A 250,761-nucleotide genomic window follows, 5' to 3' on the forward strand; every position below is an offset into this window, starting at 1 on the left:
GGCGAGCTTAAGGCGCCAGGCTCCGAACCAGGATCCCCTTTCTCCTTGCCTCGTGGCCTCCAGCTGTCCCTGCCACTCTTTTCGGGATGCTGGCCGGGGAGTGAGCCCCGGGAGAATGGAAGTGGGGCGTTTTTATTTCACCCTGTGTCCCTTCTCCGAGTTCAAGCCCCCACCTGGGCTCTGCTCCCCGGGTCTCCCCTCTTTCCATCCCTGCCTCAGCCTCCCAGAGCCAGGCTGGCCCGGGGCAGAGAACAGGAGGAGTAAGTGCTGGGGGGTTGTGTGCTCCCAGCTTGGCTTTGCCACCTCCTCTTAGATGTCCTGGGGCAATTCTCTGGGTCCCAGAGTCCTCATCTGTATGGTGGCCCAAGCGGGCCCCTCTGCCCAGACTGCATGAGCCTTCAGCTATGAAAGTGCTTCGCAAGTGCTGCACAGATGTCATCTGGGGTCCCTAAACTGTGTCTCCAGGTCCCCCTTAACAGGCAGCTGTATTGGCTCCCTGTCTCCTAGGGCCCCAGTGGGCTCCCCAGTCCTCTCCCCCACACTGAGACCTGTCTCCTGGGCCGGTGACCCCTCTGCCTGCTGCAGGCCTGAAGAATAGGGCTCCCTGGGCCCAGATGGTGGCTGCACCCCTGTGCTCAGTGGGCACAACTCCACTTTGGATCCCCTGGGACAGCTTCTGTGGCACTGCCAACCTGCCCGGCTCTCTCCACTGCCCTGGCAGCTGGCAGGGTGCGGTGCCCCGGCCTGGCCAGGATGGCAGCTTCCCTCTCACCCCGCCCTCACCTGAGTCACTGCTGGGTTTGCCCAGCCCCAGGGTCTCCTGGCAGCTGCCCGGGAAGCGTGAGCAGGCCCCAGCCTGCCAAGCATGGGGCACCCTCTGGGCACGTGCCAGCCCATGTGCGGCCCTAGATGGCAGGGCTGGGCTGAGGGGCTCCTGGCAGAGCACAGCCTCACAGAGCTCTGGGGTCATTTTCTGTCCGTCTGGACCGGCGCTCCTGGGAAGTGTCGGGACGGTGACATGGGGGTGGGCAGGACATGAGGAGCCCGATCCTCAGGCCCGAAGGCAGCGACTCCTCCACTGGCCAAAGAGCCCGAGGCCATGGAGCTGCACAGTCTGTGGAGTTCCAGGAGAGCCTGCGCAGCTCGGGGTCCTCCAGCGTTCCCCCCTGACTCAGCCCCGGACCCCGGGGATCCGCCGTCCTCCCTACCTTCCTCTCCCTGGGCCCTGCTCGTCCAGCCTGGGACTCCTGTGCTGCCTCCTGTCTTAGGCTTCCTGGGAGCTGCAGGATCCAGGCCTCCTCAGTGCCGGGAGGCCTCAGCCCACGGCTGGCAGCCAGATCAGGACTGTCCACCGGGGGCCCAGGAGTCCCTGCACCCCAACATGGACAGCCCAGTGCCCCTGCCCTCTCCCCGGCGTGGTCTGCAGGCCTCTCCACCTCTCGTGTGCATGGTCTCCCCAAAAGCCACCTCCCCTCCAGAGCACCCATTTCTGTGACCAGCTCCGGAACCCCAGCCACCAAGGTTGGCACTCAGGGTACATCCTGACTGTCCTCAGCCATGCTGGTGCCAGCGCAGGCCCGGGCCTGCTGCTTGGTCTTTCCTGAGTCGCTTCCCCGCCTTCCTCCCCTCCTGAGGTGGTCACTGCACAGCTGGTCCACTGGCCTCAGGTCCTTCCAGGACATTGTCTCTCCAGGCAACCTCAATAGCTCTGCATTTAGCCTAAATTCACAGAGTCCTTGCCGAACCAGGCCTAGTTCCTCAGTTCATTCCCACGACCATCAGGGGGTCAAAGTTAGCCTGTTCCTTGTGTGATGTTCTGTGCCCCCTCTTTCATCCCCACACCCCAAATCCTGTCCAGTCCCCACCGATCAACCCGCATACCTTCCCAGCACAGCTCTCTTGGGTCCCTGCAGCCACCAAGACTTCTTCCTGGGAAGCCCAATACCTCCTCAGTGGCCTTGGACCCCCAAACCCACGTGCTTCGCAGGGGTTCCTGCCAGAAAACCACTCTCAGGTTGCCTGGTAAGGAGGAAGGAGCCCCTGGGTTGAGCCAGGATGGGGCCACATTTTTGGTGTTGGAGACCTCTGTTGGCAGCCTAACCTGGATTTCCCCCACTCAGTCCTGTTGCTTCAGATAGGGTGACGGCGCTTAGCTGGTGACGGAGCTTGTGACCTCCACCTTAGACACTGGGGACTTTGGGGACCAAGTATGCTCCTTTCCAAGGTCTTGAGCCTGAAGCCCTGAAAGTCTCTCCCACCACAGGGAGAAGTCCAGTTAGGAAACGGACTTGAGAAGAAGCAAGACAGACAGGTCCTGGAGATGTTGCTAGGCCCAGCCTTCTCCCAGCCTTCTCCCACTTGGTTTTTTCTGAGGGGGAGAGGATACCGGGGATCGAACTCATAACCTCGAGCTTGCCAGGCAGGTGCTTGTGCCATTGAGACACTTTTTTTTTTTTTTTTTGAGACACTTTTTTTGTGTTTGTCACTATGCAATTCAGGCTGACCCTGAACTCACTACATAACCCAGGTTGGCCTCAAACTCAAGGCAGTTCTCTTGCCTCAGTCTCCTGAGTGATGGGATTTCAGGTGTGCACCACCACGCCTGGCTGGACTTCCCACTTCTGGTGCGTAATAAATTCACTAAGCCACCCTGTGTTGGGTCCCCCACACCCAGGTGCAGCACAGAGGCGCTGACTAGTGTAGGCAGCGAGGAGGGGGGACTCCCAGGTGGCCGGCTCCCGCCCGCCCCCCCATCATCCTCCGGAAGGCCATGGGTGGCCGCCCTTGGCTCCAGCAGTATGAATAGAAGCCAGGGGCCCTGTGTCCTGTCCTTCACATCCTGTGTGCGGTGCTGGCATCCCAGGGGCTGCAGGACTAGAATGAGAACCATCTGGGCTGCTGCTGGGGGCCCCAAAGATGGATGCTGAACCCCAAGCCAAGGGCTTGTCAGGGGGCTCCAGGGCCTGTTGGCTGATCCAGAAAGTCCCTGAAAAACCCATGAATCACTAGAATATGGGAGGAGGGTGCAGAGGTTCCTGGGCTTTCCAAAGGGAGCCGTCCAGGCCCAGGGCCCAGGGAGGAGACCTGGACCCACCTCTCCCGGGAGCCCTTGGAGAATGTTGCTGGCAGCAGCTGGAACGGGGATTGCCGGGAAAGGAGCACCAGGGCTGGGAAGTGCCCGGATGCTGTGGGAAGAGGGCAGTGCTCAGAGTCCCAGGAGGCATGGAGGGTGAGGGCTGGAATGCTCCTGGCCAGTCCTCTGTGCTGCAGACCTTGGGAAAGGCCACTGGTCCCAGCACTGGGATGGTTCTGGGGCTGGGAGAGGTGGATAGCTCTGCAGAAGCATCCTGGGAAATGGGGGTGACTGTGGGAACCCCTAACTTCGGGTCCTGGAGGGACTCACTCTGCATGTGGGGCTGAGGAGGGCCATGGAGCCCGGGCGGGCCTTGGACTGTGGGTCCGGCCCAGGCAGGACCACAGAGGGGAGCCAACATCGGTCAGCTGGAGGGCAGGGCCGCTGGCAGGAGTGGGCAACAGGAGGCTGAAGAGGGAGCCTTGCTGGCCTCGGATCTGCTGCAGCCAGATGCCTGGGGCCTGGCCTGGTCCCCTGGCCTTGTGCCTACCAGCTGCCACTGAGTGGCGGAGGGATCTGCTTTGCATTACCCGAAGAGCGGCCCCCCAGGCATATGGTCTGCAGACCCCAGCCCAGAGCACCATGGGAGACAGCACCCCCTGACCTCCAGCTCTGGCCCAGCCCCTTCTTCCCCGGGAGCACGGGTGCAGAGCTGCCCACACTGTCCCATGTCGGCGTAGCTCCCTGGCCTTGACAGAGGTGGCGGATGGAAGGCTCTGGGTGGGTCAGAGCCCGGGTGGGGCTGACACCTAGAGGACGCAGGGGCAGGATGCCGAGGACACCGATGACACAGGAGGAAGCAGGACAGTCCCCGGGGGCTCAGAACCAGTGAATCCTTACAGCCCTGCCGTCTCCACTGCTGAGCCCTTGAAACGTGACGAGTGCAATGTAAGAAGAAAACACATAGCGTTTAGGTTTTTTTGCTCGTGCAGTGTGATTACTAAATCACTTTAAGTCGCACATGCATCTCTTGTGTCATCTCCCATTGGGCAGCGCTGACTCTGTCAGGCGAGGGGCGGAGGATCAGAGGGTGAGCAAACCCAGAGTGTATCTCTGGATTCCTGGAGTTTGCGGTAACCAAATAATCGTTCAGGGGGCGCCTAATTCCAAAGAGAGAGAGGAAGTGGTCGGAATGAAATATGGTGGTTTGTGAAGCTACTGTCTGGAAGCCTGATTTCGGAACTCTGGGTTTTTCCCAAGGGAGCCCTGGTCTGAGGCAGCTTGGCTGGAAAGAGGGTGCCAGACAGAGGGGCAGCAGGTGAAAATGTCCTGTGGTAGAAGGAGTGGAACATCTGGGAGATTTGTGAGCAGGCTGGTTGGGGGTCACACCGAGTGGGTCACACCCAATTCCCTGATACCAGAGAAAGGATGGGAAACTCTCTGGGGTGAATCAGAGGGAGGATGGAGGTGAGGATCAGGAGGCAGAATGGGTATTCTGCAGTGCAGGGAGCAGGGTGCAGAGGGACCTTTAAGGATTTGTGTCCCATCCCCCGGAGAGGGCTGGGTCAGCAGTGGTCACTTCCAGCCTCCTGAAATGCTTCCTGAACCATAACCTGGACGCTGGGAGCACAGCTGAACACAGGTTCAGCACCAGAAACAAACAACAAAACCCCAGGCTCGCAGCTCCAACTCCTCCTCCAGGGTTTCCAGAGCAGGAGGACGCTGTCCAGACCCCTCCGCCAGACTCCTCACAAGGCCTGACCCGTGTCTCCTGCGGCTCCTTCCCGCCCCACTGGCTTCCAGATCCAGAGGCTCGGCAAGCTGGCTCTGCCCCTCCCCCTCCAGGCCCCCAACACTCTTCCTGCAGTCAGTTAACTTGCTGCCCTTAGGGTTCAGCTTCTGTGGCCTTTCCCTGACCCCTGGGGCTCTCACTCAGCGTATATTATCTAGGGTCTCTGCGCTGTCTGCTCAGTCCGGACTCCTTGACTGTAGGGTTCGGGGTGTGGCTTCATGACAGATTGCTTCCCTGGTTTGTGCAAGGCCCTGGGTTTGTTCCTCAGCACCACAAAAACAAACAAATGTGTACATTTGCAAGCCAGGCATGGTGGCGCACCCCTGTAATCTCAGCACTCAGGAGGCTGAGGCAGGAGGATTACTGAAGGTTCAAGGGCAGCCTGGGATACACAGTGAAACCCTCTCTCAGACCGTGCAGCACACATGCACCCCCAGTTCGGCATGGCGGGTGCACACCTGTAGCCCCAGCTCTTCCGAAGCCTGAGACGCAATCACTGAGTCCGGGAGTTTGAGGTCAGTGTTGTTTGACACAGTGAGATCCTGAATCCACAGGTAGAGGAAGTGGGTGCCATCGGACTCCGCGCCAGGCAGGAGGCTCCCGAGGGCAGAGACTGCGTTTCTCCCTTCAGGGCCAGGGTGTGCATACCCTGAGACAGGGGCTCTGCCTCTCGTCAGATGAGGAACACCCTCGAGCTGGGACTGTTACCACCATCACACAGGGACACCTGCGAGTCAGAGGCAGCCTGTGCCATCTCCTGGGCCCTTTTCCTAATATGGTGATCATCCTGCTGGCCTCCTTCAAGGCCCTCCTCCCCGCACAGCGTCTTCAGTGCCACCGCCCTGTGTGCCTGTGGGTTGGGGGGACGAAAGCTTCCCGCCTCCTGGTGTGTGACTCCTGGTGGCCTGGCTGGCCCATCTCCCTGGATGTGGCGTCCAGAAGCCTTCTCTCTGACTCCTTCTGGAAGCCCAGCCTCCCCGTGCCTTCCCTGGTGACAGAAGATCTGGGCCAGCCACCAACAGGGGCTGAGCAGCTCTATCACCTACCTACCCAGCTGGCCTCGGGGAGGGGCAGCAGCCCCTGGAGCTCCCAGGTCAGGCCAGGCCCCCAGCCAGGCAGGGAGAAGCCAGGCCTGGGACCTGCTCACCAGAGCTGGGCCATGGGGTCTGCTTGACACCAGGCCGGCCAGCCAGGCAGCCAGCCAGCCTCCTGCGGGCCATCTGGAGCCAGCATCTGTGTGTGTGCATGTGCGTGTGCGTGTGTGTGTGGCCACATGGGTGGCTGGGAGCTGTGGGGTCGTGACCTGGCTCTCCTAGCAAACCTCAGGGTCCCCTGTGGTCAGTTTCACTTCTGACATCTGGACTAGTTCACAGCTGGCCAGCTTCCCGCATGACCGTTTTTACTTTCTCTCTCCCAGATCTTGGGGCCAAGGGCCCCCGCTCCCTTCCGCTCCCACTAAAAGGAACCTCGTGGCTACACATGGGAACTGGCTGGGTTTCTCTGACCACCTCGCAGTCTGACAGAGGGAAAAACAGGACAAGCACTCACCACGCTGGCAGTCACACCTGGCGTTCCCCACGTACACGCAACCCCGGACAGCTCAGACAGACGGAGGCTCCCAGGAAACCTCTCGGCACTGTTTCTTTCTTTGCTATTTAATGTTCATCACTTATATTCGATGCGTAGGCTTCAGGAGGGCCCGAAACATGATTACACAGGATGCAAGGAGGGGTGACAGGGACGGTGACGGGAGGTCTGGAGTTCCCAGCTCCCAGCTGCAGGATTCCTTCGTAGCCCCTAGGGTCTTGGAGGGGGGCAGGGCCCCAGAACCAAACGCATGCTAAGACAGACTCGGCAGCCCCCAACCTCCTTCCCAGCGGTGGGGCAGGAAAATAAATACCCTCAGCCTGTCCCACGCCCCGGGTGCCTGGGCACGGGCCCAGCAGGTGTCACAGACTGAGGTCCCCACGTATCACCTAGTGCAAGGCTCCTGGTCCCTAAAGCAGGCTCGGGAGAGCCCTGGGCAGGGGTGGGGTGGCAGTCCTGCACGCCCTCCCCGGGCTCCTTCATGCTTGGAGGGGGGACACATTCATTCCAACAGCAAGCAACACAGAACAGGCCGGGGAAGAGGTGAAAAGCCACTGAGAGCCACGGCCCCTTTCTGGCCACACCAAGGAAAACGATCCTCTGCAGGGTCCCCTAAGCTTGGAAGCCCCTGGAGACGACAAGTCCAACTGGATTCCTTCTTGCTGCATTCCCACACCAAGGGCCTGCTTTTCTTCGCTGAACCTCTGGGCCTGGCCAAGACCGGGTTGTGGGAAAGGGGGGTGGGGAGCGTTCCTCCACGCAGGCCCCTGGAAGACAGACGGAAGACAGACGGACGCCAGCTCCGGCCTCAGCAGTCCTCAGCCGGCCAAGGCTGGGATGAGGGAGACCGCCCAGCCGATGCTGCAGGCCAGCAGCTCCAGCAAGGGCCAGTCCTCAGCTCCAGAGCAGGGACCCGCGAAAAGAGCCGGCGTCTCACCCTGTGTGTGTGTGTATGTGTGGAGAAGTCAGGGTCCTCCGTCTCTGACCCCTAGGGCTGATTCTAGGGGCCGGTGCTGGCCCCAGGTCTGTACCAGGACAAGGGACACCAACAGACTTGGGGACTAGCCCAAGGGGGACAGGCAGAGGGCAGTTGCAGCTCATCCCACAAACCCCAAACCTGACTCCTGCAAACACACCTGAGGGCCAGCAGCCCACCCCCAAGGGGCCACACAGGGGCCTGCATGGCAGTGAACTCAGCTGCAAGACATTTCCCTGAAGGCCACTCAGACTCTCCAGAGACCAAGGGCGCTCATTCAGAGAGGAGGGTGCCAGGCTGCACGGCACATCCCCATTGCTGGGTGGCTTTGGGGGAGTCACTGCCTCTCTCTGGGCCTCACTGTCCTCCAAGTGAAAGGAAGGGGGACGGGGTTCCACGCCCCCTTACAGCTCAGCCTGGGCCTCTGAGCTCGGATCTCAGGCCAGCAGGGAGGGGGCGGGGTGGAGGGAGGGTTCAGGCTACTAAGCGCCCCCTCGCTCCCCAAGTTCACAGTGTAGAGTCCATGGCTCTGGTTCCTCAGGACCTCCTTCTGAGGCCCTGGGGCCTCCTCACTGTCCCAGGCCCTCCCTGGGGGCAGCCACTCCCAGCTGAGGTGGGGAGGGCGGCCCTCCTAGCAGTGGGTAGAGGAGAAGGCAGCAGGTGACAGTGGGAGGGGGGCAGGGAGGGCCACTTCTCTTGCTGGAGTGGGTCGGTGATCAGAATCGAGGGGCCACACGGAGCTGTGGCAGGGCTGTGGTGTGGGGACCTGGGCTCGGAAGTCCTGCCCAGTGGAGCTCAGCTCTGCCGGGCTGACCCACCCCAGGTGACTCGGGCTCCATGGGGGCTGGCTGGAGCTTCAGTCGTCAGAATGTGGGGACAGGGCGGGGGTTCCGGTCAGCCGGCTCACACGGGGGAGGTGGCCGTGGACTCGCTGCACAGGCTCTCCACAATGTCGGCTCGCTGGATGCGGCGCAGGGCGGCCAGGAGGGCGTCGAGAGTGGCGCTGTCCTGGGCGGCCCAGGTGGACAGCATGGCGCGGGTGGGGCAGGCCTCACGGGTGAAGGAGTCTATGTGCTCGGGCTGGTAGCCCAGCTCGCCTGCCAGGTGCCGCCAGGTGTCCCCCGCTGAGCCGTTCAGCAGCTTCTCCACCTCCTCCCGCTTGGCTGGGGGGAGGCTGCTGTACAGGCCGCTGTCACCCTTGAGAGCTGCGGGAACCCAGGGGATCAGTCTCAGCCCTGTGCCCCTCTTCCCCGCAGCGGGTTGGGGCTGGCGTGAGACCCTCCCCTCACACCGCAGAGCCGGGGTCAGAGGAGGTCCCGTCTGGGTTAGGTCCCCTTACTCACTGCTCTGCCCTGGCATCAGCCCTGCCACCCAGCCCCTCCCACTCCTTGGCCATTAATCAGGCAGAGGCGGAGACGGATTGCTAGCTCCAGACAAGGCAGCCAGCTACTGAGTATCCTGGAGCCGGGCTGCAGGCCACTAATTAGGATCCATACTTGGCCACTTGCTCCCCAGAAGTCCAGGGCAGGAGGCTAATTGCAGTTACTTTGCGCAGTAATTAGCCCCCAGGGGGGACAATTAGCTTGATGAGTCTGGATGCTCTGACTTGTAAGAGCTTCATTTCCAGTCACCCCGCTGGAAGGGACCCCACCGTCCCCTTCTCTCCCCTGGCCTCCCTCGGCTGCTCACATCCTGCTAAAAACTCAGTCCTTCCCTAGCCCCATCCCTCCTGTCACCTGATCTTAATCAGGGTGGCCTTGTCCCGCCTGCCACTCACCCTGGCCCTGGGCCGTCTGCGTGTGGGACTGCTGGTCGTGCAGGCTCTGGCTGTCCACGGAGATGCCGCTGTCGCTGTGGAGCTTCTCGCCCTCAGGCGGGGGTGTCTGGTTCGCGGGTCTGCTGTTGGCGCCCTGCTTGTTCTGCTTGCAGCTGTTCCACCTGCAGCCGGGGGACAGGCCGGGTCTCGGGGTGAGGGGCTGTGTCCCGGCCTGGGCTGCAGGCTCTAAGATCTGATGCATGGGCCAGAGGCACAGTAGGGGCCCTGTGCCATTTAAGGGCTTGTGACGCCCTCAGGACAGCTTCGTGAGCGTAGGGGGCACTCTGAAAGCACTGAGTAACTGTTCACAGAATGAGCAGCAATGATAACTTCTCAGAAATCCTGCTTCTCCCAACCTTCCGTTCCTAAATCCTCCTAACGTGCGGACAGCTATGCACACGAGGATTTGCTCTGCTATTATAAGCAATAACAAACAACAGAAAACAAACCAAAAGCTCATCACAAGAGGACCAATATTAACAAACAAAGTGAGGGCCAGCACAGAAGAAGATGCAGTGTGACTGCATGGAGACTAAGAAAGGCCTGCATGCCTGTGTTGGATCACGAAAAGCTTGAGATACGTGCATTTTATTAAAAATGCATAGAAAATAATTGGGAAGGACCTTCTCTGAACAGATTCCAATCTTTCTAAACAATCAAGTATTACGCTGAGAACTTCAAATAATAAAGAATGGAAAATACGCTGAAAACTTCAAAATGGGTTCCTGGAGTTCTGAATTCTGGGTGCCTGGACATGGACATCTCAGGAGACAGATGGTGGAGATGCACGTGCACCCGTGACTGTCAGGTGAACAGGGGTGGGGGATGAGGACATGAGCTGTTGGGGGTCAGGGCAGAACCCAACATGGGGTGGAGTGAAGAGTGTGTGTATGTGGACGTGGCGGTGCGGGCCTGTAATCCCAGTACTCTGGGAAGCTGGGGCAAGAAGGTCACAAGTATGAGCCCAAACTGGGCAATTTAGAAAGACCCTGCCCCCAAACAAAAAGTTACACACACACACACACACACACACACACACACACACATGGGCTGTGTAGGTAGCTCAGCTGGAAGACCCTGGGTTTAATTTTCAGGTCAGGTGCTTAAGGACACATGTCCCCGCACGTCCCCCCCATCCCCACTCACCTCTTGAACACGATGTAGGCCACAAGGCCCACCACCACTGCAGCCAGGATGGAGCAGTAGATGGGGATGAGGTCGTCGGCGGTGCCCCGGGTCACTACGGGCTGGGAGCTGCCCATCACAGTGGTTACCACATCTGCCACCGTGCTGGCCACGATGTCTTGTTCGGGAGGTGCCTCAGGCTCCTGGGTGCCGGGCACTGTACCGTCTGCGCCCTCTGGGGGCGTGGACCGTGTGATCCAGCGGCCAGGGATCTCTGCGGGGAGAAGGGCTGTGAGAGTGAGGGGCGGCCTGCTGCTGTTTCCAGGCCACATCCCTTTCTGGGTGCTCAGGGGCCCAGCCGTTCTGTGTGTGTGTGTGTGTGTGTGTGTGTGTGTGTGTGTGTGTGTGTGTGAAAGAGAGAGAGAGAGAGAGAGAGAGAGAGAGAGAGAGAGAGAGAGATCCTGCTGGTGGAAATAGACCAGAGGCTGCTGCAAAACACAAAAGCGCTCGGCTCCTTCCTGTCTCTGAGGCCCAGGCTCCGGGCAGGGGCTTTGGGTGCAGGGCACAGCTGGCATACATCCCTGCCGCCAGTCCTTGGGCATCGGCCAGACTCTGTTTCTCCACACAGTAACTAGCCACTGACAGAAGACCATGCCAGGTAGCCTGAGTCTGCCAATGGAGAAGGCTTACGAGGCAGGTAATGCCCACTGCTTCAGGGGAGGCAGACTGTATCCGGCCACCCACCTGGGCCCTCTCATGCCAGCTGGGCACTGCTGGCCTCCCTGGCATCAGCCTGGGTGCTCTCTGGCACCAGTCAGTGGGATTTTCCATTCTGCCACCCAGCCAGGGGCAGTGCTAGGGGTTGTGGGCTCTGGATGGCCTGGAGGTACTTGCCCAGGCAGAGCTGCCTACCAAATCCGTGCCCACTTTCCATACCTGAGGCAGAGAGGGAAAGCAAACAGGGCATGCAAACAGGGTGAAGGGGAGGGTAGCTTGCACTCTAGCAAGCCCACCTAAAATAGAGGTGAAGCTGCTCACCAGCCTCCTGGGCCTCCCAGGCTCAATATAGAGATGGCCCAAGGTGCCCCCGTCTGCACCTTCTGAGAGGTGGCCCCCAGGTGTGGGCCTGGAATCCACGTAGTTGGCAGTGGGAGAGTGACCATCCACCACCCCATCCTACCCTCCTCATATCAGCCCAGGAGGGGTACAGGCTGCAGATACAGCTCTATGCAGACTAAACCCTGGGCCCAGAGGTGGAAAGGTCGGAGGGCTGGAGGTAAACTCAGGCCATGCAGCAATGAGAGAACACAGTGGACAGTGCTGACCATCCAGGGCACTTTCACCTCTCCAAGCCCCCACCACGGGGACGGGATGAGATCCAGATGTGACCATGGCACTAGCATTCCAACCCACTAAGCCCTTGGCAGGTCCTGACAGCCACTTCCGGAATGGGAGCTATCCAGCGTGGGGGTGGAAGGAGGGACCAGGCTACCTCTCCTGAACTTCACTGGGCCCAGGGGGCCCTCCTGCCCCAGCCGAGTCACCAAGCTGACACCTGAAATGTAACCCAGGAGAAGAGGGGGCAGCCGAACCAGAATCAAATTCCACTTCCTGAAACGGACCTTCTGCTGGAGCTGGCCCTTAACCCTCAGAGGCTGGGGTTGACGAGGGTCAACACACCCCTCGGGGTGCCCTCCTCCTGAGAGGCACTGGGAATGCGGTGTCCCTGCCCAAGTGCCCCACTGGCTGGTCGGGACTTGCTCCCGGAACACGGCTGTCCTCCTGCCTGATGAGCTCTGGCCCGGCTCAGCCTGGCGCCTGATGACACTTGCCTGTCTCCTGGCTCAAGGCAACCTCCACAGAACCCCACTGAGGTTAACGCCCCATTCCTCCTCCACCCTCTCCCCAGGCAGGAAGCGTCCAGCAAATACCTGGCCTCAGCCCAGCCCCGGAGGCCTCTTCACCCTGGGCACTCACAAGACATGGAGGGCAGGCCTGGCAGACAGGAGCCGGGGGGAAGGGTGCAGATGGGAGGCTCCCCAAGGGCCAGGGATCAGCCTCCCCTTCCCGCTGGAGTCAGACTGAAGGCAGAGGCCACGCTGCCTGAAGGTGGAGGCTGTGTCCCCTGCCAGCCAGTGTGGAATTGGGCACTGGAACCCAGCCTCCCCTATCAGACAGAAGCCAAGCCTATCTCTCCAGTCATAGCTAGAGCTCCCTGAAGGAGGCACTGTGAGCCTGCTCAGAGTGAGGGGCAACCCCCGGTTGGCTCTCCAAAGGAAACCCCACCTGAGATCTGAACGGCTCTGCCCTGGGTGCCAGGTCCTTTCTCCTCCCACCCTAGCACACCCATCTCCCCGCATCCCACTGCCTCAGGGGGTTCACTGTGTCCAACCGAATCCTTCACTAAACTGTCAAGGGGACCTGGGTATGCACCCAGGCAAAGTGGGGTAATGACCCCAAACCAGATGGTGAGAGAGAAAACAACATTAGGAACAGGGGAGAGACACTGCTCAGACAGGTCAGGGTGAGACCCATCCCAGGTCCTAGGCCAAAAGCCACTGAGTGAACGGCTCCCACGCCTGCCAGCCTTGGGCCCTTCCCCGGGCAGAGAGCCTGCCTGGGGGGAAGACGCCCTGCTCTGATCTCTGATGGTCACGTCCTCCTTCGGGGGCCGAGTGCGGTAGTCCCAGAGCTACTGGGGGGCACAGGCCTCGATGCCAACTAAATGTAGCAGCTGCACCCTGTAAGAGCCCTACTCCGGCTCCCAACACTTAGCACGATGAAGGAAATGAAGTCAAAGGACCCCCACGGGGCACAGGATCAGAAACCACCGCGAAGACCCACGAAGGACACCGCTTGGTACAAAGGTCACAGAGCTGCCTGCAGGCCGGCTGGACCCCCAGCGACCCCCAGGGGGCACCCTCACCCGACTCCAGCCCCGGGCATGCACCCAGCGCTCACCCTCGCACTCGGCGTCGGCCCAGCGCGTGCACTCCCGCAGCTGGCGCTCGGTGTCCTCGCACACAGTGCAGGGCAGGCACGGGTCCACGTGGTTGGCCTCGTCAGAGTAGGTGCCGTCGGGGCACTCCTCGCACACGGTGTTCTGCTTGTCCTGGCATGAGTACACCAGGCCCGAGCCCGCCTCGCACACGCTGCACGCCTCGCAGCGGCCCGTCACCTCGTCCTGGTAGTAGCCGTAGGCGCAGCGGCACACGGCGTCGTCCGCCTCCACGCACGGCGCCGACATGCTCTGCAGGCCCACGCACTCGGTGCACGGCTTGCACGGCTCAGTGGCGCTCACCACGTCGGAGAACGTCACACCTGCAGGGCAGAATGGCCGGCATGAAAGCTGGAGAGACTGGGCCACCTGCTCCCCGGGCACCTGGGGTGCACGGGCTGGAGTCCCGCCCTGCACCTTGCTCGCCAGGGTGCTGACTTCTTTTTAAGAGTCCCATCCACATCCCTAGAGTCCCTGATCCCAGCTGTGCAAGCTGGTGGCAGCCACATGCCTGGGAAGGGGGCCAGGAACCCCATCCCTGGGGCCCCAGAAGTTCCTGGCCTGAGGCTTCATGGGGAACCCAGCTGGTGCTGGTGAATTCCTTAGCAGATTGCCTTGGAGAGCGCCCAGCCCTGCACCCTGGCTCCCAGCAGGATTAAAAAACAAACCGAGTGGGTTCCCACCCAGCCCTCCCTGAGGGCCAGAGCTGAGCTGTGAACCCTGCCCAAACCGGTGGGCCTGGCTTAGGGAGCCTCCTGCCTCAGCCGCACTGTTGTCTCTCCGTGAGTGGGGGCTGAGGTGCCACGCCCGAGTTAGATGGCAGGGCTCCGTCCGGAGGGTGGGGACCCACTCTCTCCAGGCCAGAGAGTTGGGGCATTGCCAGAGGGGTCCCAGCAAGAAGGCAGGAAGCACTGACAGGGACGGCCCTGTGGTGCACTCCTGACTCCCTTAGTGGAAATGAATGCGGAAGAGGTGGGGGCCCACCTGGGGTGCTCTGGGGTCCTTCCCTGGTCCTGGAGTACAGGACGGGGCAGAGCCAGATCTTCCAGGTCCCTTCCAGCCTGGGTGGGATCCCGGGAACTCAGAAGGACCTACCCTTGCTCTAAGGGCAAGAAGGTGCGATTCGGGCACCCTGGGGTTCTTGGGAGTGGGAGTGGGGAGGCAAAGAAGGAAAAGCAGGGGGAACCCTAAGGGTTTGAGATTCGGGCAGGGAAAAAAGGCCCCACGAAGGACCCACGGAGGAAGGAGAGCCTGGGGACACTCAGTTTGGAGTCCCTTCTGGCAGAGGAGCCCCACTCTGCACCTGCACTCTGTCATCTCTGAGCTGTGAGACTTCGTTTTACTTAACTTTTCTGAGCTTCTTTTCTTTCTCATTAAAATCAGACATATTCTCTCCACTCACAGGGCTGTGTCGAGGAAAACATGAAGCCCAGGCATAAAGCATTCAACACGCAGCAGGGGTCCTATATAGGTTGGGTCCCATGGGGGGGCAGTGATAAGTGCAGTGAACTTGGGGGCACAATAAGGACATCAGGGCAACCCATCTCTACAGACAGCGGCATCCTATCGGGTAGGCAGCTGACAGGGGCTGGGGCTGGTCACACTGGAGGGGACTCAGGGAACCCGCTCCTGGGAAAATGCAAAAATTAGCAGCAAACTCTTGGGAGGGGGTTTTAGGTGGTGTGAAAAATATGGGCTTTCTTGGCAGAGCATGAAGGCAGGAGCTTAATGGATTTCCTTATGGAAACGTTTTGAGGATAGAGGGAAAGTCCGCTGGGGTCTCCAGCCCATAAAAATGGGCTTGTAAAGGCGGCCTGTTAACACAGCTGGGGGAGAAGGGGAGGGGAGAGGGGGGGAGGAAAGGAAGGGGAGAGGACGGGAAGGCTGCAGCCCAGGCTGTGCTGCCTCTGCCTCTCTTCTTCACTGACTCCTCTCCTATGCCCCACAATGCTCTGACAGAAGGGAGTGGGTGCCCATCCTAGGGGATTCAGGCTGTGGGAAGAGAGCCTGGGGCTGGAGGGTCCATGACCAGACAGACAGACTTTGTCCAGGACCAGCCATGCCCTATTGGGCCAGGGCCGGATGCTGCCCCACAGCCGGTGGCAAAGCCTTCCCACCAGTCCAGATGTCTTGCTGCAGGGAGGGAGTTACAGCACCATAGGCTGAACAGGAAAACTGTTTGATGGACACCAGGAGTTGGGAGTGGCTGGAGGACAGCTGACTGGTGGGAGGTGGCACCTGGCAGGAGGGGATCAGGCTGCCAGGCAGGCAGTTTCCAGCCCTGTCCTTCCTCCGCACAGGCCTCAAGAGTAAGCAAGGCGTGGTTTCCTCCAGGCACCTAGGTGGGCACTGAATGCCGAGGGGATGGCAGGCTCTGCAGGGGAGCATTCGGGGTGAAGACCCCAAAGAGCACAGAACTCAGAGGAGACTGGGGCTGAGGGCCAGCACCTGCCATCCCTCAGCCTCCCTCGCCCCTGGACGACGAGGTTCCCTCACTCCTTCCCTCACCTCGTGTCACCCCATGGCAAGGACGTCCCCATCACTGTGACCTCAGGAAAGCTGTGCTTCCTGGCCGGGGGAGGGGGCCCAAGCCCTCCCAGGAACCCCCAAGGTCAGTCTTCCAGGAGGCGGGGATGTGATCCCCCACACAGGGGTGAGTTGCAGCCATTGATCTGGCAGAGTAGGAGATATTTTTAGCTGGGCTTAGCATCAGCTCCTTTGCTACGCTCTTCTTCCTACCGGCCTTTCTGCCGGGGTTGGGGGCTGGGAAGGGGCACAGCTGGGGATCCCCCCCTGCACCTTCATTCACTCTCAGCTTCTTCGCTCTGCCTCCTGTACTGGGACAGAACTGCTTCTGGTGACTGCACAGTGGTGGCCCCTCAGACAGGGTCCTCCCCTGCCCTGTCCTCCCCGTCCCTCTTCCGGTACTCACTGTCCAGGCAGGGCTCACACACGGTCTGGTTGGCCCCGCAGGGCTGGGCCACTCCCTCCCCCAGGTTGCAGGCCTTGCAGCACTCCCCGCCGTGGGTGTATAGGCCGGAGGAACAGGCCTCTTTGGCACCTCCGAGGGACACCTAGGTGGGGAAGACCAGAGGGTCAGGCTGGCAGGAGAAGCGGGGTGTCTTGCAAGCAGGATCCAGCGCCCCCCTTCTAGGGCCTTCTATTGGAACCACCTGTGCTGGGTTGAGCTCACTGAGGACGCATTAGGCACATCAAAGCTAGTGGCAGGAAGTGGGGGGGGGGCAGTAGCCTTGACAGGCTGCTGGGGGGCCAGGGCAGAGCCTGGGACGCTAACCTTCTGCAGAGTTCACCTTGGGGTGATGCTACTCCTGGCTACTCTTGGGATCCTGAGGATACACCAGATGGGGAAGGTCACCCGAGACCCAGCCAGGGCCTTCCTTCCGGTGGGGTGTCATGAATGGCTCGACAGGTTGCAGCCTGCCCAGGGCCCCTGGCCAAGAGGGGGAGCAGAGCTGAAATCTGGTCCAAGCTCCACTTGCTAAGCTTCACACCTGCAGGGCGGCCCTTACCCGGAGGAGGGGGGAGGAGAAAGGCAGAGGGGGAGGGGAGGGGAGGAAGGAAGGGGGGGGGCTTTTCCTAACAGGCTGTCGGGGTGCTTTTTCACTCCTTAATTCCACATCTTAAATATCAGTTCAGGAGAGGTCTGTGCCCAAGAGCAGAGGCCCAACCGAGGGCTTCCTTCCGGCAGGGCATCACGAATAGCTAGACAGGTTGCAGCTGGGGCTTGAGTTCAAATCCTGACTCTGCATGGAGGCTCTGGCTTGCCCCCATTTCCTGCTCGGAGCTTGTCATAGGAGAGATGGCGACAGCTTGGTGCCCCGCAAATGACCAACGGATGCGTGAGAGTCTGGTGCCTGTTATCAATGAAACAGCAACTGCTCCCCCCCAGCAGGCAGCCCTGCCCCACCGAGGTTTGATTTCCAGACACCAGCCCTCCCCCAGGCTGTCCTCCTGTGGCCGCTGGGAACAGAGCTGGAACCAGGGAAAAGGGGAGTCAAATTCCTGCCACTGAAGCGCCTTTGCTGGTGGATGGAACGATTTAGCACCCGATTCCCTAGAGGGAGTGGCTGCTGGAGGCTTGCTTTATATTTCTGTTCCTTTAAAAAAAAAAAAAACTTAATGTCTAATAAAACTCCAAAGCCTACTCTGGGCTCCAGCGCCTGCAGCCTGCACCGGATGCTGAGAAGTCGGGGTTCCTGAGTCGCCAGAGCAGAGGTCATTTTGGACGTTCCTCTGCTGCCATGCTGGCACAGGCATGGCCATGGCATCCCTTTCCCTCCAGTCCTCACCGGGGTTTGCCAGATTGGATGGGGAGGGAAGCAGAGGAGGTGGAGGACACACAGGCTGACCACCCAGGTCCCCTAAGCCTGGCGGGGAGGGTGCAGGCGGTAGAATCTTTCTGAGTACCAGTGCAGATTACTGGGCACATCTGCGGGCCAGGATGCAAGCTTTCCCTTGCAGCCAGATTCTGGAAGGGCCTGTTGTGATTTCTTTTCATCACTCAGGGCTCTGCTTAAAGGCCACTTCCGCAAGCAAGCAGTCCTGTCAGCCCCAGTTCCTTCCCACATCAGGTGGGGCTGCCTCCTTCACCACTGCTGCCCTGATCTTTCCCAGACTCCTATCCTAGGCCGCCAGCTCCCTGAGGGCAGTGGCCAGGCCTGTCTGGGGCTGGCACTGTAGCTGGCACACAGTGGGGACCAGTGTATATGGTTACGGGCTATAAGGACATGAGACCCCTGTACACCCTCCTTGCACTGGAACCCTGGATAGATGGGTCTCTCCAGGCCAAGGGTGCGCTGGGAATCACCCAACATTCTCCCTAAAGAGCTGCACCCTTCTCTGTCTCTGGAACATAACTTCCTGGCTTCTCCAGGACTCCAGGTCACTATTTACATCAGAATTTCTTTCTTTCTTTCTTTCTTTCTTTCTTTTTTTTTTTTTTTTTTTTTTTTTTTTAAATTCTGGGCCTGGTGATCAAACCTAAGGTCTCACACATGCTGGGAAAACATTCTACCAGAGCCACCCCTCCAGCCCTTTTTAAAAAAATTTGACTCAAAGGCTGGGGATTTAGCTCAGTGGTGTAAGTGCCTGCCTGGCAAGTGCAACGTTGTGAGTTCGATCCCTGAACCAAACAAAAAAAGAGAGAGACAGAGAGAGAGAGAGAGAGAGAGAGAGAGAGAAAGAAAAAAACTTTGACTCAAGCTCTCACTAAATTGCTCAGTCTGCCCTGGGACTTGCAATCCTCCTGCTTCAGCCTCCAGGGTAGCTGGGATTACAGACACACACCACCATGCCTGGCTTCCTGTAAGCTTTTTTTTTTTTTTTTTTTAATAGTTTTCTGTCCTTCCTTCCTGTCAAGGTATCAACTGTCACTTCTGGCTGCTGGCACAGCTTGACCTGAAGCAGCCCCTTCCCCAGCACCTAACTTATTAGGCCCGACTGATCATAATACAGGGCTTTGGGACCCTCCTTCCTCTTTTCCAGTGTCTTCCTGCTGCCTTGGTGTCCTTTGGCTGTGTTCCAGTTAATCTAGGTGTGTAGGCACTAAGGCTGTGTCTGGATAGTTGAGGGGGTCTGTGGTAGTCATGAGTAGGGTGTATCTGTGGGTGACCCCCTCTGCCAAAAACCCTTGCTCTTCCTCCCCTTCCAAACTTGCATTCGGAAGGGGCACCTCATATTTAGTAACCATGTGTTTCCTGTTTGATGTCCCCTCCACCATAAAATCCCACATCTGCTCCTTCACAGTATGTGACTTTGAAGGCATCCTTAATCTCCCTAAACCTGTTTTCCCATCCAGCACATCGGGCTGGGAAGGCAGCTACATGGTTTCCATCCAATGGAGTAAAGCGATGCAGATACGTCTGGTGGACAGTTGGGGTTCAATAAATGCTACTTATCAAGATGCGGCTCGTTTTAGGGAGTCTGAACTGCTGGCCCCAGATAGGCCCTCGTAGAGAGGCAGGTTTTAGCCCAGCAGAGTGAGGTGACTTAAGTTTTTTTCTATTTCAGAGTTTTCAAGGAACTAAGGTGCTAAGGACCTGGAATGAGTGGACTTTTAAGAATCTTTGTTTTGAAAGCTCCACCTGGAGGGGCAGGTCAGTTCGAGACCAACCTGGACTGCGTAGCAAGACTGTCTCAACAGAAAAATAGAAAAAGAAAAGAAAATAATAAAGCTTCTTTGTTTTAAAAATTGGACAGAATAGAAAGCAAGTTGGAAATATCTGCAAATATAGGGAAAGCTCCCGCAGACTCACGCTCCTTTGGCAAGAGCTCTTTGGGGAACAGAGCTGCCGGCAGGAGTTTTCAGAGGTCCACAGTATTTAGAGGTGGACGTGGACCAGGCGAGGCCCTGGCAATGCTCCCTGCCCCCCACTTTGAATCACGGTTACCCTGATTACCCAGGATAACGCTGCATGAAGAGGGGGAGGGGTCCGCGTGGGGAGAAGCGCCTGGGTGCCATACGCGTGTCGCCAAGGGCGAACTCCCGGACTGGCGGAAGTTCAGCGCTATACCACCTTTAGTGATTAGCAGTCGGTTAGGCAGGAAAAAGGAAGAAACCAGCCAAAGTTCTGGGATCCCAGCGTGCGGCGCTGCTCCCAACTGGGGGGGGGGGGGCTGCTCCTGTGTCCGAGTCTGGGAGGTTCGGTTTCCTCCAAAGTCCCTGTGGCAGCACACGGCGGCGCGTAGTAGGCACGCAGCACATGCTGTCCTCTGCGAGGCGCTGGAGCGCAAGGGGCAGGCACGGGAGCAGGGATGGGGGCGGGTGGAGGTGGGTCCCTTCCCCGCCCTCCGCGGCCGCCCCCTCGCCAGCTCCCCGCCTCCCCAGCTCTGTGCGCACCCACGTCCGCCCCCGCCCGGCCGCTCGCGCCGCCCCTGCGCTGCCCTCTGGCTGCGTCCCTCTCGGGCGCATTAGGCAGCGCAGCGTCTCTGGTTACAGACGTCTGAATGACAAAGTGCCTCCCTCCATTACCGGCGCGGCGCGCGCGCCAGCAGACCTACGGGACGCGCTCCGGTTTCAGCGCGCGGCGCGGCGGAGAAGGAAGAAACTATGAGGCCGCGCTGCGCAGCGGCAGCCCGGGCGGAGTGACGGCCCGGGCGGAGCGGCACCCCCGGAGTAGCGGCGAGAGCACCGCGGCGGCGGCCCGCAGATCTTCGCGGGGTCCCCCACCCCCAAGACCTGGCACCCCCCACGCCCAGCTTCCCTTCTTCCTGGCCTCTTCTCTATTCCTGGACACCCTGTCCGGCCCAGCCCTGAGTCCACGCCCTTGCCCCGCCGCGATCATCCCCACTACCGGCCACTCCAGCCCCTACTCCCCGCCTCTCTGGTCCACCTCCCAAGCCAAGAACCATCTCCAACCAGCAAATGCTTCTGCAGTTACTCCCAGGTCCCCAGACAAAGCCACAGGTACTGACAGTACCCGGAGGGGTCACTGCCCACCGCCCCCGATATTTCACTGCCACCTGGCTCCAGGGTGTGGATCCCCACCCCGTGTGAAATCCAGCTCCCTTCTCAAGCTGGGACTCCCGAGAGATGGGGGAGCACCTAGCTGCGAGTCAAGTGGAAGGGGGGGACTGTTTCCAGTCGCGACTCTGGCCCGACGGACTTGTGAGATCTTGGCCAAGCCCTTTAAAAGCTCCCCGAGCCTCAGTCATCTTATTGGTAAAATTGGGACGTGAAGGTTCAACGCTCAGATGAAGGTGGCAGTGAGGGTGAGGACGGTGTTTTCACTGCCAGCCTCTCCAAGCCGTGTACCCGGTCTCAGCCTCCGGGTGTCTGGAACCACTTGAGCGTCCGTGCTCAGGAGAGAACGCGTCGCCTGGCCAAGTCGATGCCTGTGGGCGTCGTGGAACAAGACCCGCGCCTCACGGAACGCTTGGGGGAGCGCGAGCCGGATCCGGATCCGGACCTGGGCCAAGCTGGGAAGCCCGAGGCGCGCGGGGGCGCTGGGCTAGGGTCCCGCTTCGGAGGGCCGTCCGGCGCCCGGCAGTGCCCCCTACGGGTTGCTCGGGTCTGCACAGCCGCGAGCTGCGCGTGGCCGGGACCGTCTCCGCCTTGTGCGTCCCTGCGCTCCACAATCCGCGCTGTGACCGCGGCCAGGCGGGGTTAGCCTGGCTCCCTCCCTCCCTGCGCGGCCACCGAGTGCAGTGTGACTGCGGTGCCCAGAAGCCCACCGGGCTTGGAGGACCCGGGAGTGGGCTGGGGGCGCGGCTCCGCCCCCCTCGAAGCGCACACTCCCTGCCCTTCTCGGGATGCCCGGCCGCGATTCCAGACTGGGCGAGGCCGCGAGGAAGGGCGCACGGACGCGCGCGGGGAGCGTCGGTCCCGCGCGCTGTCTCTGTCCCGCTGTCTCCTCGTGGTCAGGCGGAGCTGCCACTTTGGGTCCGCGCTCGCTTCTCACTTTGCTATCCATTTTGCTCTCACCTCGCCAGCTCGCGTGTCCCTCACCTTCTTCTCTTCTTCTGAACCTACTTCTGCCCTCTCCAACCCCTGTCCGCTCCGCTTTCCACGCCCCTCCCCCCTATTGTCTGGCCGGTTCCCATTGTCCGTGCCCGGTCCCCTCCGCCTCCAGTCCCTCCAGCCTCCTCCCCTATTGTTCCATCGCTCCTCTCCGTCCCCGCCCCGGTGCCTCTCGGCTACACATCTCTTGTCCCCATCTAGTTCCTCCTCCTTCCCTGGCCCCGGTTCCGTCCTGTGACTCCCCAGAGAGCGTGATGCTGAGAGGAAAGTCCCGGCATTCAGGTGTCTTCTTCCCAAGAGCCCGGGTGTCCAGGAGCCCCCTGCCCCCTTCCACTAGCCTCTCCCCGCTCGGTTCCCGCGGTGCCAGAGCCGGCATCTGCGCGCGGATCCTGCCCGCATCCCATCCCGGGACTTGGGTTGGCCTGTGCGCTCTGAGGATCCAGGACGCTCCCCTGTGGGTCCCGACATTCGAGGTCCTCGCCCGCCCTCCGCTGCCCTCCGCTCACTGCCCGCATGTGGGACCCTGGCGCCCCGCTGTCTGCTGCATGATGGCCCGTGGCTCCCCTCGGGGTTCCGACCCCGGCTGGACTCACCCCGAGGAGCAGCAGCTGCAGGAGCAGCAGGCGCGGCCCGTCCATGGCGCGGCCCGTAGCACCTGCCCGGCTCGCCCCCCTCTCGCGGCAGCGCTCGCGTCCGGCTCGGGCCGCTCTGCGGGCGGATGGGGCTGCGCTCCGCTCGCCGTCCCCGGGAGCTAGCCTGGCCGAGGCTCCGCTCGCTCTGGCTGCGGGCGGCGGAGCCTGGGTGCAGCCAGTGCGGCGGCCCCGCCTTCTCACCGCCCGGCCCGCCCACCCCCGGAACCGCGCCCGCCCGCCAGCCCCGCTGCCTCTAGTGAGAGCCGGGAGGAAGAGAGGGAGGGAGGTGCGGGTGCCGCACCCGCCGCCGCTTCTGGGCGCGCCGGTCCATCGGCCCCGGAACCGGGTGCCCAAACCTGCACAGGTCCCTGACGCTGAGGGCACAGAGGCCAGCGCGCCCCAGCCGTGGCTCTCCTCCTCTCCCTCGGGCTGCAACCAGCCCCTGGGTTCGTGCTTCTACCCATCTTCCTCTGCCTCTGGCTTCAGCTGCTTCCTGGCGCTTGGCTCCCTACCCAGCCTCCCTCTCTGCCCCTCCAGTCCCCTGTCCCCTTAGTGCTGGAATCTCTAGGCAAAGGCCTAGGGTGCAGGTGGTGTGCAAGGGAGACGTTCGAGGTGGAGTCCACCCTAACCTCATTTGAATTCTCAAATGATGGATTTGAAAGAGTCCCAGGTGTGCCCATGAAGCTTAGGTGCGCACAGCCTGGGTATGGGCTGTGGCTGTCACTTATGCCCGCAGCGACACTGCGCACTCATGTGAACCAGAGATTTCTATGAAGGCCCCTCCACATGCAGGGACACCTGGGGCACCATTCACACATCCTGGCACATGCCACACAAATCATATCTGCAGTAGCCCATCAGCATCTGGTCACGCGAAGTGCACAAGCTTTGAACCCACACACACCCCCTAGACACAACCCGACAGCAGAAGCTGAACTGTGGCAGTGAACCAAGGAGCTTCCTGCAGCCCGGGCCCTGGCTTCTGATCCGAATGCCGGGGAGGTTGGTGTTGGATACCAGCCTGTATCAGGCAGGTGGCTAAAAGCGTGGACCATGCATGGTATGCGGCTGTTTCCAGAACCACTACTGTCATTCTCTGGGAACTATGGCAGGTCCAGTCACAGGTACTGCTGACTCAGGAGTGCGCCACCAACCTTGGGTGCAAAGTACTGATCCCCTTCCATTGTCACCTCACACTTTCTTTCCTGGTTCCTAGACATTGAGCCCTGGAGCACCCAACCTTAGAGGGGCAGATCTGCAAAGTCCCTTCTTAGATGACAGGGATGGATCAGCCGACACAGAGGTCTCATGCAGAGGGCTAGGTCACCACTGGTGGCTCATTCTCCAGGCAGTTGAAGTTCACTGATTCATTCAGTCATTCATGGGGCGTGGGATCAGCTTGTGAATTTTTCTTGTGTAACCCAGAAAGTCCAGGGCACCACTCCAGAAAGCACAGTTAGGCAGCACTGTGGCTTCAAGCCTGTGGGCCTCCAAGGCTGGATATATGAGGCCAGGGGCACCAGGAGTCCCAGCAGACTTTCTCCTCCCTCTGGGACAGGGATTGCCTCAAAGATGTCCCCAGCCACTGCTGCTTTTAGAGCCCTGCCTTCCTCCGCTAAATTCACGGCAGGCAAGAAGGGGCAGCATTAGTACTAACAGCAGCGATCTGCACACTATCAAGGGCATCCACAAGTGTGGCATTAATTTAAATACTCCTGTTATTAATTTATGATCCCGGTTACTATTATCGCCAAGGTTATCCATCTCAACACACTTTAATACGGCCCACACCGCTATGGCTGGGCCTGGGTTATTAATAATTTCCATGGTCCTTGATCATTTAAGCCTTACTTGAACAATTACAAACAGCAATAGTTACTATTATTAGCAGGATTTCTATGATTAAACCAGAGCCCGAGACTGAAATGCAGTGCTGAGTGCTGATAGAGAGAAGACCATCACGTGTCCAGGGAGACAGCAGGCCCAAGTCAGGATGCAGACTTCCCTGCACCCACTCATCACTTCCTTGTGGACTTAGGCAAGTCGTGTCAAATCTCTTGGCCTTAGTTTTGTCATCCATAAAATGGGAATGGTTGTAGGGACATGAGGGCCGGATGAGGAAACTGTTCCTTGCAGAAAGGACTCTGTCTTTTTTTTTTATGCAGCCAGTATGGGTTTATTGAGCATCTGCTATAGGCCACGGGGGACTCTGCAGTGAGCAAAGGCAGCTGCCAACAGAGCTGATGTCCTAAGAGCTAATAATTTGTCCTGAGGGGTATTTTATAATTCGACACCTTGCTTGGTCACACTGGAGGTTGCATAGCTGTGACCAGGATGTGTCTTTGCCAGGTCACCTGCATTACCATGACCACAGCCACTTAAGTGAGAATCACTGCCAAACAGCCCCAGAGATACCAGGTGACTGCAGTGACCACGGTGAAGGCATCCTCCCTGTGACTGTGTATCATCAGCGCTGCCGCCACCTGCCTCCCGCATACTCCCCACACCGTCCTCATAGCTGCAGGGATTCCTGTTCCCAGTGAGAGATGGATGCTGGCTTCCTGTCCCTCCTCACTGTCACCCTGCCCTGGAGGAAGCCAGGCTCCCCCACATGAGAGGAATCCCTGTCCTTTCTTTCCATTTGGGCCACTGTTCCTGGCCTCCAGCCTGGGAACCAGCCTGCAGCGGCCACCATGACCTGAGCAGAAACGAGAGGGCAGAGGATGAGAACTCAGTCCTCCCCTGGACCCGGAAACCACACCAGGGGTCTCCCTCAGTCCCACCAGGGAACCCTGGGATGGCCATTTTCCAGACAAAGACACTGAGGCTCAGAGTTTAGGCCACTGGTCCGAGGGCCCCAGGAGGAAGTCGTGGTGACACAGGGCCCTGCCAGTCACACTCCTGGCCATCAGCCTGCTCTTCCCAGGTCACTCCCCACCCCTCCACCCCGGGAAGTCCCCAGCAGCCTTGCGTGGGAGCGGGGAGATGTGGGCTCCGCTCCACACACACTCCCTGGAGCCCCTGACCTGCAGAATCTGGGTCTGGAGGTTAGGGCAGGGTGGGCAGAGGTGGACAGGGGCCTGATGACCGCCAGCTCCCTCTGCCGTCTCAAAGGGTGGATACATCCAATCTCCAGTGCCCCAGTCCCAGCTCAGAGGGGCGAGAGGTGGGCACGGAGACAAGGACGGAGGCTGAGGGGAGGAGGAAGTGCAGGCCGTGCCAGCTGCATGCCATCTGCCCTGGGCAGCCAGCCAGGCAAGGTAAGTGAAACCTGCTGTCCCCGTTAAGAGCAGCCTCGGAGGCTTTGAAGCGGTTTGCAGGGATTGCCTGGGAACTGACTCCTCTGGGCCACCAGGGGGGGCCCGTCCACCCAGGGCATAGGGTGGGGCCCGGAGGTTTGATGCTTAGCAGTTTCCGAGTCCAGTCAGATTAACTGGAGCGTCCAAGTGGGCCAGTTGCACAGTGTCCTCCCTCCCCACCGCCCCTGGCAGCTTCCCAGACCTCCCCATGCCCCTCGGGGAGCCCAAAGGACCCAAATTCCCACCTCGGGGCCACTGGAGAGCTGTCCCCGTCTTCCTGAGACCTCACAGAGAAGCTGGTCAAAGCTGTCTGTCTACCCATCTGCAACCCTCAGAGGCCAGCTCCTGCCCAGTGCCATCCCGGAACCCCAGCATCTGATCAATTCTCTCCAACAGTGTCTCCCCAGGCTTTGTGTCTTGGGGGACAGTGCCCACTGGGTGGCGCTACCACCCGGAGAGGTCCAGGCCCTGTGATAGGAACACAGGGGAGACCCTGCATAGGCATGGGGCACCCAGACCCTCGCTGATGCTGGCAGCCACCCCGGCCTCTCCGTCCTTCCTCCGCTACCTTTCCCTCTGCCAGACTCTTCCAAACACAGAACTCCAATCCAGTCGGGGATTTAGCTCAGTGGCATAAGCGCCCAAAAGTGGGAAGATAAGTGGGTGAGCCAGGGGCACCCCTGTGAAGTTTATTTGCTGTGTGACCTCAGGCCAGCACCTTCCTTGCTCTGAGGGACCCCTCCTCTGTATAGGCCTCCACGAAGAGTCCAGAAGTCTTGGGTGTGGGGGGAAGCCAGGAAAGGGACACATCTCAATTACGCTCCTATTTGATGCTATTATAAATGGCACCTCTGGCCCACAGGCTGGAGGCCAGATGAGGGGTGAGATGACATTCAGCCCCGGAGGAGACTGGGCCCCAGGGTCCAGGGGCCTTCCGGTTGCAGATAAGAGCCAGGGCTATGCTAGGCCTTGAGGCCCATTGAAATTCCCACGGGAATCCCTGGAGGACAGCTGCCCAGGCCCCTGCTTATCTGCACTGCGGAGTCTGGGAAGTGGGGGCGTCTGGGAAGTGGGGTCAGGAGCAATTGTCTGGGTTGGTTTCCAGCAGGAGGGCAAAGGCCATGGACGAAGAGTCTGGACTAAGTCATGCTGGCTGCCCCTGTCAGGGGAGCCGCCTGGAGGCCCGGAGGGAAACTGGGACGAAGCTCATTCCAGGCCCACCCGTGGTCTCCAGGAAGATCCCTGGGGTAGGGGGCTGGGGATTTAGCTCAGCGGCATAAGTACCTGCCTTGCAAGCAGGCAGTCGTGAGTTGATCCCCGGTACCGATAAAAATGAAAAAAAGACAAAAAAAAAAAAAAAAAAAAAAAAAAGATCCCTGGGGCCAGGCTGGAAAAGTCAGGGCAGAAGGTGGCCCGGGCACCACCTTCCGTGTCATCATATCCTAGGGGAGGGAGAAGATGCAGCCCTGAGCTGGGGACCCTCTAGTCTGAGGGAGACAGAGTCCTTGCCAGGGATGCCCCCTACTCTGAGGAGGGAGTAGAGTCTTCTGGAATCTGGAGAGAACTTCCACGCACCCTCTCCTCCCTCTCCCTCCCTCCTCTCCCCTCCCTTCTCCTCCCCTCTTCTCCTAGGGCAGAGCCACAGCCCACCCATGGCATTGGAAACCTCGGGGTGCAAGAGGTCTCCCTAGATAGGAGTGTTTTGCACCTGAGGTTCCTATTACACGCTGTAGGCTGGCATCAGCAGAAGCAAAAAGCAGCTCAGACATTAACTCTGGCTGGGGAAACTGAGGCCCACCAGCACACTGCATGTCCCAGGCAGTATGATAGAGGGTGGGGAAAGCAGCCCCAGGGAACAGGGCCCAGGGCAGGGCGGCAGGTGGCGGGGTTCTCCCTGGGGTGGGCACCTCAGGGGCAGCTAGCCGGAGCAGAAGGAAGCGCTGAGTCGGCACTCATAGCCCCGCCTTCCCCAGCCGTGCTCCGCTCCATTCTTCTTCCGCAGGGCCCGCCCTCCCCGTCCCCCCAGGCCCGGCTCAGAGATGCCTCCCCTCCTCCCCAGTGCTCCCCCCTCAGCTGGAAACTCTTAAGCAAAAAGGTCGTCAAGATGATTAAATGCGAACAGATTTTCAGCTTTTTCCACTTTAATTAAAAATGTGCTCTCTGTTCCGTGGAAGCCGAGACAGAGCAGCGGTTCCTGGAGGCTGCAGGGCCAAAAATCCAGGGCAAAGCCCCCGAGGTGTCTGAGGGTTGGAGTTGGTGGCCGGGGATCAGAAGCCTGGCCAGGCGCCATCAGGGGTCCCGCTCGCTCGCTGTCCCCAGGGAGGGCCGGAGTGTCATACAGAGAATTCAGGATGGATGGGCCAAGGTCCAGGGCACAGGTGCCTGGGAAGGAAGCCCTGCAGGGCGGGTGGCCGAGGGTGGGGACCAAGGACTAGGAGTGGACACAGGCACACTGGGGGCATGGTGGGGAGGTGGGAAGCAGGGCTCTGCCTCGCTGCTGCCGCCTTGTGTGTCAGGAATGGAGACACTGAGAGGGGAAGGGAGGGGAGGGACGGGGCCTGGGAAGGGATTCATGGAGACACCTGAGATAGCTGTAGGCCCCAGGGAAGGAGGAGGCCGGGCTGGCAGGGCTGCCAGAATGACTGGACAGGGGCGGGCCTGGGACACCAACCCCACTTCCGGTCTGGCTCCAACCCCCACCCCCTGAACCCCCCACCCCCGCAGCCGGCCTGGAGCTTCCTTCTGACAGCGCGAGTCAGGACAGGACGGTGGGGACTGAAGTTCCAGGCCGCCTCTGCGCTGGACCCGGGGGACAGGAGGCTGCCCAGGCCAGGCCACCCACGGCTTCCTGTACCTGTGCCGGGTGGTCCACCTGCTCCTGCAGGGTGGGGACGTGATCCTTGTCCCTGCCCTTTGAAACCCCACGTGGGAACACAGGGCCCCACTGCTTCCCGGAAAGAGGCAGAGCTGCACAGAGGAGCGGCCTCCGGGGCCCTCAGAATCCAGCCCCAAGGCTGTGCAGCCCCCTTGTGAGGTGCGGGGGTCTTGCCTGATGCAGGCAATGCTCTGCTCTACTGATCAGCTGGGCCTGAGGCCCCGAGGCCCAGATTTTCCAACAGCAAGGTTAGGGAGACCAGGAGAGAAAGGCGACCAAGCCAGGGTCCCAGGAGGCAGCATGGAGTGGAGGCCTCGAGCAGGGGGACCCTGAGGAGGGCAGTGAGGACATCCCCAGCTGAGGGGACAGTGGGGCAGTCAACACGGACTGGGCAGGGGGCCTGCTGGTGCCAGGTCTCAGACTGCTGACTGGTCAGGCAGGCTCAGCCGGGGGCTGAGGGGACAGAGACCAAGCCGGCCAGGCACACTGGGACCAACTCCAAAGGCCCTTGTCCCTGCCCCCTGCAGGCATCGGCCCTGAGTGCAAAACCCCTGCTGCCTGGAGGACCCTGGCTGGCCCATTTGTCTCCTTCCACCCTGAGGCTGGCTGACCAGCTCCAGCTCCAGCTCCAGCTCCCAGCGCCTGCCATCGTGCTTAGCCCGGCCTCTTCCTACCTGGCTGCCTGGACAGCATCCTGGCCCAGACCAGCCTGGCACCTGCTTCCCCTGGACCCTTGGCCGGGAGAGGAGAGGGGCGCCCACCTGGTCCTATGGGTGGCTGACCCCAGGCCTGGCTCCCGACAGCCCAGGCCCCTGAGCCCCGCGCCTTTGGCCTCTCCTTCACCGCTCCACTTTCCGCAGACCCAGGGACTCCGAGGCCGGAGCAGCCTATTTCGACAGAGCCCAAATGGAGTAGCGCCGGGCGGGGTAGCCGGCGGGGCGGGAAGCGCGTCTCTGTTGGCGGGCACCGAGTTGCCCGGACCCACTAATCCTCCCCAGTGTTAATTATCAGAATTAACCGAACACTATAAATAACCCAACTCGGAGACTTGAAGAGCCTCTCTTCTAATTAATTCGTTTCCAATCAAGACACTCCGTCGCCCCCCTACCCTGGAATCTGAGGGATGACCGTCCCCCACCCCCACGCTGCACCCCAGCGCTGGAAACTCAGAAAACAGAAAGGAGGGAAAAATCAGTCTGCTTTCTTGGAAGGGGGTGGCCTATAAATAACCATATATTGGTGCTTTTGATGGACGCTGTTGGAGCCTAGTTGGCTTGGGCTGGGATGAAGAGCCGGGCGGGGAGAGGCAGGGTGGCGGAGACTTGCATCCGCTGCCCCTTCACTGGGCAATAAATTTCAGAGCAAGACTGTGAGTACCGTCCAAGGCCTCGGTGTTGGCTGGAGCTGGGGAGACGGATCGATTGGGGGTGGTGGTGAAGGGGGAGACAGTGAGGGATAGAAAAATGCAAGCTCTCAGAAAGCAGAGAGCCAGAGAAATGGGGGAGGGGCGAGAAAGTACAAAACAGGAAGAGGAGGAGGACGGCAGGGAGACAGGAGTGACACCCAGCAGGAGGGAGGGCCATTGCAGCCCCACCACGCTCTGAGACTCTCCTCGGGACTCTCCCAGTTCTCACCAGGGGGCCCAGCAGTGCCCAAGGGCTGTCCTGCCTGTGTGCAGCCACCTCCTGCCAGAGCCGCCTCCCCAGGCCATTGGGGTCCTTTAGGGATATGTGGCCTAGGGGCCCCATCCCAGAGTCCCAGCACCCCCGCCTGGCCCTGGGGAAGGGACCCTGGCATGCACATGCCGGCTGCCCTGGGGCTGCTGTCCACTCCCTGGGTGGGTGAGTTGCTGGACCTGGAGCTGGGGAGGGAGGAGGAGATGGAGACTGAGCCTGAGGGGAACACGAGAAAGGAGAAGGAAGTGGAGAGAGAGCAGAAAGGGAATGGACCATGACCAGGAGGGACAGAAGGACAGATGGACAGATGGAGGGCAGATAGCAAGATGGCGGAGGCGGGAGAGGCCAGAGATGGTCTGGCTCATTGGCCCTTGGTCCCTTGGTGTCCCAATGACAGGGCCAATGGGCACCTAGGGCTGGGAGGTCAGGGCCTGGGGGGCTCCTCAAAGGCTGTGACCTTGGCCCAGTGACTTCCCTCACCCCTGCCCTGGGTCGCCCTCCTGCAGAGCAGAGGCTGTGTCGCCCTGAGCTGGGCTTCACTGATGAGGTTAAACAGGGGCACATCTGTAACCAGGGCTCTGACAGGAAATGAGCACTCCATTCCAGACTGTCACTGGGTGGGCGTGGTGGCACACACCTGTCACTCAGCCCTCAGGAGGCTGAGGCAGGAGGATTGCAGTGAGCTCGAGGCCGGCCTGGGCTACACAGTGAGATCATGCAGTACTCACAGCGCCGGCTGTGTGGCCCTGTTTCGCCCCTGGTTGTGACTACTTCCTGGTGAGCAGCGGCCACATCTACCCTGCAGAGGGGGACCTGTGCACCCCACAATGCTCACCAGACTGGGGGCTTCCTGCAGGTGACGCCCCATGCTTCACCCTCCTGGGGTTTCAGCCCAGATTTTCTCTTTCCTGTGAGAGCACCCGACCCTCTGCAACCTGCTGACAGATACAGAGAGGGCACCTGTGGACCCCAGTTCTGGGGGGTTGGGGACAGGACCTCTATGCTCTCCCCACCTCCCGTTGGCCACGGGCCACTGGTCCTCCTCCTCCCCGTCCCCGCTGGGATCACAGGATGGAGCAGGTGGGGAAGTAGCCCTTCCCTCCTGCAGCCCGAAGCTGGCCAGCCGCACAGTGTGCAGGGAGCCGGCCCTGGGCAGCCGGTCGTCGTTACCCCGCTTTCTCTGCTGCTTCTCATTAGGCAGCCGCTTGGGAAACTCCTAATTTCCCGGTGGCTTTCCTCTCCTTCCTCTGCCTCTGCCCCTGTCTTCCTCCCAGCCCCGTCCTCCCTCCCCAGAGGCCCCTCCTGCAGGGAGAGCACTGGTGCCTGGAGTCACCCAAGTGGACACAGTAGCAGGGGACCCGGAGGAACTTGGCCAAGGAAGTGCGCCCCTGCCTGGGTTGATTTCCCCTTCCACCGCCCAAGTCCCATCCATCCGGTGCAGCGCTGCCCTGGTGTCACCTCCTCCAGGAAGCCCTCCATCCACTTGGCCTGGGTGGCCCATGTGGACCTCAGCTCCCTGGGATTTTGCCTGTCCCCAGCTCACTGACGTAGTCCCTGTTTCCTTCCCTTTCCCTCTGAGCGCTGAGCCCCTGGGGAGGGACGGTTGTGTCTATTCCTGGGGTGTCCTCTTGCCGAGTGGAGTGCCCCATAAGTGCAAGTAGCTAATTGATAGGGGGATAAAGGAGGAAAAGGAGGAGAAAAGGAGGAGGAGGAGGAGGGACCAGACTGCTCCAGGACCCACAAAACTCACAAGGCCAGTAGGTACCGCGCTCCGGGACAGAAGGGAGCGATTGTATCTTGTTTTTCCTTTTTAAAGACTCGTCATTGAGGTCAGATCATTGTGTGTGCCATCCACAGGTGATTTGTGAGGACTTCCTGCCGTCAGCCAGTGCAGGTCGGAGTCCCGGGGTGGAGAGGCCTGGCCTTGCAGCTTCACCCTCTGCCACTGGTCAGCATCCCGGCCGGGCCCAGAGCTCCTGGGAGCACAAGGCAGCTGCAGAGCCTGGACAGCCATGATTAAATGTCCAGATGGAGTGTGGCAACGTTGTCCCTGCCCTCTGGGGCTTCTGGGATGATTCAGACACACAGATGGGGACAGACCCGGATGGACAGCCAGGGTTGGGAGAGAAACACTGTGAAGTCAGACCCTTGTGAGTGAACACAAGCATATAAGGTGGCCCTCTCTCTTCGGTCTACCTGGCGAACTCCTATTTACTCTTCAAAGCCCAATTCACGTACCTAATCATTCATCTATTAATTTGTCATGGGTATCTCTTGCCCAGCACCCCTCTCCCATTTTCTGCTTACAGGAACTCTCTCCTTGATTGTTTTATGGAAAGAGGCTTACTTTGACTCTACCTTCACCCTCTGCCTGCTCTGGGAGCGGTCCTGGGAGAGTAGCCCTGGCTCTCTGATGGTTCCAGGATGGCCATAGCATTAAATCTACCCCAGAAGGGGTGCCCTGGGGTTCTTTGTGCTGAGCGTGCAGAAAGCAGAGTGGAGGAGCTCGAAGGCAGCGTTTATCACCACATTGGCTGAGCCCAGACCTTGACCTAAACTCTACTCCAGGAAATTTAAATCGTGTTCAGCCGTGAACGTGCTCTCCCTAGAAGTCAGTCTGAGATGACTTCGTCAGTGACAACCCCAGAGATCACACAGTCACTCATCATCTACCTCGCTCTGGCTCTGAGCCAGACCCAGGGTGGCAGAGAACAAGCCAGGCTCAGCCCCCACTTGGGGGCGGCTCCGTCTCCCCGTCCTGTTGCAGAGCAGACAAAGCTCCTCCAGGACCCCTCAGCCGCACCCACACTGTTCACTCAGCAAGCTCCCTGCGGGCTCTGACTATCCGGCCAGAGCCTGGGGTCTCTGAAGGTGGGTGAATCCCCAGTACCGGGGCCGCGCTCGGGGTTACATCCCTGTGCTTGTGGGCCCGGGTGAGCAGACATCCCAGGATGGGGGATGCACAACAGAGGATGTCCCAGAAGGAAGGCTCCGGATCCAGCTAGCGCTCTGCTGGAAAAACCACCCTCGGCTCCCTGTGGAAGCAGCATCCCTGCAGCTGCACTGCAGGCCTTGAGGCCTGCCCTTCCCGCAGCCCACGCACGGTGCCACCTGCCCCTGCCACCTGTGCGGCCCCCTCAGAGCACCCCTCTTGGGCCAGGCTGGCCTCATCTGTCTTCCTCTGTACCCTGACAGCCCGCTTCTCTTCCGGGCACTCCTGTCCTCCTCCTCCGAGGTCCTCCCGCCCTCGCCCTTGTCCCGGGCCTGGCCCACCCTGTCCTCCTGCACACCCACTTCCTTCCTTCTCTTCCCCCAGGCCTCCTCCTCCGCCACGTCTCTCCCCATCCCTCTCTCTCAGGCCGTCTTCCTGCTGCGTCTCCAGCTCTGCCTTCCTCCTGCTGGCTGGGCCCTCCCAGCCCTCGTCTGCAGCAGGCAAATTTCTACAAACAATTAAGTTTGTAATACATTCAATCCTATTACAGCCTCATTAGGCGCCGATAGCATTTGGGAGGAGGATGAGGCGGCTGGGAGGCTGATGGCCTCTGCCGCCCAGTGCCTGGAAGTGGACTGTCCCCATTTTCCAATGAACCTGAGCTCCGAGTATTTCATTATCTCCCCACATTTCCCCGGTCAAATGGGCCCGGGCATCTCTATGTCCTTTCTCTTTGCCTAAGTCTCAAGTCTCTCCTGCTCTTCCTTCCTCCAGTCCTGGGAGAATGGCTGTGGCAGCCGAAGGATGGAGATAGCAGGGCAAGAAGGACTTCCAAGCTGGGCATGGTGGCACAGGCCTGTTACCTCAGCACTCAGAAGGCTGAGGCAGGAGGATCGCCACGAGTTCGAGGCCAGCCTGAATTACACGGTGAGACCCTGTCTCAAAACACAAAAACAGAAAACCAAGAAATAAAATACAGACACCCCAACTGATAGTGAATTCAGAGCAGTCACCACTGCTGGGTAACTGTGGTCCTAAGGCGGGGAGCACAGAAGGCGGCTGCCTTGGCCCCAAGCCTGGGAGTGTGGGACCTACAGGGCAGCTAACTAACGGGGTCTCCAGGCCTGAAACTCCGCATGGGGAATGGGGGAAACAGCTGCACACATCTGGAAGAGACTTGCCTGGCTCCATTAGCCCAGGCACCAGCCGGCTGCTTTTGATGTTTAATCTCACGCCTGGCGCAGGGAGGAAACCAGTGGGATGTCAGGGGCCACTCACAGAGACACCCCTGCCACCAGCCAGCCTCCCTCCCCAGACCCCCAGGCAGCCAACTTCCAAGGCATAAATGAAATACCAGAAAACCAAACGCAGGCTGCGCTCCCACCCTCGGCTGCAGGCCGAAGGCGTCCCCCTGGGGAGGGCAGGGTGCCAGAGCCTCCCGCTCCCTGCCTGCCTGAACCCCGCCCCGCTCCCCAGCCCATCTCAGGCCCTAGAGAGCCCAGGGCCAGACCCCAGTCAGGCCCCCATCAGGGTCTTTTGGCAGAGGGCAGGCAATTGATGGAGGTTATTTTCTTCGGGGAGGGAGCTTTAGTAATCCCTGGGCTTCATCAAGTGGGTGGGGCAGGTAGGGAGGCAGAGCTGGACACAGCCCTTAGCTGTTTATAAAGTGCTTTTCAAAGAATGAGGAAACTGAGGCTCAGATAACTCTAGGAATGGATCACACATCAGACCCATGCTGCCCTCCTGGATGGGGTGGGGAGCCCGAGAGAGAGCTGGGCTGGGCTTCAGAGGAGGTTTGGAGGCAGGAAATCCCAGAAAGTTAGCGAAGGAGCCCAGTGAGTGGGAAAGCCTGTAATTCCAGCACTCTTGGAGGCTGAGGCAGAAAGATGTCAAATTCAAGCGCAGGCTGAACAACAGAACAATTTAGCAAGATCCCATTTCCAAAAAAATTAAAGTTAGTGAGAGTGTTGGTTGAGAAAAGAGGGGCTTACCCCGCAGGAGGAATCAAATTCGGCCACCGTGGGAGGTGCTGGGGGTGACAACTGGGGTTGTCAGCAAATGGGGACCCTTCTGGAGCAAGCACGTCCTTCAAGAGCTTGAAGTCTGATGTCACCTGGGCCCACAGTCACCTCAAGATTTGCTTCCGGGGCTGCACTCAGGCAGCTGCCTCATTGATGTGGCTGTGGCTGGAGGCCTCAGTCCCCAGGGACAGTGCCCCTCCACGGGGTGACTTGAGTGTCCTCCCAAAATGGCAGCCTGTTTCCCTAGAGCAGGTGACCTGGGACGGGACAAGAAGGAAGCTTCACGATCTCACCCCGGAAGTCACACGCTGCCATTTCTGGAATATTCGATCCGCTACACATAATTAGTTCTGCAGTGTGGGAGGACACACCAGACATGGGTACCGTGGTTTATTGGGGGCCAACTTCGTGGGTGGAGAGCTGGTCACCCCCACTTTACAGATGGGAACACTGAGCCTCTCTCAGGCACCCTCAGCAGATTGGTAACCCAGGCTCCTGGGGGTGGAGCCCAAATCTGAAGTTTCCAGCTGGAAGGAGGGGAACAGGGACCACAGTCAGGCCTCCCAGGCCTGTAAAATAAATATAATCACATGTTTGCTTTTGCAGAGAGCAAAGGCCTGGAGGGGAGCGGAGGGCGGGACAGGCTCCATCTAAACAGGGTTCTGCCCCAAGCCTTGTGTTTCCCATTTAAAACCGCACTTGGGTGGCTGGGAAAATAGGTCCGGTCCTGGTGCAGTTTGGGGAACTCAACCTGATAGTGTCTTGTCCTTCTTCGCTGTCTCGGAGAGTGGCTCGCAAGCTTGGTGGCTCCCTTGCAGGGTGGTCCCAGACCCTGGTCTCACCCTCCCTGAGCCACCAGGAGCTGGGCGACGGCCAATTTCCTGGTGACAGTAAATGCAGTCTTCACATCTTGGTGTCAGGGGACTCTGGGAGGAAGATCAGAGGTGGCGGAGCTGCTGGATTTTGGAGTGACACTGCAGGCTCCCCCCTGTCCCCCTTCCACCCCTCCCTACCCCCCTCCCAGTGCATGTGGCAGCCCCTCCTCCATGTCCCCGGCTCCATGGATATCACAGAATCAAAATCTCAGAGCTGGACGGGACCTTCAGAGAAACTGAGGCTCAGAGAAAGAACAAACTTTGCTTCTAGTTGTCCACTGATTTTGGAGACAGAGGTCAGCCGCCTCCCCATCAGGGTGTCCTTCAGGGAACCCAAGCTTCCTGAGAGGAGAAGGAAAGAGAAGGGAAAGGCAGAGGGAGCGGCGGCCACTAGAGGAAGTGGAGTCCTCTCCAGGCAGGGGCAGCAGGAGGAAGGTGGTCCCAGGCATTGTCAGGCAGGTGGCATCTCTGCCCTCCACGCCTCTGTTTTTCATGCCAGAAAGTGGGGATTTGTCCGTCCAGCCTGGTCCCACCGCCAGCTGCGGATCAGAGCCTCTTCCTGCTGGCCCTGGCCTCCAAGCATGGAGCACATGAACTTGGGTCTCTCTCCTGCCCTCTGACCCCAGCTTCCTCTGTGGTGGGGCAGGAGCAGGAGAAATAAACCCCAGGAGAAGATGGGGGTCATCGGGGTCACATGAGAGCTCAAATTGTAGGCGAGTGGATGGATTTGGTGAGGTCCAGGACTTCCTGGCCTCCCCACCCCATCGTGGGTCTTGTCTCTCCAGAGACAGCTGCTCCCCACGCCAGAGGGGGGCAGGGCCAGGGTGTGGCGGTGTGGTGCATACCACGCTTCCGGTCACTGCTGGGATGTCCCACCCACTGGCTTCACAAGCCCACAAGCCACCTGCTCATCATAAAGCTGGGGGCCACCAAACAGGCAAGGACAGGTTCTGGTGACACCTACTCCTGGAGCTCTGGCTATTGGGGGATGGTGGTGAGGTGGGGGCAGGAGAAGGTGGCTGTGGAGAGGGTGGGCTTGCGTGGACAGTGCCCACTGCCAACTCCAAGGGGATGGCATGGGGAAGACCAGCTCCCCCACAATGACGGTGACATTTGTATGAGGAAGAGCCGGAGGCAAGGCCTGCACTTGGGGTCCCCCTCCATTTACCCTAGGGATGCTAGGAGACGTCCCCCCCAAACCGCAGCCTGTGCAGGGAAGGCTCAAAGACAGATCTGTAAGCCAGTACTGAGGGTGTGTTGGGTGGTTTGAAGGACCCAAAGATGATGACTCAGGCTGGAAGAAAGAGAGCTGGGGGCTGAGTAGGCCAGGGGGCTTCTCCGAGGAGGCCACGATGTGCCCACACCTGAAAGCCGAGAAGGCAGCAGCCAGGTGCAGAACTCAGGCAGGAAGAAATGTTCTGGGCAGCGGCACCTGCAAGGGTAAAAGCTGACCTCGCTGGACAGAGCTGGCCTGTTGAATTTAAAGCCAGAGGAGACTGGGGTGAACCCAGCTAGGGAGGGCTTTGTGGGGGTGGCGCAGATCACATGAGGTTGCCTAAGGTAAAGCAGGGAAGTTGAATTTCCTGCTGAAAATGTAACATAAGCCTTCAAGCGCCCAGGTGTGGTATAATCCCAGGATCTGGGAGGCTGAGGCAGGAATAGCACGGTCAAATTCAAGGCCTGCCTAGGCAACTTAGTGAGCTCAAGGTCAGCCCGAACTATACAGCAAGACCCGGTCTCAAATAAACAAAGCTGGGAGAGGTCTTTGAGCAGGGAGGTGACAAGGTCAGGTTCACAGCTGCCACTGCGAGAATGGGTTACAGGTGCCCGCCTGGGACCTGCTGCAGTCCAGCCGATAGGGACGACAGGGACACGAGAGCCCGGGCCTGCTAGGGAATTAGAGCTGCGGCCCGCCAGCCACTGCGTGTGGCTGAAGGTCAGAGGGAGGCGGGGACATGACGCTGGGCTGGGGCTGGACCCCGGGGAGGCGGGCGTGGCCAGCGGCGGACTGCACGCCCCATTCATCCGCTGCAGCCCCGGGCCTTCCCTGCCCGGGCAGCGGACTGCTGCTCATTCACGGATCCGGCCGCAGCCACCTCCCTGGTTTCTGCCCTTTGCAACCCGCAGCCCCACCCACCCTGCTCCGCCCTGGGAGCGGGCTTCTCCCTCCAGCCTGCGGGGCGTGGCCTCTCTAAGGATGGAGGACAGAGGTGGGCTGCTGTGGGGCACCCTGAGGAGAGATGGGAGGGTGCTGTCCTGGGAGTGGCGACCCCCTCCCTGTATGGGGGGGGGCAGGCAACGGTGCCACCTTTCCCCACCGCAGAGTGATTCGATGCAGGGAGCCGAGACACTCGGGAGCAGGCACCGTTCCCCCAGAGTGCCTGCCTTAGGGTGACTCCCGCTGCTCGCGTCACACTCGGGGTTCGCACTGCATAGGTGGCTCACAGAAGGTCCCGCAGCCATTCTTCAAAACTTAGGTCTCTTATTGCCAGCGATTTAAGACCAAGCTCCAGACCACCCTGTGACACCCGGAGTCACCCTCGTCTGCCACAAACACCCCCTTCTGTTTCTAAGTCTCTGTCTGAGCCTTTCCCCTGGTCCCAGTTCTTCCTTCACCCCATCTAACCCTAATCTTGCACCCCATCTCCCCCAGCCCTATGCACCCCCAACACTGGCATCAGCCTGCTTGTCCCCTGCTTCCCCTGCTGTCCTTTGGTGGCTGGGGTGCCAATGTGGGTGGGGGGCATCTCTGTCGCCGCCCTGCCCCCACGTGGAGCCCCAGTCTGTCAGCAGTGATGGATGCTGGGCGACGTCCCTTGGAACGGATCCTGGATCTAAAAGCCTCACAAAGCCATCCTGGGCAGGAGGCGGGGGAGGGACACGGGGGTCCCCCAGAGCCCGGCTCCCTGCCATGAATCAGTCCGCCAGCAGAGCCAATTAGTGCAGACAAGGGCCCCAGCGATGAATCATGGGCCCATTAGCCCGCTGACTGGGCCCTCCTCCCCCATCACCACCAAAGCAGGGGTCCTGGCCCTGGGGTGGGGAGGGGCACCTCCTCCACAGAGCATCCCCACCCAGTCAGGACTGCTGAGGTTGGAGAACTGTGGTGGGCATGGCCACATCTGGGTAATTTGCATGTCATTTGCATGACACACAGGCATTGGACATTCCCAGAGGCGCCTCCTCGTTGCCACTGCCCCGCCCACCCAGCTAGACTTGGTCAGCAGAGAAAACACCTGGCCCCTGACCCCACTGACCTGAGACGGCTTCTGGCTCTTTCCAGGTCTTCAGACCACAGAAAGGGGAGCACAGGACCGGTTACCCACCTGATGCCTGTCACCTGGGGGCTTGTCAGACAGCCCCCTCGGCCAGGAAGGGCGGCCACAACTGTCAGCCCAGTGCCACCTCCTGCGGCCTTGAGGCTCTGGGCACTGATGTCCCAGCTGGACCCCAGAGATGACAGATGGTAGCACCAAGCCTGTGCTGGGCAAGAGGACAGAGTGGCCATTCTGGACTTTCTCGAAGTAGCAGAGCTGGGGACCTGGAGGTTGCTCTGGGGTGTCAGAGAAAGAAACAACCCTACTCTGGAGCCATGTGACAGGTCCAAGCTGGAGATGGTCTCATTTCTTCCTCACGGTTACTGGCCCCATTTTATTTATTTATTGGTCTTTTTTGGTTTTTTTGTTTAGTCGGAGTCTTAAGATACAGCCCAGGCTGGTCTCTAATTCATGGCAATCCTTCTGCCTCAGCCTCCCAAATGCTGGGGTTACAAGTATGTGCCACCACTCCTTGCTGCTGTCCCTACTTTATAGATGGGATGGCTGGTGCAGCAGACCTTGAGGACTTGTCCAAGATCCCAGGGCAGGGATGTAAGAGCTGGATTGGAACCTGGGTCTGTCAGACTTCGTGAACTACACAATCCTGAAGCCGTCCTGACTTTGCCCAGCTTTATTTGCCCAGCTGCTGGCCTGCCATCCCAGCCAGCCCCGCCCAGGGACCTCTAACCCAACATGTTGGAGGCTGAACTCATCCGGCCTGGTCCCCTAGCCAACTCACATCCGCCCACTTCCTATCCTCCGAAACCCCGCAGGCAAGTGCAGACGACCTGGTCAGTTTCCTCATGAAATGGGGCCCCCCTGGCCCTGACCCCCAGGTGGGTGGCAGCTCAGGCCCTGGACCTCTCCTGCCTGGACCATTCCAGCCTGTCCCAGGGCGCTTCCTGCGTGACCCTCTCCTTCAGGTGAATCCAATTCTGTCCCTCACTTCCTGCCTTAAAGAGGCATTACTTTCAAGACAAAACATTAAAGGCCCTTCACAGGTGGACCCAGAATCCCTTCCTAAACCCAGTTCAGGTCCCTTCCCCCTCAGCTCCCACAAAACTACTGGCCTCCTGGAACTGTCCAGAATGGACCAAGATTTTCACATCTCTCGTCCCCTGTGCTAGGAATGCCTTTGTCCCCATTGCCGCCTGGCCAACGGCAGTTGGATATCCCCCCCACCCCATCAGTTGGGCATCATCTCTGCTCCGAGGCCCGTGCTGTCCTGCCCAGCTGGGGTGGACCGGGCTGCTGCATGCCCTGAGCTCGCACCGCCAGCCTTGGCCATCCACAGCGGAGCGCAGTGGGCAGGGGGTGGGGGGTGGGGGCATCTGCCCGGCTCCTTATCTGAGAGGCCGAGGCAGGGACTGTGCCTCTGCTTCCGTGATCGGATCTGGCACAGCAAAGATGTTCAATAAGGCTTTGATGGATGGGGGACCGCCCCCCCTTCTCCTTTTCTAGTCTCCAACTTCCTGTTTGTCTGGCTCGGTCCTGAGATGAAGCCATCAGCTAACGGTCTAGCTAGAAAGCCCCCCTGGGGCCAGCTGTGCTCTGTGTGACTCCTGGACCCATAAGAACCTGATCCGGACAGCACAGACACAAGTCACTTGGGAAACACAGTGGATGCGGGGAATCTGGATTCCGAACCCGAGTGGGAGCCTCAGTTTCCCCATGTGTTTAGCGAGGTGCAGGGCAAACATTTCCAAGTCCCTCCTGGCTTATGAATATTTGGACCCATGAGTCCCTGGCCCATGCAAGCGAGGGAGGGCACCAGTCTGTGGGGTGTGGGATGAGAAGGAAGAGCGCTTGGGGGGGGCTCCCCAGGAAGGAGGGCCGGCTAGGGCGGGCTCAGGGCAGACACAGCCGGAGCAGGGGCTCCTGCCCTCCTGAGCCTGTTAATTGTGACAATCGATGTTGTGTCCAGAAGCAGGAGACAGGAAGGACCTGGGGGACAGATAGATGGAATCCAGGCAGAGGCATAGCCCCTGCCTCGGCCTTCCAGGGAGTGGATGGGGGCTCGGCATCCTTCCTCAGGACTGACCAGTGTCGCTGTGGGCAGAGCAAGGACCAAGAGGACTGGGGCCCTAGAGTCCTGTAGAAGGAAAGTCAGGGAGCAAAGAAAATGTGTGTGCTGTGCAGGTTAAAGAGAACCCCACTGAGGAGTCGGAAGAGGCAGACCCCAGAGGTGGGGGCCCAGGGCCCCTCTCAGGGGTGGCGGAGGGGGGTGATAGGAAGGAGTGGGAAACTGGACTCCCCTGAAACTGCAGCTTCCCAGGATGCAGAGCAGAAAGGAGGTGCCAGGGTGACCCTGAACTGAGGGAGCCCCCCCACTGCTGCCTCCCACCCCTTTCATCCCCCACCCCCACCCCATTGGCTCCTAGAAGGCTGTTAACACTTTTTATGGGCTGGGGAGAGAGCCAAGACCGAATGGGGCCCCTAGGCGGCTGCCTTTGTGTTTCTCACCATGCCCAGCGCCTGCCAAGGGGGACCCCTTTCCTCCCAGTGGAAAACGAGCAGCCCCAAACCCTGGCTGCTTCTGTGATCTGACAGGAGGGAGAAACTGAGGTCAGGAGCAGGTCACCACGTCACTCCTAGCAGGCTGGAGAGACAGACAGACAGACAGCTGGTGCAGCAGGACAGAGCTGGGTTGGGGGCAAGGGGAGCTTCCCTGAGGTGGAAATGAGGAGGAGACAGGACCCAGCCAAGGACAGTGAGAAGGAAAGGTCTGTGTGAGGCTGGGAGAGAGGGCAGGCATCCCGGGGAGTGTGACATTGTGGAGATGATGGCACTCGCCTCAGTGGAGCCACCTGTAAAATGGGCAGGACACCTGCTTCCCCTGCCTGCTGCAAGGGTTAGGTGTGCAGGGAGCCCCGGCTGAGGGTCACTTCCCTTCTCACTCATTTCCTGTCCTGCCTTCCTCCCCCACGCCTGCGAGCCAGGAGGTTCCAGCCCCTTCCCCGTTTTTTAGCATCTGGCCTCATCTAGAAACATCTGCTGGCCCCTCAAGAGGTCCCAGAGAGGAGAAGGCTCTCGATGAAGAACCTGCAGCAGACGTTGGGCCGGGCTGGGGGCGGTGGCTGGATGTGAGGATCAGAGGGGCCCTGTGTCCCCCGGGCCTCACGCAGTCACACGGCCATCAATCTCCTCGCGCCCCGCGCACACCTGCTTTCCCTCTCAGCCCTCCGCGTCCCGCCAGCGCATCCAGGACAGAACCCCACTTCCTCCTGGCCTCCTTCCTCTCCTCCTTCGCAGCCCCCCCCCCCCAGATGGATTCTCCAGCAGTGCTTCCGAGCTCCAGCCAGCTCTGTGCTCTTCCCCAGAACTGCTGGGATGCTTCCGTGTGAAACCACCTCTCCCTCCTGTCACCAAACTTGGCCCTGAGGAGTCCTTGAGTGAGAAGAAGCAGGACTAGCTTTCAAAGGTGAAGGCACCCCATGAGGACTCGGGGTTCCCTGTACCCTGGACTTGAGCCCACTTGGGCCCTGTGAATGCCCAGAAACTGCAGCGGGACACTGGTTAAATGTGGGCAGACGTCACCCAGGGCGGAGGAGATGGTGGCCCTCTTGACCTCTGACCTCAGTTCCTCTTGTTTTGGGGACAGATCCCAGCTCTTAGAATGTCTCCTCAGGAAGACTCTGGGGTCCTATCCTTCTGGTGACAGATGAGGAAACTGAGGCCAGACAGGAAACTGAGGCTGCTCCCTTCCTTCTTCCAAACCCACTCATCCTCAGCTTCCAGGTGTGGCCAGCAGAACGATCGCCCCTAAAGATGTCCACATGTAAACCCCAGAGCCTGTAACTGCGTGGCCTGAGGCTGAGGCTTTGCAGGGTGAAGATCTTGGGATGGGGAGGCCGTCGTGGGTTAGCTGGGTGGCCATCAGGTGACCACAGGGTCCTGATAAAGGACGATGGAGAGCCCTAGAGAGGTAAGGCAGAGGCAGAGGGGACCACGTTGCGGGGAAGGGGGCCGGGAAGTGAGGAATGTGGCACCCTCCAGCCCGACAGGGCAGGAAGCAATTAAGCAGCACCCAGCTCTGCCCTGAGCAGACCTCAGAGCACTGTTGTCACGCTCACTGCTAAACTCGTGGCATAAAATTAGCGGCAGCACCAATAACAAATTGTTAACGAAGGACTTTGATGGGCTTCGGGGTGAGCGGCTGTATGGGCTCAGGTGGGTGGGGACCCCCCAGTCTCTCCTCCTCAGCATCAGTAGCTCACCTCGCCCGCGGCAGGCGCACCCCGGGCCCATCCTCACAGCCTCTGCCTCCCAGGAGCTCCCGGGCCCAGGGGCCTGTACACCTGCAAACCCTTAGGGGCCCTGAAGGAAAAGAGCCATTAACAGCAGTGGAGACCACCTACAGCTGAGCCTGGACCTGGAGACTAAATAGGAATTCTAGGAGAAAGCGCTTCACAGCAGAGAACAGGCATGCAAGGCACAGGGCGCGACGGCCACCTTTGAGGGGGACCTCAACAAGCTGGAGCCTGGAGCCTGATGTGGCGGAGAAGCAAAAGAGGACCTGGGGAGCAGGCAGGAGCTGGACTGCCGAGGACTTGTTATGCCTTTGGAAGGATGGTTTTACTCCGAGGCCACTAAAGGTTGTGGAAAGGCAGAGTGAGCCAATCTGACCTCATGAAGGCCAACAAACCTGCCCTCTGGAGCTGGTTCCAAAGATGGCGGGGGGAGGGTGCCCTTTTCATTCTAATTCATCCCGCTGAGCCCACAGAAGACCTCCAGGGAGGAGAGTGGCTTCCAGATCACAGCAAGCCAGAGTGCAAGATCCCATGACCAAAACAGGAAACTGAGGCCCAGAAAAGGTTTCCCAGCTCCTGGTCCAGTGCTTATTCCGAGGAACCCTGGCAACTGGAGCCGAAAGTCTGTGTATACTGCTCCTGGCGGGATGAGGAAGGGCCTGAGCTTTGCCCGGGGGATGGTGGGGGTGCTGCATTAGCCGGTTTCCCTGGGACCATGGGATGGGGTCAGATGCCGGCACCACCGTGGGTGTTGCCATGCCCACCTCCCATCCCGGCCCAGCTGAGCTGTCCCAGTGCCCAGGGCCTGGACCCTTGACCACAGAATGAATTAAAAATAACCCAGACACTGGATAAATCTTGGAGCTAAGCATCCCACTTGACTCAAGGCCCCCAAAAGGTGACAGACTGGCTGACCCCAGGGTCCTTTGGGGGATGAGTGCTGGGACTGTCCACCCCATCAATGAGGGTGAGAGAAACAACCACAGGCCACCTGACCTGGACCGAGAACCATTTATTGATTCTTGAAAAGAGAGAGAAGAGGAAGCCAGCCAACGCCGTGACACCAGTGAGGTAAGTGGCCAGCATCTTCCTGGGTCCAGGATGCGGTCACATATGTGGCACTCAATGCCTTCCGCCCTGGAGGGGAGCTCAGGTGTCTGCACCTGCGCCTGGGCTGCAAGCTTGGGAGGACAGCACTGATTTGGCTGGTGCCCAGCCAGCAGGAGGACGCGGCTCCCTTCATGCAGCCGCCCGTTCAGCCTCCTGCACACACCCCACCTCTGTCTTATTCTTTCAGCCCTGCCCCGATCGGTGCCAGAGATGTCAAATCAATTGGAGAAAGATTTTTTTTTTCCGTCCTGGGGATTGAACCCAAGTGCTCTACCAGACAGAGAATGACATCTCTTTAAAAACTTTTATTTTGAGACAGGGTCTTGCCAAGTTGGCCAGGCTGGCCTTGAAAGTGAGCCCCGCTTGCCTCCAGAGTAGCTGGGATTACAGTAGGAAATGTTCCTTCCTGGAGCATCCTCCAGGCTCTCGAGGATTCACGCTCCATGGACACAAAACCAAGGCTCTGAGAAGCTGGTACAGCTCCGGTCTAGATGTCCCCCACAGCCTCACACAGCCACAGGGAGGCTTTTTCCAAGGTAGCTGGATCTGGGGCAGTGCTGGGATCAAGGCCACTGGGGTCCAGGCTGCCCTAAGTAGCCTGGGTAAGACATAAGGGACAGCAGGGCAGTGTCTGCCCCTTGTCGCTCTGTTGCTCTCCTTCTGCCCACTGTGAGCTGTTTCTCCTCTGCCGTGCCGCCCTGCCTTGGAGCCACAAATTACGGACCGAAACCTCCTCAAACTGTGAGTTAAATCAGCCTTTCCTCCTTTAGCTTTGGGTGGTCAGGTATTTTATCTCAGCAAGCAGAAATGTAACTGAGACAGAAGTCCTTCTCGGTGGGCATGGAGCCAGGGTAGCATGTTTGACAGGGCTTTCCAAACTCATTCCCTCGCACGCCATCTTTTCTTCTTTGCAAGAAATATCTATAAACAGCCCACAGAGCATACTTTGGAAAGCGGCCTACGGGATGGCAGAGGGCAAAGGCAGCTGTGGCATGACAAATCCCTGCCCAGGTCAGTGTTCCCGTCCTCCCCGCCTCCCTAGACTCAGGAGCTGCGTGGGCACGTGCTTGCCCTGGGTGAGTGTGGGTCGCTGGTCCTGGCACATCCTGAATGGGTCTTGGCCACCCATGGGACCCAGCAGCTCCCTGAGGTGCCATGAAACTAGAGACACCCAACATCCAGAAAGAAAATAGAAAACTGTTCCAGCTTGATGGGTGGGCATTCACAGAGACCAGCGGCCCAGCCTGTCACCTAGAACAGGAGTCTTCAGCAGCTGCAAGGACACAGGCTTTGGAGACAGAGCCCGAGGCTCCTGCCCTGACCCTCCCCTGCCCTCTGCCGCAGGGCCCTGGAACATTTTGCCTTCTCCCTGAGCCTCTTTCTCTTCTGAAATGTGAGGAAAGGCAGCAGCCTTCGGGGCTGGTGGTGGAATCGGGACTCAAGCCAAGATCTTCCTGCCTGCAAAGTCTGTGGTTCGAGGCTCATCGCCTCCAAAGTTCTAGGAGTCCCCAAGGGACTTCACCGTTCATTCATTCATTCATGGATCCTGATCAGCCTCTTACAGTGGGCCAGGCTCTGTGCTGGGCTTGGGCCCTTTGTGCGGCTTCTAGAAAGTGCTTTTCTCCTGTCCCGAGCTGCTATTTTGGCTATAGTCTGATGAGACAAGGGGGACTGAATTTGGGGGGCAGAACCAGAAGATCAAGGGGAGAGCAGAACAGGACCCAGAGCTCTCCTCTCTCCACCCAGCTGGCACAGATCACAGGGGGCGGCTGGTGTCCCACCTGCCACTAGCTGCTGTCTGCTGATTGGTCCCTGTTCCTCTCTAGGGCTCTGGTGCTGTCCCCCAAGCCGTCAGCCTTGGCCCCTCCCCAGGATGGGGTTATTGATGCCTCCACCTGCAGCCCAGGAAGTCCTTCCTGCCCTTGAGCTTGCACCCCATGCAGGCCGAGCTGCTTCCTTCCGGGGCCTTGGGTGGACGCTGGCCCCGGTACATCCTAAAGGGTCACTAAGCCCAGGGAGGAGCGGGTTGGAGCAGGGGCGTAGACTTTCCAAGGTGGAGAATTTGCACCCTGGCCCCTGTCTTGAGCCCCTGTCTCCTCCAGGAAGCCTCCTCAGCTACCCCCGCCCCTGGCCCTGTCCAGGCATCTGGCCACTTCGTCCCTGGGCGGCTCTCCGTGTCCCAGGTGTGCTCTCTGCTCCTGGTGCAGGGGCTGCAGAGGTGGCGAGGAGTGTGATCGCTCTGAGACAGACTTGAAGCCCCGCCCCGCCCTGCCAGCTCCTCCTGCCTCTGCCTCCTGAGCCAGCACCAGCTCTGGGCAGCTGCCCTGCTGGGGTCCCCTCCCTCCCTCAAGAGGGCCCGGCTCCTCTCGCCTCCCCTGCCCCCTGCTAGCAGCAAGGTTTCTTCCAGTGCTGCTGGCAGCACAGCCGGGTCCAAACCGTGCCGGAAGCAGCTCTTGCAGTGCTCCCGGGACCTGGCAGCACTGGGGCGGGCAAGCCGCGCTGTTCCTGTGGCTCCCTCCCAGCCCTTCCGGGCCCATTCACCCATCCAGGGCCAGAGGGAGCAGTGGCTGTGTCCCAGTACAGGTGAGAAGCCGGCAGCAGGAATCCAGGCGCCACCCTGGATGCCACGTTCCACCAGTGAGCCGATCCCCTGCCCCTCCTGCTTGGGGCCACTGTCACCTCCCACCTGTGCCACTCTGTGGGGCCTCCCAGCAGGTTCCCACCTCTGCTGTCCTTATCTGACCTGTAGCTTCCGCTCCAAGAGCAGCTTTTCTTGTATGTCTATTTGTTATTTGATTTGTTTTGTTTTGAGACAGGGTCACACTGTACAATTTAGGCTGGCCTTGAATTCCTGCCTCAGCTTCCTACAGTGCTGTGATTACAGGCATGAGCCACCATGCCCCGCATAGAGCAGCTTTCCACATGACCAAGAAGGCTCCTCATGAGTGGTCCCTACCCACTCACTCCCAATAGGCATCCCCTTTTCATCTGCACTCCAGCCTCATCTGGCTTTGCTGTGGTGGTTTCCCACCACAGGGCCTTTGCACACACATTTCCTCTGTTTGGACTGTCCTTCCATCCTTCAGATTTCACCCAACTGTCACCTCTGGGAAGGCCCCAGCCTCCCTGCTGGTCTCAGGGCACCAACTTCTCCCTTCCCTTTCTTTGCACTGACCATGGTTAGGATCCTATGACTGTTCGGCCATCCGATGGCTGCCTGCTGCCTCCCTCCCTGAACAGCAGGCTCCACAAGGGTAGAAACCAAGTCAGCTTTGTGCTGTGTGTCCCCATGAGAGCAGATTCCTTGTTTGAGTCAGGCCGGGACGAGCAAGGCACCTGGCAGAGAGCTGCCCAGTGAGGCCCTGACTGAGCCAGGACCGAAGCTCAGCCTCAGCTGCAGTGGGAGAACGGCCCATCCTGAGGGTTCCCAGGTCTGAGTCACTGTCCTCCTGCCAGGGATACCACCTCTGCGCTTCTGCTGCTGTAATCCCAGCACACAGGCGGCTGAGGCAGGAGGAGCACTGTGAGTTCAAGGCTCTCTTGGGCTACATAGTGAGACCTACACTTGCAGCTCTTCCTAGGCCCACTTAGCACTCAGCATCCCCGCTTCCACCCCCAACCCTCGAGCCTCGGACTCACCCCAGCAGCTGTGCACCGGCTCCTAGGAAAAAGCAAGCCCAGCTCAACTGTGAGTCTAGTGGACATAGCGTCAGCACCTGGGACAGTACCTGGCCAGTCGTGCAGGAGGTGCTGGAAGAGAGGGGCAGAGGGTTAGTAGCTGAAAGGGGCTGGGAGCGGACAGGAAGTCCTTCTCTGGATCCTCGGTCAGTGGGCAGCGCGGCAGACAGCCTACCGGCGTGCCAGGAGAAGTGTCTCCCCAGTGTCACCTCAGCCTCGCTGCCATCGTCCCCACCGGCGGCTCCTGGCATCTGGCACCCATCAGACACTTCCAGAAGTCCCCGTGAAACAAAGGGGACCAAAGCGATCCCAGATCGGGGCAGGTGGGGACGTGGGGACAGCTGCCTGTCGCCACTCCCCCCTGCCCAGCCCTGCTAGAGCCTCCAGCCTGCCGGCTTCAGCGCCCCACACACCCCTCAGGCTGGCGGCGGGAGGGGGGAGGTGTCGGGGGAGGCTGCTGCCACCAAGCACACACCATCCTTGACTCCAGATGTGCGGGCTGAGGCAGCACTGGCAGGCGGGGTCCGGGCAGGCAAATGGGAGATGACAGGGGCCGGGCACCTCCGGCTAAGAATGTAAATAAAAATCAGTAAATATTTAGGGGAAATGGAGCAGGAATGGGGAGGAGGAGGAGATGCGGTGGCTTTCCAACATCTGGAGCAAAGCCCCCTCCCTACCCATCCCTCCTGCCCAGCTCACCCCACACGCTGGCTGCAGTGGGGGAGGGAGGGAAGGTGTCTGTGTCATGGTACATCTGCGTGTGCAAGTGTGTGTGTGTGTTGGGGGCCAGTGTGATGGTTCAGAGAGCTTGCACACCCATGCCAGCCTCAGCCCACCCCCATCTGTTCCCTCTCTCTCCTGCAAGGCCCTGCTTGGGGTGTAACAAGAGGGTCCCCAACTTCAAGGAGCTTCTAGGAGGAAAGGGTGAGGACCACACCCACATGTAAGGAGGTTCTTACCCAAAGCTGCAGGTGTGAGGAGCCTAAGCTGGGGATAGGGGCATAAGGGGAGGTCAGGGAGGGCTTCCGGGGGAGGAGGAGGGACCAGGCAGGAGGACCAGGCAGGGAGACATGGTTATTTTCAGGCAGAGATAGCAGTGGGGGACATCTTCAGGCAAGGGTGTGGCGGAGGAGGGGCAAAGAGCGTGGAGGCTGTTCCTACCCCAGAAAAATTCTAGAAGGGTCTGAAGGCGGTAGGGCTGGGCTAAGGGGCTTCCGGAAGAGTCTGCCCCTTCCCCTCACCCACAGGCGCATCAGAGTCCTGCTACTTAGCGATCAGACTTCCAGGAGGATTTGGTTCAAAACTGTTGTAAAAAGAAAGTTGGAATCCACTGTTGTCCCAGGGAATAAAAGACACACTAAAAGAAAAGGCAATTCCGAGGCAGTGCTGGGGAATGCAGGCAGAAAGCAGGGTTTCTGGGTCCAGCCTGGGAGCAGCGAGTATCATGTGCCAGGACTGAGGTCGGCCCGAGACCTCTGAGCAGGTCCCGCAAGCTCTCCTCCCACGTGGGAAGTGTGACATCCCATGCTGGGGCAGCCTCGGCCAGGACACAGGCTCCCTGAAGCCGGCCTGAGGACTAGAGTGTCATCCTCTGTGTCCTGCCTGCAGGCTGAACAACAATGGGCCTTCTGTCCCTCAGAAGATGCCCAAAGGGTGAGGTCAGCCCAATATGACTCTCTTTGTCCCCAAGCCAGGGAGACACCAAAGCTGAGTCCAGGCTGACTTCCCACTCCTCTGTCTCCCCAACCCACACTCACACACACACACTCACACACACACACACACACACACACACACACACACACACGGGGCTTCCCCAGGGTCACAGGAAGGAGGCTGGTGTGCAGGTGAGGACGGCAGAGAGAGGTGCAGGGGACTGGGGGGACACTGGGAAAATGTCCCCAAGTAGGCCAGCAGCCCTCGCAGGTGCTCCAGGCCCAGACGTGGCCCGGGCTGCAAAAAATGAGAAAAAACCAGAGGGCCTAAGAAAAACCAGGGAACGCAGTCTTCTCAAGTTGTTGCGTCAACTTGAAACCAAGAGGCCTCTGGGACACTCGGGGGACCCCACAGTGAGCGTAAGACTATTTTGGTGACAAATACGAGCCTAACAGCAAGGCATATCGATGTGGTCTATGCTTTAGAACATTTCTATTGGCATATGATAAGTTATTATGAATTTTATTATATTAAACAGTGAATGCTTAACAGGAAAAATCCCCAAAATAAGATACTGACTTTAATATTTATTGTTTATAAACAAGCATCAGTATGATTTTCAGTTGGTTTTTCAATTGGTATACAAAGTCTAAAAAAGAACATCAGGAATAAACTCCTATATGAATTACAATGACAATACCAATAGCACCCTATCAAAAACATCTTTACTAAGGCGGCCTGCACACACCCGCACCGCTTACGCCACAGCTCAGGGCTTTTGCTTTCCTGGCCTTTTTGTAGGACGTGCTTGACATCCCGGTGGTCCTGCTGTTTTGTCAGGAGGTTCTTATTACGTTATCCAGCGGGTAGTTAACAGGAACATTAATGTATCAGTAAAATAAATCATTAAATTCTTAACAGGTAGTGTGTGTTCTGAATAGATACCAACATTTTCACATCAGCTGTACATTTCCTTACAAACCTAAAAGGTAACATCGGACATAATCTCCTATATGAACGATAGTGAAAAGGTCAACAGAATGCTACCATAAAAGCAATCATTGCTTCCTCTGTCACAGCCGGGCGGTCTTCACCAGGACAGCCCCCTGTCCGTGCACAGGTGTCCTGGCGCTGACAGCACTGGGTCTGCTTTCCTGCGCTGTCTGCTCGCACACAGCTGACATCCTCTTTGTCCCCTGTTGTCACTGTAGGTCTCCGTGACACCGCACCTACCTGCCCACCTGCCAGCTCGCCAGTGGGCTCAGTGTTTTCTCTTTTTGCTGAGGACCCTAGGCAGAAACACTTTGTTTTTCCTGGGCTGTAAATGACCTCTTCTGAGCTTCAGCCCCGACCCTCTCCGAAAATTCCCCCCTGCCAGTTTGTAACTGTTAGTTGTTTTATAAACTATCAAGCTCTTCAGGCCACACATGTTTAGCATGGAGTGAAACACAGCCATTGATTGGTCAGTGCTTTGTGTTTCAGATGACATCATAGTCACTGCAAAATTCATCAAGATATCTACTTCGCCTTCAGTTTTGTTGTTGAAAATTTCCATCTCAGGCTTCTGTTTGCCCCTATCAGTAGGCGATGAGCCTCGAACCACAGACTTTGCAGGCAGGAAGATCTTGGTATTCCCTATCAGTATTTCCATCATAGTGAAATGTTGGCCTCAGCAGTCCCGATCCGTGTTCCCTTGCCATATATGAGGACGATGTTATATGTTTCTGAAATCCAAAGACATACTTATCTACTTTGAAATTGCAACATTTGGAATTTCTGCTTTGTCCCTGTGTATAGTTCCTGCAGTTGTCAACCTGTGCTCTGTTAGCAAAAGTAACATCAATTGGAAACTGGTAAACCAGTGTACACAGTGTCACATTCTGATTATTTTAGGAGAGAGATGCAATGAGTCTGTTCACAGCCAGGCGTGGTGGTGCATGCCTGTAATCCCAGGATTTCAGAGGCTGAGGCAAGAGGATCACTGTCAGCTGGGCTACATAAGCAAGTTCAAGGCCAGCCTGCGCCACATGGGGAGACCCTCTCTCCACCCCCAAAAAAGTCTGTTCACCATATCATTGGGTTTATTACTACATGAACAAGGATTTGATGATGAGTTCCTGGATCAATGTCTAAATTGAAAGCATAATAGGTCTTCACATCTACAGGGGTATACATTTTATGCCATAGGTTTTTTTTTTTAATTTTTAAAATTTTTATTGGTACCAGGGATCAAACTCACGACCGCCTGCTTGCAAGGCAGGTGCTTATGCCGCTGAGCTAAATCCCCAGCCCCTATGCCATAGTTTTGACCCAGTGTTTTTCCATGGGTCTTTTACATTCCTGCGATCACCATGAGAAATCTGCATTAAGTACGGCAGATCTATGCGTGCTTTTGGTTCAGTGAGCAAGGCGTCATAATAAGTACGTTTTGGCATGCAGGACGTTTCACTTGCATTTCAGCCTGTGAGCATTTCACAGCATCGTGTAGCAGCACGTCATCTGTAAACATTTCTCACAGTGAGTGGCAGTGCTGGCTTTCTAACACTGGATCTTTCCATTTGGTTGAATGGCTGTTTTGCAACATTTCAAGAATTCACATATGTGCTCACATTGCTGTTTTCTTCCTCATCTGAATCGGCTTTCCCTGTGTCCGGATCAGTCAATTCTGGCTCGATTTCATTGTTACAGGAACTTTGGCTCACAGGGCCAGTGTCAAAATCAGCATCATCTTCCTCCTCCTTTTCCTCATTTACCCACACCACTCTCATGTTATAAAAGCGTGTATTTTACCACCACGGGTCACCATCATCCCTGCATGAGTAACCCGATGACTCACTTTTTTTTTTTTTGTCTTTTTCATTTTTATCTGTACCAAGGATCAAACTCACGACCGCCTGCTTGTAAGGCAGGCGCTTATGCTGCTGAGCTAAATCCCCAGCCCCGATGACTCACTTTTGACCTCCCAAACTTGCTAATTTGATTTTACATGTACTGAATTGGACTACTGAATTGGACTACTTCTGCCAGAAAAATTAAAAGAAAACTCTTTTTAAAAAATAAATCCTTGGGCTGGGCATTTAGCTCAGTGACATAAGCACCTGCTTGGCAACCATGAGGCTGTGAGTTCCAGTCCCAATACCAAAAAAAAAATCCTCCAGGTGGTGTGGGTCTAACAGACCCTCTGTGATGCTCACATAAATAGATGCAAAACCAGTTAGACTGAGCATACAGGTGGGTGCAAATCCCATTGTGCCACTTTGGCACATACATGCACATATGTCTTGTCATTGGTCCCATCAAGTGGGTGAACACACAGATTGCTTCCTGTATCCCTCAGGGGAAGGCAATGAGCCACACAGCAAGGTACTATAATGCCAACGTACAAATTTAAAGTGGAAAAGAAGGGATGGTCAGCTGAACCCAGTCTTATGACCCTAAGGACACCATGCCTGGCTACAGGGCCTGGGCCACAGAAGGTCTGGCCCAGCCGAGTGGCTGAGCCAGGGCCTGAGTGGCACACCACGGTGCTGCTGTGACGGCTGGGCCTGCAGGAGGCTCCTCAAGATGGGCGAGGAGGCCAGGTCAGAGCCAACGTCATCTAAATGCAAGATAAAAGGAGGGGTCACTGAGGTGCCAGGCAGACCCAACCTGGACATCCAGGGCACCCGGATGTCGCCGTCCTCAGACTTGCCTGTGCCAACTTCGCATCTGGGCAATGGGCTTCCATAGCCACCACCAAGCTCTAGCAGTTTGCACCAATGTTCTAGAACAGCAGGTGTCACAGAGTGGAACAGGATGAGAGAGGCATGGGGTCACCTGGTGGGACAGGAAGGAGCCCCTGGAGCTGTAGCTATTTTAGGGCTGTCTTTGCAGTTGAACCAGCCAGGGAGCACAGCGGTGCCACCAGAGGCGTGCAGCCATCCAGAGGTCACGAACCAGTGACAGGACTTGTCTGACCATGGCAGCAGCTAACTGTGGACTCTAGACTCTGGGTGCTTCTGTCTATTTCCTGGCCTTGAGCCCCACTCCATTCATTCTGGAACAGGCTCCACCCCATCTTGGGGCCATGTTGTGTGAACCCAGAATAGCCCTGGTAGGGTCAAAGAAGGGAGGGTCACCGGGGACTAATTGTCCTAAATAAATGGGCAGTTAAGGCAGTTAGAGGAAATATCTGGACCTCCCCTCCACCCCACCCTAAAAGATCACCATGGCAACCACTGTGCGCTCCACCCTAGGAAAGGCTGAGCCACTTGGTTGGCCCATGTGACTGTCATTCAAACAGTAGGCGGGCAGAGAGGGTGTGACTTCCGTCCAGAGACCCAGAAAGGCTGGAGGAAAAGACAGCCCTGAAGAGGAGACATCAGAGGGTCACAAGGATGACTTTCTGGCTGCGGGTTTTGGGTGCCCCTTCGAGGCAGACAGTGGGGAAGAAGAGAAGGGCATGGCGCACATGCCACGGTTACCTCGTCTGATCCCAGCTTCCCGCAGGACGGCAGCCAGGCAGTAGGGCTTTGCGGGCGGGGACACTGCCAGGAGGAGACCTTGCCAGGTCCCCATCTCCTCTGCACCCCCCCCCCCCACTACACTTCCTGTAATGGCGTCTCCAATGGGGAAGCCATTAGTCCTGCTCAGGGCAGCGCTAAGTACTGTGGCTGATAAATATAACATGAGCGCATCGATTAGATTTCTCCGGCTGCAGCAGCCCGGCTCCCTAATGGCCCCCCTCCCCTCTGCACTCCACAGCCCAGCCACCCTATCAGGGCTGCTTCCTGGCTTGCTGGGCCTGTGAGCCCTGATGGAGGTCGCAGAAGGGGCGGGGGAGGTGATGGGAGCAGCACCCAGGCCTCAGACAGAGGGCTCCTGTGGATGGGCTGCACCCATCCGGGCACACATAGGGCCCACGGTGGCCTGGAAGGTCCCTTGACCTTTGCGGGCAGCAGAGGAGCTGCCATCTGAGTTCCCAGGGCTCCGGGCCATGCACGGGATGCAGAGTATGGAAGCAGAGGGTCCCAGCCTTTGTGAGGTGGGTGACCACCTTCTGCCTTTGAGGGCTCTTCCGGTGTCTGCAGTGACACCACCTCTGACCTTGTCTCCACACCTGCCTTCTCGAACCCTGGGCATATTCTAGCCCCTGCTGCATCTGTCCTGTTCCCATTCCTGGCTGAGGACACCTTATTTCTCATGTTGGGAGTCCCTGAACTCCAAATTTGGGCAGAGGAAAGACCAAATCTGCACCCCAAAGATAACCCACCCAATCAGGGCTTAGGCCTTGTTAACCACCCGGGCAGCCAAGCTGAGAGCTCACCCACCTCCCCCAACCTGAGACCCTTGGGTGCGAAGGCTCCCAGGAGTCTTCCTGCAGGGACCTCGACAGGAGGGGGCAGGAGCAGTGACTCCCGCCTGGGCGCCCAGGGGGCTTGGTGGGGCCCAAGCCAGGGAGGGGCTGTGGTTTTGCAGAGCTATGTCTCTGGGCGGAGGCTGCCCACAGAATCCTCTAACAGGAAGGCTGAGCCGGGCTGGCTGCAGCCAGGAAGTTAATCCCTAATGTGCCTCTGGCCTCTCCTGTGTGTGCACACTCACCGCTTAAACAGGCCGGGTGGGGACCAGCCACAGCGCCCGCATTCCTGGGGCGGGGGGGGGGGGGGGGGCGGCTGGTGCCACGGCAGGCTGTGTACCAGGGATGCTGTGTGCTGACGGCGCTCTGCATGAGTGTGCATGTATGTGTGTGTGCGTGTGCAAGAGATCAGAAGCAGCTCTGCCACTCTGCCGTGTGCCCCCCCCCCCCCGGGGCTCTGATCCACTAGAGCAAAGAGATGCGTTTTTAGAGGCTGGAGCTGAGCCATGCTCCTGCTGTCCGAGAGCCTGGTTCCAGCTGTACAGACAGCATCTAGGTGACAAGAACTTCCCAGAGTACACCAGGCACAAGGGCTCGGAAGGGAAGGTGTAGCCAGGAGCCTCAGCAGGAGGTGCTCTATTGCAAAGAACTAGCCAGCTGCAGACCTGGGAAAGCCAGTGGTGTGGCTCCTGGCACCCTCCAACGGATTGGGAGCCAGGACACGGTCCCGTGAGTTCCCGTCCAAAGAATGGGAGTGGGGAGTCACCTCAGATGCTGGTGCGACTCTTGCCCCCAAATAATGTCAGCCGATTCCCCTCGGAAACAGTCTCTGGGAAGGGGTCAGCATGTTAGGGGAGAGACAAACTGCTCGGGGTGCCTGGCTGGTGCTAGCACATCAGAGCACCTTCCACAAATCCACAAACCTATTTCCTCCCGGTCCTCCAGGCTACAAATGTAAGACCAGGTCCTGGCAAGGTCAGTCTCCGGTGAAGTCTCCCTTCCTGGCTTGCAAATGGCCACCCTCTGGCTAGGTCCCCACCTGGCTGTTCCTTGTCACATGTGCTGAGGTGAGGGATACACAGGAAGCTGGGGAGCCAGGGAGCACTTCCTGGTCCCTCTTCTTTCCTCTTCCACCTCTTCTCCTCCCAGCCTCCTCTTCTCCTTTTTTTCTTGAGACACGGTCTCACTGTGCAGTTGAGGCTAGCCTTGAGCTCACACTGTATCCCAGGCTGGTCTCGAACTCACAATTATCCTCCTGCCTCAGCCTCCCGAGTGCTGGGATTACAGGCGTGAGCCACCACACCCGACCAAGTGCATTCTTCTTATAGAATCACTAATTTTATGGGATCAGGGCCTCACCCTTATGACCGTGTTTAACTTTACCCCTTAGAGGCCCCATCACCAAATATAGTCATCGCATCAGGCGAGGAATCAATCTCTTTTCTTCCCCACATAGTACCCAGCTTTTAAAGATGAGCTGTCTTGGATTTCCCCTTCCAGTGGACTGGGTGAATTGTCCTCTCCCCACCTTTGTCCCCTTGGCCCTGGCCTCCTCTTCTGCAGCCGCCCTACATTCCAGGGCCCGGGCAGGGACAAGCAGGAGGCTCAATAGCCTGAATTCAGCCCCCAGCCCCGGCTATATTTATCCCAGGGCCTCAGACACTGGACAAAGCTGCTTCCAAGGGGCTGGTGGGGACAGGGTGGCGAGGGGGCTGCCCTTCCTGCCCCGTCCCCTTCCTGAGATGGGTACCCCTGGTTGGCCTTCTAGGGTTACCAGGAGTGCCATGCATGGGGCAGGGGCCAGGTCTCCATGGGAACTGCTGCTATTTCCAGCTCCTTCCCCGGGGAGAGAGCTCAGAGCCTCGGCCCCAGCCCAAACGGGCACAACTGGGGTTTCCCTGTCCCACTCTCGCTGCCTGGCCTTGCTGCCACGGGAACTTTGCAAGCTACAGAGGCCAGCCCTGAGATGCTGCTGTTCGGTCTGGATGGAAGTCCTGGCATCTTACTTGCTTTTCTTTTCTTTCTAAAACCTCCCTGGGGGTGATGAACGCTCAGTCTGAACAGGTGAATCCATTTGGGGATCCTGGATCCTCACCACCTAAAGTGCAAGCCAGGTCCAGCAGCCTGGGCATCACAGGGGCAGGAGGGGCTTGTCCTGTGCTTTGCTTTGCTGAGCTGTGTTGGCATCTGAGAGTTGCTACCTCGCTGTTCTAGAGATTCCCACCATCCGCAGGATCTGGGCCTCCTGGCCTGGCGGGCCGCCTCCCCATGCTGCACCCCTGGGATGGGATTCTGGTCTCTGAAGACCCACATTCTGTGGGAAACGGTTGATCGCCCCCTCCCAGCCCAAATCATGTCATTCCCCCGGAACCTAGAAGACCAGAGACGGTGCGGGCTCCTCTGGAGCCAGCTCTGAGCCCATGGCCCAGGTGCCAAGGTTCCAGGGGACAGGACCCGTCCTCTGCAGAGACTCCCCACGGTGGCCTTTTGTCCACACAGTGTTCCCTCTGCTGCCCTCAGTCACCCTCCTGCCCGCTGCACCCCTCACATGAAGAATCACGCTAGGAGCCAAGCACCGGGTCCACCCTGACGCTGTGACCTGGTGCAGGGCCCAGGGTGCCACGCCGGGGCCACTGCTCTGAGGGAAATGAGTCCCAGTGGTCAGACTGCTCGGGGCTGGCTCTGCTGCCTACCAGCTGTGTCACCTAGAGCAGGGCACCAGGCCTGGGTGAGCCACAGAGTACGCTACTGAGCCATCTTGAACCTCCCTTTCTGTGTGGACCATAATGGCACCTCTTGTGACTGTTGTGAGGACTCTGAGACGTGGCAGGGAAAGACCTGGCCCCTCCCCCAAGCCCTAGAGCAGGGGGCTTTCTGCTCTGAGCCCTGGCTGGCCAGAAAGAAGGCAGGTTCCCAGCCAGTGGGATAGCTCTCAGGGAACCCTCTGTTGGCCAGCCTCTTCCCTAAGTTAGGCAGGTGAGCTAGTGTAATCCCAGCACTCTGGGAGGCTGAGGCAGGAGACTTGCAAGTTTGGGCCCAGTTTGGACAACTTAGTGATATAGGGCGTTTCTGTCTCAAAATTTTAAAAGTGGTTTTAAAGCTCTCAGTGTATACTCAAATATTTCAAGGAAAGAAACACTATGGTAACTACTGTTATGTCGGGTTGTCTTGTGGTGAAACACTATGTTGCTTAAATTGTTCTGACCTGTGTTGTTATGTCCTCTTTTATCTTAATCTTTTTTTTTAAATAAATTTTAAAAACCTCACTTGGCCCAAGGGGGAAAAAAAATAAAGATCTTACTGTGTAGTTCAGGCTGGCCTTGAACTTGCAGAGATCTTCTTGCCTCAACCTCCTGAGTGCTGGGATTTGTACACCACACCCCTAAAAAAATACTTGTAGGGGCCTAGGATATGGTTCAGTGACACAGCACCTTCCTGGCAAGCTCGGGGTTCTGGTTTTGATTCCTGGTACCCCAGGAAAAAATATATTTTTAAAGGGCTGGGAATGTAGTTCAGTGCAAAGGCCCTGGGTTCCCCCAGCAGATGGTTAAAATGAGACCAGTTCATTTTGCAAAGTCCTGCTGTGAGGCAGGTGCAGTGCTGTGAGTTTGCAGCCGTCTATACCCACAGTGGGGTAGGAAGAGGCCATGGCTTCCGTACTCCGGCAATGCTGAGAGATCCGCCCATGGCTACGTGGATACTGAGGCAGGTGAACTGCTTGCCTGTGTCTGTGGTGACCACACAAGTGGGTCCACAGGACACCTCTGGGGTCGGCCCAGCCGTGAGCATCCACATGCCCTAGGGCCTCCCAGAGTGGGGTCTCCCACCCTGGTTCTGAGGGCGCTTGGGCCTGGGCCCATTTGGGGCAAGGGACGAGAGGCCATCTGCTTACCCCTCCCCCTCCCTGCAGCCCTCACCCCCACCCCGTGGAAAATACTGGTGCCGATGATGTTGGGGTACCGGGCAAGGGCTGCTGGAAGAAATCAAGGCCCGAAAGGCAAACACAAGATGTCACTAGTGGTTTTGATAAAGGCACCAGGACCCCTCCTCTCCCCACGGACAGGCAGGCCCTGGCTGGGACACTCCAGCGCCAAGGGGATGCCAGTGTGCAGATGCCCTCTGCTTTAAGGGTGGGGCTCAGGTACCCCTTGGCAAGGGTGAGGTTCCCCCATGCACAGGGCTTATGCTGTGCACTGCCCTGGGCTGGGAGATGGCCTGAAGATGACCAAGGGACACAGGTCCTGCAGTCCAGCAAGGAGAACAAGATCCACCTGGGGCAGTAAATGGGACAGGCAGAATCAAATCCACCTAAGAGCAAGTCTCCAGCAAGAGGGGAGGGACTTAGAAAATCCAGGGTGGCTTCCTGGAAGAGGTGGGCTTTGCCCTGGGCATAAAAAGATAGGTGAGACTCAGAGTTGAAGAGGAAGATTCTATACACAGAGGACAAACTGGTTGGTACCTTTGTTTATTTGTTTGTTTTTGATAGAGTTTCTGTATTCAGTTCACGCTAGCCTTGAACTTACTATGTAGCCCAGGCTGGCCTCGGACTCTCAGAGATCCTCCTGCTGGCTGGTCTCAAAGACATGCACTACTGCATATGGTTGGTTTGTGGTATTTTGATTGATCAATCAAGCGAATTCTAGGTTAGCACTGCTGGCAGCAGGAGGGGAAAGGTGTCGCATTACCCTGACAGCAGAGGCTGGGAGGTTAGAGCTGTGTGTCCCGCTCAGCCCTGGAGCTAATCTGTCCACAAACCTGGGTTTCCTTATCTGGAAAGGAGGGTGATAACACCTGCTCCCTGACCGGAAGCTGAGAAGCCAGGTGCACCCAGAGGGGCCCAAAGACAGGACCAAGATACTGTCAGTTCCTAAAGCCAGGTGACGTGGCACCCACCTGTCACCCTAGCACTTGGGAGGCTGAGGCAGGAGGATGGCCCTGAGTTTGAGGCTGGCCTGGGATACATATGAAGTTCAAGACCAGTGTGAATTACAAAGTAAGAGAATGAAAACAAAATCTGCCTCAAAAAAGAAGGAAAAAAAAAAAAAAGGAATAATGTCCCAAGTCCTGGGGTGCTTCCAGCATGGTCCTCCCCTCACCTTCCTCTCCCCATCCCCATCCTCCCTCGGCTCTGGAATGACCCTCTTTTTCTCGGATCCTGCTTCTCTCTCCACAGCTCAAGAACTGCCCATGGCTCCCACCTTCTTATCTCCCCAGCCCCACGTCCTTCCCTACTGTCCATGGGCCACACTGCACCAGCTCCCTGCAGGCCCCCGACAGCCTTTACAGCCCTGCCACGGAGCCTTCATCTACAAGCAGCCCGGGCTCTCCCGCTGCCTGTGCACCCTTCCTTCCTTCCTTCCCTGACGGTAAACCCGAGAGCCTGTGCAAGACACCGCCTCCCCCAGGGCCCTCCCGGATCTTCAGCAGCTGCAGGGACTGTAGCTGCTTCAAAGCCATCTTCTCCTCTCCTTCCTTTCTTCCTACCCTCTTTCTTCTCCAGTATAGGAGATTGATTGACCCCAGGGCCTTTGCACTGAGCCCCATCTATGATGCCTTTTTGATCTTTTATTTTGAGACAGGGTCTTATTATGTAGCCTGGGCCAGGCTCAAATCTGCAATCCTCCTGTCTCAGCCTCCTCCTGGAGTGCTGGGATTACAGGCCTGTACCACCATATCCAGCTGGCCATCTGGAGCAGCCTGGAATATGTATGAGGGCTGGGCTCAAGTCTGCAGCGGCCCAGGGCCGTCAGGACCACCCTCGAGGCAGACACTGCTGCTGGGAGAGGCTGCACCCTGAGGCCCCCTGGAGGAGAGCAGCAGGGTGGGGCCGCAGAAACCTCCGTGGAGCCTGGCACGGATGCCAGCAGCCCGGATAGAGCCCAGGCGGCTGGGCTGGCACTGGCTCCGCTGCCGGAGATGAGGGTGAGACAAACAGCAATTAGGCCGGCACAGGCTGGGCTCTCAAGGCTAATTACCAATTAGAGGGGCCACGATTAGCGACATGAAAGAGACAGAAGCAAATAGTGGCAGGCAGGCTTGGGAGGCGAGGGGGAGGCAGTTGGATCCAGCAGGCCAGGTCTCCCGGTGGGGCACTGCAGTTTGGCCCTAGGGCCGAGGGCTTCCAGCAGTGGGAGAGCCTGACCCCCCTGGGCCCTGGCGGCACCTCACCTCTTTTGGGTTCCCAGCAGGACCTGCCCCAGTGGTGGTGGTGGCACAGGGTGACAGTGGCAAGTGACACACTGGGCCGGGTGAGCTGAGTGGGGGGCTGGTGTGCTTTAACACCTGGCGCTGGTCCCCCAAAGGGACGCATTTGCCTGGAGCTTTACCTGCAAAGGCTGGGGGGATGGAGGGGGCTGGCAGCTTCCTTCCTCCGGCTCCTGGCTCAGCACTTCTCTGAGGCTCCCTCCCCACTAGATGCCTGCAGCCTGCCGGCCCCTTCCCCCCTGGCTCCCGCCCCCAGCCTCCTCCCCCTCCCTCTCACCCAGCTCCACTCCCTAACCTCTTTCTGGCTGTTTTTGCCGCTAGCTCTCCTGGGGTCCTCTTTCCACCCTTTCTCCTGGCCTGAGTCCCTCAAAGCCTGTCCCTGGGTGGGACTCCATCACTGCAGGGACTGACACGATGGACCTGGACGGCTTCAGGGACTGGGCAGGGCCAGGCCCCTGCAGGCTGAGTCTGCTCTGGGGCAGAAAGGGCGGAGCAGCAGATGCGCCTGGGTTTAGGAGGTCGGTGTGCGTGCAGTGTATATGAGCCCGCAGGTGACTCCGCTGGGACCGCAGGACCCACCATGGAGATGCAGGTTCCACAAGTGACAAGAATGGTGCTGCCCTCAGGGTCAGAGCTGGGCATAGGACAGGGAGAGGCATCTGCTGGGCCCCAGGAACGCAGAGCTCGGTGGCCTCCAGCGCAAATGCTTTGCTCTGCACGGGAGATCAAAGCCTCCAGGCTCCCGGCCCTGTGTAGGTGGGGCTCAGGACAGGTGCCACATCCCTGCTTCCGCTCCGTGTTGGAGCCTCCCCGGAAGGTGGGGAGGTGCTGCCCGCTGGCCGGTCAGGAAGAGAAACCAGCGCATCTGCCTGCAGGAATGCGGAAGGGGGGCTGTCCTGGAGTTGGGAGAGGGCGTGGGGTGCTCTGTGCTGACCGCAGCCTCCCAGGGCTTGGAGCCTGCCTGTGCATTGTGCTGCCTGCCTCTCGCCCCCACAAGCAGCCCATGGTAGCTTTACCCCCATGCTCCCCGCTGCGGTTAGAAAGCCCAGGACCCGCTCCGGGGGCTCTGAACTCAGCCCTCAGCTATGCCCCAGCACAATGGGCCCCTTTCTGCACAAGATGGGCTCGAGCAACCCTGTCCTGGACTTGTGACCTGAATGAGGGACAGAGCCACCCCAGGGCATCTCTAGCCTTGGTCATACTTGTGGCGGGCTGGCCTCAGGCCAGGGCGGACCAAGGAGAAAGAGAGGTCCCCTGGAGGAGGGAGCAGTGTTGTCCCCTCCAACGTGGCCCGGGCACCATCAGGCCCCTGAACAGATGCCTGGCGGAGCCCACCTTTCTCAGGTGCATTGTGGGTACCTGACAGGGTTTCCAGAAGGATGGAGCAGAGAAGGAAGGGTTGCTCAGGCAAGAAGAGAGCTGGTAGGGGGTCCAGGGAGGGGTGCGGGGAGGAAACTTCTAGAACATGCGTCACAGAGAGGCCAAGCCCAAGCCCATGGTACCACAGCGCAGAAGGGTGTACCACCCTTCACATCCTCTTTCTTGTTCTCTGCAGCCCGCACCTCTGGGCAGCCAGGGAAATCGGTGGGGGCCGGAAGCTTAGCTCCAGGCCCTGCACCCCCCTCAGCCTGGACAGCTGCTCTGTGCAGCTGCTGGGGGCTCTGGGGCTGCATGGGATTCGATTTGATTCAGGCCCCAAAATAGCCATCAAAGCAGGAAGTGCCCCCCTGCCCCCAGCCCCTCCAGGACTCCCCATCATGGCTGAGGTGACACCTTAGAGGTTCTGCCCCCTCCTCTGCCCACCACACTCCCCCTGGTCCCAGGGGACAAGGACCCACTCCCGTGTCCCTCTGCCACCTGCAGCCACCTCCTCCTCACCCGTCTCCACCCCAGAGCCACCCTGGCCACCCCACTCCTGCGCCCACACACGATTAGCAGCCCTTGTCCTGTTGTCAAGGGGGCAGGGTGCTCAGGGCTGAGGGGGGGCCAGCGGCCAGGCACGGGCAGCCGTGGAGGGCACACAAAGACACGGCTGCCCTGGCCTTTGATGAGTAATCCCGTTCCCTGGAGCCACGATTCCACTCGGCCGCTTGGCCCCCTGCCCCTCCCCCCTCCTCTCCTCAAATAAGACTCGGTTTTGTTCTGGGGACACAATTCAAGAAAATGTCACCCGGGGGGCGTGCCCCTTGGCCCCAGCCCTGACAACCGGAGCTCTTAATCACCCGGCCTCCTTCCTCTCGGCCTCCCTCCCCAGCAGCTGGCCAGCTGGGAGCTGGGGGAGGGGTCCGAGGTAGGGTAGGGGGACCAGTTACCACCTCCTGGGACCCAGGCCTCTGCCAGCCCAGGGTGAAAGCAGATGGTTTTCTCCTTCCCCGTGCTTCCTGGTGGCCTTCCTCTCTCAGTTCTTGGTTATTCTCTCCATCAAAACCAGCCAAGGCTCCTTCTAGGCTGGAGAGATGGGAGGACACTCAGAAACTCTGGGAAGGGCTGCACCAGGGACCTGGATAAGGAGCCAGTTCACACACATTGGGCACAAGGGAGACTGCTGTGCAAAGGCCCTGGGGTCTGTCCCTGGTGGGGTTAAGGACTGCTTTGGAGAGGCAAACTCTTCCCTCTGTTAAGTCCCTCAATGACCCTTCATCTGCCTGAAGTAGTCTTAGCCAGAAGCCACGTGCTGCTATGTAAACCATGTCCCAAGCTCTCCTTAGCCAAATGGCTGTCTCTAAGCCTTCTCCACACAGAACTTCTGGAACCTTCCCTGCTGACCTCTTTTTCTCTCTCGATCCTCCATTTCCCATACCAGCCAGTCTGATCTGTCCTCCAAAACCTGGGCCACCCATCCTAATCCAAAGCCTCAATTCACCTGAGCCCCTTGGCTGCCTCTCTCTGGTCTCCCCGCTCCATGCCTGACCCCTGCGAGGCATTTTCCACAGAGCAGACAAAGCAACCTTTCTAAAAAGGAAATCAAATCACTCCCTCACTTAAAAGCCTTGGAAGACTTCTCATGGCTCAAAGAATGAAACCCATATTCTTCTGTGAGCAGTCCAGAAGCTGGAAGACTCAGGCGCTCATCATGAGGGTGAGGGGCCCACAGGAAGAGCTGTTCTTCAGTGACCATGACGGGGACGATTACCCTGTGTCAGCCTCTGAGGTGACTCTGTGTACCTGAGCTCCCACGCAGATAAAAATAGAGTCAGGTATGGTGAGGCACACCTGTAATCCCAGCACTCCGGGGAGGCTGAGGCAGGAGGGTCACTACTTTCAGATTAGCCTGGGCAACCCCGTGTCACAATAAAACAGAAGGATTGGGAAGGCAGCTCCATGTGAAGGCTCTGTGTTCAATCCTTGTTACTAGAAAAGAGATACAGAAGAGAGAAAAAAGCAAGCCCAAAAGCCCAAGCCAATGTCCCCCAGCCACGCCCCCGTCTCATCTCCTATCCTCCTCCCTTCCCCTGCCCTGGCTACCTTGGGCTGCAGAGTGAAAAGATTTTTGCAATGTCTGGGTCTCGTTCCCTGAGCACGAGCAGGGAGTCCCCAGTAGATGTGGAGGTACTGAACTGAGAGGGCGCCTGGTCTAGCAGTGCAGCAGACAGGGTCTCGAGAAGTGTAAGGACCTTTTGTCAGTGGGGAGGGGACCGAGACATGGAGAAGGGTAGGGCCGTGAAGGGCAGGGGACGTCAAAAGGACCAGGTGTGTCACTGCATGTACCAACTCCCCATGACCCATGGTCCGATCTGCATGGCGCCCGCGTACCAGTGAAAATCAGAACAAAAAGAGGGAAATGCAGGAAACGTGCAGGGAGCCGCGCCTGTGACACGTAGGGAAATATTTGTAGGGAGGACAGAATGGTTCATGTGAACTAAATGTTTGTCTCTGAGGTTGGCCTTCAGAGCAGGGCCCCAGGTTCACCAGGCAGAGAGCAGGGGCAGAGCGCTTGGTCTGGGGTACCAGGACTTCACAGCGGGAACCCCAAAGGCCAGGGACTGAGCAGGAGGTGGGGAGCGGGGTCTGGCCCAGGAGCACGCTGGGAAACGAGCTGGGCTGGGAAGTGAGGGTGCAGACCAGGAATGGACTCGGAAGCCCCATTAGGACTTGGGATTTATCTTGAGGCCACGAAGCGACAGCCAAGATTTTAGAGCAGAGATGCGCGTAATCAGATTTGTGCTGTAGAGAGAGCTCTCCGGTGGCGGGGAGCGCGATGATAGATTAGAGAGAGGACAGACTGGAGTCACCGCGGAGGCCAACCGGTTCCGGGGAGGAATGGGGGCGGCCTGGGCTGGGCCGGGGCAGTGGGCCAGGACAGGTGGCCACTGGAGGGAGGTCTGCCTGGACCCAGCCAGGGGAACCGGGAAGAGGAAGTGTGAGGGGCAGGGCTGATGCCACCACCTGGGTGGAGCCTGCAGGGAAGGGCAGGTCAGGCTGGGGTGCACTGGGGGGTGTGTGCAGGTGGAGCCCTCTGGGCGGGAGTCAGAATGAGATGCGCCACGGGTCTCACCCACCTGCCCCCAGTCTTCCGGGAACCCTGCCTCTCGCGTCACCAGACCACTGTCCTGGAATCAGGGCGCAAGCGGGGGCAGGAGGCTCTGTACCCTGCACAGCTGGCGGCCACCTGCGGAAATCGGCAGGGCCCAGGGCCGGGGGGGGGGGGGGGCAGTGCCAGGAACCGGAGGACCCAGACCTCCACGGCTGCGCCTCGGGAAGCACCGAGCTGCCCGGACCCTCAGGTTCTGTGGACTCGGATGCGTAGACCACCCTTGCCACAGAGGGTCTCCCCCAACTGCCCACCCTACAGGCTGGGGTGGCCCAGTACAGATTGCTGGCTTAATTTTTTTTTTTTTTTGTCTTTTTGAGACAGGGTCTCGCTCTGCAGTCCTGGCTGGTCTCGATCTCCCAGCGATCCCCCTGCCTCAGCCTCCCGAGTGCTGGGATGACAAGCGCGTACCTGCATGCTGGCTCAGATTTGCTTTTGATTCCTGCACTCGATTCCTTTGCATTTGCCTCTGCCTACTGTACAGGGCTGGAACCCCACGGCTGCCACCACCACATGTGTGTGTCAGGGAGAGACAGGCAGAGTCCAGGCTAAAGGGGAAGTGATTTGGGGGACTCGGACCCACTACTTTCCCACCAGTCTCCGGAGCGCCACCCTGCAGACCGCGTAAGGACACCGGCTCCCCCTAGCGGCCAAGAGGCCGTTGCTTTTGCAGCTCAAATCCGCGGAGCATTGGATCTCAGCCGGGGTTCTGGGCAGCGTCGCTGTCCTCAGGCCTCCAGTGGACACCCCACTCGCCCTGGAGGACGAGCAGGGACCTGAGCCCACGACACTCTCTCCCTCCAGACCAGACGTCCACTGGAGCACGGGGAAGGGCGGGAGGCCGGGCCATCCACACCTGCTGGTCACAGCGGCCCAGAGCCCCTGGAGGACCAGGAAGCCTTCTCTGCCGCCACCCTCCAAGCCTCTTGGCTTCAATTTATCATCAAGTCCCTAAACCAGTTCCAAGTCCCACTGTGTGGCTTCGGTGGCACGGGACATGTTTCTCAGCACCGCAGTGCACGTCTGTGGAGTCCATGCTGTCCCTCCTGAGCCCAGCATCCTCCCCGCCCGCTCTGGGAGAGCATTTCTGAGGGAATGTGAAGAAACAGGTCTGTGTGAAGTGGGTCACTCCGTGGGGAGTCTTCCTTGGGGACCCCAGAGCTAGGCTCCATTGCCCCTGCTTCTAGAAGAGAAAATTGACCCTAATGTGTCTCTCAAGGCCACAGAGCTGGCAGACGGACAGAGCTGTGGTCTCCCCAGACCCCGGGATTCTCAGGCTTGGGGTTTCTTCCCTACCCACAGGAGTGTCCCCTGGACACGACGGGGACCTAAAGAGAGGGACCCAGACCTGCGGCCCCTCACCCTCCTTCCTCCCCTCCTTCCCCCCTCCCCACAAACTCTGCCTTGGGCTCCAGGCCCAGGGAGCCTAAAGTCGGGAACCACTCTCTGTCCTTTCTGAAATAGACATCAGCAGGGTACCAGGCTGGGAACATGTGGCAGTAGCATGTGGAGGCCAAGGGGCAGGCACCCACAGGGCCGGTCTTCTGGGGTCACTGACAAGGGGGCCCGGGAGCCTCAGCCATAAGCTCGGGGCCCTGGGATGACTGGACAGTGTCCCCCAGCTCTAGGCATGCTGGATGGTGTGCAGGGACAGAAGTGTCACAGAGTCCCTTGAGGGCAAGGTTCATCGCCTGACCCGCACGGCCTGGGCACCACTGGCCCCTGCACACAGAGCGCAGGGAGGGGGGGTGAGAACCGATGTGTCCCGGCCTCTGGAACCTGGTGCCACCAAAAGCGGCAGGTTGCAGGTTGCAGGGAAGGGGAGGGGAGGAGTGTGAGACAGAGGCTGGGGTGCCCAATCCCTGGCCCCACTCGCCCTGCCTCCCTCACCGCTGGAAGTCCAGGCCTCCTACTGAAGTCCCAGTGCCCGGTGTGATGGAGTCTGCCCTGCCTGCTGGGGAAGACAGGTCCCCTCAGCTCTCTGCCTCTGCCCCTGCTCCCTGGATGCCCAGCGGTTTCCCCTGCAGACTTTCTACGGGACAGGATGGAGCAAGTGTCCTTCTTGCTATTTATTTTTCCTCTTTCTTCTTTTTATTTTTGCAGTGCTGGGAGTCAAACTCGGGGCCTTGGACCCATGAGGAACAGCAAGGAGCTCCACTGCTTTAAAAATTCCAGATCTGGGGGCTGGCGATATAGCTCAGTGGCACAAGTGCCTGTCTGGCAAGCATAAGGTCCTGAGTTCAACTTCTGATACCAAAATAAATATCCCAGATCCCTCTGGGTGAATGATTTGGGGATGTTGTCCCCTGATTGATGTATTTTGAAATTTTGTTTTGTTTTTTTCTCTTTGAAATAAAATGGATTTGAGAGGGAAAAAAATCCCAGATCTAGCCAGGAATGGTGGTGAAATGCCTCCAGAGGTTGAAGAAGGAGGAACAAAATTTCAGTTTAGCAACTTAGCAAGACCTTGGCTCAGCGTGAAAAAGGAACAAGGCCAGCAGAGCTGCTTGGTGAGCGTGAGTTTGCACCTCCGGCCGCTCAGAAAAGGACGCCCCTGCAGAGTCTTGTGCTCCTGCCAGGCATGGCATTGCACACTGTCATCCTGGCACTCTGGAGGCTGAGGCAGGAGGACTGCTGAGAGTTTGAGGCCAGCCTGGGCTGCATAGTGAGACCCTGTCTCCAAAAAACAAAAAACCAAAGAATTGCACCGCTGCCCCGCGCACTCTGCACTCTGTCCGGTAGCTCCTGTCAGTTGTGAGTTTACTGGGCTCTAGGAGCCCCCGGCAGCCCCTGCCTCATTTCTCCTCTCCCCTGGACTCCTCGGTTTTCACTTCCCCGTTCAGTCTGCCCTCCCCGGTGCTCACAAAGGATGTATGATAACAGGAGGAGAACAAGGGGGAGAAAGCAGGCAGGACGAGGGGCTGCGTCCTCCACAGGCTCTGATGCTTCACATCCCGTGGATCGCACTGCTTTTCTCTTTCAGAATTTTTGCTTGCTTTTCTTTGTACCTGTTGCTAATTAATCCCCACACTCTTGGGCAGAAGTTACAACACTTTCCCTCCTGCTGGAGCCCCCCTCCCCCCCTCCTCCTCATCTCCCCCTCTTTCCCCTTCCCCTCCTCCCCCTCCTCCCCTCTGCTCTGAGTGCTTCCTGGGCTCCTACAAGCAAACCTCCCTTATTCTTCTCAAATTCCCCTTTCCCCCTCTCAGTTGGATAGCTTTTGTTTTCTGACAGAGAGGATCTCACTATATAGTACAGGCTGGCCTTAAACTCACTATGTAGCCCAGGCTGGCCTCGATCCCTGAGGGATCCTCCTGCCTCAGCCTCTCTCCCTCGTGCTGGGATTATAGGCTGCATCACTGCATCAGGCTCTTGGATAGCTTATTCTCTGAACCTTATGTCTTTTTTTCTCCCTCTTTTTGCTGGATTCATCCTTAAGTAGCTTCCTGAGATGCATGGCAGACGGAGTTTTTGAGGCCTTGTGTTCTGAGCATGTCATGTTCTAGGACATTGCTAGAGTGCCGGGCTGGGGGTAAAAGACCAGGCGGCAGATCCATGTCGCCCTGGAATTTGAAAGCATTTTGGGGGTCATTCTGGGTCCCAGAGAGCTGTCCAATGATGTTCCGCTCTGGTTTTTCCTCTCTCAGACCATTTGGGGTCTCATTTTTGTCACCGCTGCTGGAACTCCCATGTGGAAGAGTCCTCCTGCCGAACTTCATCATCCGTGGTGCTACATTTGGGGAGATCATTTAACATCTGAGACCTGTGTCCCTGCGTCAATTACACTGTTAATTACACTGGTTTCGCTGTTCCTGTTTTCCACAACTCATGTTAGTGAGATGCTGGACCTGACTTATTCCTGGAAGCTTTTCTCTCCCATCAGCCTCATCTGCATGTTTTCTTTATTCTGTTTTCTGGGAGAAGTTTTATATTCAAGTACCTTGTTGAATTTATCACTTAAAAATATACCTGCAAACTGGGAAGGTGGCACCTACCTAAAATGCCAGTTCTTGGGAGGCTGAGGCAGGAGGATCACTGTGAGTTCAAGGCTGGCCTGGACTATCACCAAGGCCTTGTCCCCAGAACAAACAAGGGCTGGGGATTTAGCTCACTGGCATAAGTACCTGCCTTGTCGATGTCCGCTCCCGGCCGGCAGGAAGGACACACGACAAAGCCTGGCAGTGGACAACCTTTTCTTTTATTTTCCTTCTCCGTACAGCCTGCCCTGGGATCGCTCCCAGCCGAAGCCTCCTCTGGTCCGCTCCCCGCGGCTCCTTCTGGGCTTCTACTTCCGGGCTTCTCCTTCCCCGCCAGGGGTGGTACCAGTATATATATGGATACAGTGTCCAATCATGTTAAAGTAAGCAAGGCAAGCTGATTGGCTAACATCATCAGTTGCCAGGCAGACTATATTGTTGAGCGGGTTGCTTACGCGGTAAGCAGGAAACTAACGTGCTCGATGGGAGGGGTAATCTACCTCAGGCTTTACTCTTTACTACAGGCCTCACGTCCGCCAAGTGAGGCGACCGGGCTCGGGGCTGCGGCTCCCAACATCTCCCCCTTTTTTATTTTTTATGAATGTGCGCATCGTAGCCCTTCCTGGACTGGGTGTAGAGGCTTATGCCCTATGTGTAGGCCCACCGTAGGTCCTTGGCTTAGACCCTGGTCGGCCGTCCCATGGTCTGCCAAGGCCCTGAGGCCCTCGTCCTTTTTCTAGGGCCAGGCACAAACTGGACGGAACCTGGATGCACACAAGCTTGCACTCATTTCCTCTCCGTAAAGAAATCCCCTCGGAGAGAAATTTAGACCTGGGCAGCATCTAACAGTCCAGCGGCTTACGTGCAGGATGGGGTAGGGCCTGGCTTAGGTTGAGTCGCACCGGGGGAGTACGCTCTTACCCGTCATTGACTCTCCTACCCAGCTATGTCATAATTTTTTAGAGGAGGAGTGTGGGAAGCTCACCACCCCTAGACTCGGTCGTAGGCTAGGCGAGCGAGCCATGCATATGCCTGAGGATCTTCTTGTCCATTTCGGGCTACCGCTATTTCTATTCATCTTGTTGGTCGGTCTGTGATGGATCTCCGGTAGGGCAGGTCTGATCTTCAGTCGAGGGCTTTGTCGCCCGTGTCAGTCTCTCCGGTACCCACAGTGGTTCTCGTCCCGATTCCTGTGGGAAAACACAAACCGCGCCTCGGTTCCAGCTGACCACTGGATCCGGGCCCATCCATTGTCCTGTCAGGACATCTTTCCACTTCACCCACCCTTTATGGTTGGGGGAAGGGTTGCAGTGCTCTACGGCTGGGGAGCAATTATCATTATTTAAATTTAAAAAATTGTGTGTGAATAGTGCCATGGATAATCGTGCCTTTGGGGCCAGGCCTTGGCCTACTCCCCCTTTTTGTTTTTGTAAAATTTCTTTGAGGCTTCTATGAGCCCTCTCAATGATTCCTTGACCTTGGGGATTGTATGGGATACCATGTTTTAATTGAACCTCCATCATTTTGCAGAACTCATTGAAGGCTTTGCCTATATAGGCTGGTCCATTATCAGTTTTTAATATTTTTGGTTTGCCCCATGCGGCCCAAGCCGCCAGGCAATGATTGATCACATTAGACACTTTTTCACCTGTTTCTGCTGTTGCGAATATGACGTGAGAACAGGTGTCTGTGGAAACATGAACATATTTAAGAGTCCCAAACTCCTGTATATGTGTGATGTCCATCTGCCAAACATCACCAGGGATCAAACCTCGAGGGTTTACTCCCATCGGTATGGCAGGTTTGTATGTGGCACAGGAGTCACATAGTCGCACGATATCTCGTGCATCTGCTCTGGAAACATGGAAATGGTTTGCTAGTGTCCTGGCATTGACATGAAACTTATCATGGAAGGCACGGGCTCGCTCGATTGGTGTTAGTAAGGTAAAAATCCATAACGGGCGAGTGGCAGTATCAGCAGCCGCATTCCCCTGTGCCATAGGCCCTGGCAGGGATGTATGTGCTCTTATGTGGGTGGTGAAGACCTTATGGTGTCTGTTCTGAAGCAATGTCTGGATAGACAGGAACAGCCCAGCCACTGTGGAAGTGGATCTAATTAAACCGGCAGTCTCAAGCACTTGCATAGCATTGACCACATACCTAGAATCGGAGACAATATTAATGGCTTCTGAGAACCGTTCAAGAATCATTTTAACGATCTGCAGTTCCACCACCTGAGGCTGATCAGGTTCAAATTGTATGGTAACCGGGGGCTTGCCTAGGATCACATAGGCGCCTATCCCCGTCTTGGAGCCATCTGTGTATATTGTAGTTGCTGGGACTAATGGCTCAGAGGCAGTAACCTTTGGAAAAATTATAGGGTGCTGAGTGACAAATGACAAGATAGGGTCTTTAGGGTATTGATTGTTTATATCCCCATGGAAAACACATCTCAGAATGGCCCATGTATCTATGCAGGCAGCCAGGGTCTTGATCTGGCTGGCGGTATAGGGTACTCGGATGGCTTGTGGTCCTGAGCCAAAATGTTGGACAGCTCTATCATGCGCTTCAAGGGCCAATGAAGCGACTGCCTCCGGGTAATGCTCTATGACTTTTGCAGGTGAGACCTTAGGGTGTATCCACAGTAATGGTCCTTTCTGCCAAATCACCGCTGTGGGCTGTAGACTAGTCTGTAGCAAACAGACATCAAAGGGTCGCCCTGGTTTAATTCTGTGTAAGGTAGCCCCACCTAAGGCTTTTTTCACTCTCTGTAAGGCAGCTCTTGCCTCAGGAGTGAGCCTCCTGTGGGAGGCTATATCTGGGTCTCCCTTCAGAAGGTCGAACAGGGGTTTGAGATCTGAATTTGGTATATGTAAATATGGCCTAATCCAATTAATGTCTCCCAATAGCTTTTGCATGTCATTTAGGGTCCTAACGCCATCCGTCCTAATGGTGACCTTCTGTATAAGTCTGGAGGCGACACTGAGGTCCACACCTGCTGACCCAGGGGTGGCCCTTGTTGAAGGCTGCCATCCTGAGCTGTCCTGTCTCTGGGGCGGGGGCCCGCCTGTGAAGGGGGCCCCCTCTGGCCGTTTTTTGGCCCTCTAGCATCTCGTCCACAAATACGGTTGCCCTGAGCATCAAAGACCGACCTACACTCCTCAGCTTTGTGTGATCCCCTCTTGCATCGCCCACAAACATATGGTTCTTCATTCCTAGGGCGAGGCCTAGCATCTGTATTGTTTGGGCAATGACGTTTAATGTGTCCTGGCTCCCCGCAGGCAAAACACCCTTTAGCCTTACATTCCCCTTCTAACCCGCGAGGTCCCCTCTGCTGTACAGCTGCGGCCAGGAGAGCAGCCACTCCCGAGTTGGAGAGCGGCCCCCCTATCTCTCTGCATATCCTAATCCAGGCGTTGAGGTCCTTGTTCTTATGAGGAGCTATCGCTGCCTTGCACTCCTTTGTACATTGCTCAAAAATCAGCTGCCTTACCAGCGGTCGAGCCACTCCCGGATCAGAAAATATCTTATTGGCAGCATCTTGCATTCGGGCCACAAAGTCAACAAATGGCTCTGTGGTACCCTGAATTATTTTTGAAAGACACAAGGAGGCTGTTCCGGCACCACTTACTTGCTTCCAGGCGCGGAGCCCTATGGCATTGATTTGTTCATAGACAGCGCCGGGGAACTGAGTCTGATCATCAGCGTGCCGACCTTCTCCCATAAGCATTTCCTTGTTCCACCCCCGGTTTCCTCGATTGGCGTTTTTCTCAGCCTGCTCGGCAGAGAACTCTGCATACCAGGCTCGCCAATCCAGGTAACTGCCCGAGGGCAGACACGCCTTTGCCAGCTGAATCCAGTCCGCGGGGGTGAGGGGCCCAGAAGACAGATTCTCCAGCATGGCAATGGTGTAAGGCGCAGTCGGCCCAAAGGTTGTAACTGCATTTTTAAGTTCTCTAATCTGCTTTATCTCAAAAGGCTCCCATGCATTGCGTCCCTGGCCCATAGCTACTTGTACAGGAAATATCCCGTAGGGGCCACTATCTATCCCAGGTGGTGGATGTACCTCATGAGACAAACGTCCCCCCTGCCATAGCCGCCTGTAAAAATACCGACCCGCCGGCGGCGGAGCATAAGACGGCGGCCATGATTGGGCGGAAAATGGGGGCCCGTGCATCACTTCCTGTTCTGGCGAAAGGGGAGGGAGCTCCCACGCGGCCGCCTCGTGGCGAGGGATCGCCTCCCTCTCGCGCCGGGGAGCGCTCAGGAGCTCTCTACTCCTCCGCAGACCAGGTTGAGCAGAGCGCAATTCGCGGCGCAACGCTGGAAAAGAACCCTGTGACTCCTTATCGAGCGACTTGGGCTCCTGACAGCTGGTCTCTTTGGCCTCCTTGCCATTCAACTTTCCCTCGTCCTCGGAGTCAGACGACTCCGAGGCTAGAGCCCCGTCCTCCTCCTTAGCATCTTTGTTCCCCTTGACGGGCCCCTCTCGGGAGCTCCCCGACTGGGCCTGCTCAAATACCCTGCGTACTTTTGTAAGCTCTTGAGAGCTTTCTCCACAACCACCCTCGCTCTTAGTGTTGCTACCTAGCATGTTTCCCATCTTTTAATATGTTACTCACCGCGTGAGGCCCAAGGAATCCGCCACTTACGCGTGAGCCTGAGGGGAGTCTAAAAGCCCTGTAGGTGCGCGCCACCCAGAGCCCAGGCTTATCCCCAACTCACCTGTCTCGCAGCTCTGTACTGGAGCGTTGTCCGCTGTCACGTCTCGGGGGTGATCAGTCCCCGTACGGGCCACCAAATGTCGATGTCCGCTCCCGGCCGGCAGGAAGGACACACGACAAAGCCTGGCAGTGGACAACCTTTTCTTTTATTTTCCTTCTCCGTACAGCCTGCCCTGGGATCGCTCCCAGCCGAAGCCTCCTCTGGTCCGCTCCCCGCGGCTCCTTCTGGGCTTCTACTACCGGGCTTCTCCTTCCCCCCCAGGGGTGGTACCAGTATATATACGGATACAGTGTCCAATCATGTTAAAGTAAGCAAGGCAAGCTGATTGGCTAACATCATCAGTTGCCAGGCAGACTATATTGTTGAGCGGGTTGCTTACGCGGTAAGCAGGAAACTAACGTGCTCGATGGGAGGGGTAATCTACCTCAGGCTTTACTCTTTACTACAGGCCTCACGTCCGCCAAGTGAGGCGACCGGGCTCGGGGCTGCGGCTCCCAACACTGCCTGGCAAGCACAAGGTCATGAGTTTGATTCTTGGTACCCCAAAAAGAAAAGCTTTATCTCAATTTTCAGTTTCTCAGATCATGCTCACATTTTCAGTAATTCACTCATCAAATATTCGTGGGATATCTGCCCACAAGCTGTGCTGTTCTAGAAATTTAGTAAACAAAGACAAAATCAAGGATGGTAGGAGCTTATGCTCTTTTTTCTTTTTTAAAATTTAATTTGAAGAATAAAAGCAAATGAAATAAAACACAATAAAGCCAATCAAAACAAAACAAGGAAACCGATACAGGACTTCAAAACATAACAGCAGGAAATCAACCATCGCTCCCATAATGCCTCTTGTTATCTTCAAAATTGCTGCCTGTGCCATCAGACATAATGAAATCAAACAGAACAGACTAAAAACAATCAAAACATAACACTGAATAAAAGCAATAAAGTGGAACAAAACAAAACAGTGAGAACAATATTGGATTTCAAGAAGAAGACAGAAGAAATCCCCTAGTTGCTGTATGCACACTGTTATCCTCTAAATGGATGCTCAGATTAGCAGCTCCAGGCCTGCAGAGCCAATCAAACAACACAAGCATTAAGCTGTTTTTGTCCCTCAGCTGCTATCAATGCGGTCTCTGCTGCTCTGAATCAGCAGGTTGCTTTGTGTGTTGTGGGGGTGCTCAGCTCTTCTTGTCTCCCAGGAAGATGAAAAGGCTCACCAGCACTGGGCTTCTGGAGTTTTTTTTGTTTTTGGTTTTGGTTTTTTTTTTTTTTTTTGTCTTTTTTCTTTTTATCGGTACCGGGGATCGAACTCACGACTGCCTGCTTGCAAGGCAGGCGCTTATGCCGCTGAGCTAAATGTCCAGCCCGCTTCTGGAGTTTTTTGTGGGTTATATTTTTTTTTAATTCAGGGTCTTGCTACATAGTGAAGGCTGTCCTTGAACTCTGAGTGATCCTCCTGCCTCAGCCTCCTTAGTTTTGAAGTTATAAGTATGCACCATTGTGCCTATCTATTTTTTTTTTAAGGAAATCAGCTTTATCAAAGTGTTTACATACAAAAAATACACTTACGGGCCTAGAATATAGCTCAGCAGCACAGTGCCTGCCTTGCAAGTGTGAAGTTGTAAGTTCAATTCCTGGTACCAAAAATATATATACTTTGTTTTGGAAGAGTATACTTTCTTAAAGTTTAACGCATGTGTAACCATCTTTGCAATTTTTCAGATTATTAGCCAGACATAGTGGCACACACCTGTAATACCAGGTCTTGGGAGGCTGAGGCAGGAAGATTGCCACAAGTTCAAGGCCAGCCTCAGCTACATAGTGAGACCTTGTCACATACACACACACAGAGAAAGATAAAACTCTAAACTGGTAGATCACCTGCCTAGCACGTGTAAGGCCCTGGGTTCCACCCCAGCAGCCCCTCCCCAGACACAGACATGTACACACACAGCTCATACCTCTCTGGATCCCCTGAGTAGTGAGTCACCCCGTCTTCTGCCTGAGGCAACCACCAATCTATTTTCTGACACCACAGATTAGATTTGTCTCTTTTAGGGTTTCATACAAAGATATTGCACAGTTTCACCCTTCTGCGGTTTCTTTTGCATTGAATAACGGGTTTGAGGCTCACTCACACTGCTGTTTATCCTCAGGTCCTGTTATTCCAGAGCAGCCTTCTGGTGCTCGCCCCGGAATCCCATCCACCTTCCCCCAGACACGGCTTTCTTCTAGTTTGGGTCTATTTTGAAGGAAGCTGTTCTGAACAATCGTGTCCAAGCCTTTCTACAAAAATAGATTTTTAATTTTTAGATAAATATCTACAAATGGCATGGCTGAGCTGTCTAGCAAATACAAGTTTAATTTCATAAGAAACTGCCAAATGAGCCCAGGTGGCTGCATCTTGCAGTCCTGCAGCAACATTCCTATCGCACTGCACCCTCGCCAACAGTTGGCTTTGTCACTCTTGTCACCCTGGCCAATTAGTGGCTATGTCGTGGCATTTCAGGGCTTCATTCTGCACTTCCTGGATGGCAAATGCTACTGAGCATTGTCCGAATCAGCTTCCTACTACTGTAACAAACACCTGGGAGCATCGGTTTATAAAGAAAAAAAGGTTTATCTTGGCTGTCAGTTTTGCAGGCTTCATTTCATGATCAGTTAGCCCCATGGCTTCTGGGCTTATGCTGAGGCAGTAATCAAGTTCAAAGTGTGTGGCAGAATGGAATTGCTGGCTAGGTGTGGTGGTGCATGCCAGTGATGCCAGCGCTTGGGAGGCTGAGGCAGGAGAATCCCTGAGAGTTTGAAGCCAACCTGGGCACACATATAATGACTTCAAGGCAAGATTGAACTACATAGTGAGATCTTCTCTCAAAACAAACAAAGAAAGCAAAAAAAAAAAAAAAAAAGCCACTCCTCTCATAAAATAGTTTTGCTTGGGAAGCTATACTTATTAAAAATATGTTAACAGAGAATAGATTTCTTACTAATTTTTTGTTTGTTTGCAGTACTGGGATTTGAACCCAGGACCCTGGACACAGTAGGTAAGTGTTCTCATCACGGGGCTGGGGGTTTAGCTCAGCGGCATAAGCGCCTGCCTTGAAAGCAGGCAGTCGTGAGTTCGATCCCTGGTACCGATAAAGAGGAAAAAGACAAAAAAAAAAAGTGTTCTCATCACTGAGACACACTCCCAGTCCCTTTAAAAATTTTTTTCTGAGACAAGGTCTCACTATGTAGCCCAGGCTACTTTGGAATTCATGATGATCCTCCTGCCTCAGCCTCCCCAGTGCTGGGATTACAGGCATGCACTACCATACCCAGTCCTATATTTCTCTTTAAATTTTGGGGGGGGAAATACATCTATAGATACACCCCATATTCAGAAAGCTTTCTGAGGTATTTAATAATTTTTAGGAATAGAAGCATGTCCTAAGATCCCAAAGTGTAAGAACCATTGCACCAGGGTGATTCTCCTGGTTCTTTTGGGACATTCCAACTGCTGGCATCTAGTTTTTCCTTGGGTTGGCTGGTTTCAAGCCAAACAAAGGAATGCTCTGTTCTGCTTTACAACTGTCAGGGACTTCCCGCTGCACTTAAATTTTGGTTGGGCGTGGTAGTGCATGCCTGTAAATCCTATCCTCAGGAGGCTGAGGCAGGAGGATCACCATAAGTTTGATGCCAGGCTGGGCTATATAACAAGACCCTATCTCAAGAAAAAAGAGCCAAAATAAGTCAAGCTTGGCTGCAAAGTCTATATCCAGCCGTTGTGACTTCCCTTCTATGGTCCAGGGTCAGGACCTGCCCCAGGTTTGTCAGACTGCAGGGAAACGGCTCTGCCATGGCAGTCAGGAACCTTCCAGGTCTCCGCAGCCAGGCCCCTCCTCACTGCCTTGCCCTGGACAGCTTCCCACGCCTCCTGGGCTCTGTGGGGTCTGTCACCCCGTAAGGACAGCTACAGCTATGGAAAGGCATCAGCTCAAGCCACAGGGTCTTTTTGTTCCCTGCTGTTTAGTGTCACCAGGCATGAGGACACTGGGTACCGGCACCGTGGCTGCCCCTTCTTCCTGTGTACAAACTGAATGTCCTTGTCCCTGTCCTAGCTGACTCCCATGACAGCATTTCCAAAACAGACCCTGTGGGCTGCCATTCTGACTCCCGGCCTCTCTTGGTCTCTTCCACCCCGCTTCCTTGCCAACAAGGACCCCATTTGGACACGGTTGAGCCCCAGGTGGTCACTGGGTATAGGAGCAGCCAGGTCCCCCCACCCTGTCCCTCAGCAGTGACACTCCTCTGCCGGTGAGTGGCCTAGAAACCAGCAGGTGACACACTTTTGCCAGGGAAAACATGACGCCATGTCTAGTGGGCACCTCTGGGAATTTCTGCATCACTCTGATAAAGGGACCAAAAGTGTGACGTGTCCCTTGAGAATATTAAGCGTGGGCCTTTTGAAGCCACCTGGTGGCCTTACGGGGACAAGCAGGAGGACAGAAGTTAGCCCCTGAAGGAGGCAGGGCTGATGATGGGGTGGCAGCCTCATTGGGGAGCTTGGTGAGTCAGTGAACTACCAACCCCTGAACCACCAGCCCCGGCCGTGGGCCCTGTTCCCTTCCTTGTTTAAGTCAGCTGGGGTCACTCTTCTGTCACCTGCAGCCCCAGCACTTCCCATTCGGTGTTTGCTGACTGGGCTGGTGTCCAGATGTGCCCTCAAAGCCTCATGCGGTCCGGGTGGGCTTTTCCAGAGGTGGCCGGCTGTACGGTGTGTCCGCTGGGATTCAGGCTGTGTGGTTACTGCAGGAGCCCACTGACCGGTCTGGCAGCGCCCTCAGCCCTGTGGGCAGACAGAACAAAAGAAGGGAAGAAGTCGCTGTGGTTGCTTGTTTTTTGCAGACTTCTGCCTGCCATGAACTGTTTCTCCTCTGTGATGCCCATCTCCCAGGCCACCCTGCCTTGGCACCAGTCAACTATGGACTGAAGCTCTATAAACTGTGAGCTAAAAAAACTACTCCTTTAACTTAGGATGTTGGGTATTTTGTCTCAGCGATGGAAAAAAGTAACTGAGACCTTTGCTTATGTCCTTTATAAAACCAGTTAAAATTTTTTTTTTTTGAGACAGGATCTCGCTATGTAGCCCAGGCTGGACTTGAGTTCGCTAGAGAGCCCAGGCTGGCCTCAGACTTGTGGCAATTGTTTTGCCTCAGCCTCCCAAGCGCTGGAATTACAGCCATGCACCACCACACCTGGCAGTTCACATGGCTTCTGTCTGCACACGGCCCTGAGCCACTTCAGAATGTAAAGACTGCGAGGACGGGTTCTCCTCCACTTTCTTTGTCACCGTAATCCAAGTATGTCATACATCTAGGACAAGACAGGCCTCCTGCACATATGTAATAAGAAGGAAGATTGCTTAGTCTCATTTCCACCCGTCTCACGTGGCAGGAAAGAAATCAAGCCTCACTACAATGTTATTACAGACCACGCCTTCCCGGGGCTGCGGCCCCAGGCTCACCTGCCAGGCATCAGCTGCGCTGCTGGGAGCCCCTTGGGAGATTTCCTGCCTCTCCGCCTCTCCATTTCCGGAATGAGCCAAGCTCCCCAGCTGGCGCAGTGATAAAGCAACAGGTCTGAAGGAGGTGCTCCCTGTGTAACCATCTCGGCCCTCATCTGCACCCCTGGCTGGGAGGGGCTGAAGGGGGACAGCACACTGGGGCTGCTTCTTGGCTTTTTGTGGGGCACCTCTAAGCTGATGGAACAGTGCTGCTCAGTCCCAGGCTCTGCCTCACCAAAGTTAAATTCTTCTCCAAAACCTCCCTCTGTCTGCTTACCCCGGCCCCCGCCATCTCCCCACGTACAGCTGACCTGAGTCCACAGCTGCCCCCAAACCACCTGGGTTTCCGGCTCTCATTTCCCAGAGCACAACATGGTGGGGAGGGTTAACCTGTGTTTAGCAGCACAACTGATACATTCAAGAAAGAATCCAGGGCTCAGGCCTTGAAAACCTGTGGTCAGTCCAGTCTGGCTCTGACCAGGTGAGTGACCATGAGCAAGCCAACCCTTCTACTCTCTGAACCTCAGTCTCACCCAGAAAATGGGGTTGATGGGTTCTCTTTACTTTGCCAAGTGTGGTAGCACACACCTGTAACCCAGCACCCAGGAGGCTGAGGCCGGAGGATGCCTTCGAGTTCAGACCAGCCTGGGCTACATTGTCAGTTCAAGGCCAGCCTGGATAACATGAGACGGCGAAACCTTTCTCAAAAAGGAAAAAAAAAAAATTAAATAGATTAGAAATAAAAGAGTAGAGATAGTGGATTTTAATGATGTAAAATATGCTATGCTAGGGCTGAGGATTTAGCTTAAATCCTCAGCCCTAGCATAAGCGCCTGCCTTGCAAGTGTGCGGCCATGAGTTCGATCCCCGGTAACAATTTAAAAAATATATATATGCTATGCTACAGACTTGAAAATTATTTTAAAATTGTTCAAGATTCGGATTATTTTAATATTTTCAGCCTTCCTAGTGTGGAGATTGAATTAGAGGCAGACAATACTGAGGCTATTTTTGCAGGGTGCTGGAGACTCTGTCCTGTGTTTTCTGGCAACAGCCTGTCCACCAGTCACTTCAGTGCCCTTCATCGTTCTTTAATTCAACAAACTGAGTGTCCACTGTGTGCCACCGCTGTGTGTGCTGACAGAACAAAGCTCCCTTAGACTCCAGAGAGCCAAGGAAAAAGTTGCGGTTGGTGAGTGCAAATCTGTACCACGTGAAGGGAATCTCTGGCCTTTTGATTGTGTAAATGGGGAGCAGGAACCACAGAAGGGTAGGAAATGTAGGAAAACATGTGGAAAGAATCCAATGTCAGCAGAATCCAGAATGGCCCCGTTATTGTTAAGCATCTTTACATGATTGTAATATCCTAACTAAAAACACAAAACCTGAATCTAATCATGAGGAAATACCAGACAGATAGAAAATGAAAAACATCCCCTTTTAAAAATGTAATAGGCAAAGAAAGGCTGAGGGAAAGTTGGGAATTAAAGGAGACTGAGGAGATGTGAGAAACGGGCAGAGGACTTCGCTGTTCGCTCTGTTAGAGGGGGCCACAGTCACGCTCATCGCCGGCTCAGGTGACGAAGTTGCAAGGCAGAAGAAAGATTAAGCTGCTGGGGTAAGCAGACGTCCTCGATCTTAGGAAACCCACACTGTCCTAGGCGAGAAGAGAGAGGAGGCGGGGGAGAAGGCAGAAGAAAGGGGAAGGGAAAAGGAGGACAGAGAAGGAGGGACGAAAACAAAGTGAAACGTTCCAATGGGTGCATCTGAGGAAGGGTATGCATGTGTTCTTCGTAAATGTTGTGTAACTTTTCCAAATACAGGGTTTTTTTGTTTGTTTGTTTTCTCTTTTTTTTTTTTTTTTTTTTTTTTTTTTTTTTTGCGGTACCAGGGATCGAACTCTCAAATACAGGTTTTTGAAGATTTTCCAGACAGGACTTTGGAAAAAGGACAGCCCTATTTTATTTGCTCTTGCCATCTCTGCCATCGGCCAGAGTACCATCCCCTCCTCCCTAAGGTCCTGGGGCTCATCTTCCCAAGTCCCCTAGCCTTGGAGCCGGACAGACACGTGCGTGTATCAACAGGCAACTACACTCCCCAGAAGGCTTTGCAGCAACAGCGCATAGGTTACCACCAAAGAGAAAAGATTTTCCTGCGCGGGGCCAGCCGCTTCATGGCCTTTTGGGAATTGTAGTTCACCTGTAAAAGAGTACCGGGGCCAGCACCAGGCTGCAAACCACGCTTCCCAGAGGTCACTGCGCTCCGGGCCACCAATCGGAAGCGCAGGTCTTAGAAAAGAGGCGGGGAAGGGAGGAGCGGCACGGCGCGCGCGCAGTAGGTGCGGCTGGGAAATTCATGTGGAGGTCAGAGTGGGAGCAGGTGAGAGTGGTAGATTGGTGTAGGCCTGTGTCTGGGCGTCTCAGAAGTTCTCTTGTGCTTTCTTATATTCAGTTTGAACCTGCGGGGTGCATGCATTTATCTGCCTCTGGGGGAGGGGAAAGGAGCTGAGCCCAGGAGGAGCCGGGGGTTGCGCAGGGGAAGAAAAATCCAGAAGCTGTTAGCAATAGCAAGGATCAGTGTCCAGTCTCGAGGCGGAATATACGCGATCAGGGTTCAGTAGTCTTGGAGTTAAGATGTGCGCAGGAGGGAGAGAGGGTTTGCGACGCGCTGGTGACGACTTTGGGGCGGGGCATTGGAAAGTTGAGGCTGGAGTGGTTTCCAGGGAGGCCCGCTGGTTCCCGCTCGCGCTCCCTGGTCTGCAGAGCTCCGCCCCCGCACTGGGCAGCTCCTTGGAGCCCTGGTGCCCAGGGGGTCCTCCTGCTATCCTGGTCCCAGAATGCCGTCCTGCTTGGATCACAGCGGGTCATTCTTACCCCGGGATGTCGGGAAGCAGTGTAAGGAGAGGAGTTAAACCCTGCGCCCAGGGATTACAGCCCTGGCTCTAACCCTGACCCAGTCACCTCTGCACCCGAGCTTCCCGCTCCGGAGTAATGACTTCGCTGTCGCTGTTGTTGGCGCGTTCTTGGAGTTATTTTTCCATAACCCGCTTAGAGGGTATCTTTGTCTAAAAAGGGGAACGTGGCTTAGTGGGGTCCACCCCTCGTTCCCGTTATTGAATGAAGTCCTCCGAACCCCGTTCCTTACGCGATTACAGAGAAGCAACTGCGAAGAGAAAGAGCAGAGCGGGCGCGGACACTTGGCTGCGTCCATAGCTCTTTCCTTAGTGGTCTCAGGACATGAGCAGCCAGCTTGAGAAGTGGATGCCGTGCGGTGGAGCAGACCTCCCTCCCGTGAGCTCACGAAGCCAAGGTGTTTTGTTTTACTCCCGCAGGCGTGAGTGGGGCCTGCAGGACGAAACATGGCTGCAAAAGTGTTCGAGTCCATTGGCAAGTTTGGCTTGGCCTTAGCGGTGGCAGGAGGCGTGGTGAACTCCGCCTTATATAACGGTGAGCCACTCAGTGGTGAGGCTGAGGTGTTAGGGTCACTGCCCTCTGCCCAAGGAGCAGGGTTCTCCAGGCCCGTGTGATGCTCCGAGTGGCAGCTGCTGTCTGTGATATGTTTGGGCCCGAGGGGTCACCCTCTGCCACTCTGCACCCTGTGGCTGTACTGTTACCAGTGCCCTGTCCTGTGGGCTGTGGTTCTCCAAGAGCCTCCCAGTTACCGGCTGGTGGGATGTGTCCCACAGCCTGTGTCAGTTGGAAGTGACACTGTCACCCAGTGCTGCTGCGGTGTCCAGATTTACTGGCTGCAGGGAGGGGGATGGTGTCTGCTCTGCCCATGCGTGGAATGAGTCAGCACAGGCCTGAGACCCGTTTGGGTGACCTCGTCCTGAAAGGAGTTTCACTCTGCTCATTCCAGAGAAAATACCTGTGAGGCTCACTGCCCTGATTTTCCCAGCAAGGCCAGGCTTTGCACTGCTTTCATGTCACTTTACAATGGGGCCTCAGCTTCCTCACTCCTCAAGCAAAGGGGCTGAACTAGTTATCTAAGATCACTTCAGAATGTGTCATTCTGTAATTTCCACCGCACAAAGCAACAGTAGTTTGACCTGCCTGGTGCAAGAGTAGGATTATTTTGGCTGTGGTCCCAGCACTTGAGAGGCTGAGGCAGGAGAATCTCTGAGTTTGAGGCTAAATAGTGAGCTCAGGGCCAGTCTAGACTACCTAGTGAGACCCTGCCTTAAAAAAAATAAGTGTAAGATTATTTCAGAGGAATAATTTCAGAGGAAGGTATTTGTTGGACCAACTCTGAAGTTAGAGAGGGAAAGATGGCAGCAAATTCGCACAGCCTGCTGGGTATTTGTGATCCCCTTACTGCTCCAACCCCATTCTCTGTGCCCTGAACAGCTATGTGGCTGTTGTCATCACTGAATGAACAAATGTTAGAGACACTGAGCTATTGGAAGAATGGGACCTAACTTGTAGGATTCCTGTAGCGAGGGTGCTTGGATGGGTAATCAGGAAGTCAACAACCGGCTCTTTGAGGAAGAAAGAAGATCCTGTCACCGAAGTCCTTGGGAGATGCCTGGGACAGGAAGTGATCACTTAGTTTACTGCTGTTCAGAAGCTTCTAGAAGCCACAAGACGGAGCCAGGGAGGGGAGACGCGGTCAATGAGTAGACAGCATGAGAGCTTTCAGTGCCGTGGCCCTTTCAGCTCTGGGCGGAGGGACATTTCCTGACCTGTCGTCAACTTGCTTCCTAGTGGATGCTGGGCACAGAGCCGTCATCTTTGACCGATTCCGTGGAGTACAGGACATCGTGGTGGGAGAGGGCACCCACTTTCTCATCCCCTGGGTACAGAAACCCATCATCTTTGACTGTCGCTCCCGACCCCGGAACGTGCCGGTCATCACTGGCAGTAAAGGTGAGTTATCGCCTGCGCCCTTCTGCTGGCTCCAGGGCCCAAACCGGGTTGGACTTGACATTGTAGGAACCTAGCATTGCCCTGGATTGCTTTATGGATAGAAATACATCCTGAGGTGTGTGCACAGGCAGCAGCACGTTTAGAGAAAGGTACAAGGTGAGACAGGCACCCACTATGTAGTTCAGGCTGGCCTGAATTCACGGCGATCCTCTTGCCTCAAGAGGCTGCTGATTGCTTCGATCAGGAGCTACCATGCCCAGCTCCTCTGTCCCGACTTCTAAAGCTGCTAGGTGCCTCCAGATGAGGGGCTGTGTGTACCTGTATGTTTTATATCTCACAGCCACTTGGTTTATGTTGTCATGAAAAAGCAATGGCCATGCATGACCTGGCTTGCCATCTTAAAACATTCAGTGTCCCCAAGATCGCATGGCACCTGTCAGACTTACTGTCTGAATTGCTCTTATCAGAGGACACTTGGGACATACTGAAAAGTGTCCGCACCAAATCTTTGTAAGAATTTCCCAAGCCGGGCGTGGCGGTGTACAGCCACAACCCCAGCACTTGAGAGGCTGAGACAGGAAGATTGCCACCAGTTTGAGGCTGGCCTGGGCCACATAGAGAGACATTTCCTACATTTGCGGTGCTCTGTTGGCTTCCCTGCCAGTAAAACTGGGTACGTCTGCTCGGTGCCCACCAGGGTCTTAACCAGAAGCTACTTTGCTTGTAAACTGTAGCAGATTTGGGCTCAGACGGGTGCCGTCAGAGGCCACCTGCTTCCCCCAGGGTTTTAACCCCATCGTGGTCCCTAAGATTTGCAGAACGTCAACATCACCCTGCGCATCCTCTTCCGGCCGGTGGCCAGCCAGCTGCCCCGCATCTTCACCAGCATTGGCGAGGACTACGACGAGCGTGTGCTGCCATCCATCACCACCGAGATCCTCAAGTCCGTGGTGGTGAGTGGCCAGACACTGCAGGGGCAGGAGGGCCGGCCCAGGGCTGTCACTGTTCTGTCCTTTTCCCGCCTCCTTGCTGACCCTATCTGCACTCTATCCACAACCAGGCTCGCTTTGACGCCGGGGAGCTGATCACCCAGAGAGAGCTGGTCTCCAGGCAGGTGAGCGACGACCTCACGGAGCGGGCGGCAACCTTCGGCCTCATCCTGGATGATGTGTCCTTGGTAAGATCCCAGGTGGGGGGACGGTCCACTTCCGGTGGGGAGGCTGACTCGGCTCTGGGCTGGACTCTGCTGACTTGAGACTTGAGAACGCGCCGCTTTCCCCAGCTGTTCGCACTGGAGAGTTTTTACCTCTCCTCCACCTGTTCCTATTTCTTATGACCAACCATAAGTGCTCCCCAGAAGGGTGTCGGGAGCCCGTGTGAGCCAGCACGGAACTACCCGGTAGAGACCAGGGGGCAGCCCGGTGGCCTGCACCCACCTCCTGCCCGACCCTGGGTTCCCAGCATTTGGGGCTGAAGCCCAGGGAAGTGAGTCTAGGGAGAGGCGAGAGAGGACAAATGAGCGGTGTGTCCCCTGGCAGTGTGGGCCGGACAGCCCTGCTCCTCCTGAGAGCCTAGACTGTGTGTGTGAGATGCAGAGTCCTTCCCTCAGACAGAAAGCCACGCAGGCAGGGCAGCGTGGAAGGCGTGGAGTTTCCAGACACCCAGGGAAAGCTGACAGGGATTTGCTGGGCCAGTGAGGTGGCGTTTCCTGGTTTCCTGTCCGGGCTGCTGTGCATGGCCGGGAGCGCTGCCCGCAGCTGTTTAAACAGTGGTTCCAGCACCCTGCCTAGGCTTGCTGGCTGTAGTGCTCCAGGGGCACCGGCCAGGCTGCAGCACCGCCCACCAACACCTGCTGTCAACCTGAGTATCCTGGGCCCCCCCCCCCCCGAGGGCTACCAGAGAGCCTGAGGCAGAACTTGGTGTCTTGTTCAACTATGACCACAGGCTCCTTCTGGGCTCCATTCTGGGTCAATGTGGGCTGACCACAAGAAGCCGATCCTAAGAGGTGTGAGGAGAGAATTAGGCTTCCCGGGGAATCTGCTGCCCTCAGCTGGCCTGTGGAAGGAAGTGTTATTCCCTAATTACCCATTTCATTTTCCTTTCCTCAGAATCATCTTTCCTTACCCAGACATTGAGTAAGAGTCCCAGAGTGCATCGGGCCAGTAGAACAGGGCAGTTTTGAAGTTAGATATTAATGCTTGGGGAAGACGTGCAGGTGGGCGGGACTCCCCAGGAGAAGTCAGGCTGCATGTGTTTTTAAAAGCAGAGATTGGCCCGGGTGCCTGCAATCCCAGCACCTGGGAGGCTGAGGCAGGAGGATCGCAGCAAGGTCAAGGATCGCCTGCAAACAACAACAAAGCAAAGCAGATGTGGGAAAGTGAGAGAGAAAATAAAGGGCATAAGACGTGCTAGCGAAACTGATGCTCTTCCCTGTATCTCTTCTTCCACAATAAAAGTTGGGGGAATAAGAAAAGCATTCCAGGCCAGGCAGGCATTGTGAGTTGTGCGCTGTTTCCGGTTGTCTGTCCTGTCTTTAGAGACGGTGGCCTCAGCCAAGGCCCAGTGATTTATGTGACCAGGGAAGGGCTGGGTAATCAGAGCACAGCCCTCACCCTGGCCTCTCTTCTAAACTCTTTCCCAGAAGCACTCACAGACCGGGAGCACCTCGATCCCGTCCGCGCCCTATCTTCCCGGCCGCTTCCTGTGGACCGCAGCAGTGCCGGTGGGAGCAGGGCTGGTTAATTCATAAGCGGAGCCTTGGCTCCAGGTCCCTGAGAACTGGCTGTGTCCCCGGCTCTCGGGGCTCCGTTTCCAGCTGGCCTCCCACGGATCTCTGCGTAGGGCATCAGAGGATCTTGGGAGGGCGCTGGCCAGGGGTCCCGAGCCCCCATGTCTCCTTTAGGGAGGTGCTGGGTGGAGAAGGTCCTCCTGCTGCTCCAGGCCCCCTTGAAAGCCCTGCACCAGTGCTGTTCTCCACTCGAGGTCGCCTTACCCAGGGTGACAATGACATCATGCATGGCCCAGGCCTCTAGGCTGTGCACAGCAGCTCTCCTCAGCTCGTGCAACCTCCCCACCCCCCGCAGACGCATCTGACCTTCGGGAAGGAGTTCACGGAAGCCGTGGAAGCCAAACAGGTGGCCCAGCAGGAAGCGGAGCGGGCCCGATTCGTGGTGGAAAAGGTGAGCGCTCGGCCAGATGGCGGGGCCCCTCCCCCGGCCTCCCCAGCCCTGCCGGTTGGCCTGAAAATCCATCATCTGTCATCTCTCCTTCCGGGATCATTGGAAGGAGGGGGAAGGAGCCGCGCTCCCCCAAATCGATTCCAGAGTCTTTAGGGGCTCATCAGACACACGTGAAGGGTCATTTTCTTCCCAGTCGCCTGAGATCAAAAACCTCCCCCCCTCCACATAAAACCGTTACCCCTGGAAAGCTTTCAGCCCCACCAAGAAGGCGATTTTAACCACGGCTGCGTAGTGAGAGCTGACAGGAGAAAGATCAAACATTGTACCAGATGTGCTGACCGCCTCGGGGTCTCTCCCCAGGCTAAACCCCTCCAGATGTGTCCGAGATCCTGGACAGAATGCAGTGTATTTGTGGGTAGCCGGTCCTTCCCGTGTGCACAGAAGGGGATTTATTTGTTGTCCCCTCCCACCCCAGTGTCCTAATCCAAGTCCCTCTCATCCTGCAAATTGGGGAATACAGGGACTAATGTCACTTTGGAGACCGTGGCAGGGACATGTTTGGCCTTGTACCTGCCGAGTCTTCAGAGGGGCTGGGACAAAGTCCAGCACTTAGCCCAGGGGTACTGGGCACGCATTCTCCATCGGCAGGGCCCACCGAGGGCAGCCTGAGTCTCAGGGCTGCATGCAGGCCGGGGTGCGGCTGCGTGGTATGGTGCTTGCCTGGCAGCTACGGGGTTGCAGTCACAGCACTGCAGAAAACAGAAAATACTCTCACATGTGGGTTTCAGAGATGCTCCGTGCTCTGGTCTCTTCCCATGCTCTGAAGGTCACCGTGTCTGTCCCCGAGGTCAGCCACGAGGTATTGGCTACCGGCCACGGAGCCCTCATCTGGGTGCCTGGTCAGGGCCCAGCCCCGTTCGCATTACAGGCTGCTCTCATTAATTTACTTTTGAGGGTGGAAAGATGTGTGGGAGTAGGAATGGGGAGTAGGGCTGGCTCCTCAGTGGGCTGCCTGTTCTTCAGTCATTTTGTTTCCTTTGAGATAGGGTCTCACTCTGCAGCCCAGGCTGGCTCCAGCCCTCAGCGATCCAAGTGCTAGAATTATAGGTGTGAGCCCAGTGGGCTGCTCTTCTCATTTTGGGCTTGGTGGTGCTGGGCCTGGAGCCCAGGGCCACAGGGATGCTGGGCACGCTCTCTCCCACTGAGCTACACCCCTGGCCCACTCCTACCTGCTTCTGGTAGAAGCTGTTTTGATTTGGGATGAGAGGGAAAGGTGAGCCTGCGAAGTGATTGCACTCTGGTGGTGTGAGGCAGGGTCTCCCTGTCCAAACCAGCCTTGAGCTCCCTGTGGCCCAGGCTGGCTTCGGGTTTATGGTGATCCTCCCGCCTCAGTTTCCCCGAGTGGTGGGATTAGAGGTGTACGCCACCGTGCCAGGCTGGATGCTCACACCTGCTGTGCCGAGAATCGGCTATAAGGGCAGGGAGGGATTGGCGGCCAGTGCCCCTGCCATCCGTTGCCCTGAGGTCTCTGTGTTGCCCACCTCCGCCCCTGTAGGCCGAGCAGCAGAAGAAGGCGGCCATCATCTCTGCGGAGGGCGACTCCAAGGCAGCTGAGCTGATTGCCAACTCCTTGGCCACCGCGGGAGACGGCCTGATCGAGCTTCGCAAGCTGGAGGCTGCCGAGGACATTGCCTACCAGCTCTCGCGATCCCGAAACATCACCTACCTGCCGGCGGGGCAGTCGGTGCTGCTGCAGCTCCCGCAGTGAGCCTGCTGCCCCGCTGCGCCCCCGCAGCAAACCCGCCTTCCTTCCGCCCCGCCCCAGCAATGAATCACTGTGACACTTCATGATTGAGCTAGAGCCACAGAAATAAAAGTAAAATCACCTTGGCCCTCTGATTATCCCAGGAAGCTCTCCCGTTCTTCCCGTACCCGCCTACTTTTTACCAGCCTCTCCACCGGAAATTGTCAAGTGCCTACAAAGATCGGCTGGGGCCTGCAGGTGCCCCGGCCTGGGCTCTGGCATTGGCAGGAGAAAGGCAGGGCAGCGTGACCGACAGGGGCGTGCAGCTGGCAGGCCTGGGAGACCAGAGCTGCCTTCCTGTCATTCAGTGATGATCCGAGGACCGGAAGGCAGGTGCCTGGCCCCGTTGAGGTGGGTGGGCCGTCCCCCAGGGTTCTTAAACCAGGATGGACTTGGACAGCGAAGTGAGGGGAGGCCCAGCCTGAGGTGCATCCTGCTGGAGACTTCCAGCTCCAGCGCCCGGCGGGATTCAGCTCGGAGGATCACATCCTGCAGGCTGCTGGGTCGGCCAAAGACCTGCATCCCACCTTCCCGCTCCTCCTCCTCACCAGACTGCTGGCCTGGAATCAGTCATGAGAAGAAAGCAAATGTGTGCAAGGCGCTGTCAATAAACGGCACCCAGACCTTCCAACTGTGGTTGGCTTGTTTTTTCTGGTGGGCTGAGGACAGAGTGTGCTGGCGGTCTCTGCCTTTGTGTGGGGCTGTCACCAGCTGGGACGCGACGTCCAGCCAGGCAGAAACCTCTGATCTCCAAATCCTGCCTCGGCCAGAAATCAAACCTGCTTATAACTCAGCAGGGCAGTCATGAGGTTGGTCCCTGGGGGAGAGGTTAGTTCACTGTATGCTGAGGCCATCAGAGGTGGCCTGGCTGTCAGCTCTGCAGCGCCCCCGTGTGGAGAAGTGGGGAGGGCACAGGTGCCGGCCGCCCTGCTTGCTCAGGCTGAGTTTGCAGTCACACGTGTGTGGCTTGGGGCTCTGGTCTTGTGATGGACTGGGAGAAGCTTTGGCGACAAGGGCAAGGTCATGCACTGGGATAGTAGCAAGGGAGACAGCAGACCTGGGATGGAGAAACAAACCTTGCCCTTCCTCTAAGAGCTACTTGGAATTACTCCCACCTCTGTCCCCCGGTGTCTGGTCACCACTGGCCACTGTCCACCTGGATTCTGCATTTCCTGTGCCAGGGGGCCGGGGGCCAGCTGTCAGCTGGACAGGGCAACCTGATGTGAAGATTTGGAGTAAGCTGAGGGTCAGGTTCTCCCAACACCCTGCAGCCCTCTGGTCTCAGCCGGAGATGCTCCTCCCATCCCCAGGGAACCACAACTCAGCTCAGCCGCCAGCACGCGGCCACCTCCTGCGACGTCCATCCAGCACACAGGGCAAAGCTAGGCGTGGGCATCTCTTTCCTGGCAGTGGACGCTTTTGCCATAGGACTGGTGCAGCCTGCGAACGAGTGGCCAGTGCCAGAAGTGTGACTTCTAAATATGTTCCAGGCTGGCTCGCACTCCTGTTGGCCTTTATTGCTTTGCCCCCTGCAGTGTGGGGGCTCCCTAACCCCTTTTTAGAGAACCCTTCTGTGTTTCTTGCGTTTGGTGAGACAGTGGAGTTCAGGTATAAGGAGCCTTGAGCGCCCTGAGCAGCCTCGGTCCTCTGCAGGATGGCTGGAGATGCCTCCTAGTAGCAGCCTGGGGCCTCCCCTTGCTTGCCAGTAATTCTTTTCACAAGGCGCAGAGCACAGAGCTTCACTGGCTTCCTAGCTGAAAGCTCTGACTGGGTTTCTTAGGCTCCCACAATGGGCCTTTATCAGCTGCTGTGCTCTGGTCCTGCAGCCAAGGCCTGGCCTGGCCTGGCCAGCGAAGCAAGGGCAGGAAGTGTCTTCCTCCCTCTCTCCTCCAGCTAGGCTGAATGGTCCCCTTGTTCAGGGCTGCAGGGTCACATGCAGAATTGGCTGAGGACCTGGACGAGGAAGGAGGACCCCAAAGGCTCACCATGTGCCTCATCTCTGTGAGTTCTATGCCTCATCTCTGTGAGTTCTACCTGTGTGCTGGGTAGGGGGAGGGATGTGTCACCACCCTGTGGGTCTATTTGAAAGATAAAGAGCAGGGTGAGCTGCCGCACTCCTGTAATTCCAGTGCTCAGGAGGCTGAGGCAGGAGGATGACCATGAGTTGAAGGCCAGCCTGGACTGCATAGTGAATTCAAGGCCAATCTGAACTACACAGTGAGACCCCATCTCAGAATAAAAACCTTTCTTCTCCAGGAATCTTCCTCTGGCTGACTCCTCCCAGGCTTTGGGGGCTTCTTTTTTAAAGAACCATGCAACTCCTGCAACATTGGGATTGAGGACTGAACTATTAACAGTGTTGAGACCCCAGCTGGTTGGCCCTGGGCTCGTTGGCCACGCACAGCTGGAAGACTGCACGGAAATGTACTGGGCCTGGGGAAACCAGGTTGAGATTGGCTGAGAACCGCTTGGCCTACGGCACGGTACTGAGAATTGAACTCACAACTTTGCTTTTTCTAAGCAGGCCCTTGGGCTGCTGAGTTTTATTCCCAGGCCCTGATCAAGAAGAGGTAATGAAGCCAAGATGGCAAGGCTACTTTGGGGGAGCTTAACTTTACGTCATCCTTGGAGCCGACCACAAACCTGGAGTAGCCAGGAAAGCCCGCTGGGCGGAAGCCTTGGGCCATCCATGTTTGTTTGTTGGAGCTGTGGACACTTCTGGTTGGCAGTCTTTACAGCCTGCAGCCCCTGCCTGCTTTTGCACAGCTTGGGAGCTAAAAATGGCTTTTAAAAGGCTGCAAAACATCAAATAGATAATATCTCATGGCCCATGCAGATGATACAGAACTCCAGGCCATGTGTCCATCTGTAAGGTTTCGCTGGCTGCAGCCCAGTGGTGACCACACTCCCTGCCCCCCACAGTAGTGCTGGTGCGGCCAGCTGCCAGAGACTCGAGGCTCTCACAGCCGAGGTCCACTGTCCCTATGCAGGACCCCTGACTTAGGGGGTTAGTTTCAGAGAGGGAAGAACCCTGGAATCTGGAAGCTGGATTCTCACACTAGGAGGAGTTCAGGGCTTTTGCTCAGTCTAACTGCCGTGAGAGACCCTCCCTGAGTCCCAGGCTGACCTGGAGTCCCAGCATGCAGGCTTAGCACCCCCCTGCTGTGCTCTGTGCCTAGGGCTTCTTTCTTCCTTCCTTTTTTCCTCCCTCCCTTCCTTTCTTTTTTTGGGACAGGGTCTCTCTATGTCACCCAGGCTGGCCTGGAACGTGCAGTGACCTTCCTGCCTCAGCCTCCTGAGTGCTGGGATGACAGGTGCAGCCTTGCACATGTTTCTGGAATGACAGAAGGTGGAAATGGGGGTCACACACAGGTAGGAATTAGGAAGAAAGGAGAAGCCTAAAGTCCCTCAGAGGTATGAGGCTCCCTGGCCCTGGGCCGAAACCACCTCCCCCACTGCTCCGGGAAGCACAGGCTGCTGGCTGCCCTACAAATGCCAGGAGAGGCCACTGCCAGAGGAGGGGAGCCCAGGGTGGCAAGAAGTCCCAGAAACTGGGGCCTCTGGGGGGGTCCAGTCTCTGGACAGCAGCGTCTCAAGGACACCTTACATGTCCTAGACATTGGAAGGCAGCAGTGAGACCTGCACTGCCCTCCAGGGTAGGCTGCACCAGACCTGACCCACTCCCACCCTCACCCCCACGCGCCCGCCAGGCTTCCACAACACACGGACTTTTATCTCTGGCCTGTGATCCTCTTCCCTTTGTGGCCTGCTGGGCTCTCAGTGTGAAATGTCATTTCCTGCTTCCCAGTCCCCACCCCACCCTGGCAAGGTCCTCTCCCTTCAGGACTCCTTTCCTGCCCGGGAACACCCCTTCCTCCTGGTGAGGGCTGAGCCTACCAGACTCCTAGGGTGTAGGTGGCGGGTGGCTCCAGGCTGCTGGGCTCTGTCTGCACTGTGCTACCTTCTCTGGGCTCCCTGATTCCCCGGAGTGGAGGCCTCTGGGTGCCCCAAGTCTTTTTTGCACTCCCCGAGGGCAGAGGGGTGATCCCTCCTGTCCTGTCCCTCACTGAGTGACAAGTGGGTGGCAGTAGTCCTGCCTGCTCTTTACAGAGTTCTCTATCAGTGCTGCTCTGGGGGCTGCCTGAGATTTCTCACCCATGTAGCAGAAGATACATGGGGTGTAGACCTGGAAAGATCTGGGGCTGCATTCAGACTGTGACAGGTATTCCAGCCAGGCTGGCCTTGAACTCACAGCCATCCTCCTCCTGCCTCAGCCTCCCCAGTGCTGGGATTGCAGGTTTACACCTGGATGGCTTGAATTTGGATTCTTGGACGCCAATTGTCTTCCCTCCTCTCCCAAAACAGCTAAGGACCGAGGAGCTGGAAGATAGGCGTGAATGTGCTCCTGAGACAGATACCGGTTTTCCTCAGGAGCCAGGATGCTGTTGATGCTGGAAGTCAGGGTCTCAGCGCAGCAAATGCTTCAAGTCCTAGCACTTCTGGAAGCTCCCGGTCTCTTTCCAGTCTGTTCCAAACCAAGCCAAGCACGGCTGTGTCCCCTCTCTTCCACCAGGGGGCAGCAGGCTGACCGCCTCCGCAGGTGCCAGCTGGGGCGGTCCAGGAACAAGATGTTCAGGAAACGTCCTGGAGAAGGCATAGGAGGCTGTCGTGCCAGCAGCTAGGGTGGGCAAGCAGGCTGAGACCCTTTGCATATGACCTCCAGATTCGGACACCCCTAGCACCCCTGCCCTGCCTGGTGGCAGACGAACTGTGCCATCCAACTCAGCTGAGGGCGTCAGCAGCCAGCCTCATGGAGCCTATGTGCTCAGGCTGTGGGCAGTGGGGAGCTGAGCCAGTTGTTAGTGAATGGCTGTGACACAGAGGGCACCTCAGAGTTACTTTTTGAGACCCTGGGGATTTCCCTCCTAATTCTGCAAACCGTCCAGGAGCAAAGTCTACATTAACGCCCATAGAGTAAGTCTGAGGGGGGCTTGGCTTCCACCTTAGGGTGCTGTCACAGATAGCAGGTGATTGGAGCATGCTACTGAAGGGCTTTGTGTGGCTTTCCTGCTCCTGTCTTCAGAGTTCTTTCCCTTTTTCTTTGGGTCAGGCCTAAAATTAAACAGTGAGGCTATAAAATGGGGAGCAGGGAAAGGGAGTGGTTGGAAGTGAGAAAATGTTCAAATGTTTGCCAGAAGGAATCCACACAGTGTGGTGTAGCATCAGCTATGCTGTCATCGTGCGCAGAGACCTTGATTTCTCCTGCCACCTCCCTTTGACTTTCCTGGAGAATTACTTAGCCTAGCTCTACCCTGCTTCATTCTGCAAATGCATCAGATGGATGGGTGCATGGATGCATGGGTGGATGGGTGGATGCATGGGTGGATGGGTGGATGGGTGGATGCATGGGTGGATGGGTAGATGAGTGGATGCATGGACAGGTGGTGCATGGATGGATGCATGGATGGATGGGTGGATGCATGGGTGGATGGGTGGATGGGTAGATGCATGGGTGGATGGGTGGATGCATAGGTGGATGAGTGGATGCATGGGTGGATACATGGATGGATAGATGCATGGACAGATGGGTGCATGGACAGATGCATGGATGGATTGCAGTGCTATGGACCAAACACATAGTCATGCACATGCCAGGCAGGTGCTCTACCACTGAGCTGGAGCCAGAACCCCTGCCTGATTCTCTAATCTTTCCTGGAAAGAACACTTCTCGCCAGCCGTAGGGTAGGTACCTACAGCCCCAGCTATGAGGAAGCTGAGCTGGGAGGGTTGCCAAAGCTGAATTTGAGATCAGCCTGAGCAACACAGCAAGGCCAGTTAAAAGGAAACAAAACCAAGCGTGGTGGTGCAGGTCTGTAATCTCAGCACCTGGAAAGCTGAGGCAGGAGGATTGCTGTGAGTTCAAGTCCAGCATGGGCTATAAAGTGAGTTCAAGGCCAGCCTGAACTGCATAATGAAACCCTGTCCCAAAAAGACAAAAAAAAAAAAAAAATCCACCCACACACAAACAAATGAATAAGCAAACCCCACAAAACATGAAACAAAAATCTATGGTTTCATACTTTTGTACTTTAAATGAGTCAGAGAAGTGTAAACAATAAATCACAAAGAACCAGCTACACTCCATCGCCCTGGATAATACCTAAATCCACATTACTGAGATGCAAATAGCACAAAAGGTAAATCATGAAAAGTTCAGGGGTACCCACTTCATTCCCTTCTTTTCTTCTGAAATAACCTCTGCGAGGTTACTCAAATGTCTTTCCAGAAAAAGTCACACACCAGTAGCACACGTACATCTAACCCCATATGCACACCTCCTCTCCTGCTGCCATGATCGCTGTCCTTCTGTGTGCTGTCCACACACCGCGGGGTTCATTTCCTGAAGTCTCTGGGATGCCTTGGCCACTGTAGTACACACCAACCCACCTCAGCTTTCAAATGGCTACATTGTTTTCTCTCAAGAGTAGCTATGATATTTTGTTGCTACAATTGGCTTTTATTGCTGCAAACAGAACCAGGGTGCTTGCTCCTCGGTTCTTCAGAGGGCATGTGATAATCACTCAGGCAACAGGTTTGTGCCTGGGGGTCCTGGGAAATGAACCTAGAGGCTTCCTGTTGTGCATATATGTGTGCCTTGACAGCTCCAGGCAAGTCCCTGCTCTTCTCCCCTCGTCCCCCAGGGCTGGCTTGGCAGCTGTCTGGCCAGCCCTTCTGAGCCTGGTCACCCTGGACAGAGTCCTCAGGGTACCTGCTGTTGTGGGTTTGCTGGGTCGGGCCTGGGCTCAGACCAGGGCTCCTCTGCTGGCTGGTGCTGAGGACTGCATGGTGCGGTGTGGAGACTCACAAACAAACAGGAAGCCAGTCTATTTCCTCCTCACCCGGGCTGGTGCCCTGTCCCCTGTCAGCTAGTTAAACCCGGGGGAAGGAGCAGCCCAGGAGTCAGGGAACCAACTTCCTGGCAGAATGAAGGGAGATTCTGGCCGTCTGCCGCCGTGGGCTCCCTCCTCTGTGTGCCCACTGGGGCTAGGACAGCCTGACGGACAATCCAACGGGGCTCAGTTCTCCCATTTTGTGAAGCCTCTTCTGATGCACCCCACCAGTTTGGGTCCCCTTTACCCCTTTGCTTCTGAGCTTGTGTTTCTAGTTCTGCCACCAACCCAGGGCCTGCATGCTGGGCAAGTGCTCTGCCCCCTAGCTACCCCTTAGCCCTTTTTTCAAAGGCACAGGATCTCCCTAGGTATTTCAGGCTGGCCTCGAACTCCCAGAGATCCTCGTGCCTCAGCTTCCTGAGTGCTGGCATTACAAGTGTCACATTTCCCATTGAGACAGTCTCACTGAGTTGCCCAGGTTGGCCTGGAACTGTCTGTCCCCCGGGCTCACACATAGCTGGGCTGCCTGGCGTGTACCACTGTGCCGGGCTTGTGAGGGCTTTCTTTTGAACTTGGGGTAAGCAGCTCTCCAGGTGACAGAGGTGTGAATGTTTCCTCTCACTGCACAGCGCTGAGACACATTCTGCCTTCCCAACACCCAGCCCATGCAGCTCTGTCTACCGGGCTTCCTTCCAAACCAGGAAAAGGGACGTGGAGCAGGCTGGGCTGGCGGCCCTGGCTCTGGACGCGGCTGGCAGGCACGGTTGCCCAGGACGGCAGGGCTGCTGAGCCGCAGGCGGTGGGGCGACAGTGACAGGAGCGTGACACCGAAGGGTGGCAGGTGGAGGCTGGCACAGACAGTGGCGGATATTCAATACAGACCACACACAAATCCATGCCCTCAACCACCTGCACGGGACAGAGGGTGCGTGCTGGTGTTGTACTCTAAGAAAATAGCTTCGTTATATGTGTATTATAGCAAACCTGCAACTACTAAATGTGTTTTTTTTATCCTTTTTCCCTAACTGATATGTTAAGTGACCTAATTGATATGTTGAGCAATACTCTCCTCTGTAAAGAATTGCAAGAATCTCACCTAATTGATATGTTAACCATTGTTGCCCTCTACAAACTACAGAAGTTGTGCTAAAACAAGCTAACAAGGGTTGTTAATCACTGTTAGGTGCCTCTATTCTCCGCTAAACAGCTTAAGAAAACTAGGATGGCCCAGTGATTTACACTTGTTTGAAGTAACTTGCCTGTGTGCAGAGAGATTTGTGTATGAGTTTAACCCTTTACCTGACCTTGATTCCCTTCCCAGAAAGAAAAACATACATAACCGCCATTTTCTGTTCTGTATGGCGCCTTATTGCCTCCCTGTCCCCTTACTATCTATCTAGGCCATAAAGAATTTGGGTTTCTGGTGACCTCTTCCCGACCCGGTGATGATCTGTCATAAAATGAGCCTGCCCCAATTTTAAGAACTGTTTAGCTTCAAAGAAATTACGGAGAAATACTATGGCCCAAACCCCAATCAGTGCTTTCCTTTCTGTATGCATCAAATGAGTTAGAGATCAGATCTTTGTAAAACTTAAGTTTCAGCTTCTTGTAACTCTTGACCCCTTCGCACCCACTAGCGAAAACGAGCTGTCCTGGGATAATTAACTTCTCCACTTTCTTCTCTAAATATTGCTGCAGATGTGCCACTCCGAGATAATGTCAGTCTGTAGGATGGGAGTAATTTGAGAAACACCAGGAACCCCCGAGATTGTCAGAGCTAAGTGGACAGCAATACAGTTTCCAGACTCGGGTCAACAAGTTTGATGGCTCTGCAGGTTTCTTTGTTTCTCCCCCCACCCTTTTCCTCCAGCCTCTTTTTAAAGTCCTCCCTTCAGTCTCTGGGACACAGTCTCCAAATTGGCTCCCGGAGACTCCTCGCCAGGCCTGGAAATAAAGCCTTCGCTGCCTAAATTTTTGGTCTCTTACTTCCTTGGATTTTATACCGGGGCCCGAGTTATAACACTGGAATGGAATTAGAATTTTTAAAGCTCAGGCAAACACACGGAACAATGGTGAGCACAGCTAAGGCTCCGGGAGTGACTCAGAGTTCCACAGGTTAGGTCCTGAGATGCCCTGGGGAAAAGGTTCCCACTGTCACTTACCCTGGGGAATTTTACCTGTGGGCCAGGCAGGCAGCCCCGGGTGAATCACGGTGAGTGAAAGTAAAAATCTCTGCCATCAACCTGCTTAGCCGCTACTATCTTCCTTTCTGAAGAAAGCCAGGTGTAGACTCCAAACTAAAACCATCGCTCTACAGAAACCTAAATGCCTACCTGTCTCCCCTTTGCACTTGCCTGGGCTTCAGATAAAAGTTCCTCTCCCGAGCACCTGGTGCGCAGGGAAGCAGGGATAGGTGGGGCACAGGTTAAAGCAGTGCCCCCCGTATGTGTGGAGGAGAGCCAGGAGGGAGTGTGGAGGGGCATCCCAAATGACCAGGGCAGAAAGCTAGGCAGGGTGCTGCGCACCTGTAATCCCAGCACTCGGGAGGCTGAGGCAGGAGGATTATTGGGAGTTTGGGACCAGCCTTGTCTATAAAGTGAGCTCAAGGCCAGCCTGGACTGTAAATCAAGACCCTGTCTCCGAAAGAAAAAAAAAAAAAAAAAAAGCACCAGGGCAGAAAAAAAGGATTTGGGAGGCTGAAGCAGGAGGACAGCCATGAGTTTGAGACCAGCCTGAACTACATAGTGAGACTCTGTCTCAAACAAACAACAAACCAACCAGAGCGGGCCGGAAGCTGGGCCAGCAGTGGGGCACAGAAACTGCAGTCCTTTCAGGTTGCCCACATCACTGCCCGGCCCAGTCTCCACAAGACAAGAGGGGAGAGAAAACTTCAGGTTAAAAATACCCGAGTTTTGTTGCAAAGACGAAGACACAGGAAGGAAGGGTGGGGAGGGGAGGCAGAAGAAAGAGAAAGCCCTCGGGGGGAGCAGGCGTGGCCGGAAGCGGCCAGGTAGGGCCTTGGGGCCCGGCCAGGTGTCTGTGGGGTGGACCTGGGCAGGGCAGCGGGGCCACCTTCTCGGGTGTGGCTCAAGCATGGGTGATCTTGGCCCCTGAGACGGGGACTCAGATCCTCCCGAGGGGCTTGGCCCTGGATGGGGTAGACAAGGGCGGGGGCCACTCTGAGTCCACGGCAAGGTGGGAAAGGTATTCACTGGCCTCAGGAACCGCAGACCTGGTCATGGAGGACAGGGCAGTGGAGGGGTGGACACAGCGCTGACCATGACACAGAGGTGGAGATGAGGGCTCTGGATGACTCTGTCACCTTCTAGCTGTGTGACCTTGGACTAATACTGTTCCTGTGCTCCAGTGTCCTGCGTAAAAAGAGGGCAATGCAGGGGACCCTGAGCATGAGCTGGAACAGTGTCTGCTTCCCGGTGCTTGTTAAGGTTGACTCTGAGGTGCACACCTGTCATCCCCGCACTTCAGAGGCTGAGGCAGGAGGAGCTCTGTGAGTTTGAGGCCAACCTGGGCTACACAGCGAGACCCTGTCTCAAAACAAAACAAGGTAACGAAAACTGTCAGCCGTGGAGGGTGGGGTGTGGGCGATGCAGGTGGCAGGTAAGAAAGAAACAAGTTCCTAACTCATAATGTCGTGGAAGCCCTTTCTAGAGGACCTGCCACCAAACCAGGCCCCGAGGGAGAGGGAAGGAGGACAGCAGATAAATAAGGGACGGACCCAAGTCCATGTGGACAGCAGGATATCAACTTCCTGTGCCCTCGGCATTTGAAAAGGGCCAGGCAAGCTGGTCATGGCGAGAAGAGAAGGCGCAGGTGGACAGCCCAAGCGGGAAGGGACTCGAGAGAGACCCAGGCAGGCACCTGGCAGCCCAGCTGGGAGCACACACTCTGCAAGGGCAAGGGCAGGCCGGACCTGGAGCCCACCCGCTGTCATGTAGTGGCGCCCTTAGCGGAGGTGGGGAAGAAAGGCAGAGAGAGGAGTTTACAGTGAGGGTTTCATTTATTTGTTGTATATTTCTTGCGGCTTTTTGAGTCAGGGTCTTGCTATGTAACTCAAGCTGGCCTCGAGCTCACCGTGCAGCCTATGGTGCTGGTCCTGAACTCACAGTGATTGTCTTGCCTCAGCCTCCTGAATGCTGGGATTACAGGCGTGCACCACCACTCTGGCTAAAGAAGGTTTTAGAAAGATGGGCAGGAAGTGGCTGAGAGACCAGGAGGGCACTGGCCAGGTCGAAAATGCAGGTGTGGTGGTGAGAATGGACGGGGATGAGCAGAAGTTTCCCTTCGGACTGACAGGCGAAACTTACTGTTGTTTTAAAATTATTTTTATTTTAGTGTTTTTTGTTTTTTTTTCCGGTACTGGGGATCGAACTCATGACCATCTTGCTTGCAAGGCGGGTGCTTATGCTGCTGAGCTAAATCCCCAGCCCCTATTTTAGTTTTTCTGAAGAGCTGGGAATGGAACCCAGGGCCTCGTGCAGGCTGGGTAAGTGCTCTACCACTGAGCTACACCCAGCCCCTGTGATTCTCTCAGGGTAGGGTGGACACAGAGTCACAGGGTTCAGGAGGTCTCCAAGGGCCTCAAGAAGGGTGCCAGTGGCCTCTCAGTGCTCCCCCTTGAATTCATGGCCAGGAAATTGCAAAGTATCACAGTTTACACTGCCTGGTTAAATGACCATCAATCATCTTATCTACCAGGAGCTAAATTAACCATCACAAAATGGTCAAGGAGCTTTAAAAGGTTATCATAAGAAAATGCCCCACACCTGTAATCCCAGCACCTGGGAGGCTGAGGCAGGAGGATTCTTTAGAGTCCAAGCACAACCTGGGCTATATACTGAGTTCGAGGCCAGCCTGAACTCTGTAGCAAGACCCTGTCTCAAAATCAACAACAACCACCACCAGCACAACAAAAGAGCCCCCTGATTCCTAATTCAGAAAGCACCACAAAGATGGCCCCTCGTACCTGGCCTTTTCTGTCCATCCCATTATGAGGCGAAAGCAGAGACACTCTGAGCAGGTGTTATAGGAAGATGGCCAAAAAAATAATAATTGTTTTTTAGAATGTGTCCCAGACAAGAAAGCTACTTGAGAGTTGGGCTTCCATGTCTGCCATTGTTAAAAAGGAACCTCACCCTGAGAATACACTGTGTCTTGAGCTATTAATGATAGCAGGCCACATATATAATTTAGAAATAATTAATAGCCAGTTGTGGTGGCTCATGCCTGTAATCCTAGCACTCAGGAGGCTGAGGCAGGAGGATCACTGTGAGTTTGAGACCAGCCTGGGTTATGAAGTGAGCTCAAGGCAACCTGAACTGTGTGGTGAGATCCTGTCTCAAAAAGAGCAAAACAAAAAAAAAATTGAACATAGACTTAGAGTGCCTGCCGAAGTTTTATTGCTGATGAGCTGTCACACCTCAGTTTGGGCACTGTCGCCTCAGAGATCTGATCTGGGTCTTGGTCCCAGGGCACCAAGCTCTGTCTTCCTTTACCAGCTCTGCACATCAGGAATACTGTGGATCACACTGACCTGGGAGAACAAAGGACACTTGTGTTCTGGAGCATGGCTGCACTGCCCTCCTCACCTTGGTCCTCCCCTTCCTCCCGGAGATGAAGGAGGATTAGCTGTGCTCCCCGGAGAAAGCATTAACTAAATACAAGGCACTGGCATTGCCAGCCTCACCACCTCTATTCTTGCCAACACCTGACAGCCAGGGGCAGTGGGGCTGCTCTCAGGGCTTCGAATGAAAGAGCACCCAGGCCCCGGGTCTGACTGCCTCCGCCTGCCCTTCTCTTGGGACCCTGCGGATGCAAGGACCCTCAGGGTACTGGTCCTGTGGGGCGTGGAGGCTTCCGTGGAGGCTTCCGTCCTCCCCGGGCTAAGGCTAAGGCAAGAGGATCTCCAGGAGTTCAGCACCAGCCTGGACTGCATAATGAGACCCTGTCTCACAACAACAACAAAACAACAACAATAATGTCTACTTTTTCAGAGCACATTTGTGTGGGGAAGTGAGCAGGACCGATGATTATTCCCCGCAGTGCACGCCTTCAGGCACAGGCTCTGCAGCACCACAGAGACACAGAGATAGAAGATGGTCAGGACCCTGACGGTCCAGTGGGCAGGGTCAGCCTGACAGTGAACCACAGCACAGGGTGGGTGCAGGGGATTGAGAGGTTCAGGCGAAGAAGAAGCAGGGCAACACCGTGGGACAAGAATCGGGCTTCGTCATGCAGCAGAGGACTGGGACACAGGGATGGGGCTCGCAGGGAAGGGAAGGGAAGGGTGGAGAGCACAGGAGAGTGGGACTGGAAAGGATGGAGGAGGCAGAGAGGACACATCCCGCACTGGACTCTGGGGTCCCTTGTGGGTGAGCGGGAGTGCCCTAGACAGCTGGGAGGGGGTGAGGCCGATAGTACAGCAGTGCAGGGTCCTTGGGTGCCTTCCCCTGAGGTGTGCCCTGGATTTTAACCAGGCTTCTGGGCAACGCAGGCAGGGCTCCTGCTGATCACACTGGAGGTTGGTGGGAAAGACCCCGGGGCCTGGGGCACCATCTGGCTGAGCCCAGTCTTCCCAGAGAGCTGGGTGGTGGATGAGCCTCAGGCTGGACTGCAGTTCTCTGGAGCCCAGATGGGCCGGGCCAGGAAGGGCAGAGTGTGGGATCCTACAATAAAACAGAGCCAGAGGAGCTCTGCAAGTGACCTGCGGTGTGCAGCAGGGTGTGGGGCCCTGCATTCCTGGACGCTTAAGACGCTGCAGCTGATGATTATCATCATGATCCCTGGCCCTGCTCTGCCCCTCCCACAGCCTTCGTGCCCAGGACCCTGCCCCACTGGCCAGGTGGTACCAACTAGCAAGGGCCCAGGCCGGGCTGACACCTCCCGGCTGCAAGCGAATCTCCCTCCCTGCCGGCCCCCTGCCTGGGCATCGCTTGTCATCCCAGAGCCGGGGAGATCCTGGCAGCCTGGATGGGAGCCATGGAAGGAAGGTGTGGGTTCTCGAATAGAGAACTGGGCTGGGGCCAGGGCGGTAGAGCTGGTCCCCTCTGTGCCAGGCGCTTCAGGCACCATGAGGTCAGGCGCCCGGTTTCATGTCTCTCTGGAAGGTTCTGTCATAAGGGTGGATCTTCCCCCAGCCCCCGCGGGAGGGCCAAGCCACAGACGTACAAAGTGCCCAGTTGGCTCCTGTCAAAAGGCAGGGCAGCACCTTGGCACAAGATGAGCCCGGATCTCATAAAGATGGGCCGGGCCCAGGGGCAGCAGGCCAGACACTGGCGCGGAGACAGGGAGAGGTGTGTGCACGTGTGTGCACGCTGGGTGCACATTCACGGACACCAGGCTTCCCAGAGTGACATGTCCCTGCTTGCTGCTGGCTGACAGGAGATGAAAGGGAGACAGGCTGGAAAGGAGTTGGAATGGCGATCTGATAAGTGGGCGAGGGGGAGCACCCAGAACCTCTCCTGCGCCGGCACTCAGGGGAGATGGGGGGGGGGGACTGCCAGGCTGCAGGCCGAGACCGTCACCTGCCTCGGGGTCCTTGGTGATCTTTGGGAGCAACTGCAGGCTGAGAAGGCAGGTGGGACGCACAGAAGAGCATGCTGAAGGCTGAGGACAGATATCCATGTGTCCCTAAGTCAGCTGCCCATGGAGCATGCGTGTGCCAGGCACTGTGGCCCATGGGGACAGACGCACGGGACAGGTAGGCCCTCTGTCCTGAGCAGGCTCTCTGGAGAAAGGCCCATCTTCCCTTTGGGTTTCACACCTCCCGCCCGTGGGATACACCCCCAGAGTCCTGGGCTGGGCCCCAACATGTCTTCCTCCTCCCTGGTCATCTTTTGCCAAGGCTACCCTGGTCCCTGCCTCTGCCACTAGATTCCCCGCCAGCTCTTTGTGGGCACGGGGCAAGCAGGACTCCTGAGAACTCTCGCTGCTTTCTTGACATCCACCCAGACCAAGTGCTCAGCCCTCGGGCGTGGAATCTTGAGCTCCCCAGGGCGATTAGGGCTCTCTGAGCCCCGTGTCCCTAACTGATGTGACATCTTCCCAACAAAGCACACTTTTGCCCTACTCTAAGGCCTCTGCCCCTCACCCTCACCTCCTGCAGCTGGGTGACCCAAAGAAGCTGCAGCAGCTCCTCGGTGCTTTTCGGGCACCAGTGGAACTTCTGGGCCTATTTTCCAGAACCCCCTCGCCCATGCCTCACTGTTACCTACCGCACCTCGCCACCCCAGCACACAAGCGCCTGTAATGCAGCTCCCCACAACTGAGCAGGGGGCAAAGAGCCTTCTAGGGAAACCATTTCCACGTTCATAGTTGATTCCACTTTTACTGATCCAGGCACTGTGACAGGTCCCAGATAGTTCTTTTGATCACTGAGGACAGATGTGCCTCCTCGGAAAGGTGGACAGACAGACATCAACCAGCTTCATGTGGCAGATGGAGGGAGCCTCACTGGGAGGAGTGGGGATGCACACAAGATGCTCCATGGCAGGAACCAGAGGGCACTGGTCTCCAATCTGCTCCCCACCATGAATGAATCTCTCCTTTCCTGAATTCAGTCCTTTGGAAGTGACATCAGGAGAAGGGGTAGAATTTTTAAATTTTTTTCAAAGACAGAGCATGGCTATGTAGTCCAGACTGGCCTTGAACTCACTGTGGAGACCAGGCTGGCTTTGATGGCTCTGTAATCCTCCTGCCTCAGCCTCCTGAGTGCTGGGATTAGAGATGTGCGCTGGAAAGGGGCAGGATTTGGAGTCTAAAGATTACACTGAAAGGGTGACGGTCTGCAAAAGGCACCCACAGTTCTGCTGGGTGTCAGCAAGCACTGGCCACCAGTGCGGACCCCAGAGCAAGTCTGAACTTCCCGGGACGGGGGTGGCTGCTGTTTGTGACTCACCTAAGAAAGGAGGAGTAGCCCTGCTCACAGGTGCTGGTCTCCCAAGCGGCTCACCATGACGGAGACACTGTGAATACCACCACCTGGTTTGTCCACTGCCCTCAGTGAATGGAGAAAATCCGGCATAGTTACAGCAAATTCTCTGCCCCTTGTGCCCGCAGAGACACCTAGAACCTGGCCTAAGTCAGGAGCCTGGGATCCAAGCACTCGTCTTCTCAAGTGTCACCATGGCTTGTGGACACTGGGGTGTAATGCTGTGAGGGTACTGGAGGACACCCAAGGGCTCTGCCACACACCCCCCCATTGGCCTTTTCTCCCAGTGGCGCCTCTTCACCAAGACTCCAGGCAGAGGTGGGGGACACATTCCTGGCTGTGGAACTGGGGTGGATCCCAAGAATTCTCGGGGGTGTGTGTGTGTGTGTGTGTGTGTGCACACTGTGTGCTATGGATCCAAAGCTTAGCAGGTAGCTGCCCCTTTTTAGGCCTAAGGGAGCCAGTGACTGAGACCCCGAAGTGAGAGGGCAATGGAGAAATGACACTGCCTCAGCTGTGCCCCAGCTGCTGGGATCTTTCTCAAAGAGCAAATGCTGGGCATGGCAGTGCACGCTTGTAGTCCCAGCACTCAGGAGGCTGAGGCAGGAGGATCGCTGAGAGTTCAAGGCCAGCCTGGGCTGCACAACGAGACCCTGTCTCAAAAAAGCAAATCGCTCCAAAGGCAAAGCTGCCTCCCACTCTCTCCTTCCTTCCTCCTCCTGTCCTCTGTCCTCTCGCTCTCCTCCTCCTTTCCTTCCTCCTTTCCTGGGGAATCTGCAGCAGCCAGTCACCACAGGAGGGACGCTGTGGGACTGGCTGGAGTCCACCCAGTTTAACATGGTGACAGCACACCTCCTTCTCCAACTGTGACATAGGTTATCAACACCCCTCAGAGGACACAAACTGATCGGCATCTCCCCAGTCCCTGAGAACACTGCTCTCCTGTCACCCATCTTCTGTGCCCCGCTTCTAGATGGCACCAATGAACCTGCAAAATGCACGTGAATTTCACATTAAGCCATACTGTTAATATAAATATATTCCCAATATTTCTGTACGGTGAGTTGCCTCCTTCTCTCTCTCTTTCCCTCTGGGGACTGAACCTAGGGCCTTCACACTGGGCTCCATCCCCAGCTCCCTATATTTTTTGAGGCAAGGTTCTACTGTTGCCCACGCTTGCAATTTTTCTGTCTTGGCTTCCCCAGTAGCTGGAATTACAGACATACACCAATGCTCCTGGCTCTATATATTTGTCTATCTATTTAAAAAAAATACAGCTGGGGATGGTGGCTCACACCTGTAATCCCAGCACTGGGGAGGCTGAGGCAGGAGAATCGTTGCAAGTTCAAGACCAGCCTGGGCTACAAAGTGAGCCCAAGGCCAGCCTGAACTGCACAGAGACACCTAGTCTCAAAAAGATGAAATGTGTGTGTATGTGTGTGTGTGTGTGTGTGTGTGTTTGGAACGGGACAGCAATGCTCTGCCAGGGGTGCCGTGTGCACCAGCACCCTCTGCACCTTCTGGAAGCCTCATTTGCTTTTTAGGAAAAGGTGGCCCTGAGGGGCCCGGGAATTAATGACTGCGTGTATACACCTCCACGAACAACTTGAGCTAGATAAGACCTCATTACGGTTAATTGTTATTATTACTGTTATTAACCCAGCTCCTATGAAAAGCTGCCACGGTTGTGCTAACGACCTCAGGTCAGAGGTTTAATTAATCCCGCTTTTGAGTGTAGAGCCCTCAGGCGCCACGTGGCCGCCCCCACAGCCCCACATCCGGGCTCCACCCTCTGACCCCGCCCACAGACACGCCCCTTCCCGGTGGCCCCGCCCTATCTCGCTGCAGCCCAGCCCTTTCCCATTGCAGTCTTCTGGCTGCTGCACCCCACAACCCCTAGGCCTCCTTTGGCCTTCCCTTCCCCACCCCCACCTCAGTTCCCAACAGCCAAGCCTTCGGGGTTCGGGAGAACGGAGGGAGGCCGCTGAGCTCCGGCTTCCCCTGCTCCCCAGGTCCCTCCTGGCTGCCCTGTCCCCCTTCCTCTGCATGCGAACTGCAGGGATTACTCCGCAGGCGGCGAGGCCGGTCGGGTGGGTTGGCTCCTTTAGGATTACCGAGTTTGGAACTGACTCCCCAGCCCCGTGCAGCTGCTTTCTTTAATTAATTAATTCCATTTTTTAAACAAACCATCTCAATTGGACCTCGGTGCATGCCTCTGGGGCATATGTCACATCAATTACTGACAACAATTAAACAAGCTGCCCAGAGAAACTGGAAGCCTTTTTTTTTTTAAGTACTGAAGATTGAACCCAGGGCCTTGCGCATCCTAGGCAAGAGCTCTACTGCTGAGCTACATCCCTATTCCTTGAAAAATAATAATAACTATTTTGAGTGAGGTCAGCCTTCACAGTGGCTGCACCTTGCTCTGTGAACTGATTCACACAGAACTGATGGGGCCTGACTGGTTTAGATCACTCCGCTGTGAACACACTCGAGGGCAGACCCTCCAAGGGAAAGACTGGGCCGCCCCGGGTCACTTAGAGATAGGAGGACTTTTGCCCTGCACAGCCCAGGTCCCTAACCTCAGGGTTCCTCTAGGCCTTTAATTAGATCTCCCAGAGGGTATTTTTACAGGTAAGATAGTGGCCTCATTTCGACCCAAGTCCCTCAAAGTCAAAAGTAGACCTCTGCAAGTCAGAACCTGCTGTGTATCCCTCTGCCTGTAGCGTGGGTGCTGGGTCGGTCTGTCAGTGTAGGCGTGCAGTGGAATTTTTGCCCCTGTGGATGAGGGAAATGGTGGAAGATGTCTTCTTAATGGTTCTTCCCTACACTGGGTCTTGCCCAGGCAAGGTAAAGACATGGAAAGGCATTCACAGCGCAGTTACAACTGTTTTTCCATATGTAGAGATAAGCAGGTAGAGCAGGATGGGTTCGAGACTTCCGTCCCCTTAACACTGTCCCTTCTACCTGAGTGCAACTGAGAGAACATTCCTAGACCCCAAAAAACGTGCCTTTCCTTATCTATTGAATCTATTTCCTCCTCAGCCTGTGCAAGCGGGCTGTAAACCACTCTGGCCTTTTATGTTTGCCAATATCCTGGCTGTCCATTTGAGCCCAAATTTCAGAGGCCAGATATCACATCTCTTTGATTTGCTTTGTATGGTGTCCAGCAAAAAAAAAAAAAAAAAAAAAAAAGCTACAGTATGGTGTCACTGAAAAGTCCTGGACTTGGACCCTGGAAACCCAGGTTCTATTTCTGGCCACACGGTACTTGAGATCGGGACTTATTTTTATTGACTTTTAAAAAAATTATGAGAATACTTTTTTGTCCTTCCTATCTCTGAGTCGACAGAAGGACTAGATGAAGTTAATGCAAAAGAAAAATGTGTCCAAAATTGTCAAACTTTAGAAAATAGCAGCTGAACGTGGTGGTTCATATCTGTAATCCCAGCACTCCCTAGCATGCCAGAGGCAGAGGCCAAGTTTGAGGGCAGCCTGGGCAACGTAGTGAACTCCAAGCCAAAGCCAGCCTGAACTACCTGGCAAGACTCTGTCTCAAAAAAAGGAAAAAAAAAAAAAAAAAAAAAAAAGAGGTAGGGGGAGAAAGAATGAGAACATAGGTGGCCATGGCCAGGACTCTGGCTCCTGTCTGGTGCTGTAAGTTAGGGTAATATTAGTTGGCAGGTGAGCAGAGAGCCTCAACCTACATAAATACAAGTGATAGAGTTTTTCTCTTTCAAACTAGAGTTCAAACCTTTCACACTGAGCCACACCCCTAGCCATTTAAAAGAATTTTCTTGTTAAATTTTGAGGTGGGTTCTTGCTGTGTTGCCAAGGCTGGGCTCAAACTCAAGATCCTCCTGCGTCTGCCTCCCAGAGGCCTGGAGTTAAACACTGACACTACCACACCCAGCTAGGGGATAAGAATTATGTGCATCTCCATCTCTGGGAAACTTCTGAGCAAGGGAATACAGTAAGCTTGTATCAACCCTTCAGCTGATCTTCCACAAACCAGAATTCTGCTACTGTTTAAATGAAATGTGGGAAAGTTTGAAGGACTCTTAAAGCATATGAAACTTTTATAAAATGATTTTTTTTTTAGTTAAAAGTGGGGAGTTCTGCTTGTTTCTACCCACTGTGTAATGAAAAAGTTAGCGAGGAGCTATCCAAAGCCAGGAAGCCAGGACAAGAAGACTGAGCTTCCCAAAGGCCACATGTGCTCAGCACCACCGTGATTGCCAAGCTACCCTGTCTATAGCCCCTCAAGGGTCTTGCAAGCAGCCCTTCCCTAGGTATTTATTGGATTAGTGATTTGGTTGGCAGCCCCTACCTTGTGGTAGGCGAGCGGAGGGGAAAGAGTAGAAAGGACTAGAGGAACTAAGATCTCCAGAAAAGGACCTTGCTGGCCAGGCGGAAGCCTAGAGTCTTCCCAAGCACCAGTCACAGAGCTCCACAGCGCGAGTCATAGGAGCCCAGAGAAGAAAAAAGGAAAAGCAATGTAAGAAGGATGCAGATGTGCAGCTTGATTGGGACACCTGGTTTCAGTTCAGGAGACTACGTGGCAGTTTTTCAGACTGGGCCTATCAAGCTGTCTGGGAGCCCAACACGCTGGCTTCCTTGTTGACGGGGCCAGTGACTCTGACCAGGCCACTGAAACATTCCTTGGCCTGAATTTCCTTAATTGGGCATCGTACCTGTCCTGTCTGCCTTGCAGGACTGGTGGAAGATCTGCTGAGATAAGGGACACAATCTCCCCCTGCAGAAAACCCCCAAAGTGCTCTTCAAAGGGAAAGTCCCGAATTACTACCAGGGTGGCTGGGAGCCCTGCATAGTGGGCTGTGGGTGGAGGGGCACAGCGCTTGGAAGGTCACCTTATTCTGCAGCCATTGGGCTACCCATGCTTCTTCCAAGCAGGATCTGTGGACCAGCAGGCTACTGTTTTCGGAGAAGGGAACAAACATCCAAGAAGACTTCTCAGCCAGGCGTTGCGGGAGTGGCAGCTGCCAGGGTGCCAGGCCTTGTCTTACACTGTGTCTCTTCTTTGTCCTCATCTGCCTGAAGGTTGTCTACCTGCTGAAGTACAATTTTCAGTGTTTACCCACCGAAAACCCTCGTTACTGAAGGACAGAATCCAAAGTTGCCAAAACTATAATCCCTGGAATCTGGAGGCCAAGGGTAATAAAAGCCAAGCATCTGTTTCTGGAAGGGGCCAGGACCTAGTCAGCTCTTGGACCCCTTCATAAAGTTTCAATCTTTTTCTTAACTTTGTCCCAGACTCAGGTCATTTTATTCCTAGCAGGATTCTTTGTGTGTGTGTGTGTGGGGGGTGTCGTTTGGGGGCAAATATAATTGTATCAAAAATGTTCATGTGCTATTGAGGTCAGCATTAGTATGAAAACATCAGTTAAGTGTGTGTGCTTTTAATAAGGAAGGAGTTTCAATTAAGATAAGACTTGGTCAAATTCCGGGGAAGTTGGGGTATGGCGGAGAGGGTCATTCTGACCTGGGGGTTGTTGCCCTGGGTCCTTTTTTCTCTCCCAGGCCTTCACCTCACCAAGTCATTTCTTCTCCTTGTACCCTAAGCACTTTCAAGTATGGACTTTCTCTCTTGGCTCTGAACGTGGGTAAATGCTACCTTGTTAGCTAATAGTACCATTAATTATATTAATGATTAATAGCTAATTAGTCATAATGCTGCAATACTTAGAATGGAGGGCTCCTTTCTTGCAGCAACTCCGGAGTACACACACACAGGTGTCCCCTTCTCTATTCTCAACCCCAGGACCAGCATGACCCTAAATCTGCTTTTCTGACCACCCTGGCAATCTGTGAATTGCTCCAGGTTTATTAACTGCTCCGTGTATCCGGTGGACGACCACTCCGCTTGTATGTTGCCTCCTTTACTTCTGTCCTCTGTCATTCACACCGCCCTCCAATAAAAAGCAGGCGAGCAGTCAGGATTTTTAAACTTTATTTCACGAAGGCTCTCTTACTTCCAAATCGGACTTCGATCAACTTTTCACCTTTCGCCCCCTTTCTCCACTTTTCCTCTTCTTAGAGCGAACCATGGCCCCCAAGACCACCCCTCCCTGTGTCGTGGATTCCCACACCCCCTAGTCACCGCTCCCTCCCACCTCGCGCTTTGGCTTCCTTTCAGCAACCACGCCCCCGACCCAAGGGGAGCGGCGCGCATGCGCAGCTCGCGCCTTTACCTGGGCGCTCGGGAGTAGGCGGAGTGGGCGAGGGCGGGGGCGGGGCGGGGAGCCGGCGGTTATCTGCAGGGCCGAGCGCTCACAATGTGGCTGGAGCGAGAAAAGGTGCGCCGGGGCGGCCCGAGGACTGCGCATGCGCGCCGCCCGCTCCCCCGCGGCCGGGACGCAGGGGAAGGAACGAATGGGGGGGCAGAGGGAGGTGTTGGGATCCCTGTCGGGCGTGGGGGGGGACGGCGCGGGCGCGCGCGCGGGCGTGCTCTCGCCGCCGCCCGCCTCCCTCCCTGCCCCCCGCGCGCACATCCACACACGCACGCCCCCTCCCCCGCCGCCCGCCCCGCGGCCCCGTCGCCCTCGCGCGCTCGGGAGGGAGTCGCGAGACGTCGGCGCGGCGGCCACGTAGCGCTGCGGCGGCGGCGGCGGCCCAGGCCGGGGCTGAGGAGCGGCCGCGAGCGCAGACGCCGCGCGGGGGAGGGGCCGCCGGCCGCGGGGTCACTCGAGCGCCGCGGCGGAGGCCCTGCGGGATGGACCGCGGCCGGGGCGGCGGCGCAGGCGGCGGGCGGCAGGGTGAGTAGGGCCCTTCCCCCTCGCCGCGCTTCCTCTGCCCGGGCCGGCGCGGGGCGCTAGGCCAGAGGAGCGCCCCCACCCCGCGGGAGGCCCGGGCGCTGCCCTCGGCCCAGCTGGCGCCGGGACCCCGCGCCGGCTGCCGGCTGCCGTTTGGCCCCGAGGCCTGGTGGAGAGCGGGCGGCGCGGGTTAGCGGGCCGAGGAGAGGCTGCCCCGCAGCGGGCTGGCGGTTGCACCCGAGCCTCCCTGCCTTGCGGCACGCCCGGACCCCAGCCTCGGATTATTGTGCCACCCGGAGCCTGCGTGCATCTGATGCACACCGCCGCCAGCAGCCCCACGCTCAGCCCAGTGGGTGCTGCGGACCTCTCTGCACCCCACCGCCTCCCCCGCTCCAGTCGGGCTCTGCTGAGAAGTCTCAGATCTGAGACACCAAAGGTAGTGACACCCCTGTTGGATCCACGCGTAACATGTTCTTTGTGGTTAGTTGTCGCCCGTGGGGTCGGTAGATGCCCCTGCCTCACTTCCAAGTCTGTCTCCAGGATTTAAGATCCCATATGCTCTTCTTTGCAGCCGGCCGGGTCACATCTAGCACATTCCTCCCCCACAGCACGCACACACTCACACACACACACTCTCACGCACACTTCCTGATTGCCGAGGAGCCCCTGTCATCGCAGATCCATTGTCAGAAATGGCTTATGCCAATCAAAGGAATGTGCCTCTGTCTATGAAGAAGGGTGCTTTTCACGACCGTGCTGCAGGACATTGTGCAGGACGTTCCTGCGTGAGTCCCTCTGTGATGGCCCCCAGGTTGTTCTCACATCCTCTCTCTGGTGTCTTCCATAAGTGCCTCTCCAGTGGACTCTCAGGACCCTACCTGAGTGATGCTTTCCCTCCACTTTAGTGACTAGAAAGGAAGCAGGCGCGAAATTTCATCCTTTTTGTCATCATGTTTAACATCTACGGTCCAAGCATCGTTCACAAATGGGGGAATGTTTGGGAGGAAGGTTTGTGGATTTCTTTTCCGAGGATGGCTAGGCGGGTATTGTTCTGGGAATGGCAACTGGCACATGCTTTGTTGACAACATGTGTACGCCTGGGAATGAAATGGGAGCTGCTGTCGCTGGGATGTGTGGTGGTTGCTGTTCCGTGAGTGGGGTGCTGCTATCCTGCGACCATATGAGCTGGCAGGCAGCCGGCACATGTGTTCAGATGGGTACTACCTTTAGCATAATTTGTTGAAAATGGTCCCTCCTGAGTTTTAGTGATTCTGGAAATGTTTCCCTCTGTGGTTCCTAACCCTTCCTGCAGGGCCCCTTTAGTGAAATAGACCCATATTTTGTATGCAGCTTTACTCATCTTGAAGCTGGTCCTGGGACCTCAGGTTCGAAAATCTGGTAAGCAAAAGTGAAAGGAACTTGAGTTTTGTGTGTTGTTTTGTTTTGTTTTGTTTTTCTTAAGGATTAGAGTTACTTTGGCCCTGAGCAATGAACACCAGTGTAACTTCTTGTATATCCTTGATTGCAGTGAGTTTGGTATTTGTAAGAAATCATTTCTCTGTGTTCTTGTAAAAAGAAGATGGCATGTAAGAGTCTTTCAGAAAATGTTAAAAGTAGGGTTGCAATAATTTGTTTAAATTAGGCCGATTAATACTATGTGTTCCTGGCACTACACTCTAAATGTAGCAAATTTCAACAGTGAGGTCTGTGTTCTGTTTTATAATGTACGTATGGAATCTTTATGTTGGTTTGAAGTTGATCTGATCTCTTAAAAGAAGGCTTTGTCACTGCCATGGGAGAGCACCTGCTTTCCACAACCGTGTTGCAGGTTGAGGCTCTGTTCAACTTTCGTTAGATTAGACTGCATGTCTTTATTAAGAGTGACAGTGTCTTCAAAGTCATTTTGTTTTAATGGATTTTAATTGTGGAGAATTTGGTCTCTATGTTTAGAATCTAGAAATAGAAACTGCACTGCTCTATCACTAAGCAGGGTGATAAATGTTGGTATTTTTGTCTACCCAGCACTCAGCTTTTGGGTTTTGATGATGTTTCAGTCAAGAGACATTTATTCCAATTTGTGGTAAGGGTTGTGATGGGCAGTTATTAAACACAGTCCCAGCTTTCTGGGATTTTACAGTCTGGACAATATTTTTCATTTAAGGAATCCACTGAGACCTTTATTTTGCTTGCATTTTATGGGGTTCTCAGAATCTGAGTAATTCATGGTCTTTAGATATTTTGGAAGGAGAAAGAGGCTTGCATAGAGCCATAGAGAATTTGTTTCACATGTCTGCAGACCAGTAGTTATTTTAATAATTATGCAGTGTACCTATGAAATTTTAAAGCATGCTGAGGTTGCATATGTCACATCTTTATTATCCCATAATATGCTCAAAGTGGCTTATATTACAGGGTACATTTTTTTGTTCATGTCACACTGAAGTTTCGCTACTGGAAATTATTTGCCCATCCTAAATTCAAACCATTTAAAAGTTGCAGATATGTTACTTTTCTTTGTCAGTGTAGTATTAAAGCCAAACCATTAAAATCTCAGGGCACAACATGCTTCTTGGGTTATTTTGCAGAACCTCTCTGCAGCGGTGGGAACCTAGGTACACACCCACACACCATGGGCAGCTGATCACATAACACACATGGCTGTGAGAGCTGCATTCTCTTCCTGCCAGCTTCAGAGCTGGGGAGCTGGGGAACAGTTGCATAGCAGTGAGCCACTCAAGGAGTCGTGGTGCCAGCAGCTCACCCTCATTAGTACCGCAGCTTGCTCTGGTCTCTTCCACACTCCTCTCTAGCCACCCTTCCCTTAGGAGGTTTCAGACTGGCTCCTACTCAGGGGAAGCACCACCTACTCCCTGCAGCTGTGGCATGGAGCTCTGGTTCCTGACGCCCAGAGCTGCTTCCATTTCTGCTCTGAGTATAGGAAGTAAGCTTGTAGTATGGTGAGAAAAGACGTTCCAAGTCTGCATGTGCGTGTGTGCCTGTGCGTGTGTATTATTAATGGTGCTGTTGTAATTTTGTTTTCAAATGTCTGAAGTTTTTAGAAGTACAATATAATGTGAACTGTTTAAAAATCACCCTTTCCTGAAGAGTTTTAAATAATCTTACTGAAAATGTGATTATATTGTGAGTTTCATTTCCCTTGTTCTAAAAAGTCAGTTGAGAGCTAGCAAAAAAAGAAAAAAAAAAGTGGTGGATTGTTCTGTATTTGGAACCATGGTCTTTGGAGCTAAGTGGTACCTGTGCTTCTGGCTGGCAGTCGTGGGTCCTGTGCTGCCGGCTTGGGTCTGATGGTTTTCTCAGTGTTGTTGCTGTTTCTGACAAACATGAAGTTTGATAGAGGCAAACTGCTATTGTGGCTGGTGACTTTAGCTCAAGGGAGACAGTTCTTTGGAGCCAGAAAAAAAAACTAGGTTTAAATTTCAGCTTCACCATTTACTGGCTCTATGGCACTGCACAGGTCCCCTTGGCTGCCCTGCCTCAGTTTCCTCATCAGCAGAAGGAGATCTGTCATATGAACTGGCGATAATGTATGCACACTCCTAGCCAGTTCATGTTAGGAACTCAGTAAACAGTGGGATACAGGCCATGTCAGAGTGAAGGTGCAGATTGTTTTGGCCCATGACGAAATTGAGAGGCCTGGTGCCATGATCTGACATTCCTTCAACGTACAGATTGGGGATCAAAAAATGGCAAATATTTGACTTGAGGCGTAGGTAAGACTCACAGGTGGTGTGCTTATTGGGATTGGGATTGGGATTGGCTCCATGACTGGTTGAATTTAGTGAGGATGAAACCTAGCTCCAAATTCTACAGTGTGCACAGGCTGTGATTGTTTTAAGCCTGTTCAGAGCTTATGTGGTGGTTGAAAGAGGTGTTTTAGGACTAACGTATGTCAGTGAGTCTGTGTCCAGAGTTGAATCACATGCAAAGCCTTGTGTAAATTTCATGGTTAATGCAAGCCATAAAGTGCTTGGTAGAATCAGTGGAGACACCAGTTGCTTATTTTAGTTAATCTGTTTGTTTATACTGCAGTTATGTTTGATTTAAAAAATACTTATAAACATTTTTCTTGCAGAATTTCTGTTGCTCTTCTGATATTTTGATTATAGATTATTAGGACTGTGAGTTTGAGTGCTTTGTGCGTTTTTACTTTGGTGGGAAAGGGTACAAAGGTAAGATACTTTTACCCGTTAAAGTTTATCCATTCTCCATTAGGTTCATAGATTGCTTATAGAGCCTTGTTTTTAACCGGAAAGGCAGTTACATGAAAACCAAGCAATTGCTTTTTCTTTTTTAAACTCTAATTTAAGATGTGACTTTGAAAGGTAGATTCTTGGGCTGGGGGTGTAGCTCAGCAGCACAGTGTCTGCCTGGCAAGCACAAGGCCCTGAGTTCCATTCCTAGTACAAAAAAGTAGATTCATTTAGGGCCATGTATAGTTTTATTCAGTGCAGACAAGTCTGTGAGCCTGTAAGAGTTACCTCGAGACTTCACAGATAAGGCAGACATATCAGAAATACATTAGGATTTACCTCGAGGGAACGTGCTAATCCTTATTTTCTTTTATTACGGAGCTGCCTGGGGGCTTGCCTGTTATGGGACTGGTTGCTAGTGTTGGATTGCTGATAAAGAGGGATTGGCAAACCACAGTCTTCAGCTCACTTTAGGTTTTGCAGCTCAGTTGAACACTTAATCTTGGGCAGGGTGGACAGTGAGTGCACCAGCACGTGCAGCCCCAGGTGGCCAAGGAAAATCCGGGTGATCGAATGCCATTATTTTCCCCTTAGTTATAGCGCATTGTGCTGAGTAAGCTTTTTCTTTGGGGGAATTCTTTTAACTTTTTTTTTTTTTTTTTTTACCTTTCCTGTTTCATTAAAATCAATGGGCTAGCAAGATGGCTGGCTGCTTTTGTCAGTTTGTTGATAAACCAGTGAATGTGGTGAGAGGGTGCTGCTGAGAGAGAAGGGACCTGGGAACGAATGGTGGCCTTGTACCAAGGTTTCTTGGTCTTTGCTGTGGATACAGCATGGTGGGGGAGGTCAGCAAAGCCCTCCAGCTGGGCCTTGTCATGCACACCTGTAATCCCGTGGGAGGATGAGGCAGAAGAATGCTGTAAGTTAGAGGACTTACAGACTCTCAAAGAGTTCAGGACCAGCCTGAGCTCCATGGTGAGACCCTGCCTCAGGAAACAGAACGACAGGGCCAGGGATTTAGCTCAGCAGCATAGCTACTGACTGGCAAGTGTGAGGTCGTGAATTCAATCCCCAGTACCAGAAAACATGCAAACAGACCAAAAAGCAAAATAATGACAAAGACACAGTGTCGGGCGATTTTTTGTCTTTAACTCTATGAAGAGTATAATTTTCAACGTGTATATTTTTCAGCTTTAAAATTTGGATTCCTGGGGATTCAATGCAGTATAACTTTTTACTTATGATACATGGCATACAAAATGCAGAGGCTTTTACCTTGTGACTGGCTTTCATCTTTTTGGGTGTGTCATTGTGATACACTTAGTGCCTGTGAACATTGAAACACAGTAAACCTGCTCTTGTTGTGGAGGGGAGAGTCTCTGTGCTGTCCACTGGGTGAACCTGCATGTTTGGCTCTTAAAACTGTCAGGAATGGCCAGGACATTTTCCTGTGTGAATACACCATTAGCTCTGGAGCTTGCCCTGACATTGTGTAGGAGTTCCTAAGTGTAAGTAGCCCCTGAGTTTTCCTTTTTTTTTTTTTTTCCCAGTGCTTGAGAGCAAACCTAAGGCCATGTGCATTCTAGGCAAGCACTCTACAGCCCTGGCCCCTCACAACTGTGTTGGTAGCATGCAAACTCACTTAAATTAAAATGAACCGGGTGAGGATTGAACTCAGTGGCATGAACACCTGCCTGGCCAAGTGCTAGGTCATGAGTTCGATCCTTGGTACCAAAAAAATAAAATAAACTCAGAAGAAGAATAAAAACAACTTTAAAGTACATCAGTATGAAATTAAATAAGCTAATGTGTGTTCATATGATAAATATTACATAGCTGTAAGAGAATGAGAATCTTCTATACTGTTATGAAAAAAATCTCCAAATTAGTCCATTGATTAAAAAAAGGTATAGAAGAATGTAGAGAATGTGTTCCTATTTGTATTATTGGAAAATAGATATATTGGAGCATTGTTCTATACAATATAGTGCGAAATAACTGTAAGGAACTCACTCATTTCTTTGAAAATATAACACTATGGTGTCTGTTAAAAATTAAATTGGGGAGAGGGGAACCTGGTTGGAGACCCATGCTTCACTGTATATACTTATTTTCTTTTTCATTGTTGTTGTTTGTTTTTGTTTTTTTGAGTCAAAGTCCCTGTATGTGTTCTAGGCTGACCTCAAACTCATAGTGATCCTCCTGCCTCAGCCTCCCGAGGGCTGGGAATTCAGGTGTGTGCCACCACACCTGGCTGTATACTTGTTTTTAGAATAAAAAAAAATTTTTTTTGTCTGTTTTGAGACGGGGGTCTCGCTATGCAGTTCAGGCTGGTCTTGCGCTCACTTTGTAGCCCAGGCTGGTCTTGAACTCGCAATGATCCTCCTGCCTCAGTCTTCCGAGTGCTGGAATTACAGGCATGAGCCAACACGCCCAGCGCTTTGTTTTCGAAGTAAAATTTTAATCAAAATACACATAGAAAAGTAGAAAAATCGGGGCTGGGGATTTAGCTCAGTGGCATAAGTGCTTGGCTGGCAAGTGCAAGTTTGTGAGTTCGAGCCCCATACTGCAAAAAAAAAAAAAAAAAGCAAGCAAGAAAAAAGAAAAGTAGAAAAATCATGGTGTATGTGTCAGTGAGTGTTTTCTGTGTAATCAGTTGGGTGAATTATCCCTGTACTCAGTGCCTAGAATAAGAAACAGATTTTTCTTTGAAATCTCAGTATATTACCCAAGCTAGTCTTGAATTCTTCCTGCGCCCCACTGATCTTCTTGCCTCAGCTTCCCCAGTAGCTGGCACTGTGGGCAGGCACAACCCTGCCCCTCTGAGAAGCAGGGTGTTGAAGTCCCAGAGGCTCTTTCTGAGTTCCCACTCTCCTGAAAGTCTGCACTCTCTTGAATTCTCTCACCCTTGCCTTGTTTTGGGAACATTGCTTGGTTTTTGTTTTATTGTGTGTGTTCTTTGTGCTGGGGTTCTATGCTGGGCCTCCTGTGCCCACAGAGCTGCACCCCAGTCTTGTGGGTCTTCCCGTAGCAGGGTGCAGTGTGTGCTATGTCTGCCTTGGTCCGCATTGTTGAGTGGAGCGAGAATTTATCTCCACATAAACAAGAAGTATTTTTAGTTTCCTGTGAGCCTAGTAAAAGTCCATCGTCTCCTGTGTTAGCATTTGTCTGTCCACTCTGTTATTGGTGGACACTGGAGCTGTTTCTGGTTTGCAGTTATGGTGAAGAATGTGACTGTATTCACTGTATATTCTTTTACACTTGCAGTTGTGACTTACTGACGATCTACTTACTACATCTTTACTCTTGGCTATTAAGACAGCATCTCACTATGTTTGAGGCCCAGGTTAGCCTCAAACTTGTGGCAATGCTCCTGCTTCAGGCTCCCAGGTGCTGGAACCAGGCCCAGCCGCTTATTCAGCCTTTAAATTTAAAATGTATCTATCCCTTAAAAGGATCTGTGGGGAATTGTAATCTTTTTTTTTTTTTTTTTTTTTTTTGCAGTACTGGGGATTGAACTCATGACCTTGCATTTGCTAGGCAGACACTTATGCCACTGAGCTAAATCCCCAGCCCCAGTCGTCTAATTCTGCTTCATCTTCATCTTCGTCTTCATCTTCGTCTTCGTCTTCGTCTTCGTCTTCTTTGTGGTCTTGTTTTTTTTCTACAGTGCTCAAGCTCATGACCTTGTGCTTTCCAGGCAAGCACTTGAACCACTGAGCTGTGTCCATGGCCCTGTAAGGTTCTGTTTTTTGGTGGCAGTGGTATTGAGAATTGAACCCAAGGAAGCTCTTACCACTGAGCTACAGCCTCAGCCCTTTAAAAATGTTTTTTAGACAGGAATTTACAATCCTTGTATGTCATCCTCCCAAAAAGCTAGTATTACAGGAATGCATACTTCTGATACCCTAATTCAAATTGAAAATTGAAATATTTTGTAGTACAAAATAATTTCAAACTACTTTTGTACATATAGTTTTAGGGTTTTTTTGGTACCAGGGATTGAATTCACGACTCACGTTTGCCAAGCAGGCACTTACACTGCTGAGCTAAACCCCAGACCTACATTTAGTATTCTAAATGCCTACTTTAGGTTTTCTCAGAATTGAGAATTCTCAAGTGAACCTAAGAGCAAACTTACAGTCTTTTATCCCTAAATGAAGTGGGGTTGGAAAATGTCTTTAAAATATTTCCAGCACCTGACCTGGGTGTGATGGTGCACATATATAGTAGGCCCAGTCAGGAGGATCCCTTGGACTCAAAGGTTTTGAGACCAGCCTGAATAGCACAGCAAGACCTCAGCTCCAAAGAAAAGAATCCTAACACCTAAAAGATGTGTTTTTGTATTGCTAAATACTTCTTTTAGTGTCTTATTTTATAATACTGAAATCACAATCCTTCCTGCATTTCTAATTAAAATGTTTTTAATGTAATATATTTTTATAACTGCCATATGTTTAAACATTTTTTGGAACTCCAAAGTTCTAAACAAGTAGCAACATGAAAAACTTAAAATACTGTTAACTTTCAGGCTGGGCTATAGCTCAATAGTACAGCCCCTGCCTGGTAAGCATGAGACTGTGAGTTCCATCTCCAGTGTCAAAAAAAAAACTTAGAACACTTTTGTGTTTAGCCCACTTGTGCCGGTGCAGTGGGGTATAACTTCAGTGAGCACAGAGGCGCCCTGTTCCCACTGAGACCTGCCCTGGGACAAGAGCTTCCCTTCCCCTGCAGAGGTGCCCCTCCCTGCCCGAACCTGGGCATGGGACTGAAGTGTCACACTGTAAAACAGGGCTTCCCAGCCCTGGGGATTGTGCCTGGGGACACTGGCTGTGTCTGGGGAGGTCTTTTAGCGTCAGGCCTGGAGGCAGGAATGTGCCCTGGCGTCTGGCGAGCCAGGTGTCCTTTGCACAGCCCCCAGTCTCCTGTCCCGCCCGCAGTGCCAGGGCTGGCAGCTGCCACTGCTGCAGGCGGCGCAGTGTCCGCGTGGACTTGGTCAGGTGAAGGAGCGAACAGCACCCTTGCTGGTTTGTGGGGGACAATAAGCTGGTGACTTTGAAAATAGTAATTAGTTTTAACTGCGAAACTTCAGTGCGTCTCTGTGTTAGTGGACAAACCACCCCCTTTTAAAATAGGCTATTGTTTCCTTGTGGGCCAAACCGAATTATGTTGGACTGAGCTCTTGTCTGACACAGCCGAGTCTTTGTGTGTGCTAACAGCGAAGGCTGATGTTTTAGAAGGCGCATCAATCTTGTGATCCTAACATGGTGTTGTTTGGCTGGGTAAGAAAAAATTAGGGCTGTGAATGTTAAATATATTTTTGCTTTTAAAAATTGTTTTGTCTTTTAAATTTAAAAACTCTAAGCCTTGTGTAATAAAGTAAAAAAATATTCCCAAGTGACAAAATATTAAAGCTCCCTTAGCCATGCTCCAAGTGGTGAGTGATTGGGGGTGACAGTGTGCAGTGTCACCATTGCTGCCCCGATCCATGTGCTTTGAAGTTTTGTCTTAATTTTTTTATTCTTTTTTTCCTTGAAATAAAATGCATTTGGATGAAAGAAATGACCCGCGTAGTAGCTAAGAACTCCCCTGCTGTTGAGTGGTGAATTTCCTCTGTCAGGTATGGTGAAGCCCCTAAGCAGGGGGTGTCTTTACCAGCTCATGGGGTCACAGTCAGCACCCCAGGGACAGCCGGTCCTGCCCTCCAGTCCCTGCTTCGTCCTCTGCCACCTGACGTGGGAAGCTAGACTTTTTAAATGCTCTGCAGGCCACTCTCGTCTCTGCAGCCCGGGTGCTGAGTTCTGAGAGCCGAGTGCACTACAGCAGCCACCGAGGCCACTGGACGTCTGCTCTGTCCGGTGGTGCTTCTCAGACCTCCAGTGAGGAGCAGGGCCGCCTGCTGCCCGGGCTAGCCCAGTGCACTCCCTTAGCCGCGGCTGGGAGGACTCACGCCGCGGTCCTTAACCTTACACAGTCAGGTGCTGTTGGTTTTTCTCAGTTCTGTATCATTTAGGAAAATTAGATTGGGGCAGGCAGTTGGAAAAACCACTGCTGTATGTCGTTCTTTAATAAAAAGTGTGGTTTTTTTTTTTTTTTTTTTTTTTTTTTTTAAGACAGAGTCTTGCTCTGTAATTTTAGGCTGAAATGAACTCACTATGTAGCCCAGGCTGGCTTTGAACTCTTGGTGATTCTCCAACCTCAGTGCTTGGGTTACAGATGTACCCAGCCAGCATGCCAGGCAGGAAGAATATCTTCTTGAAGTAGACGCTACAGAAATGCTTACTGCAGTAAGGGTGTGGAGGGGAGTGATAAAATCATTATATTTATGACCTTATTCCATGTAGAGGAGTAGTTCTTTAATAACCTGAAAATCTGGAAAAGGTTAGGGTTGATCCTGTCTGCCTCCATCTAAAGCTGAGGTCTTCTAAATGAGATTTATTACACTTATAATTGCTACACACACTCGCACACACAGACAGCTGTTCATCATGTTAGGAGACATAGGCCTAATGAATGCATCCAGAGTGATATCCTACATGTGTGACCCTGGGACACACGGCGTCTAGGCAGTGCCCCTACACACCACGCGGCATCCCGCCATGGCAAGGCCTGGGTAGGGAAGCTTTGCATCAGTCTGAATGTGGGCTGAGGACTCCGGCCCTCTGTCCTATGGACAGCAGGGAGCAGACGTGGGGCGCGACCTCCAGTGGACAGATCCTGGGTCCTGGCTGGGCCGTCTTCCGGGTCTGCGCCCAGGTTACACACGCGGTGGTCACGTCAGTTCATCATGGAGCACACAGGTGCGTCGCCTTTCCCGTGCACCCTTCATACCACCCTTCATTGTCCCCGCCTCACTAACAGGAGAACCAAGACAAGCAGGCTGTTCCAAGTTGAGTGTGTTCTTTTAAAGATAAGAGTCAGGGCCGAGGGCTTAACTCAGTGGTGTAAGCACCTGCCTGACAGGTACGAGGTTGTGCGTTCCATCCCCGGTACCAAAAAATCAGTAAATACAGATGAGAGTCGTTAATTCTTAGAGTCATTTGATCCTGTAGTGAGTTCAAGAGCCTGAGCTCAAAACACAGACCAAAAAAAAGAGTCACTGGATTATCCTACTAACTGAAAAGACTTAAAAGGTCTCTAGGTATTTTTAGCCTTTTTTTTTTTTTTTCTTACTCTCTGACACAAGACCTCACTATGTAGCCCAGGCTGGCCTTAGACTCACAGAGCTTCTCCTGCCTCGGCCTCCCAAATGCTCAGATGAAGTGGGCACCACCACTCCTGGCTTCATTTCTGGCTTTGAGGAATCAGAGATTGAGTAAATAATTTATTTTTGATTTAAAATAATGTGCAGTGAAATTGATCTATGGCATCTTCTGTGCAGCTTTGTGTAAGCAGCACAATCAAGACGTGGGATGGTTGTGTCACCCCAGAGCTCCTTCATCGTCCCCTCCCCACCCCAGCCCCTGCCTGTAACCACCCAGCTGTTGTCCAGCACTGTGGTTTTGCCCTCTGGAGAATGCTAGAGGAATAGGATTATGCAGTACATAAACTTTATCTTCTTAACAATTTATTTTGTGTTACTGATGATTGAACCTGAGACCTTTGCATTAAGCTATATCCTCAGCCCTTGTTTAATTTTCTTATTTTGAGACAGAGTCTTGCTAAGTCACCAAAATTGCCCAGGCTGAAATTTGTGATCCTCCTGCCTCAGCCTCCCAGAGAACCTGTACTACAGGTGTGTGACATCACACCCGGCTAGTACGTAAACTTTAAAGTCTGCCTTCTTTCACTCACAATAATGCCTTTGAAGTTTTTTCCAGGCTCTTTTTGTATATCAGCCCTGTGTTCCTTTTTTATTATCAAGTAATATTCCATGATATGAATGTACCACTGACTGTTTTCAGTCAGCATTTGAAGGGCATTTGGGTTGGTTCCTGTCTTTGATGGCTGTGAACAGAGCCACTGTAAACATTCATGGGCAAATGTTGGGGATCTCTGTTTTCTTTCTTTCTTTCTTCCTTTCTTTCTTTCTTTCTTTCTTTCTTTCTTGCTTTCTTTCTTTTTTGGTGTGGGTGTGGATGTGGGTGTGCTTGTGTGTTTGTGGAGATTGAGCTCCCCCTGAACCACATCCCAGCCTTTTTTGAGTCAGGCTCTCACTGAATTGCTCAGGTGGCTTTGAATGTAGACTCTCTGCCCCAGGCTCCTGGGGGTTCAGACCTGCACTGTTGTGCTGCACCTGGCGCTGAGCCTGTCCCTGGCCTGGGAGGAGCCACCTAGCTCTCATGAATCTCTCATTTCTCCATCTGTCACTTTGCCGGGATTTTGAGTGGTTACTGGAAATCAAACTGAAGACCTCACACTCGCCAGGCAGGCGCTGCACCTCTGAGCTAAATCTCTGGCCCTGTGCAGGTTTTTATGCTAAGTGTATTTTAAGTTTTCTTAGCTCCTAAACTCATTGAGATAAATCATTGGTGAGAGAAGAGATTTGTGTGTGTTGTGCAAAATTACTGACTCGTTTTCTCAGCTGAAGTACAAACATTACCAGCAGTATATATATTTGTAAGTGAAATACATCTGAAATAACTTGATGTTTATAACCATAGCATGTTGTTTGGAGCTGAACATTAATACTGTGGCATTATATGTTATGGCTCCTCAGCTAAACTTACATAATGTTGTAGTTAACACTGACAACCAAGGGCCAGGGGTTTAGCTCAGTGGCACAGTACCTGCCCAGCAAGCATGAGTTCTGAATTTGAAAAAAAAAAGACAACTAGGGTCTCTTGGCTGATATCTGATGTTTTTATATTTCTTGGCTTTATAGGGTTATAACTTAGAGGAAATTTAATATTTTGTCATGAGTGGGGATCACTTTTTAAAAAACTTTACTATCCTTAATGTCTTTCAGCTATAAAATAAATTCTTTCTAGATAGCATTAAAACAATTGTTTCTGACTGGGTGTGATGGCGCATGCCTGTCATCCCAGTACCCAGGACGCTGAGGCAGCAAAATCGCTGCACGTTTGAGGCCAGCCTGCACTGCATAGTGAAACTCTATCTCAAAAGACCAAAAAGTTTTTTCTTAAAATTTTCTTTAAAATGTGCCAGGTCTGGCACATTTGGCTGTAATCTCAGCATTCCGGAGGCTGAGGCAGGAGGATTGCCGTGAGTTAGAGGCCAGCATAGGCTACATAGTGAGTTCAAAGCCAGTCTGAACTACATAATGAGACTCTATCAAAAAAAATTATAGGGGTTGGGGATTTAGCTCAGCGGCATAAGCGCCTGCCTTGCAAGCAGGCAGTCGTGAGTTTGCTCCCCGGTACCGATAAAAAGGAAAAAGATAAAAAAAAAATTATAAATGCTTATTTTACAAGTATAAAAAATGAAAGAAAATATAAGCATTTCTTTTCTGTCTCAGTGTATGCACACATGTGCACAAATGTGTTCATGACTTTTATGACGAGCGTTTAGGGTCCCACTGGCACGTGTTCTTTAATCTCTTTTTCCCATGGAGATGGATTAGTATACCAGTTAATAAGCCTGTGACAGGTCAGATGGCTTCATAGTCCGCCCGTGTCTCTCTGTGCTCTTCTGAGGGCTTCCAGTCTGTCCTCGTGAAGTCCCCTACGATAAACGCTTTTGTACCCGTGTCTCCTGCCCTTCCAGCGGGGAGCTCTTTGTGACTGAGCCCAGACGTGCACAGGGGGGCGATAGGGAGCCATGCAGAGCAGCTTCAGGGCAGCGGTTCACGTCCTAACTGTGTCCTGCGCTAACGCTGGGGATGCCAGCTAATGCCAGTCGGCCAGGCTATCTTGGCATTATCCAGGCTGAGATTTATGCCATAAAACATATTCACACATTTTTATACAGATTGTGGTGAAAGCCCAAGCTCATGTATTTTTATATGGATTGTGGTGAAAATGCAAGCCCATGTGCTAATTGATAGTCTTTACCGACTAAACCGGAGAATTCTTAAAAGGATTACAGTTTAAGATAGGTACACATCTGTGATCTCAGCACTTGGGAGGCTGAGGCAGGAGGATTGCCCTGTATCACACAGTTTCCCTGTTGATAAAGTCTTTCATAACCTTATCATGTTTCTCAGAACTAAGAAACCAACATTGGTGTGCAGTCTTGTATTACTATTAACTAGGCTGCAGAGTTAGTTCAGATTCCATTAGTTTTTTTTTTTTTTTCTTTTTTTTTTGGTACCAGAAATTGAACTCACAACCTCGCACTTTCCATTAGTTTTTCAATATTTCTTTTCTGTTGGGAAACACATTAAGCTCTTAAACAGTTCAAATACCTGTTCCAGATTAATGTTATTTGTCACGTGCATTGTGCACGTGTAATATATCATAGGTCCGGCTCTCTGTATTTGTTTAAGCAAATGTGAGTTATCTTTGACATTAGCATCTTTGAAGTTATCTTGACATTCATGACAGCTCTGCCCCGGGCTGCTTGAGGATAGAGCCAGGGCCTTCTCCTGCTCTCCTGGTTTACCGCAGAGCCAAATTCAGGCCTGTCGGTGAGCACAGACTCTGGCGGTGCCCTGTCCAGCCCCGCAGGTGCCCCAGGAGATTGCACTTCTGCAGGTGGCTGCTGATTGAGGGTGGGGAGGGGAGGGTCTCAGGCAGCCTGTTCTAAGAAGTTAAAGGTGCTATGGTTCTGAAGGAGGAAAGAGCTCTGGCCCTGGGGCAGAACCTTTCCAGACAGGGTGGTGCCAGTGCTTTCACCAGTGGGAAGAAGGGTCCCTCCCGAAGCAAACTGTGGCATCCAAACTCATTCATCCCAGGCATTTCTTAGGCACCTGAGGTTGCGGCAGGGCAGCATCGGGTAGACGTGGGTCACTGTTCCTCTGCTTTAAAAGGGAGCCCTTAGATGGTCCGTTAGCTACCACAGTTTTCTGCTGCCCTGGTATTGCTGCCAGGGCCTTTGCATGAAGCTACATCCCTAGCACTTTTTTATTCTTTATTTTCCACCTTTGATCTTTGAGACAGGGTCTTGCCAGGTTGCTGCATTGCCCACATTGGGCTCTCACTTGCCTCAGCCTCCCAGAGTGCTCCTGGGATCTGGGGCGTGTACCACCATGCCCAGTTCTTTTTTCTTTTAACAGAAAAAAAAATCCCTGAGTGTTTCAGGAAACAAAAGCTGCAGTATCTGCTCAGTGAGGAAGCACTTGCTGAGTCCAGGCGCTCCTTCCGTGCAGAAGCAGCACGGTTTGTTGGTGTGTTTGGGGAGAAGCAGCAGGTGAGCTCTGGTCTTGCATTTGCAGGTGTGTCCTGGGCGTACTTTGGACACAGCAGTGCATTAGGTGGCACCGAACCTGCATATTCTTTTTCCTTCTGCCAGAGAGCTTGTAGTGGAGGAGACCGGTGGGGTGTTGCGGGAAGCCCCGTGTTACCAGGGGACCGAGGAGAACCTGCTCCCAGGCGTCAGGAGCTGCGGGAAAGGGTGCACTGGAGCCAAGTCCTGGAGGACAGCCAGGGGCTGGGATTGGTGGAGGGCGTGGAAGGATTGGGGTCAAAGGCATGAGTGATCTACAGTTTTAGAGGTGGAAAAGTCAGGCATTGGAGAAACAAGTGAAGGGTTTAGGTGAGAGGGAAAGGGGGACTTGGAGCGTCAAGACCGAAAATGCTGGGCGCAGGTGGTGGAAGGTGCTGTGCCGGCTGAGGAGCTGCGTTGTAGTCCAGGGCCCTGGGCCCACCGATGGTCCTGTACAAGGGAGTTCCACAGCCCACGTTCTGACGCGCCTGCAGAAGCAGAGAGAGGCTTCTGATAGACCCGGTTCATGGTGCTGAGCACCTGAACTGGGCATCGGGTCTGCAGTTAGAATGCGGAGGACAGGGTGGTTTCAGGAGCCGGGCCTCAGCTGGTTGCTGTGCTGGAGAGCAGGGTGGGGAAGAGTGCAGCCTGGAGCCCAGGCAGGGATGCTGGCTGCCGAGGTGCCCAGTGATGACCCCAGGCCAGCTGGGACCTGCTACACGGGGAAGCCTGTGGACTGCACCACTCCCAGTCGGGAAGCCACGTGGGGGCTGAGTGTCCCTCTGTTGCTGGCTCACAGGGAGATGCTTCAGGCCTGTGCCGCTGTCCTGTGACACAGGCCAGCTGACCCGGAGGAGAATCTGCTACTTCACAGGGCGGGGAGACCCTCTGCATCCCCTACTCCCTCCAAAACCTCGCCATGGGGACACACGCGCCCTCTGTTTGGAGGACCATCTCTCTACTCCCCGGAGACCCTGAGGTCTGGTGTGTGTCATGGGAAATCGTGTGGAGCAGCTTCGGTACCAGCGTGGCAGCTCCCACCTATGACCCTGCTTGCAGCCAGAGCTGCAGGGCAAGCTCTGCCCAGAGACAAGAGAGTGTGGTTCCATTTTATTATTCTGCCCCTGAAATGGTGAAGGCGAAGTCATGTTTGGAGTGTAGTAGTAACTGCAAGGTTAAAAGGTTGGACTCTAACCTGTTTCATTTTTCTTTTATACTTTTAATCAGGATGTGTTAGTGCATTTTGAATTTTTATTAACGCTATGTTGCTTATATTGTTCTTAGACATATGAAATATAAGTGATATAAAGAAAAAATTAGCTATAATATGGAGGGGCTTTCACATTTATACTTCCTGTCATCTGTTAGTCCCATCAAGTGATTAGATGTCACTGTAGTTTTAAATGTTTTTCATCTGTTGTCAGGTCACAGTATCCTGTGTTTCTAAATGATGCTATTATTTTGACCTTTCAAAGGGGCGGTATTGCTTTTGGGAAAAATAAAACCCTTTTAATATTCTAGAGGGAGAGGAGTGTGGACTGGACACCTCTCGCTCTCATTGAGGAACTGGTCCTGTTCCTACACCCACACCCCATTCACCCTGCCCACCCAGACATCACCCCGCGTTATTCGTTAATGTAGAGTTATTCTTAGGAAGACAAGTACAGTGACATGGTTACACCAACACGCGTTCTCAGCACCATCAGGTCTGCTGTCAGTGTTTAGATTCCTCCACTGACTCCTAGTTTTTTCAGTTTGTCTGAACTGTGGTGTGGCGAAACGTGTCTGATCAGAGTGTGGGACTCTCTTCTGCTCGCTGGCTGTCCGGCTTGCATGCTCTCCTTGCAGTTTGCTGGGGAGTCCAGGTCACTTGTCACATAGTTGTCTATATCTACAGTCTGCTGCTGCAGCCTGTGGTGTCCTTTGACATGTTTCTCAGTTTCTTCTGTTTCCTAAGACCTATCTTTTAGACCTATTATCTTTTTTTTTTTTTTCTTTGTACTGGGAATCATGCTGGGGCCTTGCACTTGCCAGGCAGGCACCTATGCCACTGAGCTACATCCCCAGCCGGGACCTGTTGTCTTACTTGGATCACGGTCTGATTCTTTGTGCACCGTGTAGTAGGTGGTAGTATGTAGTTCTACCAGAAAACGTTGTTTCTTTTTGGAAATTGCAAATAATACCTGGTTCTGTTTCCTTCTTCATTTATTAGCTAGAACACTAAAAATTAGTGCCCGGGAATTTGAGACCAGCCACACAGTGAAACTCCCCCATCCCTTTAAAACACACAGACCAACCGAAATTACCTACTTGCAATGGACTTAATTCTAAACATTCATCATTGGGCATAGTAGGACATGCCTGTAACCCCGGCACTCAGGAGGCTGAAGCAGGAGAATCTGAGAGTCCGAGGACAGCCTGAGCTATCTAGTGAGTTCAAGACCAGCGTGAACTACACGGTAAGAACTGTCTCAAAGCAAAAAAGAAAAAAAGGTTATTTACTTTGTGTATAATTTGATGTGATAAATCAGATTTTACTTATTTGACTAAAGCAAATTTTTTATTTCAATAGACAAGTATATGAAATGAATATCTAAAATAAGTTTAGTAAGTTTTATCTCATATAACAAAACTGAAGTTAAAGAGAAAGAGCCTTCAGGTGACACACATTTACACCCATGTAGCGCTGTAAGGATAATAGTTGGTTTTTAATGGCTAGACTGAGCACTTAAATTTGTTGTCTGCACTGGACATGGGGGTGGCATTATTAACAGTTACTCTGGGGACGTCAGTGTGAACCAGGACAAGTGGCCATGCCCTGTTACTACTGAGCACCCCCTCCGAAACGAGAGGTCCTACTGCTGTGCTCAGAGCTATGTGTCTGGCACAGTAAACATTTGGCAAGGCTTAATAAAAGTTTGCTGATATGTTGAGGCTTTGTGCAAATGTTAAAGAGTTTCTTAAATTATGTTTGTGTTTTTTCAACTTCCTTCCATAAATCTTTGGATCTAAATGAAAGTATTAAACCACCTGTGATCCAGACACTTGGGAGGCAGAGGCAGGAAGATCGCTATGATACTGAGGCCAACCTAGACTACATAGTGAGTTCAAGGCCAGCCTGAATTGCATAGTGAGACCCTGTCTCCAAAAGAAATCACCAAATAAAAAATAAATGCAAAGGCTAGACATTGGATCTGAATGAGTTAGACAAATTCGCTTGATTTTTAACTTCATGGATAGTTGTCTTGCTTACTATAGGAAGAGCGCATGTTCACTGTAAAGAAATGAGAAAATGTGGGTAAACTCCTTACCACCAGCCCTGACACCCACTTCCCAGTGCAGATAAAAGCATCTATTATCTGGTTGGACTTTATCTTCAGGAGAAACCAAGCATCATAGCCAAATGCAATGAAGTTTTGTTTTGTGTTTCATGGCACCAGGAGTCAGAGCAGAGCCTTACAGTGCTGGGCAGGTGCCCCACAGCCGAGCAGTGTCCTCAGCCTGGTTCACAGTCTCAGTTTGACACAGGGCCTCACTGCCTTCCCCAGGTTATGCGGTCCTTCTGCCTCAGCCTCCCGAGTAGCTGGCATGACAGGTTTCCATCTCTTCGTGATGGGGAAAACCTGTTGGCTAAAGGATGCATCTTTGAGCCATTCATGAAGAGACTGGCACTTACCTGACAGGGACTTTGCGATTTTCGGATGATTTTTTTTCCCTCAGGAGTCAGGAATGGGGAATAAGGGAGTGAATCCTTAAAAACCATGTTTGTGTCATCAGACTAAAGATGTTACTGGGAGTAGAAATAGAAAATCCACATTGCTATAGCCCAGTCTGGAAAGTCTTTGGTTATGGAAAGGGAAAGTATATTTAAAATATTACAATGAAAATCCTTATTACTAATTACAGCTTTTCTTCACCATAAATTGATGAATGGGAATTAGACTCAGGTGTACCTCGACCTCCAGACGCTCTGCCTGGTCACACTGGGTACCTTGACCATGTCCTGTGTTTGGTCTGTGACAAAGTATTTTATTTGTTGTTTTTTTGGTACCATGGATTGAAGTCACAATTGTGCACCTGCAAGGCAGGCACTTACGCCACTGAGCTAAATCTCCAGCCCCAGAAGTATTTTATTTTATTTTATGTTACGTTAGGTTTGAGACGTGTCTTTCTATGGCCCAGGCTGGCACCAAACTCACAGTGCTCCTGCTGCTCTGGCCTCCTGAGTGCTGGATCATAGGTGTGCACCACCATACTGGGCCAACAAAAGTTATCTTAAAAGCAAGCAGAACCTTAAGGCTTTAGGCTGCACCTATTTATAGCACACACACTGTGAAGACAGGAGGCTTCCTCTAGATTAGGAAAGTCATTACAGAAATGTCATCTCCCCACATCGCGGCCCCTTCCACCCACTCATCTGGCTGCAGGGCTGGGTGCTTTGTGACGCACACAGTCGTATTCTAGACATTCCAGTGCGGCTAAAATGCAAGTGTCCAAGATGTGTGTTGTTCCTGACGACCGCATACCCTGAAAGTACCTGCCCAGGCATCTGCAGGGAGGTGGTTCATTCAGAAATATGGTGCTGAGGGCTCTCCTCCTGGGCACGCCGTTACTATGAGAGTGCTGTTTTGGGGAAAGGGAATTAGGGATCACACGTGGAGAAGGCCTTCGTGCATTTGAATATCTTTCATCAGCTTTCCCTGCTTGGGTTATTACTAAGCAGCTGCTATGCCAGGGGTACACCGTAGAGCATCATTCTGGGGTGAGGTTCTCCCTGTGCAGCCACACCTGCTGTGTGGCTCAGCCGAGTCCGCCCTGCCATGAGCTGACATGGGCACAGACATGTCAGTCTCCGAGGGGAGCAGCGATTGTGTGGCCTGAAAGTGCACGGGTCCCCGTCCGTGTCACCTGTCATCAGCACCTAATGAGGAGCCTTGCTCGAAAGTTGCAGCTCTCTTGAGGGCAGCAAGCATCACACTCAGAACGAAACTGGGCTACTGCTCCCGCGGCACAGCGGTTTCTGTCGAAGGCTGTTTGGGGCTGAACTTTGAAATTATCCCCTGCTCTTTGAAGTGGTCACATTTTAATTGGGAGTGGTTTTAAAATTTAGAATTTCCCAAAGCAAACCTGAAAATATTTTAATATTTTCTATGTGGTGGTTCTACATAAGCTTACAGAAAGCTTATCTCAAGGCAGCTGCTGCTTCAGTAGGGCTAAGTGGGAAAACGCCTCAGGTCCGAGAGAGTGTGCAGGCTGAAGGTGTTTTATGCGGCTGTTCAGAGGTTTTATGTAGAGAGAACATAAGTTTCCTTAGCTTTAAAAAAGCTGTGTGTTAGTGGCTTAGTGCTTCGAGTTTGAGTTTTACTTTTGGAATTATCTTTCTAATACAACAGAGAAAAAGCTAGGTACTTTTGCCATTTACCATTTCTATTTTTTAAACACCCATCTCTTCTTTCAGCAGTGCGTTCTGAAGCAGGTGATGTGCGCTCCTCACACTTCATGTACAGTGGTGATGGCACATGCAGTGACTGTGTGAATATTAAAAGTTTATTGCAGTAAAAGACACACTGTCTTCCATCCCTGTGAGAGTGTAGCCCCTCACTTCAAACACACGTACCGCGTCCCGCCTGCCACTCTGAGGCAGCTCTGGAAGCCAGAATGTGGACAGGCCGTCCAGCAGGAGGGCAGCTCCTCACACACTCCGGGGGGTGTCCACTCTCCTTCCCCAGGCACCATGCGCCTTCCAGCTCCTCCCCCAAGTCAGCACGACCACAACAGACAAACACTTCGAATCATTTCAGATGTCAAGGCAGCCATGCTCACAAGCAAAGATGTACCAAGAAAGGACTTCCAGAACCCGGTCAGAAAGTGGCGCTGGAAGGCAGTGTGGTGCACACCTGTGATCCCAGCCCGTGGAGGCAGGAGGGTCCTCATAGTTTGAGGCCAGCCTGGGCCATAAAGTGAGCTCAAGACTAGCCTGGACTGGAGAAAGAGACCCTGTCTCAAAAAAAGTGGCAAGAGTGGGAGAAGAGGGCTCAAACAAAGCAAGAGGGATTTCAACAAGGATTAGTGGCAGTGTGTCTCTTACTGTCTAACTGTGTAAACACATCACCTTTTCAGCCGCACTGCATATGACTTTGAAGGCTCTGTTGGGATAGCCCCGTCCTCTCCTGCTGTGATGAGCTCCGGAATGTTCTTCCATGACAGAGCTGTTCTTTAGCGGCAGACAAGCCTTCCCTTCTGCATTTGCCATGCTCACCCCTCACCCATCTTTGAAAACCCAGTTCCTGGCTGTTCGGGCTTCTCCTCCTGTCCCACCTGCGGACCCTCGGCTTCCTCTCTTGTCCCTGGTCCTAGGCACACACCCGCTTGTCTGTGGAGGGAGGTGCCATAACGAGGCCCCCACCACCGCTGCAGAGCCTGTGCAGGCATGAAACCCAGTGCTCCAGAAGGATTTCCCACATCACTGGCATGTTAGAGATTTTCTCCAGTGTGAATTTGTGCATGTGTTCAACAGTAGATGGAATAAGATCCTCCTATACTGCATACATCTATAAGGTTTCTCTCTGGCGCGAGTCCTTTGAGGATTTCTAAGGTCACAGGGCCACATGAAAGCTTTATCACATGTTTTACATTCATGGGGCCTCACTGTGCTTCCTGATCCGCAGATGGCCTGTGTTCATGTTAGCTGTGATGTCCCTTAGAAATGACGGAAGAGTGCTGGCCGTTTCCTCACACCTGTGGCTCTTACATTGTTTTACCCTTGAAGTTTCTTGTTCACTCTGATTTGGAGTCTTGCCGAAAGTTTCTCCTTGTCGTCTACTTTCTTTATGTTGGAAGAACCCCTGTAGCACTTGACATCTTAGGTTTTTGTCGGGATTTTTGTACTCATCTTCAGTGGTCTGGTATTACTATTTCTGACCCACAGAGGTCAGGTTCCAGAAAGTCTCTCATATTACAGCTTTGGAGAGTTTCATCTGGGAAGGCTTCGGCAGAGCCCGCTCCTCCTGGGTGAAGTTCACAACCACATCCTCAAAGGTCACTGGGCCCATTCCTGGATCTCGGGGGGGGGAAGGGGCGGCTGGCTTATTCCCAGGGACCCCACAGTCCGCACGACAGGCCACAGGGTCTCAGACCCAGAAACTTGACAGGTTCGCATGGTGGTGGAAGGCAACCTTCCTGCCCTCTCTTAAAAACTCAGCCATGACTGATTTTCTGTGTCTGTGGTTTTGGTTCTTGACCAGATTTAAGCTTGTGAAGTTAGGGCCAATATAGTAATCATTTAAAGGAATAACTAAATAACTACATTCTGCTTGTGTAAGAGTCTTGGTACTTTGCATGTAGATAATAGTCAACACTTGTGAGCAAATGGGGGTTCACTGTGAGTTCAAGGCCAGCCTGGGATACAAAGTGAGCCCAAGGCCAGCCTGCACTGCATAGCGAGACCCTGCCTCAAAAAGACAAAAAAAAATTTACTGTTTAAACTTACTTACTCATACACTTCACTTTTATAGCAGAAAGAAGTTTAAAATCAGTTTCCCTGAGGAAAAAAGGTAGAAGGACTTACTTACACGCTGCCTTGCATAAAATCCCAGCGCTCTGGCGCTGTGGTTCTGGGTGCAGTGAGACTGGGAGCCCTGCCCTGTGCAGAGAGGGTGTGGCCCCCAGTCAGCAGCCCTTCCCACGCCCTCTCCTGTGCCAGTGCTTGGCCTGCTGGGTGGGAGGTGAGGATCCTCACGGCCTCTTCCCAGCTCTTTGGGAGTTGTGCCCAAAGCTGCCTGAGGAGTAGTCAGGCACTTTCGCCTTTCGTTCCAACTCAGTGCAATATCAGCACACACTGACTTAACCCACTTGACCCACTGTGACTTCTGTTCTTGTTTTGCTTTTTTAAAGGAAGTATGGCCGGGGATTTAGCTCAGTGGCTTAAGCACCTGCCTGGCAAGTGTGAGGTCATGAGTTCGATCCCCAGTACAAAAAAAAATCAAAAAATTAATAAAAAATAAAGGAAGTGTGGATAAGGTAAAGGTGGTGGTGCATGCAGCAGGCCTCTGAGTGTGCGTGCCTTCCCCTCCATGGCACGCTGCCTTCAGTGCCTCCTGGCTGGGGTGAAGCCCTGGAGGGAGTCAGCAGGGACGCCTCTCTCCTCCCTGAGGAAGGGCAGTGCAGCCGGCTCTGTGAAACCCTGTCCCATGGCTGAGGCTGTAGGCTCAGTTCCATGAGGCATCACGTTTATTTCAAGACTGTTCTGGGGCCAGGAAATGTAGCTCAGTGGCACAGCACCTGCCTGGCAAGCACAAGGTCCTGAGTTCAATTCTAGGTACAAAAAAAAAGGACTGTGTTCTAGTTCCTTAACCCAGGTGCCCTCAGATAGATTCATAAGCTAATTTTTTAAAGAGGCAAGGCCAGGTCTGGTGGCACACACCTGTAATCCCAGCACTGGGGAGGCTGAGGCAGGAGGATTGCTGCAAGTTTAAGGCCAGCCCAGTCTACAAAGTGAGTTTAAGTCCAGCCTGATCCACATAGTGAAATTGTCCCAAAAAAAAGCAACCGGAAAGCATGATAACACTTCACAGTTCAGCCAAGTAACCAAGATACTGTGATCAGCTGTTTTACTTAGATAAAAACAAAAATTTTAAGTAAAAATATGACCAACATGCACACTCTTAAAGCACAATGTTTTAAAACAATGAGAGATGTCAGCACACAGGAGGCTGAGGCAGGAGGAGCCCCATGAATTTGAGGCCAGCCTATGCAGTGAGATCTAGTTTCAAAACACTGAAAAATAAAAATAGCAAGAGAAAACATGGCAGGATGGAGTGAGGTGAAGGGGGAGTAGGTAGCTTTATTATTATTATTGTAGTTGTTATTATTATTTTTTGGTACTGGGAATGGACTCAGGACCTCTTGCTTGCCAGACAGCTGCTGTGCTGCTGTCTTTGCTCTTAATGCTGAGAAGTGGAATTGTCGGTGGCAGTAGGTGAGTCAGGCATGAGATTGGTCTCCAGTGATCTGCACCAGTTGTGGGAAAGTTAACATTAATGGTGGGCGGGAGTTCTTAAGTGCACCCCTGGAGACACTGCAGGCTGGAAAGCTGGCTCGTCATACACGAAGGCTGTGTCATATAGGAGCTGACATCCACAGCCCAGTAAGAGGATTCAGACAGACCCCACTGGGGCTCCAGGGCTGGGGCCGGTAGGTGCAGGAAGTGCCGCTCATGTGTCCCAGGTTTCTCTGTGGGGCGCTGAAAACTCTGGAATGAAACACTGAGAATGCCCGACAAACCACTGAACTGTTCACTGCAAACAGCAGGTGTTATGGTGTGCAAATTTTACACAGTATCGATAAAAATAAATTGAAATAGATTTTAAACAGTCGAGAGGGCATCTGCAATAGTAAGATGAATGAAGATGATTGTGCCATTTTATGTAAGCCACCATTCACTCTCTGGAGGCTTCCTGAGCATGAGCTCGGTCTCCGCGGCAGTGACGCTGCACATGCGTCCTTAGGCCGGCTTCCTCCCTTTTTGCGGAGCTTCCTGGGTTGCACTGCGCCAGTGCCTCACTCCCTTCGTGACTGGTAGCACCCTGAGTGTGGTTTGCATCTCAGGGAGCCATTTATAAGCTGTGTGTTTGGGTTCCTTGCGCTTTTGATGCCGTGTATGTCCGTGTTCAGGTTTTGGTAGGAAAGTAGAGTGCATTTCCAGATTGCCTGTACACATCCCTGTAATGGGAATGCGTGGTCACATGGTAGCTGCGTTAATGTTCGGAAGATCTGCCAAACTTTTCCGAAGCGTGGATGTGGATCCACCAGGGCAGATGAGGCTTCTGTTCTCCCTGTCCTTGCCATACCTTCTTCTGCAGCCCCCGCTCCTTGCAGGTGTGAAGTGGCAGTCAGTGTGGTCTTGACTTACATTCCTCTGGTGACTAATGATACTGAGATCATTTGCTGTCCTATTGGCTAAATGTGTATCTTCATACGAGAAATACCTGTTCAGAACCCTGCATTTTTATTCAGAGCATTTCATCTTTTCATGGTTGCATTGTATGAGTTATTTATATATTCTGGATATTAGACCATTATCAGTTTGTGATTTCAAATTCTTTTCCTAATTTATATGTTGTCTCTTTTTAATGGTGATTTTGTATATGTGTGTGCACACAAAAGTTCTGTTTTGTTTCATTTCATTTTGTTTTGTTTCTTTAATCTTCAAGACAAGAGCTCATGTATAATCCAGGCTGGCCTCAAACTCCTCGTGACGCCCTGGCCCCAAACACCCACATACAGGGTTACAGCTGTGTCCCAATACGCCTGGATTTTTTGTTTGTTGTGTTTTTGTTTTTGTTTTTGAGGCAGGTCTTGCAGTGTAGTTCAGGCTGGCCTTGGATTCATTATATATCCCAGACTGGCCTCAAGCTTGAAGTGATTCTCTTGCCTCAGCTTCCAAGTGCTAGGATTTTTTAAAATAAAGTTCAGCTTGAGGCTGGAGGTTTAGCTCGCCGGCATAGGTGAGGTCGTGGGTTTGGGTTCAACTCATTTTTCCTTTGGTAGCTTGTGGCCAGTACTCCATTCTTAAAGTTTTTCTTTCTAATCTTTTCCTTTCCCTCATTTCCACTACTTCATGTTCACTGTGAAGCAGTGTATGCCAAAAACTATCTAAGCCTGGACTCTGCCACCCGTAAGCCATAACTTCTTTTTTTTTTTTTTTTTTTTTTTGTCTTTTTTCCTTTTTATCAGTACTGGAAATCGAACTCACAACTGCCTGCTTGCAAGACAGGCGCTTATGCTGCTGAGCTAAATCCCCAGCCCCAAGCCATAACTTCTTCAGGAAAGATCTGGTCAGACAGGGAGGGGTGGGAGCGGTGGGGGGGGGGGGAGCCGGTGCAGAGCGCCACCTGTGCGACCCAGGAACTGGCCCGAGTGGTTAGATGAAGGCTTATGCCCCACCCTTTGAGGTGTAGGCTCTTGGACCCCAGCCTCACACAGGAGCACCAGAGCCTGGCTACAAGCCGGTGTCACCTGCCTGGCACTGCAGCACAGTAGGATTCCTGCTCAGCCCCTTCTGGCCACGCTGGCTTCCTCCCTAGAGTTAGAGCAGGGCGGTGTTGGAGCCCTGTAGACCTTTCTGTTTGTAGCTGCCAACTTAATCTCCTTATGTTCGATGTTAGTTCATTTCTGACCAAGTTTATGCTGCCAGGATCGGGTGCAAAGGGACGAAGGTAGAACAGAATTCAGTTTGCAAGCTTCATCTCAAGAGACTTCCCAAGGCCTGCAGTGTGGTAGTCCTTAGCCTGGAGTCTGGGGCTCTTGAGGGGATGGGTAGGTTGCTGGAATTGGGCAGATCCCTGGAAACCACATATATAATTTACTTGTTGATTTTGGGGGGAGAGAATTGTAATTTTCTTTCTTTCTTTCTTTTTTTTTTTTTTTTTTTTGGTACTGGGGATCAAATTCACAACCTTGAGCTTACCAAGCAAGCGCTTGAACTGCTGAGCTAAAGCCCCACCCCAGGACTATAATTTTTTTTTTTTTTAAACCGGTACCAGGTATCGAACTCATGACCACGCACTTGCAAGGCCAGGACTGTAATTTTCAGAAGCACCTCAAAAGTGTCTGGAATGTTTGCTAAAGAGAGAAGCCTTTAGGCTGTGGGAGGGAAAGGCTACATTTTGGGTATGTTCTGGTTTGGACTAAACAAATATTTTTGTTTGAGACTATTTACACTATTTGATTTAAGACTGGTAAAGATTTTTCCAAAGTTTACTTTTTGAAGTGTCAAAAATAATTTTTTGTTAATAAGAAAACAGTGTTAGGTCTTTGCTTTTGTGTCAGGTAGGTTCACTCCAACATTATCTGATGCTCCTCACACATCTCCAATAGTTCTGACTTTTGTAAAACATAGGAATGTAATGAGGGCATTTTTAAAAGTTCTTTTCATTTCTTAGTGGGCATTTACTTCAGTGTTATGTTAGTTAGATGGACACCTTTCCGAGGATAGATGTTTTGTAGGTTTAGTCTCTTTGCTTTGTTTTGGCTTGGTTTGCTTTGTTTGTTTGTTTGTTAGAGACAGGATCTTGCTGTGTAGTGGAGGCTGACCTCAAACTTGGGGTGATCCTCTTGCCTCAGCCTCCCAAGAGCTAGGGTTACAGGTAGGAGTACCAAATTTTATTTTAGTCAGATTTTTTCCTCTCTCATTTTTATTTTTACTATCCTTTAAGTTATATTTCTACATATAGAGGTTTGTGACTAGAACCAAATAATAGACAATGTTTAAATATCCCTCATGATCACTTAAGTTTTGCAGTGTAGCAGCCCCCAGGTGGTCACTAGTGAACACTGAGGCCGCTGGTTTATGTACCGAGAGATGGGTGACCCATGTCAGTGCTGTTGCTTTTGTAGAGATCGGGGACTGGTGAGAGGACCTGGCCCTTGTCCTCTCCTGCATCTCACTGCAGGGCACCCGGACCACAGGCTCCTCTGAGTGCACAGGTCGCAGTGTGATGTTCACTTCTGGGACAGCTTCAGTGGAAATCGAATGTAACTGGCATTTCTCAGTTACACTTCTTACAGAAAGTGGATTAAATGAACTGCTTAAAAACATTTGTTTGAAGTGAGGCGTGGGGGCTCACACCTGTAATCTCAGCATTCGGGAGACTGAGGCAGGAGGATCGTTTCGAGTCCAAGACCATCCTGGGCCACACAGTGAGCTCGAGGCCAGCCTGCACTGCATAGTGAGACCCTGTCTCGAAAAGACCAAAAAAAAAAAAAAAATTGTTTGGCCTTAAATTTCTATTAGATGAAATTGCATTCAGATTAGTTCTGTGATTAGCTATAGGAAATTATAGCACCAAGAGTGCTTGTGACAGTGCAGTCTGGCGACTGTGTCATCTGAGGGCTGCTTTGTGGGAAAGTTGTTTTGGCAAGTGAGTGTCCGTAGCTTTTCTAGTGCATTCCAGGTTGACAGTGTCTGGGCAGTGGAAGATATTGACAGTGTACCTCCTTTTCCCCAACTTCACTGTCTCTACAGTTCTGCTCCCAGAATGCAGCCAGAGTCGTGGAGTGAATTCTGGGACTAGAACCGCAGAATGAGGTTCGTGACCCGGGGTACCACCGTGTAAGGAGCCATTCACTCTGTCTGAGAACACTTTTTTCAGTGTAATGTTTTCCACAAGTAGGGTTTTCCTTGTCACTATGAAAATCTGTATGCCAAGCAGACTCTGGGACTGGCTTTCCAAGCCACCAGCACAGCAGCCCTGGTGCTGGTGCCCTCCTGTTCCCCGCTCTTTGGGGGGCTCCGCAGGTTTCTGCCACCGCTTAGCTTTTCTAACAAACGTGTCATGGAAAGGAAGGGGAGCCCTTGCTATGTCTTTCCCAGCGCTGTCTGGACTCGGTTTATGGACTACGTCCTTCCAGTCATTTGTCTGCATCTCTGGTCACAGTGTCCATCATTTCCTTCTGATTTGGTGGACCTGCTGGTGCTGAGCATAAGAGGTCTTCTCTATCTGATCGCTGCATTTTCTAGTGAAATGACCACAGAATAATAGGAGCAGATAACCACCGGTGGTCTGGACATAAGTGTGATGTCCATCTCGGTCTGCCACTTTTCAGCCGTGGAGTGCACTTCACCCCGGCGAGGTCCAGGCCATGGCCGTGGGGTGGGCAGTGCCCCCTGAGCAGCCGCAGCGCTTACCTGAGTTTTCTGAGTGCAACTGCGCCTCACACTCAGGGCCTCAGGCCCTGGTGACTGGGTGTCCCTGCAGGGCACCAGCCCTCCTTTTGCCTGCCTTGTCTGCCCCCCGCCTGTGGTTCCCTCCCACCCCGGGGCCTGCTTGCAGGGCCAGGAGAGTTCAGTATGGGTTTGCTTTCTGTAACTTCAACTTTGCAGAGCAGGGGCAGAGGCCACAGATTCATTTAGGTTTTATTCATTTGAAAGCTTAATCGTTCTGTTGCAAGACAGCGACCTAAAACAGTTTAAATTTTGAGTCCTTAATTTGTCCAGAGTGATTGCTGTGACAAAGGCTTCAAGGAGATCAGATCAAAACCTGATGTATATGCTTGTGATCAGTTGAGGGGAGAGTGAATTCCCCTCGCTGCAGGTAAAATGTGGTCACTTCCTGAAATGCTAGGTGGGCTTTGATTTTGTTTCCTGCTGTTTCACCTGTCCCTGCTCCCTTAAGGCCTGTTGCTCACTGTCGCCCAGCAGGAGGGAAAAGGGCACGGGTAAGCTTGGACGGAGGTAGAAAGCCGGGCAGTGGCCACGTGCAGTGGGCAGTGAGCTCAGCTCTGGGAGGAAGCTGTGGGGCTCTGTCCCACCCTTTCTGTGCAGTGCCCTCAGAGCGCAGGGCCTGCCCCTCTCTGCAGGTGTGCGTTTTGCTTGTCCGGGGAGACTGGCTCTGCTCTGCCTCCTCTCGGGACCGGCTCCAGGCCCGCCCACACCTCGTGGTGAGCAGCTTTTGTCTTCCACGCCGTTGTCTGACCGGTGCCCTGGAGCTCGATGCTGAAAGTTCCCTCGCCAGCAAGCCTGAGAGGTGGATAGTGTTGGCATCTCCATTTTACAGCCTCAATCATGGCGTCCAGGTGTAGGCAGGGTGAGAGCCAGGCTTTGTTTCTCTGTGGCATTGTGTCTTGGTGTGCTTTGCTGTGCCAAGGAGCAAACTGAGGACCTGCGGGGGGCAGCACTGCCACACGGTGCTGGGCTGACACGCCGCCTGTGCTCCAGCTCCGCGCTCCTCTCCACTGTGCCTTTTTTCCGGTCCTCCTTCCTGACCCACCCGGACCTCTGACCACTTTGGTGGGTGCAGTCCCTGTAGTACCTGATCCATAAGGAGCCCTATAAATGCGGAGCAACCATGGGGCAGATGTGCTGTAGTGAGCTAAGAGCAGCAGGTGACTGTGGGCCATTACAGCTACCACCACGTGGGTTGCACAGGGCAGAATAGAATTCACCAGGTTTCCCAGCTGCTCAGCCGTTTCCTTAACTTCTGGTCCATGCACTTCAAAGGTATGGATTGGCACAATTTAAGGATTGACAATGCCAAAAGCTAGGTTGGAAATGAGCTCTGGTTGTTCAGTCACACATTCCCTTCTATAACGTGGCTTGTTTGGTGTAGGAGAGCGTGACCAGAATGGCCTGAGTGAGTCTTAGTACACTTGATGAAATTATTTAGCAGCTTAGGGTTTCACAGTGGGCCGGGTGTGTAGCTCAGCAGCTCTGCGCCTGCCTGGCAAGTGGGAGGCCCTGGATTTGATTCCCAGTACCAAAAAAGAAAGCAGAAAAAAAAAGACCAAAAGAAAGCAACCTTGGGGCTGGGGATTTAGCTCAGCGGCATAAGCGCCTGCCTTACAAGCAGGCAGTCGTGAGTTCGATCCCTGATACCGATGAAAAAGGAAAAAGACAAAAAAAAAAAAAAAAAGAAAGAAAGAAAGCAACCTCAAAAAATAACAAATTTCACACTGCCAGTGTATAGGCAAGGTACATATAGATACAGGATTCTTACTGATTTTTTTTGTAGGCGGGGCCTGGCTGTGTAGTGTAGGCTGGCCTCAAACTCGTGCCAGTCCTCCCGCTCAACTTCCCAAATGCTGGAATTACAGGCATGCATCGCCATATGTGGCCTTTACTGGTTCTTTATCTTGCTTCTGTTTTGGTAGCAGCGATCGAACTCATGACCTTGTGCTTGCCAAGCAGGTGCTTGTGCCACTGAGTTAAATCCCTGGTTTGTTTTGTTTTCAGACAGGTCTCTCACTATGTAGTTCGGGCTGGCCTTGAGCTCACTATGTAGTCCTTGGACTCTGAGCAGTCCTCCTGCCTCAGCTTCCCAGGCGCTGGGGTTATAGGTGGGCAAAAAAGGTAAGCTTTTTAATGTGGACATGAGTTTCAAACTCACTTAGTGGGTAGGTAAGTGAAATATTCTCCTGAGGTACATTTTTTTTAAAAAAATTAATTAGAATTCAAGTATTTTAAATTGTCTTTACTCTTTTAGATACAGCAAAGAATTGAGTATAAAATGGTTTGTACATTTTGTTATTCTAATTTCTGGCACTCTCACTTCATTTTTTAAAAACTTTTCCCTTCTTCTCTTTTACTTTCTAATTTCATTTTTTCTGCCTTAATTTCCTTCCTTACTTTAAATCAATTTTAAAAACTCAATTCTAAGGTCATGGATTTAGCTCAGCGACAAGCGCGAGGTCATAAGTTCAATCCCTGGTACCAGAACAAAACAAAAATGAAAACTCAATTCTGTCTTGCCTAATTGTGGGTCTTTCTTACTGTAGGTGTGAAAAAATATTTATCAATTTCAAAGGCGAGCTGAAATCTAGGTCTACAGTTGTTTGTTATCGTATTGTGGTCGTATTTTTTCTTTAAAAGCCTGTGGTGGGGAGCTGAGGGTGAAGCTCTTACCTAGCAGGACCTGGGTCTGGTCCCCAGCACCTCCAAACCAAGACAGCAGCAGCCCAGGCTCGGGGAGCAGGGGCCGCCCTGCAGCTCGTGTCAGCAGCGCTGCTGGCCCAGCTGCCAGCGCGCAGTGCCCACAGCCTGCCTGCTGTCCTTCTGGCTGTGCTTCCAGTGAGCCCTAAATTCTAGCGAGGCCGAGTGGGATACTGACCTGTGTCAGGAATGTGTAGGGTGGTCCCCCCTGCCCCGTCTGATTTTTCCTTCAATGGAAGTGACCTTTGCTGCCTTTATTTCTGCCCATCTAGACCCTACCTGCCCTTCAGAGTGCCCGGAGGTATGTTCTTCATGACATTTCCCCGGGCGTTGCCGCTGTCGCTGTGTGTGGTTCTCTCTCTCCCTGAGCTTTTGATGGCTTCCTGCTTCTGTTGCCAACTAGCTCAGTGGGTGCTGATGAGTGTGGCCTTCCAGGGAGTGAGAAGAGCTTCACTTGGCGAGTGTGTTTTCCTCACAAAAAGGAAGGAAGGCAGAAGCCACTGCGAGAGCAGCAGTGCCCTGCCACAGCACACACACATGCCACGCCGTGCGTCCTTCCCTGGCCAGCTCCTGGGAGGTTCTGTGGGTGTACAGCGCCTGCCACATCCTCCTCCGGTCTCTTCAGGCTCCGTGCAGCCCACTCCTCGGACGGACGATCCGTGCTGTGATTCCTCTGCTCCAGCAGCACCGACCAGCAGTGCTGTGGGCCAGGAGCGGAGAGAGACCAGGGAGCCAGATGTAGGGCAAGAGCGCCTTCCACCTTTCGAGGACTGGTCCCACGATGGTCTTTGAGAAGGACCAGGAAGGCACTTGGGCACACACTTTAATGGGGAAAAGCCTGTTGAATTTGTAAAAAATTAACAAAACTTTTCAGGGAACAAAATTGTTTCCTTGTTTGTGCCAGGTATGGTGGCAAATGCCTGTAATCCTAGCACTCAGGAGACCGGGGCAGTACTGCTGCAGGTTTGAAGCCAGCCTGAACCCACAGTGAGCTCAAGGCCAGCCTGAACTGCGTAGTAAAACTCTGTCTCAAAAAGCCGATAAATAAGTAAATCTTGCTATATATTCCAGGATGGCCTTGAACTTACTATTAGCCCAAACGGATTGCAAACTCATTGTGATCCTCCTGCCTCTGCCTCCCAAATGTGGAGATTACCTGTGTGTATTACCACACCTGGCATGTTTTTCTTAAAACTATATTTTTTCCCAACAGTTGGTCAAGTTTTTACAGACCCTGACCTTGTTGCTTCTCAGTTTACACATTCTCGCAGCATACTATTTTTTGTGTCCCCAGTTTGCATACAGTAATTATAGGGTGTCACTAAGGAAGACAAGACCTCCTTTATTGGGAATTTGTGTTATGGTGTAGTGGAAAGTGGCCCACAAGAATAGATGTGTGTGAACTGTTTCATTGCCACTCAAGAGAAGAGCGTGAGCCTTTCTGACAGAGTGAGCAGCTGCGGAGCCAGGAGGGCTGTCCTTTACCTGTGCCTCCCTCCCTTCAAGTGTCAGAGTGCAGCTGTCCACTGGTGAGAGCCCGAAAGGGCTACATGACGCCGACCTCCCTGAATCGCGGGTGGTAGGTGATGGGCAGCGGCGGGCCCTGAGGGCCTAAATAGAGTTTTGGTTTTGTAAAATCATTTATTGTCTTCTTAGGAGCTTTTTAAATTTTCTGGAAAGAATAAAGGGAAAATCATCACAAAACTCAAGGCAAAAGGTGCCCAAATACAACAAAAAACTAAAATGTGGACGGGGGGCCCAGGGGCGCCTGTGAGCCCTTAGACCAGACCAGCTGGTGCTAGGTCGTGGCTCTTGATGAGTCTGTGAGTTTTTCAGGGTGCATAGGGTTGGGATGTCACCTTCAGGTACCTGGGGGAACGTGTCTGTGTGCTTACCTGTCAGATAAAAAGGAACAAAGTTCTTTCTTAAGTCTTTAAAAGAAAGGGTAACCTTATTTGTTATCAACCAATTTGTTACAGAATTCCTTTTTGAATTCAATGTTTTATATTTCTGATTTTTCAACCTTTCATGTAGTGATTCTGCTGAGACCAAGGCATTAGCATGTGTCCTAGGAGGTCACACGTGTGCAGGACCCCGGGGCTGGACTGTGTGGCAGCACTGCCACTCCCGGGCTCAGTGGATTGCAGGAGGAAGGCTTTTTCTCAAGTTGTCTCAGTGGCAGGGAGCCTGCTTTTGTCATTGCTCAGTGACCCAGGATGATGGGACAGGCACATTGTTGTACGTTAGCAGTGAGACACAGCAGCTCTTAGCTTCCCGCAGGCAGCACTACCTGTGCCAGGGCCAACTAGATGGCACCTCTGTCACCATCTGTCTTTTTGGTTGTCACACTGTGCTGTGCTCTCCCTTAAATGTAAAACATACTCACTTGAGCCTCACTATCCTCAAAGCCCAGGACCCCAACTGCCGGGCATGGTGGCACACACCCCTGTAATCCTAGCATGCGGTAGGCTGAGGCAGGAGGATTGTTGGTAATTCCAGACCAGCCTGGGCTACAAGTGAGCTCAGGGCTAGCCTGAACTGTATAGAGACTGTCTAAAAAGACAAAAAACAAAACAACAACAACAACAAAAAAGCAGAACTGTGAGCCCAGGTTATGCAGGAGCACAGTGCCCGGTGGGCTCCTTGTGGGATGATTCTCTTCCCACACCAGAGACTTGTGAGAGTCTGACAAATGACCCAGTGCCCCCAGCATAACCAGCAACACGGCAGTAAGCAGGGACCATCTCATAATAGTAAACACTGCCTGAAGGGGCAGGAGGAGGACACAGCTGTCTCGCTCCTCTGGGGAGCGGAGGTGCAGGGTGGGCCGCTCCCTCCCAGGTTTCCCCCTCCACCTCTCCTTCTGCTTCTCCTCTTCCTCCCAAGACAAAGGCACGTTTCTGCTGCACCGGTGCGTGTGCTTCTCCAGAAGCCTCCCATGCTGCACAACCGAGCCATATCTTCCTCCTCTATAAAATACAAGCGGCATGTCTGCTTAGATGTCACGGGAAGCACGGTGGCACCCATTGCCACTCCATTCTAAAATGCCAGTGAAGTGAGAGTGACTTTAAACAAGAACAAACCACCAGATCGAAGAAAGTGGGGGAGACGGTAGAAGAGGTGATGCAGCAGAGATGAGGGAGGTCTGTGGACCGCGGGCGCTGGCTGTCCGAGTTTGGCACAGCTGTGCTGGGCCGGTCGGGAGAGCTGCTGCAGACAGGCTGCGAGGCAGTGCGCCTTAAGCCCAGAGGTGACGCCGCTGGAGAGTGGAAGGAAAAGTCAGGACCCATCAGTGGATTCGCGTGGGAAAATAGAGGGGAGCACTCCCAGGGGCCGGGGAGAGCGCCAAGACACATGGGCACCGCGGCTTGTAAAACTGGGTGCTCTTTCAGTGATTCATTTAAAAGAGTTTAGAAATGAACCCCAAGGTTCTGTCGTGAGTGTTAAATAGAAATCCTGAGTACTGAGAGGCTTCAGGTCCTGAGCACTCCGCAGGGGTCCAGTAAGTGCCCGCTTCCTGCCTGGGGTCTGAGGGAGGGCCCTGCCTGCAGCAGTGCTGGTGAGTCAGCAGTTCGGGGCTGGCTCAGCGGCAGCAGGGGAGTCACCAAGCAGCCGTGCGCCCTTCTCGCTGGTTTGGTTTTTTTTAATGGATGGCTTTTTTTTTCTTGGAACTATATCAGTGTGATGGTTTCTGTTTCTCAGAATTTTGCTTTCTGTGCCACAGACACAGAGTCACCTAGTTGAGTAGATCCTGTGAGATACATGTAAAAATACTTGACACCTTTGAAGTTGCAAGTTAATTCTTTTTTTTTTTTTGATACTGGGAATCTGACTCGGGACCTTGTGCTTGCCAGGTAGGCACTGTGCTGCCGAGCTACATGTCCCCAGCCCTGAAGTTACTTTAATAAGCCTGAAAACAGCCCTTTCTCATGTCCAGCTTACAGATGAGCAGAGGCTAAGGGCCATCTGCGCCCCCTCTGTAGCTAGGCCAGTTTTCTGCTTTGTCTCCTGTGCCTATCCCGCCACCCCCTGCGTCCTGTGGGCTTGGGCAGTGGCTAAGGTCACTGCACTGAAAGCAGGGCTGGCGGACAAAACTCTTGTGTGCTTCAAAATGTGTTGTGCTACCTCACTGTCTGTGCCATGCAGACAGAGACCTCAGACTGGCCACCTCGGGGTTGTTGCCTGCAGGGCGATGAATGCCACTCAGTGTCAGGTGATTCCTTCTTCACTGAGTGTAACGTGCGCCAGTGCTGTGTGTAGCCTGCGGGTGTCTTGTGAGCTGTCATAGAATTTTCATCTTAACAGAAATGTTCGTGGGTTCATGTCAGCCATGACAATAACGGCTTGGCCCAGCCGTGGCAGCGGCGCGATGCCTTGTGCATGTACACAGTGTGTACACAGCCTTCAGCTGCGTTTGTACTGGCCAACACCCCCGATAGACGCGTGCCGTAAGAAGGAGACAGGAGCCTGACTCTGTCCTTTTCCTTTCTCTGTAGGTGAGAGCTCCGAGGCCCTTGCAGCTCTCCCCTGAAGGAGGTCCTGGTGCTGCGCCCTTGCCGTAATGCCGGACCCATCCCGCTGACACTGTGGGACTGTGACACAGACAGAACTGCACAAAGGTTCCAGCCATATCTGTTTGTCACTTGAGCAATGTTCTGTGGATGGGAAAGATCCGAGTCTTATTACCTTATTGGAAATCCATTTCTCTAGTCCAAACTGCTTAGTGGATTGGGCCACTGACCAATGAGCCACCCAGCCGGTTCCAGTCAGGAACTGGCAGAAAACTCTGCTGTGCATGTAGCAGGGATGGCACAAGAAGACAGCCGTCGCGGTCCAGTGCCACCCGCCTTTTACCACGGTGCCAACCAAGAACTCGACCTGTCCACCAAAGTGTACAAGAGGGAATCTGGGAGTCCCTACTCTGTGCTTGTGGACACCACGGTGAGCAAGCCGCATCTCCACGAGGCAGAGGAGCAGCCGTATTTCAGGGAGGCAAGAGCAGCGTCTGACGTGCACACTGTCAAGGAAGACCGGGAGAATTCTGATGACACGGAGGAGGAGGAGGAAGAGGAGGAGGAGGAGGAAGAGGTCTCTTACAAAAGGGAGCAGATCATAGTGGAGGTAAACCTTAATAATCAAACGTTAAATGTGTCTAAAGGGGAAAAGGGTGTCTCTTCTCAGTCCAAAGAGACTCCTGTGCTTAAGACGAGCAGTGAGGAGGAAGAGGAAGAGAGTGAGGAAGAGGCCACAGATGACAGCAATGATTATGGAGAGAACGAGAGGCAGAAGAAAAAGGAGAAGATAGTGGAGAAAGTCAGCGTCACCCAAAGGCGACCGCGGAGAGCTGCCTCCGCAGCCGCGGCTGCCGCTTCCCCTTCTCCCAGAGCCACGAGAGGGCGTAGGAAGAGCGTAGAGCCGCCTAAGCGTAAGAAGCGGGCGGCCAAAGAGCCCAAGGCGCCGGCCCAGAAAGCTAAGTGTGAAGAGAAAGAGACTCTGAGCTGTGAGAAGTGCCCGCGGGTGTTTAACACACGCTGGTACCTGGAGAAGCACATGAACGTCACTCACAGGCGCATGCAGATCTGTGATAAGTGTGGCAAGAAGTTTGTCCTGGAAAGTGAGCTGTCCCTCCACCAGCAAACAGACTGTGAAAAAAACATCCAGGTAGGTCTCCCCACCGAGAGGGCACGCTTTGCAGCATAGAGCCTGGCCATTGGGATTCGTCTGATTCTGCCCAGGAGAATACATGCTAGAAGCTCGAGGGACAGAGTTCACCAGTTTGTCCTTTCAGAGGCTCCTGCCTGGTCTGTCCAAAGCCAAGGCTTACCCTGGCGTTTGCAGAGCATTACTGTACAGTCACTGAAGCTGGACTAGTGGGAGCCCAGGGGACCTGGTAGAGGTGATTGACCAGGACATGCGGGCAGCAGCAGCTTTGCACTGAGATTCGCTGTTGTAGGACGCGTGATAGAATTCATGCCAGGAGACCCAAGTGAGAGGCAGGGGTAGAGAAAGGCTCCTTTCTGTCTAAAAGGGTGCCAGAGTCTAGTGCAGCTGATGGACAGAGCCATCAGGAGCCAGAGCGGTCGAAGTGGAAGACCTCCAGGAGTGAGTGTGCTTTGCCATGGAGTGCTGACTACACTAAATTTGTCAAGAGGCTGAGCCCAGTGCAAACGGTAACCAAGGCTGGGCTGAGCAAGGATGTTGCCCGCTGGGCGGGCAGTAAGGTTCCCTCTGCCCCCCACAGTGTTGTTAAGGCCACCAGGCTGGTGAGCGGAGTGCTGCCTGGGATGGGTGAGAGCCCTGCACTGGGTCAATTGTGGCTGGTGGGGAGGAAGGGGCTGTTACGTGCGTGTACGGCTGTGTGCATGTGCACGCATTGACAGAAGGTAAGTGTGTTTATGTCTGCGTAAGATCTGCGCAGTGGAAATGCTGTGTGCCATATTTAACCTCCCTTTAAAGGATAAAATGTAGCAGGGCTGGGATTTAGCTTAGTGGTGTAAGCGCCTGCATTGCAAGCATGCAGTCATGAGTTCGATCCCTGGTACCGAAAAAAAAAAAAGAAAAAAGAAAAAAGAAATCAAGGACACAGCGTCTTTGTTTTTTGGAGTATTGCTAATATTGGTGGTTAATTTTAATTTTTGCTTTTCTTCTGTTGCTTTGAGTCATCCTTGAAATCATTACCTTGCTTTAAAGAGCTTTAACACACACACACACACACACACACACACACACACACACACTCTCCCTTTGTTAAAATGCTGCCGAGCGCGATGGACATCCTGAGCTACATAGCGAGACTGGCTCAAAAAAGTGAAAACAAAAATATAAACAAAAAACCCTCACTGCCTTTGATGTGTGGGCAGTGACTGGAGCTTGCCAGGGGCAAGCAGGCCGGGTCACAGCACCCTTCTTGACTGGGGCAGGGAGGAGGTGGCGCGGTGCTGCTCCCTAGAGGCCGCCCCGGGATCCAGTACTGAAAAGAGGCTTCTGGTCTTCATCTATATACAGGGTGGTTTTGGTGTTTTTTTTTTTAAACTTAAATTTGTACTACATGCAGAAAATATTTAAGAAATCCTTTTTTTTTTTCCGCCTGCGCACCGTTCCTCCTGGTGTTTAAACTCGGGCTAATGTTCTGTGGGTTCCATCCAATGCAGTCCTGCCCGTTCCTGGAGAACACTAGACCTTGTCCCGATGCCCCATACACCAGCAGGAAGCATGGTGCGGAGCGACAGTGGGTCCCAGTCCTTCCCATGGGCCGTGTCAGTCTGTCCAGTGAGGAGTCAGTGACCATGGAGGCCACACCGAAGGCTTTCCTCGTGTGGCAGACTCTTGATGGTCACTAAGAACTTTTGGGTATTCTGCTTTAACCACAAATATTTACTTTGATAATTCCTGCCTGGTTGTCCTGGTTGTGACTGCAGTGTGACTCGTGGTCCGATAGATGTGTGAGGGGAAGACCCGGGCAGGCTGCAGTGGAGAGTGGGCTGGCGGTTAGGGCTGTGCCACCACTGCCACCGCCACCGCCACCGCCGTGGGGAAGGAATCTGGGAGCACACAGTAAAGCTTCAGTCTTGCGCTAATGATGGTCCCAGGTACATTTGCTAAGAGATAAAAACATCTTTTCTACTCGCACAGGTCTGTGACAATGACTGCAGGTTGTCCTGTCTGGTGTGAGGCCGGGGATGTAGCTCAGCAGCATAAGCGCCTGCCTGGCAAGTTCGAGGTCAAAACAAACAGGAAAAATGTGCTTGTGTTCTCCCGTAAACACCTGCTGACTGCATGGTGGCCCAGCGTGGAGAGGCTGTGCTCGATAATCCATGTATTAAGTAAACTTGGGCTTCTTCCATAGGAGTGGGGCTGTGCGATGCCAGCAGCCACCTGTTTGCTAAGAGTGAAACCTTCACCACGTCTTGGTTCTTGCCACTGTTTTCACACTCCCGAAGGTGTTGCTTTCTAGACCCAGGGGAGAGTGGCGCTTGTCTGGGTTCCAGCTTTGCCCAGCTGGATGGTGTTCTGTAGCCCCATGCATAAAGGTTATTTCTGTTTGTCCTGTTCAGTGTGTTTCCTGTAACAAGTCATTCAAGAAGCTCTGGTCCCTCCATGAACATATCAAGATCGTCCATGGATACGCAGAAAAGAAATTTGCTTGTGAAATCTGTGAGAAGAAGTTCTACACCATGGCGCATGTGCGGAAGCACATGGTTGGTGAGTCCCCCTCCCCCACCACCTTCCTCCTCCTCCAGGGTTCCTGTGTGCTGGGCAGGGCTGGACACGCAACGCTGCTGTGCTTTACTGTGCTTTACTAGTGTCATGTGGAGAGAGGCCTCAGCCGACATGTGTCCCCCCGCCCTGTCCTCCTGGTTGAGTGTGCATGCATTTTGTGTTGCAGCGCACACGAAAGACATGCCATTCACGTGTGAGACCTGCGGGAAGTCTTTCAAGCGCAGCATGTCCCTCAAGGTGCATTCCCTACAGCACTCGGGGGAGAAGCCCTTCAGATGCGAGGTAAGGGGTGCTGCACGTGCCTCCCGCTGAGCATGGTATGTGTGTGCGTGTGTGCGTGTGTGTGTGTGCGTGCACATGTGTGCACGCGACCCATCTCATGGCTGGTTCTCTAGGGTGACTCAGGCCGAGTGTGGCCCAGTGACAGTTATGGAGGAAATGTCCCTTTTATCCACAACTCCGCTGCAGAAACAGCGCAGATGGCAGCCAACATTGCAGGTTCTGTTTGGGGTGTAGACAGACCTGCAGCAGAGACCGTGTCAGGGCGGGTGCAAGGGACTTCTGTGCGTGGCACCCAGCCCTCGCCACTGTGTCCCCTGCAGAACTGTGACGAGCGGTTCCAGTACAAGTACCAGCTGCGCTCACACATGAGCATTCACATCGGGCACAAGCAGTTCATGTGCCAGTGGTGTGGCAAGGACTTCAACATGAAGCAGTACTTCGACGAGCACATGAAGACGCACACGGGTAAGGGCTGCGGGCGCTGGGTCTAGCATCTCATGGGAAACTCTACTCTGAGTAAACCTGACACAAGAAGAGAGCTTTATAGTGCTGAAAAGTTTGGCTTTCGTAGCCCCCCGTTTTTACAAGGGTTACTTGTTGTGAATTCCTTCTATCTGTGGTGACTTCAAGATCATGGGTCCTTACTTAGGTCCAGGAACTGCTGAACTTTTGTTTCACGTGTATGCATTCACTGTTTTTCTAAATGTTCTGGGCCTTTTAAAGATGGAGGACACTGCCTTAAATAGAACACTCAGCCAGGTGGTGATGCATGCCTGTAATTCCAGCACTCAGGAGGCTGAGGCAAGAGGATTGCCACAAGTTTGAGGCTACTCTGGGCTATATAGTGAGTCTAGGCCAGTCTGAACCAAATGGTGAGACCCTGTCTCAGTCAATCAATCAATCAATCAATCAATCAGTATGAACACTTTCAATGTGCCTTTGCTGGGCATGGAGGCACACACCAGTAATTTCAGCACTCAGGAGGCTGAGGCAGGAGGATGATCACAAGTTTGAGAGCAGCCTGGGCTACACAGTGAGTTCAACCTTGATTACTTAGTGAGACCTTGTCTCAAAGCCTGAGTGACACACTATCTCAAAAAACAAAACAAAACAAAAGAGTGCCTGAGAGGGTCCAGAGGGAGAATTGCCTTGGAGAAGAAAAGCAGGGTTCGCACTGAGAGGTGGGAGGATATCGGGCATCAAGGCTGCCATGGGGTTCACACGCATTATGGAGCTATCTTTGTAGTCAAAAGTGACGCAGCTTGTCTAGAGACACTGATCAGCCATCCGAGGGGGTTTCCTCTGGTGTGTAAACGGGTGCGCTCACCGTCAGGAGCTCACCCCGTGTGTGCACATTGGGCTGGGCCGGGTGCCGTGGGACCCAGGGGGAGGCCTGGTTTCCACTCCCTCACGGAGCCCGTGGACTGATGCACGTTCACGGATCAGTGACAGCCCACAAGTGTCTCCATGCCTGTCGTCGCCAGGTGCTGCCCCAGCACTTGCCCTTTGTGCTGCAGCAGCCAGATAGGCAGGTGGGCGCCTCGGTTCCCAGGAGGGCTGGAGATGACTCACACGGGGATCCTGGGTTTGATCCCCAGCACCACAGGAAAAAATGGCTTATTTCAGCTGAGGAAACCGAGGCTCTGAGATGAAATGGCCTGTCCAGGGCAGCCTGCCCGCAGACCACACACACGGTGACCACTTCTGCGCAGCAGGTCAGGCAGCGGGGGGGCTGTCCAGGAGCTGGGAGAGTGAGATGCCCCACCCCAGGGCCTGGCTGTGGGCTCCAGACTTGCCGGTGTGCTCAGCAGACCAAGGCCGGGGGGCAGCTGGGGACCCAGAGCCATCAATTGCTCTGAGAGCGACAGGTGCTTCAGGACTTGGAGTCCTCCCTGGCTGGCAGGTCTTTGCCAGGGAAAGTCTGTGTTAGGAGCTGAATCAGAACGAGGGGACTGTTGGGGACAGAGAGTTAGAGCAGGGAATAAAAGCTCCACCAACTGGGAGACCACAGTGGGAATTAGGTACTGCCGAGAAAACGTTTGAAGTCAGGCGAGGACGTGACGCTGAGCAGAAGGGACGAGCCAGTTTCAGAGTTCAGAGCCAGGGAGACGCATGTCGCAGCAGGAACACCCAAAGTCTGGTGAACAAGGCCACCGGGGGCACCGGCCTGGGCTTGGGCTGGGTCCACAGAGCTGCTCGGCAGGCAAGGGCCAGAGGCTGGGCAAGGCCTGCCGGTGGGGTCAGGTGTGAACTGGGGGTGCGGATGCAGGGGCAGGGCAGGAGGTGAGGAGACCGTGGAGTGGGACTGGCAAGGACCAGATCACAAGGGAGCCCTGAAGCCGTGGAAGGCCTCTGGGACGTGAAGACTGTGTGTATGTGCATGTGTGTGTGTGTTGTAATAAGCAGATTGTGGCCAGTGCTCTTTTCTCCCCCAGAGCGGGGACTGAAACCTGGAGCCCAGGTGCTGAGCTGCACTCTCTACCTTTTTGAGCCAAGTTTTCCCCAAGTCGCTAAATTGCCTGGCCTGGGCTCCTCCCACCTCAGCCTCCCTCGTGTTGGAGCGCAGCTGTGTGCTACTGGCTGCTGTCCGCAGGGTAGAGCAGGGGAGCAGGACGGAGAGGGCCAGGCCAGCCAGGTGGGTACTGCAGCCCGGTGAGCAGCGCCTGGAAGCCCTGACCGAGCAGCTGCAGCTGACATGAGGGACGAACTGAGATGTGGCACAGGCCATGGGCTTCCTGCCGTTTTCTAGGGCAGGCTGGAGAGAGGGGCAGGTTTAATGTGATTTTATGTTTGCTGGTTCTGAGGCAGCTGTGGGGCACGCCTAACAGAGAGGTGGGGTGCAGCCTGGAGGACAGCTTTAGAGCCCTGGAGGGGAGTCCTGGCTCCCTGGATCTGTGCGCTTCCTGAGATGCCTGGCGCCACTGTGCTGTGGGCCGGGAGTGCTCCTGCCTGGGGACAGTGCGGGATGCCGGCGGATCGCCGTCCTGCCCTCTGCTGCCGTCCCTGCAGTCCGTCTTTTCATCCAGCTCATTTTCTTCAAGCTCTGCACCACACCCGCCTCACAGCGAGGGCTTCACCTCCTATGAGGCAGAGCCCCAGACCTGGCCATGCGTGGGCCTTTCCCATCCCCTGGACTGGCTTGGCTTCCCAGCTCATCCTTCTACAGACTGACAGGCGCTGAGCTCCGGTGCTGTCTTTGTTCTTCCTTGGTCCAGCCTTGTTATCTTCTTACTGCTAGGGCTCAGGACCTAGACACACAGTGAGGAGCTGAGGCCTGATGACCCACAGGAGCCAGAGGCAGGCGGGTGGGCTCGGGGCTCTGCCTATGAAGGAACGGAGCGGGAGGGAGGCTCAGCAGGGGGTTGACAGGCTGTGCAGCAGTGGGGGCCAACTGTCACCTGCATCGTGACTTGTGTGGGCAGGTCTGACTGACTGGGGGCATCCTGTGGCTGATGATGTAGAGCCTCTTTATAGGGGACTCACAAGACGTGACCAGAATTCAGCACTGGAGGTGAGCACAGGTTAGAGGCTTATCATCACCGACTGCACAGGCAGTGAGCACGCTGGACCTCCCACGCACAGGGGGTCAGGTGGGAGTCAGGTGGGAGCCAGGCTAGAAACTCGAAGGTCAGGGCTACTGTGTGAAAAGTGCCAGCTTAGGAGTACCGAGGGGCGGAGGCTGTGGGTCTATAATTGGTTATCAAGCAGGGCTGCTGTTAACACACTTTGTTGTTCCAGAAAATAGATCAGCATTAAAAATAAGATAATGCCTGGGATTTAGCTTAGCAGCATAAGCACCTGCTTGGCAAGTATGAGGTTGTGAGTTCGATCCCTGGTACCAAAAAACAAAAAATAAGGTAAAAACTGAGTCAGATGTGGTGGCACACCCCTGAAATTCCAGCACGGAGGAGCCTGAGGCAGGAGGATCTCCATGAGTTCAAGGCTGGCCTGAACTACATAGCAAGATCCTGCTAAAAATAAATAGTAAAAATCACCCATAATCTCATTATCTAAAGATAATGATTGCTATCATTTGTCATATTGTGCCCATATCATTCCTATGCACATTTTAAAGGTGGATACATTTTATAATTTATTTACTAGTTTATAGATAATCTTTATAGGTTGTCGATGTCCGCTCCCGGCCGGCAGGAAGGACACACGACAAAGTCTGGTAGTGGACAACCTTTTCTTTTTATTTTCCTTCTCCGTACAGCCTGCCCTGGGTTCTCCCAGCTGAAGCCTCCTCTGGTCCGCTCCCCGCGGCTCCTTTTGTGCTTCAGTCTGCCCCAAAGCCTCTACCGGTCCGCTCTCCGCGGCTCCTTTTGGGCTTTTACTTCTGGGCTTCTACCTGGCTTCTTCTTCCGCCCAGGGGTGGCACCGGTATATATACGGGTACAGTGTCCAATCATGTTAAAGTAAGCAAGGCAAGCTGATTGGCTAACATCATCAGTTGCCAGGCAGACTATATTGTTGAGCGGGTTGTTTACGCGGTAAGCAGGAAACTAACATATTCGATGGGAGGGGTAATCTACCTCAGGCTTTGCTCTTTACCACAGGCCGCACGTCCGCCGCGCAAGGCGAGCTATCACAGACGCGGCTCCCAACAATAGGTTATAGATTTTCATATTAATAATTCCATTTCTGTACTTTACGTTTTTAGTGACATTGTCCATTAGATGTCTATACTGTAATTGATTTATGTTTTTTGTTGTTGTTGTTTTGTCTCACTTTGTAGCCCAGGCTGGTCTCGAACTCGCAGTGGTCCTCCTGCCTCAGCCTCCCAAGTGCTAGAATTACAGGCCTGCGCCACCACACCCCGCGGTTTATGATTTTGTTTGGGGTTTTTGAGACAGGGCTTCCCTGCATAGTTCAGGCTGGCCATGAACTCACTGTGTAGCCCAGCCTGGTCACAAGCAATGATCCTTCTCCTGCCTCAGCCTCATGGGTTCTGGGATTACAGGCGAATGCTACCACAGCCAGCTCACAATTGGTTTAATCATTGAATTTGGTTTTAAAATGATTGGATGCAGTGGCTCTGCAGGGGTCCAGGAAGAGGGGTGCAGGTCACGTGCAGAGCAGCACGGTGCAGGGCAGAGTAATGGGAAGTAGAACCCTAAGAGAAGCAGGGTGGGCCGGAAGTGGTCCTGAGAGCTCACCCTCAGACCAGGCTCTGGGAGAAGTGAGGGAGTCCCAGCTTCCTTCCCAGCCTCAGTTTCCTCCCTGGATGAGGAAGCAGAGAAAAGTGTGCGTCAGAAGAGACCAGCCCTGGCCATGAGGAACCCCCCCTGGGGGGGGGGCACAGTAAGAAAATGCAGGTGGAGGGGCTGGGGTGCTGCGGGCTGGGCGTAAGGATGACACCTTCCCGCTGCTGTGGGCAGTGGCCCAGGTGCGCGAGCTGCTGCCCGGCCTGGGACCAGGACGTCGCTCGCGGTCACCGAATCTGTGCATCCGCAGGAGAGAAGCCCTTCATCTGCGAGATCTGCGGCAAGAGCTTCACCAGCCGGCCCAACATGAAGCGGCACCGGCGCACGCACACCGGCGAGAAGCCCTACCCGTGCGACGTGTGCGGCCAGCGCTTCCGCTTCTCCAACATGCTCAAGGCGCACAAGGAGAAGTGCTTCCGCGTGACCAGCCCGGTGACTGCGCCCCTGACGCCCGCACCCGCACCAGCCCCGCCCGCCACCTCCCCGGCCGCGCCAGTCCCAGTGCCCATCCCCGTCCCCGCGGCCGTGAGTGCGCCCGCCACCCCGGCCGCGCCCGGCAGCCTGAGCCCGGTGAGCGCGCTCCCGCCGCGGCCCGTCCCGCACCCCTTCTCGCACCTGCACCTCCACGCGCACCCGCACCACCCGCACCACTTGCCCATCCCTCCAGTGCCACACCTGCCCCCACCGCCCGCGCTCTTCAAGAGCGAGCCCCTGAACCACCGTGGCCAGGGCCAGAGCGAGGACAGCTTTCTGCGGCACCTGGCTGAGAAAGGCGGCACCACCCCGCATCACTAGCCCGGGCTGGCCGCGGCCGCCGGCGCAGCCGGTCTGCGGGGCAGCAGACGGAGCGCAGGGCCTAGGCCAGGGCCATACGGAAACCAGGGGAACCACCGAACTGAAGCCCAGTGTGCTTGCATTTTCTGATGACTTTTATACATTTCCAGCACCCAGCTCGCGGACTGTGTAATCCGGCATCAGCGGACGAGGTATGCTTGCTTTGTGCCCTGGACTTCTCTTTGAAGAGGGGCCGCCGGCCGCCCGTCGCGCTAGCCGGGAAGCCACTCGACCCCTCCAGCATTAATCTGAGCATCACTGTGTGGCTGGGAGCCGCGGCCGCGGGGTGTCCGGCGTTCCAGGAAAAGACCCAAATCTTTTTCTTTATGTAGCTCTCCTAACGCACTCTTTATTTTACTACAGAAATTATTTTAGAGTTTTTGTATAGAATTCTTAGTAGTCTGTTTCTAAAATGAAATGTATTTCAATAAGCAGTGTAATTTTTCAGTGTAGCTGAACCTATGTTGTAAAATAGAAAAAATTTTTATAATCATCAAAATGTGATTCTTAAAGATGCATATAACTTCTATAATTCAAAGTTATTCTTACACCCGTACCACTCAAAGGTGCTTTAGAGGCTGGCTGTGTCAGAGGGGCCGGAGCGCGGGCGACCATCGGGCTTCCTGGCACGCACCCACCTGGCGTCCTCGGGAGACAGTGGTGGGGTGAGGGGCTTTCTCTGAGGCACCCCTGCCTTGGGGCTGCCCTGCCCTGGAGACATGGTGGTGATGTGTGTGGTGGGGAACTTGGTGGCAGGAACGGTTTCTCAGTCACGTGGGCCTCCCTCCCTGTAGGAACGCGCTGCCTTTAACTATTCTGGGAAGCAAACAGGACTCTGGCCTTTTGGAGGTTGCTTTATTTTTCTACAATTGTAATGAAAAGCAAAACCAGTAAACCACAGTCTCAAGCCTGATTTGCTGGTAGTGGCTAAGAAATTTGGATGGGAAGACAGACTGGGTATGAGTTTGGAAATGTCCAGTGACCACAACACTGAGCAGTTTCAGCACAGTTTGAATTGTAAGCGGGGACACCCCGAAAGTCTTGCTGTGCTGTGGGTGACCGGGTGACCGTGCCCGGCCGGCAGCCTTAGCTCAGAGGAGAGCAGCCCTGCGGAGCCCCGGGGCGCAGGGACAGTGACCACACTCACCCAGGCTCGGTGTCCCGAGACTCCTCGTGCATCTCAGAGAATGGGGTTCCCAGGGTGGTTCCTCCTGCCTCGCTGCCCTCCCCACTTTACACCTTGCAGTCCCTTCACCCTGCCCTTGGATCATCGCCTGGCTCTTATTTATTTTATCTTTTAATATTTCAGCAGTCAAGCACTTTCCCAGCTGATACCTCTGTAGCAGGGAAAAATGGAACTCTCCATGCAGCTTAGGTCTCTATTTTTATACCTTCTATTAGCTTTTGGGTTAATGATTCCAAATTTTCTCCTTCTGATTTTGCCTTTGTCTTCTGTAATACATAGGAAAATGTTGCAGGAGACAGAAAAGTATCTCAAGGCATACTTTCCTTCCTGTTTTCGGGTGTAAGTTTTAAAAAATAGTATTTTTAATATTTGTATACATTATTTGAGCCCATGGGCACCCCAGCAGAGAAGGAAGTAAATTCCTTGCTGTGACTGTTATAATTTAGTAGCTGTCCCTGCTCCCACCACCATCTCTCCTTCCTCCCAGGATGAGTCTGTAAAGCCACTTTGTGTAGACATAGCATTATTCTGTGGTCAGGGCTATGTTACTAAAGCAGTTCTTAAAAAGATACACGTTATAGCTTAGTTCATGGGTTATACTTTATTTGTTCTAAATAAATTTACAGCATGGGGCAGCAATTTTGAATTCTAGACTTGGGATCTTTGAATCAGCCATTTCACAAGGTGTGAACTGTGATTATACCCTGGAAAATTCAGGCGGTTGTCTTTGATTTTTCAGTCAAGTAACTATAACCCTAGGAAACCACAGGAAAACCAGTAGTAAGCAAATTACCATCACCCCCCTTCCCAGGAGCAAAAAAAAATTAGTGCAATTCACAGTGAAATGAAGTGTGGAACAATCTGGAAACTTCCAAGGGTCTCTTTCCTGGCTAATGAGGTGTGATCTGTGGTGCTTAGGGTGACGCCTTGTCAGCATCACGTGGTACACGAATAGCGACCTGCACATAGGGAATCCTGACGCTGCTATCCCCCAATAGCAGGCTGCAGGTGAAGCAGGCAAAGGCTCAGACTCAGGGTGAGAAGCGGGGTCCTCTGCGAAAGTCAGGTTGCATTGTTCCCTGTGCTCCCCATACCTGCTGCAGGCCCGGGAGCTCCTAGGAGCCTGTTACCCGTGCCCTGAGGAAGTCTCAGGGAGCTGGGGTTCTCAGCCCCTCTCTGGCTGTGCTTTTTAAAGACACACAGGCGAGGCTGTGTCTCCTGCCTGCATTTCACATCGCCTTCAAGGCTCGTATTGTTACAAGGGTAGCAGATATGAGGACCATTCCCCAGGCGCTTTTCTGAGGTGCCATTGTGTTTCTAGTGGTTGGTTGGGTTTTGCATTTTCTATCCTTTTTTTCATAGATTCATCATTCAAATATAAACTCTTGGGTTTTGTTTTTGGGGTTTTTTTGAGGGGGATTGTCTTTAAAAAGGCTGCTGCCCCTGTAATCCCAGCATTTGGGCGGGAGGTTGAGGTGGGAGGATCACTGTGAATTCAAGGCCAGCCGGGGCTACAAAGACCCTGCCTCAACGTGCCACACCCCCAAAAAATCTGCTGATTCCTCAAATTGAGTCAGGAAGGCTCATCCTGAAGTCTTAAAATCTGAACAACAAAGACTATCAGTTCAAAGCACGGGGCTTCATTTCTACCCATACTGATGGTTTCACGCTTGTGTTTAGCACATGGGGATTCTCCAAGTACAACCTGACTGCAGTTCCAGGAAACCTTTCAGATCCCTTCACAGACTCTCCTGGTTCACCACGAAGTCCTAGGTCAGGGTCCGAGTGTGGAGTCTGCCACAGCTGTTCTTTGCCCAGGACCACACTTGTTGGGCGCCCCTTGTTGTCTGCGCCCCTAGAATCTGTCCCTACCGTACTGCAGGCAAAATGCTCCTAAGAGACACCGATAAAATTTTTTGACATTTTTCATTTTTGTTGAATGGATAGTATGGTTTCATTTTGGTTTTACTGGCAGCTTTTTGGTTGTTTTGCTTTTGGCTGGCAGTTTTTAAGTTTGGAGAATCCAAGGCAGAGACGGCAGTGCATGGCAGGCGTGTGCGTGTGCTTACCCCACCGTGGGTATTTCCTCTAATAAGACAGCGTGCTACGGGGGTTTTATGTTTTTAAAAAAGCAGACCTAGAAAAGAGAGAAATGCTTTAATTTGAGCCACTGTATGGAATCGGCAATGCTCACTGCCATGCTGGCCACATGACGAATATTTCGGTGCTGCTCCCCACCGCTGAGAGTGTTTAAGGAGACAGCTCGGTCACCCCTCAGCTAACTACTTTTTAGAAAAATGGCTCACCTGGAATTCTTTACACTGTACCATCAGCTAGTACACACTTGAGTTTTAATTTTCCTTTGCCTAAACCAAGACAGGAAGTTTCCTTTTTCTTTTTCACCCAAGAATGGACGGTCATAGCCATTAGCGCAAGTGGCGTAATTATGCAAAACAGCTTCCGGCCGACTTGCTCGCGTCTTCCGTGTGTTCACCGGAAACCGGACCTGCGGCCCGGACACTACCTCGACACAGCCAGCCAGAGACCCCGCCTCCCCTTCCCACGGAAGCCATAGGGCTGCCATGCGGTGGATCCCTGTCCGGGCGATGTGTGGACTCGATGAGCAGTCTTTATGGCCTAGGGTTTGCAGGATTCAAAGGAAACCGGCGCTCCCAGTTGCCCAGCCTTGACGCTTTAGCTCCAGTAAATTGGTCTGGAGAAACAGATGACAAACTGCGGATCCAGCGCGTAAGGAAGTCAGAGCTGCCTGCAGAGCTGCACCCCAGGAGGCAGGCTTCTCTCTGTCCCTGTCTAGCGGCTGCAGGTGTGAGCAGTGACCCGTGACGTGGGTTCTGTCCCTCGCTAACCGAGCTGGACCCGCTGTCTTCGCAGTGTCCTCAGAATGGTTTTCATGTCTTGAGTCCGGCGCTAGCCTCCCCCCGCTGCCGCCCTCCTGAGTGCCTTTAAAACGCCGCCGGACCCTGGCACCGCCGCCCGCGCGATCCTACCTCTGCCGACCTCCCGGCGGCGCCGCGACCGCCTTTCCCCTGAGTGGCCGGGCCGCGCGGGCCGGCTCCGGCTTCCTCCTCCGGCCGCGCGGGTCGCCTGCCTCATAGGCGCGTCGCGCCGTCGCCGTTGGTGCTGGGAACGCGTTCCGCGGGACTCACCCGCACTTTTGCCAGCAGAGGGCGCTGCTGTCCCTCCAGCACCATGGTCTCCCCGCGTCTTCCTGAGCGTTAGCGTCCCTGCCCACGCAGGGACCTGGGTGCTGCCGCAGCCCCTTGTCCTCTGGCTTCCCTAGCCCTTTGCAAATCGACCCCGGACTTCGTTGGAGTCAGATGAAGTTAAAAGGGCTCCCCGGGTTTGACCGGTCCTTCACTGACTTCTAGTCTGCCCCTCCTCCCCCCACCCTCCAAACCCTGTATCTCTCCCATTTGTTCCCATCTGTACATTTTACAAGTATGATTGCTGCACAGTAGATGAAGGATGTGATAAAAAGAGGGTGAAGCTTATTCTGCATGTGATACGAGCATCTCACGGGTCAGCTCGTCTTAGCAATGGGCCGTCTCACAGCCAGGCCCACAGCTTCTGTAATGCCAGATCTCTTCAGGAGTCAAAACGAAGGGCTCCTCCAAATGAGGACACGGGGTTCCGGTTTTTTGTTTTGTTGGGTTTTGGTTTTGGTTTTTTTTGGGGGGGGGGGGGATGAAAGCTATCAAATATTTTAGACTTAGTCAAAATCTTTGCTTCCTGACCTAAAATCTCACGCCTGTTTCCTTAAAGCGATCAGTACTCAGGCAGCAGTTAGAGAAACCTCCCTTCTGGCTGTCGGCAGTCACCGCCTCTGTCTGTCTGTCTGTCGGTAGGACAGGGCAACCACCCGACAGGGCGACCGTGTAGGTGTCAGTCGTGTTTATTAACACTAAGTGTAAGACACTGGCTTCGTGGAGCAAGGACCCGAGGACAGAGTGCAAGAGACAGATCTGGGTCGCAGAGAGCAGCTGCAGGGGCCTTCACCTCTGTCCTGGGTCATTTTCCGTTTGCGCGCCCAGTCCCCCGCCGAGGACCTGGACGTTTGCACAGCGACCCCGAGTTCGCTTTCCAGTGCGCGCTTCTGGTCCCAGCACAGGGCCTCCCGCCTGTCTCGGAGGCAGAGGGGCCGCAGCTCCTAGCGCCCCGTCACAGCCTGCTCCGCGCCTCTGCTGAGACTGGGCTGCTGCACAAACGGCCGGGGTGTGAGGGCACGGGAGCCGGGCTTCGTGAACCCTCCAGGGGGCGCGTTGCTCAGGACTGGGAGGCCACTCAGGCCAGAGGTGTTTGAGGAACGTGGCGCCCCCTCTGCCCATCTTTACAAGCGACTGGAAGGACAGAGGTCCCAGCCCACATCCCGCATAGGACTGGAGACCGCACCCCGCTACACGTGAAAGCTGGCAGGAAGGATTTGAGGGTCCCGGGGCTGCCAACCCTTCCTCCTCCCAGTCTTTCCATGCTTGATTCCTTGCCTCATTGGTCTGAAAAGAAAGCGGCAGTATGGCACAATTTCTGTGTTTACTTTTCAAGTTTTATTCTCAAGGCTGTAGATCCGGCGTCGCAGTCTCCCCTAAACCTGCAGACGCAGCTCGCTCTTCCCGCCCCAGCCGCTTCTGTCCCATGTGCAGTACCGGCCTCATCCACCAGGCGGCAGTAAAGCACTTCGGCGTCTTCACTGCTGGCGTCTTTCGGGTCTGCGGTCCCGCCCGCCCGGCTCTGGCTCCCTGCATGCACCTGGGAGGTCAGAGGCATTGCCCTTCTTCCTCAGTCCAGCGGGCGCTCAGCCTCGTGACCCGACCGAGAGCGGCTTGCGGTGTGGGCCTCTGAGCACTGTCCCAAGGCCGGGTTGGCGACCCCTCCTTGCTTGCGTCCCCGTCTTGCACCCTCTGACCCTCGGGCACCACCCGTCTTGTGCTTGTGCTGGTTGTAACATCTTCCGGGTGAGCAGGTCGGTCAGCAGCGAAGGGGAAGCCCGGGCCATGACCCCTCACCCTGTACCGGAACCGCAGGAGCCCCCGAGCCCGGTTCTGCCTGGCCTCAGCTGGGCAGAACTGCAAAGGGAGGCGCAGGCCGGCCAGGTGCCGCCCGCTGGTCCTGAGCGTTGTTTTCCTCCAAAGTCACTTGCACTTTTCCTCATTTCTTAAAGAAAAGAAAATCCAGTTTGCTGGGCCAGAAAACTGTTTAGCGTCAGGTTTACAAAGCTCGCAGTTGAATGTCCACCGATTGTCCAAAGGGGTTTGCCCACACAGAAGCTGCTTGGTCCTGTCCTGCCTGCTGGGTCAGAAGGGTGAAGGCCGCGTGGCTGGGCTGCTGTGTAGTCAGCGTGGCCGCGACCTCTCCTACCTCTGCGGAGACGCAGCCTGAAGTCAGCCGGGCCAGGCCAGGCCGCCTCCGTGTGCCCGGTGGGGGCGCTGAGGGTCCCCACTGGCCCCTGCTGGCTCCCCTCTGCCTGCCCCCTCCTCTGTGTCCCCACCCCCAGTGTACTGGTTTCCCTTTTAATTACACCAAGACTTTTTTTTTTTAGCAATTGAAATGCACTTTTTAAAAATTTCAACTCAATCATGATTTTAAGTATAAAAATTTTATAATTGTTAAAACGACTTTTTGTGTATTTTTAACCACTCAATGTAGCATTGTGTATTTTATTCCTGTGAGACTCTGGTACGAGGTGGGCCGCTTCGTGAACTTCTGAGATGCTGGGCCTTGGATGTGTACGGTAACCAACCCAATGCTAACGTTCGAAGTAAAGAGAAAAGGAACAACACAGCCGTGGCCTGGTGTCTTTCTTTGTTTCTAACGCAGCCTCGCTCAGCAAGGTTTGAGGCCCCTGCTTAACGCACCGCTGTGGGCCCGCAGTGTTACTGGGGCATCGGTGACGGCCCCAGCCACTGTCCCTGCAGGAGAGGCGCGGCACAGGCAGGCCATGTCGGGGCGCAGGCTGGCTGAGCTCTTGCACGGACACTCAACAAGCGTGTGGAGGAAGCAGTTTGAAAAACAAAGCACAGATTCAAATAGTCTCTGAAGTCCAGTGAGTGAGAGGGAAGGACCGGGAAACCCAGCCCGTGAGGGGCTGCACTGCCTCGGCTTCCCTGCTCCGCCCCCCACACACCAAGTCACAGGGGCATGCGGCACTCAGAAGAGCATGCAGCAGAGGCCCGCGCTCCCGGGCCTCTCCAGGGAGGAAGGCGCAGGAGACGGCTGTGGTGCGACCCTCAGAGACCGTGTCCCCGGGCCACCTCCTTTGTCCTCTCTAAGGACTCTGGTGAGGGAGCCCAGCACTCACCGGTCAGGTTTCCCAGTGCTGGACGCCTCTCAGAATGACACACAAAGCTGCAGCCAGGTCGGAAAGCACCACTTGGATTCTCCGAGCAGGACAGACTTCATTCTGTCTCCTTTTTTGACGGGGGCGAGCGGTGAGTGCTGCTTTATGGTCAGACAGGGGAGCTGTGCTGTGGGCTGTGTGCCCAGCCCTTTTTAGCTACTTATGCTATGTGGGTTTTTGGTAGGACTTGAACTCAGGACCTCATACTTGCCAGGCAGGCACTTGTGCCACTGAACTGTATCCCCAGCCCACTATTTATTCTCCTTTATTGTGGCAGGAGGGAGCAAACTTAGGGGCGCTCTGTCGTTGAGCTATTCCGTCAGCCCTTTTTAATTTTCACTTTTGAAACAGAGTTATGCTAAGCTGCCCAGGCTGGCCTCAGATTTGTGATCCTCCCACCTCAGCCTCTCCAATAGCAAAGATCACAGGTGTAAATAAGTCACTGCCCAGCCTAGAGCCGTTAACACATTCTACAGAGCACATGGCCACCGCTACCTCTCCATTTTGCCCATGACTTTAGTAAGAAATACTTTAGGGCTGGGGACTTAGCTCAGTGGCATAAGTGCCTGCCTCGTAAAGCAGGCAGTTGTGAGTTCGATCCCCAGTACCGATAAAAAGGAAAAAGACCAAAAAAAAAAAAAAAAAAAAAAAAAAAAAAGTATTTTGCAGGGGCTGGAGATTTAGCTCAGCAGCATAAGCACCTGCCTTGCAAGCAGGCGGTCGTGAGTTCAATCCCTAGTACCGATTAAAAAAAAATTTTTGCTACCCAGTATAATGTCCATGGGTTCATGTACAGGAAGGCCACTGCGTGCCGGTCTCACCAGCTGTACACAGTACTACGGGTTCATGTTTCTAGCAGGGGAGGCTGAGGCAGGAGGGTCCTCATAAGTTCAAGGGCAGCCTGGGCTACATAGCAAGACCCAGGCTGAGCCTGAGTTTGCAGTTCTGCTTCAGCTGCCCAGAGTGCCGGGGATTCAGACATGAGCCACCCGGCAGGTATCCGGACAGGCAGCTTCCGGCAACAGATTCCTCAGGGCCCCCTCCTGGTGGCACGTCCCTTGTGTGACCCTTGCCTTGTGCTGGGCTTAGTGACTTGCTTCTGACAGACACCATGGCCAGAGTGATGGATGCCACTGGTACACTAAGTTACGTGGCCCCAGTCACCAGTGGCTGTGGCCAGGAGACGCAGGCAGCCACGGAGGCCACACTACAGAACCGGGTGAATGAGTGAGCTGGGCAGTGGCCCCTGGCCTGGAGCAGGCACAGGTGCCAGGTGGATGTGGATGCTACTGCCACCACGGAGCAGGGGCTGCTCCTGCCCAGAGACGACAAGCCACGTGGTGGGGAGTGTGTGCTTGGGGACAGCAAATAAGTGAGTAGACATAAAGACTCTGAGGAGGTGGGAGAGACACGGATCCTGGGGCCGCTTGATGAAGCGGGATAAAGGGCGCGGTGGTGCAATCCTGTAACCTCTGCGCTCAGCAGGCTGAGGCAGGAGGACTGCTGGGAAAGCAACACCAACCCAGACTAACCAGACCCCATCTCAGTGAAACCAAAGAGATTCATCAGCCGGGAGGTGCACATCTGCCACCCCAGCACTCGGGGGCTGAGGCAGGAGGATTGCTACCAGTTTAAGGCCCGCCTGAACCACATAGCAAGACCATCTCAGAAAAACAAAAAACACAACAAAAAGATAAATCCCTGGCGGGAGGCTGGAATTCCCAGCTGAAATTGCAGAAAAAGACCAAGCAAGCAGGCCATCAGAATTCTTGCATAATTGAGGGCAGAGGGTGGCCCTGAGCCAGTTGGGTTCAAGCTGGAGTAGGGGCTGGAGCGTGGTCAGCTGACCCACAGAGCCGAGGTGGCGGCAGCTCTGTGGGTCCCTGCAGCTCCCGGGGGGTTCAAGTCGACTTCTGCCAAGCCAAGCAGTTGCCGGCTCGGTGAAAGCTGCCGCACCGTGTCGTGGCCTCTTGGCTAAGGTGGACTGATTAGCAGGGCCTCAGCCTCAGTGCGCGGCTGTGGGGCCTTTGGCTCGGTGACTCTCTTTCCCATGTGTGTCCAGGACAGTCATTCACCTTCAGTGCAGAAATGCATACAATTTCAGAGTTAGGCGTCGCCCACCAACACACACCTGCTTGTACTTCCTCCCACCTCAGGATAATCCAGTCCTAAAGCTCCTGGAGCTAGATGTGGTGACACAGCCCGTGATTCTAGTGCTCAAGAGGCTGAGGCAGGAGGATCCCGGTGACTTCGGGGTCAACCTGGGCTACACAGCGAGTTCAAGGGCAGCCTTGGCTATGTAGCCAGAGCTTGTCTCAGAACAAGAGCCCCAAGGAAGCGGCACAGAATTCACTCTCAGCCCTGTCACCCACTACCCCTGCTGGGATCCCTGTGCTTCACTCCCAGGGGTGACACCACCCAGGAGGTGGCCATCCTTAAACCATGCGGTCGGCCCAGGAGGCCCTCTTGGTCCTACTCAGGGTCGTCCAGGAGACCAGCAGGAGGAACAGAGCTTGGCAGCCATCTGGAGTCCCCACACGTGGGAGAGAGAGCCTAGGGGCACCCCAACCACACACAGTGGGGAGGGGCTCGCTGCTGGCTGGGCTGGGACCGTGGAGGGGGTGCAGGATGTGACCATGGTCGGACCTGGGTCACCTGTCATCCTTCCACGCTGTCCCCCCACAGGGACATGGGGGGTGGGGATTGCATGCGGCTCTGTCCTCTGAAACTGCACTGGATGTCAGGTGTCCTGAGGGCAGCAATTTAATCTACCATCTTATTTAATTATTCATTTGGGGAGGGACCACTGGGCCCAGGGCCTTCCTGCCACTTCATCCACGCCCAGCCATTTTACTTCTCACCTTGAGGCAGGGTCTTGCCAAGCCACTCAATTGCTCAGGTTGGGTTTCAATTTATAAACATCCTGCCTCAGCCTCCCGAATGCTGGGCTGACAGGCCTGCACCCCGGCACCAGCTGGCCTTCTGTGCCAGGGGAAGCTCTAGGCATCGGCATGTGGGAGCTGGCTCCCGTGGCGAGCGTCTCCAGCTGCAGATGGAGCCAGAGCGCTCCCCTGCATGACCTGGGCCGCCTGCCGCCTGCCACCAGGGCTTAGAACCCTAGACCCCATATGCCAGTGTCCGTGGCCACCCCTCTGGACACACCCTGCCTCTTCTGTTGCTGGTGTCGCTGCCAGCACTGCACTGTGCTCTGGAACTAAGCCCCACCCCGGGTAGTGTTACTGACAAAGTGTAGACTTAGCAGGGCGCAGTGGTGCATGCCTGGCTTCCCAGCATCCAAGAGGCTGAAGCAGGAGGATTGCTGTGAGGCTGCGACCAGCTTCAACTACATTACCAGACCGCAGCTCTAAAAACCAAAAGCTCAAGAAAGGAAAAAAAAAATAAAAAGACCCAGAATGCAGGCAGCTTGGGTTAGCAAACAGCATCCCGACAATCTCAGACCACAAAATAGCTCCATGGAAAACTACAAAATTAGAACTTCAAACACCAGCTAGTTACAAATTAGGGCTCCTCTATTTACCTTCCCACCCTCGGGGCTGCTCGGAGAATGAGCAGAATTATTCCCTCTGGTTGGCGACGGCACCCCTTGCTATGTTTGGGTTGAGTCTGCTGAGATCCAAACCCACCGTCCTGAGGGAACAGGGCCCTCTCAGAGGAGGTGGCTTTTTCCACCTCTTTGGGATCCAGGTCTCTGGACCCCGCTGGAGGTCAGGGCTCAGGAAACAGCACCGAGGGGGAAAGCGCTGCCCTCCAAGCCCAAGCACGGATAGGGGGAGCCCTACAAATGGCAGCAATTTAGCCAGGCACAGTGGCACATGCCTGTCATGCCAGCACTAGGGAGGCTGAGGCAGGAGGGTTGCCATGAGTTCCAGGCCAGCTGGGGCTACATGGTGAGACTTTGTCTCAAAATAAGCTAATTATTAAACATGAGGGAAGCAATATAAGAAGGGACCCAAGGGAGAGCAGGAGTCCCAGCCTGTGTTTATCAGACACACAGCCACCCGCCTCCCTCCCTGTGTCCACTCACCCCCTCGGATGGCAGAGCCTGGGGAGTTGGGGCTGCTCTCCCCTGGTCGTGGGGAAGCCACGCAGAGCCAGAAGTTCGTCCAGGCCCACACTGGACAGAAAATGGAAACTCTGCTCCCTACCAGGCCGGGCAGGAAGACCGACCACTTAGGCCTGGTTTCCACCAGCTCAGCCAGGCCTGGAGGCCTCAGGTGTCTGGGTGGCTGCCACCTCCCAGTCTGCACTCACCCTCCTGCAGGTCTGGGCTCAAGCCGGACGTGGTGGCTCACACTTGTGATCCAAGCCCTGGGGAGGCTGAAGCAGGAAGATCACTGTGAGTTCAAAATCAGACTGTCTCAAAAACACCAAAAAATCAAAAGCATGACGGAGTTAACGAGGACCTGAGGTGAACTCGCTTGGTCACATACATATGGAGGACAAGCCGGGCTGGCCGCTGGTGTCACAGTTGGTCCTGGGGTCACCCTGACCAGCCTGGGGTTGGAGGTTAGCTGCCACAGGACCACTGTGGGGGTATTTGGGGAGAGGTCAGGTGAGGGGTCCCCTGGAGGGCCCCAAACGATGAGGGAGACCCAAAGCAAACCAGGTCGGAACCTGCAGGGACCCAGATGGTGACTTTGGGCAGGGTGGTGCCAGGAGATATATTTTGCCAAAGAAAACACCTCGGGGCGGCCCGCCCTGCCCTTCAGAAACCCTGGAGTTTGGGGGTGGGGGCAGCTACAGACTGGTGTCCCTGAGTGGGACAGTGTGACTTACTGCAGCAGGCACAGGGGAAAGCTAAGAAGTGATGACAGGTAAATCCAGGACCCGCTGCGGAGCTGTCTGGGCAGATCGAAGGACCTGGGCCACCCTGTCCCCTGCCCCTGCTCCCAGCTCCTGGGGTTGTTTCAAACCTCTTTGCTTTTTCAGTTCTGGGGATCGAACCCCAGCCCTTCACACTGAGCTACATCCCGGCCTTTTTTTATTTTTAATTTGAGCCAGGGTCTTGCTGTGTTGCCCAGGGTGGGCACGAACTTGCATCCTCCTGCCTCAGCCTCCCGAGCGCTGGGATGACAGGCAAGCCCACCGCAGCCATCGAGGGTCATGTTTTGGGGGTGCCTCCTGCTGTGGCACTGCCAGAGGGGAGGAGGAGACCCACTCTGCCTCCAGGGCACAGGCAGCAGCCCCTCCACCCTTGCGTTTCAGGGTTGGGGCAGTGAGGAGATGACGGAGCAGAAAGCTGACCCTAAGGCGCAGAGATGTACCTCATGAGACCCTGTCTCAAAATAAAAGGAGCTGGGCCGGGCCTGAGAGGCCCCAAGACCGCCCAGCTCTGCAGTGCCCTGAAAAAAGGGCAGCCCGGAAGAGCAGGGTCACACCAGGCCTCGCATCTCTGTCCCTTCAGCCAGGGCAGAACATGCCACGCTGTGCCCGCGATGGCACCCCGGGTGGGGCCCCAGCCTGGAGACAGCTTTTAGAAACCTTTCATTTTTCTGGCATTCCCTGCTTTAGCCAAACCACTCTTGGCAAGAATCGGGGTGTCCTCAGCCGTGGGGCAGAACTGATTTAATTGGAGGTGACAGTGGAGAGAGGAGAGAGGCCCAGGGACAGGCACAGGAAAGGAGGTCACCAGGCCCGGCCCAGCCTCGATTTCCCTCTCTCCTCCTTTCTTGTGTTTGTTTTTGAGACAGGGTCTCGCCACAGAATCCAGGGTGGCACTGACCTCAGCACTAGTCCACGCTGGGCTGGAACATGTGATCCTCCTGCCTCAGCCTCCTGAATGCTGGGTCACAGGTGTGCACCACTATGCCTGGCTTGGCCTTGGCTTCCTCATTCATGAGTGGGTGGTCCCTGCCCCTGTCTGTGGGAAGACAGTGGTCCCAAGAGGTGGGGGAGCCCCACAGCCCTGACCTGGGAAAGCTCAGAGCCCAGAGTGGGTATAGAGCGGGGAGGGTACCTGCTGCTATCAGCATAGCCCCTCGGCCCACGGGGGTCCCCAAGTTACAAACCCTCAGTTCAGCGAGTGTCAGGAGCTACGAAGTTCAGGGGAGCTGGGCGTGGTGCACCCCTGCCCTCCCAGCACAGGTGGCTGAGGCAGGAGGATCGCTACGAAGTCAAGGTCAGCCTGGACTACAGAGAGAGACCCTGCCTCAGGGAGACACAAACACGAACCACAGAGACAGCATGTGCCCTACTATGGAAACCGCTGGGTGGTCTGGCTGCGGCTGTCCATGCACACATGCCCGCATACACACGGGTACACTCACACCCCGGGACAGCACAGCCCGAACATGGCCCCTCGGAGGCGAGGCAGGGTGGGCCGGGGTCAGGGGTGCTGAGTCCCTGCCTGGACCCACACATCCTTCCCAGGCTTGGCCCACAGCCGCAGGCAGTGACCCGGGCCACTGTGGGTGGTGGCCAGGAACTGGTTCCAGCGCTGGGCGGGGCAGGACAGCCAGGCATCTCTGCCTCGCCTCTACCCCTGTGTCGTCTCCTTTGATCCTCTGCCGCAGGGTGGCCGGGACCACGCCCAGCTTTACAGATGGCAAAGCCCAGGGGACAAAGGCCCAGGACAGCTCCCCCCTGCCTCAGCCAGCCCTGGCCGCCCTGCGGCACCACTAGCCCGTTTCTAGCAGCAGCCGCTTTCCAGACCTCAGGAATGTAGCCCAGGCAGGCCCTGAATACAGCGCTCCTCCTGCCTCAGCCTCCCTGGTGCTGATAGTTAACTTCTCTGATGAGAGGTTGTCAGTGAAGGGCGAAGGCACCTTTGCTGGTCTCCTTTCTGCCCACAAATTCCGAATAGCGACCAAAAAAAAGTAAGGAAAAACAGGCATCTTGGTGGCCCTGTGAAGGTCCCTCTGTGTCTCAGAGAGACTCACTCTGCTCCGAGGCTCACAGGTAGCCAGAGCAGTTGGTCGGTCCTGAAGTCAGGTCTGAATCTGATCTCTGCGCACCCAATGCCTCTGCCTACAGAAACTTCTAGAAGCCCGACTCTTCTCCGGCCTGTGCAGGCATCAAAAACAGTACCCCCCATTTACAGGCAATGAAATCAAAGCAGAGTCATGACTTAGCCAAGGGAACCCCACAGAATATGAGATGACAGGGGAAAGACTGCCTTCCCAGCCGCGAAAGGTGGTGCACGCCTGTACTGGGGAGGCTGAGGCAGGAGGATTGCCACAAATTCAAGACCAGCCTGAGCTATGTAATGAGACCATAAATCAATTTTTTTTTATCGGTACCTGGGATCAAACTCACGACTGCCTGCTTGCAAGGCAGGCGCTTATGCCGCTAGCTAACTCCCCAGGCCTGACCATAAATCAATTTAGGAAACAAAAAGCAGTAAAGTAACAGTGGGTGGTACGTGAGCCCTGCTGGAGCGGGGGCCGCCTCCGGGCTCAGCCCAGCCTCGTGACACTAACCGGCTTGAGGCCTTGCTCATCTTCAGGGGACATGGCCATCTGTCAAATCCTCCTCTCCCTAAGTGACAGCTTTATCCTCCAGAGCTCAGGCCACACAGGGGCCTCTGATGTCCCTCCACCCCGCCCTTCTTCAGAAGTGAAAGATCACTCGGGGTGGTGGTGCCTGCTGGAAAACTCAGCATTCAGGAGGCTGAGGCAGGAGGATGGCTGCAAGACTGTCTTTTAAAAAAAAATAGAGAACCCTGGTACTGATAAAAAGGAAAAAGACAAAATAAATAAATAAATAAATAACAGAAAAGAAGGAAGGATCACCCAGCCCTGTGTTTTAATTCGGCATCTGTCCTCCTGCGGCCTCTGTGAGTTTCCGCTTGCCTCCCCCATGGGACACAGCCCCCTGGGGACAGTATTTATTTTGTCCCCCTGGCTCCCGAGATAGCACAGGCCATGGGGACAGGCCTGAAGCCCTCTGATTCCTGATTCCCAGAAGGAGCCTCCTTCCTGGGAGGGACTAGGTCACCTGGTGTCACAGGTGGCCAGGGCTGGGGGCCATTTAAGCAGGCCAAAGTGCAAACCACACCACTGGGGCTCAGTGAGACAGTGCGGGAGCTGGGGAGGGGACTGATATGAGCCCCTCCCCCCACGGAGCCCCGCCCCCCAAGGGGAGGGTGTCCAGAAGACGCCAGGCCCCAGCCATGGAGAAAGGAGGCATCAGTCATCAAGACCAGGGTGTCCCCTCCTGACCTGGGACTCCAGAGAGCCCGGGCACTGTCCCTTCTTCCCAGGTGACTGGCTGGGCCCAGCCTCAATGGAAGCTCAGAGGACTGGTTTTCTGTGTTGTGGTTTTTTTTTTTGGTGACAGCATCTCACTATGTAGCTCAGACTGGCTTCAAACTCTCAGTGATCTTCCTGCCTCAGCCTCCTGAATGCTGGGACTATCCTATCCTAGACCTGTCCTCTATTGGGGACCCCTGCAGTGGGCCCCCATCTCCTTCCAGGCCCATGGCAGAGAAAAACAAAGCAAGAGAGAAAGCAGCAGAGCAGTGGAGCCAGGCACCCCGGAACCCACTGATTCGGGGAAACGCCGAGGGGTCTGCACCCACCACCCCCAGGGAGTCACCGGAAACCTCAAAAGGCCAATGCTCATAACCCAAGCCTACACCGCTCCCCACAGAAGTCTGTAAAGCAGCCATCGTGAACTTAGGGTCCCCAACAAGACCCTGCTCTAACAGTCCCCCACACCTGCACAGAGGGAGGGAGAGGGGAGGAGAGAACCGGCCGTGTCCCCTCCACACAGCTGCTTCCCACAGAGAACGTGACCACTGTCCACTCCAACATGGGCTACAACATCAATTTTTATCTTGTTTAGAAAGCAGAGGCAGGGGGTACCACTGTGATGTCCAGGCTAGTTGGACCCCAGATGAGACCCAGAGAAGAAAGAAAGAAACCCTCACAGAGTGTGCCAACCTGAGGGGGAAACTCAGTCTCCCCCAAAACTAAAAAAGGGGTTCATTGCTCGTCTCCATGGGGGACGCTGCGTGGGGAGCACACAGGTGAGCTGCGAAATCACTGCTCTGATCAACAGTTAGGTACTCTGGGTTGGGTGCAGTGGCGCAGGCCTGTCATCCCCACACCCCGGAGGCTGAGGCAGGAGGGTCACCATGAGCTTGAGGCCAGCCTGGGCTGTGTACTGAGGAGATTTCCAAACCAAAAAGCCCTGAGGTGCTGGGATGAGCCCTCTTCTACATACGAAGCCCTGGCCAGTACTGCACCTAACCCCATGGGATCCAGAGAGGCACTTACCGTGCCTCCACCCTGCAGCCTCGAGTCGGAGCTTGGTCCCTCCAGGTAGCCAGGTCACCGGATCCAAAGCTGTCCCCAGCGTGTCCTGCCATCTCTGTGTGCCAGCATGGCAGCTCTAGGAGGTCAGTCCAGGGCAAGAGGCATGGGTCCCTCTGACGGACGAGACCCCAAGAGCAGAAGGTCACTCCCAGACCAGACCTGGTGCCACAGGCCAGTGACCTGGGTCCTCGACTCGGCCACATGTCTGCCTGCACATGCTTGGCCCAGGGGCTCGGGTTCCAAGAGAACACATCTGACAGGGTACAGGGCAGCCTGGCCTCCGTGTCACTCCCCTGATCTTCAGAGCATCTCATGGTCTCAAACCCACTGTGCAGCCCAGGCTGGTCTGGAACTCAGAAGGATCCTCCTGCCTCAGCTTCCTGCAGTGCAGAGAGACAGGTGTGCGCCCACACCGGGGGTCACACTTTTCCTGTGAACTCTCTACGGGACCATGGGAGTCTCCTCTAGGGCCGGTAAGACTGCACCCCCGCCCTTTCCCATGCCTCACCTCCCCCTCCAGGTCACACGGGGCTGGCCTGTCCCTACTCCCGGCCACCCCCCAGTCCCACGTCAGTGCTGCCCAGCCACTGGGCCCAGGGATGGCATTCACAAGGCCGCCCTGTGGTCACCGGGCCTCCGCCTGCACCTGGCCGGCCGCCAGGGTGCCTGGGTCTGTCTGGGCCACCCAGACTCCCGAGCCGCAGGAGGAGCCCCGCCTGCACAGCGCTATCTGTGGCGCCCGCCCCGCCCCGCTCCGCCCCGCCTTTGCATAAACAGCTGAGCCACTCTGTTATCTTGGGCCTGGCTTTGGGAGCAGGCGTGGTCACCACCCCCGCCCCCCAGATACTGGACCTCAGCACCCCAAGATGCTGCCTCCAAAAGCATGAAAACAGGAATGCGGCAGAGTAGAGAAGCCCTGCCCACCACAGCCCAGGAAAGCAGCCTCAGGGCGGCCCACACTCCAGGAGTGTGTGTGTGTGTGTGTGTGTGTGTCGACAAAAGTTATGTTTCCAAAAAGCAAATTCGCTGGGCAGGGCAGCGCACACCTGTAATGCAGAACTTTGAAGGCTGAGGCAGGAGGATCGCCCAGCACCGTGGCCTTTACTTCTTGGCCTGGTGCTAGGCTGCAGGGGACACTCAGGCCACCTCGGAGGCTACCAGTCACCAGCCCAAACCTGTCACACAGCAGATGCTCAAGAAATAGGTGTCTGGGCACGGTGGTGCCCAGGCCTGGAATCCCAGCGCGCATATGAGCCTGCGTGTGTGCGTGTGCACATGTGTGGGTGTACCGGCATCACCAGAGCTTCCCCTCGGGCTGTGGTGCCCGGATGTTGCCTGCACTTCAGATTCTGGGATCACTTGGGCCAGAAACCGCAGCGTGCTGGGGCCTTCATCACCCAACCAGGTGGGGACGCTGGTGAGCACACAGGGCTGAGTTTGCACCCCCAGCAAGCGCCCAGTTGGTGAGGAAAGTCCTCTGAGAAAAAGGCATCTGAGTGACAGACCAGGGGCTCAACGGAGAGAGGGAGAGAGAGAAGGGAGGAGGAGGGAAGGCAGAAAAGACGTGCTTTTCCAGAACCTAGACTCAAGATGCTAGCAGGGGCCAGTTGAACCCGTGCACTCGGGAGGCAGAGGCAGGAGGACTGCCACCAGTTTGAGTTCAGCCTGGACTACAGAGTGCGAGGCCAGCCTCATCTACACAGCACATCTGAAAAGCAAACCAAACCAAACCAAACCAAAACAAAAACCAAAATGCCAACACAAGACCATGGGCTCCTTAAAGCCATGACTGGAACTGTGTCTCCTGAATAAATGAATGAACACATGACCAACCTCCAAAAGGCCCAGTGAAAGGTTCCTTGCCACTGGCTCGTCCTCTCCCACCGCCAAAAACCTGGCTGATGTCAAAGAGCCTGCGTTCTAGTGTCACCCTGGGTCTCTTGTGGGTGAGTGACCTTGCACCTGTCACTAATCCCAGGAAACCACCCCCATCTCAGCCTCCCTGTGTGGCCCAGGCTGGCCTGGAATGTGACGCAATCCTCCTGCCTCAGCCTCCCGAGAGCTGGGATGATGACAGCTGTGCACCACCACGCCTGGCTGGGAGAACTCTTGCTTTGGGTGGCTCTTATTCTAGTGGGTCCTGGAGATTAGCCTGTCCCGTGGGGCTCTGGTTCCCATCAACGGAGACCTCCAAGGGGGCGAGGATTCACGACAGGGTGGCTTCCTCAGCGGAAGGTGTGAAACCGCTGTGGCCAGCCCTGCTCTGTGGACACATCCGCAGTCGGTGGCTGTTACGACATCTGGGTGGTGGCACTGGCTCCCCTCATGCCAGCTCTGAGATGACGCCCCACACACCGACCAGAGCCCTGCTCTTCAAGTAACAAGGAGCTACTGAAACAGGCGTAGTGGCACAAGCTTGTGATCCCAGCACTTGGGAGGCTGAGGCAGGAGAATGGCCGTGAGCTGTCAAGATCCTGTCTCAAAACAAAAGAAACAAACCCTCAAACAAAAATTGAGACAGGCATGGTTGTGGACACCTATAATTCCAGCAGTCTGGGAGGCTGAGGCAGGAGGATCATTGTAAATTTGAAGCCAGCCTGGGCAAGATCATCTCAAAAAACAATAGATAAAATAATAAATAAATAAAGGGCTGGAGGTGGCCCAGTGCTGAGGCCCTGGGTTCCACCCCCAGTAGCACCAAGGGAAATAAAAAACAAGGCAACAGCAATAACCAAAGCCCTCTCAGGCTTAGCCAGTTAGGGGAACTGTGGAATCAGTTTGTGAGCAGCTGCTGGAGGCCAGTACACAGCCCAGGGCTGGAAATAAAAGCCCTGAGCCTGGGCACCTTCCCAGAGGAGCTGCGGATGGTCCCTGGAGGTCGGTAGAGCTGCAGAAGGCACCGAGGTCTCCGTTTGCCTCCTTTGAGAGGGCTGAGTGCCCGGCTCCATCCCGGCCCTGCCCCCACAATGCCCACACCAGGCTCCAGCTTGGGAACAGAAGCAGACGCTGTGTGGCACTGGCTGGCTCAGGGAGGAGCCTCCGAGACTCCCTCTTTGATCTCCACTAAATAACAGAGGATCCAGAAAACTGACAAAACCCTGTTGGGTGTGGTGGCACACATGACTGTAATCTCAGCATTTGGGAGGCAGAGGCAGGAGGGTCGCCAGTTCAAGGCCAACCTGGGCTACACAGCAAGACTTTGTCCCAAAACCTAAACTGAAAATAAATGAGACGGGAAGGCCAGAAGCCATCTGCCAGGGGCCCAGGTGAGTGTGTGCCCAGCAGTCATCCTAATGTGCACCTGAGCAGGCAGGCCACACGGCTGAACCCTGTGTCCTTCCCATCACCAGTGCACCTCCCGTGGTGACAGCAGTGCCACTGAGCATCAGAAGTAACGTTCCTGGATTTCTGGCTTCTTTGGCTCTGGCCCCGAAGCCGTGAGCTGGTAAGTCACCCTCGGTGGGAGCCAGGTGCACAGCCTGGCTCCAGGTCAGCTGAGTCAGAGTTCACTGGAACTTGAGCAAGCCCTGTCACTCCTGAGGACACTGTCCCTGCAAGTCCTGGGCTGGGTGCCCCGAGTCCGGAGGGGACAGTCATATACCACCGGCGGTCACCCCTCTGGAAACCTTCCCATCTTCGGGCCCCAGGAGGCTCGGCCAAGCTGCTTTCTGACTCAGGCCAGAGGGGAAAATGGGGAAAGCTGGAGGCAGAGCCGGGCAGGCTCGCTGACGCCTGCCCACCCGCCCGCTTGCCATCCCAGCACTGCAGAGGCTGAGGCAGGAGGATGGCCATGAGTTCAAGGCCAGTGAGTCCCCGACTCAAAAAACAAAAAACAAAAACTTCTAACATGGGGAGAAACAGAGAAATTCCAGGCTGCAGGATGTCATGTGCCGCCCTCCCCTGGCCACGGAGGCATTTGGAAACGGCTGCCCCTGCAGGACTCTTCAGCACTGTATGACCCGGGCAAGTAGCCCAGTCTCCTGGAGACTCCATTTCCTTCTCCTCAAGCCGGGGACAATACTGCAGCCGCCGGTTATTGTGAAGAAGAAGTAGTGAGGGTCACAGGAAGCACCAATCGGGGGCCAGGACAGAGCAGGCACTTGTCTCCCTCCACAACAAACATGGAGCCAGAACCAGGCGTGGTGGGTCATGTCTGGAACCCCAGCACTCAGGAGGCCAAGGCAGGAGCATCACTGAGTTCAAGGCCAGCCTGGGCTACGTAGCAAGACTCTCTCAAAAACAGAACAAAAACAGGGGCTGGGGATGTCGCTCAGAGGTAGAGTTCTTGCCTCGCACATACAATGCTCTGGATTTGAGCCCCAGCACCACAAAAACAAAACAGTTCATTGCTGCCAGTTATAATAAAATATAAGAACTACTTAGTCTTGGAAGAGACCAAGGTTCAGATCTTAAAGCAACAACAATAAAAACAAGTCAACAAAAAGCAACAATAAACACACCATGCTTCCTGTGTCCTGGGATCTATGCACTAAGTACAGGGAAAAGTTTAGGAAGGGCTGAATCAGGCCCAGCCCCAGGCTCAGGCCAGGGGCACTGCAGCCCCCCTCCCCCAGCCTACCCCAGTCTTCCTAACCCAATGGACTCAGATTTGAGGTCTTGTTAACAGGATCTCACTGTGTAGTGCGGATTGGTCTTAAACTCTGCAGCCCAGGGCAGCCTCGAATTTGCAGCATTCCTCCTGCCTCGGTCTCCCCAGTGCCTGGATGACAGGTGTACACCACCAGGCCCCGCAGGTCTGAACTCTTGGGGAAACCATCTCTCCTGGGCGTCCTGAACCTTCATCCAGAAGTGGACCCAAACCAGAGAAAAGTTCTCCTTGGATACAAAATGTCAAAGCGCGTGGTGAAACCCAAATTCCAACAGGGCTCACTGCGGCCCATGGCAACCCCCTGCCCACTCGGCCCACATTTCCACGCGTGGTCACCGCGGCCTCACTGTGGAACCCAGGCTGGCCTCAAACTCTCGGGAATCCTCCTGCCTCCTGGGATAATAGGAGTGCACCTCCCCGGGGGGAAGAGAAAGTGAGTTTTATTTACAACTCCGTTTGCTGGGAGGAGGGAGGTCCCCCAACTCTGCTCGCGGCGGAGGAAACGAGTCCGGAGTCACCCGTGGGCCGGGCTGGGGAAGCACCAGGGCTGCCGCGAATCCGCTTTTCCAGGCCGGGCCACCTGCGTCCTCCCCCGACTGGGCTCGAGCTGCTGCCAGGCAGATCCCTGCCAATTCCGTGGGGTGCGGCGGCGGGGACCGGGGCTCCCCCACCCACGCGCCCCGCCGAGCCAAAGCCGCCTTCGCACAGCTCCCGTGCTGGTGGCGGGGCGGGGCGTGGCCTGCAGACGCCCCGCCCCTCGAGAAGCGCCGGCGCCGCGCTGATTGGGCGGCCGCTTGTGACGTCGGGGACTGCGGCGGGCCCGGCTGCTGCAGCTGCCGCAGCGCTGGCCGCGGCTCGGGCTCCGGCTCCCGGGCATTTAAAGGGGACGCGGTGGCAGCGGCGGCCGGCGGCGGGAGCAGGGATGGGGGGCAAGTGGAGAGGACTGTCTAGACACACGTCACCCACAGTCCCTGGGGCCCAGAGGGTATCGTGAGCTGAAGCCCAGGAATCCGGGGGTGGCTAAAACATCGCGTCCCCCAATCCCGCAAGCACCCTTGCGCCCACAAACCCTAACTGCCCCCCAGTCCTTAGCCTCCCAGCTCAGCCGGGACGGACCCCACCACGCCGCCCCACGTGAGTCCAGGGCTCCAGAGTGGGGAGGGCTGGTCCCCGGGCGGGGTATGGGCCTGTGGGGTCCCTTGTGTCCTCTGTCCGGCACCTGGCGCCCCAGCTCGCAACACGCGGGGTCCCCAAGCTGCACCCCCCCCGCCCGCCTCGGGGCGCAGCTCCCTCCAGCTGGGGGTGTGCCAGGGGCCAGCTTTCCAGTCACCTAAAAATATCTCCCCACCCCTCCGCAGCTGCCACCTCCCTGCCCCGGACTCGGATCCTCTCTCAGCCTGGCCACCAAGGAGGGACAGCCCAGAGGTGTGTGACACTTGTGTCTCTGGACCCTTCACGTCCCAGATTCCTCCCTGGTACCAGAGCACGGATCATCGCCCCCGCTGCCAGGACAGCAAACTGTTAGCCTGGAGGAAACTCCGGGAACGAGAGGGCGCGCTCACGAGAGGGCGCGCTCAGGAGACCTCCGAGTGCGAACCCTGACTTTGGTGCTGTGCAACCCCCATGCCGTTAGCTTGGCCTCTCTGGGCCGCTGTCTCTCCTGTGTGCTGTACGGGTTTGGGGAACTAGAAGGTAGTGGAGTTGGAGATGCCCCCTAGTGTTTGGGGGTTCTTGTTTGTGATCTAGGGGAGGAGGACTTAGGACCGGTACTGCGGAGCCTGTGCCCCTCGTCCTGCACTAGGAAAACTGCCGGGAAAACTATCCTGGGGGCTCCACCCCCCACAAGCTGAGGAATCATGTGTTTCGGCCCTCCCCCACCTGGGGGAGGGGGAGGGGACAGGCGGGGCTGATCTCAGTTGGAACTAGAAAAGGACCCCTGGGATCACGGAAGCCTCACTCACTCTAGATCTTGCCTCTCCTGGCTCAGACCCTGGGGTGACCGCCAAAGAACTGGACAACGCAGGACAAAGCTCCAGGAGGTGAGTGATTCCCAGCCAGAAGCCACCAAACCAACCGGGATTTAACCAGCCAGATGTGGTACCTGGAGTCTCAGCTACTCTGGGAGGCCGAGGCAGGAGGAGCACAAATTTGAGCCCAGAGTGCTGGGTGTGTATCTCTGAGAAAGCACTTGCTTAGCCTGCCTGAAGCCCTGTTTCTGCTTCCTTTTTTGTCTTTGAGTTAGGGTCTCACTAGTGAGACTGGCCTTGAACTCACAGTAATACTCCTGCCTCAGCCTGAACAGCGCTGAGATTATAATGGGTGCCACAACACCTTGGCATCAAAGCCTGGGTTTGATAACCAAAGTTTCATGCAAATGTGAGCCCAATCTGGGCAAGTTAGTGGCTTACCCTGTCTCAGAGCAAAAAAAAAGAAAAGAAAAGGATTGGGGGCTGGGGGACATGCTTGTAATCCCAGCACTTGGGAGGCTGAGACAGGAAGATCCCTGAGACTTTGAGGTCAGCCTGTCCTGCATATCAAAACCCAAAACTGACTGGGGATGTAGCTCAGTGTGAAGTCCCTGAGTTCAGTTCCCCAAATGGAAAACAAAAGCAAACCCAGGAGAGCAAAGTGAGACCTTTTTTTCTGGTAGGCAAGCTGCTATAGATGTGGCTGCCTGTGTGTGACCCTGTGTCCCTGTGATCCCCTCTCTCTTTGCCTCTGCCAGGTCCCCTCCCCCCTGCTTTTGCCCTGGGTGTGCCCCCCAGCCCCACCCCGGCGACCTTTCTCCTTGGCCTCCTGGCAGGGCAGATAAGGCTAGTCCCGAGGAGTTGAGTCGAGGAGTCAGTCGGTCTGGCAGTGCTTCCACCCAGTTCGGACACAGCGGTCCTGTCCCCAGCTGCCATCCCTCTCTCCATTTGTCCTTTTTTTCTTTTTTGTCTTTTTTGAAACGGGTCTCGCTGTGCAGTTCAGGCTGGCCTTGAGCTCACTATGTGGCCCAGGCTGGTCTCGAAACGATCCTCCCACCTCAGCCTCCCGAGTGCTGGGATTACAGGCTGAGCCACCACTCCCAGCTCTCTCCATTTGTCCTTAACTTCAGCTCTGCCTCATCGTCTCGGGCTCCCTCTCCCAATTCCTAGACTAAAAGTTTTTTTTGGAAAAACCAAAGCCCACCTCCCGTTCCGGACAGGGTTCGGGCTTGTGCACAGTCAGGCAGCCTGTGGGGAGGGTGCTGACGATGTACCCTGATGGGCTGTCCAGTTGCCTCTTCCTGCGGCCCTGGCTCCGTGATGGCCTGGAGAGTGTCACCTTGGCACAGTCGGCGTTTACAGTGTCACCACCAGAGGGCAGCATCCAGCCAGACTGTTCCCACTCGAATCTGTGTCTGTCCTGTCTTCCCAGTTTTTTGTTTGTTTGTTTGTTTTTGTTTTTGTTTTTTGAGACAAGGACTCACTTTGTACCCTAGGCTGGCCTCGAACTTGTAGTGATCCTCCTGCCTCAGCCTCCAAGTGCTGGGGTTCCGGATGTGCTGGGATTAACAGGCAGGTGTGTGCCTAACGGGCTGAAAGCCCTGTTTTTAAGATGGCTTTGACCTTCTGCCAGGTCACTTAACCTGTCTGGGTCCCTATGGGCAAACTCTCCTGCGATGCCTGGGGACCGCAAGAGGATGCCAGCCAGGCCCCTTGTGGCCTGGGTGTGCTGCGTGTGTCACCTTAGGGCTGTTCATGCTGAGCCCCTGGGGAGGCAGGGCCAGGTGGGCCCTGGAGGTGGCAGGGCCGGGGAGGTGGCAGCAACACCAGCAGATTGGGAGACTCTGATAAGTGGACTTTCGTAGTCACCAGGAGCTGACAACTAGAAGACCGGAGTCCCTAGAGCTGGTGCCCAGCGTGACCCAGCAACCATGAGCGGGTGTCTTTCAGTCTCCAGCCTCCGATGCCTAACTAGGGTAAGTGGGGGCTCCAGGTGAGGCCCCTGTCCCCTCCTTTCCCCTGGCCCCTCTGCCCCCAGAAGCTCCCATCCCAGGTATAGGGTCCAACCCCGAGAGTCCCAGGGCAGCTGGGTGTCAGGATGGAGGTGAGTCTAGGGAGACAGTTCTGTTAGGGAGGCAGGGCCTGTTACTATCCCAGGGGTGTGGGCCACCAGGCTGCCTCCGGCCATGTTGGATCTGGTCCCCTGGTCCTCAGCAGGTGGTGAGCAAAGGTGATAGGAACATGGCTGCTGGGGGCTTTGCTGCCTTTCTCTGCCCAGCTCTTCCCCTGCCCCCCATCATCTCCCATGCTGTCCCCCCACCCCCGACCTCCTGCGACCTCTCTGGCCGAAGATCTCACTCCCCTCTCTGCTTCCTGTCCAGCGGTCTCCCCACGGCCCCCTAGCATGACTTCCTCCTCTCCTTCTCAGCCACCGCTGCCTTCTCTCCTCTGCCCTACCTGTCCCCCAGGTGTGCTGTGGCCTGGCGCGGGAGGCTCCCACCTCCCCCCGCTCTCCTGCTGCCCGCTTGCTTCGGACTCTGGCAGGACTCCCCCTTGCTCACCCGCTCCTCCTGGGGAACTGGCAAGTGATCCGGGGTGCGCTGTCAGCCCAGGGCCCTAAGGAGCCATGGAGAACCCCTGTCCCCCCACCCTAGGGCCCTGCCCAATGCCACAGAGCTGCAGCAGCTCTGAGAGCTGCCCAGTCACTCCTAGGGCTGAAGCCCAGCCCCAAGTCCTGGGGCCTTGGCTCTCCGGGCCTGGCCCAAATCCCACCCACTCTCGGGAACTGGCTGTCCTGGCCACACCCATGCAGGACACTGAGGAGCTGGGCTCAAAGCCCCTGAGCCCACGGGGATGGAAGGAGGACCCGGAGGCCCCAGAGGCCCCTCCAGCCAATAGATGTGCACTTTCCCAGCTCTGCTGCCTCAGGGGGCCCAGAGAGGGGTGCTCTCCCTGCCTTCTGCTCCCTGCCTACCAAGGGGGCCACGGGAAGACTCCAGATCCTGGGGCCCAGGTCACCCTTCCCTTGTTTGATGTTGACACTTAAATCCCCGTGGTCCCCAAACGGAGTGGCAGAAACTGGAGCCAAGAAGCCTTGCTGGGTTCCATCCCAGGGGGTCCCGGGCAGGGCGGTGACCGATCGGGGCAGGGCTGTGTGGGACCTGCAGGCCTGGGGGCGCGGGCACCCTGCTCCTGCTCACCCAGCCTTGGGTCCTCCTAGGTCTCCAATGTGCCAGCGCCCCTGGCGGCGGCCTGCTAACCAGCTCCTCCTCCTCCCGGGCCGGCTCGCGCCGCGCCCCCTCTCGCTTGTCCCCTTCTCCTCCTGTCCCCCCTGCTCCCAGGACGGCAGGATGGCCGCCCAGGGCGCGCCGCGCTTCCTCCTGACCTTCGACTTCGACGAGACCATCGTGGACGAGAACAGCGACGAGTCCATCGTGCGCGCCGCGCCGGGCCAGCAGCTGCCCGCCAGCCTGCGCGCCTCCTGCCGCGAGGGCTTCTACCACGAGTACATGCAGCGCGTGTTCCGCCACCTGGCCGAGCAGGGCGTGCGGCCGCGGGACCTGCGCGCCGTCTACGAGGCCATCCCGCTGGCGCCGGGCATGGGCGAGCTGCTGCAGTTCGTGGCCAGGCAGGGCCCCAGCCTGGAGGTCATCCTCATCTCCGACGCCAACACCTTCGGCGTGGAGAGCAGGCTGCGCGCCGCCGGCCACCTCGGCCTGTTCCGCCGCATCCTGAGCAACCCGTCAGCGCCCGACGCGCGGGGACAGCTGGCCCTGCGCCCCTTCCATGCGCACGGCTGCACGCGCTGCCCCGCCAACATGTGCAAGCACCGCGCGCTCGGCGACTACCTGCGGGAGCGCGCGCGCGACGGCGTCCACTTCGAGCACCTCTTCTACGTGGGCGATGGCGCCAACGACTTCTGCCCACTCGGGCTGCTGGCAGCCGGCGACGTGGCCTTCCCGCGCCGCGGGTACCCCATGCACCGGCTCATCCTGGAGGCGCAGAAGGCCGAGCCCAGCTCCTTCCGCGCGAGCGTGGTGCCCTGGGACTCAGGCTGCGACGTGCGCCAGCACCTGGAGCAGGTGCTCAAGGGGTGCTGAGCCGGCCGGGCAGGGGGGCCCCCCGAAGAACAGCAGAGACCCCCTCTCCTCTGTCCCCTTGCTCATCTGTGCCGCTGCGTCCCTCGGAGGGCGGGAAGCGGGTCTAGAGCCCTCGCTGTCTATGCAGTTACCCCAGCCCGGTTGCCTCGCCCTGTTCCATGCCAAATGGTTCTGGGATCTGGCTCCGGGAGAGGCATTTCCAAAGCACCTCGTTTTCTGAACTGAGAGAAGCGGGGAGAAGGGGCATCTCCTTCCTCATAGCTTAAACTGCCGGATCTGGAGGCGCATGCTTGTCGTTCCAGCATTCGGGAGGCTGAGGCAGGAGGATCTCTGAAAGCTCTAAACTGGCCTCAGCTGCAGGGCTTTCAGCTTTGACTGCTGCCTTGGGCTTCAAAGCCTCTCCGTCTTCTCTCAAGAGATCCTCAGGACCCCCAGTTCCTCGAAACCCCCTCCATCCTGCTTCAACCAACCCTGCACAATTTCTGTGCTTGCTATGCCTTCTTGCCTTCCGCCCCACCATCCCAGCCCAGCACCCGTGGGAGGAAATAAAGCCAGGAGACACCGTCGCCCCCTGGTGGTGGCACAAGGTAGTGCAAGGCCAGCCAGGGACCTCGGAGCCGGGGGGTCACCAAAGCCGCCCTCGACTCGTCCCACATGGAGCAGGAGCCACGCTTCCGAGCAGAGCCGGGAGCCCTGCCCGCAGAGTCTGAGCTATAAAGGTGGTGACAGGGACCAGGGCAGGTCTCTTTTCTGCGCTACGTGCATGGGGACAGCTGGAGTCCTTTGCTCTGGGCCCCCGAAAGCGAGGAGTAGCACATGGTGGTGGGGTGTGGGGCAGAGGTCCCGGGGAGGAGGCGGGGGCTGCTTTCAGTCCCTGTCCCCTACGGATCGAGCCCCCCCCCCCAGCCCTGCAGAGAGCCTGAGCCAAGTCGTGGAGGTTTATTCAGAGCTGCCAGCTTGGGGTGGGGGCCCCACCTCGCTAGGGCTGAGGGCTCCAGGGGACACGATCACAGCTCCAGTCTCCAGTTCTGTCCCTCTGCAGCAGGCCTGGGGCCCCTACCTCTCCCTGTGACCATGGGGAGGGGACAGGACAGAGATCCCCCTGCCTTGGCCTCTGGTCAGCAGGTGGGCACCACGTAGTTCCCGGGGAAGAACCCGGTGCCCTCAGCACTGACGCCCTCGCACCAGCCGTCGGAGTAGCGGCGGGTGACGCAGATAACGGTGCCCTCGGCGAAGGACAGCTCGTTGTCCTTCTGGCGGGTGTACGGGTACAGGGTCACCACTGCGGGGCGGGAGAGGGACAGTTGAGGTGGCCCCATCCCGCAGGGATGCAGGTGCACAAGCCAGGGATGCGGGACCCTCTTCAGTGAGCTGTCGCCCAGTGCCAGGCCAGCGGCTCCTTTCCCTAACTCGATTCATCAGAAAGGGGTGCACGCCTCTGATCCCAGCATGCAGGAAGCTGAAGCAGGAGGGTCGCCGCAGGCTTCAAGCCCAGGCAGACTCAACTGCACAGGCAGACCCTGACAGAAAGACATGGGGGGAGGGGTGACGCGTTCACACCCCTGGGAAGCAGCAGGATGCGGGGGTCCACGCGCGAACCTTTCTCCAAGTAGGCGTCTGGGGTCCAGCTGGGCTCTTCCGGTCCAAAGCCAGGTGGGGGCGGCGGCAACCCCAGGTCATCGAGTTCGGGAGGTTCCAGCAGCTCTGTGGGACAGGGTGGGGAGTAAGAGCCAGAATTGACTTTTTAATTAGTTTCAGACAGGGTCTCGCTATATCCTTCCCCTTGAACTCTCAGGGACCCTCCTGCCTCGGCCTCCTGAGTGCTGGGGTCACAGGCGTGCAGCACCATGCCTGGCGGGGGTCCCTCAGTTTCCATGCCCGGGAGCGTACTGACGCTGTGCGCAGGGTGGTGGGTGGGGGTCGGTGTCGGAGGGGTGGGTTTTGGGGTGCTCACCCGGCGGGGGCAGGCACAGCTCCCCGGGCAGCGGGGGCGGCGGCAGGAAGTCCTCGGCGGGCGGGGGCGGGGGTGGCGGGGCCGGGGTCCCCCCGGGGACGCCTTCGGCGCTGCTGAAAACCGGAGAGTGGGTTGGGGGCGGCGGCCACGCGGCTGCACAGGCGCCCCCCCCACCCCGGGCTGTGCGGGGCGCTCACCTGGCTGAGGCCAGCGACAGCGACGAGGCGGAGGAGGCGGCGGAGAGGCGGCCGTCGGGGCGCACGGGGGGCTGCACGGGCTCGGGGACCCGGGGCGCCCTCCTGCGGGGACGGGGGTCAGCGGCAGGGCTGCGGGAGCTCGGGCGGGCGCTGGGGAGGTTCGGGGCGCGGGGGGGGGGCCTCACCCCAGGGTGGCCGAGGCGGGCGCGGCCGGCGCCTTGATGCTCCTGCGCCCCAGGGTCCCGGTGCGCGACAGCTGTGTGCTCAGGTCCTGGGGGGCGGCAACAGCTTGGCGGGGGGCCCCGCCCCCACCGCACGGAAGGGGCCCCGGGTTCCCACATCTCCGCCCTCGGCCCTTGGGGACCGAATGGCCCGGGCAGCGGCGTGTCTGGGGCCACTTCCTCCGCCCCCGCGGGTTCAGAGCGGCCCCCCCACCAGCGCTGCGCCCCGAAGAGGGAGGGGAGAAGCCCCGCCATGACTTCCTGGAGTTCAGAGCTGGGAGGGAAACAGGGGGACCCTTGGGCTTTGCACCCCGTGCAGGTAAGACCTGAGCTGGCTATGTGTGTTGAGTGTGAGCAAAAGCCTGGGTCCCCAGAACCCCCAAAAATAGATAACAGGAAGAATGTATGTGGCTGGAGGAACCACCGCTGTTCCCTGAGGGCAGCTGACATGCTACGGATGTCTGGGGGGGTCCTTTAGACACACCCAGAGATTGTGTCCGGGTCTCATCGTGCAGCTCAGGCTGGCTTTGCACTTGTGAGATCCTCCTGCCTCAGCCTCCCAAGCGGCACACAGATCTGGCCATGTGGCAGCCTGCAGGCTGAGACAGGGGTGTGCAAGGGCATCCTGCCCTCCCACGACAGACAGACAGACCTAGACAGACACAGACAGACGCCTGCTCTGGGTGACTGCGCCGTGGTGACCTCACCCCGACAGGAAGCTGCCTTTCTCATGCATACCCGGCATCCTCCTTCCCGCTTCCCCTTCCCACCCTGCACCCATGGGTGGGGTGCAGGGAGGGGGCCCAGGGACTTGCTCAACAGATGGGTTGAGTATGGGGTGAAGGCCTGGGATGGAGAGGGGGCCACAGCAGGGTGAGGGGCCTGGGTGGTGGCCGTGGGAGTAGGGACAGAGAGGGGGTGCTGCAGGCTGCAGCAACATGGGGAACCTGTAGTACCCCTTCTGGGGAGGCTGAGGCAGGAGGATCGCTGAGAGTTTGAAGCCAGCCTGGTCTGCATAGCAAGACTGTCTCAAAGACGTGGGAAGGAAGGAAGGAAGGAAGGCAGGAAGGCGGGCTCCGAGGTGGGGGGAAGCAGGCTCCTCTCTACCTTCACCCCATGTCCGATGTCATCCAGGCACCCAAAGTTGATGGGTCTCCTGCAGTAGGGCTCCAGCGGTGGCAGGCTCGAGGGGGCGATCACCTTCTGGCCAGGGTACAGGCGCTGCACAGCAGCCAAGGTGCCGATCTCCCTGCGGGCCACCTTCTCCAGATGCATGTCCACCATCTGGGCAACAGCGGGGAGGGGCTGTGGGGCTTCCCCCGAGAGGAAGGGAATGCGGGGTTGGGGCTCTGGTGGGCAGGTCAGTGCAGGCAAGGGGAGCCCTCTTAGCAGCTCCCTGGCAGTGGGGGGTGGGGCAGGGAAGAGAGAACACCGTCCCTGAGTGCCTGACGGACAGACAGACAGGACCATGGCCTGGGTTGGGAGTGGATGGCGGTTGGACCATGATCTCTTCGGGGCGCATCCCAGTGATTCATTTCCCCTTGGAAGCTCGGGGAGGCGCCTGTGGCCCCAAGAGGGACAGGAAGACACACCCTAAGCACTGGCCATGCTGGCCAGGCGGATGCTGGATGGAGCCCAGGCACGCGATACTCTGCCATCCCAGGGTCAAGACCTGGGAGGGAAAGAGGCTGCGGATGCCACAGGGTGGGGACCCTGGAAGTGGGGGATGGTGCTTGCAGGGCTGGAGGTGACCTTGCCCAGCAAACACTCTGGGCATAGGGTGATTAAGAGGCAGGAGCTCTGTGTGGCCCAGGCTGGGTTTGAATTGGGAGGAAGAGCCTCCTGCCTCAGCCTCGTGTGCAGTGAGTGGCCAATGAACCTGGACCCCGCCCACAGCCTTACCTGGCCCAGTGCGCTCACCCGGGCCTCCACCTGCCGCAGGGCCGTGCTCTGCAGGTCCAGCATGCGCAGTGTGTGCCCGGCCAGGTTGCCCACCTGGTAGGCCACACTGGCCAGGGCCTGAGTGGCAAAGGCCATGGTCTCCTCCAGCGCCTTCCGCTTGTCCGTGGCCTGGAACACACACAGCCCTGGCCTGAGGCGGTGCCCCCAGGGGCCAGGCGGCTCTAGGGAGGGTGAGGAGCAGAACTGGGGACAGCCTGAGATGCCCGGGGAGGTTGCCTGGAGAATGGGGTGGTTAGAGGGGGCCAGCTTGTTCAAACATAAGTCATCCAGCTGGATGTGGGAGTGCACACTGTGTCCCCAGCACTCAGGAGGAGGTTCACCCCGAGTTTCAGGCCGGCCTGGACCACAGAGTGAGACTGTGTCTCAGAAAACAAAAAAGTGAAACAAAACCACACAAACCAATCTCAGGCCCCACCCCAGACCTTCAGCTTAGAGTCTCCTAAGGGTGATGCCAAAGAATGGGTGTCTTTTGAAGCTCCCAGGGGACACCACATTTCACATTTAGCCCTGGGATCTAGGTTGGTGTTGGGTGTCAGATAAGGAGACAGGGCCGGAATGACCGCTTCCCAGTACCCTGAGAATAAAATCCCAGCTCCTGACCACAGCCTGCAGGTAGCCCCTTGGGTTGGGCTCCTGCCCCCTCTTTACCCGATGCCCTAAGGGGCGCCTTTCTTGCTCCTTTCCAGCCATTCTGGCCCCTGGAGTCTGGCCCTGGACGAGCTAGGTTGTCCCTGCCTCAGGGCCTTTGCACTTGCTACACTTCTTAGACTCCTTCTCATTCCTGGGTTTCAGTTTCCCTGAAACACGTTCCCTCTCCACACTGAAAGTCCCTTGCCCTGCTCTGTACCAGCTGAGTCTCATTTCCCTGTTTTGTTTTTTCTTCCTCGAATTTAATACTATCAAGCCCCATTTACTTCCTTGTTGTGCAGTACTGAGGACTGAACCCAGAACCTTTGCGTCAAGCTGCATTCCTAGCCCTTTCTATTTATTCATTTTTAATTCTGAGACAGCATTTTGCTTAGTCTTTGAGTTGCTGAGGCTGGGTTTGAATATGTGATCCTCCTGCCTCTGCCTCCCAGGGTCCTGGGAGTACCAGCATGCACCACCACACCCACCTGTTTACTTCTTTATTTTCGGTTCCTCCTTCTCCAAAACAAGGACTATGAGAAAAATTAAGGCTCTTGTCTGTTTTATTCTGCATCCTACCCTAACTCACAGCCGATCAACACTGAGGCATTTGGGGGCTGACAGGCAGACCAAGCAGGACCTCGAACACTGTTTGTTTGAGGCTGGCCTCAATCTCACATGGATCCTCCTGCCTCAGCCTCCAGAACCATCAGAGACCAGTCCCGAGAGACTGGCTGTCCCCAGGGTCTCCTGAGCCACAGCCTTCTGGGAAGCCGCTTTCCAGGGGGAGGCAATCGATGCCCATTTGCATACTGATTTGCATCTAATCCGCATATGCATCAGGGCCTGGAGATGGAGCTGCAGAGATCTCTGTGTAGCCCAGAGCACCCAGCATAGGCGAGGACTCGGCCCAGATCCCAACTGAGACAGCTCCCCCTTTTCCCGGACAGTACCCCAAGACTGGGATGTGGAATTCTCCACCCCCCAGTATAAGTGGGGTCCACTCTGGGTGCCTGGGCCCTCCTGACCCAGGCTTTGCTCATGACCCACTGCTAGGCCCGGAGAAGAAAGATCAGTGTGGGGTTTGTTTGCCATGCAAATTGCTGCACTACAAATCTGGGGGGGCCCTGAGAGAGCACCCAGGCTCACCCTGTTTGCCTTCACCTGTCCCAGGGTCTCCTGACACCTGGCTGGAGCCTTGGATCCCAGCACTGGGGAGGCTGAGGCAGAAGGATTCCTGTGGGTTCAAGCTACATAGTGAGACCCTGCTTTGAACCAAACCAAAACAAGAAATATAAAAGCTGTCTTAAAGTCACTCGAATGGCAAGGAGGGAGGTGGAGGTCCGGGAGGAGAGGCCTGAAACAGAAAGCTTCCTTCTAGCCTCGCAGGACACAGTGGGCTCAGGGGCAGAGCTGCTGCCCCTTGGCCCCCTGCCCCTCAGCCCTCACTGGGAATCTGGCCTCAGGCCCAGGACAGACTCAAGACTGCAAAACAGTGCGGTGCAGCGCACATCCCCGGCCTCTGCCTCAGCCCTTCTCTCACTTTAGTGTCTGCAGTACCCGGCGGGACCGCAGCCTCCCCCGAGCAACACACACCCGCCTCCCTTTTTTAAATTTTGAGACACAGTCTGCCTAAGTTGCTAAGTTGCCCAGGCTGGGCTTGGACCTGAGATCCTCCTGCCTCAGCCTCCCGGGTGCACCACCCAGGCCAGACAAATTCCCCCTTGACTGGCCCAGGATCACAGCCAGGTCGGGGTCCACGGTGTCACCTAGAGCCGACCAGGGTCCCCAACCTCCGGGGCACTGGCAGGAGGAGGAAGCCAGGTGGCACCCGAGTGAGCGAGGGTCGGCGTGGCCCAGGCCCGGCCCGCACCTGTCCCTGTGCCCGCGCCCCGGGTCCCGCAGGGCCGGCGTCCCTCCCACCTTCACGTAGTTGTCCTCGCAGTAGTCGGCGACCCGCAGCAGGGCGCCGTGGTTCCCGCGCAGCGCCTCGCGGCCCGCGGGGATCTCGAAGTCCTGCAGCTGCTGCAGCTCCGCCATGGCCCGGCCGCGGGGCCCCGGCCCGGCTGCCTCCACCCGAGACTCGAACCCGCCGGTCGCGCGGTTCCGGGGCGGGAGGAAGTGGCCCGGGCGCCGTCCCTGCCCCAGCCGGCGGAGGAAGCGAGGTCTGCGGCTGTGATTGCCGCCGCGCCGCTGGCTGCCGGGAGGAAGCTGGTAGGTGGGGACTGGGGGCCAGAGGAGGAAGAGGTGGCGGCGTGGGGGTGCATTTTCCACCGGGGAAGAGCGGAGGGAAGGGCAGGGCCCCGGCTTCCTTGGGAAGCGCAGAATGAATCACCCAGGCTGCAGCCCGGGAGGGCAGGAGATGGGCCCCCCAAGGGTTCTCAAGCCCTGGAGGGGTCAGGAGAGAAATGGGGGGCTGACGGCAACAGGAGGAGTTGAGATGGGCCACTGAGTGGTGCGCATACCTGTGATCGCAGCACTCGGGAGGCTGAGGCAGGAGGATCGCCCCGAGTTTGAGGCCAGCCTGGGCCACACAGTGAGACTCTGTTTTGCCTCCCTCCCGCCCCCCAAAAATGGAACTGACCAAGTGAGTGAGAGGGGCTCTGGTCAGACAGCAGGGGGGACTCAGCGCTGAGCAGGGGGGTGCGTCATGGCCCCAAGCAGGCCTCAGGGTCCCCAGGTCATGGAGAGGACCGAGAGAGATCAGCTGGCTAACCCTGGTGTTGAGGGCTCCAGACAAGGGGTGACCCTACTTGGGGAAACAGGGGGCCATGGAGGCCAAGAAGGTGGGATGCAGGCAGGAGGCCAGGGCCAGTGCCAAGCGCCCAGCACTGTGGACACAGGGACGTTTTTGTGGCGTGAGGATGAGGGTGAGCTGGGGACCTCTGTGAGATGACGCTGTGGGGTCCCCCGGGGACACCAAGATTTCTGGGGAAGGGAGTTTGGGGGCTGCTCTGAGATCCGACCCCTGGGGCAGAGTAGCTTCAAACCAGGCTCAGAGTTCTGGGGGGAGCCAGGTGGTTCTGGGAACCTGTGATCCCAGCACTCGGGGGAGGCTGAGACAGGAAGATCACGTGAGCTTGAGGCCAGCCTGGGCTCCATAGCTAGATGCCATCTCCCCCGAGATGAGCAGGAGACGGGCAGGCAGAAGGCATGTGGTCTTGGGGGGGCCCTAGAGGATCGGGGTGCTGAGACAGGGCATGAGCATAGAGTCGAAGGCACACCCAGGCACCTCTGTTTCCTGCCAGGTCTTCGGGCAGAGGATGGCGTCCCTCTGTGGCCCAGGCAGGCAGGCTTAGCCCCTTGAGCCGTGATCGGCTTAGGCCCGGAATCCGCCCAGGCCAGCTGCCTTATCCGGGATCTCACGGGCAGCAGCTGCCCTGCGGCGTCCTGGCTGAATCTTGACCGGGCCCAGGCAGTGACTGACAGCCCCAGCGCTTGTCCCCGCAGGTGAGGGGCTGAGGGGGCTCGGGCGGGCACCTGGGTGGGCATCCAGGAGGGGAGGCGGGATCCTTCAGGAGCCTGCAGTGACCCGCACGGTCTGTGTCTTTTATGGTACCGACTGGGGCTTGAACCCAGGGCCTTCGCTCCGGTTCAGCCCCCCTTTCTATTTTTTTAATTTTTATATTAATATTATTATTATTGGTATTTTGAGACAGGGTCTCACCTGAAGTTCAGGCTGGCCCTGGGCTCACTGTGTAGTCCAGGCTGGTCTTAAACTTCCAAAGATGCTCCTGCCTCAGCCTCCCGAGTGCTGGGATTATAGGAATGCACCACCATGCCTGGACTAATACCAATATTATTATCAGTCATAAGAGTTGTTACATATATTTTGTTCCTAGGTAGTATATTAAAGGTTTTATGTGCATCATTGTCTTAGAACAGTAATTGTATGAAGTGGACACTATCAGGATTTTATACCCATTTTTCTGGTGGAGAAACTGAGACTGGGGGAAGTTGAGTCTTCACCTGAGGTCACCCAGCAAGAAGGTTGCTGAGCTGGCTCAGGGCTGGTGGCTGGTGGCTTGGAAGCCCTGTTTTCCAGAGTTTACTGCTGGGGACCATGAAGAGAACAGTGACCTGAGCCATCCCCAGAATAATTTTGTTCCCAAATCTTTCTCCATGGAAGAAACTACTTTTTTTCTGTCCAATTCCTTCTTAGACAGACCCTTATCCAAGGGCAAAAGTCTTGTTTTGTTTTTAGACAGGGCCTCACTCTGTAGTCCAGGCTGTGTAGCCCACCCTCAATGAACTCACAGGATCTTCCTGCCTCAGCCTTCCAAGTGCTGGGATGAGAGATCCGCTCCACCATGCCTAAGAGCAAAAACTGTGTCTTGTCTCTCAGCCTGGGCTTGTCCCATGCTTCCGAGCCAACACCTATGCGGGGGGCAGAGTGAAGCCTGGTTGGGGTTCACTGGGTGTGGGGAAACTGACAGCATCAACTCCCCCAGGTCTCTCCAGGCCGCCATGGCCCAGGACCTCAGCGAGAAGGAGCTGCTACGGATGGAGGTGGAACAGCTCAAGAGGGAGGTGACCACCCCGAGGGCCCCGGTGAGTCGCCCTCCCAAATTGGGAGCTGGGATTCAGGGGTGGAGGGGACAGAGGGGCTTTTCCAGGGCAGGTAGGAGGAGGCAATGGCGCATACTTGTCACTCTCAAACTCGGGAGGCTGAAGCAGGAGGACTGCACTGAGTTCCATGCCAGCGTGGGTTGCCCAGAGAGACCCTGTCTCAAAAAGCAACCAGGGAGCAGGGGTGGGTGTGAGCGCTGGATCAGTGTCACCTGCCTCCTGGCCTGTCCCCGGCCCTGTCCCCTCTGTCCTGCCCTGCCGGGTCTCTCTCCCACCCTGCCAGGCTCCCACCTGCCCAGGGCTGATAGACCCTGGGTCCTGGGCAAGGGGTGAGGCCGTGCCCCTCTGGCCCCGCAGATCTCCAGGACGGGGAAGGAGATCAAGGAGTACGTGGAGGCCCAGGCGGAGCGCGACCCCCTCCTCAGGGGCGTCCCAGAGGACAGGAACCCCTTTAAGGAGAAGGGCGGCTGCCTGCTGAGCTGACACCCAGCCCTGCACCCTGCTCTGGGCCACCGTCCTGGGGCCGGGGACCCAGCACCTGCTCCCCTCTGAGGCACAGCAGGAATCCAGGGGCCTGAGGAGCACATCCAGGGCCGCACACTCCACCCTTCCCCCTTCCCGCCTGAGCATCCCCAGCACCCCACTGGGAGACGCCTAGAAGAGTCTGTGGGCTGAGCTGCCGCAGGTGGCAGGGGTGAACACCCACAAGCTGGGCCTGGCAATGCACACCTGCAACACAAGCTGTCTTTTTCTGGTAGGCTGAGGCAGGAGGATCTCAAGTCCTACCTAGGCAACTTAGCACAACCCTTTCTCAAAATAAAAAATAAAAAGGTCTGAGGTTGTGGCTCAGTGCAGAGGTCCTGGGCTCAGTGTCCAGGGCCACACCAGACACACACACACACACACACACAGCCTATGACACCCTGAAGGAAAAAGTCATTTCAAGTGCTGGGGGCTGGGACTCAGGGTCTGTTTGTGTCACCACATGTCCTATCCTGTGACCCTCTTCTGGGTCACTGAGGTCATCCACAGGTCCTGATGACACAAGGATCTGAAAGACAGGATTTCACGGCTGGCTCAGTTGTTCCCTGCTCATGAATTTGCCACGGTACAGGCTGAAAGGGGGACCGGCCCAGGGAGGGAGCTGGGCCCAGGCACCAGCAAGGCCAGCGTGGACGCGGGAAGGGGCCACGGGGTGGGGTGGTTGAGGCTGGAGGGGGACCCTGGTCTGGACCAAGGCCAAGTGTGAGGTACATGTCTGCAGTCCCAGCCTTGGGAGGCTGAGGCAGGAAGATGGCCCTGAGCTCTGGGCCAGCCATAGTGACACCCTGTCTCAAGACAGCAGTAAACACTAGAGACTTTATCAGTCTCCGTTTGCTGTCCGTGTACTCACAGTCACTGTCCTGCGCACCGCACATTTGGTCCCCCTGCTCCTCCTCCACCCAGCTCTGCCTCATCAAACCCTGGGGGACTTTTCTTACTTGGAGAAATGGCGGAGTGCTGTCACCTCAGCCCCCAGAAAGCTGAGGCAAGAAGATGGCAAACTCCAGCCCAGCATGGACAACGTGATGATCCAGTGAGACCATTTAATAAAATAAATAACTAAATAAACAGGCTAGGAGAGGAAGCTATGGGCTCAATCCCACCAAGACAAACCATCATAGCCAGGTGTGGTGGCTCACGCCTGTAATCCCAGCACTTGGCTGAGGCAGGAGGATGGCTGGGAGTTCAAAACCAGCCTGGGCTGCAAAGTGAGCTCAAGGCCAGCCTGAACTGCATAGAGATCCTGTCTCAAAAAGACAAAAAAAAAAGAGAGAGAGAGAAAAAAAAAGAAAGATAATCATAGGAAGTAAACTTTTCTTCTTCAGTCTCAGGGAAGGAGGAAGTAGATGATACTAAGGGACAGGTTTCAGTTAGCAAGGGGCCCAGCACACCTGTAATCCCAGCACTCTAGAGGCTGAGGCAGGAGGATCGACGCAAGTTTGAAGCCAGCCTGGGCTACATAGTGAGAGCTTGTCTCGCACAGCTGGCTGTGAGTTCAAGGCAATTCTCCTGCCTCAGCCTTCCCAGAGCTGGGATGACAGGCTGTGCCACTGTGCCTAGCTTGAAGACCCTCTTGGCAGGACAACTTCAGAGAAGCCTTCCGGACGCCAGTTCCTCCAGTCTGCATTCCCCATCTAGGGGCCCAGCCTCGGGCTCCGCCCAGGTCTCCAGCAGTTCTACCCGAGACCTGGACTGTCTAGCCAGGACCTGAATCACTCCAAGACCAGAGAGGAGGCCTCACCCGGACGTGATGAGGGACTGTAATGCCCAGGTGGAGTCAGAAGGGACAAACAGGGGCCTGTCATCCTAGCACCTGGGAGGCTGAGGCAGGAAGATCACCCTGAGTTCAAGGCCAGCCTGGGGTATATGGTGAGGCCCTGGGCCTGGTAAAGTCACTGAGACCAGCAGCTACTGTGACAGAAGAATAGGGGCCAGGAATAGAACTTGGAGAGCAGCAGCTCCTCCTGCCGGGGTGGGGGAAGGAGACTGGGGAAGAGCAGGAGGGCAGGGGCAGAACTCAGGATTTTGAGTGGAGCCTGAGCTAGAAAAAGGGAGGGAGAAGGAAATGTACACTCTTGTGTTGTCCCCTTGGATTTTGAGACAGGGTGTCACTACGTAGCCCAGGCTGGCCTTGAACTTGTGATGATCCTGCTGCCTCAGCTTCCAGAGTGCACATCTGTGCTGTATAAACTGGTGGTGGGGGTACACCCGTCATCCCAGCACTAAGGAGGCCAAGGCAGGAGGATCATCCTGAGTTCAAGGTCAGCGTGTTCTGCAGTTCACAGGCCTGACAGCGTGCCAGGCAGCCATGCGTGCGTGTGGCTGCGCTTCAGCTCTGGTACTTAGAACACCGGAGATTAGGCACAGGCCGGGAAGGGAAAGTGCTGCCCCCTGCTGGCCAGCGGCCACACCGCAGGCGCGCCTGCCCGGGAAATGTGGGACCCCAGCCCCACGGAGTCACCTGGTGGGTAGGGATGGAGGGAGAGGGGTTTTCTCTACAGCTCGGGGGCAGAAAGAGAAGGAACCACCGACGGGGTCAGTCAGAGATGCTGGAGCCAAAGCAGCAGGACGGCTGGCAATGAGTGGTTTACAAACGGTGGGCCAGGTGTGGGGACACACACCTGTCATCGAAGCACTCGGGAGGCTGAGGCGGGAGGATCTCTGTGAGTTCGAGTCCAGACTGAACTACATGGCGAGACCGTGTCTCAAAACATAATATTAACAAAATGAAATTGATGAACTGGGACCAGCGAGAAAAAACACACAAACACCGAAGGAAAATATCAAGACTGCACCTTATAAAAAGAAATAAAATGTAATAAATTTACATAGCAACAGAAGAAGAGGGTACCTTTACCTTTAAGAGGGTAAATAACTGCTTTTTGAACGTCTTTAGTTTTGTCTGTGCATGTGTGCACTGGCCTGTAGAATCACACAGATAATCATTTTGTTTTGGTTCGGGTTTTTTGAGACAGAGTCTCACTATGCACTCCAGGCTGGCCTCACTTACCGTGATCCTCTTGCTTCAGCCACCTGGCACCACCATGCGGTGACAGCCTGGCTCTCCAGCCGCTCTGTGACAGACACATTGTTAGAAAGTCCTTTCTTCTTACTTCTCCTCCAACTCTCACACACAATGTGAAACACAGTTCCCTGCCTCTGCTGCAACCCAGACTGGGAACTTATAGGAGACACAATGCAGGCAGCTGGCCTCGAACTCCCAGCAAGTTTCCTGCCTTAGCCTCCCAAGGGATTACAGGTGTGAGGCACTTCATTCAAATTCTCTTGTACATTACAAATATCTTTTCATATTCTGTGGCTTCCTTTTTCTCTTCTGTAACGTGGCCTACTTATTCAAGCGTGTGTGTGCTCACGTGTGCGAGTGCACACGCGCCTTTTAAGCTCCAGCTCTGGGCCACACCCAAGCTGCGTTCGCTTTCTCGCCTGCGGGACTGGAGCAGGAACTGATGGAATGAGTACACGCACGTTTCATTCTTGTGCGGGCTCTGCAGGACGAATGGGCTCACTGTGCACTGCACCTACGTCCTGATGCGAATAACATTTCTACACTGAACAAGAACAGGTAAGATAGTTCGATCCCCGGTACCAAAAACAAAACAAACCACCAGACATGATGAAGTGTATTAAACTTTCAGACCCTGTGGGTTTTTTTTTTTTTTTTTAAACCGGTACCGGGGATCAAACTCATGACCGCCTGTTTGCAAAGCAGTGCTTATGCCACTGAGCGAAATCCCCAGCCCCAACCCTGTGTTTTTCATGAAGTCGTGGGCGTCGAGATGTCCCCTGTGTCTCCTAGTGAGGGCCGTGGAAGCCTAAGTTAGGGAGGAATCCGACTTCCTGCCTCCCCCCACCCCGCGTGCCTCCACTGTCCCCGGGTAATCTGAACAGAAAGCCCCCGCAGCGCCACCTTCGTGGCCCTGGCCCGGTTCTGAGCACCTAGCACAAGGTGACCTCGGGCCCTGCGGTGCCCGCTGGCGATGAGCCGCTCCCGCGGGGGCCGAGGCGGTATCCCTGAGCGCCTTGGGCGCGGGCAGGGAGCCTGGAGACAGGCGAGAGGGAGCGAGGACGCGGTTTCCATGGCATCTCCGGGAGGGGAACGCGGGCCCACGGCGCCGATCGCCTGCGGAGAGAGCACAGGTGCGTCATCTGTTCCCGCCGTGCCCGCCCGCAGAGCCTGCCTGGCTCGGAAGAGCTCTGAATCTGGGTCCCTGGGCGGAGTCGCTCGGGTCCGAGGAAGATCAGTGGAGAACCCCAGATGGGCTGACCAGCCGAAGAGCCCACGTCCAGACCCAGCCGCTATTCTCTGAACAACCGACGCCCGCGACCCCCCGGCTGAGTACTGGTGTAACTAGGCTCGCAACTCGGGTCTCTAACCCTCAGACACATGTCGGGTAAACCCTATTACTCCTTTTAACCAATCGGAGCGCCGTAATAGCCATTTCCCCGCTCTCTGGTTCTATCTGGCTTCTTCATTGGCGAGTCCAAGAGCAGTGAGCCGCGCGCTCCACACAGTGACCAATAGGAGAGAGCCGGCCGTGTGGAAGGCTTGGCCTCCTCACTTTGCGGCGGTCCCAGCGTCCGCCCAGAGTAGCAGCCTCGGGCGCCTTCGGTTTCTTTCGGCGCCTTCCCCAGGGCTAGAGTCGCTTTTCGTTTCCTACTCCCGCGTTTTCTCTACTCGCCTCTCGCGCGTGCGCACTGCAACGGGCAGAGGGCCTTAAACCAGGATGTTACAGCGGGAGGGACCCTAAACGGCGGTCGCGCCGGTCAGGGGGGCCACCCAATGGCCCGAGGTGGTTGCCGCCGCCCGCGGGCTCCCTAAGCAGGAATTGTAAAACCAAAAAGAGCTAGTGAGGTCCCACCGAGATTTGAACTCGGATCGCTGGATTCAAAGTCCAGAGTGCTAACCATTACACCATGGGACCTGCTGGGTGCTCAAGGCGGCCGGGCGCCTTCTCAAGCCGCAGCATGCTGTGCACGGTCTCGGCAAGGCTCGCCGCGCGTCCCCCGGGCCCGGGTCCCCGAGGTGCATCCCGGGCTTCTTCCTTGTCCCATGCGACCCGAGCGTCCCTGGCCCGCGCTGTCCTTTCCTCCGCGTCCTCCCGGGTCCGAGGACGGCTGGTTCCAGGCACCAGGCTCGGCACGCGCAGCCCGAGCTTCCCGCTTGCTGCTATTTATTTATTTATTAACAGGAAGCCGCCCGTTCGCTGCGCACTTTGGCCGAACCGGGAGGGAAGCGGGCTGGCACGGAGGGGAGTGGGGTTCAAGCCTCGGCCCCCTTACCCCGCCGAGGCTGTGTGGCTGGAGCTGACCCACGGGGGTCGACGTCTTGAAGGGGTCACAATCAGTCCTCCAGGGCTTCCCGTCTAGGGTGAACGTGGGCAGGGTCAAAGGTTACGCACACGTGACTCAACAGCCTCCCCAGGGGAAATCACTTACCCTGCTGCAGTACCCGGCCGGAAATGGGATGCGCGATCAGGAAGGTTCAGGAATGTTCTCCGGTGTCGTGTTTATCACAGTGCAGTGAAAACGGGTAAAATAAACAAGCTGCACAGTTAGCACTGTGCGGTAACTACGGAAATCTGCCAGGTGTCCTGGCTCACATCTGCGAGCCCAGCGCTCAGGAGGCTGAGGCAGGAGGATCCCCATGCGTTGGGAGCCAGCCCGGACTATTTAACGAGATCCAGCCTCACATAAAATGTTTTTGAAATGGGGAATAAATTAAAGATATATAAGCCAAGCCAAACCAAAACTCTGCTTACCGGTCAGCGCATACAGTAAAACCCCGCTGGGGTACAGGAAAGGTCCACACCTGCCTCCCACAGCGCGGGGTAGTTGGTGCGTCCCTCACGGTCCTGCAGTCCAGAGCCCGGCTGAGCCACACAAGCCAACAGCGCCACCTTGTGGGGGTGACCAGGGTCCCTGAGTCCTCGGTGCGCCCCACCTGCCTGTACCGCCCAGGTTTGGGTTTAGGGCTCATTTTATTTCCAAAACAGCAAACATCAATCTTTTATTCTCATACTGAACTTACTTTTTTAATTTCATTCTCTTTTTAGATCTTAAAAGAAAAACCATTACGGGAAATGTAAGCGCAGGAGGATACATACCAGCACATTCGTCGTTGAAGAGCGGGGGTCACGGAGGGACATAAATGGGGTGAGATGGCGCGTGCCTGTCATCCCAGCACTCAGGAGGCTGAGGCAGGAGGATTGAAACCCTGTCTCAAAAAACAAGAGACAGAGACTGAGAGATAAAGGGAGAGAGGGGACCTGCAGGCAAGTGTGGAGGTGCATTCCTGAGAAGCTGGCTATGCCCCGGCTGAAGCAGGAGGATCAAAAGTTCAAGGTGAGTGTTGCCTAATCAACAAGGTCTTATCTCAAAAGATTTTATTTTTTAATTAATTTATTTAAGACAGGGGTGTTAGAGTCTTCTGGCGCAATAGAGAAGCAAAAGCACCAAACCAACAGGTTTACTGAGTTGACATGGAAAGGCGCACACAGCCCAGGGCGCCTGCGCTGTCTCCTCCTCGACCGGATGCAGAGAGCAGAGGGTCCTACGGCCTCTGATTGAAGTGGTGTATGGGGCGGATGTCGGTGCCCTGTGAGGAACCGATTGGAATTCTCTGTGCGTGCCAACAGGAAGGGGAGTTGCAGTTAGGGCTGAGGAAGAAGCAGGGAGTGGTAGGTGGTCCTGCTTTAGCCTTCCGCCACCTTAGACCACCGCCATAACCGCCATAAACTACAGTGATTTATTCTAGGGCAAGAGCCTTTCATTCAGGCTTTGCATTGCTAGGAAAAGGGCGACGTCTCTCTTACTACATCCTGCTGGACTGAGGCGTCGTGTTGGGGTTTGGGGTTGACGAGGTGACCGTGGATGCCCGTGCAGAAGCTGGTACCAGGTGTTCCAGTGCATACAAGGATTAATCATTGGTGACGATCACATCCTAGATTGGAGAAACAGAGAGACAAGGTGCCACGAGGAGGCAGCCACTGTCGTAATTAGAGGACCCAGGAGAGGCGGAAGGAAAGGTGCCCTTGGTCCAAATGTGTGGCTCCATCAGGGCCTTGGGGAGGAAGAACCTGAAAAATAAGCGTGGATCGGGAGGGCTGGGGTTCTGAGAGGTGCTTGTTCTCCGCCTGAAGGGCAGAAGCTGAACGTGCAGGGAGGACTCGTCTGTGCTCCAGGGGTTGAGCTGGAGAGAGGGAAGCATGAGGAACACAAGGCCTGACAGGGGAACCGTGCTTGGGGATTACAGAGCAGGCGTGGGAGGTCAAGGCTGTGTCACCATGCGTGACAGCAGATCTTAGAGGTGCAGGGGTCTCATGTTTAACCACACAGCTGAGGGCGGAGAGAACTAAGAATAAGCAACAGAGTGTAAGGGATCAGGAGCCAAACAGGACAACGAAACAGGACCCGGCCTGAAGGTTGTGGCTGTGGGGCCCTGGTGAGATGGAGACGGGCGACAGGAGGTGAGCTGACCTCTCAGGATGTGCAGGGTCAGGGAAGGCAGGGTTAGGAGGGCACCGCTGAGCCTGAGTCACGTGGAACCAGGATGGCAGCCCAGCGCCCCTGACCACCGTTGAAGGTCTGAGGAAGACGGGGCAGGCTGCTCCATTTTGGTTGAAGTCCTTGGGATGATTTCCTATAACGGGACGTTAGTAACTACATCAGCTATCTCCCTGGTTGTGGGGAAGGCTTCTATCCAACCTGAAAAAGCACAAACAAAGGTGAGAAAGGGGCTGGGGATTTAGCTCAGCAGCATAAGCACCTGCCTTGCAAGCAGGCAATCGTGAGTTCGATCCCCGGTACCAATATTAAAAAAACAACAACAACAACAACAAAGGTGAGAAGATGTTTGAGAGTTCTGTGGCCGGGCACGAGTGTAAAATCCACCGGCCAGTCCTAGCAGGGCTGAGTCCTGACATCGATGATCAGGACAGGAAGGGGCGGTGTGTGCCCCTGGGGAGGGGTCCTAGCACAGAGGTGGCAGTGGGAGCTGCTGAGACCTGGGGTGAACACCGAGGAATCCTGACAATCGGGGTGTGGGGGTGGTAAAAAGGCATCTTTACGGGCTATGAAGTGAGTGGTGGAGGGAGGGATGTGAGAGAGCATAGCACAAGGGTTTGGCACCACTGTGAGCTGGGGTAACAGCATCACTGATTACCCTGAGGGCCTGTACCAGACCACAGGACCCCTTAGGCTTGAGTCCCGGGAGAATAGGAGTATTGTAAGGTGAATGGCTAGGTTTAAGAAGACCATTGTCTAAAAGTCGCTTGAGTATAGGTTTAAGTCCCTGTAAATGTTTGGGAGCTATGGGATATTGGGGAACGCGAGGAGAGGAAACATTGAGGGATCCCGAGATGAATTAAAACAGGCGTGGCATGGGTAGTGTGGATGGGGTTGGAGGTGCCCCAAACTATGGGATGACCAGAGAAGAAGGGAGGGGAGGGGATGGCTGTGCAGCACTCTGTGAGGGTGTCTGGAGGAGGAGAGCTGTGGGGAGGGAGCCGGTGAAGGAGACGTTAAGTCCCCACCTAAAGCGGGTGTGGGACATGCTGGAGTTGCTAGGAAGCTGTGGGTAAACAGGGTCTGGAACCTGCCTGGAACGGGCTCAGTCTGCAGGGGCTGTGTAGGCTGGCCGTCAACACCCACTACAGAGACTGAGGACTTCATACAAGGGCCTGAAAATCAGGAAGAACACAGTACATGGCCTCCGTGTCCACAAGTGCAGAGAATGTCTTACCTGATACCTCCAGTGAACTTGGGCTCTGAGAAGGACACTTAATGGGGGCTGTGGGGCCCGAGCCCCATCAATCCAGCGATGCAGTGGTGACGAGATCTCCTGTGAGGGCAAGGACTTAGAGGACGGCTCACCTGCTCTCTGGCGGCTAGCACAGTGGCTCCTCCAGTGGCCCGTGAGGTTGCAGAAGGGGCATTCTCTTCTCCAGAGTCCTTTTTGTCACCCTTGAAGCATGGTCCGCGAGGGGCTCGGGCAGCTCCGCCTTGTCTTGTTTTACCAGACTCAGAGCTCCAAGTGTCACTGCTAAACATCAGATTGTTATTTTTCCTTTTGATTTTTATCTCTGTTGTTGCAAAACACGAAAAGCCATATTAAGAAGGTCTCCCTGTGGGGTTTGAGGGCCACGTTTAGCCTTCTGTCTTGGGATCTGGCCCACAGCAGGAGCTATCAGTCTCCTCCAAGGTCACAAGACATCTAGTTTTTATCTTGGGTAGGTGTACAGCTTTAAGTCTAGAGGAGATAAAGGCAAAGAATCAATTAAGCAGGAGTCAAATAATACAACCAACAGGGTATTGATGAGTATAATTTTAGTAATGGCTTCCCATAAGGAGATAAGGATAAGGTCCAGGGATTATAGAAACTGACATGTCATTCATTTGTCATACACACATTTAGTTTTTACAATTGTATAAGGACCTCCTGTGCTGTTAGAATATCTACTTCCATCTGATTTTGGAGGGTGCCCTGTTTTATTAACTTTACCTTTTTTATTTAGGAGAGAGATCAGCTGCGGTGTCGTTTAAGGCCAGTTGAATATAATTAATTATGGCCTCATTATGCATCATATCACCTTTTTCCGGAAAAGGACTGGTGGATCCCAGTAAAAGGAATCTAAAAGGAATTTAATATATTTGTCATTGTTTTTATCTGTATGATGCCTTGGGGTTTGGCACCTTTTAAGCAAGAACAAACTTTAATCAAAGCATGTATAATCTTTTTTTTTTTTTTGTGGTACCAGGGATCACACTCATGACCTCATGCTTGCCAGGCAGGTGCTTATGCCGCTGAACTAAATCCCCAGCCCAAAGCATATGTAATCACAACATGAGCAGTAGGCTGACAGTTAAGTTTAGAAACTGCTTTTAGGTTATAGCATTTGTAACTCATCAGCTCTTAGGTCCTCTTGTTGATGGACATTACATAAATTTTTGTTTAAAAATTATCATTTGACTGGTGAACTCATGTTGGTTTGACTTGGATTTCTTGGCTGGACCACAAGAAAAAAGCAGACGTCTGGATCTGAAAGAAAATATTTGTCATCATAAAAAAATCCCAATTTTATATTTGCAGGCATGAATATACCATCAGATCAGCAACAATGAATTGTGTTAGTCATATGGACTTAAGTTGGGGTGTCTCCTATAAAGCTATAGAGATTATTGGGGGTCTCCAATTAATGAACAAGAGCTGGTTAAAGTTACCAGGTGGTATTTTAATTAATAGAGATCTCTTGAAATAAGAATAGCAGAAAAGGAACCTAATGTATGGCTACTCCGGACAGGTCGGTGAAGGGGAAAAGAACACGATATGAACTGGTCCCTTGGGATCAGCCTGTCCCCTTGGGAATAGGGAGAAATGGTCTGAGGCCGGGAAAGCTGTGGAGGAGAAGGTGTAGATGGCCACTGAGCTGCCAACCCCCCAGCAGGTGTCTGTGGGAAATTACCGGGTGATTGACCACAAAATGGCTGCTGGTCACCATGGGAGAAGGAAACACAAAATGGTAACTGGTTGCCATGAGACCCACAACAAGATGGCTGCTACCAGTTACATGATGAGGGAGCACAGGATGGCGACTGGTCATCACGTGACCTGCAGCAAGATGGCCACTGCTGATCCCATGATGAGGACTCCAAGATGGCGGCCATTTACCCTGACCCGTTACAAGATGGCAGCACACAATCCTGTGGCAGAGGGCCGCAAGATGGCGGCTGTCCTCCATGTGAGCTGCAGCAAGATGGCTGCTGAAGACCATATGGTATGGGGCCCAAGATGGCGGTCAAATACTATGTGGCCTGCCAGGTGGCTGAAATGGGCAAGACCGAGTATAGTGGGACAGCGGGGAGAATGACAACGTGGGGGCAGAGGGGGAAAAAGAAGAGGGCCACCCGAGGGGATAAATGGCTTGGGGTGAGGAGTCTGAGGTTGGAGAGGGAGTAGAGAAGAGTGCAGGGGTGAGGAAAGGGGAGAGGAAACGGGGCTCAGAGACCTGTGGCTGAGAAGACCGCGGGGTCTGGGCGTGGGGACCTGGAGACAGGGCCGCCTCATCTCAGGGGTCCGGTGGGAGGCAGGGGACCCTGGAGGGGCAGCGTGGGCCAGAGGCGCTAGGGCCCCCACAAGGGACAGGGGGGCACGGACCCGTCCCCAGAGGGACACAGGCCGGGAGGGGTCCTGCCAGCTTCCTGCCGCCACTGTGATGAAAGCATCAGTGACAGGACAGCTTGGGGCTTTCATGGCCTTCTAGAGGCCGAGAGCACCACGGTCACGAACCAGTACCCCAGAGGTGTTTTTGGGGGACAGGATGTGGCCCCCATGACCAAATTAGAAGTGAGCTGGGAGAACAACTTGGCTCAGGACGGAAGAGCTGTAGCTGTGGACGCTGTCCTGGTCACGCCTCTCAAAGGGCCGTCACCTGTTTTGAAAGCCCCCACACCCGTTCTCCTGGGCATCACCCAAGAGTGTGGGGTGGGGTTCCAGGGAACAAGAGGGGTACAGTGCTGCCTCGGGCTGTCCTGGCCAGGAAGCGTGAGAACTGCCGTCTCTGTCCAGGAGGCAGGACAGGTTTGCTGACCCAAGCTTGCGGATTCTAGGAGCGGAAACAGAAAACCCAGAGGGCAGCTCACCTGTGATGAGGGAGGGGGTCGCTGCTGCATGGGGGTCAGGGGCGCCAAATCCACAGTCCCCGAGGAAGGAAAGGGGGTTCATAGGCAGCAGCTGGGGCTGGGAGGGGCTCCAGGAGCTAGCACCCCGCCAGCCAGGCCTCAAGGTACCAAAATGTTAGAGTTTTCTGGCACAACAGAAAAGCAGAAAGTAAAAAAAGAACAGGTTTACTGAGGACTTGGAAAGGAGCACAGAACCCACGGCAGCTGGGCCGTCTCCTTAGACCAGATGCAGAGAGGCGGGGGTTCTATGACCTCTGATCAGAAGTGGCACAAGGGTTAGGCATTGATGACGGGCGAGGAGTTGATTGGAATTTTCTTTGCACACAAACAGAAAGGGGAGTCGCAATCAGGGCTGGAGAAGGAGGAAGCGGGAGGGGGTCCCGCTTTGGCCTTCTGCCACCTTAGACCACCACCATAACCATAACCATACAGTAAACTATACTGGGGCAAGAACCTTTTAAGGGGCTCACTATGTAGTCCAGAGTGGTGGCCTTGAAGAACAAACCATGTAGTCCAGCCTGGGCTAGATCTCAGTGTGATCCTCTGGTCTTAGCCTTCCAAGTGGTAGGATTACAGGCGTAGCAACCATGCCCATAACCATACAAACTTTAAGGAACTTCGGACAATTTTGTTTCCTTAAAAAACCTGACCAATGATAGTTTGTACCCCTCAAAGTCCCCATCGGCCCCCAAGCACCACTAACAGTGTCGTCAGCCTGGTGCCCCCCAGATGTGGGTTTGGGAGGTGAATGTCAAGGGATCGAGTTCTAGCAAGAGCCCAAAGAGCTCCAGGGCGAGGCCTGGGGTCCCTGGCTCCCTGTGGAACCCCATGAAACTGTTCAGGACTGTTGGGAGCCGTTGTGGAAATTGACCACGCGTGCAAGGCTGGAGCAAGAGGATTCCAAGCACAAAGAGAGCCCGAGGGCAGCCACCTGGAGAAGCTGCTTCAGTCCAGAGAAGCCTAAACACACACACGACAATCTGACAGTGAATCCCTAGGACAACAGAGTGCCACATGACAAGAAGTTGCTAAAAGGTTTAAATAAACATCCCTGCAGTGAGGAGCCAGTTCCTTTCTTCCCACCTGGAGGATACAGACTCCACCTGGCCCCAGCCTTGTCTCTTTATTTTCTCATCAGCTCGCAGTCATTCATCCCAAGAACCCTAGGAACCGCATTGGTCGTGGCACAGGACAGCATAGGGCCAGCTTCTGGGGGTGCAGGCAAGGGTTTCCCAAAGATCCACTTCTTGTGATAGTGTTAACACTTTGCACTTATCAAAAATCATAAACAGGGTTGGACATATGGTGCACACCTGGGATCCCAGCACCAGGGAGGCTGAGGCAGGAGGATTGCCAAGAGTTGCAGGTTTCACTCTGAAGTCCAGGCTGGCCTTGAGCTCTCCATCCTCTGGCCTCAGCACCCTGAGGACTGGGATTTCAGGTGTGTGCTAGGATGCCTGGCAATTTTAGCATCATGAAAGAAAAACCAGAGGCACAATATAGTTCTAAGGATTTTATTTAAATTACTTAAAATTATTTAAATTAAGAAGCAGCCAGGGATTCACAGCCAAGGATTTAGCTCAGAAGCGTAAGTGCCTGCTTGCAAGTGCATGGTCATGAGTTCAATCCTCGGTACCAAAAAAGAGAGAAGCAATTCACACACCCATGTTCTTTAGCTGCTTGTGACTAGCTGGGAGTAAGTTTTGTTTTTAACGTAAGAATTTACTCAAAATGACCCAAATTAGGTGTCACTTATGTTTGCAAGTTAGCCAAGGCGAAGGCTATCTTTAAGGTCCAGGTGTTTGTTTCCTTTTGCTTTTCCTGGCACTGGGGACTGAACTTTGGACCTTCGCACTGAGCCACTTCCCCAGCCTTTGAAAAATATTTTATTTTGAAGCAGGCTCTTACAAAGTCACTAAATTGCACGGGCTGGGCTTGAAGTTGAGATCCTCCTGCAGCCTCCCAGTGCTGGGATTACTGCTGTGAGCCACCGCGCCTGGCTCCCTGCTGGTTTTGTGCGCTCAAGAACTCTTGGGTAACTGCGTCCACGGCCCCCCACCACCCACCCCCGGTTGCCGGGGGGACCCACGGCCTGCTCCCCAACCCCGCTTTGCCGACCTTCGTCCCAAGAGATGTCCACTTTCTGTCACCACGGCTGACCCAGCTGTCACTTTATGGCAATGAGGCTGGTTGGTCACAGTTGTGTTTTGTTTTGTTTGAGTCCACGAGACAGAAGGACATGAAAATGTGCGGTTGGCGGGACCGGAGTCCACGGCTCTGGGGCTTAGAGGGTTCCCACCGAAAAACCCGCCAGGCGCCCGCAGCCACCGGTCCTGCAGCGCGGGACGCAGGAGCCCAGTCTCCAAGTGCGAACGCTTCCAAAAGGCTTGTAATCTACTTGCTCCCTGCTGCTCTGATCACTGATTGGTCCATTCCTAATAACCCGTAAACGTTGATTGGCCCATCCGCTTGCCCTGAGTCGGCTCATTGGTAGTCTCAGATGCCCACAGCCAATCAGGCCTGCGCTTTATGTGGAGCAGAGGAAACGGTTCTTGAAGTAGTGCAGCGCCAGTTTGAATTGGACCTGCTCGCGGGTGTTGGCCCGGTAGCTGCTGTAGTTCTTCTCCAGCGCCGCCAGCTCCACGTCTTTGGCCTGCACGCGGGGCTGGTGACCCATGACCACCTCCGGGCACGAGCCCACCAGCAGGCTGCCCAGCCCGTCTATAAAGAACTCTGCAAAGCACGGAAGAAACGGGAGCTGTCACCCGACCGGGCAGGGGCGCAGCTGTGTTGTTTTGCGACAGGGTCTCGCTTAGTGATTCAAGCCGGACGGGACCTCACAGAGATCCTCCTGCCTCAGCCTCCCGAGGGCTGGGATCACAGGCGTGCACCACCACCACCAATTGCAATTTAATGGAATGGGCTTTCTGGAAAGGGGGTTAGTAGGGCAGGAAGGAGGGAAGGGAGGGAGTGGCAGGGCCGGAAGAGCAAGGGTGAGCAGGGAGGCGCAGACGGGGTAAAGGGGAACAGGGGCCCACGTCCCCAGCCGCCCTGTCCTCACACCCACCTAGGTGAGCCACCCGCTGCAGGCGGGGATCGAAGCCAACTCTCTGCAGCCGCTCGGTGTGGGCCAGGAAGAAGTTGATCACCCCGCTGGTCACCACGCAGCCAGGGAAGCCATCCAGGGGCTGGAAGGACCCCGACCTCCGGTGAATGCAGTCCCCGTCTTCGCTCTGCTCCAGGAACAGCTTGAACTGGAAGACATTTCCCTGCACGCTGCCGCCCACCTAGGGGCGGACGCAAAGACGGGTTTCAGCCTGCCTCCTCCAGGAAGCCTCCCCGGACTGCACCTCCCTTCCACTGTATCCGGCACAGGACTGTCATACTAGCACTGGAGAGGCTGAAGCAGGAGGACCGCCCTGGAGGTGAAGGCAGGACTCACGCCTGTCCTGATTCCATATGTGACGCTCTTGATGCTGGAGCTGGGCCCTGACCACGTCCTGCAGCGGCCCCTCCCTCCCCTCTCCTGCGGCCTCTCCTCCTCTCCTCTTCCTCCCCCAGCACACGGCCACTGCCCCTTACCACGTCCAGCTCCGTGCCCTCCAGCACCTCCACCAGCCTCTCGATCCTGCTCTTGGGAGTGAAGAGGAAGTCGTCGTCCACCCAGAGGACGTACTTGGTGGTGACCTGCGAGATGGCCAGGTTCCGCCCCGCAAACCAGCCCTACGAGCAACAGGAGGTCAGGTCGGTGGTCGCCACTCCACCAGACGCTGTGGGTCCTTGGGGGGATTCCTGGGTCCCCAGAGCCAGGCTGCACCCAGACAGATGAAACCATCACCTACAGGGTAAACCCCATGTCCAGGCCTGGTTATGGGGAGTCCAGGTCTCAGGAAAGCTCGTGAAGGGACAATAACTTTGCTTTTTTTCAGATGGGATCTCATTATCTATAGCCCAGGCTGGCCTTGAACTCTCAGAGATCCTCCTGCCTCAGCCTCCTGAAGGAGGCTGGAACAATTGCCCCATTAATGCTGAAACATGGGGGTGATTTGCTCTGAATCTGGGACTCAGTGGAGGGCCCCAGCACCTTGGCCCAGGAGGCCACACCTTCCCAAAGGGCATGATGTAGTGCTCCACATGTGGATCATCGATCTTCACGGGCCGGTCACTGTCGTCAGCCACGATCACCGTGAGGTCTGGGTAGAACTCCCGGATGCTCCGCAGCAGGGCCTGCAGCTTGTGGGGGCGCTGGAAAGTCTTGGTGGCAATGGTCACCAGGTTCCGCAGCTTTCTCTCTGGACAAAAGTTGGGGCAGCCAGAGTCTGTGTCTGCTTTCTTATTTCTGAGAGAAGTTCTCGCTCTGGCTGGCCTCAAACTCAGGTGATCCTCCTACCTCAGCCTCCCAGCAGTGGGATGACAAGCCTGTCTGGCTTAATTAAATATAATTGAGCAGTGTAGGGGATCGCAGGCTAGAATTTCTTTCCTCCAAACAAATCTCAGAGATGATAGATGATAGATAGATAGATAGATAAATTGATTGACTGATTGATTTTTTGGTACTGGGAATCGAACTCAGGACCTTGAGCTTGCCAGGCAGGTGATTGTGCTACTGAGCTCCCCAAACCTATATTCTGACCCGTACTCCTCCAGCTCTGTTTCATCGGGGCTCACCTGGTCCCGGGTCGTACAGCTTGGGGATGGGGGGGTAGCGGATGCTCACAGGGAACTTGGCGACTGCAGACCTGGATTCCAAGCTCACTGCAGGAGAGAAGCGATCAGAGCCGCCATGGCCTCTGCAGATCAAAGCCACGCCTCCCAGGAGGCCAGGGTGATGGGTAGGGGGGGACGTGGCAGGGATCACTGAGCCCCCTAAGGGTCGATGACGTTTGGGATCCTGACTTGTGCGGTGTCTGGGGGCAACCGGCTGAGGGGCGCTAAACTCATGTCTCCTCCCCTGTGCGTGCGTGCGTGCGTGTGTGGGGGTCAGGAGAGTTTGGGGATTCTAGGGTCTGAGTTGTCTTCTTTTCTTTTTTTATTATTATTTTATTCCCTTGAGATAGGGTCTCGCTATGCAGTCCAGGCTAGCCTCAAACTTGCAGTGATCCTCCTGCCTCAGCCTCTTCCAAGCAGGGATGCCAGGCATGTGGCACCTTGCCCGGCTTGAAGACAGCTCTGAGCACTGCGCAGGAACTCATGAGCTTGGGCTTGGGTCAAGGACCCCCCCCCCCAAAAAAAAAAGTCTACGGGGTGCTGTTGGGTAGAGGAAGTCCCGGGGGCTGGAACCCAGCCCGGAAAGAATCTGAAAGCCGGGCGGGCTTCCCGGAGGAGGGAGACCCCGCGGCCCAAGCGCTTTCGGCGCAGCCGCCTCACCCACGTCCACGCGGTTGTGCTGATAGCTGGTGCTTGTGTAGGTCACGTGACGCAGGACGAAGTTCAGCAGCTTCCGGTCACTGGTGGAAATGTTCAGCCGCTTCTGGCCCCTGCCCTGCACCACGCCGTCCGAGACATCAGCAAGGGTGTTCAGTGTCCCCAGAGTGGCCGTCAGCGTGACCTGGGGAGGGGGCAAGTTCGCCCCCGTGAGTACAGGTCTAGACCTTCCCTGTCACCCCCAACAGAAGCTTCACACCCGGTCAGCAATGACTCAGCCTGGGCGTGGTGGCGCACGCCTGTGATCCCAGCACTCAGGAGGCTGAGGCAGGAAGATTTCCAGAACTTTGAGGCCAACCTGGACTACAGCGTGAGCTCCTGTGTCAAAACGAACAAATCAAAACCCCTTGGCTCCCTCTTCCAGACCAGGTTGCTAAATGCAGAGGTGAGAGGATATTGTTTTCCTGAGATGGACACTACCCGGTGTGGCCAGCAGAGGGCAGCGCGCACGGGGGCGCGAGGCACCAGGGCCGCCCCTGGCTGACCGCTCGGACAGCCCTGGCCCTAGGCCTGCGGGTCGCCTGCTTCTAGACCTGTGACTCCGGCAGCTTCTGGTTTTCATTCATGCGCGCAGCCCAAGATGGCCTGGGAGCCGTGCTCCTCCTGCCTCAGCCTCCCACCACCTTGCAGATAACCACGAGTGTATTTTTTAAAGTAAATTGGAGCCCCAAGAAGGAAACAGCCCATCGAGTGAGCTACAGAAGAGGGGGGGGGGTTTTCCGGCTCCTCTACGGAGGGCTCACATCCGGGGTACACAAAGGACTGAGAACAATTAGACCCCCCAGAATAAAAGGCAATCAAAATTGGGCACCGAAAGAACTTCTCCGACGAAGCACAGATGGCCAGGATAAAAGGCTTGTCACCCCTGGCCGTTAGGGAAGTGCAGACAGAAGCTGCCCTGAGATACCACCTCACCCCAGGAAGAATGGCTGGAACCCCGAAATTGGGTAACGGTGAATGCTGCGGGGGAAGGGGGAAGGGGCCCCCTGCACTGCTGCCGGGGTACAGCCGGGTGCAGCCTTGAAAAATGAAAACTAGAAAAGTCCCCTTGAGGCGGCTGTTCCCCCTCCAGGAATCTTCCCCAAAGGGTTAAAGACATCACGTGACAGCGACCCGCGCGCACCCAGGTTTAGGGCGGCCCAGCTCCTAACAGCCGAAGCGTGGAACTGGCCAATCTGTCCGTCAGCAGATTAGTGGATTAGTAGGCAACAGGGAGAAGGATCTTTGGCCAAAAGAAAGGGGACTAAGAGGTGAGGAGAAGCAGGGGATGTAAAATAATTAAGCTGTGGGGCTGGGGATTTAGCTCAGTGGCGTAAGCGCCTGCCTTGTAAGCAGGCAGTCGTGAGTTCGATCCCTGGTACCGATAAAAACGAAAAAGACAAAAAAAAAAAAAAAGAATTAAGCTGTGTTATGCACACACATCACCTCCCCACTAATTTAATAAAAATTAAAAAACAAGTAAATTTTCTGGGGCTAGGGATATAGCTCAGCAACACAGCATCTGTCTGGCAAAGGTGAGGTCCTGAGTTCAGTTCCTGATTTTAAAAAAATCCCAGGACTCGGGAGGCTGAGGCAGGAGTATCTCCATGAGTTCCAGGTCAGCCTGAGCTACATAGCAAGACCTTGTCTCAAAAAAATAAATGAATAAGGGCCAGGGATTTAGCTCAGTGGCATAAGCACCTGCCTGGCAAGCGCAAGGTCGTGAGTTCGATCCCAGGTACCACAAAAAAAAAAAAAAAAAAAAAGGATAAACCCAGAGAAGAAGGGGCCCGAAGCGCAGGAACGGCAGGCACAGCCAGGGCTGCGAACAAGGACAGAAGGTGTCAGGCTGCAGCCCTCGGTGGCGGCACCCTCCTCGGTCCCACTGTCCCCCGCTCGCCCTCTCTCTGCTTATTGTTCACCAGCACGTGGGGTGAGCAGCTCTACTCCCCCGGCAGGGACCCCCCCACCCCCCGTGCCCTGGGCTGAGACGAGGGGGGGCCAAACCAGCGAATTTTCCACCCCTGAGTCGCCCTCGGGGTACTGTGGCGGCCACAGGACCAGCAGCAGCAGAACCCGGGACTGGGGTGCTCCTGTCCTCTGGAGATGGGGTGCTTACCTCATAGACTGGGACTTCTGGCCCTTCGAATTGGAGACCTGGGGGCCACGGAAAGGGAGGACAGAATTGCCATCAGAGAGGCCCCCAGGGCTCTCCCCTCCCTCGCCGACTCCTACGCATCCCCGAGAGCCCCTCTGAACGTCACCTCCCTGGCACTTGTCGGCGGTCACTCCCGAGGCCCCAGTGTCCTCCTGTGAGGACGCAAGGCCCCGGCAAGTCACCTCGCCTCAGGGGAGGTGGCAGCGGCACCTGCCAGGTGGCAGAAGGAATCACCCTTAGGGATAGGAATCAGGGGCCTGACACCCCCAGCAAGGAGGCTGTGTCCCTGAAGCCAGCCTCGCCCCAAGAGGCACACACATCTGCACCCCAAGAACGACCGCTTCCTTCAGCTCTTCGCGGTCCCCGTCGCGCGAGGGCGCTGTCTCAGGAGAAGCTGCGCCTACCTGGGATGCGCGTGGTGTGCAGGGGCATCAGAGCCACGCCGTGCACCGGGTACCCAAAGGGCAAGTTGGGCTGGGCCAGCAGCGGCGGGGGCTCTGGTAGCCCCTCTCTGTGGAGAAGCGGCCATGAGCGAGGCCCCAGCCCCATCCGGTGCAGCCACGCCCGCCTCCTCCCCATCCCAAATGCCAGGAAGGCCTGAGCTGATTTACAGCAAAGCAGTTTTGTTTTGTTTTGTTTTGTGTTGTGTTGTTTTGTTTTGTTTTTTTATGGTACCAAACTCACGGCCTCTCATTTGCCACAGGTGCTGTGCCGCTGAGCTAAACCCTCAGCCCTAAAAACACATTTTTAAAAGCACAGTCCGAGGACACAGTGACACACACCTGTGATCCCAGCACTAGGAGGCTGAGGCAGGAAGATCGCTATGAGCTTCAGGCCGGCCTGGGCTACACAGTGAGTTCAAGGCCAGCCTAGAATTCATAGAGAGACTTTCTCTCAAATAAAACAGAGCTTGGGGCGGGGAGACACAGTTCAGTGCCACAGGGCCTGCGTGGCATGCACAAGGGCATGAATTTGATTCCCGGTACAAAAAGAAAAAAAATTTTTTTTGGTCTTTTTTGTTTTTATCGGTACCAGGGATCAAACTCATGACTGCCTGCTTGCAAGGGAGGTGCTTATGCCGCTGAGCTAAATCCCCAGCCCCCACAAAAAGAAAATTTAAAAATGTTTATTTTAACACAAGGTCTAAGTTGTCCAAGTGAGACTCAAACTTGCACCCTTCACCTTTTGGGTGGTTTTTTTCCTTGTACCGGGGATCAAACTCCCAATCTCACACTGGCCAGGCCACCTTTTGCCTAATGAAATATTTTATACCTGGAGAGCCCTGGAAGCTGTCCTGAAAGGACAAAGCCCTCATTTCCTTCGCCTGTGTGTTCTGGATCATTCTACCAGCTGCACCCCCAGCTCCCCACCCCAGGGAAGCAACCCCGGCCCTGTCACCTTCTCTGGAAGTGTTTGTACTCCGCCTGCCTCCTGGCGTCCACGGCGGGGAGGTCTTTCTCCTTGTAGGCGCTCCGGAAGTTGTATCCTCCTCGACTCTGGGTGTTTGCACATGTGCACTGGTTTTTAGGGAACAGCCTGAAAACAGCAAGAGAGCACTGGAGGCTGAGGCAGGAGGATCACTGTGAGCAGGAGGCCAGAGCAAGACCCTGTCCCGAGCCACAACACAACAAACAAAGAGCACCAAGGGCCAGGACACCACAGGAGGAGCCAGGAGGAGGGGACCCCGGGACCTCACCAGAGCCCACTGAGGGAGAACAGGCCCCGGAGATGCTGCTCAGGCAGGAGGCTGAGGACAGGGGCATCGAGGGTGGGCGGCAGGTGCTCAGGCTCGGGGCTGGCCAGCATCACTTGAAGGATGTTGCTTCTGAGCATGATGACAAGGACACCAAGGCTGAGTCCCAGGATCAGCACCAACCTCTTGAGGAGCCATAGGGCCCTAAAGCTTCAGGGACACAGAACAGCAGGGTTAAGCTCTCTCCCCAAGCTGGGGAGGGAGCCAGGGCCTTTGCACATGCTGAGCAAACACCGGACTCCTGAGGCGCATCCCTGCTTCCTAGCACTAAGTACTCCTCCTCCTCCTCCTATTCCTCCTCTTCTTTCTTTTTTGTTTTTTTGAAACACAGTCTCACTGTATAGCCCAGGTTGGCCTCAGACTCACGGCAATCACCCTGCCTCAGCCTCCTCAGTGCTAGGATGTCTCTCATTTGTTTTTTCAACAGATCAGGTTTCAAGATGTACCAAGCAGGCCGGGTGTAGCACAATGGTGAGCCCCAGCCTGGTCTCCCAGTGCCCCTGGATAGATCCAGCTCTGTGTGCGTGCGTGCGTGCGTGTGTGAGCAGTGTGTGAAAAGCAGCAGAGAACACACCGACACAATGCACAGTCTGTGAAAGAGATCTTTGAATGTTTGCAAAAGCCAGCCCCGGTCAGTACATACAGCCGCAATAAAATGGAAATGGTTCAGTCACGTAGCCTCACGTGCCCTCCAAAGGCAGCCTCGGATCCAGCTGTGGAAATGTCTAGAAACTCTCAAAGCAGCCCCATCTGTAATTTCAGCCCTTGGGAGGCTGAGACAGGAGGATTGCGGCGTGTCGGAGACCAGCCTGGGCTCCATACTGAGGCTCTGTCTCCTCCTTTCCCCTAGGCCATCCTGCATCTGGACTGCTTCCCAGATGCCCGCCCTGCAGACCGGCAACCAACCTCAGGTCGCTGCCAGCACTTTCTCCATCTCTGTGTCCATTCCTGCACTAGGATCCTGTTCCTACAGAGGAGACCTAGAAGGGGGCGTGGACCACGCCTGTCCTCCCAGGTACTGGGGGATCACCTGAGCCCAGGAATTTGAGACCAGCCTGAGCTACAGAGCCAGACCCTGGCTCAAAACCAACTAACCACCCAGGGATGGTGGCAGACATGTGGAGAGGCTGAGGCAGGAGAATCGCCAGGCCTTCTAAACCAGCCTGGGCTACACGGTGAGATCCTCTCTCAAACACAAAACAAAGCAGACCAACTGACCAACAAGCCAATGAGAGAGAAATCTCGTGAGATCAAGCCCCAAAATACTCCGATAGTTGCCTATGTTTCCAACCGTACAGAACCCAAATCCCAAGACCTGGGAGGCTCTCAGGGCAGACCGGCTACCACTCCTTCTTTGGGTCTTTTCAAGGCTGCCGCCCGGATCCGAGTAATTTCCTGACCCACTTTAAGCTTGCAGTGCTGCGTTTGTTCAGGGAACGGCACCATGATAGCTCGGGGTTAGACTTTAACCAGGTTTACGGGACCCTTCTGCCCTCAGCCTTGCGGTGTGGAAGTACACATTCTCAGTCTTCTAGAACCAAAAACCCAAAAGGCCTCTCATTCATGGAATGCTTATTTTCAGAGGCTCAGCTTCAGGCCCTGGGAAAGTGTGGGAGGAAACAATTAAATATTTTTAGTAAAACGTGCCCTTTATCCCCCCAGAACACATAGAATAGGCCCTTGGATTTAGTAATTTTTGGAAGATAACAATGCTTGGTTATCATAGCTAAAACAACTTAAAAATGATCAAGTTTCTGAGCGTCTGACAAACGTTTCCAAAGAATGGGCATGTCACTGCTCCGCTCTGGGAGGCTGAGGCAGGAGTGTCACAAGTTCCAGCTCAGACTGAGTTCCCCGGGACCAGTGCCGGCCGGGCTGCCCACTGGGGGTCCACAGCCTCCTGGAGTTAGAGGGGAAACAGAATCCGCAGGCAGTGCGGGTGCACTTGGGGCTGGGGATGGAGCCCTGGTGGCCGCAGGGGTACCCCGGGTGACAGCAAGCAGTCCCCTCTAGCAGGGACCCAAGCCTTAGACACAGGATGACACTGGGGTTTGCAGGCCACCACCTGCAGCCACCACATCCTGACCTGAATCACCCAAAGTTCAGAAAACAAACTTCTACTCAGGTCCGCAAAACAACAAAAATGTTCCCGCCCAGCTTTAGCCCCTAGTGTGACCCCGTCTTGAATAAAGAACAGAACACAAGCAGGGCTGGGGTGTAGCTCAGTGTGAGGGCCCTGGGTTCAGTGCCCAGGACCGGAAAAGCCACCGCACCACGAAGCCAAGTCAAACAGCAAAATGAGGAAAGAACACGACCAGCCCCGTCCCCTCAGAGGCTGAGCCGGAACCTGAGCTGCCCAGAGCCTGCAATCAGCTTCTTCCTGGCTGCGGGCGGGGAAGGGGGTCTCCTGTCCCCAGAAGGGGCAGCCTGGCCCTGTGCACCCAGTGGAAGCCAAGTGACCAAGCCTTGTCTTTTGCTTAGAAATAAACTTTACAATCAGCCGGGCGTGGTAACACACGCTTCTTCCCAGCACTTGGGAGGCTGAGGCCAGAGGAATCACCTCAAGTTTGAGGCCAGTCTGGACTCCATAGTGAGGAAAAGTCAGTGTCAGCCTGAACTATGCAGTGAGACCCTGTCTCAAAATACCAGACCAAACCACAGCGACTAACAAGCCAACAGAATAATTAACTTCAGGACTTCCATGTGCTTCATGGCAGTAATCCCTCTGGGAATCATGCAGCAGAGATGAGCCCGGTGAGACAGCGGGCACCTCGGTGCAGGCCCATAATCTGGGCTGCTCCCCAGGTAACTAAGTCGGAAGGGTAGAGGGTTCAAACCCAGTTTGGGCCACACAGGGAGATCACCTTTCAAGCAAAGTTAAAGCCAGCCGAAAACAAAGGCCTGTGTTGAGAAAGACAGAAATATTTAAATAGGCATCAAAGCTCTATCATTTATTTATTTACTGTCGTTTGGGACAGGGTCTCGCTGTGCAATTCCAGCTGGCCTTGAGCTCACTTTGTAGCTCAGGATGGTCTCAAACTCACAGGGATCCTCCTGCCTCAGCCTCCCGAGTGTCAAGATTATAGGCGTGCACCACCACACTCAGCTCAGAATTTTTACAAGGTATCTGCACAGAGAAAACTAAATGTCAAGGCGAGCCAGGGGTGCCACAGAACTGAAATGACTCCTAGGAATCTGGGAGCGGAACAGGGTGACTTGGATACAGGACTTGCTCAGAGGCACCAGGCCCTGGGCTCCAATTCCAGGGCAGCAAAGGAAAAAGACCATGGCAGAGGCTCCGAACACAGTGGTATTTATGGACTAGCCAGCAAGGTTAGGTGGGCACTGCGGGAGCAGTGGCACGCTGCCCTGGAGAGCTCAGAGCCCCGACGCAGTGGCTGGAGACGCAGGCACTGGGGGCCGGGCTTGGGGGAGAGGAGCCGCTCACCCCATTCTCCCTGCAGGGGAGGAGCAGTGACTGCTTCCCCCAAACAGGCAGCCAGCGCCTGTGGGTCCAAGCCCCCTCACCCACCCCTCCCAGCAAAGTCCTGGTCCGCCCCGTGAGCTGGCTAAGTGACCCGCGTCCCCATTTGATCCCCATTGCATCAATCTTCACAAGCGCTGTACTTGTAGTGAGCTCACTGGTGGACCTAGTTCTGTCCCACCTTGTGGCTTCCCAAGGGGCCAAAATGACCTAAGCGACCGTCCTGGTGATCTTATTAGTGGCCGACAGCTTGGTCCCCCTTGAGCCCGCCTCACCTCGTGGCTGTGCTCACTAAAACACCCTTGAAAAGTGGGGTTGGGGGCAGCCCACTTTCTGGGACCCTGCTGTCCCTCTTGGGCAGAAGCTTTCTTCCTCTCACTGAATTCTTTCTCTCCGACCTCTGTTCTTCCTGGAATTCACTCCCCGCAAGAATTCAGCATTCTGAATGTCTAGTAGGGTGGGAATTATCCCTGGGAATTATTACTGGGGAGGCTGAGGCAGGAGGATCACTGGGAGCTCGAGGCCAGCCTGGACTACATAGTGAGACACTCTCTCAAAAAAACACAAACACACAAATACACACTTTTTTAAAAAAGAAAAAGCCCACAGCTCCCTATCTGCAGGATGGTTGGCCCCAGAATAACCAGAATTCCCTACTGCCAACTAGGAGGCCTCAGTGTTGGCTTCCAGGTAGAAAGCTGTCAGTCCCTGCCCAGTAAGGCTCTTGGATTGAGGTATAATAAAACCTCAAAACCCTCAAAAGGTTTTATTATACCTCAAAAGGAGGTGTAATAAAAGGAATCTGTGACCTTCAGTTTGTCCCCTGAAGGGCGAATCGTAGCCGGGTCTCAGCGAGGGCATGAGTTCGATCCCCGGTGCCACAAATAATAAAAAAGTAGGTTAGACTCCTGTTGCACCCTCGGGGTCCTCCTCAGCGGCAGGAGAGGTGGCAGGAGGTGACGAGGTTTGCTGTAGGAGGCAGCACCAGGAGACTCAGTGATGAGGAAGTAAATGCTCCATTCAGGCCCTCGGTCAATCCTGGTCATTTTTCATTGAAACGCATGGCGTTGCCCAGCTGGTGCCACGCCCTCAATCCAGCCATAGATGGCTTAAGCATGCGGGCACATCCTAGGCAGCCAGGTGGCGCCAGGCCCTCAAATAAGCCAGGACAAAAGGCAGAAAGCACAGTGACTGGGGCAGAGACACCCCAGCTGGAGGCAGCGGCTCAAAGTTACTACAAAAGAGCCAGCGTGGGCACCACCGCGAGAGGCCAGGCACAGGATCGCCACAAGGTCATGGCCAGTCTGGGCCACATAGTGACATCAAGGCCAGCCGGAACTTCGGACCGAGACCTCAGTGGGTGACCAGGACCCCGACCCCTCGCCTGCCGGAGAAGTCCTTGGTGCCCTCCCTGCCTGCCCCTGCGGACCGGCTTCCCCTCCGGTCAGCGTCCCCTAAGCGGCTGCACCTGACTCTGTGGGTTCTCATGGCTGCAGCCCACGCTGTACCCGAGTGTTTGTGCTCTGCAAAGCTCCCCCCAGACGTGGGGTGTGTGGTCCTCTCCTGTCCCTCCACAGGAGCTCTCCCAATAAATTTTTCCTGCTCAGCCTCCATTGTGCCTGGAATCCGCTCTGTGGTATTAGGGAGCAGGAACTCGGAGCCTCGGACACCTGGCGGGTCGGGAGTTACGGTATTTCTCTTGACTCATTTTGGAGGTTCGAGATACCATCCCTGTATCGTTAGTATTCGGGAAGCTGAGGCAGGAGGATCAAGTCCCAGGCCAGTCTGGCTATCATGTGAGTTCAAGGCAGCCTGAACTGCAGAGTGAGATCCTGGAAGAAAAAACCTCCCAGCGACAGCAGCTGCCAGCCCTGCTGGCTCCCAGCTCCTCAAGGCCCAAAGGAAGCGGAGGCATCAGGGGCCTTGAGAGCGTCAGGTCCCTGTCCCGGCCCGAGGGCTCCTGAGCATCGGTTACTTCCATTCCGCCGCTCTGGGAGATCTCAGAAGAGTGGTCTCTAATCCCGGCACTCAGGGAGGCTGAGGCAGGAGGATTACAGATTTAAGTTCCACTTGAGGAACCTACCAAGGCTATTTCAAAATAAAACCTTAAAAATAAATAAAAACCTGAGGCTGGGGCGAGGGAGTTCAGCAGCAGTGCGTCCCTGGGTTCAATTTCCCAGTACTGCAAAAAAGTAATCTAAAAATAACAAAGCGACCCGCGGGGGTGTAGGATCTTTGGGAACTGGAAATGCAGCTCGGACCTGTCTGATTTAGGAAACGTCCGGGGTTCGAACCCCAGGACCAAACCAAACCAAGCCGCAACTCCCACCTTCCTGACCGGCTTGGTTGAGGAGGCTCGGGAGCCCCAGGCTGCGGCTCCCGGCTCCCTTGAGGCCGGGCCCCACCCGGCCGGCCACGAACTCCTCTATACGCGCGCTAAACGTCACCCCTCCTTCCTGCACTGCATGTCTGCGTTTTCCCGAGATGACTTCCTTGTCAATATTTAATATACCTTAGAGCTTGAAAAAAGCAAAGAAAAGAAAAACGCAGGGGCGTCTAAAAGCGAGCACGACGCATATTTATTTCCGAGCTTGCTTTGTAGTTTATCAAAGTTAATTTACACCAGGTGGGGTGCAGAAGCTCAGAACACCAGCTTCTCCGGAGGCCGAGGCACGAGGGTCGTACAGTCGAGCTCAGCCCTCTGCAGAAGGCTGAGCCCGGGTGCTGTCCCTCGTGTGGGTGAAAATGTAAAGCTAAGCTGAATTCACGCTGGTCACTCCCGCCCGCACCCCGGTCGCGTGAGGTTAACCCCCAGGGGCTCCTTGGCGCGCGCCACCACGGAGAGAGACGGCCGCTCGGCCTCCAGGCTGCGCAGAGCTGGAAAACCCCGCCTTCCGCCCCCTCTGGATTCCAAAACTACGGGAAGCAGCGGCTCCACGCCCCGGGGACCCTCCTGCCTCTGCGCCCCAGCTCTGTGCGCAGCACGAGCCCCACCTTGCCTTGAGCCCGGGACATGAACGGATGGTGTCGCCCCCTCCTCCCCTTCTCGCGCCCCCGAGACTGGGTCCCAGATTTGTACCAGAACACCCGCGGCCCTGTGCTTGTGGGCGCCCCCTGGGGGGCCGGGCGCGGGCTGCATTGGGGACGCTCACTCACCCGCCCGCAGTCATCCCGGAGCGCAGCCCGGCCGGTGACCACTGTGCCGACTGCGCGAGGCCGGGCCTCGGAGAGCCAGGCGGGCGGAGGAGGTGGCGAGGTCGAGGGCGGCGCCACCGTGCACCCCACCCTCCCTCTTGAGCCCCGGGTGCCTGCACGCGCACAGTGGCGCGCGTCCCACGCCCGTGTCGCCTGGTCGGTCCCTCTGATGTTCCCCGCTGAAAGGACCGCGGTGATCTCAGCTTTATCTCCGCAGGACCATTGATTACCAGGGGGATTCGCCGCACTTTCCAGAGGAGGAAACTGAGGCCGAGCGCAGCTAGCAGCTAGCAGGGGAGGCCTGGATAGACCTGCTGGCTAGAGACTCGGTGGCTTCGGAGCTTTACCGGGGAGGAGGAGAGGCCGGCAGGCAGTGGGACCGTCACCGGCTGCGGCCCCAGCCCGAGCTCCGCAGGCGCCGGGCGCCCGCACTGCGCGGGTAACCAGGATGCGCACTGAGCGAGCGCTGCCGCCCAGCTTACGCCAGCCGCGCTGCACAGTCCCCTTCTTGGACCACTACGTCCTTCTCCGCCGGCGCGGGTGCTTCTCCCTCCACTGCAGAGACAAACGCGATCACTCCCGTCGCCCTGCTGCCGTCGCCCTCTCTGTGCTTCTGCCTAAGCTGTGTCCAGGCGGCCAAGCGCGCCCCACCGCGAGCTGAGTTCTCTGCTTCGCCCTGGCCCCGCCCCCACCCCCAGGCGGGCTCAGAGAATCCGAGAGCAGAAGTGGAGGTCAGGCACTGGATGTGGTCAAACACCGACTGGTGACCGTGAAAAATAAATTAACGAGAAGATGAAAACAACTGGCAAACGGCTGATATGAGAAAACAGAAGAATGGGGAGGCTGGGCCGGGTGGTGCATGCCCGTCATCCCAGCACCCAGGAGGCTGAGGCAGGAGGATCGCTGTGGGTTTGAGACCAGCCTGGATTACAAAGCGAGCCCCTATCTCGAAAAACAAAACAGAACAAAAGAAAAACAATTTTGTTTCCCATCATCCGGGATGGTGAGCACCAGACAGGCCAGGCTGGTTTCTGCAGAAGTTTTCAGTTATTCCATTGTCTCGCTGCTATGTAGCTCAGGTTGGACCTGAACTCCAGGAGATCCTCTTGTCTCTGCCTCTCTGCTGCTGGGACAACAGCGGTATGCCACTGTGCCTGGCAGTGCTGATCACATTTTCAGGGCCATCAAAGGGGCCAAGACCAGGGTGACTGCCTCTGAAGTCATTGTGGTGGCCACCCTGGGCAAAGTCCTGGCCCTGTCTCCCATCCTATATGGCAGAGGGAGGGTGTCTGCCGTCTCAGGTGGGCAGGACAGGCATCTGGTCCACCCGTGCCCCTGGGGCACAGCCACTGTCTGGGCCTCACCACTGAGCAGGGACCTTGGCCGCTGCCCTTGTGTGGCCAAGCAGGGCTTCCTCTCCGCCAGGGCTGCGTTCCAGGTACTGGCTGTCACCTTGGACAAACTGGAAATTTCCTCAGTAAGTTCTCCTAGGTAATTTCCGTCACGCCCAGGGGCCCAGGACATGCACCTGGCTTTCTAGGCCACAAGTCAAACTCTACAGCCTGGCTTGGTGGTTGCACGCTTGTCATCACAGCACCGCGAGGCTGAGGCAGGAGGATCCTAGGGTCACAACAGGCCACACATCCCAGGAAGAAGCAGGAGAGCAAGGGGAGGATGGTGCAGCCAGGCTTCTGGGAGCCGGCGCAGGCTGGAAGGACGCATAACATCTGAGGGGGCTCTTTGGGAGGGGGAGCTGACCAGGATCGGCTAGCACAGCTCAGAATCTCCACACCCTCTGCGCCCCCTCCCCTCCATCCCATAATAGAGCGGTAGTGACCTCGCGTCCCCAGCTGCAGGCTCTGCCTAGCTGGGTAACCTGAGCCCTGCAGGATTGGGAGGGAGCTGCCCCAGCCAGGCTGCCAGCTGTGGCCAGGGAAAGCAGGGTCCAGCCCTGCTCCTGGGCCAGGCCCGGAGCCCGTCCCGAGGTAGAGCTGCTTTTCTAACAAAGCTATTTTCTATTTTGCTGTTTGTTTTCTGACACAGGGTCTCACTATGGAGCACACTGGCCACGCACTCGCAGTGACCGCCCTGCCTCAGCTTTCTGCCGGTGGAATGACAGGTGAGAGCCACCGGGCCCAGCTTATTTGCCTAACAAATCTTGAAGTCATTGTGCAGGAGTCGTGTCCCACCCGCTGCTCTGGGGACCTCAGCGGTGACTGAGACCTCACTTGGCCCCGGAGGGCCAGAGTCCGCTCTCTCTGGCACCCAGCGCCTGCAGCCAGGCGGGGAGGGTGCTCTGCGGGGTTCTTTGCCAGGCGACTTCCTTTGCCTGGAATTTAAATTATTCTTCTTTGTTTTTGGAATTGAAAATTCTACACAGAAGCAGCCCCGCCATGGTTCAGATGTTGACCTCTGTGAAGATTTACGGAACCGGGGCCGCCTGGTGGCCTCTGGGTCCCCCTCTCCTCTCTCATGGACATACAGGGAGCCCCAGGACGGAGCAGCACACAGGAGGTGGAGGCTCCAAAGATCCGAAAGCCAGCGGCCCGGGCAAGGCCTGTTTCCACACTTCGGGGGTGATGGTACCTGGTGACCAGGGGACCTTCCAAAACTTTCTGCCTTCCCAAAAGGGGACCCTGTCCCTCATCTGCGCCTGCTTGGCCCCAGCAAGGCTGCCTCTGACTTCAACCCGAAGTGGGGCTCGGAAGCTGGTCTCCTCCTCCACACAGCGGGACCTGACCTTCCGTCTCTCGCCGTGTGGCCTGAAATCCGTGTTTCTTTGGGCCCAGAGGACACTAAAAATTTATCAGACCAATGAGGGTCTTAGGAGCGACTCTGGATTAGCAAACGTCTCTCTGGTAAGAAATGAAATATAAATGCTACAGAAAAGTTTCAACGTTGTTTTGTGTATGAGTTGGGGTTTTGTTTTGTTTTGAGAAAGCATTTTCCTTTGTAGCCCAGGCTGGCCTAGAACTCCCAGAGATCCTCCTGCCTCAGCCTCCTGAGTGCTGAGGTGGCAGGCATGCGCCACTGCGCTCCGCCCCCAGTAGAGTCTGCGATCTGGGTCTCATGAAGGTGTAGAGATTCAGGCCAGCAGCCTCGCCCTCCCTGTGCCCCCTGATGTTCCTGGGGTACAGGGCAGCTGGCGTAGGGGAGACGCCATGAGCAGCCTGAGCCCCTGCCCCCATCTCCTTCTGGCCTCTGGGTTTGGGGCAGGACAGGAAGTGGGGCCAGGTGAGGGGGGCGATGATCCCAGGCCTCTTAGGCACAGGCTGAAGTCTGCAGGAGCCCCAGGGAATAACATCATAGACCAGTTTTGGGGACCCCTGGGTGCAGGGCCTCACCCTGGGTGCCTCTGCAGGGTCAGGGATGGGGGGGCAGCACTGGGGCATAGGCTCGGCCGAGTCAGGATCGGGCTGTGTCCATGCGGCAGCTGGGGCCCTGTGGACCCGGAGGCGGGTGCTGTGGTGCTGTTCCTGTCCTCACCTCCTGTTCTTTCTTGGCACCAGGAATCGGACTCAGGACCTTCTTCCCCGGGCAGGTGCTGAGCAGCTGGGCTGAATCCCAGCTCTCTCTTCCTGTTCTGCTCTCCTCCCCTACAGCCGGCTCCCTCCCAGGCAGAACCTGAGATCACACCCTGGTGGCCGGTTCCTAAGCTCAGCAAGAATGAGAACTGACTTCCTTTATCAAGAACTTGCCTTAAATCTATTTTGAGTAAAGGTTTCCTTTGGGGGAAAAAAGATGTCAGGCTGGGCATGGTGGTGCCTGTGCCTTGGGAGGCTGAGGCAGGAGAATCGCCATGAGTTCGTGGTCAGTGTGAGCTGCATAGTGAGACCCTGTCTCAAACAAAAAGTCTTCTGAGCTGCAGATGAAGCCCTGAGAGGTTGACATTTGATACCATCAGTGGACTGGGCTGATACAATCAGGAATTCCATTTGACTCAGCTATTCCCCTTCTAGGGATCTTATGAAAGAGTTAAAGTCATCATATTACAGTAAGCCACACATACCTATGCTTATAGCTGTGCAACTCATGGCAGCCAAAACCTGGAAGCAGCTTGTATGTCCAGCAACAGATGAGTGAATAATGAAAATTACACACCGCGGAGTACTACTGTGCCATGAAGAAGGATAAGCTTGGGTCACGGGTAGAACAGTGGATTCACCTTGAGACCATAACTTTACGTGAAGTGAAGCAGGCACAGGAGTTGAAACATAATATGGTTTCCCTTTTAATGGGAAACCCAAAGCATAAACAAACAGCAAAGTAGACGGTACAGGACGCAGGGACAGATCTTTATCAGAGGGGAAGGGGACAGGAGACAGCGGGGGGGCAGGGGAACAGGACTTGAGATGCGTCCTCTCCCTGAGCCAACGCCACACAGTGGGGTAATGCAATGAGTAAAAATACTAGAACTCTCGGTGGAGCAGGTGCCGTCCTCCGGTGACCTCAGCGGAGCCAGCCCCAAGCAGGAGGGATGTCCGGGGGGAGGCCGGGATTCCGCCCCAGAGGTGGGCGGCTGGGAGCACAAAGGAAGACGTGGCCATCCACGGTGACCGCCCCGTGGGGTGGGGAGGGGCAGGGACAGCCACAGTCCCCTGGGGAGGTGCAGGCCTGGACCCCCCGTACGTCAGCTTGAGCCTGTGTGGGCGCCGTGGTGCCCGCTCTGCCACCGTCGGGCTTGTTGCCTCCAGCATCTAAACTGGCCTTTTCTGCTTTTTCCTCATCAGCTGGAACCTGGCGCCCTTTTTGTACAGAAATTCTTTTTGGGGGAAAGAGTTGAGACAGGGGTCACTATGTAGCCCAGTGTGGCGGCGACGCTCCTGCCTCAGCCTCCTGAGGGCTGGCATCCCAGGTGCCGTAAGCACCGCCGTGGTGTCGCCGGCCTTTCGCCTGTGTGTGCCTTGAGGACCTCTAGGTGAGGAGCTGTGGAAACGTTCTGTAGTGAAGACAATCTTGCAGGATTGGTTTTCTTTCTTTCTTTCTGGTCTCAAGAGTTCAGAGAAGTCCCCGAAACCCAGGCAAGGCTGGGAGAGGCCCTGGAAAGGCAGGAAGCCCCAGGAACATGTGGGACGGGGTGCGGGGTAGGCATGGGTGCTGGGGGTCCGGGCCCTTGAGCAACCTGTTTGTCAGGTTTACATTCTCAGACTTGGTGCACTCCAGGTCAAACCAAGGACAAAATAGAGCCAGCCCTCCCAGCCAGACCAGGCCATGGGGCGGGGCAGAGGCAGCCCCTGGGGTCCCTGCAGAGATGCGGATTCCCATAGCCTCCTGCACCCCTCTCCTAAGGACCACGGGTGACTCCCTCACCCCCCACCCCATCCTGCAGCTCAGATGAGGCCACCTCCCCAGGCATGGTGGCGCACGCCTGCGAGCCCAGCACTCGAGAGGCTGAGACAGGGTGGTCTCCCCTAGGTCTCTGACCTTCCTCAGTGGGCCCTTGACCGAGTGCCCAGGAGCATCGTCTTAGGAATGGAAGCTGGGGGAAGGTTTTATGTGTGGTCAAGGTGACCCTGTCGATTCCAAGTTTTTGTGGCGTCTGAACGGATACCTAAGGTTCACTGGTGCAGAACCGGACGCAAACCCATTGGGAATTGCTCTTTTTCTTTAAATTAGCTCTTTTCCGCCTGCTCCCCTGCCCTGAGCTCTCAGCTCTTGCTAAGCCAGCGCGGCCACCACCTCCGTCAGCCACCACCATGATGATCTATGGGGACCTCACAGCCAGGATGAGATGTTCTCCGACAGGCACAAGATCCGGGAGACGGTGGATGGGCTGCACCTGGAGGTGGAGGGCGGGGTGGTCCGTGGCACAGAGGGTGACACTGGTGGCTCCCTCACTGGTGGAATGTCTCTGCTGGAGGCCCCAAGGGCACCAAGAGCACAGAAGTCACTGGTGTTTATTGTCACCAACCATCACTTGCAGGAACAGCTTCACCTACAAGAAGTACACCGAAGATTATACGCAATCAACCCAAAGCAAACCTGAAGAACGAGGACCAGAAAGAGCAACGCCGCTTAGGACAGGGCTGCAGTGTGGACCAGGCACAGCCTTGCTGACTGCAAAACCTGCCAGTTCTTTATTGACGCAGCCGTGAATCCGAGGGCTGGGCGGCTGTCTGGACAACCGTGAGCATGGGGAGACCCCACGTCTGATTCCCTTCCAGGATGGCTCAGCAGTGGAAGAGTGTTCGTGGGTTCCGTGGTGATTCCATGGTGAAATCCTATCGCCAGGATTTTAAACAAATGGGACTGAGGTTGTCTTGGGGCTTCATTTATTTTGACCGTGACTTATTTGGAGTGGAGGTATTATCTTTTAGGGAAAAACGCATGTCATGCAGGTTGTCTAAAAATAAAGTGCATTTAAACGCCTCTCAGAGAAACCCTCCTCGTTTAACCGTATGTAAACTGAGGCACTGTGGTGTTTGTGAAGGCAGAGCCTGTCACCGCCCACTGCTGTAAAGCGGGAGACTGTCTGTAGGGGACTTCTGCGGTGGACCCTCCTCCTGACACTGGATCATAAGACAAGAATCAAAGTGTTAATTCTGAATTGCATTGAAGGGGAAAAAAGACTTTTCCACAGCAGTGCCAACATTTGAAGCGGAGCCTTGTACGTTTCATCACCTACAGTGGAAGTAGTTGACCGTGGAAGAGATTAACAAAAGGATAAAAAGACTTACCTCAGCTAGAAAAAAAAAATAAATCAGCTCTTAACGAGGAAATTGTTTTTCCTTTTCACTTTTTAGGTAGCATACATCATACTATCATTTCCTGTGTTTTGCATTTTTAAACTTTTTTGACTGAGCTGGTGGTGCATAGCAGGAATCTGCCTATTCAAGAGGCTGAGGCAGGAGGATCACCATGAGTTTCAGGCCAGCCTGGGCTACACAGTGAGACCTTGTTTCAAAAAACAAATGGGGGGGGGGTCTGTTTTATCACCTTGGTTTTATTTTATAATGATGCTACTGGATCACATGGTTTTGTTGTTTGTTTGGTTTTGGGTTTTTTTTTTTGATACTGGGGATCGAACTCACAACCTCACACTTGCCAGGCAGGCGCTTAAACGCACTTACACAGCTGAGCTAACTCTCCAGCCTTGGATCGTGTGTTTTTAACTATTGTTAAAAGCTTAACCAATTCTAAAATTAAGACTTTTGTGTGCAGAACTGACTTTGAAACTTCTGCAGGACCCCGACAGCTGATAGGATACATTTTAGACCTATAATTACAAAAATAGATTTTTGTTTCACTTTTGAGACAGGGTCCCACTGTCTAGCGCAGGCTGGCCTTGACCTCGTAGTGATCCTCCTGCCTCAGCCTCTTACGTGCTGGGATTATAGGTGTGCGCCACCATGACACATTAAGAAAAATGCCCCCAGATTGTATCAAATGTCTAAAAATCCTGTGTGTCTCCGTCATAATCCTGCTGTTAGATTCCTCTGTGTACCCAACTCCCACATTTCTTTACCGGCTGTGAGTGGTCCTCAGGTCTAACTACAGCGGCTGCCTTTCGATATCCACACTGTTTTTTCTCTTAAATACAAATTTTCACCAAAATTAACTCAGTCTGCGAACCAACTGACTTCTGATTGACTCTGTTCTTTTGAGACGAGGTCTGGTCTCGCAGCTCACACTGGCCTTGCAGTGGCTGGGGAGCCAGGCTGGCCTCCAACTTGGCCTCTGAGCATGGGATCACAGGGTGCATGACCGCGCCCCGCCTGGCTGATTGTCCTCCGTACACGTGGATATTCTTGTGGGAAGCGTAGGTTTTGGGGCTCAGCATCACCATTCAAACTGAATCTGGCTTGCTCAGTTTTGCAGTTGGTTTTGCGTTTTCCTTGTCAGACTCTGTAAACTTAGCCAAAGCACAAGCCCACAAGCAACACCCCAGATGCTGCTCGGCTGCCCTCGGGGTGTGCTCCAATTCCGAAGCTGCTGAGGGGTTGAGGGTTGGGTCTGAGCCCCTCAGTTTTGTAGCCGAGTGTGGGGAAAATGACTAATGCCAGCCCCCACTCGTCACCAGCTTCCCTCTGTGTCGGGCGCAGGCGCTCAACACACCCCGCCCGGGAAGATAAGACCACGTCAGCTTCCGCAATGCGTACGTCCCTCTCTAAATTAGCCAACCGGTGCGCACCTCGTGCTCACTCCGTATCTATTCGCCCTGTGCCGACTCTGTGGCAACCCCTGATTGGCCACAGCTGGATATATTAGCCAGAGCCTGCATCCCATTCCCGCCCTGCTTCCTCGTGGCAGCCTGTGATTGGTCACGGCCGAATATATAAACCAGAGCCCGCGTAAATAAAGCGCAGTTCCTGTTACCACCTGAAGCGTCTCCTGTCTCATTGGGGAGCTGCGCAAGTCACCTGTGTGTGAGCCAGGCTTTCGTTACTAGCACCAAGTGCCCAACAGGCACGGGGGAAGGAGGAACAGTTCGCTTGGGATTAGAGCAGCCCAGGGTTTAGTCCATGGTTAGCACCACAGAAAGAGCGTCATGGTGGAAGGGGACGGCAGAGGAGGAGAGAGAGAGGAAGGCGCTGAGAACAGGGACGGGATCCCCTTCAACGGCACAGCACTGTGACCTCCTTTGTCCACACTCATCAGTGGGTGACCATCACACCTCATGATCCAGACACCGATCCAGGCCCCACCTCTCAACATTGCTGCTGGGGATCCAGCCTTCAACACATGAGTCCCAGAGGACACTGCATATTTAAACCACAATGTCCTCCATCCAATCGGGATGGCTCCATCCAGCCGGCAAAGGACAAATGAAACCGAACCGCTGCTAGAGGACTGATCAGTGAAAATGAGACCGAGCCATGGGTGAAATAGGAGGAAAGAGAGATGTGGGAATCAAAATGGAGTCTTACAAGAGAGTCAAAAATCTGGGCGGCTTCAGGGTTCTCATGCCTCATCTCATGACACTAGAAACAAAGGTCCCCTTACCGGTGACTGCTGCGCCCAGCCTGGCGGGAGAGACTGAGGCCCCGAATCCCTCAGGAGAGAAAGGAACAAAGCAGGGGTTATGCCGGGGCGCGCCCTGGTACAGCCTGCCTTCTTCCTTGTGTGCTTTCCTGAGCTAGTGCTGCTCTGACCACATCCCCAGCCTTGATGGTCAGCCGCCAGCTCCTTCTTCAGGTTTCTAGAACCCAGAACACCAGCTGATCGCTGTGACAGTCATCTCCGGAGCTTAGCTGTGGGTCTGCGTGTCACCCTCGCACGGGAGCCCTGCCAACTTCCCTGTGTTGTCACAGGGTCAGCATGTGAGCTGCCGAGGCTGGTGTTGAGTCCTGTTCGTCGCCCTGAGGTCCACCCTGCACAAAGTATTACGTTAGAGCCCGTGTGGCGGTGCACAGCTCCAGCTCATAGGAAGCTGAAAGGAGGGTCGCCGTGGATTCGAGGCCAGCCTGGGTCACACAGTGGACCTTGTCTCAGAAAACAGACAAAAACGGCCAAGTTTGGTATGGCGTACTTAATTGCTTATGTTATATATTTCTTGAATTAGATGAGAAAAAGTACTCATACAATACATCTGATTTCTTTTATCTTTTGTATATTTAGCTCTCAATGCGCCAGGGGCTCATTCACTTCATTACTAAGGCACAGCAGGGTCTATCAGCAGACTCGGCTTTAATCACCTGGGAGTGTTTCCTGTGCTCGGTTTGCCTTGCAGTAGTACACACCAAACCCAGGGCTTTAGCTGAGCTACATTTTCAGCCCTGCCTTCTGTCCTTTTTGAGGCAAATCTTGCTAAGTTGTTGTTGTGGCGCAAATCTAAACATCTCCCCAGAAAGTCCTGTGGTCAGAGGCAGGGCTTCTCAGAACTGCCTGGAACCTGGGTGTGCGCTGCTGGGATACAATGCCGGGACCGAATTACAGAGCATTCCAAGGCCCTACCCTGGGTATGAGTGCCACGTGCCTGATGGGTACGGAGCCCACAGCAGACAAGAGCCAGAAGGAGGGTCACTGCCGGTTGCTTGCTGCCTTCCGGCTGTTTCTCCTCAGAGATGGCCCTCTGCCGGGCCACCCTGCCTTAGCGCTGGCCAGCTATGGACTGAAGCCTCTACAAACTGAATAAACTTCATCTTTTTAACCTTGGCTGTCGGGTATTTTGTGGCAGCCATGAGAAAAGTAACAGAGGTAGTTACTACTGGGCTGGGTTCAAACTTGCAACCCTTCTACCTCGGCTTTCCAGGGTGCTGTGCGAACAGGGATGCACCAGCTCACCAGGCTCCCTCACACATTCGTCCCTTTCTCTCCAGCTCCCGGAGCTCCTGACCTGGCCCACATCTCCAAGGCTAATGTCACCCAGGGACAAAACACTGTCCCCAAGATAGCATATGATAATAGCATGAGTCACAGATTACAAGGGCTCGGTGGCCCGGATCTCAGTAACACCAGACTTTCCCACTAGGGCATTTTGGGGAGTAAACCAGGAACAGATCTCCCTCAAAGATTGGAGGCCAGGGGCTGGGGCTCAGGCATGGCTTCTGGGATCCCAGAAACCCCCTTTCTCCTTTGGAAGCAAACAGCACTGGTTCTCAACATGGGCCAAGCATCCCTGGAACTGAGCCGTGCCCAGTGGTGCACGCCTGGGGTCCCAGCACTGGGGAGGCTGAGGCAGGAGGATTGTCATAAGGGTAAGGCCAGCCTGGGCTCCCCAGTGAGACTCTGTTTCCATCCTCCCTTCTTCTTTATTGGAGCCAAAGATCGGACTCCTGACCTCGCACTTGCCAGGCAGGCGCTGGTCACTGAGCTATGTTCTCGGCCCTAAAATCTTATTTCAAAAACACACCAAAAAAGCGTACCTTTGTGACAATGTGCAAATGAGAAAAATTGAGAATACACTAGATAAGACAGCGAGAAAGCAGATGGGGGTGGCTCTGTCCAACGGTGACCAACCTGTCCTGGTGACATTTCCAGGATGAAAGTACACAGCTGGGACCAGGGCAGGGGCTGGGGCAGTCAACTGGGGGCGGGGCAGGCGGGCTCATCTCCAATCCATCAGAGCCAAGAGCAGCCCGGCAGGCCCTCAAGCTCCCCTCCCTCCCTCCTTCCCACCCCGAAGGTCTCTCTCCTGGGTTCCCCTTACCAAGCAGCCTCGCCTGTGTCTTCAGCTCTTCCCTCTCCACCAGACTTACAGGCCAGGTTCAACCCAGCTCAAGTCTCTCATTACAAAGAAAAAATTCAGGGGCCAGGAATTTAGCTCAGCAGCATAAGCACCTTCCTGACATATATATATGGCCTCAAACTCACAGCAATCCTCCTGCCTCAGCCTTCCAAGTGCTGGCATTACAGGCATGCGCCACCACACCTGGCTATCTAGATTATATTAAGAGCTCAAATGCGGCTGGGGATGTAGCTCAGTGGCATAAGTGCCTTCCTGGCACGCTCTAGGTTTTGAGTTTGTACCAAAAACAAACAAAAACTCAAAAACTGGGCTGAGGAACCTAGCTTAGGGGTAGAACTCTTGCCTTACATGTAGGAGACCCTAGATTTGGTACCAGTGATCGAACTCAGAACCTTGCACTTACCAGACAAGCACTGGAGTCACTGAGCTAAATCTCCAGCCTAAGACCCTAGATTTGATCCCCAACACAACCACAAAAAAAAAAAAAAAAAAAAGACCCTCCAAAATAAAAGACCCAATCAAACTTTGGGCAAGTGAAACGAATAGATGCCTTTCAGAAAAAGTACAAATTTTTAAAAAGTGCAAATGGCCAATAGATATATGAAGAAAAGTACAACACTGCTGGCCATCAGGGAGATGCAAACTGGGGGCTGGGAGTGGTGGTGCACACCATCACCAGGCAGGCTGAGGCAGGAGGATCATTGAGAGTTCAAGACCAGCCTGTGCTACAAAGTGAGTTCAAGGCCTCCTGAACTGCATAGGGAGACCCTGTCTCACAAAAGACCCTCCCAAAAAAGGAAGGAAATCAGATAATAATGAATGTTGGGAAGACTGCAAGGAAAAAGGAACTTTCTACTGTCTTGGTTTGAATGTGAACTAGTACAATCACTATGAAAATCAGTAGGAAGAGACCTCAAAAAACAAAATAAGGGCTGGGGATTTAGCTCAGTGGCTCAAGCACTTGCCTGATAAGCACAAGGTTGTGAGTTCGACCTCTGGAACAACAACAACAACAAAAAAAAATTAGAGCCAGGCATGGTGGCACACACCTGTAATCCCGTCACTCAGGAGGCTGAGACAGGAGGTTCCCCATGATTTTAAGGCCAGCCTGGGGATACACAGTGAGTTCAAAGCCAGCTGCACTACCTAGTGAGACCCTGACTCAAAACGAACAAAAAAAGCTTCAAAAAGACTAAAACTAGAAATTTCATTTGACCCAGCTGCTCCCTTTCTAAGGGTCTCTCTGGAAGAGTTAAAGTCATCATACTCAGTGACCCATGCACGCTGTGTTTGTGGCAGCACAGTTCACAATAGTAGACAGTTACCCATCAAAGTAAATGGATAAGGGCTGGAGATTTAGCTCAGAGGCATAAGCACCTGCCTTGCAAGCAGGCAGTTGTAAATTCGATCCCCGATACCGGAAAAAAAAAATAGTGAATGGATGGCGTGGTGGTGGACACCTGTAATTCCAGCTCACAGGAGGCTAAGGCAGAAGGATCACTGTGAGTTCAAGTTCAAGGCCAGGCTGGGCTACACAGTGAGTTCAAAGACAGCCTGAACTATGTAGCAAAATCCTGTCTCAAGAAAAAAAAAATGGGTGCGAGAGACTAAGGGAGGAGAAAGAAAGGGCGAAAAAAGCAAGAATCAAGATACATCATGTGCAGGTGCAAATTCCAGGTGAACTGTGCTCACCATCTAGCTCTAAAATGTACCAGTAACATTGCTGTTTAAAAGTGAGTGGGGGGCTGGGCATTTAGCTCGGTGGCTTAAAGTGCTTCCTGGTAAGCACAAAGATTGTGAGTTCAATCCCCGGTACCAAAAAAATAAATAAATGAAATAAAATAAAGTAAAAGTGAGTGGGATGGCATTCGTGCACCATGGAGTACTACTCTCTCATAAAGAAGGGCAAACTCAAGGCATTTGTAGTGAAAAGATTTTGCCCCAGACGGGACACTGTAGCAGAGGGAGTCTGGGAGGCAGAACCAAGGGGCTCTATCTTGAGGTCACCTTTCCCCACCCCTAGGCAATTTACCTGTGGCACGAAATGAATACCAATGGGCTACCTGTGCATCAGTAATGCCCCTTAGGCACCACCCCAAATCTAAGCTACATGTATGCCCCCACACCACGTGTCTGGCACAGATGATGTCAGACACCGGAGAGTCAAAGGGTCTCTCTCCACATTCTTAAAATAAAGGCCACTTTTATTTCGTACTTTTTTATCTTTTTAGCAGCACCGAAAATTCCATCAGACGGTTCCCTTCCACACCGAAAATTCTATCAGATGGTTTCCTGGCCAGGAATGGCAGATGAGAGACTGCTGGTGAATCCCCTGCCGTTCAGGACCAGACAGCATCCTGGATTAATTCCTCACTTCTCAACAAGCAAGAGCTGCTAAACTTGTCACTGCTGGTTTGCAAACAACATTGGTCTAATTCATTTACCACAGGTGAGCAAACTCTAGAGATTACTCAGAGCTGGGCCAGGCCCCACACGGGTTTTCTTCCCGTTCCCTGGACTCTCATGTCCTTAGACAGCCCAAGGCAGCGCTTTTACTGTAAGCTCTCACGTCCCTAGAGCTCTAAAGCTCTCACGGGCAGGGCCCTTCCTGTAATCCACAGGAACTCCACTTGTGCCTTTGGTGATGACCCAGAAACACGAATTTTGGAACTGATTACCGATTACCGTCAGTCTAAAAGGTTAAAAGGTGAGGACCTGACCAGGTTAGACCACGGTCTGTCACCTCACCTGACTGTGACTCCGTGGGCCAGGCCCCACACAGGATCTTCTTATCTTGGGGACCACTTCCTGTCCCAGCAAAAAACCATACCTATTTATGGCTTATCACACTGAGGACAAGTTTGCACAAACTCTCCATCTCTGGGCCTTCATTTTGAGCATGTGTCCTCCTCTCCCTCTGCTCCTCCAGGATCCCTCCCCTCCCCACACTTAGGAGACAGCTTCTTTCTTTACAGCCTTTCAAAGCTTTCTCAGGCCCTCCTTTCCTCCCACTTCACCCATTTCTCAGTCCCTCCCCACGCCGCACCCTGCCCGCTCTATTTCCCTGTCTCAGAGTTCCCACAAGGAATGCGATAATTATGTACTGTAAACATGTAGTAATTAGAAGAAAAGTAAAAGGACAGAAGAGGAGGAGGAGGAAGAAGAAAAGAGTCCTTCCTGGTCCTTTCCTCAGCTGCTCTGCTTCCTTCACTGCCAGGTCGTGCGCCCTCTGCCACCCTCCCTCCTCCAGTCCCCATATTGGTTCCCATCCAGAGTCACTGAGTCCCACCAGAGCCGAGAAGCCTGAGGCAGGCTCCATCTCTCGGCTCTTAGCGTGTCTACACTCGGCACCTACGCGCCTGCCACTGGTGAGCAAACCTCCCAGAGCAGGTGGTGTATTAGGATTCCCGCGAGGCACAGATTAAATGTAAAATACTGAGTGGCGACATAAAGGACTTACAAGGAGGCTTACAATGGCCACCTGCAGCATCGGGGTGGAGAGGGCGGAATGGCCGTCTATTCGCTGGAGGGCGGAGGATCCAGGCCAAGCTCAAAGCCTGAGCCCACTGCAGAGTCATGTATGAGTCTAAGCCAAAAACCTAAGGGTCTGCGCTGGAAGCCTGAAAGCACTGGAGAGGTCAAAAGGCCAGGAAGACCCTGGCTTCTAAAAATAGCAAAAGGAAACCGTTCCCTTTTTATTCCATCCAGCTCGAAGCCTATTGGCCAGTACCGCCCACATCCGGGGCGGGCCTTCCCTCCTCAGTGGGCGTCTATGTGTCAGTCATTCACGGATACGCCCCGAACTGGCTGATACGGTAGGCTGTACTCGCTCAAATGAAGCTGACAGATCGTGACATGTCAGTCATTCACGGATACGCCCCGAACTGGCTGATCCGGTAGGCTGTACTCGCTCAAATGAAGCTGACAGATCGTGACATGTCAGTCATTCACGGATACGCCCCGAACTGGCTGATCCGGTAGGCTGTGCTCGCTCAAATGAAGCTGACAGATCGTGACGAGCGATTGCAGGTGGCATCTTTGCTCCCTGTTCTTCGTGCTCCTTGTTTCTGTGCCCTTGTGCTTCCTGCCATTGAAGGTGGGGCATCTCGCCCACCTCGATGGTGTGGCTTGGCTGTTTGACCTGCGTGACCCTGTAGTCATGCAGGAGTGGCAGTGCGGCTGCGCCCAGGGCTCCAGAGGCCCTTATTGTGCTTCTGTGAGCTGGGGCGTCACAGCAAGACCTCGCTGGGGTCTGGAACAAAGAGAGACCATACAGCTGGTCACTGCTGGTCATGCTGTCGCACCTGTGAGTGGGGGTGAGATAAAAGCTTGTGGCTGTGTTTCCTGAGTGTGAGAGACAAAAAAAAAAAAAAAAAAAAAAAAAAAAAAAAAAAAAATGCGTTAGTGGAAGAACAGAAGGTCTGGGGGAGGAGTCAAGTCTGCTTGTGGCATTGCTTTTTGTTTGTTTGGGTTTTTTGAATTTTATCTTTTTGAGACAGGGTCTCGCTATGTAGTTCAGGCTGGCCTTGAGCTCAAACAATCCTGCCTCAGCCTCCCGAGTGGGCTTGTGGGATTTTGTGAGAATCTCGTATTTGCACACCAGAACTTGCATCTGGGACCTCAAGTGAGATGATTTCAGGTGTTAGCATTTTGGTTCACACAGGAACCGCTGTCTGGATCTGAAGGTAACTGGACCTTGTCTTAACTGTTCTATAAACATACATTTTCTTCATTTTTCCCGCGTTGGTAGCACGGCCATATTTCTAGCGGTTCACATTTATGAACAGTAACACATTAACATTATACTTCTCCAAACAAATAAAATGAGCTTTATAGTTTTTCAAACAGTGTGATGGTGGTTAGTTCTATCACCTGGACAAATTTCTGATTTCTTTTCTTTTTTTTTCTTTTTGTCTTTTTCCTTTTTATTGGTACCGGGGATAATAGAACTCACAACTGCCTGCTTGCAAGGCAGGCGCTTATGCCGCTGAGCTAAATCCTCAGCCCCAAATTTCTGATTTCTGAGCTGTGTGTCCACCTGGCAGCAGCCAGATAGCCGTGCAGTCACGGCTGCATCACTGGAATTCAATATCCAATACCTACAACACAAGGGAGGAGAGGCTTACTTTGGGTTTTTGTTTTGTTCAACTGTTTTTCTTTTCTTTTTTTTCTTTTCTTTTTCTTTTTTTTTTTTTTTTTCTGTGCCAGGTATCAAACTCACGACCTGGCGCTTGCCAGGCAGGTGCTTATGACACTGAGCTAAATCCCCAGACCCTTTTTTTTTTTTTTGAGACAGGATCTTACTACATAGTTCAAGCTGGCCTTGAGTTCACAATGTATCCTAGAATCTGCTTGAACTCCCAGTGATCCTCCTGCCTCAGCCTCCTGAATGCTGGGGTAATAGGTGACAGGCTTTCCTGTTCTGAACGCAGCTCAGTAACACTGCAACTCCCATCCTCTGCTCAGGAGACAGCGGCCACACAGATTCTAATACCAGATTGTCCCTGTGTCCTTGTATCTGGTTCTTTTTTTTTTCTTTAAAGGGTACCCGGGACCGAACTCATGACTGCCTGCTTGCAAGGCAGGTGCTTATGCCGCTGAGCTAAATCTGCAGCCTTCTGTCTGGTTCTAAGCAACACCCACTCTGACCATGCCAGCCCTTCCCATCATCAGCACCTGCGGCTTCTTCCAGAGTCATCTGTGTCACAGGCCAGGGTCCTTATGTCATTATACCCAGGACTCTCAAGACCATCGCATGGATCTGGGGCCCCTTTTATTTTCTGTCGCACACAATTTATCTAGCAATATGAGATAAGAAGCTACTTGGTAAGCCAGGCATTTTGATGCACACCAGTCATCCCAGCACTCAAGAGGCTGAGGCAGGAGGATCACTGAGAGTTGGTGGCCAGCCCGAACTACATAGCAAGACGTCGTCAAAAAAGAAAAGACCAGACCTTCCTGCAATACTCTGATATTTTTGGCAGAAGGGAATGCTTATTACATAACCATTGCATTCCTACAGCCCAGGTCTCTGTGTCACACTGGGTCCCAGTTGTCCTCAGAGTCCCTGCACAGATTAAGAAATGGTCAAGATGTCTGAGCTCTGTCTGCCCCGGGCACAGGCCCACGCAGACATCCAGAAACCCCTTCCCGCTGCACTTCAGCCCCCCTTCCATCACCCAGTAGGAGCATGGGGCTGAGTGATCCAGTCACAAGGCCACCAGAGCTGCTCGGGCCACTTTCATCCGCCCTCAGAACCACTCACCCGTGACCCGATGCCAGCCCCAAGCTCCCACCTTTTCCAGGGCCACAGTGCCAAGGAACAAAACAACCTCCCACTCCCAGGGTGACGCGTGGCACTGTCCCAACTCTTTCTGAGAACACGCTGCAGGCCCATCAGGAAACAAGGTCACGTTGCTGAAGCCACAGAGGACCCAGGACATGGGGTGCTGCTGGGTGCCTGGTAGGGTAATGGAAGGCCCAGGGCCTTGGAGCAGCCACAGGACCCAGCAGAGGGGTGAGCTCATGGTTTGTGCTTGGATGCCCCCCAAGCCGCATGCCGTCACAAGCTTAGGCTTCTAGAGTTTGTGAACAATTTTGATCCAGTCCTGGGATTATGGGTGTGAATGTCACACCCAAGCAGATATGGCCTACTCCATAGAATTTTTTTTTTTTACCGGTACCAGGAATCGAACTCACGACCACGCGCTTGCAAGGCAGGCACTTATGCCGCTGAGCTAAATCCCCAGTCCCATACTCCATAGAATTTAAGGGACAGAAAGAGTCTCCTCTCTAGGCTTCTCCCTCTTTGCTCTTGTTGTCTTTTGCTGTTTTCCCGCCCCCCTGAACCGTTACCCCTGTGCCATGGGCCACCCTGCCTCGGAGCCAGCTAATGATGGACTGAAACCTCCACACATTGTGAGCTAAATCAACCTGAATGCTGGGTGTTGAGAATTTTGTCCCAGCAACAAGAGAAAAGCAACCGGGCTGCTCAGGCTGTGGGTGCTCAGGGTTTGGTCCCAGCAGAAGCCTGGAACTTCTGACCAAGGTTACTGGGGCTATGGGTCCCTTTAGGTAGCCGCATACAAGGTGTGACTGAAAACTGCGGTGAAAGCTTAAATTTCCAAATGTCCGTTAAGGTAAAAGACACTTTGGCCTGAATCCCCTTCAGACACACGGGTCCCACCGTCCTTGCCGATTTCGGCCGCAGTTCTGGAAGCCCTCTTCTGCATGTGTCTTCAGCGGTGCTGTTATGGCTGCTTCTGTACCCCAAATCCACTCGCAGCACTCCCTTTCCCAGGCGCTTTGATCTTAGGGAAGAGCCGGAAGTGCTAGATGTGGTGAACAAGGTCCAGGAGGACGCGCTCTGGGCTTATGAGCCTGCCTTTCTGCTGGACGGTGCTCAGCAGGAGCGTTCACCCATATTTGTATAGATGCTCACAAACGGGGACTTCCATGCCCTGCTGCAATGTGTCTGTTACTGTAATACAGTATTGTTTTTAAAAAATACATTTACACATACACTGTGCTCACACCTCCCATTCATACCCACAGCCTCAGGACCCGAACCCTTCCCAGCATCCAACACTCACAAAAATGCTGCTGGAGCTCTAGCCAAAGCTCCTACCACAGCAGAGATGAAGCACACTGATTACCCTTTAGGAACTGAGGTCTTGGGGCTGGGGATTTAGCTCAGTGGCATAAGCACCTGCCTTGCAAGCAGGCGGTTGTGAGTTTGATCCCCGGGACTGATTAAAAAAAACAAAAAGAGGAACTCAGGTCTTCCATGAGAAACAGACTCCTGGACACACGGCTAGCGTTTGACTTGTCTCCTATACCAAGAAATCCAGAGGAAGGACAGTCACCTCCCCAGGAGGACGGCCTACACCACCCCAGAACCCCACTTTCCTCGGTTCCCCATTCTCCCTCTCAGGCATCTTTCTCCTTCTGCTCATGTCCAGGCTTTCAGGGGAAGCAGCACTGTACTCCTAGCCCTAGAGAGGGGAGAAGGGAAGGGTGGGTGGAGAACAGAAGGCTGGGTACCCCATACCCACCACACAGGGAGGAAGGTTGACTTTGCTTTTTGGGGGGGGGTTGTTTATTTTGACACAGGGTCTCTCTATGTAGTCCAGGGACCTTGAACTGTTAGGGATCCTCCTGCCTCAGCCTCCCAAATGCTGGGATCACATACATGTGCCCCCACAACCAGCATCATTTTTTTAAAAGCAAAAGTGCCTGCCTCAGCAACATGCAGAGTGAAACTGGATGACTCCAAGAGGATTGCAGGGCCCTGCTTCGGGCTAACGTGAGACCTCACGGAGCAGTCCGCATATAAAATAAATACATAATAGCAAAATAAAGGATGAATAACAGAAATGAGGAGACAGATCTTCTGCAGATGAGAAAGGGATCAAAAGGTGGAGCGAGGGGGAGGAAGGGGGAGGAAAAGCAGTACGATGTGTCCCATCGAGACCAGCTCCCCATGAGGGGTGAGATCACCATGTCCTGCAGACGGGAGTCATCAAGTAAGAACTTTAAACACAGTCCACTGCGGTTGCACAAAACCATAATCCCAGCCAGCACTTGGGAGGCTGAGGCAAGAGGGTCACCAGGAGCCCAAGGCCAGCCTCAACTACATAGCATGACTGTGCCTCAAAAAAAGAAAAGAAACAAAGAAAGAGCCGGGCTTGGTGGGGCACACCCCTGTAATCCCGGCACTCGGGAGGCTGAGGCACAAGGATCATTGTGAGTTGGAGACCAGCCTGGGCCACAGAGTGAGCTCAGAGCCAGCCTGAACCCCAGGGCGAGAGCCTGTCTCAAAAAGATCCACCCCTCCCTCCCAAAAAAAAGAAAGGGGAAGAAGCTGGTAACGGAGAGGCACATTCCCGTCTTCTCTGGGACTGGGAGGCTTCCCAGGAATTCAATGCCGCCTTTCTGCTCCGTTCTGGGCTGTGGTTGTCCTTGTGGGAACAGCCAGTGCGGGGCAGTGGGCCTTGTCGCGCCCCTCCCTGCTGTGAAGTCCCAGGCTGCCTGGTGGCGGGGAGGAGGGGCCTCTGACGGCAGCGCCTGGGGGGGGGACCCCTCACCACCACTGCCACCGCTGCTGAGGGGCCCCAGGCACAACCCTGCTGGAGTGGGGCTGGCACGCCCCTTGTCTTGCTGTGGCTTGCTCTGTCACCACTGTCACAACCTCAGTCCCCTAACAAGTTCGGTTTCCTTTTTGTTTTGTTTTGCTTGAGACGGGGTCTCACTGTGCAGTTCCGGCTGGCCTCGAACTTGAGGTGACCCTCCTGCCTCAGCCTCCCGAGTGCTGGGATGATGGGTGAGTGCCACGTGGTGAATTCTTCCACATCAGTCTTGGGGATCCCTGGTGAGCCTGGCAGTGAGCGGCTGCACCTCTGATTTTTTTATTTTCTTTCCTCTCCCTCCCTCTCTCTCTTTTGTTTTTGTGGTGCTGGCTGGGATGGGGCCTTATGCACATGAGGCAAGTTCTCTGCCCCCTACATTTCCCGTCACCCTTATTTTTATCCTTATTAGTCCTCGTTCCCAGGACACCGAGTTCGCATTCCACGAGTGGAGTCCATATGTGACAGGGCACAGCTGCGTCCGTTCCCCACCTCCCTCCTGCCTGTCCTCCTCCCTCATCTCCTGGTTCCTTTCCCATCTGATAAACACCCCTCTCCCTAAAGCCCAGAGCCTGTCACTTTGCTCCTTGTTTATACTTGGGGTTTCCCAAGTAAAAGAAAGCCAGACAGGCACAAGCCTGTAAACCCAGCACTCGGGAAGCTGAGGCAGGAGGGTCCCTGGGAGTTGTCTGTGCAGCCCACATCCGAGGTGTCCATATGAGGAAAACCCAGCCTTTCTAAAAATGTCTTTTTTTTTTTTTTTGCCTTTTTCTTTTTATTGGTACCAGGAATCGAACTCAAGACTGCTTCCAAGGCAGGCACTTATGCTGCCGAGCTAAATCCCCAGCCCCTAAAAATTTCTTTTCAGACGAAGTTTACTAAATTGTCCCAGTGGGGTTCATACTTGCAATCCTCCTGCCTCAGCCTCCAGGGGCTGGCTGGGACATCCTGGTCACTTTCTTTGTTTTCTCCTTTGGTCTGAGAATTATTTAACCCTGGCCAGGATCCAGGCTTTTACTCAGGGAATTTACTGCATGGCTACTGAATGATTTCCTGGATCCGACTCTCCCTGGCGTCCAGCGGTGCCCACTGCACAGTGCAGTCAGCCATGACCAGCCCGGTGTGGGCACTGGGGGGCCCGGAGCAGGCCAAGGTCACGGGCACCCAGTGCCTGGTGCTATCCTGGGTGGAGACTCTGGTGCCCATGTCCCTTCCCCTGACTGCTGCCAGCCAGGAGCCATGCTGGCTCGTTCTCTTGCAGGCTCCAAGCAGGGCCAATCCAGCACAGAGAGACCTCTGTCCTTCTGTGCGAAGGTGACTAGTGTGGCCGTCTCTGTGAGAAGCCTCCTCCTTTCATTGGCTTTTGCCCGGAAATCCTTCTCATATCACTCCTGGTATCCAGTGTGGTGTGCACACCTCTTATCCTAGTTCTTGGAGGCTGAGGCAGGAGGATCTCCCAAAGTTCAAGATCAGCCTGGGGGCTGGGGATTTAGCTCAGCGGCATAAGCGCCTGCCTTGCAAGCAGGCAGTCGTGAGTTCGATCCCTGGTACTGATAAAAACGAAAAAGACCAAAAAAAAAAGATCAGCCTGGGCCCCACAGTAAAACCCTCTCTCAAAAAAAACTTGAAATAAATTGATAAATAGCTCTTGAACCTAGGCCCCCTCTTTACTCCTGACTTCTGGGGGTGGCCTTGGGGATCAGCTCATCGGAGGTTACTGCCCCAGGTCAGAGGCAAAGATTTTGGTTTGTCCAATGGCACAGAGGGGGGAACCCAAGGACTGTGTCCTCTTGTAGCTTGATGTGGCCCTTCCCTACCCCAGATAGGGTCTTCTTATGGACTGCAGCCAGGCCTTAAACTCATCATGGAGCTTATAACTTACAGCAATTCTCCGGCCTCAGCCTCCCAGTCCTGGGAGCACAGGCGTTGTCCCCGTGCCCAGCCTTCCCGTTCATCTCTTGACTCTAGTGCCCACACATCAGGCACAACAGGGCAACAGGGAGGTGCCTCTTAACTCCTTGTCACCAAGCACTTCAGCAGCCAGTGGCGAAAGGTGCTCCCAAGCCAGGCTGGCTTTGTGATCCAGCACTCTGGGAGGCTGAGGCAGAAGGACTGCAAATTAGAGCTCAGCCTGGGCCACTCCATGACTTCACCAGCTCCTGGCTCAGCAGAAGGGGGGAAGGGACTTGGGCTTCGTGCCCAAGGTCTGGGTTCAACCCTTTGTGCTATAAAAATGTTAAACGCGGAAGCACGCACCTCCCCTCCCTGGTAAGTGGCTGCGGTGTGGCAGACTGCCACCCTTCCAGGGGGAGAACCACCAGTGTCTCCTGAGATCCACAGCATGTTGGAACTTACGAAGCTGGGAAACCAAGCAACCAGCCTGCCTCCCTGCTAAGCAATAGTGACCCTACTGAAGCACGGCCTACAGTCAAATATCCCACTTCCCCTAATCCCCTTCTCCTCCCCTCACCCCCAGTTAGCAAATGGGAACCAAAAATCTGAGCACCTCCTGGGAGGCTGACCATAGCAAATAGAAGAGATTTCCTTTTACCATCTCTTTGAAGGCAAATATTTTTATTACTGTTTTGCTCTATTCTGATTAATGGTACTGCTGTATTCAATATTCTGTTTTGATAAGTTCTATAATGTTCTGTATTTCATCTCATTTTGATATATGTGATTGAAAGAACAACTATTATAAAGATAACAAAATATACTGTGATACCTATTACTGTTATCCCGGTAACCTGCTGTGAAGTTCTGTACCAATTTCACTGTACAATCTTAGTTGGCTTTATTCTGTCTTGTTCTGTTGTGTCTTACCACTTTCAAAATAAAATTAAAAAAAAAAACATTAAACACGGAAATGAGTGGCTGGCGGTGGCTGAATGACCCTGGGTTGAACTCAGGGCTTTGTGCTCAGCCCCATCCTCCACCTTTCTAAAAAGCTGAAACAGGTTTTCCGAGTTGCTAATTGGCCGAGGCTGGTCTCTGAATTTTAGATCCTCCTGCCTCAACCTGCTGGGATGCTGGGATTAGGGTGTGCACTGCCATTCCCAGCTACAGCACTGGGTTTGTTACTCAATGTGTAAATCGGCTCTCAATACAATTCTGTTCGGAGACCTGAGGCTTCTCCAGGGGATCCAGGAACCAACGGGGCGATTGCCGGTGACAGTGGCACTTGGACAAGCAGCTGCGTGTGCTAAAGGTGTGCTAAAGCTGCTTGAGGTAGCCTCCCACCTACCCAGGGTGCAGCCACTCCCTGTGTTCAGTTCTTTTGTTTGTTTGGTACCTGGAATCAAACCCAGACCTTGCACTTGCCAGGCAGGCACTTGTGCTGCTAAGCTAAGCACCCAGCTCATTTTGTATTTCTTTTTTTTTTTTTTTTTCCTTTCTTCTATTTTTTGTTTTTTGTCTTTTTGAGACAGGGCGTTGCTCTACAGTTCGGCTGACCTTAAGCTCACTGTGCAGCCCAGGCTGGTTTTGAACTCATTAGGATCTTCCTGCTCCAGCCTCCCGAGTGCTGCGATTACAGGCATGCACACCACGCCCAGCTCATTTATAATGATTTATTAACTCCTTTTGGATTTCTGATAACTAATCATATTCATTGCAAATGAGTTATGTCTTTTATATTGTTTTTTTCCTCTTAATGTCTCACCTAATTATATTTATAGCTAAGCAGTACTTTGGAGTTTTAACTTGATCTTTTTCTCTCTCCCTTTTTCACTCTTTCTTTCTCTCATTTTTAAAAGTTTTCTGAGACCGGGTCTTTATTTCAGGCTGGCCTCATGGTGCTCCTCCTGTCTCAGCCTCCTGAATGCTGAGATTGTAGGCATGTACCACCAGCCTGGCTTTTGGCATCTCATTTATTTTTGAAGTTCTGGGGGTTAAATCCAGGGCCTTGGGGCTGAGCTACTACCCTAGCTTCTTACTGGCTTTTATTTTGAAATAGGGTCTTGCTGAATTGCGGGACTCAAACTTTTGATCCTCTTGCCTCAGCCCTTCCTTGGACGCTGAGATCCCAGTAACCCCAATGCAGTGGCTGAGTCTGAGTGGGAGCCAGCGTGCAGGGTAATTGGACTAATGATATGAATTATGAGTGTCTCAGTCAGGCTGTGGGAGCACTTGTTTTTTAAAGTCCAGAAAGAACTGTTGACATAAAACCTTCTCAAAATCTTGATATATCACACAAAAAATCTTGATATAAACCGCACTAGATCCGAATTAACTTTTCTTGTTAAACTTCACTTGTGGCTACTTTTTAAACATGTTTTAGTCAGGGTCTAAAATTAGGATTTAGTGGCATAAGCGCCTTTCAGGCAAGTGGGAGGTCACGAGTTCGATCCCTGGTACCAAAGCAATAAAATCAGGATTCGTTTCCGAGACTAAATTCATGTGAGCTATCCTTCCTGTGCTCTCTAACAGCTGGTCATCTGGTCATCAGTTTCAAGCTTTTTGGTATTTTCAGGTATCAGTTTGAAATGTACCCCTAAACCGGGCATGGGGGCACCAGCCTGCCCTCCAGGCACTTGAGGCTGAGGCAGGAGGATCGCGGAGAGTTTGCCATCACCTTGGGCTGCATAGTGAGGCCACAGGCTCTGTAGGTCCTGAGCTCCGAGCCTCTGCCCAGCGGCCCTCCCGGGTCCCGAATGCCTTTCGGTCCGCTGTACGGAGCGCGACGCCCCCTGCAGGCACCGCGCTGCATCGGCCGACGCAAAGAGCCGATCCCAGGCGACCCTGTCACGGGGGACCCTTTGAGCTCCTTATGCGGGGACCAGACCTGTGTGGAGGGGGGTGCTGGGGACTGAACTCCAGGCCTCTGCCCTGAGCTACATCCTCAGGTTTTTCCCCCCCTGAATTCCGGAACTACTGTATTGCCTTTGCTTGGACAGTTAACACGATTTTCATGCAGTAGGACAGCATGCGATGCTTGGTTTTGTTACCCGGGATCCAACTTGTGACCTCGCGCTGGCCAGGCAGGCGCTTGTGCCGCTGAGCTAAATTCTGGTTTTTGTTTTGTTTTTAGGCAGTCTTGCTATGTAGCCCAGGCTGGCCCTGAGCTTCCAGCGATCCTCTGCTCCAGCCATCGAGTACTGGGATTACGGATATGCACCACCCTGCCTGGCCTTAGTCCTTTTTTGAGACAAGGTCGAATTGCTGAGGCCTGGCTCACATTTGTGATCTTCCTGCCTCAGCCTCCCACAGTGCTGGGAGGCTAGGTGTGCACCACCAAGCCTGCTTCCGGAATTATACACATCGCCCAACATTTTAGGTGTCAAAGTTACACCAGAGGCAGGCGTGAAGGGAGGCCGGGGCTTGCACGCAGGCTAGTTATTCTAGAAGGGAGGAGGTGGTGTCTGGCCCAGGGCAGACGGGACCCCACTATCAGCCAGCAGGCTTCTTGTGGCCTCTTGCTTTTGGCTTCCCCCGCTAGGGGGCAGCAGCAGCACGGTCATCGGGGCTGAACCACTCCAGGGACTCAGGGAGACCCCATCTCTAAAAAAGAACGGGCATGGGCTGGAGATTTAGCTCAGCAAGCAGTCCTGAGTTTGATCCCTGATACCGATTAAAAAAAAAAAAAAAAAAGCCGAGCATTTAGCTCAGGGCAAAGTCTCTGGGTTCAACCGACCCTGGTACCAAAGGGGAGAAAAGCATTAGCTGTTGTGTGAATTTTTCTCACAGCGCTATGACGATCAGCCAGGATCTTTGGGACAAAAGAGGGTCTTTTTCACTTTGGTCTCTGTTCAGTTCTTTTGCCAACAATCGAGATAAAAATTGGGAGCTGATCTGCTCTTTGTCTTGCTTAGCACAGACTCAAGCCATTCAACAATGTGCCAGGCATGGTGGCGCATGCCTGTAAA

General features: G+C 54.8%; 7 protein-coding genes, 3 long non-coding RNA genes and 1 other non-coding gene across 30 annotated transcripts; 6 read left to right on the forward strand and 5 right to left on the reverse strand.

The window, feature by feature from the left end:
• Window positions 1–6,502: 6,502 nt before the first annotated feature.
• Window positions 6,503–33,673, reverse strand: Ngfr (nerve growth factor receptor). Its single transcript, XM_063249765.1, has 9 exons — window positions 33,516–33,673; window positions 32,208–32,304; window positions 31,342–31,544; window positions 22,440–22,731; window positions 16,300–16,441; window positions 13,331–13,690; window positions 10,391–10,643; window positions 9,206–9,366; window positions 6,503–8,633 (listed from the first exon to the last, which is right to left on the reverse strand). Exons 1-9 carry the CDS (start codon window positions 33,671–33,673, stop codon window positions 8,332–8,334), a joined length of 1,968 nt encoding a protein of 655 aa, XP_063105835.1. The 3' UTR covers window positions 6,503–8,331.
• Window positions 33,674–66,515: 32,842 nt separating this feature from the next.
• On the forward strand, window positions 66,516–68,555 carry LOC134476286 (uncharacterized). Its single transcript, XR_010047867.1, has 2 exons — window positions 66,516–67,346; window positions 68,341–68,555. It is a non-coding gene; the product is annotated as an uncharacterized LOC134476286 (long non-coding RNA).
• Window positions 68,556–82,776: 14,221 nt separating this feature from the next.
• Window positions 82,777–90,965, forward strand: Phb1 (prohibitin 1). The gene is made up of 7 exons (XM_003466882.5): window positions 82,777–82,865; window positions 83,818–83,932; window positions 85,190–85,351; window positions 86,162–86,304; window positions 86,412–86,528; window positions 88,435–88,530; window positions 90,086–90,965. Exons 2-7 carry the CDS (start codon window positions 83,845–83,847, stop codon window positions 90,296–90,298), a joined length of 819 nt encoding a protein of 272 aa, XP_003466930.1. The 5' UTR covers window positions 82,777–82,865; window positions 83,818–83,844; the 3' UTR covers window positions 90,299–90,965.
• Window positions 90,966–112,387: 21,422 nt separating this feature from the next.
• On the forward strand, window positions 112,388–166,369 carry Znf652 (zinc finger protein 652). Of its 3 annotated transcripts, none has more exons than XM_063251380.1 (6): window positions 112,388–112,488; window positions 149,343–150,507; window positions 152,901–153,048; window positions 153,233–153,348; window positions 153,669–153,813; window positions 158,806–166,369. In XM_063251380.1, exons 2-6 carry the CDS (start codon window positions 149,590–149,592, stop codon window positions 159,348–159,350), a joined length of 1,872 nt encoding a protein of 623 aa, XP_063107450.1. In that variant the 5' UTR covers window positions 112,388–112,488; window positions 149,343–149,589; the 3' UTR covers window positions 159,351–166,369. The 3 variants fall into 3 exon arrangements, with proteins under 3 accessions (XP_063107450.1, XP_013005000.1, XP_003467094.1); XM_013149546.2 differs by lacking the exon at window positions 112,388–112,488 and adding an exon at window positions 112,812–112,947; XM_003467046.5 differs by lacking the exon at window positions 112,388–112,488 and adding an exon at window positions 112,894–113,380.
• Window positions 166,370–168,616: 2,247 nt separating this feature from the next.
• On the reverse strand, window positions 168,617–176,893 carry LOC134476535 (uncharacterized). Its single transcript, XR_010048294.1, has 4 exons — window positions 176,714–176,893; window positions 176,167–176,318; window positions 171,200–171,265; window positions 168,617–169,002 (listed from the first exon to the last, which is right to left on the reverse strand). It is a non-coding gene; the product is annotated as an uncharacterized LOC134476535 (long non-coding RNA).
• A 4,742-nt stretch (window positions 176,894–181,635) lies between these two features.
• Phospho1 (phosphoethanolamine/phosphocholine phosphatase 1) lies at window positions 181,636–187,447 on the forward strand. Of its 9 annotated transcripts, XM_063251389.1 has the most exons (7): window positions 181,636–181,948; window positions 182,173–182,239; window positions 182,802–182,853; window positions 184,278–184,357; window positions 184,647–184,757; window positions 185,250–185,376; window positions 186,002–187,447. In XM_063251389.1, exon 7 carries the CDS (start codon window positions 186,009–186,011, stop codon window positions 186,879–186,881), a length of 873 nt encoding a protein of 290 aa, XP_063107459.1. In that variant the 5' UTR covers window positions 181,636–181,948; window positions 182,173–182,239; window positions 182,802–182,853; window positions 184,278–184,357; window positions 184,647–184,757; window positions 185,250–185,376; window positions 186,002–186,008; the 3' UTR covers window positions 186,882–187,447. The 9 variants fall into 9 exon arrangements, with proteins under 9 accessions (XP_063107459.1, XP_023419579.2, XP_063107458.1 ...); XM_023563811.2 differs by lacking the exon at window positions 185,250–185,376 and having other exon boundaries at window positions 181,637–181,948; window positions 186,123–187,447; XM_063251388.1 differs by lacking the exon at window positions 185,250–185,376 and having other exon boundaries at window positions 181,638–181,948; window positions 182,781–182,853.
• Window positions 187,448–187,805: 358 nt separating this feature from the next.
• On the reverse strand, window positions 187,806–193,922 carry Abi3 (ABI family member 3). Of its 3 annotated transcripts, none has more exons than XM_063251382.1 (9): window positions 193,766–193,922; window positions 191,156–191,323; window positions 190,361–190,537; window positions 189,738–189,905; window positions 189,218–189,303; window positions 189,033–189,134; window positions 188,836–188,945; window positions 188,481–188,585; window positions 187,806–188,163 (listed from the first exon to the last, which is right to left on the reverse strand). In XM_063251382.1, exons 1-9 carry the CDS (start codon window positions 193,880–193,882, stop codon window positions 188,000–188,002), a joined length of 1,197 nt encoding a protein of 398 aa, XP_063107452.1. In that variant the 5' UTR covers window positions 193,883–193,922; the 3' UTR covers window positions 187,806–187,999. The 3 variants fall into 3 exon arrangements, with proteins under 3 accessions (XP_063107452.1, XP_063107451.1, XP_063107453.1); XM_063251381.1 differs by having other exon boundaries at window positions 188,836–188,948; XM_063251383.1 differs by lacking the exon at window positions 189,738–189,905 and having other exon boundaries at window positions 188,836–188,948.
• A 19-nt stretch (window positions 193,923–193,941) lies between these two features.
• On the forward strand, window positions 193,942–197,245 carry Gngt2 (G protein subunit gamma transducin 2). Of its 4 annotated transcripts, none has more exons than XM_063251394.1 (4): window positions 193,967–194,056; window positions 195,091–195,292; window positions 196,294–196,393; window positions 196,769–197,245. In XM_063251394.1, exons 3-4 carry the CDS (start codon window positions 196,310–196,312, stop codon window positions 196,892–196,894), a joined length of 210 nt encoding a protein of 69 aa, XP_063107464.1. In that variant the 5' UTR covers window positions 193,967–194,056; window positions 195,091–195,292; window positions 196,294–196,309; the 3' UTR covers window positions 196,895–197,245. The 4 variants fall into 4 exon arrangements, with proteins under 4 accessions (XP_013005008.1, XP_063107464.1, XP_063107463.1 ...); XM_003466883.4 differs by lacking the exon at window positions 193,967–194,056 and adding an exon at window positions 194,135–194,429; XM_013149554.3 differs by lacking the exon at window positions 195,091–195,292 and having other exon boundaries at window positions 193,942–194,056.
• A 4,580-nt stretch (window positions 197,246–201,825) lies between these two features.
• Trnaq-uug (transfer RNA glutamine (anticodon UUG)) lies at window positions 201,826–201,897 on the reverse strand. Its single transcript has one exon. It is a non-coding gene; the product is annotated as a tRNA-Gln (tRNA).
• Window positions 201,898–210,151: 8,254 nt separating this feature from the next.
• On the reverse strand, window positions 210,152–239,434 carry B4galnt2 (beta-1,4-N-acetyl-galactosaminyltransferase 2 (SID blood group)). Of its 4 annotated transcripts, none has more exons than XM_063251398.1 (11): window positions 239,245–239,434; window positions 217,909–218,115; window positions 217,611–217,748; window positions 216,617–216,723; window positions 216,174–216,211; window positions 214,019–214,199; window positions 213,320–213,406; window positions 212,756–212,943; window positions 212,234–212,374; window positions 211,719–211,938; window positions 210,152–211,384 (listed from the first exon to the last, which is right to left on the reverse strand). In XM_063251398.1, exons 2-11 carry the CDS (start codon window positions 218,043–218,045, stop codon window positions 211,179–211,181), a joined length of 1,443 nt encoding a protein of 480 aa, XP_063107468.1. In that variant the 5' UTR covers window positions 218,046–218,115; window positions 239,245–239,434; the 3' UTR covers window positions 210,152–211,178. The 4 variants fall into 4 exon arrangements, with proteins under 4 accessions (XP_063107468.1, XP_063107465.1, XP_063107466.1 ...); XM_063251395.1 differs by having other exon boundaries at window positions 239,233–239,434; XM_063251396.1 differs by lacking the exon at window positions 239,245–239,434 and adding an exon at window positions 224,992–225,126.
• On the forward strand, window positions 225,953–231,013 carry LOC106027064 (uncharacterized). Of its 2 annotated transcripts, XR_002790469.2 has the most exons (4): window positions 225,953–226,121; window positions 226,688–226,763; window positions 227,025–227,502; window positions 228,154–231,013. It is a non-coding gene; the product is annotated as an uncharacterized LOC106027064 (long non-coding RNA). The 2 variants fall into 2 exon arrangements; XR_001200641.2 differs by lacking the exon at window positions 228,154–231,013 and having other exon boundaries at window positions 227,025–227,536.
• Window positions 239,435–250,761: the final 11,327 nt, after the last annotated feature.

This window comes from Cavia porcellus, unplaced genomic scaffold, assembly GCF_034190915.1.
Source record: "Cavia porcellus strain 051 isolate PalLab524CR breed Dunkin Hartley unplaced genomic scaffold, mCavPor4.1 scaffold_6, whole genome shotgun sequence".
Lineage (NCBI taxonomy): Eukaryota > Metazoa > Chordata > Mammalia > Rodentia > Caviidae > Cavia > Cavia porcellus.

Coding starts and splice junctions, on each gene's coding strand:
- Ngfr (XM_063249765.1), bottom strand. CDS start 33,673: ATGGGGAGAGACGTGGCGGAGGAGGAGGCCTGGGGGAAGAGAAGGAAG. Junction 31,545..32,207: donor CCGACCTGCACTGGCTGACG/GCAGGAAGTCCT, acceptor CCGGGAAATTAG/GAGTTTCCCAAGCGGCTGCC. Junction 8,634..9,205: donor GCAGACGGCCCAGGGCCAGG/GTGAGTGGCAGG, acceptor GGGTTCCCGCAG/CTCTCAAGGGTGACAGCGGC.
- Phb1 (XM_003466882.5), top strand. CDS start 83,845: ATGGCTGCAAAAGTGTTCGAGTCCATTGGCAAGTTTGGCTTGGCCTTA. Junction 86,305..86,411: donor AGATCCTCAAGTCCGTGGTG/GTGAGTGGCCAG, acceptor ATCCACAACCAG/GCTCGCTTTGACGCCGGGGA. Junction 88,531..90,085: donor CCCGATTCGTGGTGGAAAAG/GTGAGCGCTCGG, acceptor CCGCCCCTGTAG/GCCGAGCAGCAGAAGAAGGC.
- Znf652 (XM_063251380.1), top strand. CDS start 149,590: ATGAGCCACCCAGCCGGTTCCAGTCAGGAACTGGCAGAAAACTCTGCT. Junction 153,349..153,668: donor AGAAGCCCTTCAGATGCGAG/GTAAGGGGTGCT, acceptor TGTCCCCTGCAG/AACTGTGACGAGCGGTTCCA. Junction 153,814..158,805: donor GCACATGAAGACGCACACGG/GTAAGGGCTGCG, acceptor GTGCATCCGCAG/GAGAGAAGCCCTTCATCTGC.
- Phospho1 (XM_063251389.1), top strand. CDS start 186,009: ATGTGCCAGCGCCCCTGGCGGCGGCCTGCTAACCAGCTCCTCCTCCTC.
- Abi3 (XM_063251381.1), bottom strand. CDS start 193,882: ATGGCGGAGCTGCAGCAGCTGCAGGACTTCGAGATCCCCGCGGGCCGC. Junction 189,135..189,217: donor CCCGCCTCGGCCACCCTGGG/GTGAGGCCCCCC, acceptor CCGTCCCCGCAG/GAGGGCGCCCCGGGTCCCCG. Junction 188,949..189,032: donor CTGTCGCTGGCCTCAGCCAG/GTGAGCGCCCCG, acceptor TCCGGTTTTCAG/CAGCGCCGAAGGCGTCCCCG.
- Gngt2 (XM_063251393.1), top strand. Junction 196,394..196,768: donor TGACCACCCCGAGGGCCCCG/GTGAGTCGCCCT, acceptor CTGGCCCCGCAG/ATCTCCAGGACGGGGAAGGA.
- B4galnt2 (XM_003467048.4), bottom strand. Junction 216,724..217,610: donor TACAAACACTTCCAGAGAAG/GTGACAGGGCCG, acceptor GCTTCTCCACAG/AGAGGGGCTACCAGAGCCCC. Junction 213,407..214,018: donor GCACAACCGCGTGGACGTGG/GTGAGGCGGCTG, acceptor TCTCTCCTGCAG/TGAGCTTGGAATCCAGGTCT.